General features: G+C 45.4%; 1 protein-coding gene across 7 annotated transcripts; it reads right to left on the bottom strand.

Annotated features, from left to right (window-relative positions):
- Positions 1 to 26,572: 26,572 nt before the first annotated feature.
- RARA (retinoic acid receptor alpha) lies at positions 26,573 to 198,018 on the bottom strand. Of its 7 annotated transcripts, none has more exons than XM_030220664.1 (9): positions 197,921 to 198,018; positions 128,632 to 129,192; positions 75,171 to 75,319; positions 74,415 to 74,556; positions 71,638 to 71,798; positions 71,343 to 71,519; positions 70,668 to 70,872; positions 49,020 to 49,178; positions 26,573 to 29,083 (listed from the first exon to the last, which is right to left on the bottom strand). In XM_030220664.1, the coding sequence occupies exons 2-9, from the start codon at positions 128,807 to 128,809 to the stop codon at positions 28,890 to 28,892; spliced, it is 1,365 nt and encodes a 454-aa protein (XP_030076524.1). In that variant the 5' UTR covers positions 128,810 to 129,192; positions 197,921 to 198,018; the 3' UTR covers positions 26,573 to 28,889. The 7 variants fall into 7 exon arrangements, with proteins under 7 accessions (XP_030076524.1, XP_030076523.1, XP_030076527.1 ...); XM_030220663.1 differs by lacking the exon at positions 197,921 to 198,018 and adding an exon at positions 159,185 to 159,254; XM_030220667.1 differs by lacking the exon at positions 197,921 to 198,018 and adding an exon at positions 116,077 to 116,248 and having other exon boundaries at positions 128,632 to 128,718.
- Between the last annotated feature and the right edge of the window lie 21,538 nt (positions 198,019 to 219,556).

Here is a 219,556-nt window from a genome sequence, read left to right as displayed (position 1 = left end):
ATTCCGGAGGGTCTTCCTTCCCTTGTTCTATGTTAACTGGAAAGCAGAATGATGTGTGGCAAGTGTCCTTTTGTGTTTTGCTGAGGAATAACCCCACAGCAAGACTTCCTGAACCATTCTGCTCATCTGCAGCCAATAAGGTTTTCAAGATAGCCACAGAGAATATGTATGAGATAAATATGCATACCTTGGAGATGCAATATAACAACATTTCACCTAGGCAAGTTACAGATATTCTTAACTAAATATTCATTGTGAACATTCTGAAAATGCAACTGGCTGTAGGGACAGGTCATTTGATAAGCCATGCTCGTAAAACCCAGGAGAAATGCACACTGGATTTTAAAGAGTCCATCCGGTGCCAGGTCAACAGCTCGAGGTGAACCCTTGTCATGATAACAGTTGAGGAATAATGTCCTGTACTATGGAATTCATTTTGCTGCCTGAATCTGTAAAAATGTGACTGTACAGCTAGGAAACCTAAGCAGATGTGAGATGGAAGTCACAAGGAAGCCTCTCAAAAGGTTTCTTTAGTTGCTAGATAGGCATTGAATGAGTTGTGCATATTTTTAATGTAGTGTAGGTTGTGTGCGACGTGCTGTCCATTGCACTTCATGTCCTGTGATTCGTCCCAATACATGGTACTGGGAGGACAGCTGGAAGGAAACCAGATCCTGGGCCTTTACTGGTATCTGCATATGGACTACTCCTGCCACACTGTATAGTGCCAATCTTACATTTATAATTAATATTCATGTATTTTATGTTTCATTCTTTAAGTTATTTTAATTTAATGCAGATTTTTCAATGAATGAAATAGTGTGGTTACTTTAATAGTATACATGGAGGCGTATTTTCAAAGCACTTAGACTTACAAGTTACATAGGGGTCCTTTTACCAAACAGCGGTAAAAGGGGCTTTGGGGGGGGGGGGTAAAAGGCTATTTTTAAGAAAAGAAATGGCCGAGCGGTAGGGTAAATACTTGCTGTATGGCCATTTCCTGGGGGAGCTCTTGCTCCTGGGGGGCTCCGGTGTTAATCGGGTAGCATGTATCGTGTCATCAATGTGTCAGCATAGGCTTAATTCCGTTACTCTCATTGATCATTTTAAAAAAAAACCTTTATTATTTTTAATAAACAATTCACACCAAAAGAGTTCATTATTTAAACATCTTCAAATCATCTTCAAATTTTCCACAATAAATAAAAAAGGGGAAGGAGCAAGCACTTAGCTTAATAGTCAAGGTTCCGACGGAGATCACTGTTTCAATGGTAGGGCCGAATCACCACGCACCAAGCCGGTGCTACCCCTACTGCCCTTTTGTAAAAGAGCCCATAGAGGAACCTCTGGAACTTCGCAAGTCTTGAGCAGTTAGAAAACGAGCCCCTTAGGCACTGAGAAATAAGGGTCAAGAAGTAAGTGTTAGGTGAATCCTTTTTTATTTGACTGACTTCAGAGAGCTGTACACTAAATTGGTTAAGGTCTCAATACAGCTGCACTTAAATTGTATGTTCCATTAGACCAGGGGCGTCCAACCTCGGTCCTCAAGGGCCACAATCCAGTCAGGTTTTCAGGATTTCCCCAATGAACACGCATGAGATCTATTTCCATGCACTGCCTCCAGTCTACACAAATAGATCGCATGCATATTCATTGATCAAACAAAGTTATATTCTAGGTATATACTCAATAATTGATTGCAATTTGTATGTCATACACTCTCTTCAACAACCGTTGTATTTAATTATCAATCTTTATTAAATGTTTAATTCAAATTGTAATCTTGTCATTCATATTTTAAAACCTTTTCACACAAACCACCGTTCACACCTCACTTTTACTCCCATTCACACTAAACAGAATAACTTCATCTCTATTGAACATTCTAAAAATCAAATACAATTCTCATTTTCATATTCCTCTAAAGTCATCACCAAAAACTACAATTCAATAGTAGCTTTTCTTTAAGCCACAGTCTGTTTTCCCAAAAGGGTTAATAATTCAGTTTTCAAGTTATCATCCACACTTCTTCTCATAAGTCTGAAATCATGTCTGTTCATGTACTCCCTTACTTTAGCATAAGCTTCATGCTCTCTAGCTGCTTTAGACTTCTTCCAAAGTCAGTTTCAAAATTTACTCCTCTTGAGACACCAGGCTATAGCTCTAGGAGTTAGTCCACTTCCTCATTCGTCTGCTATTCATTTAATATTTTTCACTCCCTTACATCAGATCGATACTCAAACAGGTTGTTGGGCATTCGAACATCAGTTGCTAGTGAAGGCGCCAAAGAAGGGCGCCCACGCAACAACCTGAGAATATATGACCCCTGAAGACGCTCTACGGAGTGAAACACGTACGTGTAGGGTCTTGATGGTGAGATGAATATATATCACTTATTCTAAAAAAAATATATCACATGAGGGTTTTTTAGTCTATGCTGACTTTTTTTGTATGTGCAACAATAGTTCAAAGTTGTTGCCGTAAAGTTGAGACTTTTCCCTCGCAGACACAACTAAATTGTTCAGTGTGGGTATTTTGGGAGTATTTAATTTTGTGAACAGTATCGATCTTTGGTTGGAATATATATCACAGAACAAACCACTGTCAAGTTAAAGTTTACTGATTGAAGTGGCGAGATTAACATGTGATCCTCGAGTCAGTATCGATCTAATGTAAGGGAGTGAAAAATATTAAATGAATAACAGAAGAATGAGGAAGTGGATTAACTCCTAAAGCTATAGTAAGAGTGAGGTGTGAATGGTGGTTTGTGTGAAAAGGTTTTAAAATATGAATGACAAGATTACAATTTGAATTAAACATTTAATAAAGATTGATAATTAAATACAACGGTTGTTGAAAAGAGTGTATGCATGTTCATTGGGGAAATCCTGAAAACCTGAGCAAGGGCCGAGGTTGAACACCCCTGCATTAGACACAACGGCGCTTTATAGTTACAGTAACTCCCCTCTGTGCAGACATGCCAGAGAGCAGTGGCATAGGAGGGGCGGGGCGGTGGGGGCAGTCCGCCCCGGGTGCACGCTGCTGGAGGGTGCAGAGAGCAGCCACGCGCCTGTTGGCTCCGCTGGTTCCCTCCTCCCTCTGCCCTGGAACAGGTTACTTCCTGTTCCGGGGCAGAGGGAGCAGGAAGCCAGTGGAGCTGACAGGCGCGCGGCTGCTCTCTGCACCCTCCGGCAGCCAAGAATACACCCAGGGAGGGGGGTGTCATTGCACTGGTGGGGGGGGGGGGCTTGATGCACCGGGGAGGGGGGTGTCGTGCAGCACCCTGGGAGGATGGATGCCGCTGCACCTGGGGGGGTGCGCAGCGGCGATCCGCCCCAGGTGGCAGCTGACCTAGGATTGCCACTGCCAGAGAGGACTTTTATGTTTTTGGGATTCAGAAATTCAAAAGGCCAAATGTCATTCTGGGAAGGAAGAACCAGCAGTCACTAAATAGGAAAAAGGTCTGGATCTCATGTCTATAAGGCCTCTAGGTTTCTAATTAAGTGTGAGAAAGCAGTTAGGAAACTGTATGAAGAGAGGTTATTACTAGTTAAAAGGAGGGAAGTCATATTACCTCATGTGAGAACCCCATCCCAAATCCTTGGAATCCACATCTATAAAAGGACAAAGCTGAGACAATTCAAATGACGGCATGCAAATGGTGCATGAATTTGACTAGAAGAGAGACCAGAGACAGCAAAGCCGCTAAAGATACATTTCTAAAAGAAAGCAAAAAGAGGGAGGTAACAGCCATTCAAATATCTAGAAGGAAACACTAGGCACCCCCTGAGATTTTCATAAACTCAGCAATCATGACTGCCTCACCTCTCAGAACAACCCTATAAAAAATGCATAATCAGACATCATTCGGCTGATGTTCAGCCAGTGGCAGTCAGAGATATTGAGGGGCATAATTGAACGAAAACGCCTATCTCCATGGGCGTTTATCTCCGAGAACGGGTCAGTGAAGGGGCGGACCGAACCGTATTTTTGAAAAAAATAGACGCCCATGTTTTATTCAACAATGTGTGAGCTGGGCGTTTTTGTTTTTCAGCGATAATAGAAAATGAAAGCGCCCAGCTCAAAAACGAATAAATCCAAGACATTTATTCGTGGGAGGGGCCAGGATTCGTAGTGCACTGGTCCCCCTCACATGCCAGGACACCAACCGGGCACCCTAGGGGGAACTTTTACAAAAACAAAAAAAAAGGTAAAAGAGCTCCCAGGTGCATAGCACCCTTCCCTTGTGTGTTGAGCCCCCCAAATCCCCCTCAAAACCCACTGCCCACAAGTCTACACCATTACTATAGCCCTAAGGGGTGAAGGGGGGCACCTACATGTGGGTACAGTGGGTTTGGGGGGGTTGGACGACTAATAAGCATTAAGCAGCACAATTGTAACAGGTAGGGGGGGATGGGCCTGGGTCCACCTGCCTGAAGTCCACTGCACCCCCTAACAACTCCTCCAGTGACCTGCATACTGCTGCCAGGGAGCTGGGTATGACATTTGATGGTGAAAATAAAAATGTGTGAAACATCATTTTTTTGTGGTGGGAGGGGGTTAGTGACCACTGGGGGAGTCAGGGGAGGTCATCCCCGATTCCCTCCTGTGGTCATCTGGTCATTTAGGGCACTTTTTGGGGCCTTATTCGTGAAAAAACAGGGTCCAGGAAAAGTGTCCTAAATTCTAGCTAAAAACGCATACTTTCTTCCCATTATCAGTGAAATGCGCCCATCTTTGTTCGGCAGATAACCACGCCCCAGTTCCGCCTTCGCCACACCTCTGACACGCCCCCATAAACTTTGTCCGCATCCGCGACGGAGTGCAGTTGAAAACGTCCAAAAATCGGCTTTCGATTATACCGCTTTATTCGTTTTTGTGAGATAAACGTCCATCTCCCGATTTAGGTCGGAACTTGGGCGTTTTTCTCGTTCGATTATAAGCTGGTTTGTGTCCTCTGCCAGCTGTATTCCCAGATATTCAATCCCAGCTCATGTCCAGGCACTGGCACTGAATATCCAGCTTTAGATTTGCCACAAAAGCTTCTGCGATTAAGTGCAATATCCAGCCCTTAACCACCTAAAATGAGCCACTTAAAGCTAGGACTGCTATTTATACAGCCCAATTTAAGTGGTTATCTTAAGCGGGCAAAGGCTGAACATCGGCAACTTAACCGCGTAAGTGCCAACTCCGCCTCCAGAAAGCTCACAAGTTAGCCGACTTCAGTGCAGGTGCTAACCGTGAACATTTACTTATTTTACTTTATCTTATTCATGTTTTTTGATAGCACAAACAGCAGCAGTGATCCAAGGAAGAATGAGAACGCAAAAGTTCACTCAAATGCAACTTTAACGGACACTTGCTGTTCCTGCCTCACTGCATTTGAACTGTTTCTTCTCCAGTGCAGGAATTGCAGTATATATTGGATACTTATGTATTTAACAAAGAATGCATTTGGAAATCAGTGTGACCCCTGATGAAGGTTATCCGAAACTTGGCCAGGTTAGGGCTAGTTTTCATTAAAGTTATAAAGTTACATTTGAGTGAACTTTTGCTGTCTGGTCCTTCCTTGGGTCACTGCTGCTGTTTGTACTGTCTGCTTGGATATTGCAGCGGGTTGTCCCCCGTTTTGTTTCTCTTGATATACTGCAACAGGGCCAATCAAGGCGACTAAGCAATTTACAACAACCAACTAAATGAAGCAGAGTACAGGATAGAAGAGCCAAAGACTTTAGAGAAGAGGTGAGTTTTGAGGCGGGACTTACATTTCAGAAGTGATGGCTCCAATCTAAGGTGTGCAGGGAGGAAATTCCAAAGATTAGGACCAAGCTAACGGAAAGAGGTCTCACAGGAAATGATTAGACGGAGGGACTATGGCAAGGGCAGGGTCAGATTTATGGATGAGGAACGCAGCAGTGGCATACCAAGGGCGGGGTGGTGGGGGCAGGTCTGCCTCGGGTGCACGCTGCAAGGTGGTGCAAGGAACAGCCGTGTGGCTGTCAGCTCCCTCTGATGTTACTTCCTGTTCTGGGGCAGGGAACCGGCAGAGCCGACAGCTGTGCGTCTGCTTCCTGCATCCCCAGGAGGTAAGAGCGATGCGCTTGGAGGTGGAGGTGATGCGCTGGGAGGGATGTCTTGATTCATGGGGGGGATTCGCTGGGGGAGTGATGCGCCAGGGGGGCACAGCGGTGATCCACCCCAGGTGGCAGATGACCTAGGAACACCACTGGATCGCGGAGTCCATGCTGGACAGTAGGGGATGAGTAGGCTGTTTATATAGGAAGGAGAAGAGGGGAAGCAGCCCTTGGAGACAAAAGAACCTTAAACTGGAGGCGGGCAGAGACAAGGAGCCAGTGCTCAGAACGAAGAAGGGAGTGTCACGATCTAAACGGTGTGCTCGCTCGGTGGAGGAGCTTGACAGTGGTGTATTGGATAAGATGATGACGTTTGAGTGAGTGTAGGGGAAGACCAGCATAAAGAGAGTTACAGTAATCCAAATGTGATATGACAAGAACAATAAGGAGGATGTAGATGAGAGGGAGGGGAAGAAAGGGATGGACAGCATGAATGCAGTGCACTGCAAAGAAAGCTGAGCGCATAACTGCGTCAGTTTGTAGTTTAAATGTGAGCTTTGAGTCGAAGAGGGCACCAAGAATTCTGACTGTGTCCTGAAATGGAAGGGGAAGTTTGTTCAGGATAGAACAAGAAATATTGGGGAACTGGGTGGCTTCACAATTGGAGGTGTTGAGAAACAGTAAATGGCCCTGCAGGGACTGAGAGACATGGGTAAGGCAGGTATTGAGTGAGGAGGTAGATACATTAATATAGGGGACACGATAGAGAACTTGGATGTTGTCAGCATAACAGTATGGTGTACGGCCTTGCTCTTGAATGATAGTAAGAAGTGGGGCTAGGAAAATGTTGAAGAGCGTTGGAACAAGGATGGAGCCTCGGGGAACGCCGACATTCACAGGAAATACCAGTGAGAGAGAGCCCGGGTGCATGAGCTGAAAAGTGCGATTTGAGAGAGAGCTTGAGAACCAACATTTCTCCACTACATTCCCTACGAAAAGCAAGACCACAAGTTTCTGCATGCAAGGGGTAAACCCAGGACTGGATCAACCCTGTCAGGTGAATCTGGATCCAGTTGGCAACCTTACTAGGGTTACTAGGTGGTTACAGGTCACTAGGGACAGGCTAAGCCAGTCCTGGTTTTCCTCTCTGACCTCTCTCCTGACTCTCATGAAGCTTGCCTGCTGGGGTGGAGAGGTGAGAATTTGCATCTGATTCCTTAACAGTTTGATTTAAAACCAGGAACTCTATTGCTAGTGTTTCCTGGTAAAATAATGAATCTCTGGGTCAGGCCAGTGTGCTAGCATGGTTTTGGAGTGGCTGCATTGTGTACCTAAGGAGCAGAGCTTCCAAGTTACTCAGTTCCCAGAGGGAGATTTTAGATCATTCCTGGATTTCTAATAACCTTATCCCAGTGCATTCTGGGCCCTGCAACACCAGCTTCAATGGGTAGTAGATTCAGGGACTGCATTGCTTTGGATGTACATTCAAATCCAGAACTAGCCAAAAAGTCTCTCTTCCGGAATGAGGTAACATAGCAACTCAGAAAGTGTTAAATTTTCTACTATTTCAGGGAAGGGACAAAAATAAATCTTTTGCAAAGAAAAGGAGTTTTCCAAGCCAGATTTTTGACCTGACCTCTTTCTGAATAATTTTCCCTTCCTGAACTTGTAGGACATGAAATTATGTGGGCAAAAGATAGACTTGTTCAGAATTTGTCTGGTCAACAGTGTTACCCCATTTTTGGCTTGAGATGAGTTTCTGGTTTCTTCTTTCATCCTCCTGGCCTACCAGTATTCCTGAGGGTTGAACACATTTTGCACTTCTGACAAGTTCTTGCACTAAAAGTCAAATGGAAAACAAAGTATCACTGTAGCTTGGTAAATGAAAGCAGACGGTCTGCTTGCAATACATAAATATATATCATTCTTTTTTTAACTTTTTTTGTCAATGTGAACAAATGAAAAAAAAACTATTTTGATATGTAAAGGTGTAAAATAAACTCAGTGAATTTTATGTCATTTTTATCTAATATAATTTAAACTTCCTGGTGTGTGTTTTATTGTTTTATTTCTGGGATGGGTCTGGAACATTTTCTGCCCCAGAGAAAACACAGCTACAGATCGGCACCTGCATTTAACTTGGAAATTCTCATTCCTAATGTAAATATAGAGAAAAATGTTATTTAAATTACCTACTCCTGGAGGGGTTGCTGGTTGTTGCTGGTGATTGAGGCCTCGGAGGAGGGGGGAGAGGAGGGGGTTTGTAAAGGGTCATACATTTGATGTACTGCCTTTCTGTGGGTACAATCAAAGTGGTTTACATATGTTATATGCAAGTACTTTCTCCGTCTCTGGTGGCTCACAATCTAGGTTTTTGTACCTGGGGCAATAGAGGGTTGGGTGACTTGCCCAGGGTCATGAGGAGCTGCAGTGGGAATTGAACCCAATTCCCCACATTCTCATTCCATTGCACTGACCATTGGGCTCCTCCATTCCCCATTATGCAGGCTGTGGAAGGAGGAGCCAGCAGTGATGAGGAGGGAGAGCAGCTGCACCCAGAAGTGCTTCGGGGGACATGAGTCGCAGCTACACTCTGGACCAAGGGGAGAAAGAGAGAGAGAGAAAAAAGAAGTGGCAGGATGACCCGCAGAAGGCGGGCTGGCAGGGAGAGCCACAGCACTTCCAGTGCCACTGGTGAGCCAGCAGCCATGCACGTGCGAATAGCATGCGTGCACAGGAAGACAGGGGAGTCAGTAGGACAACAGAGGAGGGGGGGGGGATCCCTAGCTTGGCATGAAAATTGCACCAAGCATGGGGACCCAAGTGGAGGAGCAGCCCTAGAAGTGGGCAGGGTCTGGGTCCAGGCTGGGCAGTTCAAGCAGCCCAGGCTGCAGATCCAGGTGGGGACAGGTAGAGAAAGGGCTGCAGGCAAGCCCAGGAGAAGGCTCCAGACAGGCTCCCTGGCTGAAAGGGACAGCAGAGGCAATAGAGCAGAAGCCTTGGCAGGGGCAGGAGGATTTTGCTGGCAAGAAAGCCAAGGGATGGAGCAGGAGAGCCCAGGCAAGCTAGGCAGAGAAGGGAAGGGAAGGCAGAAGAAAAGAGATCTGCAGGTTGGACCCTTGGAGAGAGGGGCTACAAGTGAGCCTGGAGAGCTGCTGAGTCCTGGGGCAGAGCTGGAAAGAGAAGAGGAATGGTGTGTGAGTGGTGCAAGGCCAGTGAGTGCTGGACAGGGCCTGGAGGAGAGACAGCAGGCAGTTGTTGCAGAGAGAGGGGGCATCAGGCACAGAGAAGAGAGAAGGCCAGTCTGAGCTGGGCTAGAGAGAAGCCGGAGGGGATCCATACGGTTGGGTCCCCAGACTTGTTTGATAGAAGCCCAAACCCCAAGAGAGAAGCATGAACATGAGTACCTGCTCTGAAGAGAAAAAGCCTGCCTTGAAAGAGAGACCCAGTCAGAGTGCCTGTCCCCTACGAGATCAACCCGAGTACCCTCCAGAGAGAACTGTGGGCTTTAGAGGCGCATGCATAAAGGAACAAGGGGGATAGATAGGGATTCCCTTGCTTATCTTTTTATTTAAATCTAGTTAGCTATACACAGCTTTCCCTGCCAAAGAGGACACTGACTAGAGTGCACACATGAGAAGAGGGAATCAGGGTTTTCCTTTTTTCAGTTTGTCCAGTTAGTGTAGTAGGTTCTGCACCAAAGAGCTGATTACCTTCAAGTAGAGACGGGACAGAGACCAACTACAAAAGGCACTCAATGCAAGAGAGTGGCAACTTAGTGAAGATAAGTACCACCTCTTACTACTACCAACCATTTGTATAGCACTTCTAGACATATGCAGTGCTGTACACATTATATACAGGTATTTTCTCTGTCCCTTGAGGGCTCACAATCTAAGTTTTTTTTGTATCTGGGACAATGGAGGGTTAAGTGACTTGCCCAAGTTCACAAGGAGCTGCAGTGGGAATTGAAGCCAGGTTGCCTGTTGTACTAATCATTAGGCTACTCCTCCACTCCACTTCTTCTATGATGTGTGCACACACAGATTGAGTAACAGTAATAAAGTACCTCATCTACCATTGAAGTATAGGTTTGAGCTGTATTGCATGAGTGCAGTTTAATTAAGAGTAATAATGTGTGATGATTTATTTTAACTGTGAACACTGAAATTTGTTATACTCAAACATTTGAATGTTTTTGGACGCTAGCTGGGATCTTAACATTCACTATCCAGTTAGGTCACGTGTTACATGTTTTTTAAAAAATGTATTTATTAAACTTATTATCCCATGCCCAATCCCTTGGCTGAGTGGAGTTTATTTAGGGAACCCGCTTGGACCATGACAGTTCTGTAAGTGCAAGTGTAATACACTACTCCACCACTGGTGGGGGGGGGGGGTATTTATTTATTTTGTTACATTTGTACCCCACACTTTCCCACTCATGGCAGGCTCAATGTGGCTTACATGGGGCAATGGAGGGTTAAGTGACTTGCCCAGAGTCACAAGGAGCTGCCTAACCACCCTAACCACTAGGCCACTCCTCCACTATACTAACTATCCCACAGATTTCACCTTGGAAAATTTCTGCTGTAGTAAATTCAAATGTGTATATAACGTGGCTTCACTTTCTGACCTCTTGCTGCTTTACCACCAGTGATTCTGTAATAAAGTTAATGTTCACTTTTCTGACATGTCTTGACTCCAGTTTACCATTTTTAGTGCAATAAGCAAACAGCACAGATCTTTAGTTATTATTTTGCTGTTCATTTCCATTAATCTAAATCATCTAAGCAGCTGCTGTAGAGTGACTGATCCATTGGGTTCTGGAATGATGTTCCCAGCTCTTAGCACCAGGATGTGAATAGTCTGGGCTGAGACAGGTGGGTTCTGTTAACCTGAGAGAGTACCTGTATACACCTGGGGTAGGCTGCATAGAAGGATCCCCTCCCTTTGAGGCACAATATTGGCCCCAATACAGAACCTTGTAAGAGGTATGACGGGCTGGCGTGAGCTTTTATGTATACATGCTGACTCATGTAGAGAATCAATTTGTTGCTAGGAACTGTTTGTATGTTTAAGGTTTGCTTTGAATCTTGGGTTTGTTTAGGTTTGGGGCTGGGCCTTTCTGGGTAGGGACTTGACTCTGTATGTGACTTAAGGGTGAGTGCCTTTGGTGCTCATTTTCAAAGCACATAGGCTTAAGTTACAAAGGCGTATTTTCAAAGCACTGAGCCTTACAAGGTTCCATAGTAACCTAGGTAATTCCGTGCTTTGAAAATGAGCCTCATTATAGTTTATTAAAACTTGCTATACTGCCCAAACTGACTCACAGAACTGAACGGTTTACAGTATAAAAAGAATGAAAATAGTATGGAAAGGAACGACACTATTCCAACAGGAAAGGTTGTGGATCACTCATACCAGGTCATTGACAACAGGGCAAAAGATAGGAAAGGAGAAGGGGGAGGAAGAGAAGGACAGGCAGACAATGAGGGGGAGGGTAGGACAGGGGATAATGACAGTGCAAACAGGGCCTTTGGCTTTTTAAACAGGCTTTTTCACTAGAATTAACGCGTAGAAGCTTTGCATCAATAAGGGCACACTAGAATTTCAGCGCGTGCTAATGATTATCGCACATTAAATGCTAAAGTCGAATTTCTTTGCAAGCTGAATCGGGAGATAGGGGCAAGAAAACTGAAGCGGGGAATATATCTTTGGATCCTCAAGCACAACTGGACATTTCAGTAATACTAGACTCATCTTTATCTGAAATTGAACAGCGCAGAACTCTTTTGATACCATTTGTTTTTGAACAGGATTTGAATGCTGTGCTGAAGTTATACTTCAAAAACGCCTTAAAAACTTTTTGTGGCCAAAGACTGTGGATATACCCGGATGTTTGTAAGACAACTCAGGATAGGAGAAAGATATTTCTTTCATATAGAGAAGAGACTCGAGCTATGGGGGCAACATATTTACTTGCTTACCCATGTAAATGTCTGGTTAAATATATGGGTGTAAAATATACATTTTTTGAACCGGAACATCTTAAAGCGTTCTTAGAGATGAAAAAATTAGCCATTACACCTGCAGAATAATTGATGTTATCTGATTATCAATAGAAGTAAGGGCAGGAAAAGGCCAGGCCATAAACGGTCATTTTCTTTTTCTTGTTTGAGATCTCCTATTATCGAAATCACGCCTCCCTTGGAAGTTAGAATTGTGGTCTAATTAATTGTATAACCTGTTCTTACCTGGTGAATCTGTGTACATGCAAACTAATAATAGTATAATTGTTTGGATTATTGACCAAGGTATACAATGTATTACTATTTACATGTTTTACGGGCAAAATTTTGTTTAAATTTAATAAATAAATAAATAATAAATGCTAAAGTCATCCATAACATATGGGCAATTGTAGCATTTAGTGTGCATTAAAAACGCTAATGCACCTTAGTAAACAGGGCTCCAAGTTTTCAACACTGTTTTGAAGGTGGGATTTGGGGAGCACGAGTGAGGATAGGGTAGCATAGGGGGATGTTAGATACGTTATTTATTTATTAGGATTAATTAACCACCTTTATGTTAAACTGTACCTGCTGTACATTGCCTTAGGAGAATATCTTCATAAAACTTCAGTAGAGGAGTGTGGTAGCCGTGTTAGTCCACTCTTAAGGTTATCAATAGAAATCAAACAAAATAAAACATGGAAAAGAAAATAAGATGATACCTTTTTTATTGGACATGACTTAATACATTTCTTGATTAGCTTTCGAAGGTTGCCCTTCTTCGTCAGATCGGAAATAAGCAAATGTTGGTAGATGACAGTATATATAAGTGAAAACATTCAAGCATTACTATGACAGTAAAATAGATACCATTGGAGATTCTAGGTGGAATGTTGCTACTATTGGAGATTCTACATGGAATGTTGCTATTCCACTAGCAACATTCCATGTAGAAGGCTGCGCAGGCTTCTGTTTCTGTGAGTCTGACGTCCTGCACGTACGTGCAGGACGTCAGACTCACAGAAGCAGAAGCCTGCGCAGCCACATTGGTGATCCGCAAGGGCCGACTTCTACATGGAATGTTGCTAGTGGAATAGCAACATTCCATGTAGAATCTATAGAAATCAAACAAAATAAAACATGGAAAAGAAAATAAGATGATCCCTTTTTTATTGGACATAACTTAATACATTTCTTGATTAGCTTTCGAAGGTTGCCCTTCTTCCTCAGATCGGAAATAAGCAAATGTGCTAGCTGACAGTGTATATAAGTGAAAACATTCAAGCATTACTATGACAGTCTGACAGGGTGGGAGGATGGGGGTGGATAGGAGGTATGCATGGGGACATCAAAGCATATCATTGATATTCTAACAGGATGGGTGTGGATAGGTGAGGGGCGACTCCGGGTGGGGGCAGCATTAGCGACGGCGGTGTCCCTCGCAAATGTGCAGTAGAGACCCTCTCTGTTCCACCCTCGTCATCATGTATTGATGCGGGGGCGGGGCAGAGAGGGTCTCTACTGCGCATTTGCGAGTGAGTACGACACTCGCCATTTATATATATTGATAAGCCACAAAAAGTGCCCTAAATGCCCAGATGGCCACTGGAGGGAATTACTACTAGTACTACTACTACTTAACATTTCTAAAGTGCTACCAGGGTTACGCAGCGCTGTACAATCTAACAAAGAAGGACAGTCCCTGCTCAAAGGAGCTTACAATCTAAAGGACAAAAAAGTGCAGTCAATCAAGATTGAGGCAGTCTAGATTTCCTGGATAGAGGTACAATGGTTAGGTGCCGAAAGCGACATTGAAGAGGTGGGCTTTGAGCAAGGATTTGAAGATGGGCAGGGAGGGGGCCTGGCGTATGAGCTCAGGGAGTTTATTCCAAGCATAGGGTGAGGCGAGGCAGAAAGGGTGGAGCCTGGAGTTGGCGGTGGTGGAGAAGGGTACTGAGAGGAGGGATTTGTCTTGAGAGCAGAGGTTACGGGTAGGAACGTAAGGGGAGATGAGGGTAGAGAGGTAATGAGGGGCTGCAGATTGAGTGCATTTGTAGGTTGGTAAGGAATCAGGGATGACCTCCCCTTACTCCCCCAGTGGTCACTAATCCCCTCCTACCCCCCCAAAAATGTGACTAAAAACATTACTTGCCAGCCTCAGATGTTATACTCAGGTCCATTAGAGCAGCATACAGGTCCCTGGAGTAGTCTAGTGGTGGGTGCTGTGCACTGCAGACAGTGGACCCAGGCCCATACCTCCCCCTACCTGTTACAATTGTGGAGGAAACTGTGAGCCCTCCAAAACTCACCAGAAGCTCACTGTACCCACATATAGGTGCCCCCTTCACCCATAAGGGCTATTGTAGTGGTGTACAGTTATGGGGTAATGTAACATAGTAACATAGTAGATGACGGCAGAAAAAGACCTGCATGGTCCATCCAGTCTGCCCAAGACAAACTCATATGTGTATACCTTACCTTGAATTTGTACCTGTCCTTTTCAGGGCACAGACCATATAAGTCTGCCCAGCAGTATTTCCCGCCTCCCAACCACCAGTCCCGCCCCCCATCACCGGCTCTGGTACAGACTGTACAAGTCTGCCCTCCCCTATCCTCGCCTCCCAACCACCACCCCCTCTTCCCCCCACCTGCTCCGCCACCCAATTTCAGCTAAGCTTCTGAGGATCCATTCCTTCTGCGCAGGATTCCTCTATGCATATCCCACGCATGTTTGAACTCCGTTACCGTTTTCATCTCCACCACCTCCCGCGGGAGGGCATTCCAAGCGTCCACCACCCTCTCCGTGAAAAAATACTTCCTGACATCTTTCCTGAGTCTGCCCCCCTTCAATCTCATTTTATGTCCTCTCGTTCTACTGCCTTCCCATCTCCGGAAAAGAGTCGTTTGCGGATTAATACCTTTCAAATATTTGAATGTCTGTATCATGTCACCCCTGTTCCTCCTTTCCTCCAGGGTGTACATGTTCAGGTCAGCAAGCCTCTCTTCATACGTCTTGGAACGTAAATCCCATACCATCCTCGTAGCTTTCTTTGCACCGCTTCCATTTTTTTAACATCCTTCGCAAGATACGGCCTCCAAAACTGAACACAATACTCCAGGTGGGGCCTCACCAACGTCTTATACAGGGGCATTAAAACCTCCTTTCTTCTGCTGGTCACTCCTCTCTCTATACAGCCTAGCAATCTTCTAGCTACGGCCACCGCCTTGTCGCACTGTTTCGTCGCCTTCAGGTCCTCAGATACTATTACCCCAAGATCCCTCTCCCCGTCCGTGCCTATCAGACTCTCCCCGCCTAACACATACGTCTCCCTTGGATTTCTACTCCCTAAGTGCATCACTTTGCATTTCTTCGCATTGAATTTTAATTGCCAAACGTTAGACCATTCTTCTAGCTTCTTCAGATCTTTTTTCATGTTTTCCACTCCCTCCGGGGAGTCCACTCTGTTGGAAATCTTGGTGTCGTCCGCAAAAAGGCAAACTTTACCTTGTAACCCTTTGGCAATGTCACTCACAAATATATTGAACAGAATCGGCCCCAGCACCGATCCCTGAGGCACTCCACTACTCACCTTTCCCTCCTCCGAGCGAACTCCATTCACCACCACCCTCTGGCATCTATCCGTCAACCAGTTCCTAATCCAGTTCACCGGGTCCTATCTTCAGGCCGTCTAGTTTATTCAAGAGCCTCCTGTGGGGAACCGTGTCAAAAGCCTTGCTGAAATCTAAGTAGATGACGTCCATAGCATGTCCTTGATTTAATTCTCCTGTCACCCAGTCAAAGAATTCAATGAGATTCGTTTGGCACGATTTCCCTTTGGTGAAACCATGTTGTCTCGGATCTTGCAACTTATTGGCTTCCAGGAAATTCACTATCCTTTCCTTCAGCATGGCTTCCATTACTTTTCCAATAACTGAAGTGAGGCTTACCGGCCTGTAGTTTTCAGCTTCTTCCCTATCACCACTTTTGTGAAGAGGGACAACCTCCGCTGTTCTCCAATCCCTCGGAACCTCTCCCGTCTCCAAGGATTTATTAAACAAGTCTTTGAGGACCCGCCAGAGCCTCTCTGAGCTCCCTCAGTTCCAAAGTGTCAGCTAAGTGCTGTTATCAAGGGAATACTCTAGTTGAATGGACCCAAATGGTCCAGTCTGAGCAAGAATTTTCAATTGATTTAACTTTTAAAACTGTCCTAGATATTGCTAACTTTCCTTTTAAATAAGTCTAAATATTCCCAATAATTATAGCAGTTCCTCTCTATCAGAGTTTGACAGGAACAGAAAGAAAAGAAAGAAAGCCAGAAAGAGAGAGAGGTTTCACAGTGCTAATTAAATTTATTAAGCAATAAGCATTAAAATTTAAAGAGATTATCAGGTAGCTCACCTAAAAACCAGCTAGTTGAGAAGTTTTGGGATTTAGAGGTCAGAATTAAACCTTTCCTTTGCAGGAGTTTTTTGGTTCAGTTCCAGCACCTGCAAAGTTAGAAATGGGTTTTGGGTGGGGTTTGGGGGGCTCAGCAGACAGGATAAGCAAGCAACAGTGAGATGTGTACCTGGGAGCATTTATTTGAAGTCCACCGTAGTGCCCCCAGGGTGCCCCATTGCTCTCCTGGGATGTCTGTGTGGCCAATCTACTAAGAAAACTGGCTCTCCCTACATTCCAATGGCTTGATTTTGTGCATTTTTCAATTGGACATTATTTTTTTTTTTTCGAAAATGGACCAAAAAGATAAACGCACAGAGCACAAAAACATCTAACAAATAGCCATTTTTGAAAAAAAAAAAAAAAAAAAATAGATGTTTTTCTTGAAAATGGCTGTATTCCCCACTTAAATTTTGGACATTTTTAGCAAAACATTCAAAGTTGGACTTAGACGTCATATTGAAAATGCCTCTGCACCTAACTTTGTACATTTGTGCTTTGAAAATGAGCATCTTAATATAATAGGTGACAGTTTGGATCCCTGTGGCACCCTACGATTTAGTGTCCAAAGTGATGATGTACAATTGAACAGAACTGAATGTTATCTGTCTGAAAAATAAGAACATAAGAGTAGCCATACTGGGTCAGACAATGGTCCATCTACCATAGCCCAGTATCCTGTTTCCAATGGTGGCCAAGCCAGGTCACAAGTACCTGGCAGAAACCTAAATCATGACAACATTCCATGCTACAAATCCCAGGGCAAGCAGTAGCTTCCCCATGTCTTTCTCAATAGCAGACTATGGACTTTTTCTCCAGGAACTTGTCCAAACCTTTTTTAAACCCAGATACGCTATCCACTGTTACTACATTCTCCGGCAAAGAGTTCCAGAGCTTAACTATTTGTTGAGTGAAAAAAATATTTCCTCCTGTTTGTTTTAAAATTATTTCCATGTAACTTCCTTGAGTGTCCCCTAGTTTTTGTACTTTTGGAACGAGGTAAAAAAATCGATTCACTTCTACTTGTTCTACACCACTCAGGATTTTGTAGACCTCAATCATATCTCCCCTCATCCATCTCTTTTCCAAGCTGAAGAGCCCTAACCTCTTTAGCCTTTCCTCATATGAGAGGAGTTCCATTCTGTATCATTTTGGGTGCTCTTCTTTGAACCTTTTCTAATTCCGCGATATCCTTTTTGAGATACGGCAACGCAGTACTCAAGGTGAGGTTTAAACACATACAGTTCAAACTCCTCTTATTGACCTATAAGTGCATTCACTCTGCAGCTCCTCAGTACCTCTTCATTCTCATCTCTCCCTACATTCCTCCCTGGGAACTCCGTTCACTGGGTAAATCTCTTTTATCTGCACCCTTCTCTTCCACTGCTAACTCCAGACTCCGTTCCTTTTATCTTGCTGCACCATATGCCTGGAATAGACTTCCTGAGCCTGTACGTCAAGCTCCATCTCTGGCCGTCTTCAAATCTAAGCTAAAAGCCCACCTTTTTGATGCTGCTTTTAACTCCTAACCCTTATTCACTTGTTCAGAACCCTTATTTTATCATCCTCACTTTAATATTCCCTTATTTCTTGTTTGTCCTGTTTGTCTGTCCTGATTAGATTGTAAGCTCTGTTGAGCAGGGACTGTCTCTTCACGTTCAAGTATACAGCACTGCGTACGTCTAGTAGCGCTTTAGAAATGATAAGTAATAGTAGTAGAGGTTGCACTATGGAGCTATTCAGAGGCATTATAGTATTTTCAGTCTTATTCACCATCCCTTTCCTAATAATTCCTAGCATCCTATTTGCTTTTTTGGCCACTGCCACAAATTGAGCAAGTGGACCCTAGCATCAGGTAACTATGATTCGGATTATTCTTTCCAATGTGTTTCACGTTGCAATTGTTCACATTTCATTTCATCTTCATTTGGATGCCCATTCTTCTAATTTCTTAAGATCGTCCTGCAATATTTCACAGTCTGCACGTGTTTTAACAACTTTGAATGGTTTTGTGTCATCTGCAAATTTAACCACCTCACTCATCGTTCCGATTTCCATATCATTTATTAATATGTTAAATAGCACCAGTCCCAATTGCCAGAGAATGTGGTTAAGGCGGTTAGCTTAGCAGAGTTTAAGAAAGGTTTGGACGGCTTCCTGAAGGAAAAGGCCATAGAATGTTATTAAAGGAACGTAGAGAAAAATCCACTATTCCTGGGACAAGCAGTACAAAATGCTTTGCTCCGTGGATCTTGTTGGGCGATTGTGACCTGGGTTGGCCCCTGTCGGAGACAGGGTGCTGGGCTAGATGGACCTTTGGTCTGTCCCAGTGTGGCGATGCTTATGTCATGTCTTATGATATCTGTTTCTGCCAGTTTTGTAAGCATGATATTATGATTCACGGTGTGGATGGCTGCTGAGAAATCCAGCAACACTTATACTGAAGCAGATGAATGAGGAGGGGAACGTATAATGGAGAACAGAGAAGGAAGGAAGGAGGAGGAGAAAGGACACAAGATTAGGAAGGAAGGGATAGGCAGAGTGGGACAGGATGTACAAGGGGGGGAGGGATGGGATACAGAGGTGAGGATGAGATGGAGGAGTACAGAATAGGGCACAGGTACAAAATGGGGGGGGGGGGAGTGGTGGGGTGCAGAGATGAGGAGGCAGAAGCAGGGTTAGGATGTGAGGAGTGGGGAGAGAGACAGGATGCAGAAAATGAGAGGAATGTAGGAGAAGAGGGTGAGGAAACAGGACTGAGCATAGGGGAAGGGGAAACAGGATTAGGATGGAGAGATAGGGAGAATGGGACTGGATGCAGAAGGGGGAGAAGAATGGGACGAAGAGGGAGTGAAGCTAGGGGAGTAGGATGGGACACAGGGGTTAGGAGGGAGAGCACTGGGGGTGGAAAGCGGGGAGGGGAGAAGGGCACAGGATTAGGATGGAGAGTGAGAGAGAGTATTCCTTGTGTTCCTAAGGGACACCTCCTCTTGCAGACACTGTGACCTTTCTTGGATGGGTGGAGAATAAAATTTATGTATCTTTTCCTCTCTTGGTTTTACTTTTTCCTGTTGCTGTGTTCTTACAGTAAGGCTGTTTTTCCCATGTTTTTTTCCCTAGTTTTTGTTTGTTCCAGTAGCTGGAAACAAAACAGAAAATCAAATATATTAGAGGGTTTCTCTCTGTTTTGTGGGCACAGATAAGTTAACCCTTTTTGTCCTGCTTAGTTGGGCTGTTATTCAATCTAATATGGTAGAAAAAGTAAGTGTATTTAGAAGCATTTCTTATAGAGAACATATCTGCTATCTTTCTAACATTTTTTTTAGTCTTTACTTCTCAATTATCAGGGTTCATATTTTGTTAGAGGGGGGAGGGAGTTCTTTATTGCCAGATTTAATTGGTAAAGAGACAGATGAGGAGAGATTGAGGTCTACAAAATTCTTAGTGCTGTGGAACGATTAGAAATAAATCGATTTTTTACTCGTTCCAAAAGTACAAAAACTAGGGGACACTCGAGGAAGTTATATGGAAATACTTTTAAAACAAATAAGAGGAAATATTTTTTCACTCAACGAATAGTTAAGCTGTGGAACTCTTTGTCAGAGGATGTGGTAACAGTGGTTAGCATATCTGGGTTTAAAAAAGGTTTGGATAAATTCCTGGAGGAAAAGTCCATAGTCTGCTATTGAGACAGACATAGGACGCAAATGCTTGCCCTGGGATTTGTAGTATGGAATGTTGCTACTCTGAGATTCTGCATGGAATCTTGTCACTCTTTAGGGTTCCAGAATCTTGCTATTATTTGGGGTTCTACCTGGAATGTTGCCATGATTTGAGTTTCTGCCAGGTACTTGTGACCTGGCTTGGCCACTGTTTGGAAAACAGGATACTGGGCTAGATGGACCATTGGTCTAACCCAGTATATGGCTACTCTTAAGTTCTTATGTACATTCCTGAGGGTGGTTTGGCCTGGTGGATTGTAGGGCAACTGTCCACTGCCACACAGAAGATCTGGGTTTGATTCAAGTCAGTTTCTTGGCTCAGCTGAGGATGGTAGGGCAGTGTTCATAGATCCAGTAATTTACAATGGCAAATCCTACTGGCTGGCCAAACATAAGGTTCGTGTTAGCTGGTTCTGGAATGAGCAATGTGAATTGTAGCTCCTGAACTGTGGTGGCTGGGTTGAATTGGAGTAGATAAAAGTTACAGGAAAAACATTTGAGTAATTGCTTGTGAAGGTTCATAGTGCCTGATCACAGGCCTGGTTCTGATTGAATTGGAAGTTCAAAATAACGGAAAGAACGTCCTCCTGCCAGGGTTGCTGAGAGGAGGAGGCAGGGGGCAAGATTTCCTGGGCCCAGCCTCGGCAAGGCTTCTGGAGGCAGGCAGAAGGTTCTGCTCCCTCAGTCTATCTCTCTCCTGCTCCGGTGTGTCAGGACCCAGGTGATTCATTAAAGTGATAAGCCAGGTCCCAGCACACAGGAGAGGAGAGTGACAGACCTGAGGGAGCAGATGCAGGAAGATAAGAAGGGCAAGGGGCAGCAGCGGCAATGGCCCAAGTAGAGGGGGCAGTGGCTGAGGCCTGAGTGTGTATATGTGTGTGGGGGGGGGGGGGGGGGGGGGAAGGGTGGCAGCTGCAGCAGCGTCCCTGCCCCCGGCTCTGTCCCTCATGTCTAAGTGATGGCATAGAGTTTCTAATGAGATGTATATCTAGTATGTCCCAGTGGCATGTCCTATTTGCTGAGTGGCAATGGTACTGAAGAAGAGAGGGAAATGTAGAATAATTTTGTTATATAAAAGGAGAGAGGGCTTTTTTTTTTCAGGGGAGGGGGAATGGACTACAGGCTGCAGGGAGGAGACATTTTGAAGTTTGGGGATGGAAAGGTTTGACTCAGGTTTCCTGCAGGTAATGACTGAGGCCAGCAGCTCCTGTTATCTTTTCCAGGCGGGTCACTTGACTTTTTGGCTTGAACAGGAGTGGCTCATCCCTCCTTCCGGCATTCAGATTTGGCTGTGTACCCAGACCAGAAGGACAGCCAGATAAGGTGACACTTTTGTTTGTTTTAAATGCGTCAGCTGGTGCTTTCTGGGAGTTGTAGTCAAAAATGTTACTGGACACTCAGAAATATAGAAAGTGATAGCAGATAAAGACCATGTGACCTAGACAGTTTGCCCATCCATACCAATTACTAATCTCTACTAAAAACGCTAGTGCACCTTAGCAAACAAGGCCTTTAATGTGGAACTTTGCATCATGTAGCTATAGTCTGGGTTCTTTCCCACATGCGTTACTTTGCACTTGCTCCCATCATTTATTTTTATTTATTAGGATTTATTTATCGCCTTTTTGAAGGAATTCACTCAAGGCAGTGTACAGTAAGAATAAATCAAACATGAGCAATTTCAGCAGTAAAAATATTCAAATAATAATACAAAGTATGGCACAGTAAACCACTTACAATGTCAACACAATACGTAATAGAACATTTTAATTGACAGTGTAGGGTGTGAAGTCATCTGCCAATCTCGCAAGGTTGTCTTGCAATTTTTCATAATCCTCCTATGATTTAACAACTTTGAATAACTTTGTGTCATCAGGAAATTTAATTACCTCACTAGTTGCTCCCATCTCTAGGCCATTTATAAATATGTTAAAAAGCAGCAGTCCCAGCACAGACCCCTGGGGAACCGCACTAACTACCCTTCTCCATTGAGAATACTGACCATTTAACCCTACCCTCTGTTTTCTATCTTTTAACCTGGCACTGACGTTAGGGTCACCAGTCCATAATTTCTTGGATCACCTCTGGAACCCTTTTTAAAAATTAGCATTGCATCGGCCACCCTCCAATCTTTCAGTACCATGCTTGATTTTAAAGAGAAATTATATATTACTAACAACAGCTCTGCAAGTTCATTTTTCACATCTATGTGGCAATGGCAGATGAACAGGATGAGGTGCGCTAGTGGATTCCTGACATTTCTTGTGTAGAGACATAGATCTGAGTGTTATCAGTGTACAAAAGATAATGAAAGCCATGGGGGAAGATTCCAAAAATCTACCTGGCTAATTATGGCAGAGCCATTGCTCATCCCTGCAAGTTATTTATATAGATTTAGCTCAGGGGTCCTCTACCCAGTCCGGTATTCAGGATTTCCCCAATGAATATGCATGAGATCTATTTGTATGCATTGCTTCCATTATATGCAAATAAAGCTTATGCATATTCATTGGGAAAATCCCCCAAACCCAACTGGGTTCTGGCCCTCAAGGACAGAGGTTGCCTACCCCTAATTTAGCTCATACTCCCCCCCCCCCCCACCCGGTAGTAGCTAAAGGTGAGTTACATTCAGGTACAGTAGGTATTTCCCTGTCCCTAGAGAGCTTATGATCTAAGTTTGAAACTGAGGCAATAGAGGGTTAAATGTCTTGCCCAAGATGACAAGGAGCAGCAGTGGGATGTGAACCAGTCTTCCTTGGTTATCAGCCTGGTATTCTCACCACTAGGGAGGGGGAAGGTGTGGGGTGGAATAGTTGTTAAAGAGTAGCTTTGGGTTGAGGGCAGATGGGTGTTGGGGTAATTGTGAGGAGTGGGGAGGTTTTCAGGTTCAGTTACAGGGAGTGAGGGCAGTTGTGAAGGATGTTTTGTTGATGGGACAGTTATGAGAAATAGATCTATTACTTGGCTTCTGCTGTGTACTTGTGACCTAGACTAGCCACTGTCTAAGAAGGATGCTGGGCTTGATGGACCATGGTCTGACTCAGCATGGCTTTTCTACTGGGTTCGATTCCCACTGCAGCTCCTTGTGACTCTGGGCAAGTCACTTAACCCTCCATTGCTGCAGGTACAAATAAGTATCTGTATATACTATGTAAACCGCTTTGAATGTGGTTGCAAAAACCACAAAAAGGCGGTATTAAAGTCCCATTCCCTTTCCCTCTTATGCTGTTAACATAAGTAGATTTTTGCTGTGAAACAACGTTGCTGCCATCTAGTGCCGAAAGTATATGTTTTCAGCTCAGCTGGTACTTAGGGTGGGGACGGGGAGGGAATTGGTCCTTTAATGAGAGATGCTGGTGGTATGTAGGCCCTGGCTGAATATTGACCGGGATCTGCATATGATTCAGCAGCCAGCACATGCCCGTTTAGCTCCAGCTAGTCAATGCTGGAGCCTGGATGTGGCCTGGATTGAAGATTAGGTCCTAATTCTGCCTACAGCAGTCAGCATTAAAAAAAAAAAAAAAACCACTGACTGCTGTCTGTTCAATATGGACTGGGATATATATAATATTTATCAAAGCTTGAGCTGCTTTTCTCAGTCTTTGACAGATTTTATGCACTGACAATTTAAGAATGGTAGAGGTCAGGGCCGCTGCGAGACTGAACCAGGCCCAGAGCAGGGCTGCTGGTGCCCCCCCCCCCCCCACCCCCGATTGCTGCTGCAGTTTATGGATAAACTGTGACCAATATATAGAAAAAAACACATAATGTGACACAAAAATATGTATAAATGGTTGAAGTTATTTTTCACAGAGAGGGTGGTCAGTGCCTGAAATGCCCTCCCGAGGGAAGCAGTAGAGATAAAAATGGTGGCATGAGATAAACACAGGGGATCTCTAATTAGATCATGGATTATTCCTATAAACCCAGATTCAGCATAAATATCAGAATACATAAAATATAAAGTGACTAGTGCTCAGAAAACAAAATGTGACCTCAACCAATGCAGTGTTCACTGTTATGTATCATTGCACTAAACCAGCATTGTCCATAGTTGAAATACATAAATGTCTCATGAAAGACCAACATTCGCTTATCTTGTCAATGTCCAAAATCTCCATTTCAATAGCGACACCAAACTTGTAAATATTCCCCATGTTGAATCCAGGTTTCACCTGCTACGGCTTCATCAGGGGGTTCTGATGAGATAAGACCGCTCCTGCTTATATTCTAACAACTATGTCAGGCAGTGGCGTTCCTAGCCTGTTCGCCACCCGGGCAGGTTGCTTTTGCGCCCTCCAGGCACATCGCTCCCTCCCCCATAGCACATCACACACAAATTCCCCCCCCCCCCCCCCAAAGCACATCACCAGACCTTTCTTCCCAGCAAGGGGGTGCGCGAAGGCACAGGAAGTAATGTTAGAGAGAGGCAGGGACCAGCAGAGCGGAGCTAACAGCTGCATGCCTTCCCCATGCTGCCTGCACACGGGGCAGAAGCCCCCCCCCCCCCCCATGCCCTTGGCATGCTACTGGTATCAGGAGAGGTAGAGTTGAGGGAGAGAATCTGGGCAAGATACATCCTTATTGGCGGAGTGGAGTGACCTAGTGGTTAGAGCACTGGTCTTGCAATCCAGAGGTGGCCAGTTCAAATCCCACTGCTGCTCCTTGTGATCTTGGGCAAGTCACTTAACCCTCCATTGCCTCAGGTACAAACTTAGATTGTGAGCCCTCCTGGGACAGAGAAATATCCAGTGTACCTGAACGTAACTCACCTTGAGCTACTACTGAAAAAGGTGTAAGCAAAATACAAAAATAAATAAAATTGTTACAGTGGGCCTAAATCTTCTGCTTTCTCTCCAAGGGACGAAAGCTCTTGGAGAATTTTCTTGATCCAGGACGTGTGGAGTGGCCTTTCAGAAAGGACGTCCAAGTGAAGAATATAGAAATCCAAATCTGTATGTCATATATGGACTTCCCTTACTCCATCCAGTGGAGAACTGCTTAATAACAGAAGCTTTCTGCAACCTGGATGGGAATCCATCTTTCTAGACATGGATGTCCCTCCTCTTTCTGAAATCAAAGATGGATATCTATATTTTGTCCACTCTCTAGTCCCACCCAGACCACACCCCCTCCCCAAATGAATGTACTGCAATTTTAGACATCCATATTCTGGCTTTATAAAATGGGGATATGGATGTCCAAAATAAATAGAGCTTACCATCTTAGCAGTGACCTAGAATTTTTAACCTATATCTGGTTGCATCCTTTTTTTTTGTAGCATAACATCCATTACAAATAACTTACACAGACCTGCTCATGCAGACAGGTACCGCTCACAGGTTCCATCCCGAAGAGAACCTTCCCACTGCTACAAAGCGGGACCTAGATATCCTTTTAAGTCTCTGTTCGACAATTCAGAACCAAGCAGAATTTTACCTGGAATTAGATACAACTTTGGATCTTCAGCCAATTTTCTGAAAGAAGAAAAAGGTTTGCACGCTTCCTGTTTGCCTGTCATAACAATACTATTTTGATTCCTTTGACACAAAATATAAAGGTTGTGCAATTCTGGAATATCCTGCAAAATAATCTGAATTAGTCCTGCTTTTTCAGTCATCTTGCAGGTCTGCTCTTTAGATGCACAAAAATTGCTCCCCCCCCCCTCCCCCTCCCAAGTGTCATCTTTCCCTTTGTGATGTGAAGGGTGATTCTTCTTTTTCTATACTGCATTAAGAGAGAAGCCTGCACATGACTTTAAAATGCTGAATGCCTTCTGGGGACAATCTCTCCCAATGGGTTAGTTCTGTGCATATCATGACAGTAATGAATTTCACTCCTAAATCAGGGTATGTAGAGTATAATCACAACTTACTGCTAACACTCACCCCTTGCACCGTGACAAAGAAACTTCCGTTTGAAGTTCATGATCCTGTAAGATGGGTTGGTACATGCTGCATCTGGATGCTTGGCAGGGTTTGTGCTATTTTTTTTTTCTTTCTAGATTTTGGTTAGAATTTTTTGCTGTGGGGGTAGAATTGGGGTTACAGTTCTTCTAGCACAACACGGATGCTAAAAACAGCAAGGTCTATTTCTTTTGCCATAATTCTAGTGACAGCATTGCTAAGCAGACTAACAGCACACAGTTTCCTTCATTCAGACCATGATTGAGCTGCAGCGTTCACCGAGCACTCCACGAGGCATCCACAGAAAAGTCGTTTGAGACCCCTCTCTCCCATATATGGTGCTCTGTTCCTCCCCTCCCCTCCCCTTAAAGGAAAGTGAACAGGTGGAAGAAAGATATTAAAAAATAGCCCACACCTCTAGAATAAATATAACTTTATTCCTTAGCTAGATTTTATGAAAATGCCAACAGTGATATTTGCACAATACAAGGCCTCATTTTTGAAACATGGTTCCTTTCATAGTTATCCTGTTCTGTTTGGAGGTGCAAAAACACAGTGTGGGAGGATGAGTCTTGCCAGTGCCTTGGGTCCAGAGAGCAGCAGTTACCACCTAAGACTGGGCCACTGGCAGCCTTACCACAGGCCTGTAATCTGAGACAGAAGTTTCAGCACTTTGGGAGCAAGAGGCCTCAGTTTAGTCACCAAGGAGGAATGTAGCAGAGTGGCAAGGGCCTGCTAATATTGAACATGATTGTAAAATTGGCTTCTGCTTTCCAAAAATTGGGAAGAACCCATTAAACACTATGGATGGTATGAAAGTCGGGGCACCAATGGGCTCCCTGCACACTCACTGAAGGAAACACTTTGAATGTATTAATACTTAATATTGGGATATTTTCACTGGGGTTCCAGCCAAAACACCTTCTAGTACAATCTGCTTAATGCTATCTCTGCTCGAGTTGATGTCGTCACATCTTGTGCAGGAGGGACTCAGCCCAAGCAGTTCCTGAAGCTTTCGAGTTGGATTCTCACCCCACCTGGACCCTGTCAAAATTGTTGCTTGCAGACCCCTAACTTGAACTGCCACTGGAGACCGACCAAAAAGGAGATGCACAATTTATTTCCCCACTTCACGTTGGCTGTTACATGACAATTTAGCAAACTGCCACCTCTCAGGGAGGTAAATCACCATCCATGAAGCAGCCTACTATCTGCTAAAAGTGATGTGTCACTGGAACACAATGAATTCATAACCTCTGCCACCCACTTCCAGAACATTCCTAAAGGCCCCTGCTTCTTAGCTGATTCACATTTGCCTTCCATTGCCTCTCCTCCCACCCACCACGAGGGATTAGGCCCTGTTGGTTGCTAACTGTGCAAATAGATGGTCAGAGGGCTGCAGCATCCCTCCTTACAACCTAAATTTCAGTCAGTCTAAGAAGGGGTCTCCTAACTGTGTAATAGACCTCAATGAAATAGGTTCCCACATCCCTCACCCACCTCTTATTCTGAAGCCTTTACACCTGCCATACTTCCTAATGCAGTCAGCTTTACCGTTGTGCTGCCCAGTTTCCAGCAGCAGTTGAGGATTGCTGGGGTTGTGGGTCAGCTTTTCTTTCTAGTCCCCTGCCCCTCCATTTTTTGCAAGGATAGGCCTGTGACTTGGGGGTCAGGGGAGAGAAAAGGGGAAGCTGTTCTGGAATAATTAGGTCCCAAAGGCCACCTTGGTTGTTGGAAAAATAAAAACTGATTGCCAGCTTGTTGTGGAAGTTGTTACTGGACAGGATCCAGCTGCCCACTATAACTTCTAGAACGCCTACAACTTTTGCCTGTGAAATGCAGGTCCTGGCTCCTGAAATGAACCATATTGCTGCTTCTTTAGAACAGGTTTCTTATTTTAGGGGAGGAGGGGGAAATAGAAGAATTTATTTCCCTCCCTTTATCAACTGAAAACTTACCTGAAATGGAGGAGCTTTGCTGGTGAGCTGGCTTCATAATTATTGTAATGGGAGGAGGGACAGGGGTTGTCACTTGTGTTCATGTTAAAGCACTAATTAAATCTGGCTATGAAGACTGCACACATGATAAACGTGTATGCAAACATTTAAAAAAAGTGAGAAAAAGTTATAAGTGAACAGAACACTTCATAATTTTAAATGTTTGTTTATTCACAGTTCTGTGGTGTGGGGGTACCAGGGAATGATGGTGGGGGAGGGGGGAGGGAAGGGCCTTAGGATTTTCATATTGTCCTATAAACCAGCCCTGTAATTCCGTGGGGTGGGAGGAGGACTTTACCTGGTGATTTCTTGGTTCAGGTGCACCCTCCCTCAAAAAGGGGAGAAAATATGCCTTCACTCCCTTAAAGAGAAAAGTACTCCACCCCCCACCCAGGAGTGGTGATGTCTGCATTCAGCTCTGCTTAATCAGTCTGTTACTAGTTATAAAACTCAACCCTGTGTCACCAAAGTGGATTTCAGTCTGAGGGGGTCAGGGTCCTCTGTGCAACGCTGCATGATGAAACTCAACGAAAGCCCCCTTGCCACCTGATCAGGCTTTGCTGTCTTTTTACTGGTATTTGTTTCCTTTCTCCCCAGCCAGGAGTCCCTCAAGGAGCATCAGAGCAGTGGTAGAGGGGAGAATCGCTGTGTGAGGGTGGTGCTGAAGGGGTTGCTGGTCTCAACTCTCCTTCCTCCAAGCTCTCTGCACAAAGGTCCCTATATGCACGGTGGTGAGGGTCACGGGGACTGAGTGGCCGGGCTGCTTCCATTGGAGCTAGAGGAGCGGCTGGGGCTGCAGCTGTCCGTACGGGGGGCCCCGCTGGCCTGTGCACTCAGATTGTCCAGACCTTCTGAGTTCTCCAACATCTCCTGGATGAGGGGGGGCATGGACCCAGGGATTTCCATCTTCAGGGTGATTACACGTTCAGCACCTAGGGTTAAAAAAAAAGGGTAAGCTAGGGGTCATTTAATAAAGTTAATTACGGAGAAAGTTCTATTAAATTTGATATTCAGACAGTACAACTGGTATTGGTCCTTTTTTGTTTTTTATAATATCTTTAAATCACGTTCCTCATTTCTAGTCCGATCTTTGCATCAAATCATGGACGGATTAGTTCCTGTAACTAAAACCCACTGCCGCTAGCCCCATCTTATTGAATAAGCTTTTCTGAGTCTTAAATTGGGGCATCTTTGGTTCTTGGGTGCATTACTTCAGCTTTTCTTGGTAAGAGCAACTTTTCTTTAAAACATAGTGAGAGGACAAAGGTGATACAGAAGTTTGTTTGTAAAGCTATTGTTACCCAAGTTAAACCACTGTCTGAAAATCACTCTCCCTCAAAGTTCACACATTCAGATATTTAGCTAATTAGAAGACGTGGTCCCAGGTCTTAGTAGACTTGACATACTAAACCAGACCAAGGCCCCATTAAACCCAGTATTCTGGGTTCCAATAGTGGCCAATACAGGGCACAATCAACTGAGAGTCTCCCAAAAAGTATTAAGAGTCCCACTACTTATTCCCAAAGATAAGCAACAGCTTTGTCCAAGTCTCTCTCGTTAATAATGATTTATGGACTTTTCCTTCAAGAATTTATCGAAACCTTTTTTTAAACTCAGCCACACCAACAGCTTTTACCACATGCTCCAGCAACAAATTACAGAGTTTGACTGTACATTGAGCAAAAAAATATAATTTTTCCCTCCAATTTTATTTCACACGTACTACTTAGTATCCTCAGGGCATGTACCCTAATCTTTACATTTACCTATTCCATGCCAATTATTTTATAGATCTATTTCACATCTCCCCTCAACTGTCTCTTCAAGCTAAAAAGCCCTAACCCTTTTCACTTTTCCTCACAGGAAAGTCGTTCCATTTCCTTTCATTATTTTGCTCGTACCTAATTCTGCTATATCATTTTTTTGAGATGTGGTGACTAGAATTGCACACAACACATCAGAAGCAAGATAGAGCCATTACAGTAATCTATGTTTCATTCTCCATTCTTTATTTTCTTTTTTTTTGTAGTCCACTGTCACTCACTCAGCAAAGGATGTCAATGTATTGTGCACAATGACACCTTGGTCCTTGACTGGAGTGGTGATCAGCTGTATAGCCAGACCGTGGATGCTGGGCCCAACACATGGATGTATGTTTGGGGGGGAGTGTGGAGGGGGACAGAGTTTTGGTCTATCCTCCGCTCTCTGTTCTCCCCTCCCCCCTCCCATATACCTGAAACTGCTGGCAGGAATAGCCAAGCCTCACCAGCCACAGTTCCTCCACAGACAGCCTGGTAGCATTTTCTATAGGCTACCATCCCACACCTTCAATGAATGCTCAGTTTCACAAAAAAACAAGCAAGCAAGGTGTAGGGAAGGTGGGAGGCAGCCTGGCAGCCCAGAGAAGTGCTGCCAACTACACTGATGGAGGACCTCTTTGGCTGGCAGGGCTTGGGGATCCCTGCCAGCCATAGAAACAGACACCCAGTGTGGCAATTTTAAGGGGACTGACCGAAGTCCCAAAGTGTGTGTGTGGGGAGGAGGGGGGTCCCAGGCTCTCAAGCTTGAGCCCCCCCCCCCCACCTTATGGGCAGTTGCCGAAAGGCAGAGCCAGGCCCAGTGCAGGGCTGCCGCCGCCCCTCCCCCTTCACACTTTCCTACGTCTGCTCCTCCCTCGGTCTGTCACTCTCCTGCTCCTGTGTGCCGGGAACCGGATTATCACGTTAACACAATCACCCGGGTCCCAACACACAGGAACAGGAGAGAGGCAAGCGGAGGGAAGAGAATCTTCTGCCTGCCTCTGGAAACCTTGCCGGTGCCAGGCCAGAGGAATCTCAGAAGCCCTGCTTATAGGGCTTTTCCTATTGGCTGGCTCTTGTCCTTGTGGTTGAGAATGTGTTTGAAGCATGCTGTTCTAAGATCTGTAAGGTGACTTACTGTACCTTGTTGCATATTACCCCCCCCCTCTTCAAGCTACTGTAAAATAACCAAGTTTTTACCAAGTTAAAAGTATTTACAGCATCCACTCTTCAGCCAGTACTGAAAGCTCCCAGCTTATCTCTGCAGTGAGAGAGACAGCTGGTAGAGAAACTCAATTCTGCAGGGCAGAGACTCTTGTTCAACACTCCAGAACTGTAAGTTATTTCCTTTTGTTTGAATTTGCATTAAAGAAGATTTTGGTTCAAGAGTTTTGAGTCTTCACAGTGATGTTCTATACTCTAGTTAACTGCATGCTAATCTCCTATCGGGAGACAGCAGAACAAGCAGAACTATGAAAAATATCTTGCCATCGATAGGCATGTGCAAAGAATGGGTTGTTTGGATTGGGGTTTTTTTTCCCTAAATAATGGAGGAAAGGCAGAGCTGGCTCGCTTCAGTTTTTGAGTGTTGAAGTTGTATATACGTTTCTGGGTCCAACCTGCCTACTCTGGGAGAGTGAGCAGTACAAATGCTCACAATTCGCCCCAGTAACTGCTCTTGCCTAGCCCGAGGCCCGCGTTACCTGGAGCCGTGAAGCCATATAATCTCCCTTAAATTCTGGGACCCTCAAATCATACAGTTTAGGGGATATCTACCTCTGAATAAGAGATTTCACAAAACGTTAAAAAACTGGAAGATGAAATTTAATGTGGATAAGTGCAAAGTGATGCATATTGGGAAGAACAACTCAAATTATAACCACATGATGTTAGGATCTCGGTGTTGTCATGAATAATATATTAAACTCTTCCGCTCAGTGCGTGGCGGTGGCCAAAAATGCAAACGAAATTTTAGGAATTATTAGGAAAGGGATAGAGAATAAAAGAAAGATTATCAGAACACCTTTGTATCACTTCATGGTGAGAATGTACCTTGAGTATTCTATGCAATTCTGGTCACCCTATCTCAAAAAGGTATAGCAAAATTGGAGAAGATTCAAACACGGGTGACCAAAATGATTAAAAGGCTAGGGCTCTTCAGCTTTGAGAAGAGAAAGTTGAGGGGGATACAATAGAGGTTGAGTAGAGCAGGTGAACTCTTTCAAAAAGTACAAAGACAAGGCGACACTGCAGGAGGTTACACGGTAATACTTTTAAAAATGAATAGGAAAAAAAAATATTTTTTTCACTTAACGAATAGTTAAGCTCTGGAACTCGTTGCCAGAGGTTGTGGTAACAGCAGTTAGCTTATCTAGATTTAAAAAAGGTTTGGACAAGTACCTGGAGGAAAGTCCTTAAACTGCTATTAAGTCAGACATGGGGAAAGCCATTACTTATCCCGATGTTAGTGCCATGGAATCTTGCTACTCTTTAGTAACCTGCCAGGTACTTTTGACCTGGATTGGCTACTGTTAGAAGCAAGATACTGGACTATATGGACCATCGGTCTGACCTAGTATGGCTATTCTTACGTCTTTCTCCAGAAGAGGTGCCAACCACTAAGGTTTGGCACACCTTGGTGGTTGGGTATCTGTTCTGGAGAAAGACGTAAGAATAGCCATACTAGGTCAGACCGATGGTCCATAAAGAGTGGTCTACATTGGCACCCCTCACCACTGGCAAAGGAATCAAAGAGAAGTAATCCTAAATTTTCAACTCCAGTAGTTCAGTTTCAGTCCCGTGTACTTCTCTGTAGAACTGAATGAACCATGCCATTACTGCATCAGGTTCATAGATGCCTGCTCTTTCTGCATATCTGATCTGCAGTATACAGGCAATTTATAAGCCAAAGGCTTACTAGCCGAACTTCCTTGCTAGCCAAAGGCTTACTAGCCGGACTTCCTTGCTAGCCAAAGGCTTACTAGCCGGACTTCCTTGCTAGCCAAAGGCTTACTAGCCGGACTTCCTTGTTGAAAAAAAAATACTTGGTTAGCTTTCTTTAGATGAAAGCTAATATCCTCTACATAACACACCTTTAACTTCCCTCATTTTACAGCAAGCTTGTTCTGAGTCTCACACGAATGTCCTTCCATCATCTCTACTCACATACCATAATTCAAAACCTCAGCTAGGATCAGGATCTCTTTGTCTTTTCGTCATTTGGAGGTTCAGAGTGGTCTACCCCTTTCTACTGCTTTCATTGCATCCTATAGCACTCAAGGGTTGATGCGCACTGTACCGTGAAGTCCAAATCTTTATACATCTCTTTCTGCATCATCCAGTAAGCTGTCACTGAGCCTCCAGAACCAACTGCTTCTAGTCTTAGGCTGGGTCCTTAATTCAACCCATTCTATAGCATAGTCTGTGGTTGTACCACAGAAAGGCAGTATATGAAATCCGTTATCCTTTATATCTCTGCCCTCTGGACAGCAGCGACTTATCAATTCAGAAAAAGTCTATCCTCAAATATGACTTGCGGGGATTGGAGGAAAAAAAGTATAGCCACGAGAATAAGGAAAAGTAGACGCCAGACATCTACAACTCCCAGCACGTCTATAACAGCTTTAAATCAGACTCTACTAGCGGCTCGAGGCTGCACCCCAGTGGTACTAGCAAGAGCTGGAACAGACATGTTAAAATTACCCCAAATGATTACTGAATCTCTCCATCCTAAAAGCCCATCAGTTTACTCTCCAAAACATCAAGGAAGGCCCCAGTTCGTATTTGGGGTGTACACACTTATGATGTTATACATCCCAGCCCCCATGGACTCTCGTAGAATTGAGAGTCTGCCTATGATGTCACATATCTTAGTTTACTTATTTATTTAAAAATTTCTATTCTGCCCACAAGTAAGCAGATTACAATAAACACACACAATAAAAAAAACACAAGACTCAAATTATAAAGCCCTAGATATCAAGATATCTTCCACACCTTTTTTTTCCCTCTCCAATTTGATGCAAAAATAAATAAATAAAAAGTTTGTGGAAATTTTAGGAGAATTTAATAAAAAAAAAAAAAAAAAGAAGTTTAAGTGAGCTTTCTATACCAGGCCCCTGAGTAATTTGCCTCCTTAACTACCATCTGCCGCTTCACGGGCGAATTCAAAACTTCAGAGCTCATTAAAACTACTCTTAAAAGAGACAACCCCCATTACGCTGGCACAAGCCATGGTAGTGGTAAACCTTATTCTACACATACCCCACTTCCTACATGCACTCTTAACACATACACACTCCTGGAAGTGTCTGCTTTCATCTATCCAGCATAAAAAGAAAACAGGAACAGAGCCAATTCTTCCTTCACAGCTTCACAAAAAGACAATCCGTGTGCCCAACCCCACAGAGACCCCGGGGGTAAAAACAAAAAAAAAATTTCCAGTGCGAGTCAAAAATGTGAGCTAACCTGAATCCACTCTCCAAGCAGTTCAAGGAGTGATACCTGGAGCTTTGGTCTAGTTCATGAGTGCCAGTGCAGCCTCCACCTCCCTTATGGCACCCTCTAACATTTCACAAACTGCTCACCTGTAGTTTGTGGCACTGGGATTGGCACTTCAAACCCCACTATTTCCACTGCTTTCTCCTTAGTGGAGTGGAGGAGTAGCCTAGTGGTTAGTGCAGTGGACTTTGATCCTGGGGAACTGCGTTCGATTGCCACTGCAGCTTACTTGTGACTCTGGGCAAGTCACTTAACCCTCCCATTGCCCCTGGTACAAAATAAGTACCTGAATATATGTAAACCGCTTTGAATGTGGTTGCAAAAACCTCAGAAAGGTGGTATATCAAGTCCTATTTCCCTTTCCCTATTGGAGATTCTACATGGAATGTTGCTACTATTGGAGATTCTAGATGGAATGTTGGTATTCCACTAGCAACATTCCATGTATAGTAGTAGTAGTAGTAGTAGAAGCCTGCCCTTGCAGATCAGCAACGCGGCTGCGCAGGCTTCTGTTTCTGTGAGTCTGACGTCCTGCGCAGCTGCGTTGCTGATCTGCAAGGGCAGGCTTCTACATGGAATGTTTGGAGGAGTAGCCTAGTGGTTAGTGCAGTGGACTTTGATCCTGGGGAACTGAGTTCGATTCCCACTGCAGCTTACTTGTGACTCTGGGCAAGTCACTTAACCCTCCCATTGCCCCTGGTACAAAATAAGTACCTGAATATATGTAAACCGCTTTGAATGTAGTTGCAAAAACCTCAGAAAGGTGGTATATCAAGTCCCATTTCCCTTTCCCTATTGGAGATTCTACATGGAATGTTGGTATTCCATTAGCAACATTCCATGTAGAAGGCTGCGCAGGCTTCTGTTTCTGTGAGTCTGACGTCCATACGTGCAGGACGTCAGATTCACAGAAACAGAAGCCTGCGCAGCCGCGTTGCTGATCTGCAAGGGCAGGCTTCTACATGGAATGTTTGGAGGAGTAGCCTAGTGGTTAGTGCAGTGGACTTTGATCCTGGGGAACTGAGTTCGATTCCCACTGCAGCTCCTTGTGTCTCTGGACAAGTCACTTAACCCTCCATTGCCCCTGGTACAAATAAGTACAAAAATAAGTACAAAAAATGATACAAGTAAGCCACTTTGAATGTAGTTGCAAAAACCTCAGAAAGGCGGTATATCAAGTCCCATTTCCCTTCCCCCTTTCCCTTAGTATTCACTTCAGTAGTTTTGCCATGAACAGTGAACAGCCAGCAGCAAAGGATATTCTCCCCTTAAACCTGCTTGCGATGTCTTTAAACTCCTGCCCGTTAATCAGTAATTACAAGAGTGGTGGGGTGGGGGTTGACAAAAAGGTTAAAACATTGATAACGGGTTATAGCCACTTGGTATTCTAACGAATGTTTCATCTTTGAGATTGTGTATTTTCAGTATGTGGAATGTATTGGTTTGGAAATGTCATCAATAAAATTGTTGAAACATAAAAAAACTCCTGCCCGTTTCGGAGAGTGACTGGCGAGAGATCAGCCAACACTTCAATTTAATTTGTGCCTCAGCAAAAGTGATCCACAGATCTCACTTAAGAGCAATTTTACCTTTTAACAGTAAAGCTGTACTAACCGTGCCATTATGTCCCACCGCATGTTTGGACACAGCACCCCCAGCAGGCTATGCGCATACTCAACGTGCACCTTTCCATTCTGGCCATCCTCCAATATTAGGACAGCCTTAGAAAGGTCCTCGACATCACTATGAGGCAGTTCTCATAGGCCAGTGATGGGCAACCTTTTGAGCTTGGTGTGTCAGGCGAGGTCAGGACACAGAAGGAAGGAGTGGCCTGCCCTGCTGCTGCTTGCTGCGACGTGAAAGGAGGCTTTAAGGTTAGTTTCCGGGAGCGAGGAGGGAGGGCGGACCACACTGCGGCGGCGCCGCGTGTCATCAAAAATGGCTACACACGTGTGTCATAGGTTCGCCATCAGGGTCATAGGCACTAGTTTCAGGCACTTCCCAGAACCTCAGGTTATTTCAGCATCCTCGGCCATAACTCACTGCTCATCTTTAACGGGTCAGTCACCTGGTATTCTAATACTGACTTCTCCTTCATGTGGTGGACCTGGTCCGCTACGTCCCCCAAGAGGTCTGCCACTATTTCACAAATCTTTGTGCAAAACGAGTCAATATCCAGAACAAGGATTAGAGATACTTCGCTGTGAAATTAAGGATGAGTCCTTGCGAGGTTCACTGGGATGAATTTTATTTTATCACCCTCCTGGTTCTGAAGTCCAATCTAAGTTTTATGATTTTATTGCTCAAAATGTTCTCGTTTAAAAAACTGTTTATTGCTGGGTGATGTGATCCAAATAGAGGATTTAGTTAATGTTTTAACTTCTGTGGGGTTTTTTTTATCAGCCACAGGTGAATACTACTCATGAGAAAGGGCATCGGCTGGGTTTGTTTACTTATTTGGATAACTCAATTTCTGATATTAAATTTTGGAGCCCAGCACTTTTTGGTCTGATCATTTTCAGTTGGATTTTACTATAAATTAGAGATTTGTTAATGTTAATGTTGAGAGGCAGAGTAGAAATGTTAAATCTAGAGGAAAAATTGATAATGAAAAATTTTCTGCTAAAAGAGAGAAACCCTGACCATGGTTTAACAACGATTTATTGAAGTTAAAATAGGAGTGCAGATGTTTAGACAGACAGTGGAGGAAATCAAAACAAAATACCATAGAACTAAAATTGGCATGGAAGGGCAACTAAATTACATAAATCAAAGTTATTGAGTGCTAAGAAAACTTTCTGTTCTGATACGGTAGGTAGACATCAATTAGATCCTAAGAAATTATTTTTGTTCATGAAAGGGTATGATACATACCTGTAGCAGGTGTTCTCCGAGGACAGCAGGCTGATTGTTCTCACGACTGGGTGACGTCCGCGGCAGCCCCCACCAACCGGAAAGAAGCTTCGCGGGACGGTCGGCACGCAGGGCACGCCCACCGCGCATGCGCGGCCGTCTTCCCGCCCGTGCGCGACCGCTCCCGCCAGTTGAATGACTAGCAAAAGATGAAACACACAACTCCAAAGGGGAGGAGGGAGGGTAGGTGAGAACAATCAGCCTGCTGTCCTCGGAGAACACCTGCTACAGGTATGTATCATACCCTTTCTCCGAGGACAAGCAGGCTGCTTGTTCTCACGACTGGGGTATCCCTAGCTCTCAGGCTCACTCAAAACAATAACCCAGGTCAATTGAACCTCGCAACGGCGAGGGTACAACAGAAATTGACCTACGAAGAACAACTAACTGAGAGTGCAGCCTGACCAGAATAAATTCGGGTCCTGGAGGGTGGAGTTGGATTTACACCCCAAACAGATTCTGCAGCACCGACTGCCCGAACCGACTGTCGCGTCGGGTATCCTGCTGGAGGCAGTAATGAGATGTGAATGTGTGGACAGATGACCACGTCGCAGCCTTGCAGATCTCTTCAATAGTGGCTGACTTCAAGTGGGCCACCGACGCTGCCATGGCTCTGACACTATGAGCCGTGACATGACCCTCAAGAGTCAGCCCAGCCTGGGCGTAAGTGAAGGAAATGCAATCTGCTAGCCAATTGGAGATGGTGCGTTTCCCGACAGCGACCCCTAGCCTGTTAGGGTCGAAAGAAATAAACAATTGGGCGGACTGTCTGTTGGGCTGTGTCCGCTCCAAGTAGAAGGCCAATGCTCTCTTGCAGTCCAATGTGTGCAACTGACGTTCAGCAGGGCGGGTATGCGGCCTGGGGAAGAATGTTGGCAAGACAATTGACTGGTTAAGATGGAACTCCGACACCACCTTCGGCAGGAACTTTGGGTGGGTGCGGAGCACTACTCTGTTGTGATGAAATTTAGTATATGGAGCATGAGCTACTAGGGCTTGAAGCTCACTGACCCTACGAGCGGAAGTAACTGCCACCAAGAAAATGACCTTCCAGGTCAAGTACTTCAGATGGCAGGTATTCAGTGGCTCAAAAGGAGGTTTCATCAGCTGGGTGAGGACGACGTTGAGATCCCATGACACAGTAGGAGGCTTGATAGGGGGCTTTGACAAAAGCAAACCTCTCATGAATCGAACGACTAAAGGCTCTCCAGAGATGGCTTTACCTTCCACACGATAATGGTAAGCACTAATCGCACTAAGGTGATTCCGTACTGAGTTGGTCTTGAGGCCAGACTCCGATAAGTGCAGAAGGTATTCAAGCAGGTTCTGTGCAGGGCAAGAACGAGGTTCTAAGGCCTTGCTCTCACACCAAACGACAAACCTCCTCCACTTGAAAAAGTAACTCTTTTTAGTGGAATCCTTCCTAGAGGCAAGCAAGACCCGGGAGACACCCTCAGACAGACCCAACGCAGCGAAGTCTACGCCCTCAACATCCAGGCCGTGAGAGCCAGGGATTGAAGGTTGGGGTGCAGCAACGCTCCGTCGTTCTGCGAAATGAGAGTCGGAAAACACTCCAATCTCCACGGTTCTTCGGAGGACAACTCCAGAAGAAGAGGGAACCATATCTGACGGGGCCAAAAGGGCGCTATCAGAATCATGGTGCCGCGGTCTTGCTTGAGCTTCAGTAAGGTCTTCCCCACCAAAGGTATGGGAGGATAAGCATACAGGAGGCCGGTCCCCCAATGAAGGAGAAAGGCATCTGACGCTAGCCTGCCGTGTGTCTGAAGTCTGGAACAGAACAGAGGCAGCTTGTGGTTGGTCTGAGAGGCGAAAAGATCCACCGAGGGGGTGCCCCACTCTCGGAAGATCTTGCGTACCACTCTGGAATGGAGCGACCACTCGTGCGGTTGCATGACTCTGCTCAGTCTGTCGGCCAGACTGTTGTTTACGCCTGCCAGGTATGTGGCTTGGAGAAGCATGCTGTGCTGGCATGCCCAGCGCCACATCCCGACGGCTTCCTGACACAGGGGGCGAGATCCGGTGCCCCCCTGCTTGTTGACGTAATACATTGCAACCTGATTGTCTGTCCGAATTTGGATAATTTGGCAGGACAGCCGATCTCTGAAAGCCTTCAGTGCGTTCCAGATCGCTCGGAGCTCCAGGAGGTTGATCTGCAGATCCTTTTCCTGGAGGGACCACAGACCCTGGGTGTGGAGCCCATCGACATGAGCTCCCCACCCCAGGCGAGATGCATCCGTCGTCAGCACTTTCGTGGGCTGTGGAATTTGGAACGGACGTCCCAGGGTCAAATTGGTCCGGATGGTCCACCAGAGCAGTGAAGTGCGGCAACTGGTGGAGAGGCGGATGACATCTTCTAGATTCCCGGTGGCTTGGAACCACTGGGAAGCTAGGGTCCACTGAGCAGATCTCATGTGAAGACGAGCCATGGGAGTCACATGAACTGTGGAGGCCATATGACCCAGAAGTCTCAACATCTGCCGAGCTGTGAACTGCTGAGACGCTCTGGTCTGCGAGGCCAGGGCCAGGAGATTGTTGGCCCTCGCTTCGGGAAGGTAGGCCTGAGCCGTCTGGGTATGCAGCAGCGCTCCTATGAATTCCAGAGACTGGGATGGCTGGAGATGGGACTTTGGGTAATTTATCACAAACCCCAGCAGCTCCAGAAGTTGAATAGTGCACTGCATGGACCGGAGGGCTCCTGCCTCCGAGGTGTTCTTGACCAGCCAATCGTCGAGATATGGGAACACGTGCACTCCCAGCTTGCGTAGGTAGGCCGCTACCACCACGAGGCACTTGGTAAACACTCGTGGGGCAGAGGCGAGCCCAAAGGGCAGCACACAATACTGAAAGTGCCGTGCGCCCAGGCGGAATCTGAGATACTGTCTGTGAGCTGGCAGTATCGGTATGTGAGTATATGCGTCCTTTAAATCCAGGGAACATAGCCAATCGTTTTTCTGAATCATTGGCAGAAGGGTGCCCAAGGAAAGCATCCTGAACTTTTATTTGACCAGGAATTTGTTCAGGCCTCTCAGGTCTAGGATGGGACGCATCCCCCCTGTTTTCTTTTCCACAAGGAAGTACCTGGAATAGAATCCCTGCCCTTCCTGCCCGGGTGGTACGGGCTCGACCGCATTGGCGCTGAGAAGGGCGGAGAGTTCCTCTGCAAGTACCTGCTTGTGATGGGAGCTGAAAGACTGAGCTCCCGGAGGACAATTTGGAGGCAGGGAGGCCAAATTCAGGGCGTATCCGCACCGCACTATTTGGAGAACCCACTGGTCGGAGGTTATGAGAGGCCACCTTTGGTGAAAAAATTTTAACCTCCCTCCGACCGGCAGATCGTCCGGTACGGACACTTGTAGGGCGGCTATGTTCCCGTGGATCCAGTCAAAAGCCCGTCCCCGGCTTTTGCTGTGGAGGCGCAGGGGGCTGCTTAGGCGCACGCTGTTGACGAGAACGAGCGCGCTGGGGCTGTCCCTGTGCCTGACGAGGCCTTCGGGCCGGCTGGTTGTACCTACGCTTTGCAAAAGAATAGGGTGCAGCCTGCCGTGCCCGGGAAAAACGCCCACCCGTGGGGGCGGATGCTGAAGGCGCCCGGTGGGAGAGCTTGTCGAGAGCGGTTTCCCGCTGATGCAGTTGGTCCACCATCTGCTCGACCTTCTCACCAAAAATGTTATCCCCCCGGCAAGGGACGTCGGCCAGTCTCTGCTGGGTGCGGTTGTCCAGGTCAGAGGCACGCAGCCATGAGAGCCTGCGCATCACTATACCTTGGGCCGCAGCACGAGATGCCACGTCACAGGTGTCAAAAATACCCCTGGACAGGAACTTTCTGCATGCCTTCAGCTGCCTGACCACCTCCTGATAAGGCCTGGACTGCTCCGGCGGGAGCTTCTCGACCAGGTCCGCCAGCTGTTGCACATTGGTCCGCATGTGGATGCTCATATAGAGCAGGTATGACTGGATGCGGGTCACGAGCATGGAGGATTGGTAGGCCTTCCTCCCAAACGAGTCCAGAGTGCGAGACTCCCGCCCCGGGGGCGCCGAGGCGGTATCCCTCGAACTCCGTGCCCTCTTGAGAGCAGAATCCACGACCGCTGAGTCATGGGGCAATTGGGGCCGCATGAGCTCTGGGTCGGAGTGGATCCTGTACTGGGACTCTGCTTTCTTGGGAATGGTGGGGTTAGTTAATGGTCGCACCCAGTTCCGAAGCAGTGTCTCCTTCAGGACATTGTGCAGCGGCACCGTGGAGGACTCTCTAGGTGGTGATTGATAGTCGAGGACCTCGAGCATCTCGGCCCTCGGCTCTTCCACAGAGACCACGGGGAAGGGAATGCTGATAGACATATCCCGCACAAAAGAGGCAAAGGAGAGACTCTCAGGAGGTGAGAGCTTCCTCTCCGGTGAAGGCGTGGGATCCGAGGGAAGGCCCGTAGACTCCTCTGAGGAGAAATATCTAGGGTCCTCCTCTTCCCCCCACGAGTCCTCATCCTCGGTATCGGACATTAGCTCATGTAGCTGAGTCCTGTACCGGGCCCGGCTCGACGTCGAGGCACCGAGGTCTCGGTGTCGTCGAGCGGTGGACTCCCGCGCCGGCGGGGACGGAGCTCCCTCCATCGACGGGGACTCCACCTGCGTGGCAGTCGAGACCGGCACCGCAAGCGGCGGCGGTGTCGACAGCCCCGGCGCCGGGCTAGAGCTCGCCGGCGCCACAGTCATCGGCGCCGAGGGCGCAAGCACCCCCGGCGCCGGCACAGCCTGGCGCATCAGCCCTTCCAGGATCCCCGGAAGGATGGCTCTGAGGCACTCGTCCAGGCCCGCTGCCGGGAAAGGCGGTGGGGCCGGTAAGGGTGTCGGTGCCGGAAGCTGCTGGGAGCCAGGAGACGGCACCGAGGTGCCGGAACCCCGACGCGTCGGTACCTCCACAACCGACGGAGACCTCTCCTCTCGACGATGACGCTTCGGCGTCGACTCCTCTTCGGGATGCACCGAGGGCGTCCGGTGACGACGCTTCTTGTCCTTTTTTCGATGCACGTCACCGGCGCCGGAGGGCATGGAGGAGGAGGAGGTCGATCCCCCTCGGTCTCGAGGCACCGGGTCAGACAGGGTTCAGTCCCGTGGCTCACGAGCTGAGGGAGTGACCGGGGCCGACTGCCCACGCGGCCTCTCAACCCCACTCTCACCGGCGGACCGGCGGGCCGACGGGACCTGTTCTCCTGGGGTCGCTGCCATCGGTGCCGATGTCTCTGGCATCGATACCGGTACCGAAGAACCGGCCTTCGATACCGATGCCGTCGAGGTCGACGTCGAGGGGCCGGCGCAAGTTCCAAAAAGACGGTCCCGCAGAACTTGCCTCGCAACCTGAGTCCGTTTCCGGAGACCGAGACACAAAGCACACGACTTGAGATTGTGCTCCGGCCCGAGACACTGGAGGCACCAAGCGTGGGTGTCGGTCTGCGAGATTGGCCGGCCGCAGCGACCACACTTTTTAAACCCACTCGGGACCTTCGAGGACATCGACGGAAAAATCGCGTCGGCGAAGTCAAAGTCGTCAATGGTGGCTAAAATCACACCACGAAAAGATGAACGACCGAGCGACCACTAGGCCGCAACGTGGCGTCCCCGCTGGAAGCGAGGGAAAAGGGGAGCGCGTGCTCCACACGCGCAGAGATTTTTTTTTTTTTAACAAACAAGAAAAGGGAAAACCGAACGGTAATCCGAAGCGAAGCGAAGATCCGCGTAAACGCGGTCGAAAAATCCGGCGGCTGAAACAGAGAGAGTGGCAGAAGCACAACTCTCTCCAGTCGCGGAAAAAAAGGAACTGGCGGGAGCGGTCGCGCACGGGCGGGAAGACGGCCGCGCATGCGCGGTGGGCGTGCCCTGCGTGCCGACCGTCCCGCGAAGCTTCTTTCCGGTTGGTGGGGGCTGCCGCGGACGTCACCCAGTCGTGAGAACAAGCAGCCTGCTTGTCCTCGGAGAACACTCTTACTAATGTTGAGAGACTGTGAGCCCTCCGGGGACAGAAAAATACCCCGTGTACCTGAATGTAACTCACGCTGAGCTTATACTGAAAAAGGTGTAGCAAAATCCAAAATTAAAAAGAAAAGTCAGAAATACTGATTCCCATCCATCTGGGAATTATTTAACGGGTAGATATTTGGATGTCTGGGATAATCCAATACACGTAGTAGCTGATAGACTATGGCCTGATTTAAATCTAGAAGAGGTTTCTGTCTTATTGAAGAGATTCTCAATTAAACACTGGACTCTGGATCTTTGTCCAATATATTTGTTAAGATCTCCACCATTGAGTTTTTTGGCATGGTTATATGTCTGGATTAACCAGTCATTGAGATCAGGTTCTTTCCCTATATCATTGGGAGTTATTGGGCCTTGTTTACTAAGCCGCGCTGTAGGCACGCCAACGTTTTAGCTCGTGCTAATAATAGACGCAACTATTATATTCCTATGGGTGTCTCTGGCATTTGCGCACCTACAGCGCAGCTTAGGACCCATAGTTTTAACACCATTATTGAAAAATCCTTCTGTTAGTTCAGAGGATCGCAGTAATTACAGGCCTGTTGCAAATATGCCAATTTTTATGAAGATCTTGGAATCAACAGCAGCTGTGCAAGTGACTGGTTATTTGGAATTTTATGATATTTTGCGGCCATTACAGTTTGGTTTTAGAAACGGCTCTAGTACAGAGTCATTGCTTGGTCTTCCAGTTAATGATATTAGAAAACTATGCAGTATGGGAAAACAAGTGATTTTATTCTTCAGTTTGACCTATCAGCAGCGTTTGACTTTCTAGATCATAATATCTTAACGAACATGCTGGATGAAATAGGAATAACTGATCGAGTTCATTTTGCAAAAATCCTTTCAACCAAGAATGAAGTGAAACATCAGGGCTTCTTATCTAGTGCTTAGAGCTCTGTTAGTGGGGTGCTACAGGGCTCCCCGGTGTCACCTATTTTATTTAATATAATGATGAGCTCTTTAGATAAACTTCTAAGCTCTTTAAAAGTAAATTACACGTCTTATTTTTATTTATTTATTTTAGTTACATTTGTACCCCTCACTTTCCCACTCATGGCAGGCTCAATGCGGCTTACATATACAGGTACTTATTTGTACCTGGGGCAATAGAGGGTTAAGTGACTTGCCCAGAGTCACAAGGAGCTGTGCCTGAAGTGGGAATCGAACTCAGTTCCCCAAGACCAGAGCCCACCACCCTAACCACTCCTCCACTCCACTCCACTCCATTGCAGTTGATTCCAATATTACTGGTACAGAATTGTATAAATGTCGTGGAGGCCTGGGCTTCTGTTTATCATCTTAAATTGAAAGACTAAGATGATGTGGATACGTACATTAACTCCTTCACTTAATAGTAATGTTCTACCTCTGGGAAATACTGATTTGAAGAATGAATTGGGGTTAAAGGTACTTTGGGTGTTACTTGACCCATTATTGTTTAAAAATCAGGTTAACTCTATAACGAAAACGATTTTCTGGAAACTGAAGACAATGAAGAAGGATACGGAAGTATTTTTCATACAATCAGGTTAGGTTGATTGTTCAGGCCATAGCAATAAGTCACCTTGATTATTGTAACATACACTATGCGGGCTGCTCTAAATTACCGTGTCAATGTCTTTAGATGCTTCAATATAGATTCTTCAGGTTGGGAAGTGGGAGCATATAACCCCTTTGCTTAGGAAGTGGCACTGGCTCCCTCTAGAGGCAAGGTTGTTGTTTAAACTTTGTGTGATGATATTTATTATTATTCGTAGTTCAGCTCCTGCTCCATTTATACTTCTATTGTCATTTCCCTCTTTAAGGAAGGGTCTTCGTGCTGAAAGTCAGCTTATGCTTAATTTTCCATGTAGGTGAAATATAAAAGAAAGGATACATAATTTATTATTCCCTTATCAGTCAGCTAGGATATGGAATTCCTTACCAAATGGGACGAGGTTAGGAATGAACTATTTGAGATTCAGGAAGAAGTTGAGAGCATTTCTATTTGCCCGATATCTGTACAGTCAAACTGTAAATTAAGTATTTTTCCGTAATTTCCCAGTTTAATCAATTGGTTGTTTTTGTTGTTATCCGCAGTGAACCCGATAGGTAATTGCAGAATATAAGCGTAATGTAATGTACTATCCCCTTTTAAATCCTGGGACAAGGCATGTAGCTCACTGTAAGACACCTGATCAGCATTTGCCATTTTCAGTGACTACTACCGCCTTCAGTGTCCTGCCTCAGAGTCTCCTCCGTTGCCCTCTCAGGTTCACTGGAAGTCTATAGTTTTCCTCTGTGCAGACACTAGGACAGCTCAGGATACTAACAGGACTGGGTGGTGCATTTGACCTGCTTCAGAACGCCACTATTTGAAAACCCTGGAAGGTGCACTCACCTTATCCTACCATCCTGCCCGTGATCCCTCTTCCTCCTAGCCTTTTTCAAAATGTATGGAATATATGTGGTCTGGGCTTCCAAGATGTCCCATGCAAATGTTTACCCTCTGCAACTGCTCCTTTTAGTAAGTCCACTTAATTGTTTCTAGTTTTGTTTTATATTTTATGAACTGTTTGAAGAAACTTATTAATTTACATATAATCTTGCTCCTCTTTAGGTTTTATTGGAAAAGCTTGGACTGTTGCACCTTGGCAATTCCCCAGCACACACTTTTTGCATGTTATTGGTTATGCCTCTCTTAACAGCTATGGGAGGTGTACCAACTCCTTCACCACTGCACTGGGGCCATTACCATGTTACAAAACATTAAGGAGATGAAATCAGTTCATTTATATAAATGTAAATTTTGCACGCCTTTTTCACTCTATAAAAATGTTCCTGCTGCCCCCATGCAAGCAAATCTCTGTACAATTTGTTGTCTGGTAGGTTGGTCAAAATTTGCTTGAATGACTATTGGACTAAATTCTCTATATGGGAGAACAGGGGAAGGGACAGGCATTCTTTTCCCTTTATTTCTGGTAACATACTCAATTTGAGATCATATAGGTCCATGCCTCTTACCCAGTCTAGTACACTTGGTACATGTGCCTGGTGATACCAAGGATTACTTAATTCTACTTTGCTAAAGTTAACACACGTTCCAAAATTTGCTTGTACCTATTATCCTATGTAAGCTCTCCTTAGTACTGTTCAAATAATATTTATGCATAAATAACCAGTACCCCACTATTAAACGAACCAGTGCAATGGGACCCGACACACATATTACATATAGTATGGCTCCTTTTTTTTATTATGCATGTCCTATTTACAGTATGTACATCTTATCTTCACAGCAACATTTTTGGTGACTTCGAAATGTCATGTTTAATCGCATATAGCATATGTCATAATATTTATTCATTCATATTTTTATGGACTAGTATTTTTAAATATCATTCCATATGTTTGTTTTCTTTATATATACTGATTAATTAGTTTTATTCATGTCTACATATTTATTTTTCAGATATGTCCACTCTGTACTTTTTTATATATCCACTACATCAATTTTGATCCAGAATTTTTATTCAGACTTTGTGTTTTATACAGCTATTTCTGTGACCCCGAGGCAGGTGGCTGCGTCTACCGAAACTAGGCCCGTGTCCGGTCCCATTGCACTGGTGCTTTTAAAAAAGATTTGAAGACCTCATACCCATGGCCGATCATCATTTTGTTAATCTTCTACTACTTTCTTGACTGTGGTTACATACATACTACTACTACTACTTAACATTTCTAGAGCGCTACTAGGGTTACGCAGCACTGTACAATTTAACAAAGAGAGACATTCCCTGCTCAAAGAGCTTACGATCTAATAGACAAGTGAACGGTCGGTCCGATAGGGGCAGTCATAGAGGCTGCTCCTGCTTCTCTGTTTTTGCCCTTTCAAAACATTCTGCTGCATCATCTCTACCCGTAACCCTCCCATCCCCCAATATTTTGCTTGCATGAAACAGAGAAAATGACAATAGATAAAGACCATTATGGCCTATCTATATCATCTACTACCTCTTCCTTGTTCTGCTGTGTTTATGGACTAATTTCTCTTCATCTAGTGTCTGAATCATCTTCATCTTTCTATTTCCAGAGACTAGATGACTTTGATATTGTATTTATATTCTCACTCTCTCCATCAACAATTGCAAATTCATCAGTATCAGAACTTCAGCTCTTACCCAATGAAATTGTCTTCCAACAAGAAAAAGAACAATTCAAACGTCACTTAACCCTCTATTGCCTCAGGTATAAACTTAAGATTGTAAGCCCTCAGTGTACCTGATTATAACACCTTGAGCTGCACTAAAGAGAGCGAGGCATGAGCTAAACCAAACCCCTTGCCTCCCTCCTCTCAATAATTAAAGGGTTAGCTCTAAAACTAAAATTTCCCTTTTCCCCTTAAGGGGCTTCACAAACTTTATAGAACTGTAGTAAGCATGATAAAGAGTAATATCTAAGCAGCTACATAAATATTTGTAGATTTAATTACACAATGTAATGCTACCCCTATTTCAACTGAGATTGTACATTGCTTTGACTGAGCTGGATTTTGTTTTAAAAATAGGAATTGGTGAGTTAAATGATTGAAAAGGATGGACTAGCGCAGGGGTAGGCAACTCTGGCCCTTGAGAGCCGCAGGCAGGTCAGGTTTTCAGGATATCCACAATGACTATGCAGGAGATAGATTTGCAAGCACTGCCTCCATGATATGCAAATCTATCTCCTGCATGTTCATTGTGGATATCCTGAAAAGCTGACTTGCCTGCGGCTCTCGAGGATCGGAATTGCCTACCCCTGGGACTAGCGCCATGTCTGGGGTTTTTTTTTTTTTTAATTTGGTCATAATAGAGGTTGTCCACTGTTATCACCCCCTTCACAACATGTTTAACACATTCAGAAGAATACACTGCACTCTCATAAGTATTGCCATACTGGGAGACTGAAGGTCCATCAAGCCCAGCATCCTGTTTCCAACAGTGGCCAATCCAGGTCAGATGTACCTGGCAAGATCCCAAAAAAGTACAATACATTTTATACTGCTTATCCTAGAAATAAGTAGTGGATTTTCCCCAAGCCCATTTGAATAATGGTCTATGGACATTTCCTTTAGGAAGCCATCCAAACCTTTTTTTTTTTTAACCCCGCTAAGCTAACCGCTTTTACTACATTCTCTGGCAACGAATTCCAGAGTTTAATTACACGATGACTGAAGAAACATTTTCTCTGATTCGTTTTAACATACAATTTTGGTTCTGATATGCTGCATTATTTCTATATTCTGTTAACACTACCTGCCTTCCTCCCTTGCTTTAAATCTTTGCTCTCCTTTGCTCCCAAGCCCAGGAGACACCGTGACTTGTGCCAACGACACAAGACCCTGAACGTATAGAAATCAACCTGGAGCAGTGTGGTGCACTGGAAGAGACCACGATTAAAACATCCCCAAAACATGACTGGGACCAGGACCCTCTCCTGGGACATTTGATATTTAACATGTTCAGTTATTCCTTTCACACCTACCCCTGCACAGCAGCTCAGAAACCCTCCTCTATATCAAGGTGTCACCTCACTGAGTTTACGTAGAAGGTGCAGTCTCCAAGACAGGTCCCTTCCAGCCTACCTTTGGCACTGATGCTGCGTAGGTCTGTGATCTTCATCAGCATCTTGGGGAACATGTGAGGCTTGGTAGGCCTTCTCTTCCTCACATAGATCTTCAGGGCCTCTAGCAGTGGTTCCTGCAGCTTGTCCACCTTGTCTGACTGCTCTAGGTCCTGTCGATCTGAAGCAGAGAAGAGGAGACCCGAGTCATTCAATATAGATATGCCAACTCCCAGACATACTATGCAGCAGTCTGCATTTTTATTTAGAAAAGAAGCTCCCATATAAACTCCTGCTATCAATTAAATAAGTCTCTAGTGCTCCCTTTTGATGCACGGGAGCTCCTACATGTATCTCAATCTTACAAGCCCCTGCTCTTGTTTTAAAAAGGCAGATTCATTCACATTTACAGTTTCTACATCAAAAACGTGAACTAAAAATGAGGGGCGAGATAATAAAAAAAGGACAGTAAAAGTCTTCTATATTCAATGCAAACTTTTTCAAAGTTTTCACGGGAGATGGTACTGGCTTTAAAACTTCTAAAGGTACAGAGCCTGGATGTCCAGCAGGGGTCACTGTTACCTAGGACATGGCCTCCTCCCTGAATTCTAATCAGTTTCCTTAGGTGACTTTGGGATATCGGACACAGCTGTGTGACATTTCCTCCTCTACCAGGCATGCTCGTGTTAAAGCTGGCACGCAGAAGGGTGAATGGTTTCTAAAGAACGTGCTTATAGCAAATAAGGTTGTCCCTGCCTGCCTTACTTTAATTCACCACTTGGCTCCGATAAGCATAAGATATGAGGGAGCGAGTGTGCCGGGTGCATAACCAAACCGTAATACTGGTGAAACACATACAGCTAAAGAAATCTGGCTGCAGAGGGAACCTCAAAGCTTAAAGCAGCCAAGAAAGAAAAATTCTCCATTCTTCAACTTATACAACACGGAGTGTCTCACCCGTGGAAGATCTGCAGAGTACACCCTGTGAAATGAGACAGGAAAAAACTATATTTCTCTCTAAAATGAAAGAGACTTGAGGAAAATCTAGAAAGGCCAAAACTCCAAATATTTAAGCCTAGCCCAGGCATTTCCAGCACCGCTAAAAAGAGATCAAAACCTAAGCAAAACTAAGGTTATTCCTGAGGATTTCTGCAGAACTCGGGGCAGCTCTACCTTGGCCGAGAGGAGAATATGCTAGAGTCCTCCCATGCCACTCATTCCTCTCCTCCACCCCCACAGTGCTCCAACACAATGCCGGAGGGTTCTCAGCTGTTCTGGGGCAGCACAAGGAGAACTGCTACTAGCAGGCACAGTGTGTTTACATGCGCATTACGCCTTCAGGTGCTTTGGAATTCGCAGAGCAGGAATGAAACCAGAAATACTTCTGATGCCTTATATCTGCCGACATTGTGCTGTGGAGACACTGCTGTGTTGCCATAAGTAAGGGCAGCTGCATAAAAGCCAGCAGCACTATTTGGACCTACTAATAGATCCTGTGGTGTTTTTTTTTTTTTTTTGTTACATTTGTACCCCGCACTTTCCCACTCATGGCAGGCTCAATGCGGCTTACATGGAGCAATGGAGGGTTAAGTGACTTGCCCAGAGTCACAAGGAGCTGCCTGTGCCGGGAATTGAACTCAGTTCCTCAGTTCCCCAGGACCAAAGTCCACCACCCTAACCACTAGGCCACTCATCCACTGTTGCTACCATTTGAGATTCTACATGGAATGTTGCTATTCCACTAGCAACATCGGCCCTTGCAGATCACCAATGTGACCGCGCAGGCTTCTGCTTCTGTGAGTCTGACGTCCAGAAACAGAAGCCTGCGCAGCCTTCTACATGGAATGTTGTTAGTGGAATAGCAACATTCCATGTAGAATCTCCAATAGTATCTATTTTATTTTTGTTACATTTGTACCCTGCGCTTTCCCACTCATGGCAGGCTCAATGCGGCTTACATGGGGCAATGGAGGGTTAAGTGACTTGCCCAGAGTCACAAGGAGCTGCCTGTGCCGGGAATCGAACTCAGTTCCTCAGTTCCCCAGGACCAAAGTCCACCACCCTAACCACTAGGCCACTCCTCCACTCCAGTAATTATTCCGTCACTAAATCTATTGAAGTCAGAATTGTTTTATTTGTGTCAAATTAAAACTTCCCAAAACCAGAAGTCCTGTTTGTGGTGCATTATTGGCATACTCTGTACCACTGTGTAAAAAGTTTAAAACAATAAAATAAATTATTGCATGCATATTGTAATGATTTCAATCATTTTGACAAACAGACGTGCAGAATATTTTTTTTTTTATTGTTTGCTGCAAAATTCCCCCAGAAGTAGAAAATGCGATCAAGCATTAGCCAATACTAGAAGAGGACAGCCCTTTAAAGCAACAATTAAGGAATGCCTCTAGACCAGGCGTTGTCAACCCAGTTATCAGTACACACCCAGCCAGTCAAGTTTTCCAGATATCCACAATGAATATGCATGAGATACTTTTGTATACAATGAAGGTAGTGAACGCAAATGTATCTCATACATACCCATAGTGGATAGCCAGAAAACTTGACTGGCTGGGTACGTCTTGAGGATTTGGTTGAGAACCCCTGCTCTAGACACTTAGCTAAGAAAAGCGTATGACCCTGATAGGATATTATATTATATAGTATTTATATTCTGCTAACTTCCAAAAAGAGGTTCAAAATGGATTACAAGAATTCAGTATAACAGACAATGATCACAAAAGTCATAAAAGATATTTTATATGTTTTCAATTTATTTTCAAAAAACTAAGCAGGAAGATAAAGTTTTTAACTCACTTGATAAATCGTGCCAAATCTTAACGGCCTGGTAAGATATAAATTTCTTTTTTTTTTTAAATTTTTTATTTATAAGATTTTAATTTTTACATCAAGAATACATCTTGAATATAGAAAAGATGATTATAATAGTTCCTTTTCCAGTTATACAAGAAAAACAATACAGGCAAATACAATAAACTAAATTATCATCTTTAGTCCACAATACAAAGGGAGCCCCTACTAACTTAAGGAAAAAATTAATAAATCAGAAAAGCAATTTCTAATTAAGAATAAAGTGGCTGGTGAGAGCAATCGGGATTCTTAAATCAATCATGGGGTTGAAGTTGTTACAGTTATTGGAAATGGGGACGAGGAATCTCTCAGTTTAGCCTCTATAAAAGTATTTAGTTGCTTTGCCTCAAAAAATACAAACTTTACTGAATTCAATTTTATTACACTCTTGCATGGGAAATTCAGCCAAAAAAGTGTTCCTAGTTGTAATACCTTTGGCCTTAATTTAAGGAATTCCTGTCTTTTTCTCTGGGTCGCCCTAGAGATGTCTGGATACATTCTAATTTGGCAAACTAAGAAATCCTGGCTTTTATTAAGAAAATATTGCTTGAGTATCCAGTGTCTATCTGGCTGAAGTATGAAAAATACTTTAAGAGTAGCAGTTGTTAAACCCACATTCTCTCCTTCTATTATTTGAGTCAAGTCCAAATTCAAGTCCAATGTCTCTGCTGGAGGAACCATCTTATCCTCCTGTAACAGTTCTTTTTTCCGGTAAGGTTCTATATAGTAAATCTTGGATATCGGAGGATGATATTTTTCTGGAATCTTTAAATTCTCAGTTAAGTACTGTTTAAAGGTTATCAGTGGTGAAACAGCAAGCTGCTTAGGAAAGTTTATCAGCCTCAGAGTATTTGATCGTTGGTGGTTTTCTAAAATTTCAATCCTATGTTGTAGAAAAATATTTTCCTTGATCAAATTCATCTGAATCTGTTGACAGGTTTGAACAGCAGCTGAGTTATTTTCCATACTTTTACCCAGAGAAGTTACTTTTGTCTCTAATTCAGATATGCTTCCAATATCTAAATTACATTTCTGGGTAAATTGAGTAAACTTCTGCACAAATGAGGCTTCCAGTCCCACAAGTGCCTCCCATATATTTTCTAATGTAAATAAGATATAAATTTCTCTAATATTTTCTTATATTGCACACAGAGAAGCTCGGTTTTACGTGGGTTCAGGCAAAGTTTGTTGCATTTAGCCCATTCTTGAATTGATGTTAGACAGGTAATCAGTTTATGCAAGGCTGTAGGTAAGTCAGGTTCAATGAGTATGAGTAGCTGCATATCATCCGCATAGATGTAGAACTGAGTGTTCATTGACCAAATCAGCTCAGCTAGTGGCTTGAGGTAGATATTGAACAGAATAGGTGACAGTGTCGATCCTTGTGGAACCTCGCAGGTCAGTGTCTATGGTGGTGATGAGTTGCTGCCAAACATTATGGATTGCTGACTGTCTGATCGGTAGGATCAGAACCAAGCAAGTACTGTTCCATTGTACTGTTCTATGTTAAGGGTAAACAAAAATACTCATCCTCTGTGAGCCCTACCACCACCACATCTGGTGAAAACTCAAGGTCAGACAACAGACTGAAAGGATTGGGGGGTGGGGTGGAATTAAGCGACACATCCCTGCATAAGAGAAGCTGGGATGTAAGGGAAATGAGAATAAGCTCAATAAATATTCTGGGCTCAAACCATTAAATAAATTGAATATCAAACATGCTAGCTTAAATTCGATACAGACCTCATGTAACTTAATGACGGTGTCTCCCTATCATGTTTCTTGAGATGAAAGAGCATTTTGGCTGCAATGTTTTGAAGCAATACATATGTCCAGGAAACACTAGCAAAATATTTAACCTGATTCTACTCTGCCTATTCACCAAGACATGCTCATAGGGGCTAATTAAACCAACTTATACAGGGGGACTCTTCAACTCAAATAATTACAGTAGGATCTGTGTCGACAGAACACCGGCAACCTCTTCAGTAGCATCTACAACAAACGAATACTAGAATTCCGAATGAAAACAATAGTCTGCGCGGAAGTCAGAATGGCTTCCACAAATATCGAGCTGCTGACCACATCACCTTACCGACACTTATATGGCATTTGCTGTGCTGACTGCAACCTCAAGACAACTGTAAACAGGAGTCAGGGAAAAATTTAAACATTTAATCAAATCTCTATAATCAACCTGATGTAAGATTTAATGTTAAAGAACCTGAAGAGAGACCGAGAGAGAGGGATGAAGCCAGAGCCCGGCCACTCTACATCAACTATCAACTCACACTACAAGAGGATCACCAGCCCCGTGAGACCCAACGCCTGATTTATGCAGAGCATCTGGTCATTGTATACTGTACACCAGGTGGTCTGTAAGAGGAGAATGTAACATGCAAGAGATCTACTCAACATAGAAAAAGACAAACAATGGCAGATACAGACCATACAGCCTATCAACTCTGCCCATCCATACTATCCTTTTCTCCCTCACATCCTCCATGCTTGTCCCATGCTTTCTTGGATTCAGAGACAAACCATCACCTCCACTGGGAAACTGTTCCTCCACCACCACCACCCTGGAATTCACACAAGAGGTAAATATACACCACTTTAAAAGTTATATGAATTCTCACTGGATGTCATCAGGTACTTGCAGATGGTACATCATTTGCCTTTTAATATCCACACTGACAAAGCTAACATGCAGATATTGGGATGTACCACTGTCCCTGCTTGCCGCGTGAGAAGATCCGATTTGGCTGGAAGCAGTATTGGTGGCTCCTGTGCCAACTGCTGAAGGCAGGGAAACCAAACTTGTCTGGGCCAGCATGATACTATTAGTATGAGATGAGCTAATCCTGACAGACTTTCTGAAGTGTTCTTGCTGTAGGAGGAAACACAAACAGAAGACCTTTGTTCCACGAAATTAGGGATGTCCTGAGCAAGTCAGTTGTGACTCGGAAAATGTGAGCAGAACTTTTTTTTGCTGTGTTGGGGTCCCAAATGACCCCACCAAATGTCTTCCATGTTTGGAAGTCCAGAGACCATTCGCAGGGAACTCAGTTGGTTAAGAGGTTTTGTGCTCCTTGGAAGGCAAGTGACTACTAAAAATAGTCCCATGTTCAACGCAACCTTCCACGCTTCCTGGGCTTCCCGACAATGGGACTCTATACCTCCTTTCTTTTTTTTTTTGTATAAAACATGACTACTTGATTGTTTGAACTTGCAAGACTAAATTGGCAACCCATTCCCTGAAGGTTGAATGAGCATGATGAACTGCTCTGCGCTGTAACTGGTTTACGTGGAGAAGTCTTTCTTCAGGGAACCGAGATGTGCTCTCCACCCTACACTGGCGTCAAGGATGGCGATAGAGAATGAACACTTTCTTCCTTTGAGCAAGTTGCTTGTTTCTTCTACCATTGATCTGCTTCCCTGAAAACTTTGGTCATTAACAACTTGTGGAATAGTGGTTGCAAGAATTGATTCTACTGAAACCTGAGCTGTCACTGAGGTTCTCTCATCTGAAGTCTAGCTAAAGGGACCACATGGATGTAGCTACCATATATCCCAGCAAGCATAACATTTGTAGTACCAGGACAAGTCAATGCGACAAGATGTTGTGAACCAGTTATCACTTCTGTTGTTTTCACAGGAAGGGATTTCTTGGTGTGAATGATGGCTCCCACAAATTCTAAGATCAGAGTTGGAGTTTGCGTGGTTTCAGTATACTGATTACAAGTCCTAGGCTTTGGAGATCGTTCATGGTTGTTCAAAGAGAAAACATCCTGGCTTGAGTCTCCTGACATTAACCAATTGTCTACTATTATTAGGATTTATTTACCGCATTTTTGAAGGAATTCAAGCAAGGCGGTGTACAGTAAGAATAGATCAAACATGAGCAGTAGACAATTACAGCAGTAAAAATATTCAAATAATAATATAAAGTATGGCATGGTATACTACTTGCAATGTCAACACAATGCGTGATAGAACATTATGGTGAAAGGTAAAGCAAAGATGGAACATATAGATAGGTAAGAAAGTAGGAAGAGTTAGAAAGTAAGGTGATTGATTTAAAGAAAGTTGCACATGAGGTTAAAGAAATGGTTAAATATTATCTCAGCTAGGGTAGGAGTGGATAAACATGTCCTGCTGCAGTATATGCAGCCCGGGTCACTCCTTGTATGTGTGAGTGAGACTAACGAGTTAATTACTTCTTCCACTAAAGGCCTGGTTGAAGAGCCAAGCTTCCTGAAGTAGAGATAGTCTTGCGTTAAGCGCAGCCTTTCAGGCAGTGCATTCCAGAGTGTGGGGGCTACTCTGGAGAAGGCTCGCTTGCAGGTATCACATTGTGTAATGTCTTTTGGAGAGGGTGTAGTTAGTGAAAGTCCTTGGGAGGACCTTAGTGTCCTTGGCGGTGTGTGGAGGATCATCCTATTCTTTAGATACTCATGGCCATTTCCTTTCAGGGCCTTGAAGATCAGACATAGAGTTTTAAATTTAGCCCTGTATTGTACTGGTAGCCAATGAAGTTTTTGCACAAATGGTGTGATGTGGTCACGTCGCTTGCAACCTTCTATGAGTCTTGCTGCTGCATTCTGAATCAACTGGAGCTGGTGCAGGCCCTTTGTAGTCAGACCATTGTATAGTGCATTGCAGTAATCCAGTCTTGATGTTATCATGGCATGTACAAGTGGGATAAGATTTACCTTCTCGATGTAAGGAGAGAGGCAGCATAGCTGTCGCAAATAGTAGAAGCAGCTCCTGAAGGTTGCTTGGATTTGGGGAATCAGAGTAAGTGTTGAATCTAACTGTATTCCAAAGTTCCTGACTTGTGATTTGAGGAGGAGTTCATACTTCCCAAAAGGGATTTTGATGTAAGGTATGTATCCATTTGTGTTAGGGACCCAGAGAAGCACGGTTTTACTTGGGTTCAGGCAAGGTTTGTTGAATTTAGCCCATTCTTGAATTGATGTTAGACAGGTAATCAGTTTATTCAAGGCTGTAGGTAAGTCAGGTTCAATGGGTATGAGCAGCTGCATATCATCCGCACAGATGTAGAACTGAGTGTTCATTGACCAAATCAGCTCAGTTAGTGGCTTGAGGTAGATATTGAACAGAATAGGTGACAGTGTCGATCCTTGTGGAACCTCGCAGGTCAGTGTCTATGGTGGTGATGAGTTGCTGCCAAACATTATGGATTGCTGACTGTCTGATAGGTAGGATCTGAACCAAGCAAGTACTGTTCCATTATACTGTTCTATGTTATAAATCTGTTTATTGGCACAACATTAGGCATACATAAATATCAAAACCAAAGGACTGATTACAGAACTCAAACATCCACAGTTCTGGGATAAAGGAGTGCCAAACGTACATATTTTAATTTTTACCCCCCTCCCCCCATATCCTCCCCTCTTGTACTGTTCTATGTTAAGGGTAAACAAAAATACTCATCCTCTGTGAGCCCCTACCACCACCACCACCACATCTGGTGAAAACTCAAGGTCAGACAATAGACTGAAATGATGAACTCTGCACTGGAAATGGTGATGGAGAACCTGGAAGTGCAGGAATTTCTTGTATGCAGGATGGATGGTAGATGGGTGAAGGTATCTTTCAAATCCAGAGATTCTATCCAATTGTTGATCTGAATGAAGGGTAATATGGTAGCTAGAGTATTAATTCTGAACCTCTCTTTTAAAATAAATTTGTTCAAAGATCTAAGATCTAAAATTGGACACATTCCCTCTGATGTTTTGGTAATAGGAGGTATTTCGAATAGAAGCCTTGATTCACTTCAATGCTCAATACCTCTTCTATCGCAATGGCTAAGAGCAAGGCTCCAGATCTGTTGAGGGGAAAAAAAAAAAAAAGATACCACTGCTATGCAGAAGGTCTATGATTAACCTGGCTTCTGATTCCCTGCTAGAGGGTCGAAGTTAAAACCTGTGAACACCTTTGAATCAATGCTCATTACCCATTTGTCTGTCATGTTCTTCCAGTTCTTCAAAAACAGGGTTAACCTTTCACATATTGGCAAATTGGGTAACAGTTTGTAGTCAAAATCTTGGCCTAGGTTTAGAATGAGCTTAGTTTCCCTGCTTCTGAGGCGTCTTGTCCCTCAGTCTGTTTTATTATATTGTTGATGAGGACACTAGGTCTTCTGTCTCATGTAGTACTTTAAACTAGAACTGTTGGGTTGGATGTTCTAAGCCCCCAGGTAAGTGTGGTTTATTTAGTCTGATATACCGCTCTTCCTTTTTAAAAACAGCAGTTCCCAACATCTAAAAGTTAAAACCAGAAAGGAACGCCAAATTACGACATGAAAGTAAATGGAAAGATTCAGTTAGCAAAACAGGGAGAAAATAAAAAACAAAAACATAAGACAGACAAAGGCATTCACAGATATCAGTGAATCCCTACAGCTGCTGAGCCAGCGAGCTGCAGATTAAAACTTCTCTCAAACCACTAGGCTTCAAAGGAAGGACTTGAATTTTTGATAGGAAGGTTCAAGTCTTAGGGATGAGCCCTCAGGTAAGTGAAACATTAAATACCTCTACACAAAAGGGGGAAAGGGGGAAGGGGACAATATCTGGAAAGCAATATATACTAATACCCTTGGTATGGGAAATAAGGTCTAGAGGTTGTGATGGAAAAAGCTACTTTGGATTTAGTGGCGATCAAAGACACACGGTTCATGGAGAACCATGATGGGGATATAGTTATACCTGGCTATAATCTGTTCAGGACAGACAAGGTAGAAAAAATGGGGGGAGGGGGGGGGGAGTGCCATAATATGTTAAAGAAGATGTGACAAAACTGCAGAATTTGCAGGATAAGAAGAGGTATTGTGGAGCAATCTAGAAAGAGAGAATAGAACATGCATTTATGTTGGTGTGATATTCAGGGCCTCCTTCACAGACGGAGATGTAATTGAAGTCATTCAAATATAGCTATGAAAGGGGAAGTACTACTAGTAGGTGACTTTAATCTGCCAAATGTTGATTGGGATATCTTTTTTGCGGCATCTTCTAGAAGTAGGGAGATCCTGAATTCTCTACAGGGGGAACTATTCAAGCAGCTAATAAGGGAACCCACACGGGATGGGGCTATACTGAGTGCTTATGAATGGGAAGAATGTTTCTGATGTTATAGTAGGTGATCACCTGACATCCAATAATCACTGGATGGTGTGGTTTAATATTAAGACAGGTGTGGAGAGGGTTCATTCAAAAGTGAAGGTTCTAGACATCAAAATACTAACTTAGTTGAGGTGGGGGATTACCAGAAGGATTTGTTAGCTGGATGGGAACATCTGGAAGAAGTGGGAAAGCAGTGGACAAAACTAAAAGGAGCTATTTTAAGGGCAACAAACCTTTTTGTAAGGAAAGTAAGAGGAAAAAGGGCCACTTACCTTTTCAGTTACTTCTCAAAAGTAGTAACTGAAAAGGTAAGGAAAAAGAGATTAGCCTTCATAAACTACAACAGATCGCAGAAAGAGGAAGGCAGGCGACAATATTTGGAGAAGCTAAGAGAAGCTGGTAGAATAGTCAGGAAAGCAAAGACACAAATGGAATTTTAAACTGCCAACACGATAAAATGAAGAGAACAAGACATTTTTTTTTTTTAGATATGTTATTGATAGGAAGAAGTACAAAAGTGGCATTGTGAGACTCAAAGGTGAAGGAGGTGAATACGAAGAAGCTGATAAGAATAAGGCGGAATAGCTTAATAAATATTTCTGTTCTGTGTTCACAGCTGAAGGGCCGGGAGCAGGACCACAGAAGACAAACACAAATAGGAATGGAAGTCTGCTAGATCCTGAAAGATTTTCAAAGGACTGCGTTTGTCCATCTTTTAATTTAGCTAGCTCCTTGCAAAGTAATGGGACTGGATGGCATACATCCAAAGGTACTTAGGGAAGCTCTGGTGACTCCACTGTCTTACCCTTCCAATGCTTTTCTGGAGTCAGGAGTAGTCCTGGAGGACCGCTGAAGGGTGGAAGCCGTCCCTCTACACAAAAGTGGAAGTAAGGAGGAGGTAGGGAATCACAGGCTGATTAGTCTGACCTCTGTGGTAAGTAAATAAACGGAAACTTTTCTAAAAACAGAGAATAGTGGTGTTTCTGGAATCATATGGAGATTGCAGGACCTGAGGGAACATGGTTTTACCAAAGAAAGGTCTTGTCAGACAAATCAGATGAACCTCTTTGACTAGGTGACTAGAGAGTTTGATCAAGGGAGAGTGTTAGATGTGGTGTACTTAGATTTTAGCTTTGACACGGTTTCACATAGACATGAGAACATAACAGCCATACTGGAGCAGACCGATGGTCCATCTAGCCTAGTATCCTGTTTCCAACAGTGACCAATCCAGGTCACAAGAATCCTATGCTATTAATCCCAGGGAAGCAGTGGCTTCCCCATGTCTCTCTCTCAATAGCAGACTATGGACTTTTTTCTCCAGGAATCTTTCCACACCTTTTTTTAAACCCAGATAAGCTCTGGAACTTGTTATCAGAAGATGCGGTAACAGCAGTTAGCGTTAACGATTCGTTGAGTGAAAAAATATTTCCTCCTATTTGTTTTAAAAGTATTACTATGTAACTTCACTAAGTGTCCCCTAGACTTTGTACGATTTTAAAGAATAAACAAAATCAAGTCATATTTACCCACTCTACACCGCTCAGGATTTTGTAGACCTCGATCATATCTCCCCTCAGCCATCTCTTTTCCAAGCTGAAGAGTCATAACCTCTTAAGCCTTTCCTCATATGAGAGGAGCTTCAGCCTCTTAATTAATTTATTTGTGACATTTATATCCCTCATTATCCTAAAACAAGTTTGAGTTCAATATGGCTTACAATAAACAGTATAATGCATAAGAAAGTAATTTGTTGTAAGAATCCAATTTTACAATACAATATCATAAATGTACTGAGATAGCTATGGATGTTTAACATTTAGAAAATCTATTATGAATGAGAAATTGTACATGAAGCAAAGAGAAGGATAATGGTAAATAGAGTAATAACCAATTCAGGTAATAATTAATTGTTTGAGATATGGTTGTTATCATCTGTTTGAATAGGAACGATTTGAGGATTTTGCAGAGTCTAGTATATTCCTGTATAATTCTTATTTTGGGTGGTAAAGAGTTCCACCATTTGGTTCCTAGGTAAGTGAAGTCTGCAGAGTGGACAGCTTTGCAGATCACGTTTTTGCAATTTGGGAGGTGTAGTCCAAGATAGTTTCTTGCTTCATATTTAGCGTTTCTTTGAGGTAAGTTTATTAATGGTACCAAATAGACTGGAGCTGTGCCATTTAGGATTTGAAAGAACATAATTATGAAGGTGATTCTCACTTTGTTGTGAAGCCAGTGTAATTTGATTAAGAAAGGGGAGGCACTTTCAAAATGAAAGATTTTGTATATGAACCTGACTGCAGTGTTTTGAGCTGTTTGGAGGGTTGTTTTTTTTTTTTAACAGGTACTCCTTACAGCCAGCATATACGGCATTACAATAATCAAATTGGGATAATGTTAATGATTGTATCAATATTCTGAATGTTTCTGATGAGAAATAGGGTCTGATCCTTTTTAGTTTCCAAAGAGTCCTATGTGAGTTTGGAAGACACTTGAGTACGTAAGTACCGCCATACTGGGAAAAGAACAAGGGTCCATCAAGCCCAGCATCCTGTCTCTGACAGCGGCCAATCCAGGCTTCAAGAACCCGGCAACCCCCCCCCCCCCCCCCCCCCACAAAAAAAAAAAAAAAAATATTTAATAATGTTCAATGGACTTTTCCCTCAGGAATCTGTCCAAACCCCCTTTAAATTCTGTAAGGCCAGCTGCTGTCACTACATTCTCTGGCAACGAGTTCCAGAGTTTAACTACACGCTGAGTAAAGAAAAACTTTCTATTTGTTTTAAATCTACCATATTCTAGCTTCATCTTGTGTCCCCTGGTTTTGTTGTTGTTTGAAAGTGTAAACAAACGCTTCACATCTGTCCGCTCTAATCCGCTCATTATCTTGTAGACTTCTATCATATCACCCCTCAGCCGCCTTTTCTCCAAGCTGAAGAGCCCTAACCTTCTCAGCCTTTCCTCATAGGGAGTCGTTTCATTCCCTTTATCATTTTCGTTGCCCTTCTCTGCACCTTCTCTAATTCCTTTATATCTTTTTTGAGATGCGGTGACCAGAATTGGACACAATACTCGAAGTGCGGTCGCACCATGGAGCGATACAACGGCATTATAACGTCCTCGTGTTTGTTTTCCATCCCTTTCCTAATAATACTCAACATTCTGTGCGCTTTCTTAGCCGCTGCAGCACACTGAGCAGAAGTTTATAACGTCTTATTAACGATTACTCCCAGATCCCTTTCTAGGTCCGTGACTCTTAGCGTGGAACCTTGCATGACATAGCTGTAATTCATGTTCCTCTTACCCACATGCATCACTTTGCACTTTTCAACATTGAACTTCATCTGCCACTTGGACGCCCAATCCCCCAGTCTCGTGAGGTCCTCCTGTAATCTTTCACACTCCTCCTGCGACTTGACAACCCTGAATAACTTTGTGTCATCTGCGAATTTAATTACCTCACTAGTTACTCCCATCTCTAGGTCATTTATAAATATGTTAAAAAGCAGCGGTCCCAGCACAGACCCCTGCGGGACACGACTAACTACTCTTCTCCACTGAGAATACTGATCATTCAACCCTACTATTTGCTTCCTATCTTTCAACCAGTTCTTAATCCATAGTAATACCCTACCTCCGATCCCATGACTCTCCAGTTTCTTCAGGAGACTTTCATGAGGCACTTTGTCAAACGCCTTTTGAAAATCCAGATGTATCAAGTGTTAAATGTTTGTCTATAATTATACCTAGAATTTTCAGATTATTGTCAATGGGGAATGAAGTATCTGACATTGCTGCCTGGATGTCCAACCGCCACCTGGAACTGAACATGTCCAAGACCGAGCTCATCGTCTTTCCACCAAAACCCACTTCTCCTCTTCCTCCACTTTCTATCTCAGTTGATAACACCCTCATCCTCCCCGTCTCATCTGCCCGCAACCTCGGAGTCATCTTTGTCTCCTCCCTCTCCTTCTCTGCGCATATCCAGCAGATGGCCAAGACCTGTCGCTTCTTCCTCTTTAACATCTGCAAAATTCGCCCTTTCCTCTCTGAACACACCACCCGAACTCTCGTCCACGCTCTCATTACCTCTTGCCTTGACTACTGCAACTTACTCCTCACCGGCCTCCCACTTAGCCATCTATCCCCCCTTCAATCTGTTCAGAACTCTGCTGCACGTCTTATATTCCGCCAGAACCGATATACTCATATCACCCCTCTCCTCAGGTCGCTTCACTGGCTTCCAATCAGATACCGCATTCAATTCAAGCTTCTCCTTCTTACCTACAAATGCACTCAGTCTGCTGCCCCTCACTACCTTTCTACCCTCATCTCCCCTTACGTTCCCACCCGAAACCTCCATTCACAGGACAAATCCCTCCTCTCAGTACCCTTCTCCACCACCGCCAACTCCAGGCTCCGCTCATTCTGCCTCGCCTCACCCTATGCTTGGAACAACCTTCCTGTGCCCTTACGCCAAGACCCCTCTCCCTGCCCATCTTCAAGTCTTTGCTTAAAGCCCACCTCTTCAATGCTGCGTTCGGCACCTAACCCTTACCGTTCAGTGAATCCAGACTGCCCCAATTTGAGTGCCCCTATCGGACCGACCATTCACTTGTCTATTAGATTGTAAGCTCTTTGAGCTGGGACTGTCTCTCTTTGTTAAATTGTACAGCGCTGCGTAACCCTAGTAGCGCTTTAGAAATGTTAAGTAGTAGTAGTAGTAGTAGTAGTAAGTATCGTCAATTGTGAAACTGTTGTAGTCATTTTGGTCAAATAGGTTGAGAATGACCATGAATTTAGATTTTCTTTATTTAATCATTTTGTGTGCCATTCTTTGAACCTTTTCTAATTTTTATATATCTTTTTTGAGATATAGCAACCAGAATGGCACACAATACTCAAGAAAAGGTTGCATCATGGAGCGATATATAGGCTTTATAGTATTCTTTGTCTTATTTTCTATCCCTTCCCTAATAATACCTAGCAATCTGGTTGCTTTTTTGGCCACCATTGCACAATGCATGGAAGATTTCAGCACACTGTCCACGATGACACCTAGATCTTTTTCTTGGGTGCTTACTCCTAAGGTGGAACCTAACATCAGGTAACTATAATTTGTATGTTGTGTTGAGGATATTGCATAGATTGCATTTTATTATAGGTTTTATATCCGGATACAGCTCCCTACTTTTAGACATCATTATTGTACTATATGGTTATTTTGGACTCCTGAGGAAGACTGTATACCGAAACACGACTCGTGTCAAGTCCCATTTGCAAGTTTGTACAAAAAAGAACTGCTGTATATGGACTATTTGCTCATCTGTCTGGTATCTCCCACTGTGTTTTGTTACTGTTTTTAAACAATATTCATGCCTGATTTAGTCCTAACCTTAGCGGCTGATCCTTTCAGCTTTTTTTTTTAACCATATTCCTTATTTTATCATAGTTGCCCTTTCAAAAATTAAATGCTGCTGAGTATATTTCCTTAGCAACTTCACTCCAGTTATTAAGTCAAATTTGATTACACTATGATCACGGTTTCCCAGCGGACACAACACCGTTACTTCTCGTACTAAGTACTGCATTCCACTAAGGACTAGATCTAAAACAGCCCCCCCCCCCCCATGTCTTTTCCTGTACCAGTTGCTCCAAGAAACAGTCATTTATTATGTCTAGGAATTTTATCTCCATAGTGCTCCATGATGTGACATTTATCCAATTAATATTGGGGTAACTGAAAACATGAAAGTCAAACCCAAATAACAGTCCAAAAGATGGTATTGAGACTCAATAGTCAGCAATAAAATAACCTAACAATTTATAGTGGAGAAAAAAAAAAAGACCTCAGACCTCTATTGTTATCAGCCACAAAGAGCAATAAGCGACTAAGGGACCTGTTTACTAAGGCACATTATCATTTTTTATGCGCCCACAATTAGCGTACCCATTAATCATGTAGGCACCTATAGGGATATTGTAGGCGCGTACATGGTTAACGAGCGTTAAAGACGCTAACGCACCTATAATGCGGCTTAGTAAAACAGGGCCCTAAGGCTGAAACCAGTACAATCATTGGTCAGAAAAAGATATTCTATATCATATATAGCATATTGTGCCATTCAGACAGAAAGAAATATCTTTCAAGTAGACAAAGGGCAAAAAATAGCATCAACTAGCATCAATACTTATTACAATAACTGCTAAGATCCATCCAGTTCTATACACAATCTCACAGAAAGGACACTTTTGTCGTCTTGCAGAAATATGGTTTCACCAAGCTTTCTTCACTCCAATTGCCTGACAGAGGCCCTGTTTCACCCAATGGCTGTGTCTACAAACCAGCCAGTCGAGGTGAGATACAATTTTCTTCGTGCGTTGTCAAGGCTGGCTTATAGTAAACAGTTGGATTCCTTGATCAGCCATTGGGTGTAACAAGTCTCTGTCGAGCAACTGGAATGAAAAATGTTTGGTGACGATATTAAGGTGGGCAAACAGGAAGAAAAGGCTATGGCAAAAGCCAGAAGGCTGCTTGGGTGTATAAGGAGAGGAATGGTCAGCATGAAAAAGGATAATAATGCCTCTGTAGTTTTTGCTAAGAGCTCATTTAGAATGTCGAGTACAATTCTGGAGATCACACCTTCAAAAAGATATAAACAGGTTGGAGTTGGTTCAGAGGGTGCAACTAAAATGGTCAGTGGTTTTCTTCATAAAGTATATGGAAACAAGCTTAAAGATCTTAACATTTATACTTTGGAAGAAAATCAGAAGAGGGGAGAAATGATAAAGAAATGTAAATATCTCCGTGGTATAAATGCACAGGAGGCGAGTCTCTGTCAACTGAAAGAAAAGTCCAGAATGAGGGAGCATAGGATGATGTTGAAAGGGGTCAGACTCGAGAGTAACCTAAGGAAATACTTCTTCACAGAAAGGGTGATGAACGCATGGTACGGCCTCCCAGTGGAGGTGATGGAGACAAAGATTGTATCTCAAATTCAAGCAAGCTTGGGACAAGTAGATAGAAAAGGGAGAGGAAGGGTTAGTAGATGGTATGGATGGGTAGACTGGATAGGTTGTACAGTCTTGATGTACCTTCATTTTTCTCTGTTTCTATGTTTAGTAGGGCATGATTAATATTTTCTGTAACAGCAATATGGTCTCCTATATGGATGATACAGAGACCTTCAGAAGTTCGACTGTTGTTGATCAATACTGTCTGAGGCTACTGTTTGTATACTGGAACAGTTATCCTTTATTAGAGAAACTGTTTTTCTCCAAACTAAATTTCCTCTCGTATATACAGTGCATCTACCAGCACTCGTGCAAGTTTTCACGAAGGTCTGAAGATCTTCTAGTCAAGATTACTATGAACACCCATCTTGCAACAGCAGCATCATACATATCGTAGGGACCTTCTGATCAAATATTGAATGTTCTTCTAGGTCATTTAATTTTGACAAGATTGATAACTGCAGTACATCTTGTCATGATACTATGGAAGCAAAGTCTTGAATCTTTCAGGTTCAGATTTATTACACTTGATTAACCGTCCAGAGGAAAAAAACATCTATCAAGGCAGAGAACGTACAACTATAATAGGGATACACATCAGCAGAAGGGAACTCCAACATCATGACAGGATACAGAAGAACACATTGCCGCTAGCTTTGAGTCAGCATGGTAGTTTGAACAATCTTATTGCCAATCATATCCAAGAGCTTAGGGTCCTTCCCTGGAGCTGTATTGGGATGAGTTCTTGAGCTCATTTTCTTTTAAGAGCAGATTCTGGTCACACTGGTTGGTAAGGTTAACTGCACCTTGTTACAGCCTATTGCAGGCTGAACCTTGTATTGCGTTTCTATTCTCTTTGAAGCTCAGAATATGGAGAAAGGAGATTTCCAAATTTTCTTCTGTTGCTCCAACAGAATTCTATGAGTTGGTAGTGCTACTAATTTCTTTGGGACATCTAGATATTTTCAAAATCCCCCCCACCCCACCAAAAAAAAAAAAATAATCTCTAGTGTCTGGGTTCTCCTGCGATGTAAGGATGGCTCCTTAGCGAGTTTTTGAAGATATTTCACATATGATGCGTCTTCTGGTTGCAATTTGGTCTTCGGCTGTTACGGTGATGGATCCAAGGGCAAAACTCAAAGACTCATACTGAAATAACAATGGCAAAAAGTTGCACTGAGATTCTGAATCAGAAGTGTTCCTCTTTCAAGATGGACTAGCCAGGTAATAAACTGAATATGAGCTGCCAGAGACAATGTCCCAACAACTTGTCCTTTCACTGCAGCTCCCTGTTTCTTGGTCTAATGGAGATGGATTTCTGCAATCCATGCCTCTTTCACACATTCTTGCCGTAGCTGAGAGATGGATCTGGATTTTCCAAGGAAGGGAGAGACAGACTAATTATCCTATGCTCCAAGTCACTGTGGCTTGTCCTTTTCACCTCCTCTTCTATCTAGTGCTGCCACAACAATGGAGAATTTGTAATATTTGGGGGAATTTCCCTGGTTGAGGAAGTCTCTTGTGTGTGTTCCTTATATAGCCAGCTCTTTATGGTCGATGACATTTAAGGCTACTATCCATGTGCTTTTTATGGTGTGTAGGGGAGGAGTCTAAGTGATAATGGCACTGAAACTTATTGCAGTGGCGTACCAAAGGGGGGGGGGGGCGGTCCGCCCCGGGTGCACACCACTGGGGGGGTGCCGCGTGCCTATTGGCTCCAAGTCCGCTCGTTCCCTCCCTGCTGCTCCCTCTGCGCGGAACAGGTTACTTCCTGTTCCGGGGCAGAGGGAGCAGCAGCCAGGGAACGAGCTGACTCGGAGCCAACAGGCGCGCGGCACCCCCCCCCCCCCCAGCAGGTAAAAATGCACCCGGGGGGGGGGGGTAATTTCGCCGAGAGGGGGGGTCGCGTTGCACCGGTGGGGGGGGGGGGGTGCATCGGCGATCCGCCGCGGGTGTCAGCCAGCCTAGGAACGCCACTGACTTATTGGTACTGCATCAAATGATCACAGAAGGGGACAAGTTAGTGAAGACACTGATGAAGATCCTCTCTCTTCTTGATGCTAAAAGGGGACAGAATTCTCAACACCAGAGAAATAATTAGGGTGCCTATGACATGGCACCAAGGATTTTGAACATTGCTGCCTGGATGTCTCACCGCCATCTGAAACTAAACATGACCAAGACTGAGCTTCTTATCTTTCCCCCTAAACCAACCTCTCCTCTTCTCCCATTCTCTATTTCTGTGGATAACACTCTCATCCTCCCGGTCTCATCAGCTCATAACCTTGGGGTCATCTTCGACTCCTCTCTCTCCTTCTCTGCACATATTCAGCAGACTGCTAAAACCTGTCATTTCTTTCTCTATAATATCACCAAGATTCGCCATTTCCTTTCTGAGCACACTACCAGAACCCTTATCCACCTCTCGCTTAGACTACTGCAACTTGCTTCTCACAAGTCTTCCACCTAGCCATATCTCTCCTCTTCAATCTGTTAAAAATTCTGCTGCATGACTTATATTCCGCCAATTCGCTATGCTCATATTAGCCCTCTCCTCAAGTCACTTCACTGGCTCCCTATCCGTTTCCGCATACAGTTCAAACTCCTCTTATTGACTTATAAGTGCATTCATTCTGCAGCTCCTCAGTACCCCTCCACTCTCATCTCTCCCTACACTCCTACCCGCGAACTCTGTTCACTGGGTAAATCTCTCTTATCTGCACCCTTCTCCTCCACCGCTAACTCCAGACTCCATTCCTTTTATTTTGCTGCACCATATGCCTGGAATAGACTTCCTGAGCCAGTATGTCATGCTCCATCTCTGGCCGTCTTCAAATCTAGGCTAAAAGCCCACCTTATTGATGCTGCTTTTAACTCCTAACCTTATTCACTTGTTCAGTACCCTTATTTTAACATCCTCACCTTAGTAATTCCCTTATCTCTTTTTTGTCCTGTTTGTCTGTCCTAATTAGATTGTAAGCTCTGTCGAGCACGGACTGTCTCTTCATGTTCAAGTGTACAGCGCTGCGTACGTCTAGTAGCGCTACAGAAACGATAAGTAGTAGTAGTTTTTGTCATTTACTGGCTCTTTAGAACTGAGCCCGTGGTGCTGGTATTAGTGCAATATGACTTGGCTAGAGAGCACTGGAATGGCTCAGAATGGCTGCTGATATAATCAGATACCTTAGAGAGACGTAGTAGCTGCTGGATGATCATTCAGGTCAGACCCTTTACTGGCACTGCTAGGGCAGCTTAAATTTGAGCATTAGAACTGCAATGGTCATATGAGCCCCTGGGTACCAGCTTTGATTTTTAAATATGAAAGCTGCCTCAAACTGATGTTCCATTTGATAAATTTCTTGATCTTTTGTGCTCACATGAATGGTTCGCTGAAATGAGCAGTGATTCTTTACTTTTCCTCTAAGAATTCCTTGAGCTGATGGCTTTTAATTTTTTGTGTCCTCAGAGACATCTTTGCATATTCTGAACAATTAATTGTATCATGAGAAAGTGCCATATAAGAGACACACAAGTTATGCATGTCCAAGATGCAAGAGTCGCCCATGTCCATTATAGGCATTTTTCTTTTACAGTGTGGGCCGCATTTGGGGAAAAAAAAAATTTGGGCTGGTCAGGCATTTTAAAAAGGATTTGAGCACGTTTGAACTCTGTTTTTAAAGGATCTCCGATTGGAGAGATGTAAAGAGGGAAAAACTAACCAGCTAATGATCATAGTAGAAAATGACAGAAGGGATTCAGATAGCGCAGAAATTCCCATGCAGGTCTTTCCAGAAGTTTTCTAAGCTTGGAAGAGGGATTCTGACTTGGCTCCATGCCAGTGACATCACCTTACTAGCATGACTAACAATCCTGTTCCTCCATAGACAACATGGACAGAAGCTCACCAAACACAGAATAAGGAATAGAAATAACTGAACTGGAAACCCCAAAAAAGGAGAAATTGTATTTTGCATGGTACAGGAGGATGCACATTTCTAAGAAATTCATCTCTCATATTTCCTGCAGCTGAGCATAAAATCTTCTGTATCATCCTTGGGCACATAGCAGCATAATATGTGATATCCTGTCACCAGACCACAGGCACAATAACAAAAAGTAATATGATAAATGAAGGCAGGTAAAGACCACCACATGGCGTCCAGTTTGCCCAGAAAGGCAAGCCATGGTTGTACCTGCCATCCCGTGCAAGACCTCCTTTTGATTTTAACCCATTAGTGCCCAATGTTCCCATAATAAAATCCCATATGGGAACGTTGGGCACTAATGGGTTAAAGGTTGTAACTGCCACTCTGTGCAAGCTCCCCCTCCTTTTTTTTAAAGATGTAACTACTGCTCTGTGTACTTCCCCCTATATACTTTTTTTTTTTTTTTTTTTTAAGTGTAACAAATAATTTATGTTTTGCTTTGAGCAGAAATGCTCTACATTTTTATTCCATCCTCCATGTTTATCCCATGCCTTTTTTGAATTCAGTCAGGATCTGAATGGGAAGAATATGAGGAATTGTTCCTTTTATTTGTCATGAGTCTTCGGAGAGACATGATACAGAAGCAAGCGTTTTATCGGCAAAGAGGCAAGTGAAGACCATGGCTAAACTGCCCTCAAATACTCCCCTTACCTCCACAAATGAGGCAGATGGCACTCAGAAGCCCGGTCTCGGCATCGTCCATCTCTAAGGGCAGCAGCTGGTTGGCAAAGGCAAAGACGAGGTCAGTGAGGGGCCCAAAGCCTGCATTGTGCATCTGGGTACGGTTCAGCGTCAGCCCATCAGAAAATGTCATCGTGTCCTGGTCTGGTGTGTACCTCGTACAGATTCGCAGGATCTGTGCAGAACAAATGCCAGAGGGAATCATGCCAAGAAACACAGGCACCTGATGCAGATACAGGTACATATACAGTCCTAGAAGCTTCACATGCATGCACCCCATCACAAAACACATACAGCACAAGCTACATACACCCCCCTCAGCCCATCACAGAACACGTACAGCACAGAAAGCAGAAACACAAACTACAGACACACACACACCATTACAGAACATGTACAGCACAGGTGGTGGCAGCACAAGCTACACACACAAACACAGCCCCACACATATAGCACAGGCAGCGGCTACAAAAGAGACACAAACCACCCCATCACAGAACATGCACAGGATAGGCAGCAGTAACACAATCTACAGACACAACATCGTCCCACCACAGTACAGACAGCAGCAATACAAGCTTCTCTCACACAGCCGAGAGTGAACAACTCCCTACACCCTTACGAGTCAGGGATGGCACAACGCACCAGGATATCCAGACAGGCCGCTTTAAGGAGGGTGATTTGGTCGGCGATGGTGAGCGTGGTAAAGCCAGGCAACTGCTTGGCGAACTCAACTGTTTTGATGATACACTTGGTAGACAGCTCACTGAACTTGTCCCAGAGGTCGATGTCCAGTGACACACGTTGCTCCGAGCTGTTGTTCTGAAACACAACACAGCCAACTTAAAAAGAACAAAAAAATTGGAAATGCAGTGCCAAACAGCGAATCTGAGATGAGGCGTAAGTTGGATGCGGCCTCTTGGATGTGAGGGGTTCTTACTGTAGTGTATTTGCCAAGTTGGCAAAGCGCGGGAAAGGTTTCCTGATGGGCCTTGCGAACTTTCTCAATCAGCTCCTCCACCTCCGGCGTGATGGCAGCACTCTCTGTGCACTCCTGCTTGGATGGATCCTTCTTTTTTTTATTTCTGTCATTCCGCACAGCTGGAGACAGAGCAGAGAGAGAGAGAGAAAGACAAAGTGAAAAATTAGGCAAGGCCTCAATGTGTCCACAAGAGACCGTCACATGCCTGCACCATGGCCGAGACCTCTGTGGAATCATTACAGAGACAGCAACATGGGCTACAGCCAGAAGGGTAAGGTCAGGGGCCCCTACAGGGAACTGGAACTAGATGTGTGAAAATTGGGCTTTCCCTTCAACAGAAGAGGATAAAAGGTGCCTCCATACTGGGACAGGGAGAAAACCAACGCCCTCTCTTTTCCATAAGCCAGATATTACAAGTGTCCTGAACAGGGAAAGCCTCTGCAAAGGAGCTCAGCTTGGTGGTGGGAGAGGGATGGGAACAAAAAAAAATAAGGGGGGGCAAATCTGTCCTGTGCCTTCTGCCCATTATTTCATCTGTCTTGACACATTCTGAGCCACACAGCTCTGCTTAAAACGTAAAAGAAATCAGGACGAAGTCATTGCTAAGCGATTACCCCCAGACATGTAATCGCTCAGGACCAGGAGGGTAAATTTAATAACAGTGCGGAGGGGGAGGGGAGGAGGGCTGGAATAATTCGCCCATCACTCATGTCTCTTTCTGCAAATCCAATAAAGCGGAGAGGGGGAAAATATATATAATTACATTTTTTTTAAAAATGGAGGGATAATTTGGGAAGAGAAATTTGCAGCTGAGACAGCGGCTTATCAGTCTACCACTTCAGTGCCACTGAGCAGGGGTTGGGATGTGCTGGTAAGGCTCAGGAAGCACTGGGTGAGTGTTCAGCTCATTCACTCTTTCAGTGAATACATTTTCCTTCCTTCCTTCCTTGAAGCTTGAAGGGGGATTTACTACAGACTGGCTGCATTTCCAAATGATGCAAACTGTGTTCCCTTAAACTTCAGCTGCGAATTTTTGAAATGCAACATTGGAATAAACTTTCAAATGTGGTCCTCCTTTCCCTGGAGTTTAGTAGTGCTGACCCCTTCTCCAAGGAGCCTCTCCAGACTCCACCTCTCTCCTGCTAGCCCCTCCTCTCCCAGGAGCCTCTGCAAGCTCCAGATCCCTCCTGCTAGCCCCCTCTCTCAGGAGCCTCTCCGGACTTCACCTCTCTCCTGCTAGCCCCATCTCTCCCAGGAACCTCTCTGAGCTCCACCTTTCTCCCAGGAGCCTCTCCGGGCTCCACCTCTCTCCTGCTAGCCCCTTCTCCCAGGAGCCTCTCCGGGCTCCACCTCTCTCCTGCTAGCCCCCTCTCCCAGGAGCCTCTCCGGGCTCCACCTCTCTCCTGCTAGCCCCCTCTTTCTCGGGAGCCTCTCCGGGCTCCACCTCTCTCCTGCTAGCCCCCTCTCTCCCAGAAGCCTCTCCAGGCTCCACCTCTCTCCCAGGAGCCTCTCCAGGCTCCACCTCTCTCCTGCTAGCCCCATCTCTCCCACAGCTCCACCTCTCTCCCGGGAGCCTCTCCGGGCTCCACCTCTCTCCTGCTAGCCCCTTCTCCCAGGAGCCTCTCCGGGTTCCACCTCTCTCCTGCTAACCCCCTCTTTCTCGGGAGCCTCTCCGGGCTCCACCTCTCTCCTGCTAGCCCCCTCTCTCCCAGGAGCCTCTCCGGGCTCCACCTCTCTCCTGCTAGTCCCTTCTCCCAGGAGCCTCTCCGGGTTCCACCTCTCTCCTGCTAGCCCCCTCTCTCCCAGGAGCCTCTCCGGGCTCCACCTTTCTCCTGCTAGCCCCCTCTCCCGGGAGCCTCTCCGGGCTCCACCTTTTTCCTGCTAGCCCCCTCTCTCACAGGACCCTCTCCAGGCTCCACCTCTCTCCTGCTAGCCCCTTCTCCCAGGAGCCTCTCCGGGCTCCACCTCTCTCCTGCTAGCCCCTTCTCCCAGGAGCCTCTCCGGGCTCCACCTTTCTCTTGCTATCCCCCTCTCTCCACCTCTCTCCTGAGCTCTCTGGTGCTATACTACCTTGTAGATAGATACAGAGGGCCTATGTGTGTAGAACAGAAACATATCACCCTGAAAATGAGCCACGATGCTCAAATCTCTAAGACCTGGGATTCATTCTGCCTCTGCTCCCGGGCTCCATACACAGACTTCCATCAATCTGAGAGCGCATTATTACTGTAAGAGGCAGGCACATTAATCTCAAATGGTAGAAGGGGGTAGTTTTAATGATTTTATGTGTAGGTGTACACATCCTTCTGGCCATATGCAGCCCTCTCTGCTCACTGTACTCTTTCTTCCCTCAACATTTTCCCACCCCTAACCCCCCCCCCCCCAAGCCCAGAAACCCCATTAGAATCTAAATTTCATCTGGCTCCGGGACAGCCAGCATGGAGGCGCTGGGAGCAGCCCGTCCGTGCCATTTATCTCTGATATCATCAATCACACGTTGCCAGGACAACCCGCCCCCATTCAATACAAGCAGCAGCCTCCCCCTTCCTCTCCCCAATCTTCAAAATTGGAAACCCCTCAGCTTAATGATCAAGTCTTTTATTAACATCACTTTCCCTGCCAGTTCAAAATTTAAAAACTGTGCATGCAAGTCACATCTCAAGAAGGTGTGGGGGAAGGGCCAGATTTCCCCATCGGCAGCCTATTACGTAGTTCTGTGGGTCTATGGTACTCACATTCCTTGGACATGCCAACCTCAAAGCACTTCTGCAACCGACAGTACTGACAACGGTTCCGGGTCACCTTGTTTATGATGCACTTTTTGTCCCGGTGACATGTGTATAACATGTTCTTCTGAATACTGCGCCGAAAGAAACCCTGCCCGGTAAAAAGAGACAGCTGGTTTGAGTGAGGGCTGAAGACAGGCTGTTCAACACAATGGCAGCCAGGGGGCAGCACTCACACGTGGTACTCTGTATTCATAACTGGCCAATGACCTCAGGCAGAATTAGTACTACTACCAAAGACTATACACAGTCAGCTGCCAAATCTCTTCTATTAGGGATCCTCTGCCAGAGCGCTGGGGTGATCTCGGGTAGGCCCCACCCCACACTACTTCCCTCACTGTGCTGTCAGTTGCTAGACTGACAAGGGCTAGCAGGGTGCGGCATGAAACCTGAGCTGCCACTTCCCAAACACAATGTGAAGGTCAGTGGAGCAGGCAAAGGCCAGGCATACCAGAGCGCTGCTTGGCTTTCTATTTCCAGCCATCCCTCAGGGGGGGGCATCTGTCTGCTCTGGTTGGGGAGGAGAGGGGATGTAAAAGGCAGGAGAAAACCTTAACAGCTTTTAAAAACAGATTTTCTTTTCATTTCAGTTGACACTTCATGACCCTGATATGCTAAAAAGGCAACACCTACAGCTGGCAAAGAAGAGACAAGGGCTGGCAAATAGAAAAAAGGCACTGGGTGCAACACAGTGACATCACCTACCTTACACCCCTCACAGGCGCTGACTCCATAGTGATAGCCTGAGGACTTGTCCTGGCAGACAAAGCAGGGCTTGTAGATGCGGGGTAGAGGTGGTGGAGATGGAGGGCTTGGCACGATTTCCTCCGAGCTGGTGCTCTGGGTCTCTACCGCTGAGGAGAGAGAGGAAAGGGGTGTTACTCCCGGAAAAGACCTGTCATGATATATCAACTGTGATCCCTGGCAAGACAAGGCTGGCTGAGCAGTGAAGTCGGTCTCCCCCCCTCTCTGAGAATACGTGTACTGGGACAACACCCCATCTCCTGCACACACATACAAACTGGGAGAGGCACAATGGGGAAAGTGTAGCGGCTTACCTGTAATGGGGGATCTTGGTAGACAGCAGGAAAAGAAAAAAGCAAGCGAGTGACATCATCTGGTGGTGCCGGCATTACACTCGGAAAACTTAGCTGGTTTCTACGAGCACGTGCAGGGATTGCCACACAGCTGCTACCTCACAAATGTGGGTGGGTTGTGTGTGTGTCTAGGTTACCCTGCTGTCTACCGAGAGCTTCCACTACAAACAACCAATTTCGTGTTCTCCGTCAGCAAGCAGGACGAATTCAGTCACACAAATGGGGAATCCCAGAGCTGAGGCTTCTCCCCATTTTCACGACTTTTCAATTCTCTGGCCAAATCATAAGGAAGCTGGCTATTAAGTGAAACAGCCTTGTGGCACTGCTTGCAAAAAAAAAACCCTTCTCTTTTAGACACTTTGTCCAGATACCAGTGGTATATAAAGGTGTGAACACACGCCACGCCACAGCTCTTCAATGGGAGCTGTGGTATGGTGCTCTCACCGAATCACTTAGTTTCAACCCTGCTAGGCTGTAGAAATGGAATTTGCAGTCTTATTTTGGTTGCTGAATTCCCCGGTTTATTAAGATCAAAAGATATGAAGAGTTGAGCAGACTGGTATCGTGGCTGTGTTCCTTTCATATGGAGTGGAGGAGTAGCCTAGTGGTTAGTGCAACTCCTTGTGACCCTGGGCAAGTCGCTTAACCCTCACTATGTAAACCACTTTGAATGTAGTTGCAAAAACCACAGAAAGGCGTATCAAGTCCCATTTCCCTTTCCCTATTTGAGATTCTACATGGAATGTTGCTAGTGGAGGAGTAGCCTAGTGGTTAGCACAGTGGACTTTGATCCCGGGGAACTGGGTTGAATTCCCACTGTTGTTCCTTGTGACTCTGGGCAAAGTCACTTAACCCTCCATTGCCCCATGTACAAATAAGTACCTGTATATACTATGTAAACTGCTTTGAATGTAGTTGCAAAACACACAGAAAGACAGGTATATCAAGTCCTATTCCCTTCCATATAGTAAGCCAGCACTCTTTCAGTCCTGTGTGGGTAGGGACCTGGCTTTACTCTGTGCACATGAGGCCTTGGGAAGGATGTGGGAAGCATCTGAGAAAAGCTAACTGCCACCACTTCTGTTAAAATTTAGGGCGAGTTTGCAGGACTGCCCTGTTGTGGAAGAATTGCAGATATTAGGAATATGGGATACTAGTAAAAAAGGCCCGTTTCTGTTGTGAAGGAAACGGGCGCTAGCAATGCTTCCTCCCCCCTGCCCCCCTCCAGCGCATCCCCAAGCCCCTCCCCCCCGCGCATCACGCAAGCCCCTACCCCCCCCCCCCCGGGCACATGGACCCCCCCCCCACCCCCCCCCCCCCCCCGCCACCCGCAATAGTAACATTGTGTGTCCGCTGCTGCTTCTCCTGTTGAAGCAGCAGTGGCAGAAAAAAAGGACAAAAACGGGGGGAAAAAAACCAACCTGAAAAACACGGCTCCGTAGACAGCCATGTGCAATGGCTGTCGCCTCTGCAGCCGGTCCTCCTCTCCCCTCTGACGTCGCAGCGCTCCTCCGGGGTCTTCCTCCAGGGGCGGTGACGTGCAGGGGAGAGGAGGAGCGGCTGCACAGACGACAGCCAATGGCAGATGGCTGTGTACGGAGCCGCGTTCTGCAGTTTGTTTTTTGTTTTGGGTTTCTTCTTTCTTTGTGTACCGGCCGGTGGGGGTTGCGGGTGGCGAGGGCCGGAGTTGGAGAGGACAGGGAGGGCGGCAGCGGGATTTCCAGGGCGGTTAGTGTGCGCGGGTGGTTCGGAACTCCGAGGTTGGCAGCCAGTGTGGAGCGATTCCTAGACAGGGGGAGGAGTAGGGAAACACGCTCCGTGTGTTTCCCTACTCCTCCCCCTGGCTGGTACTCCTCCTCCTGGCTGTGTCGCTGTTTGCTGCTGACGTCAGTTTGATCTACTCCATGAAGCAGACCATATCCGGCGGAATCCACGGTTCCAAGCAGCCTCAGAACGTTGGAGGTGAGAATTATTATATAGGAAGTGCTTCAAGATTGCTTATTCTTTGTGTCAAATTTATCGCCATTATTAAAAGACCTTCCCAGGTGAAGTACTTGAGTTGTACCACTTCCATGGGCTCAAAGGAAGGTTTGCAGTTTAGGAGCTCTGTATGCCATCATTCCTTCATAAACCTGGATATTAGACGACATTACACAGGGCTTCCGCTGAGGTGCAGTGTGGCACTTCTGAGGTACTCAGACAAGTGAAAGGTGAAACATACTGGAATCGAGCTTCCCTTCACCCCACCTCACAGAGAATCTTCTTCACCTGACGTTTAAGATTTTCTAGTAGCTTGCTTCTAGTGACTATAAGGATATTGCCAATTACTTCAGAAAGTGAGAAAGATGCTACTGTTGACCAGTCAACATCTATGTTGTTAGTGCTAAGGAACAGATATTTGGGTAGAATAGCCTGCCTCAATTTTGGGATATCAGCAGATGATGAAATCCAGATCTATGGTAAAATTAGGTCTTACCTGATAATTTTCTTTCCTTTAGTCATACCAGACCAGACTAGACTAAAGGGCTATTTCCATCCACCAGCAGAAGGAGACAGAGAAATAAATAGTTCCAAGTACTTTGCCCTTAAGGGTATTGTGTAGCCTGGAATGTTCAGTACATCGAATAGCCAAGCAATGATGCCCTCAAGCCACATCACCAACAAGAGAGTGAGACTATCCGTGTAGACCCACAGAATGAGGCAAACTCAACAGACACACAAGCATGAACCCAGTGGCGTTCCTAGGGAGGGGGGGCGGTGGGTGCGGTCTGCCCCGGGTGCACACCGCTGGGGAGGTGCCGCGCGCCTGTCCGCTATGTTCGTTCTGTGCTCCCTCTGCCCCAGAACAGGTTACTTCCTGTTCCGGGGCAGAGGGAGCATGGAAACGAATGAAGCGGAGAGGCGCGCGGCACCCCTCCCCCCCAGAGGTGTGCACCCGGGGGTTTCCTTCGCCGGGGGGGGGGGAGGGTCGCGCTGCATCCGGGGGGCGGGGCGCATCGGCGATCTGCCCCGGGTGTCAGCCCCCCCTAGGAAGCCACTGCATGAACCCAAGTCAGGAAATGGCGGAACAATGATGATGGAAGCTCCGACTTCCCTACGCCTACAGAAAACGAAAACAGACATGGAAAGAAAACAGGGAAAGGTTCTGGACTGGTCTGGTATGACTAAAGGAAAATTATTAAGACCAACCTAATTTTACCTTCCTTGTCATCTATACCAGACCAGTCCAAACTAATGGGATATAGAAAAGCAGTGCCCCAAGTTGAATGGCCCACAATAAAAGAGCAGAAATGAACATGCCCAATCCATAAAGAAGGGAAGAACTGGCCCCCTAAGCGAGAGGGAAATGGCAAAAACGAAAGGAAACAAACTCATAAAGGTGCTTCAGCAGGAACTGAAGAGCACTGATATGCCAGTGACCATAAGAGCCAGGTCCCTGGGTGCTGGAGCAACCTCAATATTGAACACATTCCCCGACTGTATCCTGAGATGGGAAAATGAACATTGGGCTTAATACCCCCTACAATTCCGAAAAGTTGGCTTCCATGTAAGAGACAAGGGAACACAGAGAGGACCAGACAGCCCACGGAAATGATGAAAAGGACATCGCCCACAGCCCCCCCCCCCACAAAAGGATGTGTGACACAGAAGAAAGAAGAGGGAAGAACCCAGTTCCCAGACAGCACCCCACTGTGATCAGAATAGCCAAAGGCCAGAAGGAACAGCGGAGCCCCCACTTGAGACAGAGAAATACTCAGTCTGAGGCAGCACCATAGACCTCATACTCCAAAGAGGTTTGTAGCCCCTGACAGTGCATGGCAGGTGCAGGCCAATATGCAGCAACGCTCTCTTCAGAAAGGTCGCAACTCCAGGCATTGATACCCTTGGGACCTAGGGCAACACCTGGAACCTTGGTCAACCACCAGAGAAGGATCCATGCCCGAGAGTTGGAGACAGAGCAATGCTCCACATGCAGAAAACCTGCATGGCTGCGACCATTTAGAAGAGACTGGGTCTAGACCCAACGAAAGCAGACTGCTCCCAAAGCCTAGAAGAGGGAATAGGTCCCTAGAAAGCAATAAAGGCAGAATCTCCTCACTAGAGAAACCACAGCCAACATGGAACAACTCCATGGCAGCAGCCACAAAGAGCAACAAAGGGACAGCGAATGGATGAAGCCATAAGGAGAGAGGCCCAACACTGCCTGAAGTGGCAACGGTAAGTATCTAGAGGAGATACTGCATACTGAAAGAGAGAGCAATGCCCCACTCAGACAGGTGGAGCCGTGCCACCCTCATCCCGAGTCTCCAGAAATGGAAAAGGAAGCCATATCCCTAAGCCAAGGGAGAGGCATGCACTAACAACAAAGATGGAACCACCTCCTAGCTACAGACATGGAGTCCTGCGCCATGGTTGAGGAGAGACTTAAGGCCCACAACTAGAGATGGAGCCATGCTCCATACCTCATGTGCAAAGACGGAAGCAAGTGCCCCCGAGTTATACCTAACCTGCTGCAATGCAGGAAGGGAGGCAAGCCCCATCTCGAGAGAAAGCCTCACCTCCAGAGATAGAGCGAAATCCAAGTGTTATACACAGAACACAAGAAAGAGACACACCACCACCAAAGCATGAGCCAGGCTCCGTAGCCGGAGCCGGAACACGAGCCAGGTTCTGCAGCTGCAGGAAAAGCTGGGCTCCACAGTCGAAGCAAGAGCTAAGCTCCACAGTCGAAGCAAGAGCTAGGCTCTACAGCCAGAGCAAAGTTCTACAACCGGAGCTAGTGAAAGGCCCCATAGCCGGAGGAAGGCTCCACAGCCAGGCCCTAAAACCACAGCTCGGCTTTACCAACAGAGCTGGTAGTCTCTACCATCAGAACTGGAGGAAGACCGGAGCAAAGGCCCCACAGCCAGAGCTGGAGCTAGTACATAAGTACATATAAGTGTTGCCATACTGGGACAATCCGAAGGTCCATTGAGTCCAGTATCCTGTTTCCAACAGTAGCCAACCCAGGTCACAGGTACCTGGCAAGATCCCAAAACAGTACAATACATTTTATGCTGCTTATCCCAGAAATAAGCAGTGGATTTTCCCAAGTCCATTTTAATAATGGTCTATGGACTTTTCTTTTAGGAAACCATCCAAACCTTTTTTTAAACCCCGCTAAACTAACTGCTTTTACCACATTCTCTGGCAACAAATTCCAGAGTTTAATGAGTGAAGAAATATTTTCTCTAATTCGTTTTAAATTTACTACTTTGTAGCTTCATTGTGTGCTCCCTAGTCCTAGTATTTTTGGAAAGAGTACTCCACTCGGTATTTTATATACCTCTATTATATCTCTCCTCAGCTGTATTTTCTCCAAGCTGAAGAGCTCAAGCCATTTCAGCCTTTCCTCATAGGGAAGTCATCCCAAACCCTTTATCATTTTCGTCGTCCTTCTCTGTACCTTTCCACCATATCTTTTTTTGAAATGCGGCAACTAGAATTACACATAGTATTCAAGATGCAGTCGTACCATGGAGCAATACAAAGGCATTATAACATCCTCATTTTTATTTTCCATTCATTTCCTAATAATACCTAACATTCTATTTGCTTTCTTTGCTGCCGCACCACACTGAGCAAAGGGTTTCAAAGTATTGTCAACGATGACTCCTAGACCCTTTTCCTGGTCAGTGACTCCTAGCATGGAATCTTGCATGACGTAGCTATAGTTCAGGTTCCTCTTTCCCACATGCATCACTTTGTACTTGCTCACATTAAACGTTGCCTTCCATTTGGTTGCCAAGTCTCCTAGTCTCGTAAGGTCGTTTTGCAATTTTTCACAATCCTCTTGCGATTTAACAACTTTGAATAACTTTGTGTCGTCTGCAAATTTAATTACCTCACCAGTTATTCCCATATCTAGATCATTTATAAATATGTTAAAAAGCAGCGATCCCAACACAGACCCCTGTGGAACCCCCTTATCTATCCTTCTCCGCTGAGAATACTGACCACTTAACCCTACTCTCTATTTTCTATTCTTTAACTAGTTTTTAATATTTACAGAAAGCTTAAAGCTAGTGGAAACTCCTTGATTTGCTACACAAGATACGTAGTTTGCTTAGGAACACTGGAAGAAAGAAATTATTCTGCTTTAAAAATTATTTGGCCAAAGAGTTGGCACTGGCAAGAGGTAATTTCACTGTGTGAAAATAGGCCAGTTTTAAGGGGCTGAAGGCAAGCAGAGCAACTGCCTGGAACACCTTGCTGAAGTTGCGTTATGGGTACCTGGCACTGGCTGCATCTAGCCAAAATATAAAAAACAGTGGCAAACAAGAACTGCACAACTCAACATGAGAAGGACACAAGTCTCATTAAACACAGGCCAGAGCTAGGCTCTGCAGCCGCTGGAAGAGCTAGGCTCCACAGCCTGAGCCTCAGCAAAGTACTACAGCTAGAGCTAGGTTCTACAGCCGGAGCAAAGATCTACAGCTGAAACTGGCAAATGGCCCCACAGAAGGGCCCTAAAGCTGCAGCTTGGCTTTACCAACACAGCTGGGGCTAGTCTCTACCAACAGAGCTGGAGGAAGGCCGGAGCAAAGGCCCCACAGCCAGGCTCCTACAGCTAGAGCTCAGCTTTAACGACAGAGCTGGAGGAAGATGCTACAGCCGTAGCTGGAGCTAGGTGCCAACTGCTGGAACTAGGCCTCCACTTTGCTCTACAGTCAGAGCTGGCCAGACGCTCTAAAACCATAAACGGAAACACGCCATACAGGCAGATTTGGAGCCATGTCCAGCCTTGTTCCACAGGAAAAAAACGGAGGAATACGCTGTTCCAGAGCTGGAGCTATGCTCCAGCTCAAGAGAGATGTCCGCACTTCTGTCATTCCGAGGCCATTGTCGACATCCAGAAAATGACGGATATTGAACATCCCACTGTAGAACTCTAGAAGGGTTCATGAAGCACATACCGAGAAAGCCACCCTCATCTTCTGAGATTTGGAACCAAGCTCCCCATACAAAAATGGATGCACACTCAACATGCAAGAGATGGGCCATGCTCAACCACCTGAGGTGAAGGGACACCCTACCTCCAAAGAGGGGGCCAAACCCCACATCCAGAAAAATATGGAGCCGCACTCTACCTCTAGGTAGATGAAACCATGCCACAACCAGAGAGAAAACTATGGGCAACGCCCAGGATTAGCAGGGCAGTCCAAAGAGTCACGCTCCACACCTACCTCCAGTCAAACTGCCCACTTATAGTGAAAAAACACACCACCGAAACCCAGAAGGAACTGCACAGGCAGCCCACTAGATCACCACATGTGGTCAGCATGCTCAGAAATAGAGCTCATACAAGAGGCCCCAAGCATATTACCCCCTAGCACTAGCCCAAAGAGTACCAAACAGTACAGCCAGCATGGGGACCCATCAAGGATGGAGTCCACAGCAAACCAAACCATGCTGCCAAAATTACAGCAGACCTAGAACCTTCAACCCTGGGACCTCTTAGCTGAGTCCTGCTGCCAGTTGAACCATTAGGCTAGTCTTCCCCTAAAGAAGAATAAAGCCAGCCCAAATGCCAACCAAAGGTGGCTAGAAGGTAACCTGCCAAAAGAAGGCACCCAAGAACAAGAGTACCTCCTGCACCGCCAGAATAAGAGTCCATTGATGTAGTAAATGACCTGGCAAAAAGTCCCGAGGCAAAAGCGTGTCATCGGAAACAGAAAGACCCCCGAAGCAGGCTAAGATGATAGGATGAAGCACCCGCAGAAATCTGCGCAACACAGCCAGCAAAGGCTAACGCAAGTTAGTATAGAAGCGCTGTCTATGCCACCCAAAAGTGCTGCAGCAACAGTAACTAGGGAGGCAGACATACCTCACTAAAAAGCATTCGACCTGAACTCAAAAAGACCACGCCAAGGTCGACGGAGAGCCGAACAGACCGAGTCCCAAAGCAGACTAGAAAATGCGGGAACTCGATGTGGCTAACCTCCACACTGAACAGAGAAAGAGCAAGCACCTGCAAGGCGAAGCCAGTAACGCGTTCTTGGAGGATTTCTAGTTTTGTTTTTAAAAACAGCAGCCACAGGCTGCTGACAGACAGGGAAGTAGGAGTTAGCCGATGGCAATCCAGGCCCGCCAAAAGCAAAACAGGAGAGCACCTCACTCAAAAAGGGCTTGGCTCCCTGAAGACTGCTGAAAGCTACGGGAGACTCCCCCTTTGCAAGGACTGCCACAGAGAAGCCTCGGTGAAACAGCAGAAAACGAATAAGGTAATTAACCCAAGTAGAAGAACACAGGAAGAAGTATTATGCTTGCTGAACTGTTCCCCCAAGAATACTCGTGAAGGAGCCATCTGAGCCTCAAAACACTCCCAAAGTGACCCAACAGGGCAGGAGTGGAGGTGGGGGGGGGGGGGGGGGGGGGGAGCCAGCACCACCGGATGTCACCCCAGTTGAGGGATGAGGGGCCCAGAAGCACCAGGTATCATCCATTTTTTTTAAATATATAGTCAGTTCAGCTAACTCAGCAATAACACCCTGCTAAACTGAGATCTGGCCACACCAGGTCAGGAGCTGCCAGCCAGGTACCAGACAAGAGCTGCATAATCAGTCTACCATCTACCAGGAGGCAGAGAAAAATACTGGTCGCTCATGTCTCCGGTCGTCCGCTGCACATTTCTTGTTCCTGATGCTGAGAGGGGGACTTGCTGAACTCCTGCCGCTCCCTGGAGATTTGTCTTAATTTGAGTGAACCTTTGAAAGAATATCTATATATGCCAATCCATAGACCCCTGAAGAAGGCCTCTTTGGCCGAAACACAGACCGTGTAGGGTCTTAATAAAGGAATTGGTTTTTTTACACCTGTGATTTTAGTTTGCTCTTTCTGTACATCTTCCGTTCTTGTTGTTTTTTGGTGTTTTTTTTACGGGAGATTTGGACTCTCTTTGTCGTTGAGAGAAAAATACTGAACATTCCAGGCTGCACAATACCTTAAGGGTGAAATACTTGGAACTATTTTTTTTCCTTCTGCTGGTGGATGGACATAACCCATTAGACTGGACTGGTCTGGTATAGATGACAAGGAAAGCCATATTTCACAAGGCCAGCATTGGGCTATTTACTGAGCCCTCACCTCTCAGGTATCTTCAGCAAAGTTTTGGAGAGCAAAAGTATATATTGGCTGCATGGTCTTCTGGAGAAGAACAGCAAGTTTCTTATTGTGTTTTCACTAAATTTCATGTATTTGCAAAGAGGTCTATTATTGAGATGTTTTCCAGAAATGGGTATGCTCATCACCTGTGATGAGTGAGAACCATTTTTAAGGTTTCAGGCAACAAATTTGTCTGCAATCATACTTCATGCCAACAAGAGGTATGTTGCTCAAAGAAGCATCCGTTGAGAGATGGCCCAAATCATCTGTGTTTCTTTGCAGACAATGTAAGAATCAGATTCTCCTAGTTTCTTTAAGGCTTCACCACATTGTGTGTTTGGATGAAGATTCTCTAACACCGTATAAGTGAACTTTTAGAGCACTGAACACTGCTCTTAGCTCTAGAAGGTTGATCCACTGATATACTGCCCATCTCACCCACATTTCTTACATACAAATGCTCCACATCCTATGCCACATACATCTGGTGTTGAGGCTGCTGGAACAGAAGTACCAAGTTAAACTACTGTATAACTTGACCAGTCATTTATTTCTACCTGAATAGCTAATGGTTGGGTCAACTGATCAAACTAGAACTTTGGGGTTCACCAAGGTTGAAGCATGCAGAGATGCATATGCAGAACCACAGGGATGGTGGCTGCCACATAACCGAGTAGCACCATCACAGAACAAAAAACAATTTTGTTCTGCTCATGAATTCCCTAGTGATCCCTATCAGAAGGATTGTCCTCTAATCCGTGAAGAAAGCTTTTCCACTTGGATACTGATTAGGACTCTAATATAATGGAGATATGATAGTTGCAGGGTTCGTTTCAGATTGGTTATGATGAACTTCAGTGACTCTAGTAGCTGAATCAACATTTGAAGAGCCTGCTTGGCATCTTCGATACGAAGTCCTTCACTGACCAGTCATCTAGGTAAAGAAAAACAAAATATCCCTCCTCTTCAAAAGGTGGCCAGTTACTATCAACGGACAAGTTTGTGAAAACTCTTGGTGCTGGTGAGAATCTGAACAGAAATGGATGCTAGCCACTGTGAAAAGAGAGGAACTTTGAGAGTAAAGAATGAAACAGAATAAGCATATACATTTTCTTGAGAGCCAGAGAGAATAACCAGTCTGTCACATCTAGTGAGAGGACCTAGACTATAAAGAGTTTATTCTGAATTTCTACTAGACTAAGCATTTGCTAAGAGCTCTCAGGTCCGATATTGGAAAAAACTTCCCAACTGCTTTAAGTTTATACCTGCAGCAGAACCCTCTCCGATTTTCTGGCATGCTCGACAGCATTTTCCAGAATGGGGGGGGGGGGAAATCTCATTTATTTTCTATAGGTAATGTTGTTGGGAGGGGTCCGATTCAGAGATGTGAACTGAATAAGTTATCTAAGAGAAAAGAAGGGGTATCTGTGTACTTTGTTATTAATTGCCAGGATTTTGATGAAAAGTTGTATCCCGCCTTCCACTAGTGGAAAGAACATATAGCTCATTTCAAAATCTTAAAAGCTGTTTTGGGCTGCATCACGGGTCTCTAAGTCTCGGGTTGCTTTCTCTCTCAACGATGGGGGTTTTGGGAGATGGCTTCTGTAGCTGTTCTTACCGACTCTGTCTTTGATATGGAGGTAATTCTTCCGATAAAAGATTTGCTCTTTACACGGGAAGGACTGCTTTCTAGAAGGGCTGCTTTGCTGTAGCTAACAAGGGGTGGTTAAAAAGTAGAGCAGTGGCCTTTAATCTGGCCCAAAACAGGTTCTCACTAATGCATGGGCATCATGGCATGGACACCTTCAAACCACATATGCATCTTTCGAAGCCACTGACTGTGCCTGCCACGAAGAACAGTCTCCCAGTGAAATTAAATTATTAGCAAAAGATAGGATGAGGTTTTTTGGGGGGGTTGGTTTTGTTTTGTTAAATAGGGGACACTGAGGGGATTCAGAAAAAACAGAAACAGGGAAAAGACATCCCTCTCAGTGGTGGCTATTAAACAGAGACATTGCAAGATAGGAAGGGAAAAAAAAGGTTGAAAGGGTTGTGAAGCAACAGCTGCACTGGAATTCCTTCGCATACTCAGAAAATCATCTAGGTGTTTTGAACTTTGACAGCTAGTCCTTTTGGCACATTCAAAAGAGGTCACTTGCTTGGGTGCCTGATTCATCTGACATTTCCACAAAGAACCACAGAGCTCCCACTCCCCTTCCTCACCACCACAAATCCTTCACTTAATAGTCACAAGGTTAGCTGGCTTGAAGTCCCTCATACAACCAAACAGCAAAAAGGTAGCTGGCTTGAACTCCCCAAAAAGCAAAAAAACAAATCCCAGACCAGTGAGAAGAGAGCAAACCAGAACAAGGAAGTATTCCAAACTGTAGACTTGACATCACCATGTGAGGGGTTCAAACTAAATGTCCGACAGCCAAGTTTCCCCCTACCTACGGGCAATGGTCCTAGATCAACGAGTGTTCCTGCAAGCACCAACCAGGTATGTAACTTTTTCTTACCCTTAGTTTCAGCGGTATCTGGCGAGTTGCCACCGGGACAGTTACCATACACTAATTCCCCCCTGGGACAATTCCTTCCTAGGACTATACCTGCCTGTCCAATTCCCACCTAAGAGGGATAATTCCCTACTAGGACTTTTCCCACCCTCTGTATCCTTTTGTTACCAAAATTCTTCTTTTTTTCCTTTTGTGTGTTGTATTGGGCCTTATTTATTTTGCGTCTGAACTTCCATAAGTATTTGCGTGTGACGTACCATCACAGCTCTTCCAGACACTGACAGGCAGGATCGGTCGGTAGGGAAGCTGGAAAGTTTGTCTAAATTTGGGAATGTTGGGGAGTTGAATCGGGTTGACAAAGGTACTTTTCTTGGATTGGGGGGGGGGGGGGGAACAGCCTAGAACAGAAAATAATAATATGCATGGATGGGAGAGTAGTGCAATGTGAATATCAGGACTGTGGCATCTTGGCTTTTTCAGATGCTGACAGGATGCTGGAAGGTTTGTCTGGTTTTTTTTTTTTTTTTTTTTTTTTGGGGGGGGGGGGGGGAAGTTATATTCTAGACCCCAGTAGTGCGATGTGAATGTGTTTCCCCCCCCCCCCCCCGGAAGGGAAAAGGGAAGGACTGATCTACAGGCTTCAACTTTTTTACTTCATCTCGTCTCCTGTTTTCATCCAACCTCCTTGGCAGCCACCTCTACGAGTCCCAAACGCCATCTGCTCCATGCCCCCAGTTGCCGCGACAAAAAAAAAAAAAAAGTGCGGGACCACAGCAGCCTTCAGGCATGGGCTTGTCTGTCGGCTCTGCTGGTCCTCTGCCCCCACTGGATGTCAACTTCCACTTCCGGGGACAAAGCACTGGCAGAACTGACAGCAAATGCCTGAAGACTGCTGCAGGCCTGCACTTGCTTTTGTTTGTTGTCGTTGCTGTTTTTCTGCCACTACTGCGCTGCTGTCTACAGTAGCGGTTCAGGCGGGAGGGAGGTCGGGATCTGCTGCAGCACCCCAAAGAGTTCGATGCAGCGCACCAGGGTGTCATGGTACACAGTCTGGGAAATGCTGGGTTAGGTGGTAGTTGTGCTACTGTGTTTTACATTTTTTTTTTAAGATGTGGGTGGGAATTGTCCTCCATGGTGTGGTGGGAATTGGTTCAGTGGTAATTGTCCTGGGTAGGAACTGACCTAGAACCTTTTCAGCTCATGTGGCGACATCAACCAATGTACAGTTTGGGATACTTCCTTGTTCTAGTTTGCTCTCTTCTCGTCCCTCATACAACCAAAGACAGAAGCGGTGGGGGGAAAGATTACCTTAAACCCTGGCCTTCTGGGTCCACAATCGCTCCAATTCAGAAGGTCCGTAATCTCATGCTTATTTATAAGTGCTTTCCAGAAAGCCAGTTCTTTTGCAGACTTACAGGACCAGGTTTGAGGCGCACAGAGTAAGACCCACAAAATAAGACAGGTAACATATCGAAGTCAACATTCCTCCCCTCATGCGCAGAGGGATACGATGCTACCCATGGCCCTATGAACTCACCACCACCACAACAACCACACCAGAGTCTGTTATACAGACCTTGGCTTCCCATACAGCAGCACAACTCATGGCATGGTTTCAATCCAATTAAAAAAACAGCACCACAGACCTTTAAAAATGGAACACAGTTCTTTAATGGGGTAAGGAATAATATATTGTAGAGGAATATATTCGAGTTTTCCATGTCATCACTGTGACCCCTGACGCAGATGCTACTCACCGAAACACGGCCCGTGTCAGGTCTTTTTGTCAAGGCTCATTCATTAAAGAACTGTGTTCCATTTTTAAAGGTCCGTGGTGCTGTTTTTTTTGTTTGGACTTTAGTTTGTACTTCGTTCCCTCTCTTTTGTTATATTCAATCCAATGAAAAACACTTTAGGGTTAGGGTCAGGAGTATGTGATATTTATCTGAAGTCAGGCTCTGGGATTTCCCCCACAACAAACTAAGCCAGCCTCCCCCCACCAAAGGCAGGCAGGGGAGGCATCGGGCCTTGCCCTAGGCCTGCTTCTAATTTTTATCTCGCCCAAAATAAGTTTCTCATTATATAAACATGCCTTGATGGCTTGGCAACAGCGCTATGCACGGCCTGATCGGGTCTAGCTTTTATTCCCCAGCAAGGCCTCTATGGCCAGCCAACTGGAGGATACAGAGGGCCAGCCAGAACCGGGAATGCACAAGCAGCCATCAACTGTTTTTTTTTTCGGGGGGGGGGGGGGGGGGGTAAAGAAGTTCCCGCTCCAAGTCTAGTGCTTATGATACAGGCCCAGTGAGAGGGGGGCAGTAAAATAGGGATAAAAATTCAGGAACAAAGTGACTCAGCAAGGGTCACAAAGAAGCCCTTGGCAACTCAGTTCTGCATCCTAAGCATTCAAAGCCCAGCTACAATCAGCACAGCCCTAGTAACACTGGCATGAGATGAGTTACGGATCTCTCACCAGTACTGGGACTGGTGGCGGCCCCCCCCCCCCCCCCCTGTTCTTCCCCCCGCCACCCCCCCCCCCCCCCCTTTCCTGTACAAGGCTCTGGGATGTTTTTCTTTCAAGAGATTTTTTGAGTGGAAAAGTGAAGCAGCCCCACAGGATATTAAACCTCTGCCCTGAAGAAGCAGAGATTCTGTCTCCCTTCCCCCAGGCCCCGCCAGTATCAGAAAGAATCTAGAAAGAGAAAGGCAGAGGACACTGCTCTGATTAGGGCCGCAGGAAGCAGTGGTGACTCTTAGAACAACGCCCTGCTGCAGACAGGATCCCTGGAGGCCCATGGCGGCAGGAAGGGTAACCAGTAGCCAGCAGCGAGGGAGAGGCCTGGTACTTAGCGTTTACTGGGACCCAAGTTCAAAATTCCTCAACCGTACCTTGGACAAACTTCCTCTGCCAACCCTACTCCATGAAATTTATTTGGATACATGTGGGATACAAATGCTACAAATAAATAAATAAATATTCTCCAATAATCATTTATTTAAAAGGCCCATATGAAAAAGAAATGTTTTTAACTTGTTTTGAATTATCATACAATTTGTTTCCTGCCTAACTTCTACCAGAAGCAAATTCTGGCTGATAGGAGAATGTTAATGAATGCGTTTTTCTCAACTTGATGTGTTTTACTGATGTAAAGTTTAAAATAAATAGCTGCGATTACATAAGGGGAAAGGGAAATGGGACTTGATATACTGCCTTTCTGCGGTATTTTGCAACTACATGCAAAGTGGTTCACATATATTTAGGCACTTATTTTGTACCTGGGGCAATGGAGGGTTAAGTGACTTGCCCACAGTCACATGGAGCTGCAATGGAAATCAAACCCAGTTCCCCAGGATCAAAGTTCGCTGCACTAACCACTAGGCTACTCCTCCACTGCAGTTCATAATAGTAAATGTTCCATACAATCCGGTTGCTAACATTGGAAAAGTACATACCTTAAACATAGAATGAGCCTGTACTAGAAGCCAGTTATAAACTGGAGACCATTATTTTGCAATCCATCCAGACAAAGATGAAGCATTTTGTACTGTTTTAAATCGTTTTGGCAGTCTACCCGAACAACCAACGTACAATACGTTGCAGTGGTTCAGTTTGAGATATAGTTAACTTCAATCAAGATTTTAAATTGTTCATATAGGAAATGTTTGCAAATTTGACACAATATCCTTAACATAGTAACATACATACTAGATGACGGCAGAAAAAGACCTGCACGGTCCATCAAGTCTGCCTAACAAGATAAACTCATATGTGCTATTTTTTGTCTATACCTTACCTTGATTTGTATCTGCCATTTTCAGGGCAGACCGTAGAGGTTTTGCCCAGCACTAGCCCCACCTCCCAACCACCAGCCCCGCCTCCCCCCACCGGCTCTGCCACCCAATCTCGGCTAAGCTTCTGAGGATCCATTCCTTCTGAACAGGATTCCTTAAAGACTCTTCACTTTCTTCATTAGCATTATTAATATTATGTATATACACACATATGTGATATTTTATTTTTTCATAGAGTAGAAAAATTACACACAAACATGCCACTCCCACCCACCAGCCAGAGAATGGATGCCCCTTCTGCCCTGTGGAAAGTCTGTGTGCCAGTTCTCCACTGACGATATGACCCATCACCCAGGCCTTCAGCATGGCACAGAACAAAGGGGAGAGGAGGCCGGCACATCAACAATGACAGATCTGTTCCCGACTCAATGGGCCAACTGTCTCAGAAGCCACTGTGCTGCCTCCACAGATTACAGCAGAGGCTGTGAAAGTTATCCTTCTGCAGCTCGTCCCCTCCTGAGCCCCTATTACAGGCCATACTCTGTGCAGACTGGACACCCCCTCCCCCCACTCTGTGCTCTCATCACCTGGGTTCCATGCCGCAGGGCACAGTAACCCCTTGTAACAAACCTGGCAAAATCCCTAGCGTGTTCCAGCTACCGACTTCCTGTTTCACAGAGTGGCTGACATGTCACACACCAGAGTGTATGGGTACAGCGTAGTTTGGGGGTGCAAACAACATGGACGCTTTAAATATAAAAACAGAGAAATCTGAATGCATCTGCAATACCTTCACAAAATGAAGAGCAACTATGCACACAATCCCACTAATGCCACCAGCTCCTCTTCTGACCTTTATGCTGAACACCCAGCCACGGTTTCTTTACTGGGACCAAGGTAGAGTTATTTCAATTAATTCTACCCTATTCACCTCTGCTTATAACACAGCAGCTGGTTAGAACATTCCCCGCTGGCCGCCCACACCAGCTCTAACTCTAGCCTGCAAAGGCACTGGAGTCATGTTATCAGCGGGGTAGCTCAAGGGCCAGGCTGGGATGCTCCTCGGTGGGGCATGCATATGCCCTGCTGCACAGATATACCCTGCCAGTCACCAGTAGTCAGACACTATAAATATGTTTAGCACTGACACTACAAGGCAGCGTCTGTACCAGTTATAGGGAAATTTTTTTTAAATTATCCATCTAGATACACCAAAGCACATGGGTCCGTGTGGCTGATTTTTCCCTTTGAAAATAGCAACAAGTACAAAGTAACTAGAGGAAGTCCACTCCCCCCCCCCCCCCCCCCCGAGTGTAAAATTTCTATGGAAAATTAACAGATTTGAAACTACTATTCACACATTAATCACAGCCTCAATTGTTGGAGATAGATTTTTAAAATAAGTTCTCAGATCCCAGCCAAAACATGTCCCAAGGAACCTTCCTATCAATCCAGCTTCAAATACCAGGGTTATGAACCCTGTATGTGCTTTTGGCTGCTTGGGGAGGTAGAGGGGTTCGTTTCAATACCACATCATTTACCCCCGTGTAAAACAGCTTTGAAAATTGCACCCTACTACTCTCCCGCAGGACAGACCAGGCAAGATCTGCACCCTGGACTTAATCCTCGTGTTTTCTTTTAACCTCCCCATGGTCCTTCCCTCATCACAGAGCAGCTGACTGCGCTAGATGTGTTGCAGAGATTAGACTACTGCAGATTCCAGGGATGCCATGTAAAACGTCACCGGAGCCCTCCCAGACTTCCAAACGCAACGGTCAAGAACTTGAATGAGCTCCAAAGCGTACGGTACGACACACGAGAGTCCCTCCAGTGTGCAAATTAGACTAACTAGTGAAAGGGGCAGCAGCTGTAGGGGTGGGTGGGGGTTGGGAGGGCGGCAGCATTAAAGGGCAGACACAACAGCAGATCCAGGAACACAAAAGGGACGTCTGTCCCCTGGGCAAATTTTCCAACACCCACTGAGACAGATTTCAGGAAGGAAAGACAGCACGGAGGCTGCAGGGATAACCTAACCTAAGGTTATTTGCGATTCACCCCTGCAGTGCATCTCCTCTGCGCTCAGTCCCAGGAAAATTGCTGGGCAGACTAGAACATCTCTCTGATATAAAGGTATGAAGACTAAAAGAAAGCCAGAGAGCTGAGCAGACAAACAGATGGACATAGCGTAGAGCTGCACTGCTGGAGCTCCATGCTATCATCACTGATCCCAAACCAAATGAGGGCTTGAGGCCTGTTTCCCAAAGGAATGCGGGAGGGCACATATGTTTGGGGAAGGACAGATAGACAAGACAGGAAAATAATCTCCGGGCTCAAGATGAACTGAAAGAGTAAACCACTGTCCCAGATGTTTAGCCAGACGTCTGTGTCCAGAGGTCCGGGCTGGACCGCAGAGGCTGAAGTTTGCTGAATACTGCCAAAGTACATACTGCAACCTCTCTCAGCCCAGAACTCCTCAGCAGGACTGTCGGGGGCCAACTAGGCCTTAGAACCAAACCAGAGACTGGGCAACTTTTAAGTCTCAAGTTAAGGGTAACTGTGCTCAACTATAGCCCGAAAGATCATCTCCATGGAGCAACAAGCCCAAAATCAGTACTATCCATACGCTGAGGTTCTTATTTACAAAAAGGGGAACATTCCCCCAGCTCTTGTCTGCTTACACACGGGTTTGCCAGTAGTGGCAAATGCCCAACAGGACTGTGCCCTAGTCACTGGGACCTGCACTCTGTATAAGGCTCTCATCCATGACAAGTCATTGTCTATGTCTGCATATATGACCCGTTGAGCGATAAGGTACCAAAAAGTAAGATTACAAATAACAGAGAGAAATGTTTTAAGTTTGGAAGGGTAAATTTGGGCAACGTTCATTTTTGAAAGTTTTCTGTACTATAAGGTCATTAGAAAGGGACTGTGCAATTTTTTTTTAACAGAGATTACAGATATAGATTTTTAAAAAGTTTGCTATTTTGCATGTGTTTCTCAAAAAATATACTTTTTTATGTTTAAATCTTTTTATTGATAAATGTTTCGTTTTTTTTAAAGACATAATTAGTCCATTCCCGCGGCTGAAATTTTGCGGGATTATGCAGTTCATATCCCTCTAACTCGTGGGATAAATAAGTCACATACCCCACTTTTGGTACCTTTTCGCTCAGCGGGTCACATGTGCATGGCTATACGTGTGTATGTATATGTCTACACTGAGTTACGCACACACGCACAAACGTGTGCTTTGTTCCTTCTAGTCTCAAAACAAGGGCTCCTTATCCACTGAGCAATTATTAACAAAAAGAAAAGAAAAATAGTAATAAAGAAACTGTTTATTTCTATTTATTACCTTTAAAAGTGGACTAACATCTACTACATCATTTTATCCATAAATATAAATAAAATCCCCTCCCCACCACCACTGTCCGCAGGCCACACTCTGCAGTGTGGCTCTATTGGGATATCACTGTGGACTCCTACTGAAGCAGCTCCCTCAGTAATGGAGGTCAGAGTAGGAGTCCAAGGGAGCCAAATTTAGACCCAGCCTGCAGCACTGATGACACCTTCCGAACAAGTCCTTTATTGCTATCAAAGCTGAAAGTTATGGTGACCAGACAGTCCCAAATCAGAACATGTAGCCATACTGCAATCGTCCATCTAGCCCAGTATCCTGTTTTCCAAACAGTGGCCAAGCCAGGTCACAAGTATCTGGCAGAAACCCAAATCGTGGCAACATTCTATGTAGAACTCCAAAGAATAGCAAGATTCTGGAATCCTAGAGAGTAACAAGATTCCATGCAGAATCTCAAAGAGTAGCAACATTCCATGTAGAACCCCAAAGAATAGCAAGATTAGGATTGACAAGATTCCATGCAGAATCTCAAAGAGTAGCAACATTCCAGGTAGCACCCCAAAGAATAGCAAGATTCTAGAACCCTAAAGAGTGACAAGATTCCATGCAGAATCTCAAAGAGTAGCAACATTCCAGGTAGAACCCCAAAGAATAGCAAGATTCTGGAATCCTAAAGAGTGACAAGATTCAATGCAGACTCTCAGAGTAACAACATTCCATACTACAAATCCCAGGGCAAGCGTTGCTTCCCATGTCTGTCCCAATAGCAGACTATGGACTTTTCCTCCAGGAATTTATCCAAACCTTTTTTAAACCCAGAAACACTAACTGCTGTTACCACCTCCTCTGGCAAAGAGTTCCAGAGCTTAACTACTCGTTGAGTGAAAAATATATTTCCTCTTATTTGTTTTAAAGTATTTCCATGTTAACTTCCTCAAATGTCCCCTAGTCTTTGTACTTTTGGAACAAGTAAAAAAAATCAATTTACTTCTACTCATTCTACACCACTCAGGATTTTGTAGACCTCAATCATATCTCCCCTCATCCGTCTCTTTTCCAAGCTGAAAAGCCCTGACCCGTGTAGCCTGGTTTTTACCCCAGTATAAAAAAGGACCCATAGTCCTGATTTCTCTAACAAATGCAGTGCCACATCTCCCTGCTGAAATGGAGACACTTGCCTGCTTATTTTCGAAAGAGAAGGGCGCCTATCTTCCGACACAAATTGGGGGATGGGCACCCTTCTCTCAGATGCGGCCAAATCGGCATAATCGAAAGCCGATTTTGGCCGCCCTCAACTGCAGTCCGTCGCAGGAGCGGCCAAAGTTTAAGGGGGCGTGTCGAGAGCATAGCAAAATAGGAATGGGCGTGGTTAACACATGGGCGTCCTCAGCTGATAATGGAAAAAAGAAGGGCGACCCCGACGAGCATTTGGCCGACTTTACTTGGTCCATTTATTTTCAGGACCAAGCCTCAAAAAGGTGTCCGAACTGACCAGATGACCACCCGAGGGAATCGGGGATGTGCTCCCCTTACTCCCCCCCAGTGGTCACCAACCCCCTCCCACCCAAAAAAAAAACTTTTTTAAAAATTTTTTGCCAGCATCTATGCCAGCCTCAAATGTCATACCCAGCTCCATCACAGCAATACGCAGGTCCCTGGAGCAGTTTTTAGTGGGTACTGCAGTGCACTTCAGGCAGGCGGACCCAGGCCCATCCCCCACTACCTGTTATACTTGTGGTGGTAAATGGGAGCCCTCCAAAACCCACCCGAAACCCACTGTACCCACATCTAGGTGCCCCCCGTTACCCTTTAAGGGCTATGGTAGTGGTGTACAGTTGTGGGGAGTGGGTTTTGGGGGGGCTCAGCACCCAAGGTAAGGGAGCTAAGCACCTGAGAGCGATTTGTGAAGTCCACTGCAGTGCCCCCTAGGGTGGCCGGTTTGTGTCCTGGCATGTGAGGGGGACCAGTGCACTACAAATGCTGGCTCCTCCCACGACCAAATGGCTTGGATTTGGCCGGGTTTGAAATGGCCAACCTCGGTTTCCATTATCGGTGAAAACCGAGGCCGGCCATCTCTAAGTCCGGCAATTTTAACATTTAGGTCGACCATCTCTAAGGTTGACGTAAATGTTGAGATTTGGCCAGCCCTGATCATATTATCGAAACGAAAGATGACCGCCCATCTTCTTCGATAATACGGTTGGCTCCGCCCCTTCCCGTGGCCGTCTCCGGAGATGGGCGCCCTTATTCTATTATGCCCCTCCACGTGACCCTATCACATTTATTATGAAGACCCTAAGTCTAGCGCCACACACATTTATTTATTTGGATTTATTTGCCACCTTTTTGAAGGAATTCACTCAAGGTGGTGTAAAGCAAGAATAAGTCAAACATAAGCAACAGACAATTACAGCAGCAAAAATATTCAAATAATAATACAAAGTATGGCATAGTGTACGACTTACAATGTCAACACAATACGTAATAGCATAGGATATAAGCAAAGACAGGACATATAGATATGTAAGAGAGTAAGAGGAGTGAGAAAATAAGGCGACTAATTTAAAGAAAGCTGCACATGAAGTCAGAAAGGTGCTTAAATATTATCTCAGCCTGGGTAGGAGTGGATAAACCTGTCCTGCTACAGTAGTGCAGCCGGTAGCAAATGACACCTACCATGTCAACCCACCACAGCACGCACCATCTTGTAAACTTCAATCCTAGCCTTCTTTTAGAGGTAGCAGGATGGTCACCTCTATTCTTGTATAAACAAAAGCACATTTTGGATCCATTTTAAGCTCTTCAGGAAGACATGAGTCCCTCGGGAAAAGATTTCTGTACCGCCGTGGCACTACTACTACTTATCATTTCTATAGCGCTACAAGGCATACGCAGCACTGTACACCATACACAAAAAAGACAGTCCCTGCTCAAAGAGCTTACAATTTGCATCTCACCTCTTATCCCCAACTGTGCCTGAAGATGTGACCACAGGGTGAGTCACTTCTCTGACTTGCTCAGTTCTAATCCCCAGTTCCGTCCCATGTGACATCAATGAGTTGCTTTATCCCCCATGTATTTTGCTTCAAATTCCTCATCCTGCCCCGATATTTCACTTTACCTGGATAATAATGGTCAGGTGAAGCCAGAACAGTGCCACCACTGTCCAGCCCCCCTCCATCCCCCCAGCCTGTCCTGCTTCCAGTGGATGGGTTGGCAGAGTGATCCCATTTTTAGCAAGTAACAGACAAAAGCTAAGGCAGACTTGTAATCCGTCTCCCCTCCTCCAGGCAATAATAGTAAATAAATTCAAGATTCCGCTTGAGGACACAGAACCATTAACATGAGGGAGTCTGCCGTCTTCATATATCACCTTTCCTCTTCTATAATTTAAGGATTTCCTCGGTAGGGAAGCTTGACTCCTCTTTCCTCTGCCCTTCCCTCATTAATTCCACGCCTGCGCAAAGGTGGAGGGGCAGCAGCGTGATCCCCACCCCCCACCAAAAATCTGCAATTGCTAGCAAAGAATTTGCAAGAGAGACTGTGACAAAAGCAGAAATGAATTCATCTCTCCTAGGGAACCTGAGTTTGGGGGTAGACGATGTGACATCTTTACTATCAACCCCTCCTCCCCTGATCACCTGCCCAGCCCTCCACAAAGCCACTTTATTTAGCTGCAAAACAGAACTCATCATGCATTAGTAACAAGGGTAAACCTTAAACACACAGAAGAGAAATTGCTTCCTTCTCAATAATAGATGACCCTGAAATCAGAGGGACGGAGTGTCAGGAACCTGATCATACGCTTTAGTAAGAGAGTAAATGACTGTAGATGAAGACTAGCATGGTCCATCCAGCCTGCCCAGAAAGGTGGCCAGGGGTTGCACCCACTGCTCCATGCAGGTCACCCTCCCCCGTGCTCTCTTTTTACTTTATTTTGTGTGAATAATTTATGTTTTACTTTGAGTGGAAATACTCTACACTTTTATTCCATCCTTGTCTTCTATAGAGATCCTCTGTGTTTATCCCATGCCTTCTTGAATTGTGTCACCATTTTCATCCCCACTATCTCCTGCAGAAGTACATCCAGGCATCCACCACCCTTTCTGTGAGCCGCTAGAATTTTTGCCCTTTTAATTGGAGTTGAAATGCCCCCTACATTCCACGTGGTAAAGCGAAGGGACTTAATTTTGGGGTGAATATAGGATGACTAATGCAGATAGTAAAAATTTAATTCCATTCCTCGAGCGCCCAGCCTCGCCCAAGGAATCCTGTAGCCTAGATCGCCACCCCGAATTGTGCCAATCCCATGTGGACCCAATCATACCCGCCAAATGTGCATAAATCGTGTATCTCAACCCCCCCCCCTCCCCAACCCTCCCGTCCACCCCCCCCCCCCTACTTGCCCCAAATCCTTATTCAACCAGTTCCTATCCATAAACCAAACTTTAACTAATGGAGATCAATGATGGTGGACCCCCCACTCTCCCGCCACCCAGTACAGCAGATACTTAGAACAACTAGCATTTCTGGCCAGTTCCAATATTATACTCACAGCCTCAAAGTCACTTTGTCAACCCAGAGCTCTCTGAGTATGAAATGTAAAATCCTCACGGTGGAGGAGGATGAAGTAAATCTGCTGGGACCTCCTGCGGCGCTCTGTAAACCTGCCATTTGTCACGTTTCCTGGCTGTTCTGAGCTGGGCACTGGTGGCCATCTTGGATTCAGGTTTATTCCAGGGTTTGGCGGCCATCTTGGAGAGGGCTGTTAGGCCAGGGCAGCCATCTTGGAGGTGGCAGCTGCAGGAAGGAAGCCCTTATTTGGTCGCAGGGTGTTCCTGATGGTTGAGCCTGATTCCTTCCTATTTAAGGCTCTGCCCTCAGTCTATCAGTGCTTCGGCTTCTACTCGGTTCGCTGACTAGTAGCAGTGCTTTGGATCTACTTCTGACGGATACCTGGTTCTGACCTTTGCCTGTTCCTGGACCTGCTTCTGACCGCTGCCTGGTTCTGACCCCTGCCTGTTCCTGGACCTTCTAGTGACCGCTGCCTGGTGTGGACCTGTTGCCTAGCCCTGGTTTGCTGTGACCTGCTGCTTGGTCTAACCCTGTGGACTTGGTGCTGGACTTTGTTCTCTCTGTTGCTGGCCGCCCGAACTCAGGGGCTCAACTCCTGGGGAACGGCGGGAGGCACAGAGAGGACTCAGGGTTTTGGCCGACAGCCCAGTGAGGGTTTCCTTCATCGTGTTCAAGGGCTCACCTCTCCATGGAGATACATTACACCATTTCTCCTGATGAAACACTTTTAGAATCTTTGTTTTGTGAGGGCTAGGGATTTGCATACAGGCCCAAATGCTCGACGTCGCTCCTGCAGTGCGGCTGAAAAGTCCTGAAATATTTTAACAGGTGTCCCTTCAAAGGTTAGAGATTCTCGCTTCTGCCGCATCCCACGTAAGATTTCCACTTTGTGAATGTAGTTGTGCACTTTTATCATTATTACCCTCGATCGCTGATTTGGGCCCGGTTTACGCCCCACTCGATGGGCACGCTCAAGGCACAATGGCTCCACACTATCAGACAGGGCAAATTCCAATTTTAGCCATTTCTCCAGCACTTCTGATAGTAGATGGTCCAGCGTAGATTCCGGAAACCCAATGATCCACAGATTGTCCCTCCTCGATCTATTTTCCAATTCGTCTACCAGCTGAGTATTTTTCTGCACCAATTTTTTAAGTTCTGTCAACCTCGTCGCCATTCCGGCCTCCTCGTCCTCCACCGCCGACATCCTCTGTTCTAGCTCCCCAGTTCGTTTCATGGTTTCAGCTAGTAACGATCCAAGGGAGGTGAGTTGACCCGAGAGTTGTTGCAGCTGTTGAAGTTGAGGTTCCATTGCAGTTTTAACTACAGAGGACAATTGCCTTAATTGCGTGTCAGTAAACTCCATAGAAACTTTCTCTGGTGCCGGGCTCGCGGCCATCTTGTTATCTAGTGGTCGAACCTTCTCGTCTTTTTTCCTGCTTTTTGGAGGCATTTTTGGCTCTGGAAAGTGTGACAAATTGGTCCATAAAGTCCTTCGCACTCTCCTCAACTTGTGGTGGTGATTGGGAACCGTGGCCCTGTATCCCAGGTGCGGGAGAGCGGGCGAGTCCTCAGAGGAGAGCTATGTCACGTCTGCTCCCCTCAGCTCATCACGTGATCTCCCCACCCTTTCTGTGAAAAAAATATTTCACAATGTTGCTTTTCAGCTGCCAACCCCCCCCCCCCCCCCCCCCCCCCCCCCGGTAGTTTCATTTCATATCCTCTAGTTCTATAGTTTTCCCTGACTAGAAATAAGTACAGCTTTCCCTGGAGTCTGTGAATGTCCCAGTGTGTTGCCATCTCCTTCCAAGGAGAAATTAGGTCTTACTTGATCATTTTCTTTCCATTTGTCCTGCCCACTATTCCAGAACCTTATACACATCAACCAGCAGGTGGAGACAGAAAACTGAAAACTAAACAGAGGCATCTCTTGACATCCGGTCCAGCTCCTCAGTATTTATGTAGGCTATTTCAAAACCTGTGGGATGTTCAAAAGCAATCCCTAGAGAGCTTGGGATGCAGGCGCCACCGCCCTGAGGACCAAAGCCCCAAACTGGATTCCAAGTGCGCTGTAACGTCCACCCTGTAGTGCTTGGTAAAAGTATGCAGCATTGACCATGTTGCCACCTTGCAAATATCCACCAGAGACAGTAGGGTAGTTTCCGCCCAAGATGTTGCTGTACACCTCATAGAATAAGCTTGCAAAGCCCGAGGAACCTGTTTCCCCACAAGCAAATAAGCAGACCCGATGGTCTCCTTCAACTATCTAGTCTGTCCAATTTGCAAAGCACATCGAGAAGCTTCATGGAAGAATACCAAGCCTCTTCGCCCTCTCTACAAAAGGACGGAAGAGCCACAGATTGATTGAGATGAAATGAAATGCTGATACCGCTTTCAAGAAGGAAGGAACTGTGCACAGGAAGACCCCCCCCCCCCCCCCCCCCACATACACACACACACAAAGGGATCCTGACAAGAGAGCCTGAAGCTCCAAAACCTTGGTGCCGATGCAACAGCCGCCCAGAATGCTGTCTTTAGCGTAAGATCTTTCAAGGAACTCTTCCAGAGTGGCTCCAAAGGAGGCTTCTGAAGAGCCCAAGCATTAAATTAAGGTTCCACTGTGGACAAGGCGTACAAAAGGGAAATTGCAAGTGGCCCGTTCCCTGCAAATACTGAATGATATCTGGGTGAGCAGCACGAGACATCTTCTGTAGTCGGCCACAGAACAGGCTAAAGCCGCAACCTGAACTTTTAGAGAACCCAACTTCCAATCCTTTCTGAAGACCTGCCTGGAAAAACACTCTTGAGCAGAGAAAAAGTCCATGCTCAGAATACCAGCCCTCAATCATCCGCCACACCCTTGCATACGCCATGGAGGTAGAGCATTTCTGAGACCAAAGCAAGGTTGCAATGACCAAATCAGAATAACCTTTCATCTCATCCGAGCCCTTTCGATGGATAAGCTGTAAGACCAAAGGGGCAGGGATCTTCCATGAGCACTGGACCTTGCTTCAGTAGGCTGTACACCTGCTGAAGATGGAGAGGACTCCCTTCCAGAAGTTGAATCAGGTCTGCGTACCAAGGCCTCTGTGGCCAATCCGGGGATATGAGGAATACTTGACCCCTGTGCAATGTAATCCTTTTCAACATGCAGCCTACCATGGGTCAAGGAGGGAAGACATACAGTAGATGCATATCCAGCAAAGGCTGCAGTAGGGCACCGATCTTCATCAAGCCTGGCTCTTTCAAATGTCTGAAGAACTTGGCAATGAAAGGGAATGCCAAAGTGCCCATCAAGTCCAAAAGCAGAGAACCCCATTGGTCCACTATCAGCTGAAGCCCCTGACAGAATAGTTCCCATTCCCCTGGAACCAAGGTGTGCCTGCTGAGAAAGTCCGTCTCCACATTCACGGACCTCGAGATGTGAGCTGCTGACTCAAGAGGGAGGCCGCCTCCACCGCTATCGGACAGTTGCAGGTTCCACCTCCATTGCACCATCGGAGAAAACTCAGAACGGGATCCCTGCCATAAAGGTAGCGAAGTCGAGTAAGGCATTCTGCACTGCCCTGAGCTCCAAGTGTTTTATCAACCAGAGACTCTTGTTCCATTCAGGTGCCCTGTAATAAGCTCCCCAACCCGACTTTTTGGTATCTGTTGTCACCACCTCCCATTGTGTTATTGGAAAGGGAGCTCTGATGGTCAAATTCCTGGGCAACAGCCACCAGTGCATACTTCGTCTGGCAACCAGCGTCCAAGGAAGATGGTCATACTTCTGCAACACTGGAGACCAGCAGATGAGAAGAGATTCCTCTAACGGCCACATATGTACCCTTGTCCATAGTACCATTTCCATCACCAAACAAAACAAAAAGGAGAACTCCAAACTTAACAAAAACATGAAAAGTTAACAGCCAGGGTGAGGAAGCCAAAAAGGAAACCAAAGCAGGTCCAAATGAACAGGTCTTTATTGTTTCTAAAAAGTTGTAAGTCGTGTCGAAAGGCTTGACAAGGCTGTGTTTCAGCTGGCGTGCCTTCATCTTGATAAACGCTGGGAGCTTGAGGCATGGTGTTGCCGCTCAGCATGCTTTAGTCCTATGAGTATTTTACTGTTCTGGTCTTCATTGTTATACAATTGTTTCTGTGGGTGCTAATGTAAGGCTCCTGACGAAGGCACGTCAGCCAAAATACGGCTGTGTCAAGCCTTTCGACACTTGGCTTACAACTTTTTAGAAACAAGAAAGACCTTTTCATTTGGACCTGCTTTGGTTTCCTCACCCTGATTGTTGACCATTTCCATCGCTGCCACCATAGACCCCAGAATCTATAGTCCCAGACTGTGACCCTAGGCCTGCCTTTGCTGGAGATAGAAAATACTGAGGAGCTGGACTGGATGCCAAGAGAGATATGTCTCAGCTCAGTTTTCAGTTCTCTCTCTCCACCTGCTGTATGATGGACACAATTATCCCACAGGTTCTGGAATAGTGGGAAGCTACGTAATGGAAAGATAGTTTCAGCTCTGTGTAGTATTCATATTTGGGGTGTCTCAAGACATTGCCAGCTGTTCCTGAGGTCAGTCTCCAGCTCAGCGCTCCGTGCTGTACACAAGCTTTAGGTATCTCAAGTTGCTGCTGCCTCCTCCCCTCCTGTAACGCTTTGACTGTATCTAAGATACAGGGCTGGCTCTTTAAAGTACAAACATGGGTTGTTTTTTTTTTAACTGTCAGTGCTAAGGAGTTTGAGGTTAAACTTATACTCTGACAGGCAAACCTCCCACAGCAGAGAGGGCGGAGAAAAATGGGTGAGCCAGCCAGACACAAGGGGGATAGACACAGAACAGAACTGCCTCTCTCTTTAAGGTGTGGATACAAAATAATGTCACTAGACTATGTTACCGCTTAAAAGCTCCAGTTCCAACACACCTTGGTGGAGACAGAGCAATCAGAAAGGGGGAAGGGAGAAAAGATTGTGAACTCAGGAGGTTAAGTGTTCATAGTGCTAGAGTAGGGATTGTAACCAAGACCCCTACAATGAAGGGAGGAGAGGTTTTATCCACACTCCCTGTTACGGCCAGAAGGAAAGGGGGTGAGAGAGGGAAACCAAAAGAGGAGGGGAGAGTCTGAAATCTCCCACTGATAACTATCTGCTCCCTTCCAGCCTCCCACATGGCTGACATTCCTGTATCGGGAGGGCCTAATAGTCTCATTCAGTAAACAGCAGCTTGAAATAACTTGGCTGAGCAGAAAAGGGAAAAAAGAAAAAAAAAAACTCACACTTTTCAAGCCCTGCTTACTTCCTGTGCAGCTCCTCAGCCCAGGAAATCTCAGAAAAGGAGATGCCCTTAATGCCTACCCCACTGACTAGGACATATCTCGGGGCTTGAGATCCTCCCCTCACCCCCTCCCCACTCAGCTCTACCAGTGCACTTCACTCTGCCCTGCTGCACCTCCAGTACTGACACCCCCTCCCCCCCCCCAGCTCTACCAGTGTTGGATTGAGCACCCCGCTCCCCCCGTTTTCTATTTCTGTTGATGGCTCTCTCATTCTCCCTGCCTCCTCAGCTCGAAACCTTGGGGTCATCTTTGACTCTTCTCTCTCCTTCTCTGCTCATATCCAGCAGACCGCCAAGACCTGTCGTTTCTTTCTTTACAACATCCGTAAAATCCGCCCCTTTCTTTCCGAGCACTCTACCAAAACCCTCATCCACACCCTTGTCACCTCTCGTTTAGACTACTGCAATCTGTTTCTTGCTGGCCTCCCACTTAGTCACCTCTCCCCTCTCCAGTCGGTTCAAAACTCTGCTGCCCGTCTCATCTTCCGCAAGGGTCGCTTTACTCATACTACCCCTCTCCTCAAGACCCTTCACTGGCTCCCTATCCGTTTTCGCATCCTGTTCAAACTTCTTCTACTAACCTATAAATGTATTCACTCTGCTGCTCCCCAGTATCTCTCCACACTCGTCCTTCCCTACACCCCTTCCCGTGCACTCCGCTCCATGGATAAATCCTTCTTATCTGTTCCCTTCTCCACTACTGCCAACTCCAGACTTTGCGCCTTCTGTCTCGCTGCACCCTACGCCTGGAATAAACTTCCTGAGCCCCTACATCTTGCCCCATCCTTGGCCACCTTTAAATCTAGACTGAAAGCCCACCTCTTTAACATTGCTTTTGACTCGTAACCACCTGTAACCACTCGCCTCCACTCGCCACCCTCCTCTCTTCCTTCCCGTTCACATTAATTGATTTGATTACTTTATTTATTTTTTGTCTATTAGATTGTAAGCTCTTTGAGCAGGGACTGTCTTTCTTCTATGTTTGTGCAGCGCTGCTTATGCCTTGTAGCGCTATAGAAATGCTAAATAGTAGTAGTATTAGTAGTAGATGTGGTGTATTTAGATTTTAGCAAAGCCTCTGACACGGTTTCACTTAGACGACTAATAAATAAACTGAGTGCCCTCATTATGGCCCTAAAGTGACTGGGTTAGGAACTGGTTGAGTGGAAGGTGACTGAGGGTAGCGGTAAATGGAGTTCGCTCTGAGGAAAGGCATGTTACCAACGGTGTGTGCACGGTTCGGTTTTCTGGGTCTGGTTCTTTTGAACGTTTTTGCAAGCAGTATTGCTGAAAGGCTGTCTGGTAAGGTTTGCCTCGTTGGAGACGATACCGGTATCTGCAAGAGGGTAGACTGCTCTGATGATGTGGACTACGTGAGGAAAGACCTAGCGAAGCTTGAAGAATGGTCCGGAATTTGACAACTAAAAATTTAATGATTAAAAAAAACGCAGGGTCATGCATTTGGGCTGTAAAAACCCAAGGGAACGGTGCAGTTTGGGGGGGGGGGGGGGGAGGGTGAAGAACTTTTGTACACAAAAGAGCAGCAGGACTTGGGTGCTGATCTTAAGGTGGCCAGACAGAGAGAAATGGCGACGGCGAAAAACAGAAAGATGCTTGGGTGTATATAGAGAGGAACGGTCAAAAAAAAAAAAAAAAAAAGCAGTGATATTGCCTCTGCTGAGAGCTCATTTAAAATATTGTGTACAATTCTGGAGATCACACCTTCAAACAGATATATACAGGATGGAGTTGATCCAGAGGGCGACCATTAAAATGGTCAGTGGTCCTCATGATAAAGTGTACAGGAACAGACAAAGATTTCAATATGTACACTTTGGAAGAAAAGTGGGAAAGGGGAGCTACGATAGAGATGCTTAAACACCTCTGGGGCAGTGGCATAGCCACAGTGGGGCCTTGCTGGTTTGGCTGGCAGGGATCCCCAAGCCCCGCCAACAGAAATCTTTCTCCAGTGCTGTTCGCTGCCCTGCTTCCACCCACCCCCCTACACACACGACTGCTCAGTTTTAGTGAAATTGAGCATTTATGATACTTTGCGAATGCTCAATTTCACTAAAACCAAGCATACGCACAGTGGGGGGGGGGGGGGGGCGAATGGGGCAGGCAGAATGGTGGCTAACAGCATGGGAGAAAGGCTTCTGCTGGTATTGCTTCAGGTCCCCTGCTAGCCCATGTATGTGGGGTTGCAAGGGGGAACGGAGAGGCGAGGCAAAATATACTCCCTACTTTAGGCTCAGGGACCCCCCCCCAAATTGAGGTCTAGCTACACGCTCTGTGGCATAACTGCACAGGAGGCAAGTTTCTTTCAATTGAAAGGAAACTCTGGAACGAGGGGAGTATAGCATGACGGTGAAAGGGGACCAACTCAGGAATAACCCGAGGAAATACTTCATGAAAAGTGTGGTGAATTAGAAAACTGTATCTGAATTCAAGCTAGCTTAGGACAAGTACATAGGATCTGTAAGAGACAGTAGATAGCACAGATGGGCAGATTGGATAGGTCATATGGTCTTTATCTGCCTTCATTTTTCTCCGTTTCTATTTCTCTTCAGTACTGAGCCCCTCCCCCCCCCCACACACACACAGTGCTGCTAAAACGCCTCACCTCTGCCTTGCAGCACTCCCTGCTATTCCTTTACAGAGACCCTCTCCCAACCCCATGTACTGCTCTACTGTTGCATTTCATGTCTGCCCTGCAGCACCCCTTGCTATTCCAGCATAGAGTTGCACGGGGACAGAAACCTAACCCATCCCCACTGGAATCTTACCTGTCCCCACAAGAATGTAATGGTACATTTTTAAAAATTCCGGTCAGTTCTCTCAATCTCTCTCTGGGTTTGAGCCACAGAACTGCAGGCAAGGAACGGAAGTTGACATTTGGAACACTCTGGATCGCACAGGTAAGACTTGTCTCTGGTTCACTAGCACGGTGTGCTGAGAGGTCGCCACATGCACGCAACAGTAGGTCAGGTGACCTCCGATGCTTGTACCTGTATCAGAGCCGAGGTCTGCACATCAGCCAGGGAGCAGAGAGGATCAATAGAAACACAGTAATTGATGGCAGATAAAGGCCTGAATGGTCCATCCAGTCTGCCCTATAGTCACACTCATTACCAATTCATGATTAAATCAACAATGAATGTGATATTATGGTCTTTCTTTGGCATTTCTGGGACATAGACCATAGAAGTCTGCCTGGCCCTATCCTTATGTTCCAACTGCTGGAGCTGCCATCGAAGCCCACGTCAGCCTATTCGTCTTCTCATTTGTGGGGCACAGACCGTACAAGTCTGTCCAGTACTGTCCTCATGGTCCAGCCACTGAAGTTGCTGTCTAAGTCCTTTCCAGCCTATCCTAAACCAGATTGACATATACGAGACATAGACCATACAAGTCTGCCCATTATCGGCCCTAGTTCATCACAGCCGGAGTCATCGTCTAAGCGTCACTCGCCACATCCACACGCACATGCGGCCATTTAAGTTTAGGTTTTTTTTATAACTTCCATTTTCTAAATTAGAGATCTTCTATGTTCACCCTGCTTGGTACTTGGTAGGTAAGAGGCTGGCGCAAGTGTACCTCACACTTCCAAGGGAACCCCCACAGAACTGCTTCTGCCCCCGCAGAAACCCTTCAACCCCAGAGGGGATTCTCACAGACCCCATTCCCGTGCAGGTCTCTAATCCAGTATTAAGACCCTTCCCCGCATTTATTTCTCTTCCAGTGCACTTCAACCCTGCCCTGCAGCACCCTCTGCTATTCCAGCACCAAAAATAAACATTGTAAATGTTTAGCAAGAAATGAAAAGGGAGTCAACCACCAAGGTGGAGAAACTGGATCTGCTATGGACGAAGCGAAGATAAAACAGAGGAGTAGCGAGATCATCAAGACGCAGGGAGCGAGTATGCCTCAGGAGTCTGTATATTGTAGTGACTCGATGACAAACAGTATGGTGGGTATATTGCTGTCACTGAAAAAGCTCTGCTTGACGCGCTAGACTTTACCCCTGGGAGGTCCGTCATATCGTCCCTTGACTCCCATCTTCATCTCATCCTTTTTTCAGCTTTTTAAAGACTCGATCATGTCTCCCATATACCACCATACAGTTTGTCATCGAGTCACTACGCTACAGATTCCTGAGGCAGGCACTTTGGTCGAAACACAGTGCCACGTCGAGTCTTACGTTGAATAACGAACACACTCACTCCCTACGTCTCCTTGGTTGTTTGGAAGAAGTCTTGTGGATCACGCTACTCCTCTGTTTTATCTTAGCAAGAAATAAAAAAAAACCCATCTCTTTTTCACTCTATTATTAGTTGGGTGTCATTGAGAGGGCAGAGAATAAGTGCTGGTGATGCCTTGGCTGCGGAGGAGTGGGGGGAGCAGCTATTCTATCTGGAATGAACAGAGGTGCTTTTACCAGGCTAAGAGCCCTGTTTACTAAGGTGCACTAGCGTTTTTAGCACGCACTAAAAATCAGCGTGCGCCAACACTACACACCCGCAGGAATAATATGGGTGTCTAGTATTAGTGTCGCTAGAAACGCTAGCACACCTACAAGCACAGCTTAGTAAACGGCTTAGGGTTTTTTAAAAATTCATTTTAATTTTATTGATCGATTGGGATTTATTATGAAGAGGTTCATGCTCGCAGTGTACAGAAGGAATAGCTTGACATTTAAAAAAAAAAAAACTTACAATTTTGTCAACAACGTAAATAGTAAAATGACCAAATTTAAGCCTAAGTATAATCAATGAGGTATTATTTCATGACGCTATTTTTGGTAATTGAATGAAATGTTATTGTTAACTATTTGGGTGGACTGTGAACCGTTTTGAATAACTGTTGAAGAAAGAAGTACATACAGCTCCGTTAATGCACCTCACTGCTGCCCTGCAGCACCTCCTCTTATTTTGGTAACGTGACCCCCTCCCCCCCCCATATACACAGCTCTATGAATGCTACTTATTCCTTCCCTGAAGCACTCCCTGCTTTTCTACTGAGACCCACCCCCAACACATATAGATCTGCCAATTCACCTCACTCTTGCTCTGCAGCACCCCCTGTTATTTCAGTAATGACTCTCCCCCCCCCCCCCACCAATGCACCTCATTCCTGCCCTGTCTGTGACACCAAGTCCCCACCCATTCTGTGCCCCTTATCTCAAAATTATGGTGTCCAATTCTTTTCAGGGATGCAAGCTGAGCTTTATCATATCAGACAGACACACTTCCCAAGCAAAAATCAAATACCACATTAAGGACAGGGAAAATTACCTACAGTACCTGAATCTAACTTTCCTTGGAAAAAGGTATGCTAACTGAATAAATAAAATGTTGAACACTCTTCCTGACCCTGGAACAAAGGTCCTGGAGATCTTTATTGACTCCCCAGTGCAAAGGGTCAAGATGCCTCCAGAGAGACAATGCAGCCAAGAAGCAGGCTCTCAATTATGCAAGATAAGAGGTACAGGGAGGTCAAAGAGCAGAGAGGCCACCTGGAAAGAGCCAATCCAGGTTACAAGTACCTGCCAGAATCCCAAAGAGTAACAAAATTTCCATGCTACAGACCCCAGGGATAAGTAGTGGCTTTCCTCATGTCTAGCTTAAAAGCAAATTATAGACTTTTCCTCCAGGAACATGTTCAAACCTTTTTTAAACCTATATGCTCTAATTGCTGTTACCATTCTCTGACAACGAGTTCCAGTGGCCAAAGTCCCACACAGAAGCCAAACCCCAGTCCTCTTTCACCCCCTTCCCACTCATCTAATCCATCCAAATAGTAATATTTGTCTTTTAGGGTAGCTCCCGCCATTGTGTGCTGGATATTCCCAGTTTTTTCCCCACTGATTATAAGGTTGCGCCTGCCACGTTGCATGGTTACCCCCATTTACTGGCTTTAGGGTTGCTCCCACCACATCATCTCCATTCTCTTGCAACCACAACCCCTCTATGTTGATCCCACACTTTTTTTGAACACTCTGGTTTTGTCTCTACTACCTCCTCCTCCAAGAGGGCATTCCAGGCATCCACCACCCTTTCTGTGAGAAATATTTTCTGGCATTGCTCAGTTCACCCCCTTTAGTGGTACATATTGAGACACTAGTTCTAGAGCTTCCATTTCAATGAAAGCGCTTTTAATAATGTTCATAAGTACATAAGTAATGCCACACTGGGAAAAGACCAAGGGTCCATCGAGCCCAGCATCCTGTTCACGACAGCGGCCAATCCAGGCCAAGGGCACCTGGCAAGCTTCCCAAACGTACAAACATTCTATACATGTTATTCCTGGAATTGTAGATTTTTCCCAAGTCCATTTAGTAGTGGTTTATGGTCTTGTTCTTTAGGAAACCGTCTAACCCCTTTTTAAACTCCGCTAAGCTAACCGCCTTCACCACGTTCTCCAGCAACGAATTCCAGAGTTTAATTATGCATTGGGTGAAGAAAAATTTTCTCCGATTTGTTTTAAATTCAGGAAACAAACCTTTCAGTTATTTAAATGTCTCTATCCTACCCCCCCCCCCCTTCCTTTCCTCTAATGATCCCCTGCGTCTTATCGCATATGACTTCTAACGCAGGTCCAGCACCATTTGGTTACCTCTCTCTGGACTGGGTCTTCAGAACTGAACTGACCACCTTATTCTCTGCTAGTACTGCCTGTTCTTGGACACTACAGCATCCCTCTGGCCCTCGTCACTGCCTTATCATCATCTGGGGCCTCTCAGTCACCCTGAGGTGTCCTTAATGGTAGGTGCACATCAGCTCTACATCCCCATAGCAGACCCACCACTTTGGCTTCTGCACTCGGAATCCACAACTCTGTGCTTTTTCACATTTAATGTTGTAAATTCCAGTTTTTGTAGATTACTTCTCATGAGTCCCTCGACGGTGTCCACTGTTGCAGATACTGGTGTCATTTGCACAAAAGCAACCTCTTCCTTCTAACCCTTCAGCTCACATATTGAACAGAATGGGCTCCAGGACCAATCCCTGAGGCACTCCACTACCGGTCACTCTCTCTTCTGAGCAAATTCCATTTACCACTAGTCTACACTTCTAATTCAGTCCTCCAGTTGGGACACACTCCCAGGTTGCACAGTTTTATTCATAAGCCATTAAGAGCTTTGCTGGTATATGAGGTACCTGCATCCACTGAACACCCTTAATCTAGCTCTCCAGCCACCCAAAGACATTAACCAGATTCGTTTGCCACAACCTGCCTCTGTTAATGCCATGCTGCCCTAACTCTGGACGTTCACTTGCCTGCAGGCATTTCACCATCTTCACTTAAGTTTCCATTAAATGTTCCCATTACTACTACTACTACTTAACATTTCTAAAGCGCTACTAGGGTTTCGCAGCGCTGTACAGTTTTACAAATAAGGATAGTCCCTGCTCAAAGGAGCTTACAATCTAAAGGACGAAATGTCAAGTTGGGGCAGCCTAGATTTCTTGAATAGAGGTATAATGGTTAGGTGCCGAATGCGACATTGAAGAGGTGGGTTTTGAGTAGGGATTTGAAGATGGGTAGGGACGGGGCTTGGCGTGTGGGCTCAGGGAGTTTATTCCAAGCATAGGGAGAGGCGAGGCAGAAAGGGCGGAGCCTGGAGTTGGCGGTGGTGGAGAAGGGTACCGAGAGGAGGGATTTGTCCTGTGAGCGGAGGTTTCAGGTAGGAATGTAAGGGGAGATGAGGGTAGAGAGGTAATGAGGGGTTGCAGATCGAGTGCATTTGTAGGTTAGTACGAAGATAAGGCTTACTGGCCTCTAGTTACCAACTTCCTCTGTATTTCTAGTTTTAGGAAGAGAGACCTGCATCCTCTCTTCTCCAGTCTCCAAATGAACAGATCCTTCTACAGCACCGCTCTCAAGTCTAAAGCCGAGGACCCACAACAGGAAAAGCAGAGCAGGGGAACGGCTCAGCCTTCAATTTTAGGAATAGCCCTGAAATGAAGGTAAAAGGGGACAGGGAAAATACTTCACGGAAAGGGTGGTGAAATCATAGAATGGCCTCCAGGTGGAATTGGTGGAGACAAGTACGCAGGATCTCTAAGAGACAGGAAGTGATAGTAGATGGGATATGTCGTTATCTACCTTCATTTTCCTGTGTATCTATGCTTCAATTTCTCAAAATTACTGGGTGTGCTAAACACAACACAAATGACCCCTCCTTGGATATAGCTAGGATGTTTGTTCAAAGTTGAAGACGCTGAATCACCCACAGAGCCAGCACCTATGGTTCTAGCTGAAATTTATCAATGTCTGTCTGTCTTTTCCTTACCCTATTCTCCTATGTACAGCCCACTCCCTAAGATTACAGCATCAGACTCCACTACCTCAATATCACTCCTCTGCTTTGCCACTTCTTTCTGCTCTTAGTCCCAGGTCTTCTTCTTTCTTTTTAGTTCCATGTTGCACACATTTGTGACTTCTGTTATGGCCACATTTATTCTGTCTTGTAAGACATCGCCTTCCCTGTGTGTCTCCTCTTCAGCTGTCTGTGCTTTACTGGTATCAGTGTGACGCATGCATGGGTCTCTGATAACGATCAGCACAGCAACGGCATCCACTCCTTCTGTATACTCAGAACTACAAACACAGCCAAAGCAGGGAAGCAGGGGAATTTTCAGAAGCACAGAATGCCAATCTCTCCAAGAATGAGCTCAATATCCGAACCCTGATTCTAAAGCAACTTATTTCAAGTGGGGGATTAAAAAACAAAAACAACACTAATTTCCTATCATGGTTGCATTATAATCTCAAACTCCCTCCATGTTCTTTCTCTCCCCACCGCCCTCAGCGCGACATAAACCAGATGTGCACATGGTTGGGGGAGCCAAGCTTTCGCCAGCATACTCAGGACAGTATGGAGTCTCTTAATTGGCACAAGCTCACATTTCTCTTCCGACTTGCTGCACAACTTGACAAATCTCAATTTATAAAGCAGCTGATTATGAGAGATGCTGCCAGGGTGCCAAAACATTGGGGCAGCAGGCGGGAGAGGGGAGGCCGACCCATTAGGCTGCTGCCTTCAATCTAACACTCCCTCCCACCTCAACCCCTGCAGGTGGGCATATAGTCTAGAATATACCCCTGGCTTGTATGTTTAAACTGGAGACAAGCATACAAGACCTCTCATGACATCGCCTCAGCCTTCTGAGATTTTTTTTTCTTTTTAAGATTAAAGGATATTGCTGTTATTAGATAAATGTGTATCATCCCATCCACTGATTTTCAGAATGTCTGTGTTGGGGGGAGGGTGCAAGGGAACCGTTATAATATGTTTCCGGCACAAATCTGACTTCCAACCACTTTTATACTATCTCTTGACAAAGCTGTTTTAACAAATAATTATTATATATGAACATCTGGGAGCCACCATCAATGTGGAAGGCCTGGGAATACAGTTACTCTGCGTGACCAAAAGGCAAAAAGGGCAGATAAATATGGCTGTGCTTTGTTATGGGGGGGGGGGGGGAAAGGCTCCAGAAACCCTGTGGGTTCTGCCCTCCCCCCCCCCCCAAAAAAAAAACCCCAAAAAAAAACAGTGGCATGCAGCCAAGGAGTGCACACTTTGGAGGGATGGGCAAACAGCCTCATCCTTCCTCATCCGCCCTCAGAAGTATTTGCGAAGCCGGGGTCCATATCAGACTCAGCTATCACAAGAGCTGGAAAACAGCTGATGATTAGGAGCCCAGGGATACACACTATTCATTGCAGATCATAATATTCTGTATCGAAAGCGAATGTGATCACACACTGCTCTTTCAGGACTGAAACTGTTAATCAGAAATAACACAGCGAAACCTCTAACTAATGCCCACACACACACCCCCCCCTTCCCCAATCTGCAATGTTGGGATTTATTTATTTTTATTTTCAGCACTTGATATACCGCAAGTGATCCCTGAGGCGACTATGGAGTGGAGGAGTGGCCTAGCGGTTAGAGCACTGGCCTTGAAATCCAGAGGTGGCCAGTTCAAATCCCCACTGCTGCTCCTTGTGATCTTGGGCAAGTCACTTAACCCTCCATTGCCTCAGGTACAAACTTAGATTGTGAGCCCTCCTGGGACAGAGAAATAGCCAGTGTAACTGAATGTTAACTCACCTTGAGCTACTACTGAAAAAGGTGGGAGCAAAATCTAAATAAATAAATAAAAATTTGAGATTCTACATGGAATGTTGCTATTCCACTAGCAACATTCCGTGTAGAAGCCTGCCCTTGCAGATCAGCAACGCGGCCGCGCAGGCTTCTGTTTCTGTGAGTCTGACGTCCTGCACGTACGTGCAGGACGTCAGACTCACAGAAACAGAAGCCTGCGCGGCCGCGTTGCTGATCTGCAAGGGCAGGCTTCTGTTGCTAGTGGAGGAGTAGCCTAGTGGTTAGTGCAGTGGAACATGGAATGTTGCTACTATTGGAGATTCTACATGGAATGTTCCTATTATTGATGATTCTACATGGAATGTTGCTGAGTGGAGGAGTGGCCTAGTGGTTAGAGCACCCGTCTTGCAATCCAGAGGTGGCCGGTTTAAATCCCACTGCTGCTCTTTGTGATCTTGGGCAAGTCACTTAACCCTCCATTGCCTCAGGTACAAACTTAGATTGTGAGCCCTCCTGGGACAGAGAACTATCCAGAGTACCTGAATGTAACTCACCTTGAGCTACTACTGAAAAAGGTGTGAGCAAAATCTAAATAAATAAATATGCGGTTTACAATTTCTATTACAGGTACTTTGCACAGGATCAGAGGACAGTTAAAAATTCACCTCTCTGCACTGAACTTCCTATGAGAAATAAAAGGCTGGTGAATTTTTGTTTATCTTCTCCTTGGATACCTGCGACGGGGCATCCAAGTTCATCCTGAATACAGAATGGAGGGTCCCAAAAGGGACAGGAGAAGAAATGGGACTCCGATGCAAGGTACCTATCTTTCAAACAATCCTAAAGCAGACATGACATGTCAGGGCCAGGCAACTGGAGCATTTTCTTTTCTACAGCATCTTTGTGGGGGGGGGGGGGGGATGTCAACCTATGCTGGGTAGGGAAGGCTAAGCTTTCACCTACAAAATGGAGAAAACCAATAAAATATCAGGCCTAAAGTAGCAGAGATTGAGCCCAGCTCCTCAAAAAATACCCGACCTCAACCACCAGCCAAGAAATACAGGAAAATATAAATCTGAGGTGTGCCCCCCCCCCATCCCCATGCATGATAGAGCCAGTGCAGGTGTGTTTTTATATACACACATACAGAGAAAATGCTTCTGCGGATACTCAAGATTTTCTTTAGACTTAACTCCCTATGTGGTTCTTATACCATATTCCTAATAGGAATCAAACCGTGCCAGGGTTGTTACAAAACACACACAAATATTCTTTACACAGTTCATTAACCTGTACTTCTTTCTAGGTGTAATTAAGCTTCGTAACAACCACAAGGATTCCTGATAGCAAGTTGGACTGTGTCCTTGGTGTAAACACACCCAAAGGACAAGTAACGAGGAGATTAAAGATCTGAAGCAAAAAAAAAAAAAAAAACAACAAAACAGAACAAAAAAAAAACCCAGTGGTTTAAAGTGGCTGAAAGGATTGAAGCCATGCACAAGGACTCAGAGACGAGGGAAGAAAAAGCAAAGATCCCCCTCCCTCTAGGGAAAGGAAGGCCCAAGAACGCCCCATCTGCAACCTAAAGATTCCCATTGTGTGAGCAAAAGCCCTGGTCAAAAACTGAGGAGCTGCCCCATTGATTCCCCCACCCATCCCAAACCAACAGCCCAGGATACCTACAGTGACTGGAGCTGCTCCACTGCTGGTTCCGGATGGGGGTACCATAGTGGGTGGCAGTGCCCAAGCCCTTTTCCTGGATCAGACAGCTCCGGTTTTGAGTGTAAAAATCCATCATGAGGAAAGGATTTGTGCTGGGATTCAGTCCGCTCACCTCCACACTCTCATACATGGTCTGGTGGGAAAAAAGTTTATTTGCTATATCTCTACATAGTAGATAGGTAAGTCTCTTTTCATTCAGGTACCAATAACTAACTGTCCAGTCACCTACTCCCAAAAATAAGCTCACAAGCAAGGATTGAAATTCTCCTCAGTTGTAGTTTGTTATAAAAATTCAATAAAATGTTTGAAATTTTAAAAAATGGTCACATCAAATGTCCCTTATTCTGCCCCCCCCCAAAAAAAAATAAGACAATAAAATAAAAATTCCAATCCCAAACCATTAAAATATCAGTGTGCCAGGCCCAGTAAAGGTGGCTCTGTACAACAGATGCCCTTAGCCTCACCTCCTCTCCCCCCCCCCCAAAAAAAAAAAAGTCAAGCTGACCCTTAGCACTTCATTCCGATCAGTGGGAAGCAACCCTTTCTAACTCTCTATAGGAAATCCACGTCTAGTCTAGGAAATGTAAGCTCCAAAAACCACATCTTTAGGCAGCAGCTCTTAACGCCCGCCCCCGCCAGAGAGGGCAATTCGGATTTCCTGCGTGTCCCAATCACCTCGGATGCCCCTGCTCGACTGCAGTCTTCTTTAGTCCGCAGCACTTTGATGCTGCCGGGACATCCCTTTGCGCATTTCCCAGGCTGGCCAGTAGGAAAGGCACATTTTTAAAATGCGAGGAAGAAATCCAGATCAGAGCCAGAGAACCAGGATCACTTTCTCGGGCTGCTGCTGAGTGACTCCGCTTGCAGTGGGCGCAGCCAGGACTCGCAGATGGGGCTTGAAACCGTTTCCAGGGGGTGTTCCGAGACTCGCTCCCTTTTGCAACGGCGGAGTCGGACTGATTCAGTTTCCTAGTGGTACCTGGGCACTGCTTGCTCCGTGTCTCCCTGCCAGGCTGGGGCCGCTTTCCTTCCTCGGCTCTCGCCCGTATCTCTGATAGACTAAAGCAGCTGCAGAGGCTCCTCCCCTGTCTGTAACCCTTTCCTTGCCGGCTCTCACTGACTGTTCTCATCCGGGGTTCCAGCCTGCGCTCCTTCCGAGGTTACCCGATTCCCCATCCCCGCCGCCTTCCAGTCCTCTACTCCATGGTTTCTCCTCATTTGCTTAATTTTATGCGGCTGAACTTTCGCTGACCTCCCCCTGCATACAGCTTCACCTCCCAATGACCCCCTCCCTGCCAATTACGTCACAGTCCCAGCGCCTTTTTTTTTTTGGGGGGGGGGGGGGGGGTTGGCTCTTCACCATGCCTGCCAAATGCGGCTGGGAAGACGCTTTCATCCCCGGCTTCTGTCCAAGCCTTACAAAACGAAAGTCAATCAATGCATGGGCTCCCCCTCCTCGGTTTTTGCGATAGAGTCCGAGTCTCTCTCCCCCCCCCCCACTTAATATTGCATCCAAGTGCTTGCTGGGATCTGCAGTCCTACTTCTGCATCAGGGAGGTGGAAGTGTTGCAGAAAGCCAGGACTGGGTTTCCCTCCAACATCCGGGTCATTGGGGCACCACTGTATATCTAGCACCGGGGCCAGCTGCAGACGACACGCCTGGGCTGGGAAAGGGCTTGGTTGTGCCACACCGCTCACTTCCATCCCCAGTCTGCGAGTTTTGTCTTTTACTAATAAAGCAGGAAAGTACTGGAGGGAGCCAACTTTGAATCAGAATTTTGATAAGGCTTAACAGCCTTAGACTTCCTCTCTCTTCTTAACTGATTAAAGCACAGGGCTCCCACAGCCAGTTCAATTTTCAGGATGCCCACACTGAATATTCACAGATAATAGGGCTGCAGTAGATTTTGCATGAATATTCACTACAAATGCCCTGAAAACTTGAGGGTCGGTAAGGGGAGACACAAGGACTGGTGTTGGTATGCCCTGATTGGCAAAAAAAACGGTGTTTTTCAGGTTGGAGTGGGTTTGTTTTGTTTTTGGGATATTTTTTGTGTGTGGGGGGGGGGGGGGGCTTTGTTTTCAGACCACCACAGCCCCATTCTCTTCCAGAACAATTGCCCAGGCATGGAGTGGCTTTTGAAGATTGGGGGGGGGGGGGCAAAACAGAAATGAAGCAGCCAGGAAGGAATACCCTAGCAACTCTGCTACTGGAAAAGCTCCTAACTTGGCTCAAAGTCCAAGAGGTGAAGGCTCAAACTAAGAAATCTTAGGCTGGGAAACAGGCCTCAGATAAAGAAAGCAGCAAGTCCAGGATCCGTTTTACTCTGTATGCTTGAAGGAGTGGAGGCTGTTACTGAATTCAGACTGTGTGAAAGCACTTTTACAGCCCCTGTCCTTCTCCTTTAGTACTCACAGCCAAATAGTCACATTATATTGGGGATGGGGGGGGGGGGGGGGGGGAAAGAGTGCAATAAAAAATAGTATATATTACTCCCCTCTTCTTTTCAAACTGGGGGCCCAGTGTAACTAAGCAGGACATTGAAGCTGAAGTCCCAGATTAGTTTACTAGTAAGGAAATCATTTTTACTCCTAAGCAAACAGACAAATTCACATTCTCTTGGATGGATCTGTTTTTCATATTGTAGGCTACAGTAATATCTACACAGGAAGGCAAAAAAAATCATCTTAAAAGATTACAATCTACCCAGAATACTGCATCCCGCTTAAATTTTCTCAGCGTGTAAATTTGATAGTGTAACTCCCTTATTGATAAATCTGCATTGGTTCCCTATTGAAGCACAGTTTCATGGTAAAGTTTGTGCAACTGCTTACAAAATACTTTATGGACTAGCACCTACTCACATGTATGATCTAATTTACTTACATTAAACACATAAGAGTAGTTACACTTCTTTTATGATTTAAGCTCGATTTATTTGGAATAAACTTCCGTTAGAAATCAGATTATTGCAAAGTTATTTTCATTTTAGGAAAGCACTGAAAACGTGTCTGTTTAAGCAATTCTTAACTGGTTGGTTGGTTGTATGAACTGTCCTTTGTAATATTATATTTTTATTGTTTTATCATGATTATGCTCTTGAAATTGCTGGATCTCTTCAGCTGTAATCCGCACAAAACCCAAATGGGTAATTGCAAAACTTAAGAACATGTGTAATGTAATACCAGGAAATGTTTATGACAGGGACTAGAAACCTCTCTCTCCAGGTTTAGGGCTGCACATATTTCACAGCCAGCTCAAAGAAATTGGGGGGGGGGGGGGGGGAGGACAGGCCTCTGCCAGGGTGCTGTAAAGCAGAACTCAAACAGACAGCAGCAGGGGTCAGTAACCTTCCACCAACCCAAATTACATCTGCCACCACTTAGCTTTCCTGGGAAAAACTTTCCCTTCCTGATTTGACTCAGATTTTTATGATCTGACAAGTTTTGCTCTCAGATTCAGGAAACTTTCCTGGCCTGACAATTTAGCTATGCTCGAGTTTAAAATACAAAAGAAAATATAGATATAAAAGAAATAATATACCATTTATTTCAAGCATTTTGGAACTACCACCCGAAGCAGTATACATCATAAACACAAGGCAGGGGAAGCAAAAACAAACTTAAAACGCAAAAAAAAAAATACAAAAACAAAAGTAAATATATTAAAAGCATAAGATAATGCAATAATAAAAAATACAGACAGGACAGCTCCTGGGTTCTGGTGCTGGTCTATATTTTCTCTGTGCTCAGCTTACATTTCTGGCCCAGTGACAGATTGTGCTGTTCCTCCAGCATTATACAGAGTGTGTCCTGCTCATTCTTTTATGGAAAGTCTAATTTTCTCTGTTAAGGTTTGGGATGTGCATCTTATCTCTTACTTTGCAGGGTACAGGAGGAAATGCATTTCTGTTTCTATCTCTCCAGTGCTACACTGGCTTCTTGGGTTTCCAGCTCAGTTTTGTCTGTATATTTCTATTTCTCAGTCTAATTTGTAGTCCCTTATTCTGTATTTGCTGAGGGCCTGTCCAAGTTCTGTATATGGGGCCAAGATGAGGTTTCTGTTTTCCCAGTAGGTCTTGTACTGCTTTTTGAGGTCAAGTCTAATTTGCACTGGGCTACCTTTTCATACCTAGGATTGCTGCTGTTTGAGTCCTGGGGGTTAGTTCTGTTTTAGTTTGCATGTGTTTTCAACAGAGTTTTGTGTTGTCCACAACAAAGATAATGACGGAAAGACTTTTTGTCTGAGATCACACTACAATGTGAATATTCCTTTTTGATGGGGAGTATTAAATGGAAACATTCTAATTCTGCTCGCATCTGTTAGGGAAGTTTGTGCAAAAGTGGAGGTGCTACAACCAAAAATATGGTTTTACACAACTATCCCCAATATCAAAAGGGGAGGGGGTGCTTTAAACATTTTAATGCAAAACGTAAGAGATATGCCAGAGCTATGGATGAGAAAGGGAGAAGCTCTTAAGAGTTAATCTGCAGGAGGCAGAACCTTCTAAGCCCAAGTGTGAATTTGTCTGATAAGATAAGAGCAGCCCTGGCCAGCCTTCTCTCTCCTCCTGAGGTGTGTGGCACAGATCGGCAACACAGCAGCCCATATACAAACCAAAATATGCACCTTAGGCGCAGAGGCCCCTAATGCCTTACTAATAACCTCCCCTCCCCCCCCACCCCCACCACATTAGTGCATTGACACTGTAGCACTGTTTGTAGTTTGAGCTTGGTGGTTGGTTGTTTACTTTACAGAAAAAGCAGCCCACCATTGCTAAGCCCCCTTTCCCCTGTCCACACAAATAAGGGTTTAACTCATTAACAATTATTTTCATTCACACAGAATCTCTCATCCAGAAAGCATAGCAGACTCAATGATATCAGTAACGTGCATGCAGCCACTTCCAGAGCATAGGTCTCGGGAGCATTATTCAGCGTTCGCACACAGGGCACCAGCAGAAACAGTGCATTACAGGGCACAGGAAGATAAAGTGACAGAGCTGAGATTAGAGCCCAGCTCAGAGTTCTGATAAGTAGTCCCCCTACTTCTATCTTCTACTTCGATCTGCTCATTTTGTTTTGACCTGGGGGTGTAATTCCCAGCAGCTAGTCAAGCAAGGTATTACAGTATTAAAATGTGGCAACCACATGACTATGGTCTATTTTCATGTGTCTTCTCCCCCTCCCCCTCTCCATTCCTGAAATCCTGGGTTAGATGTATCCTCTCCCACCCCAATCACCCTCTCATCCACTACCCTGCCCGTCCTTTGGGAGTGGGAAGCACAGCAGTCCTGTTATTAAAATCAAGAGACCAGGTCTTGCTTCCCAACTTGGAAGGGACATGCTGGGCCCCTCAGATTATCCCAGTGCCTAAGCAAGGGTCTCCCTACAGGAGCCATTGCACATTGGAGTGATCTGCTGCTGTCATCAAAACCTTCAGGATGCCCAGGGGAGGGAATCTTATATCTCCCCTTCAGAAATGTAAAAGCTCAGCATGTCTTTCTGAAAATCCCCTCCCCCTGGGTAATATTTAACTCATCAGCAACCAGAGCCCCCACCCCTTTTCCCCAGGTGCCCCTCAAGCATTTTCTGTCCCATTGTGATGCATTATACACCACCACCACCCCCTCTCCATACATACTTGCTTTTCTCTCTTTTTTTTTTTGGTTTTTAAAAGACCCTCAGATCAAAAATATTCCTTTCTTTGTCTCCCTCCCCTCCCCTTCCCCCACCTCCCGTCTGCACACTTCAAAAGCAGATCATTTATCCTGATCAGCTCTGCTTCTAAAGAGCAAATTCCAACCAGATCTGTCTTTCCCCTAAAATCTGCATCCTTCCCCCCCCCCCCCCCCCCCAAAAAAAAAAGTCCTCCCTGACAGGATGATAGAGGGCTGCCCAGCCCTAATGGGCCTTTTCCCATCCGTTCTGCAAGGAAGTCAGGAAAAGAAGCAAGCTAAGATTAATCTTTAACTTCGTGTCAAAGGGATGCAAGGATGAGGGGCTGGGTGAAAGCCCCAGCAGTACAGCTCAGATTAGAGGCTTAGGATTCATTTTGGGCAGTTCATGAAGAAAATGACATACAGTAAGAGCCTGGCTCCTGCCACCCACTAACTTCATCATTTATTCCTTGTGAGTTATAAGGCTAGACATCTTTATTCCTCTCCCAACAGGGTGCTCTGTAGAGGAAAATGCACTACTCCCCCTGGCTGCCAGGGTGGAACCTCGCTGGTGTTTATCATCACCCTCTTATTCCCACCTCAAGCCTCCTCTGCTTTCCTGGGTTTATCATCTGAGACTAGGGGGTCTCTGACCCCACCTCAACCAATTTAACCCCCTTTGTCCACAGAGCAGAAGAAAATAGTACCTAATACAGGGTATTTATCATTAATGGCAGCAGCAGCAGACAAAGACAACTTACTGCAGGGGTTTCACATTTGCCTACAGCAATGTGAATTGCATACAAACACTAGGGAGACAGCTGCACACTCTCTCCCCTCCTTCCCTGAAGCAGAGAGAGTTCATTGCCACCACTGGGTCGACTTTCTTCACACTCTATATCTCTCACACTCTCAGTAGGCATAAGCCGGCATGAACCCCTGCTGTCCACCATAGGGAGGGCTGAGGGTTGGTTGGGCACTGCTGCAGGTGGTAGAAGATGTTACTACACTGCTCTTTTGGCAGGTTGGTTTGGGGCGTGCCTGAGATGTGATACTGGGAGCACACAGGCACTAAGGAAGCACAGTCATCTGAGCCAAGCACAGGCTACATTTGGGGCTTAACTCACTGTAGATCCTAAGAAAAGAGGCCTCAGCAGTAGGGATCCACGTGTGATTTGAAAACCTTTGACTTCACATTTATTTAAATTAAAAAAAAAAAGTGATGCCTGTCTGGGGCCTCTGATGAAGCACAGCAAAACCCATATTTGAGACTCAGATGCACAACTGTGGGACCAGGGAGAGAAACAGCTTAACGGTTAGTACAGTGGTCCGAGAACTTGAGGACCTGGTTTCAATTGCCACTGTTCCTCCTTGTGATCCTGCACAAATCATGTAACCTTCCATTGTCCCTGATGCAAAACTTAGATAGTGAGCCCCCTAGGGCCAGAGAAAGTAATAAACGGCTTTGGTTGTACCACAGAAAAGCAGTTTATCAAATCCATGACCCTTTTAAATATAAATCTTCAAAAAAAGGAAGCAAACATTTTTTTAATGTTTTAATTACCAATCTGATTTTTAAAACTATCACATCAATCAACCAGAACCCAATAAGGGCAGTGACAGGCACCCCTTCGTGACCTTCCCCATGGATCCCATCCACCTTTCTCCACAGCCTGGCATAGATGGATGATGGACTGGAGCCGGTACCTTGCACTGGTGCTGCTTTTACCACCACAGATTCACCCTAATGGTTACAGCAATGGGCCAAGAACCAGGTTCAAATCCCACTGCTGTTCCTTACGGTCTTGGACAAGTCACTTAACCCTCCGCTGCCTCAAGTATAAACTTCCAGGGCACGTGCCTACAAGTACCTAAATTGTAAGTTACACTTTTCCAGTTGTAGTTCAGGGTAAGCAAAATCCAAAATCCCTTTCCACCTCCTTTGGAAGACTTCCTTCCTCCCCACCCCACCCGTGTGTCCCTTATTTCACAACTAGTGCCAGATCACGATGCACAGGGAAGGAAGACAAGGCACATTAAGAAGTTTCTCCTGTCCTAGTGTGACAGGGAGCAGCAGAAACAGAACTTCAAAAAGGGTGGGTGTTTTAAAATAAGGGCATGCTACCTCAATAACCACCTTCACACTTGTGGGCATTATAGTCCAATATTCGTCCAGTATATATGTACATTAGCTGCAATGCTCACCAGTTCCCAGTACAAAGGGCACACAGATCTATTAGTCTCACCCCCTCACTGCCTCTAACCCAAAGAAGTGGGAAGGGGCGCTCATCACAGCTTGGCTTCATTTGCACACTGACCAACTGCAGCCCCCAGAAATAGCTGGGTCTGGAATTATTCAGGAGGAGGCAGTAAGCCACCACAGCAATGCAGTCAAAGCAGCAAGCCCAGAACAGAGCCAGGGACGCATGTAATAGGGAAATTTAAATCAAGCTTCCATCTCCACTCATGTTCTGACCCCAGGAGGGAGGTGGATTACCCTCTTGCTTTGGTGGGGTGTTAACAGAATCAACAAGACCCACATGAATTCTGGGCCTGTAAATCTCAATAAATCCAGGAGCACAGCAAAATGATAGCAGAGAAAAGATCAGCCTGGCACACCCATGTCCACACATCCAGTAAAGGTGGTTGGATTTATCACTGGCACCCTGTGCAGGTTGTTCCCCTCCCCCACCCCCCTTGGTATGCAGATCTCTCTTATGCATATTCATTGTAGGTTTGGGAACCCTGCTATATAGGGATTGTCTGTTTATTCCAGTTCCTTTTTCTATTCCAGCACTGGTTTTTGTCTCCAGCAGGAGGGCATTCCAGGCATCCACCACCCTTTTAAACAGGGGACAACCAACATCCACTGTGGATGGAGTTAAGAGAAGAGGGGGAGGGGATAAAGCAAAGAATTACAGACCCACACTCCTGTAAATCCCAGGTCAGCTCCTGACAAGGTTAAACAGTGCAGCCATAGGACACTGCCTCAGACAGGAGGAAGGGGCCTGGGCTGGAGACAGGCCAGCTGTGCAGATCACTTCCTCCCAGTGGCTTAGGAAGGGGGGGGGGCGGGAGGGGCAGTCCACCCCGGGTGCACGTGCTCGGGGGTGCTGTCCCCACTGGTTCCCTGCTCCCTCTGCCCCGGAGCAGGTTACTTCCTGTTCCGGGGCAGAGAGAGCAGGGAACCAGCGGGGCCGACGCAGCTCCGAGTGACGTGCACTCGGGGCGGATCGGCCCTCCCGCAGGTAAGAATGCGGTCCGGGAGGGGGGTGTTGCGCTCCGGGGGGGGGGGGGGGGGTCATGCCGTGCTGCCCCCGGGGGGGGGGGGGGTGTGCAGCGGCAAGCCGCCCCGGGTGCCATTAGCCCTCGCTACGGCACTGCTTCCTCCAACCAGGGAAATCCTCATGTAACAAAAATCCCCTACTACTCAATAGATCACATCTGAACCAAGGAAAACCCAAGGGAGGGGCAGAGGATCTTTACAGCACTTGATAAGAGGTGAAGAGAAGTTGCGGGATATGAGTTCAAGACCCATCTCCCTTCACCAACGCTGAGTGGTCTCGGGACAAGTTATGAGATATCTTAGTCTCCCCATGGCAAGAGAGTCAAGGTTTTAGGTGTAATTCTAGATTCTTCGCTTGTTTATAAATCTCAAATTTAAAAAAAAAAAATCTATGGGAGGTGAACTTTCTATCGTATGAGGCAATTGTGACCACTTAGGCCCTATTTATCAGAGTCACATTTTTCAGTTCTGGTCCAGATGATGGTATTGTCTCATTTGGACTATTGAAATTCCCTTTATGTTGAGAAGAGGCAAACTTTTATATAAATTGCAGATGATTCAAATACCGCTGTACATTTGGTTTTTCTGTTGGAAAAATATGACAGAAAATTACACCAGCTTCCTCTTAGGACTTGTATTATTTTTAAATCAGCTTGCTTAATTTTTCGTGCTTTAAATGGTAGTTTGTTCATTTCATATTTTTCAGATTTAATTTTGTCTTTCTTCCCATCTAAGAAATAATTTTATGTTAACTTCCTGCTTTTACTGGTGTTCGATGGAAACGTCATTTCAAGGCTATGGCCTCTTTCCAAGATATTACGTTTTGCAATGCGCTTCCTCTCAGTATTCGTTCAGAGTTCAACTGCGAAAAAGTTGAAGGCATTTTTAATTGACAAATTTTATTTTAACGGTGTAGCTCCTCATGTTGTTCTGAGTTTTCTTTTTGTAAACGGTCTTGAACCTCATACTGGAACTAGCGTGGTCAATAGATTTCAGAATAAATTAATTCTGTCATCAACTCTGTATGTGACCATAGGTGTGTTACTGTCCTACAGATTCTATATAGGTCACCCAAATTTGGGAGTTCAGGGCAGAGGCGTACACAATTAATGAGCAATTACTTATTGGCACTAATTTAGCCTTATCTGTGCATCTGCCTACGTGGTATTCTATAACGCTCCAGTAGAGTGGAGGGGTGGCCTACTACTACTACTTATCACTTCTATAGCACTACAAGGCATACGCAGCGCTGTACACCATACATGAAAAGACAGTCCCTGCTCAAAGAGCTCACACTCTAAATAGGACAAACAGAACAACTAAATGGAATTAAAGAGGTGGGGATAAAAGGGTACAGGCCTAGTGGTTAGAGCACCAGTCTTGCAATCCAGAGGTGGCCAGTTCAAATCCCGCTGCTGCTCCTTGTGATCTTGGGCAACTCACTTAACCCTCCATTGCCTCAGGTACAAACTTAGATTGTCAGCCCTCCTGGGACAGAAAAATATCCAGAGTACCTGAATGTAACTCACCTTGAGCTACTACTGAAAAAGGTGTGAGCAAAATCTAAATAAATAAACGCTGTGTGCCCAAAGTGTCTCACAGGTCAGGGGCATCCCAACAATTTAGGCAGCGTTATAGAATACGTAGGTTGCACGCCCAACTTGCATGCCAGGATTTACACCAGGTTTCGGCATTGTAAGTCCTTCCTGGGCACTGGGCTTGACACCACGTTGCTTTTCTATAAAGGGCGCTTGGTGCGGATTTTAATATGGATCTTTCCAGCACCATTTACTGAATCAGGCCCTTTACCTCCCTGTGGCCTACATTTACCCAAAATGCAGTTGAAAGGCACTGGGAGTAGTAATAAACACCTGGTTCCTTGCCCCTTTGGAAGCAGACACCCAGTTCAGATGCCAAAATTGTGCTGCCAGGCCCCCAGAAGTAGTTGCCTGCACAGTTTACAACCTATTCAAAATTGTGCTGAAAGGCAAGCCATACAATCAGTGGCGTGGCGACGTGGGCCTGGGCCCCCGTAGATTTGGCCCTGCCGACGACCCTCTCGACCCCCCCCTCCCGCCGCCAACCCGCTGTCGCCTACCTTTGCTGGCGGGGGACCCCAACCCCCGCCAATCAAGGGCCTCTTCTTCTGGGGCAAGGCTTCGTTCTATTTCTGTGAGTCTGACGTCCTGCACGACGTCAGACTCACAGAAACAGAACGAAGCCTTGCGCCGGAAGAAGAGGACCTCGGCTGGCAGGGGTTGGGGTTCCCCGCCAGCAAAGGTAGGCGGCGGCGGGGGAGGGGTCGAGGGTCATCGTCGGCATGGGGGGGGGGTCAAAGTTGTTGGTGGCGTCAGCAGGGGGGGGGGGCTAAAATGTGCCCCCTCACCTCAGGCTCTGGACCCCCTTCCCGCTGAAGTCTGGCTACTCCCCTGCATACAATGTAGATCATTAGAAATATTAAGGCTCAGGCTTCAATCCCTGCAGCCTCACCTGGTGTGGGGAGGAGAAGAGAGGCAGCAGTGCCCTGCCCTGCTCTCCTCCTCCTCCTCCTCCTCCTGGAGTACTAGGGCACTCGGTTCCCTGTGTTGCTGCTCTTAAGTGCTCTGTTTTTCCATGTCAAGTCTTTTGTTTTCTAAGCCTCTATTTTTATAGCACAGGCACTGGAGAATCAACAAGCAGGAAAAAAAAAAAAGTATCCAGTACAGATATGTCAGAACAGCTCCAGGGGTTCAGTCATTGTAGGTGGTGGGGAGGCGCCTCGCCACAGCACAAAGAGCTGCAGAGCTGTGCCGGAGGTCCAGCCAACTGCCCTGAACAACAACCCAAAGGGCCCAGCAACGCATATTTTAAATGAAAGGAGAGGTTCTGACCCATTCCCAAACCACACACTCTATACCTGGCCTCACTCATACATCCGTGGAAAAAGGATTTGACAATTATAAAGTGCTGAACTGCTGAGGAAGTTCCATGTTTCTACAACAGGAGGCAAAGACTGAAAAACGGCGTCTTCTACAGGGTGAGCGTACACGAGAAAGATCGCAGCTGCTCTCTCAGTACCACAGCACGCTCAGTGAGGAAACGCGTCCCTTTGCAAAGTCTGAAACCCCCCTCTGTCCTGCACTGGATACAGTACAGGGAAGTCTCCCTTCCTGCTGGGATCCCCCCCCTCCTTGAACTGCATCCAGAGTGACTCACAGCCACAAACCGTCACCAGAAATAACTAACTCTAATATTCTTTAGAAAAACCCCAGCCTTGCAGCGGTACTGTTCACCACAGTGCTAACTCGGATATATGTTACAAAACACAAAGGCACGAACTCTCACATAACCAGACATCACATCAATCCACGTCAAACCACCCCCCATGTCACCATTCAAACGTACGCATCATCCAGGAAAACATGCTTCCAACAGTCAACGAAATGTAGGAAGAACAGACTAGGTGCAGGTTCAAAACCAGGTTACGTTAAAAGGTATCTGCTTTTGTTTTTTATACATTATGATACCCAACCATGACATCATACTCTTGTCCCCCCCCCCCTCATAGATCAAAGCACAAAAGACACTTACTTGCTGGTGATGGGGTGCTGTAGCCACTCACAGGGAGCTGGTGTTGCACACTGGCCAGCGACCCTGGCGGAGAGAGCCCCCCCAGCATGTGCGGGAAAAAGAAAGCGTAGTGAGGAACAGAATATCCACTGAGATGCCCACCCCCCGCCGTTGGACAAGAGCCACTGTTGCTTGCCATACCCAGTCACTGACCGAGTCCTGGAGCGGGGGAGAGGGCAGAAGGCGTTCACATGTGAATGGTAAAACCAGATACAGTACACAAAAAAATATATAAATATGAAAAGCACTAGTCAAAGCTCCAGGAGGGTCATTTATAGGCATCCAATTTGCCCCCTCGTCAGCTGTGAAACAGCTCCAGCATGCCACAACTTTTAATCCAGTTTAGTGAACTTCCAGGCCAGCTGAGCCCCACAGTCCTGCTGGCATCACATGGCCTTCTCTTCCCTTTCTTCTGCAGGAGTCCAGATCAGCTTTGAGAAGAATGCTTGCTCTCCGAGTGTGCTCCCTAATCCACAGCCACCATCTCCAACAATCCTTCTTGGCTTCCAGGTTTTTTCCCTCCTGCAAGAGGGGTGAAAAGAAGACCATTAGAGCCAGAGACCAAATCATCTTCCCATAAGATGCTTTGATCAGCCTCCCAGTCCCAACCAGGAGCAAATTAAACTCTATTCTTACTGAATTACAAACAGAAGGACAAAGGAGACATGAAACAATGGCACTGGAGGTCATGGGTTTCACCTGTCCAACCCTCTCACCTCCCCCCCCCAAACTTTAGATAGTATAATAGGTGAAGCACTGCAGCCTCCTGACCCTGGCTGCACACTTTACCATTTATAGGCAGTGGCGTTTCTTGGTTGGCTGCCACCTCCCCCCCCCCCCCCCCCCCCCCCGGCACATCATCTCCAAGCCCCCCCCCCCCCCCCCCCCCCGGGTGCATACTTCTTATCTGCTGGGGTGCTGGGAGCAGCCACGCGGCTGTCGACTCCGCTGGTTCCCTGCTCCCTCTGCTCCGGAACAGGAAGTAACAGCAGAGGGAGCAGGGAACCAACGGAGTTGACAGCCGCGCGGCTGCTCCTTGCACCCCTCCAGCAGCGTGCACCGTCCCCACCACCCCGCCCTCGGTACGCCACTGTTTATAGGGTCTTTGGGGTAAGTACTCTAAGACCCATTCAGACAAATGCAATGAATTGTACAAACAGCGTTGGAACCTTATCTGTGTTATCCGAATGTTCTAATGCCTGCCTATTTCACAACTATTTCATATGAAACATCTATGTTGTATGAATGTTTTTCCAGGCTGCCTATTATAGTAGGGTGTCAGCAGAGTGCAAATCATATCATATTTCTGTTATAGGATTATTTATGTCTGTATTTCTGGTACTGCTTCATGTTAGCCCTATTACTAGGGTTCAATTTTCCAGCTCCAAGTTTACTGCTTATAATTGGTCATTTTACTATTGTTATGCTGTACCTGTTGTACACTGCCTTGGATAAATCCCTTCATAAGGTTAATAAAGCCCAATAAATAAGTGAACCTGGCTGTATGGAAAGGACACGCGTGAGCCAGTCTGTAAGTGGTCATATTGGGAGCATTTCAGAATGCAGAACAGTGGCAGGGGTGGGGCGGGCAAGACCAAGCACCACGAGGTATCCAGGCCTCACCTCTCCCTCGTCAAAAGTCTGATCAATTCTGATAAAACTTCTAGAGAAAGTCACATCCGTCTTCACTGACTCACAAACCAATTGGAGACGCAGTACATGGACTCACCCTGCTATCAGACCCGAACTAAGCATCAGGATTTGTACCATTAAACTCTCTCGTGTGGGGCCAGCAGCACACGTGACACCTGCTCTTAAGCAACTCCACTAAGGCTTACAGTGGCACAAAAAGAATTCATTTTAAGGCGCCGACAATTGTTCATCAGGCGTCGTTTGCATCTGCTCCGTTTTATCTGAAGCAAGCACTGCAGGTGTACCGTCCCAGACATATGTTAAGATCAGAATCAACTGCGTATTTCTGTTGATGCAGTAATGCAACTGCGATATGCTGATACAAGAGCTTCGGCTTTTGTGTCAGCTGGAATTTCCTTGTGGAAAGAACTGTCTGACCAGCTTCGGGGATGATCTGACCGTAAGCAGTTTTAAAAAATATATATTTTTGAAAACAAAACTGTTTGTATCTGCGTTTTGGTAATTATACACAAGTCTGCTGTTTGACGCTGTGTAATGTTTTTGTGGTTGAATATGAATGTTTTTATGGAAACCACCTAGTTATAGGTGGTATATAAGTTTTTTAAATAAATAAATAAATCACCTGTGCAGTGCACTCTCTTCCTGCCTCCGCCCCACAAGAGAATAAAATCAGGTCTATTTGGGGTTAGGGAGGTTTATATCAGCTATCAATACATACAAGCAGGAAAAGAACACACATACAGAGCTAGGATGAAGGCCAGACGTTCGCACACACACACACGGGTAGGCCTCAGGCCTTCTTGCTGGGTAAATAATGTGACCACTTCTGTTTGCACAGCTGTATCAAACTCAAGAGATCAAAAAATAAAAATGTGGGAGAGCAGAGTCAGAGCATAGTGAATGGCCCTTTCCTTGCTGCACAGGGAGAGTTGCTAGAGCACAAGCAAGGATGTGTGTTCAGGGGAGGGGGAGAAAGAAGGATGACAGTTTACAGCCCCGACTCACATAGGCTTTCTCTCCCCTATTCTGTGTTAAGTAGAGGAAAGCTTGGAGAATAAGGCTCAAGGTATGTCAGAGAATGAGATTTCAGGGAGGGGGGGTAGTGCATAATCCAGTGGTGTAGCTAGGTGGGGCCACGGGGGCCTGGACCCCCCAAAATTTGCTCTGTGCCCCTGGCTGGCAAGGGTCCCCAACCCCTGCCAGCTGAAGACTTCGTCCAGCGCTGGTCTCCGGCGACGGCACATTGCCTACCCTGCTCTCTCTTCCCCCACGTCAGGCATGCTCCTTTTAGTGAAACTGAGCATGTTCAATCTCACTAAAAGGAGCGCGCCCGACATGAGGGAAAGAGAGAGCAGGGCAAGCAATGCGCCGTCACCGGAGACCAGCGCTGGATGTTTACAGTGGCGGCAGTGGAGGTACGACGGCAAAGGGGGGGAAGTGGCGAGGTGGTGACCAAAATGTGCCCCCACCTTGGGCTCTGGCCCCCTCCCTCCTCGAGGTCTGGCTAAGCCCCTGGTATAATCTATAATCAAGAGACACACACACACACACTCATGACCATGCTGTCCTGAGAGTCAGAAAGAACCTGGAGTTTCTACTGTTAACCCCCCCCCCACATACACACGCGCACATTCCATATTCATGCTATTCTCCTCATTAGAGGTCTCCTCCCTTCCTCCAGCCAAATCAAAGGCCATGAGCCACCCCTCTTCCCTCTGCAGGCAGCCTCTTGTGCACACAGCAGTCAGGCGTGCACACATACAATCATAGGAGGGTGTGCACATCCCTTCCTGAGTCACCCAATCAGAGAACAGAGAGGGCTTTTAATTAGACTGGAGAAAGAGAGATCTCTGCTCTATCCAAGCTCCTGACTTATCTGCGCCAGGCCTTTAACTCTCTCCTTCCTCGCACCCAGTCCAGACTGCTGCAAAGCTCCCACCCTCCCGATTCCCCCAGCCCATCACCTGCAGCTTTCCTTCTCTCCCTTAAGAGGCCCCGCACCGCCTCAACACAAAAGCAGAGAAAAAAAAACGGATTTCATTACGCAGCTGCATCAGACCATTCATCTCACCGATTACTGTGCCGTTTGCCTGGGGTTTCGTTAATTTTATTTGATGCGTGGCTTACAGCGCCGTAAATCTCCCGCGAGCATTAGAAAGGAATCATTTCTGAAGTTCCATTACACCCCACTAATGACCCCGTGAAGATCTATTGCACCCCAGAAAATCAATGTCAGCTTCATAAAGATAAGAAGTGGGAGGGGGGGGCGGGGGAGTGAAGCACAATGGTGCAGTGCGTGTGTATTATTAAAGCCAAGAGGTGCTGCAGGCTACCCACTCCAGACTCAAAGAAAAACAAACACAGCCTCTTCACTCACTCTGTGTGCGACAGGCCCCTCCAGTGATTTCCATGAGTCCCAAGGATCAGACCAAATTCTGACCAAAGAGCTCACATGCCTGTATTCACCCTTACTCCAACATTGCTTTCCTAAGCCTGTGTCAGGTGAAAGGCCACAGATCATCCATTAGCTATTGCACTAGCTTATCACCCTTCCTGCGGCCATCCTCTCCCTCTCTGAAAATCTCTCTCAGGGTGCCAATGTTTGCATAAACCTAGAACAGGAGTTCTCAACCCAGTCCACTGGACATAACGGACATAACCAACTAGCCAGGTTTTCAGGATATCCCCAAAGAACGTGCACAATATTTTGCATAGAATGAAGTAGTGCATGCAATATCTCATGCACATCCATTGGGGATATCCTGAAAACCTGACTAGCTGGATATTTATTATTTAGATTTTGCTCACACCTTTTCAGTAGTTGCTCAAGGTGAGTTACATTCAGGTACTCTGGATATTTCTCTGTCCCAGGAGGGCTCACAATCTAAGTTTGTAACTGAGGCAATGGAGGGTTAAGTGACTTGCCCAAGATCACAAGGAGCAGCAGTGGGATTTGAACAGGCCACCTTTGGATTGCAAGACTGGTGCTCTAACCACTAGGCCACTCCTCCACTCCGCATGGAAGTTCCCCAAGGACAACATGGAAATATGTGTTTCCATGTTGCCCTTGGGGCATGGTTTTCAGGATATCCACAATGAATATACATTTGAAATATAAACAACCGTTTTACATATTTATAAATACCTTTATCACAGGCAAACAAAACCCAGACATTAAAATATCTAAGAACTTGTTTTTGACATCAACCAGAGCAACGTGGAGATGGCTATGCAGACGGCATGGATTTTCAGCGAGTTCTACACCGTTTCTGCCAATATACCACAACCCAGACTTCCCGGCGGGAACAACTTCCGGAGTGTTTGCCCGTTGGCGGGGAAAGGGTATTCAATTCCTATACCAACTAATAAATGTGGAAGGGCAAATGCGTCCTTTCACAGATTTGCAGAGAGAATACAAATTGCCAGCCTCGGATGTGTTCGCCTACCTTCAAGTGAAACACTATGCTACATCAGTAGGCTGGATTAATTTGTGTGAAGATGTTCAGGATACATTGAGCACAGCCTTAACATTGGGATCTCAAAATGAAGTACCGCTAAGGTACCATCACAGATATTTATTGGACACAACAGAGGACATAGACTACAAGAAGAGGGCACAGGACTGGTCCGCAGATCTGTCAGCGGAGGTGACAGACAATATGATACAAAATTATTTGACTTCTATACTCAACACATCGCCATTCACGCGATACTGGGAATTACAATACAAATTTGTGCTCCGTTTACATATCTCACCACACAGAGCCCAGAAAGCAGGGTATGGAGCAACTGGAAATTGCCTAAAGTGTGATGCGCCAAAGGCCACTCTGGGACATATGTTTTGGGCCTGTCAGAGAGTGCAACATTTCTGGAAACAAGTGCTTGAAGCAATCTGGACATGCTGGCACAGAAGGATAGAGCTACAGCCCTTACTCTTATTTGGAATATACAAATATGCCAAGCCGGCGTTGCCGGGATACCGTGGATTTCTGCAACGTGCGATTATGATTGGAAAAAAGGTGATCTTAAATGGGTGGATGGACCGGAATGGACCGAATATCACCCAATGGAGAATATTGATGATTGACTTATCTAAACTGGAAAGATGCGCGGTCTCCGCCCAGAACCTAGAAGACAGAAGGCGGTTGCGACAGACATGGGGCAGACTCTGGAATACGCTGCAACCGTCAGCCAAGAGAAACTTACTTGCCAATTAAACTCAAACTCAATACTCTTCCTTGATGATGTCATTGTTGTATTTTAGTTAAAAGGGAAAGGGGGAGGGGGGTAGGCTGGGTGGGGGGAAAAGGGGGGGGAAAGGGGGGACGTTCATAGATAAAAATGTTAGACAGCACAGGCTTACCATGTAATTTCCAAAGAGTTGTTATTGTACTTGATATGCTGTCAATAAAAATCATTGAAACATATAAATACCTTTATTAATTCATTTAAATATTATAACAACAAATCACATTGTTATAAAATTCAAACATACACCCACACTCATGCATACCTCTCAACTACATATCAATAACAATAAATACACCAGGATTATTGTTGCAGTGGATTCTCAATATTGAACAACCAACACACGGTCGGAATTATACGTCGACGGTTAAAGTCATACGATATTCAAACATGAATATACATGAGATAGATTTACATACAATGGAGGCACTCCATGCACATCTCTCTCATGCATATTCATTGTGGACAACCTGAAAACCTGACTGGCTGGGGATGCCCCAAGGACTGGGTTGAGAACCACTGCCAAAGATGCTAGATCCCTCCCTCTCTCTCTACACCAGGGGTTTTCAATCCATCTTTGGGACACACCCAGCCAATCAGGTTTTCAGGATACCCACAATGAACGTGTATGAGATCTAATTGGGGCACTGCATGCAAATCTCTCTCATGCATATCTATTACGGATATCTTGAAAACCAGACTGGCCGGGTGTTGTCCCAAGGATTTGGTTGAGTACTGCTGCTCTACACTAAAGCCCTTCCCCCCCAGCAGTGAGGGAAAATTAATCCATTTAATTCAAGCACATTCCTAATGATCTCACTTATCCTGCTGTCCAAGGAGAACCTCAGTTACAGGTAAGTAACCCCACTTTTCCCAAATGGAAGATATGAAATTCACCTGAACTCTCAGGAAAGATCATTTCTGCCTCTTTCCCTGCCCAGTAACCTCATCTATCTGGGAGGGTTATTACTCAAGGGATTCATCATGTCTCAGACAGGGATAATAGCACCTCCCCCCCCCCCCCCCCCACAAATGACTTTGAGATGAGGTCAGACACCTGCGTGACTCTCCACCCCCAAGCAAAATACTTCCTAATGTGAAGTCCTAAGCCAGGTTGAGAGAGACAAAGATGAAGGTGCCCCTGACCTGCATAGAAATTCCACCCCCCCCCCCCCCAACACCTACATCTAGGGAGTTTTATCAGAGATACAGGTGGGTCTGGGAGACAGAGATGTTTCAAGACTCCCCTGACCTAAAATTTATCAGAAGAAAAAGGAATTACAAGTATTAGCAGAAAGACATGTCTCTGGCTTTACAAACTTTTTCCCAGGCCTGTGCCAACAGGTGGGGGTAGGGGGTGCTCTATCAAGATTAACTCACACTGCCTACTCTTGAAATACAGACGGTGAAAAGGCCTATATCCCATTACCCAGCTACTTCCTGACCTGCCAACTTTCCTGTGGGCTTATCTGCATATCATCTGCCAAAGTGTAGGAAACGCTGGGGACCCAGGCTCAACCATCCCCCGCCCAACTGGGGACCTCTTCCACTCCACACAGACTGTACAGGACAAGCCTCTGGTGCCAGGCTGATGTTGGCACACACAGATATCAAAATAACCTCAGGATATCCTGTGAGATTCCGCCCCTGCATATGGCAGGCAGCAAGGAAAGGCAAAGAAAACCCCAATCCTGAGCTGCAGTGATCCTGCAGAACCACACCCACCTTTGTACCTCAATCCTACTCTGTAGCATCCCCTATTACAGTTCGGGACCCCTACCCCACACAAAACTCTGCCCAGATACCTCACTGCTGTTATTCCCAGCTGAAAGTGGTGCTGTTTCAAGAGGCTCTGTGGGTGAAATGGACACTCGAGCACCTCCAATACCGAGCAAGCTTCTTCACTGTGTTGGGAAATTTGTTTAAAGCCCCATCCCCCCCAAAAAAAAATTCATTCTGAAACCTTTAAGCTAGGGAATAATTAGACAGACTGTGTGTGGCATGCCTGCTACCCTCACTGATCTCACTGGGCTGAAATCTGTTCCTCTTCTTTTTAATCACTGGAGTGGCTCTGACTAAATCTCACATGAGGAGAACGGAAGCTACAATGCAAATTGTCACAACTTCAGAGCGCACGCTCCCTGTAGAGACGGCGACACCATGACTTTCCCAGCGATGATCAAGAAAACACTCTACAAATGCCAAGACCTTGAGTGAAAGTGCAGTACAGGTCTCCTCTTGGAAGTCTCACCAAGACAGTGCTACGGGGATGTGGTAAAAGCAGTTAGTATAGCTTGGTTTAAAAAAAAAAAAAGTTTGGACAAATTCCTGGAAGAAAAGTTCATAAGTTGTTATTACAATAAACCTGAGGAAAGCCACTGCTTATCCCTGGGGGTAAGATGGCATCTTGCTACTTTTTGGGTTCCTGCCAGGTACTTGTGCCTTGGATTGGCCACCGTTGGAAACAGGATACTGGGACTGAAGGGCTTTCGGTCAGACCCAGTATGGCAATTCTTAGATTCTTATGGCCGACACAACTTCATGCAATTTACTGCCAACCAATACCCAAAGCCTTCTTGAAACTATGGTGTTATTTCAATCTGACGTTTCCACCCTTGCCCTCCCAGTTTCATTTTTCCTGTAACGTGGCACAGAGCTGCGGAGTAGGAGTGAGGCTCACTGACAGATCCGAAATAGGAGTTTCACTACTTCAACACAATAGGGGGCTTCTGGGCAGAAGTGAGGTGCATTGCAAAGCAGTGAGAAGTAACCATCACCCTTCACATGAGGAAAAAAACTCTACCAGTGCCAAAGGCAACCAAGTCCAAAACTGGAGCACAAACTGCAGTGGACCTGGGATTGTGAGGAGCTTTATTCTCAATTAGGCCAGCGGCAGAACTTCCAGGAGGCTTCTCAGCCTTTTCTCCAGGCACCTGTTGGGGGCAGTGGTAAGCATCCTTACTGGTCTCCGTCATGGCCCCAAAGTTGCTTTAAAAAAAAAAACCCCAAGTATATCGGGGAAACTAAACAGGAGAGGGACAGAGACTTTCAAGACATCTCATGAGGCTATTTTTCATGGCCAGACCGCTCCTCTCAGCCGCCACCAAGCCACACCTAGGTGCAACTCTGGTATTCTGAGGGATGCAAGTTAACTACACCCCCTGGGAAAGCACCAGAGCATTCTTACCCTCTCACTCAAGGAAGCACAAAAATAACTGGAGAGACACATGCCTTTCTCCAGGGGTGAACTTCAGCTCAACCCAGTCACAGGGAAACCCTTCAGCTCAGGCCACTCATGCACTGGAGAAGAACCATTGGAAAGTTATCTTTGGCCAGTGCACTGAGAGGTCACACTGGGTGACTTGCTCTATGTCATATGGTCTCCACTTTCAGCTATAATCTGTATTTGAATTCTTTGGTAGCTCTAACTGCATGTGGATCAGAAACATCAAGCCTATACAGACCCATGAGCACTTCTGGATTCCGCTTTCTCTTTCTTCAACAATGTGCTCTGCAGAGGAGAGACCTGCCATGCCATGACACAACACAGCTAGGAAAGACCATCAGAAATTTGGGATTTGTTTAGGTGCAGTAATACCTTATGGTTTGATAAAAGAACTAATGGCCTTCAGGAATAGAGTAGCAGCCTGATGGTGCAGTGGGCTGAGAACCTAGGGGACTGGGTTCAATTCCCACTGCAGCTCCTTGTGACCCTGCAAAAAAAAAATCACTTAACTCCCCCCCTCCCCGGTACAAAAACTTACAATTGTGAGCGCACTAGGCACAGAGAAAGTACCTGTTACAATAAATGTAAACCACTTTGACTGTAACCAGTGCATTTTTTCTAACGAAAAAGGTGCCGGTACTCAAATGCCAGGCCACCCTTCAGGGGTGGGGTGATCACTGAGGGGCCCAACCCACAATAGGCAGGCTGCCTGCAACCAGTCACAGAATCTAAGACAAGGCAGAATTGGTGTGTAGGGCCTGAGCTCTTTCATTAAAACTTGTGGATCATGGGTCAATTTTAGCAGAGAATGGAAAAGGTGCCGGTACTCAGTACCCCCTCAAAAAAAAGCCCTGACTGTAACACAGAAAGACGGTATATTAAATCCATGACCCTTATTCAGAAGGCTGTAAATAAAAAAAATGCAAAATACAGAGATTGGTCTCTGTAGATTACAAATAAGAGTACTTTTCCCTCATGTGCTATAATACAGAATTACAAAACCATATACCTGCTCTCTAACACTGAATAAAAAAAAGATACAAGATCTACACTTTTTCCACTTCACTCCAGACAGTGAAAAAGGCAAGCCAGCTACTGTCCACACCACAAGGCTTCCTGCAGTGCCCAGGGGTCAGGGAAGGAAGGGGCCTGAACTTCCTCTTCTCTATCTCTGATCAAAAGGGGCTTTTCTGCTTTCACTGCAGCCAAGAAAGATCACCATTGCTATGAGCTTGATCCTGTGCACAATCATCTCTCCTCGTTCTCACACAACAACGATTCCCACCCTTCTCTCACATTCCAGGAGGATACTGAGGTATAGACAGCACTGATGATCACCATCCTTACAATGGTCCCTTTGTTCTCACACCTTACTGAAGAGCACACAGCACCAATGACCCGCAATCTACTCTCATATTCCAGAAGGATGCCGAGGAGTACACAGCACCAACGATCACCATTCTTACCCCAATAATCCCTCCTCCTCTCACATTCCATTACATATACATAAGTATTGGCACTATGGTGATGGCAATGTGCCAACCAACAGTACAAGCCACAGACGGGCAAGTGCAGCAGACTTCTGTGCGACCTTTAAGCAGCGACTATTAACCCTCGACAGGTCTTAATTCTGGGAAGCAAAGATCTTTCACCCACCCTTCATATAGGTTCAACTTTTTCTTTACTGTATGTGTTGAATTTACAGCTTTAAAACAGGGCCCTGAAAAACATCAAAAATTACCCTCAGCGTCTTCAGATCAATATTAAAAATAGAACACATTAGTGTGCGGGAACTGGGGCGCATTTGGGACATATGTTCTGGTTGTGCCCCCAGGTCCGTGTCTTCTGGACACAGCTTTGTGCATTCGTCTCGAGTATCTGGGGGTTGCAGTGGTGCCCCTTACCTACCCTTTTATTTGACAAATATAAGGTGAGAGGGAACCGAAGGAAGGGTATGTTACCGTTCCTACGCAGGGCGACTGCTATGGGAAAGAAAACGATTTTATTGAATTGGATCTCATCGGAACCCCCTTCCATGCCACGGTGGCGATCCCTTATGATCTCCCTAGGAGCCCTAGAACGTAGGGAAATACATGACTTAGCATCCCCAAAAGGAGATCGACTATTACAATGTTGGTTACTGTTCTGGGATACCTTGACTCCCATGGCTCGCAGTAGAATTCTGAATGGGTAAGCTTGCAGGGTGGAGGGTGGGTGGGAGGTGGGAGGGTGGGAGGTTAGATAGGCACATTATGAAAGCAAAAATTATAAATGACCAGGTTGACCATGGATGTAATTAGATTATTGGAACACACTTGTAATGCAATGTTTTTTTTTTCCACTTTATTGTCACCTGTATCTTTTGGTCATTAATAAAAATGATCTTAAAAAAAAAAAAAAAATAGAACACATTAAAAAAAAAATGAGGATAGAAATAGAGATTTGCGGGGGGGGGGGGGGGGATGGATAGGAAAATGGACTCTGCCAGGCCCTCTCCATTCAGACCACTGATTTGCTCCCTCGCCATGGCAGCAAGCAGAAAATCTGTCACTGACATGGCAATAAATAGCCCTCATATTCATCCTGTAAGCCCCTGGAGCAGCTGCTGGTAAATGCACAAGTGCCTGCAATTTAATCTGCACTAAACTCAGAATGCGATTACAGTGATAAAAAGGAAGGGAGGGAGGGGAAAGAAATGATGAAAAGCCTTCAGGGCCCAGAGAACAGGGACCATGTAGGTTCTCAGTGAGCTTATCTCACAGTGGAAAAAAAAGGAGGGGGAAATGGAGGTGGCACATTGGTGGTGGGGGGATGTATTTGCTGTGTTTTGTCCCAATATATCTCCCTCCCCCCCACACACACACCACCAGACACAGGCTCACAGCAATCTTTTCAACATCAGATTCATACTTCAGTGTATCAAGTCTCAGAGATTCCAGTCTGGGGAACACACTTTGCCTCAGCTACTAGTGAAAAAGTGAGAACACACTTTGCCTCAGCTACTAGTGAAAAAGTGAGAACACACTTTGTCTCAGCTACTAGTGAAAAGTGGCATCTCCTGCTCCACCTGTTAGGATCAGAGTCACTGCCCCATGTACAGCGATGCTCTTACCCAGGGAGAACGGAGATGAGGGGCAGGGGAGCTCCTTTAACAAAATTCCATTTAAGGGAAAAATAATAACACAGTTGCGTGATATCACCACTGCAGAGTGGTAGAGGTAAGCCGCTGCTGTCCATCACCACAAGCCAGTCAGGTTTTCAACGTATCTACACTGAATATGTATGAGATATATTTACAACTGTATCTCATGCATATTTGGAATCGTGAAGAACATGAGATTTATTCATTGGACATTTCTAAGTTAACACATGCCTGGACATTTCAAGCTATGACGTTTGTGCAATGAAGACTGAAAGAATGGACTGAGTTGATCTGGCATCAGGCTCAGTATGTTATAAATACTGTATGTTGGCATTGTTGAAATAGTTCTACGGTGCATGGTAGGTTAAGCGCCATAACAGAAGGTTAGTTAGTGTGGTACGAAAGAGGGTGAGTGGATGATGTTTTAGTGAAGAAGTGTACTATAACAATAATTTCTCACAATTCAACACAAAACACCTTACAGATACCCTGACGCTGTGCACCTCTACAACGCCCCCAGCCCCACACCACCCTTTTCACATGGTGCAACTCTACAGCTCCAGCCCCCACTCCCCATCATGCACATCCACAGCCCTAGCCATCCCCATCCACACTATATACCTGTTTTGAACCCCTCACCTCTTTACATTAAGCACCTAAACTCCCTCCCTCCCTCTCCAACGGGCCATATGTACTCGAATCCCCATCAGGCTGCTTTGTGCAGGAGACCTTTTACACTACTTGAGTCTCATCAGCTCTCTTATACCATAAGAGACGTGCCTTATCATCTTACCAAAAATCTAGGCGTAGTGTTGAACTAAGAAAGGTAAAAGTCACTTCAGGACAAGAGGAAGCTGCTGATGAATCTTCTGTGCTTTCACATCTGCGGAAATGTGGGTGGAGGTGAAGAGCCTCCCCCTCCTACTCTCAGTACATCCTGTGCCTCACTTCACCACAAAAGCAGAAGAGAGCGTGTGCCGTCATCCTGGGTCTCTGGCACAAGACCCACAATCTGTGGGCAGAAGGGGGGGGGGGAATATTTCCCAGCGTGAAACCTCCCTGGAGGCTCCTCTCTGTACCCACAGACAAGCTCCTATTAAGTCACCTTTTGCTCTGTGTAATGCCCCCACCCCCAGGCCAGACTCCTGTTCTCTGATGCTCCTACCTAGTTTTCTCTACTTTTCATGCTGAACTATACCCCAGAAGCCAGCATGTATTGTCCTTATACCCTTCACTGTCAATGTTCTATTACGTATTGTGCTGACCTTGTAAGTAGTATACCATGAAAACTCAAAAAAAAAAAAATCAAAAAAACTGCAGAGCAACAAAAAATTATAACATCCAATATTGCTCCTCAAAAACAATAGTAACCCAAGGGATTGCAGATAAAGATATATTAAAGGAAAAAAAGAAACCTCAATAACCCAGGATGCCTGCAAGACAGAAAGAACAAAATTTTTTTGGCCTTGATCACAAGTCCCCCCCCCCCCCCCAAGGCAGAAGCGAAACAAGGGGGCTCCTTGTCAGGGGAGCTACACTGGCTTTAAGGATTTCTACTATGTACTGGGACCCGGTGTGAAGATTTTCAGCTGATATGGCGATAACGTGATTACCACCCGGGTAAAGAAGCTAAGTAGTATTAACCTCTTTTTTTCTTGTTGTTTTTTTTATGCAATACTAGTAAAAAAAAAAAAAAGGCCCGTTTCTCACACAAATGAAACGGGCGCTAGCAAGGTTTTCCTCGGAGTGTGTATGTGAGAGTGACTGTGTGTGAGAGAGAGCGTGAATGTGCGAGTGTGTGTGTGAGAGAGAGAGTGAGTCTGGGTGCGAGTGTGTCTGTGAGAGAGAGCATGTGTGTGTGAGAATGAGAGTGTGTGCAAGTGCGTATGAGAGAGACAGTGTGTGTGAGAGAGTGTTTCACACAGATACAGTGTGTGCGAGAGTGTGTGAGACACAGACTCTCTGTGAGACTGAGTGTATGAGACCAAGAGAGTGTGTGACTGTGTGACACATAGAGAGTGAATGTGATACAGTGTGAGACATAAGTGTGTGAGAGACAGTGTGTGAGAGAGAGAGAAAGACATTGACTGTGAGAGAGAGAGTGTGTGTGTGTGACAGAGATACCTCCCCCCCCCCCCCCTGGTGTCAGCCCCCCCCTCCCTCCCTCTCTCTGGTGTCAGGGCCCCCCCCTCTCTCTCTCTGGTGTCTGAGCGTTACTGTGCAGGACGCTGAGCTCTGGCTGTGCTTCAAGGAACTGACCAATCCTATTTAATAGAATGCACCTCCAACATTCTGAAGCCGAGAAACCTCGTGTGGTTGGTCACTTCTGCTTGTGACGAACCCAGAAGTACGTGATGTCAATTCAGGAGATGGATACAGAGAGCAGGAATGCCTCAGCCATGCAGTCAGCTTCAGAATGTTGGAGGTGCGTTTTATTATATAGGATGGTTGAATAGTTTAGTAGGTCTTTGTAGTTGCCAATACTAACCTTTGCGAAATTTTGCAGTTTATTCTATTCTTTCAGGGATTTTTTTTTTTTGCTCCAGCGAGTTTTTCCTCCCTAAGTGGAGTTGTTTATCGTTGAAGTTGGTTTTCTGAGAGTAGTTTGAAACTGGTGGACAAGCGCCCTGTTAGGGGAGTCCATCTATGTAGGCACCTGGGCTACTGAGGTTTCTTTTTTTCCTTTAATATATCTTTATCTGCAATCCCTTGGGTTACTATAGGTTTTTAGGAGCAATATTGAATGTTGTTATAAGTAGTACACTATGCCATACTTTGTATTATTTGAATATTCTTACTGCTGTAATTGTCTATTGCTCATGCTTGATTTATTACTATACAGAACACATCCCAGAGCTGTGCTAGCAGCTCTCTCTCAACAGACCGCACCTCGAATATTGTGTTCAATTCTGGTCGCCACATCTCAAAAAAGATATAGTGTAATTAGAAAAGGTGCAGAGAAGGGCGACAAAAATGATAAAGGGGATGGGGCGACTTCCTTATGAGGAAAGGCTAAAGCAGATAGGGCTCTTCAGCTTGGAGAAAAGGCAGCTGAGGGGAGATATGATAGAGGTCTATAAAATAAGTGAGTGGAGTGGAACGGGTAGACGTGAAGCGTCTGTTTACGCTTTCCAAAAATACTAGGACTAGGGGGCATGCGATGAAGCTACAAAGTACTAAATTTAAAAACTAATCGGAGAAACGTTTTCTTCACTCAACATTTAATTAAACTCTGGAATTCGATGCCAGAGAATGTGATAAAGGCGGTTAGCCTAGCAGTTTAAAAAAGGTTTGGACAACTTCCTAAAGGAAAAGTCCATAGACCATTATTAAATTGGACTTGGAGAAAATCCACTATTTCTGGGATAAGCAGCATAAAATGTTTTGTACTTTTTTGGGATCTTGCCAGATATTTGTGACCTGGATTGGCCGCTGTTGGAAACAGGATGCTGGGCTTGATGGACCTTTGGTCTGTCCCAGTATGGCAATACTTACGTACTTAGACAATATAAGAGTAATATGGAGTAAGGTGAAAAGGCTGCACTTAAGTAGGACCCCATACAGAACACACTCCCAAATGGCTGCAACACCAGATAATGCTCCTGAAGCACAGATTGCAATCCCTCAACTGTTTAACACAAAAAATCCTGCACATCTTCAGAATCCAACCAAGACTGTAGTTTAAATGAGCAATAATCTCCTCAAGGAACAAAACCTCCTTAGTCAGGGCATTAACTGCAAACAATGCCCAGTCAGAGGATATTATTAAAGGTGACTCATTAGGCTCTGGATGGGATGGGGTAGGAGAATGGGTGATCATGATCTACCTGAGATTTCTTAGGTGCAGGGAAGGAACTAGATCACCTCACGAACAGGCCGATGTTCAGAACTCCCGTGGCAAAGCCAACGGCGCAGAACCCATACTGCCAGAACAGCACGGAAAACTAGCTCACCAATGCTCAAAGGAAATGGTATTCAAATTATACGTGCACTGCAAAAGCAAGGGGGGAAAACCCTGCTTGGTGAACGCGCAGAAGAGCGAGTTCAACTCTTCTGCACATGCGCCAGGCAAACCCGAAAGTGTCAAGCTAGCAGCTTGCTGTCCAGGTGTTTTTTCAGGAATTATAAAGTGGAGATTTCTTCCGATGAAATTTCTGGGAATATGTAGCATTTGACTAAATGTCTAGACCCCTGATGCAGGCCAGTAGGGCTGAAACACAAGTCAAGTTGGGTCTCCTTTACTGTTCTTGAAGTTTGCTGAAATAAAGAAGTTTGTTGGACACCATCTGCGAGAGGTTTTCCTTTTTTCCTCTACTGTTTTCGCCTGAAAGCGAAGCACATATTAACACCTGTTTTCTGTGCCTTTAAATATAAGCTTTTCAAAAAAATGTTTTGTTTTTTTTTAATTGGAAGGCTTATATTTAAGCATAGGAATAGGCACCAATGTGTGCTTTCACTTTTGGGTTTGCTCGGACTTGCACACATTCATTTCTTAGTACCGGCGCTTACAGGCTTGCACGGGCTTTCTTCCACTTCCAAAAGAAATGAAAACCGGGAGCAGCGTTTCACTGATCCCCCTGCCCGCTAATGGAACGGCTCCCCTCGGTCTGACTTGCAGCAGAACCCCTACTTCCTGTGAGTGCCAGCCAAATAACACACAAGGTGTGTGTTTTTTTTTTTTTTTTTAAACAGGAGATTAACAACTTATGTGCCCCAGAAAGGGAACCAGTGAGAGGGGGGGGGGAGGAAGGGAGGGACCTGGCACTACCAGGTGTCCCTGCTCAGCACCTTAGCGAGCCCTCAACCTCGCAGGGTATCAACTCATCCCGAGGGAACAGGCGAGGAGCCCCAAAATCCAGAGCTACAGAGTTATGACCATCCACCTGCTAAATAGAGAGAATACTGAGGTTTGGGTGGCTACACATGACCACATATAGAGCCTCAGAAGTTCTCTCTATCTCCACCTGCTGGCAGAGGGACATAACCCACCAGTCTCTGGATTGATCTGTGGGACGCTAGAAAGAATAGGGAGAAATCCTCTCTTCAAACACCCTAATGCCTGCTCCAAGCCAACATTAGGTTTTCAACGGAAAGGGCAGCTTTGTTTTGTGCACTGTTCTCCGCGCATTGGCAGGTAATAGGAAATTACATCATTAATATCTGTTTGACTACATTTGCATGTTATTTGCGCTAATCTTTGGTGCGCACTATGAGGCATATTTTCAAAGCACTTAGACTTACAAAGTTCCATAGAAACCTATGGAACTTTGTAAGTCTACAGTGGGGGAAATAAGTATTTGATCCCTTGCTGATTTTGTAAGTTTGCCCACTGACAAAGACATGAGCAGCCCATAATTGAAGGGTAGGTTATTGGTAACAGTGAGAGATAGCACATCACAAATTAAATCCGGAAAATCACATTGTGGAAAGTATATGAATTTATTTGCATTCTGCAGAGGGAAATAAGTATTTGATCCCCCACCAACCAGTAAGAGATCTGGCCCCTACAGACCAGGTAGATGCTCCAAATCAACTCGTTACCTGCATGACAGACAGCTGTCGGCAATGGTCACCTGTATGAAAGACACCTGTCCACAGACTCAGTGAATCAGTCAGACTCTAACCTCTACAAAATGGCCAAGAGCAAGGAGCTGTCTAAGGATGTCAGGGACAAGATCATACACCTGCACAAGGCTGGAATGGGCTACAAAACCATCAGTAAGACGCTGGGCGAGAAGGAGACAACTGTTGGTGCCATAGTAAGAAAATGGAAGAAGTACAAAATGACTGTCAATCGACAAAGATCTGGGGCTCCACGCAAAATCTCACCTCGTGGGGTATCCTTGATCATGAGGAAGGTTAGAAATCAGCCTACAACTACAAGGGGGGAACTTGTCAATGATCTCAAGGCAGCTGGGACCACTGTCACCACGAAAACCATTGGTAACACATTACGACATAACGGATTGCAATCCTGCAGTGCCCGCAAGGTCCCCCTGCTCCGGAAGGCACATGTGACGGCCCGTCTGAAGTTTGCCAGTGAACACCTGGATGATGCCGAGAGTGATTGGGAGAAGGTGCTGTGGTCAGATGAGACAAAAATTGAGCTCTTTGGCATGAACTCAACTCGCCGTGTTTGGAGGAAGAGAAATGCTGCCTATGACCCAAAGAACACCGTCCCCACTGTCAAGCATGGAGGTGGAAATGTTATGTTTTGGGGGTGTTTCTCTGCTAAGGGCACAGGACTACTTCACCGCATCAATGGGAGAATGGATGGGGCCATGTACCGTACAATTCTGAGTGACAACCTCCTTCCCTCCGCCAGGGCCTTAAAAATGGGTCGTGGCTGGGTCTTCCAGCACGACAATGACCCAAAACATACAGCCAAGGCAACAAAGGAGTGGCTCAGGAAGAAGCACATTAGGGTCATGGAGTGGCCTAGCCAGTCACCAGACCTTAATCCCATTGAAAACTTATGGAGGGAGCTGAAGCTGCGAGTTGCCAAGCGACAGCCCAGAACTCTTAATGATTTAGAGATGATCTGCAAAGAGGAGTGGACCAAAATTCCTCCTGACATGTGTGCAAACCTCATCATCAACTACAGAAGACGTCTGACCGCTGTGCTTGCCAACAAGGGTTTTGCCACCAAGTATTAGGTCTTGTTTGCCAGAGGGATCAAATACTTATTTCCCTCTGCAGAATGCAAATAAATTCATATACTTTCCACAATGTGATTTTCCGGATTTAATTTGTGATGTGCTATCTCTCACTGTTACCAATAACCTACCCTTCAATTATGGGCTGCTCATGTCTTTGTCAGTGGGCAAACTTACAAAATCAGCAAGGGATCAAATACTTATTTCCCCCACTGTAAGTGCTTTGAAAATGAGCCCCTATGTCTCTCACGCTACAGCCCTCTGAGCATTCTGCGCTCACTAATGCTGGTGCTAGCCCGGCGCTATCGCCTCTATCGCCGGTGTTACGTTTTGAGCATTTGCATGGAAGACTTCCTCCTCCTCAGGTCCATGCGACAGGGGGAACGAGTTAATAGGGGATGGTTATTTACTCTTTCAAACATTACTAGCAGTAGGCGACATTCCATGAAAACTAGGAAGTGGCAGGTGTAATACAGTATATTTTCAGTCAACATACAGTTACATACTGGAATTTATTGCTAGAGAATGTGAACATGACAAGTCGAACAACGAGTCTGAAAAAGGTTTGGGAGGACAACCCATTACAGTTTTTAGCCACCGTAACACACTCGATTTCCTACCCGATTGGAACCAGGTCCTAGGATCTCAAGACCATCTTTTTCTACACTTTCCAGATATAATGAATTTGTAATTACAAAAAAAAAAAAAAAGATGACCACCACTTCTTTTTCTGACCAAGTAGCTCAGATATGGAACAAATTTCCACAATTACTATGCAAGCAGAAACACGATCCTCCATTTCATCACTCTTTAAAAATCTTCCCGTTTGAAAGATTTTATGGAATCTGAAACCCAAATTTATAAATATTCGTACAGATTTATCTTTAAAATATTGGTGTTTGTTAATTTAAACACTTTGTACTTCCTATGGTAGCCGTGACAGTCCACTTTTAAAAATAAAACAAAACAGAGGAAAGAAAAAATCGAACACATTTTTTGATTAGCTTTCAAAAGGTAACCCTTCTTCTGATCAGAAATGAGCAAATGTTGAGAAATGTCAGAATACATAAGTGAAACACAAAAGCAGTCTCACAGGAAGAGGGTGGGTTAGGTGAGAAACAGGGATAGCTGGGTGGGTGAGAGACAGGGAGAAATGGATGGCTGACAAGAGGGTGACAAAGCAGTAGAATTTTATGGTTTATAGTGGGATAGAAAACCCAGATCTTTGTTAAGTCTTATCTGGTGGGTGTCAAAATATTTCATCATTTTGATTTCTGTAGGTTATATGAATTATGTTGTAGAGGAAGAAAAGACCTCAGGCATTCGGCTCTTTTTTGTGAGCCTTTTTTCACAGAACTACCGTTAGAACCTCTTCATTGGTCTCAAAAACCTCCTATGTTAAGTGTTTTCTTTTTTTGTTTTAATTATATCTTACAAAGAACTTTTCTTCTGTCAAATTTAGTGTTAACGTTTACTGTCTTGTAAGGCTTTTCATTGAAAGGTCAAAATATAACACATAGGAGAAAGTGTACACACACTTAGAGGTAGATGCACTAAACGTTTTTCATCGTTAAATGAGCCCTCAGGGAAGAATTTCCTATCCTTTCCATGCACTTAAGCCTATTTTCCGACGACAGTAGCAGCTAACGAAAACGGAATGGAGATGAGCAATTAGTGTGAAAACCCCATTGAAACGACATGCACTAACCTTTTCCGATTGCCTTTACGCAGGAAAAAGGCAGGAAAACTAACGAGAGGTCTGGACCTCTCGTTAGGACAGCTCCGTGGCAGGAAAAAGTGTTAAGTGAAAAAATAAACAAACTTTGAGCCAATCCCAGCGCATTAGCAGAGCTAAAAGCGCTGTGATTGGTCCAAAGGACCTCAGAAAACACATAAAAAAATAAAAATAAAAAAAGGATCGGGAGGGGGCAAGGGCGCTCATCAGGAGCATCCTGTACGGACGGCCTTGCCCCCCCCCCGCTGCTCCCCACTTTCCGCCGCTCCCCCCACCCCGAAAAAGCAAACTTCTAGAAGCCCCTGCCCCCCTCCCTTCCTCACTACTCTCTCACCTCAGCTCCGCCTCCCGACATCCTCCATCCGTGCCCCGCCCCCTTTTGGGGTCGTCGCCGCCATTCCCCTCCTCCATCGGGCCCCCCTTCCTCTTACCGGGCCCGTGCAGCGCCTCTCTCCTCTGTCCGAAGGCGCTGCACGGGCAAGAAGAAAGCTGAATCAGCTGATGCCTGCCTTCGCGATGGCGCGTCTTTCTTCTGCTGCGCCCGCCCCTGTCTGACGTCAGTAACCTACGTAGGTTACTGACGTCAGACAGGGGCGGGCCCAGGAGGAGAAAGACGCTCTATCGAAGCTAGGCGAAGGCAGGCATCAGCTGATTCAGCTTTCTTCTTGCCCGTGCAGCGCCTTCGGACAGAGGAGAGAGGCGCTGCACGGGCCCGGTAAGAGGAAGGGGGGCCCGATGGAGGAGGGGAATGGCGGCGACGACCCCAAAAGGGGGCGGGGCACGGACGGAGGATGTCGGGAGGCGGAGCTGAGGTGAGAGAGTAGTGAGGAAGGGAGGGGGGCAGGGGCTTCTAGAAGTTTGCTTTTTCGGGGTGGGGGGAGCGGCGGAAAGTGGGGAGGGGGCAGGGGCTGCTAGAATTTTGCTTTTTCGGGGTGGGGGGAGCGGCGGAAAGTGGGGAGCAGCGGGGGGGGGGGCAAGGCCGTCTGTACAGGACGCTCCTGATGAGCGCCCTTGCCCCCTCCCGACCCTTTTTTTAATTTTTGTTTTTATTTGGGAGCCATGTGCTTGCGATTTGACTGTGTTTTGACTGTTTGTGGCATGCGCAGAGCAGCTAACATAACGCTTGGCTGCTCTGCGCATGATTTGGGGGCCGATTAACTATGTGTATTGTGATTCTTTGATACATTGTACGTTTCACTACCGATCTCAGCATGTGTGACTTTTTTTTTTGGTGCATTTTTCGTTATTTTAAAATCGTTAGGGACTTTAACGATTTAGATTTTTTTACGTTTGGTTGCTGCATCTGCCTCTTAATCTTAATTCAAAGAATTTCTCAGCGGTTATCCCAACAGAGCGTCTCCGTTTCACACAGGGCTTCTTCAGGAGACAACCAGCTGTTTATCGATAACCAAACAGCCGGTTTTCTCCCAAAGAAACTGTGCGTGTAACGGAGACACTCTGTTGGGATAACCGCTGAGAAATTCTTTGAATTAAGATAAGTGTGTGTACACTTTCTCCTGTGTGTTATATTTTGACCTTTCAATGAAAAGCCTTACAAGACAGTAAACGTTAACACTAAATTCGACAGAAGAAAAGTTCTTTGTAAGATATCATAATTTAAAAAAAACAAAAAACATTTAAAATAGGAGGTTTTTAGGACCAATGAAGAAGTTCTAAAGGCAGTTCTGTGAAAAAAAGCCAAATGCCTGAGGTCATTTCCTCATCTACAACATAATTTAAATAACCTAAATTACTCATACTTGCTTCTGCATACATTTATATATTAAGAATAACTCATTAAGCAAGACGTCTGCCACAAATTTTTTCAATCATTTTGACTTCAAAAGGTCTTACGTTTCTGGATTGTCTTAAAGTTTCCTTTTAGTATATTCATCATAAAATCATTGATGCAGTGTTCTGGTTTTGTAAAAGTGCTGTACCACAAAGGTGACATCCTGGTTGGCACTGTCATGTTTCACATGATGTCTATGTAAATTGAGTCTCCCTTCCTCACACTTTTTGCATTGACAGGCAGATGATCAAAAGCAAACGCCGGCGCTAGATGCTGTTAGCGCCATACTAGCGCCGGCGTTTGCTACCACCCCATGATCAGAGCCCTCGAGCGCATGAAACAATGTGCTTGAGGGCTCTTAGCGCAAGTAGCATGCAAATGCATGCTAATCAGCGCTTAACGCATTCATCCCCGATGGTCAGCGTCCAGCACGCCAAAGATTGGGTCGCTGGCTGCAACAAACCCTACGCCAGCTCTGAGCTGCCGTTAGGGTTTGCAGATCATTGGGGAGGAATAGTGAGCCCTGTCCAGCATGCATTTGCTTGCTGGTAGGCCCCCATTCCCCCCTACAGCAAACCTGCCAGCGAGGGCAGTTGAGGACGTCCAAAATTTGGACGTTTCTGTGACGGGGCAGTTGGGGACGTCCAAATTTTGGACATTTCTGCAATGGGCAGTTAAGGACGTCTAAAAGTGGATGTTTCTATGAGAAAGACATCTTTCTCATAGAAACATCCAATTTTGGACGTCCTTAATTGCCCATTGTAGAAACATCCAAATTTTGGACATCCTCAACTGCCCCGTCGCTATACCTCCGACACCCCCTTCAAATTTGGCTGTCCCTGCAACAGGGCAGTTGAGGACGTCCATCTTAGATGGGCATCCTCTTTTCATTAGTCTCCAGCCCAGACCTGTCAAACAAGTGCGGGAGGATTGTGCTGAGTGCATGGCTCAGGCACAATTCTCCTACACTTCTACCCCATAATCAGAGATAATTGCGCTGCTTAAATTTGCATGCATTATCTCTGATCATAGGTCTAATAGCGCCCAGCGCTGTTCCAGCGCTATTGTAGAGCGCTGTTTGGAACAGCGCGGGGTTTTTGATCATCTGCCTGTGAATGATATATACCACTTTTGAAGATAAGTGACATGTCAAGCATGTGAGTGACTGTGGGATCCAGGATCCTGTGAAATGTACTGTCACAGTTAGCAGCTTGGTATATTGCAGGGACGTGTACCATTCTCTCCTTTTTGAGCTGATATTGGGAGCTCGCTTTTCACTAATTTGTAGGTGGATGTGGGAAGGGCAGCACTGGTGGAACTGGGGAGACCTCTTGGAGTAGTAGCTATAGATCTTTCATGATTCTTCTCAATTTTTCCATCTCTGGATTATATGTCACTACGTGGGAGATTCTCTCTGTGGCTTTTTCTTTCTACTGCAATAGGTTTTCTGTAGCTATTTTAAAGGAAGAGGCAATATTCTTGGAAATTATTTTGGGGTGGTAGCCTAGTGGAGGAGTAGCCTAGTGGTTACTCCAGTGGATATTAATCCTGTGGAAATTGGGTTTGTTTCCCATTGCAGCTCTTTGTGACTTTGGGCAAGTCAGTCACTCAACCCTCCATTGCCCCAGGTACAAAATCAGTACCTGCATATAATATGTAAACTGCTTTGATTGAAACCACAGAAAGGCAGTATATATCAAGTCCCATCCCCTTTCCCCATGCTTGAAGGATTTAATCAGGATTTTGAGGCATTTGTCTCTTAGGTCACAGAAGATACGATGGTATTGTGTAGCTTGGCTGTGTAACATGGATTTTTTTTTGTATGTGAAGGATGGAAACTTGAGTTCTGGAGGTAACTGCATCTGTCCATACGTTTCCTTTATATACATGTTTGTATATAGCCATTGCTGATGGAAACTGTGGTGTCCAGAAAAAGTTGCCTTTCTAGGAAATAGTCAATTTTGATTTTGATTACAGGATGGTATATATTGAAAGAACTGTAAAATTGTGTGACAGAGTCTCTTCTCCCTCAGTCCAAATCATAAAAATCTCATCAATATACCAGCAGTAGTGGGGTTTAGTCTGATATGTATTCAAAAATATCTCTTCCAGTTCTGCCATGAAGAGGTTAGCATATTGTGGTGCTATCCTGGTGCCCACGATTTTCAGATAGATATCACTATTAAAGCAGAAACAGTTGCAAGTCAAAATGTGTTTGATTCATTTTGTAATTGTTTCCAGTGAGTACTGGTGGTCCAGGGTGGAGGTTTTTAGGAATTTATCACATGCAGCTGTGCTATCTGCATGGGGAATGTTGATGTATAGTGATCCTACATCCATTGTGATCAAAAGAGCACCTGGTGGTGACTGCTTGACGTTTCTTAATTTCTTCAGTTCTGTGGTATCTTGTATGAAGCTGTTTGTCTTGTGCACAAAGGGTTTAAGAATCCCCTATAAGTCCAGATATGTCATCTAAGTGTGCCAATATCAGATATGATTGGTCTGCCAGGGTTTCCAGGTTTGTGGATTTAGGGTAGAATGTGCCACAGAAATCCAGTCTGGTATGAGTTTTTTTTTTAATATGTGGCTGTACTTGCTTTGTTAAGATTTTTCAACTGTTTTGTATAACCCTGTGCGGGTTCTTCAGTAACTTTACTATAGTATGTGTTGTCTGACAGCTGTCTGTATCCTTCTTCAATGCATCTATAAATCACTACAGAGTCTCCTTTGTCTGTAGGTTTGATGACAATGTTTTGGTTATTTTGAAGGTTTTTTTTGCGGCAACTCTTTCTGGTAGAGAGACGGGTTGTACAGAATTTTCTTTTGTTTGCTGGAAAGCTGCGATTTCTCTCTACATCTGAAACTTATAGTTAATCTTTGTAATCCGCTTTGAACTTTTGTGGGAATTAACATATTATAAAAACTGAGGGTTAGATTACATTAGACTTGGGATGGCCATCTCTTAGCCTTGAAGTGAATAACATGGCAGGAGTCTCCCCCTTGGGATCTGTCCAGTACTTTCAGTGACCTGAACTGGCCATTGTCAGAAACAAGATGTTGAATTCAATGGACCTTTGGTCTGGCCCAGCATGGTGCTTTTTAGTTGCTGTGCTCCCACCCTCATCCCCTTACCCCACGCACATGTGGAGAGGTGTTAAATAGGCAGTAGCAGATGATGTGCTCTCTTCCATTTACAGAGAAATATTAGTAGCATCTCCCCTTGTGCTAGGCAGGGGGCAGCAGGGTAATCACATTTTCGGTGGCAGAGCAGTTAACATCTGAGGGGCAGATCCATCCATCAGCACTAATGGCAGTGTAGTAACAGACAGGACAGAGGACCAGAAATGACTTTTTCCCTTTAATTTATAGGCACAGGCACATAGGAAAAGATAGGGGTGGGGGGGGGGGGGGGATAGAACAGGCAAGCTGAGAGAGATGGACAGAGAAAAGAAAGGAACATAGGGCAAACGGGATAAAAGAAAAAGACAGTGGGACACATGTATACAGAGAGTTAGAATTAAACAGACATAAAATACGCATATTTGCAAATCCTGGGACACACACACACAAATACAGAAAGACATGAGCAGAACACACAGACTTTTAGCCTTCTAACCACAGATACTTAAAAAGGTCTTACACTCGTGGCAGGAGGTGGGCATTGCTCAGAGGCCAGTGTGAGGGACTCTGGCCAGATGTATGGGGATTCCTGGGCAAGCTCAGGCCAAGCACTCATGTCACCTGCACCACCCTGTCATGCTCACACTGAGCCCTGCACAGAGGTCTTCTGGATTTCAGAGAATGAAAACAACTGCCTAGATTAGAACATGGGGAGATGAGAAATTAAAGCTCTTCTTGCTATCTGGCCTCAACAGTCCTACGTCCTGGGGCACAGCTCTACTATTAAGGGGCTCTGAACTCCCCTCTGCCACCAACTGGGGGGTCTTAAAGTAGGTTGCTCGCTCCAGGACCCAATTATTAAAATATCATGAGACTTCCACCTTGGCCAACAAATGACATTAATTAGGTCTCCTTCCTCGCTGGAGGGCGCCCAGCAGTAAGCACTGCCGGTTTCTGCAGCAGGTCCAAGGTGGACCTGCTGCAGTGTAGAAATCCACAGCCTGGGAGCAGTGCAAGTCAAGGAGGACCCTGAAAGGCGTGTCCCAGGTGTCTCCACTCCCAGAAAAAGAGGCGAGTTTGTGCACTGGTCACTTCAGCCCCATACAAGTGAGATGTGATAATTAAGCTTTAAGTGGCAAAGGAAAGTGATTTTAACTGGATAGGAGTGCAGCCAAAGGCTGGATTCTTAACACATATGAAGTGCCATTGCCCCCAGCAACAGTCTCCCCTCTACAGACTCATCCAGCATAAAAAAACACACACACTTTCCTGGCATTGTCTGGGAGGCCAAGTAAACAGAGTTATCCCGGATACAAGTAAAAGCATTGATCAGCCGATGACTGACACAGGGTAAACAGAGCGTGAAACAGACCATTCCCACATGTGGAAGGACAGAGTGCTGGGCCCGGAATAAGCCATCAGCTGACACAGAAAGGGCTGGCATAGCCTTACCCTCCCTCCAGGAAGCTGAAAAGGCTCCTTCCACTGAAGGATGACTTAGCTCCTCCAGGGAAAGGGGCAGAAACTATACCATAGCTACCACCTTCAGATCCCTAGGATCAAAACTCTGGTGTAGTGTCCATAAATAACGCCCCCATTCTCGAAGCTAATAGTATGCAAACAATATGCACGCTAATAGCTTCGAGCATGAGGAAGAGCATGCGCACAAGAGCTGCGCATAGGCAAAGCTCTTGCGTGAATGCCCAGCCCAACAGGGGGAGAGAGAGAGCTGTGCGGCAAATAACAAACGAGCACCAATGCCCTCATGTTATCTCGCGGGTAGCCAGATCCGAGCCCAATACATGTGCTACCCTGGCCCCCTTGCATTCCCACAGCATGACTGCAATGGGGGAAAGAGGATTCCCTTGTGGGAAGCAGTGGGTTCTTGCCCACCCATCCGTCCCTCCAAGCTCCACAGACAGTTTACAGGTTGACCGGGCAAGTCACAGACCTAACACCAGTTCCGAGCTGACGTAGGTTTGGGCACGGAAAGAGCACCTTTCTTCATGGCGCTCCTTTCTGATCATCGGGGGGGGTGGGGGGGGGGAATGCATTACAACTTCATTTGTCTACACTAGCATCTCATTATCACTAATTGCTGGCAAGCTCTTTTTTGGTGTGGTAATTGCCATATGGAGGAGTAGCCTAGTGGTTAGTGCAGCGGACTTTGATCCCGGGGAACTGGGTTTGATTCCCATTGCAGCTCCTTGTGACTCTGGGCAAGTCACTTAACCCTCCATTGCCCCAGGTACAAAATAAGTACATGTATATATGTAAACCGCTTTGAATGTAGTTGCAAAATACCACAGACAGGCGGTATATCAAGTTCCATTTCCCTTTAGCTCCCGTGTTTGCTTCTGATCATTGGGGCCTCAGTGACTGAGTAATGGGCCTGGATAGATTACCCTGACTCTGCATGATGCCTTCTACCCCTGGTGACTATCAGCAAATATGACAGGTGCCCCCTCCCCCCCACTAAAATGAAACCATAGACTGCAAGATGTCATCAAAGAAAGCATGCACTGCTGCTGAAGGGGTATGTAGTACACGCTGGGTAAAGCATGCAGAGTCCACTGTTGCCATTGCTCTTATCGTACCTGTTCTGTGGTGAGGCAGTGTGAGTGCTGCATTGTTTTCCATTAATTCATCTCTATGCATTTTCCCTACAGACCCAAAAAAGGGCAAACAAAAACCTTTAGTACACCAGACCCCTAAATGGTGGAGCTGATGAGAGATTCCCCACTGCTGAGGCTGCCCAGCTATGTAGAAGTGAGCTTCCAGTCATGGCAACTTTGGTGAATATCTACTATGTAATAAAACTCACCCTCAACGTTCTGAGGACACTGACGTCAGTGAAGCCAAGCCACTGACTTCAGTTCCTTCAGGTTTGAAGGTTCGTGGTGGTGAAGCCACCGGGCCCCGCCCTCGCGTCAAACGTCATGACATCGAGGGCGGAGCAAACGTTGAGGGTGCGTTTTATTACTGTACCTGTGCTCCGCCCTCGCGTCAAAAACACGATGACGTCGAGGGCGGCCCAGGAAAATCGCCACCCACACAGAGCTACCACAACGCTAACAGCAGCGGCGGCGCACGAACCAGCTACAACGGCGACGAGTCACGGGGCGGCCCAGGAAAATCGCCACTGTTCTCCGTGAGTCACCCCCCCCCCCCCCAAAAAAAAAGCTAGCGCCCGTTTCATTGCTCTGAGAAACGGGCCTTATTTCCTAGTATATATATAAAGTCTCAGAAGGCCTCAAAGTCTAGCAGCCACACAAACATTAAAAAAAAAAAAAGCTTCAGATGGCATAGCTACCAAGAAGAGGAACATCTATTACAAGAGTACATATTGAAAAAAAAAAACCCCTACTGTGGGGGAAGGGAGAGAGAAAAAATCCTCGTATTATTCTGCTCTACCAGGCTATATTGTATGTATTAGCCAATGCGAGGTAAACTTAGCTCTATCCTATTTTATCTAGCCACAACTCTGCTGTAAGCAGTGATAAATACTAATAATTTACTGATAAAATATTTCAATTCAAAATCCTGAAATAGTCCTACCAGGCGTACACAACTCTTTACAACAACATCTGACAGACAGTCCTCCTTCTGGAAACTTATGTAATCAAGACAGACAGAAAGCACAGACATAACACATTGGCAAAGTGAGGTTTTGCCTTTATCATGCTGTAAAAGCAAGTAGGTAAATCCTCAGAGGACAGTAGAATAAACAGGGACCCCTGCTCGACTCAGACATTAAAAAAAAGCCCATATGCCAGACACACTAGATGTCAATATTCACCCCTAACTTGCCCTTTACCCCAGTTATAAGCTCATTGCTATTACCCTGCAGTCTCTGATAAATAAATCCTCCCACTCCACTTAACCCCAGGTTCTGTTCCTAATCAATGCCCTCCCAGAAAAGTGAATCACTTAGAAACGAGCAGGCAAACAAGTCAGATCACTTTGTTTCAGTTCTGAAATCCAAGACATTTAGGGAAGCCCAGAGTTGACTTGTTTCCAGGCTTATTCTTGAAGTCCATTTCACAGGTTCCCCCTACATCAAAAGCCAATCTCCAGCATTCAACGTACGGTTGCGGTTCAGACTCCTATTGCACAGAAATCTAAACCAATTTACTCTTATTCTGAGCTCATGTATGGCTGGCTATCCTGTGCCTTAGGTAAATGATGCCATGCAGATTCCCCACCTCCGGCATCTTGTATACGGTTAACATTACAAAACTAAGCGTATAATCCAAAACGTATTGCCAAGACCACCTGGGACACACACATGAACGCACACAATGCCACGGACTAGAGCAGAAACACAGGGTAACAGTGCGTCCAATATCTGTCCATCAAGGCAAACTGGACGGGCCTTAAGGACTTCATCTGCCATAATATCCAACGTCCTTCTTCCGAAATAAAACGAGAAAAGTGATCTCACACAACTCCTCCTTACTATTTCTCCAACAGCTATCCAAGCCTTCGGACAGTTTGTTAGGTGTTAAGCTGAATACGACGATGCCTTTGTGCTGAAAGAAAGAGTCCTTTAAGGAAGTTCAGAAGAATCTCTTATCTAAAGCGGCGATCTCCTCCTTCCCCCACCTCCTCATAGTGTACAGAAGGGCTGGAGCTCGGGGACCCCACCACAAAGGGCAGCAGAGCTCACAGACACACGACACCGCTGTCTGAAATCAAAATCATCAGCATTGCAACAGTTGGCACGGTAAACGTGGGGGTCCCACCTCCACGAACCGTAACACCCATAAGAGGCATCGCCTTTCCCATAGCCCGATGCACAACACCCGGCCACGGGAGGGTAGGGCTCCCCTTTCCCTCTGCACCACGGCGAGCCCAAAGCCAATCAACTAAATCCTGAGCTCCCTCCACCCGCCGGTGCACCATAGGAAAGCAGCGCGTAGGCAGCGGTAGTGGTACTCACCCTTCACCCTCCAGCCCAGCAGCACCGCTCCGATCGCACACACGCGCTCATGTGCTCTCAGAAACTTTACCCGCAGCTCCGGGCCGCGCCAAGCCCCGCCTCGTCTAGAGCCGCGCGCCAATCGCTGGCCGTGGGCGGGACACGGCGCTGCTTAACCCTTTTGCCGCCGCCGGCTCTCAGTAGCTGGCAGCTGTAGGAGAAATGCGGGCGCCCGTCAACATAGTTTAGGGGTATTTAAGGCTGTGTCGGGCTGGTTACGACTTTGATTAAATATGCATATATTCTGATTGTCCAGATCAGTACCAGAGCGCCTCATATTCCCGACCAGTCCCTCAGGTTTGGCCTATCGCCCAGTTCCAAGTAGATTTCTCTCATTTCTCCTAGAATGTTCCCTCCCACCAGCCCCAAACCACCAGCAGTGGTCTCAAGCATTTCCAGATTCTGTTATGGGTTTGGGTGCTGTCACGGTTTTCTTTGGTTTCATGTTTATTCGGGGCAAGGGGCAGCATCAACCATCCTCTAAGGCTGCAATGGAGAAAAGGTTCAAGATCGGTGACTATAGGACCTGGCAGAAAGTCACCATTGGTTGCAACGCCAGATCAAGAGGTTGTGGTGCCCCTATTTTTGGGCCAACCTTGCACTAGGAGCTGTGCAGATAGGTTAAATTCGCAGCCATCATGATCACTAGCTTAAGTTAATTCCAACAACTCCTCTTAATCTGTACATTAACCACCACTATCCATATAGGTAGCGTAAACTAAATGTATAATTTATTTTTATTATTATTTGTTACATTTGTATCCCACATTTTCCCACCTTTTTGCAGGCTAAATGTGGCTTACATATAACTGTTAACGGCGTTAGTCGATTCCGGTCTGAACAAATACATGGTATGAATGAATACAAAGTGATATTGTGGTAGAATGAGGTACATGTAGGTACAATTGGGGGGAACTTAGGGAAGAAGAGTCAGGTAATTTAGACAGATAGTGGCTGAAAATTATCTGTATTTTTCTTTGCCTGCCATTGTTCCTCCCCAAAATGGGCCCACAAATACACAGCTAACATATCATCTGTTAATTTTGTGAAAATACACAGATAGGTTAATTATGTGTTTGCTGGTGAACACATAGTTGCCTTTGTATATCAATCCAATGAAGTATAATTATTCATTCACATGGAATATTCCCAGACTATCCAATAAAACTCTCCCAACAATGGACATAAATAGAAGTAGGATACTTCACTTTACAACTCAACATGCAAAAATAGATTATGTTTAAATTCCGGTGTCACATCAGTGACAGCAACACAAACTCCCTCCACAGCTAGGCACCGTAGCTTACCAGCACCAAGCCCAATAACTCAATTTGCACCAACCCTGCCTTTGAAAAGTCAGCACTGAAAATATTCTAAAACAGCAGTACACTTCCAGTTGAGAAAAGAGAACAAGATGTACTGAAACAGATTCCTTCACAAAACCTACTTATTAACAGAATCCGTTTTCTCTGTTGTAATAGAAAACACACACATATCACCACTTGGTAAAAAAACAAGGCTACAACTCAGAAACAAATATGCAGACAAAAAAAAACATGAAATCTGCCCCCCCACCAAAAAAAAATGAAAACAGGGCTGGTGTTAAACATGCTGGGCCCATAGGGAGCTCAGGTCAGTTGTTCTGTTCCACTCCCCTAACACCATCCCTTCAAGAAAACAAAAAATACTCTGAAAAATGAGAAACAGAGATCCATTTCCTGTTTTGAAACGCACATCTTCAAAGTTGACATATTTTATCAATAAACTCTGACAATAACATTATTTTGTATCATTGTCTACTCATTTTATTTTTCCAGTTGGGTTGGTCTTGGTGCCTCTTTATCACTTCCTTTTGTTGGATTTTTCCCAAGTCCTTTTCCAACATCTCACTTCCATCTTTTGATTCTTCATTCTCCCTGTTTTCTTCCCTTCCTTCCATACATCTCTCTCTAACATAGATAAAAAGGCAGACGACAGAAATTAAATAATAAGACAAAACAGAAGGCTCAAATTATAGCTAAATCTCCAGTCTTCAGTCCCTTTCTTTTCACATTTCACCTGTATACTTAGGTATTGCTACAGAGTGTCACAAGGTGGCAAATGTCACTCCAAAAAATGGCTTACATGGGCGTAGTTTGACTGTTTCATTTGGGGGGGGGGGCAAAGGATGGGGCGGAGCATATTAACATATTCATTATGTTAACTAATGAGGTAATTAATTTGCTGATGGCACAAAGTTATTCAAAGTTGTAAAATGGCAAGAGGATCTTACAAGACTAAGAGACTGGGCATCCAATTGACAGATGACGTTTAATATGAGCAAGTACAAAGTGATGCATGTTGGAAAGAGGAAGGTTGCACATCAGGAGTCACCGCCCATGAAAAGGATCTAGGATCTAGGTGTTATCGTTGATGATACGTTGAAACCCTCTGTTCAGTGTGCAGCAGCGGCTAAGAAATCAAATAGAATGTTAGGTATTATTAGGAAAGGAATGGAAAACAAAAATGAGAATATTAAAATGCCTCTGTATCGTTCCATGGTACGACCGCATCTCGAATACTATGTGCATTTCTGGTCACTGCATCTAAAAAAAGATATAGTGGAATTAGAAAAGGTACAGAGAAGGGCGACATAAATGATAAAGGGGATGAGACAATTTCCCTATTAGGAAAGGCTAAAGCTGCTAGGACTCTTCAGATAAGAGAAATACAGCTGAGGGGAGATATGATAGAGGTCTATCAAATAATGAGTGGAGTGGAACAGGTAGACGTGAATTGCTTGTTTACTCTTTACAAAAATACTAGGAATAGGGGGCATGCAATGAATCTACTAAGTAGTAAATTTAAAACAAATCAGAGAAAGTACTTCTTCATTCAACATTGCCAGAGAATGTGGTAAAAGCAGTTAGCTTAGCAGGGTTAAAAAATTTTTTTGGCTAATTTCTTAAAAGAAAAATCCATAAACCTTAATTATTAAGGTGTACTTGGAAAAATCCACTGCTTAGTTCTAGGATAAGCAACATCAAATCTATTTTACCGTTTGAGATCTTGCCAGATACTTGTAACCTGGATTGGCCACTGTTGGAAACAGGATACTGGGCTTGATGGACTTTTGGCCTGTCTCAGTATGGCAACACTTATGTACTTAGTTACATGGGAGCCAGCTCTGTGGGTGCTGTAGGTGGTTGAACACCCCCAATATTGAGAAAATTCCTTATTTGTGTCCAGGGAGGGGTTATTTCCATTGGTCTTTGCAACCCTAATAATTTTGAAAAGTTGGCTTCAATACTTAGGTACTTATCCTGATCTGTCTTGCCATGTAAAGGACACAGACCATAGAAGTTTACCCATCAGCTGATTTTCTGATGGCCAGCCCGACTACGGGGATAGTGCCAATGTGGTACTGAATAAGCCATGAAATCGGGCAGGGATATTGCTACCCTGGGCCTAATCTGATGACTGAAATTGGGGTGATAAGCATGGGTGTAGACTGGGGGGGTGAGGGGGGGCAGTGCCCCCCCAAACGAAACGACGTATGACTTTTATTTAATTTTCACCCAAAGTCGCAGTAAAAGCACCGACAAACAGGCAGGCTCAACTCCGTCCTTCACTTCTCTGCCCTCTCTGCGTCCCATCCCGCCTTCCTCTGACGTCATTTCCTTTCGGGCGGGCGGGACGTTGAGAGGGCAGAGAAGCGAAGGACGGAGTAGAGCCTGCCTGTTTGTCGGTGCTTTTACTGGTGCTAGTTCGCCGCTGCAACCCTTGTCCGTAGTGGAAGTGAAGTGACTGAGCCTGAGCGTCCTGAGTCCAGAGAAGGAAGAAGACGTCATTTGGTAAATCTCATTTTTTTCCACTCCCCCGCGCAGCCGTTGCCATTCACTCAAAACAAAGCGAGCAAACCTGTAAGGAATTTGTTTTCATTGTGCAGCATAATAGAGTACAGGCTTATAGTGTTATTTTTTATTGATCTTCCCTGGATTATTTTTCTATCACAGCTCTTTTTCCCTTCCTTCCTCCATATTAACATATTCATTTGCATATATATATATATATAGAGAGAGAGAGAGAGAGAGAGAGAGATCATTTATAAATATGTTAAAAAGCAGGGGACCCAGCATGGACCCCTGGGGAACCCCACTATCTATCCTTCACCATTGAGAATACTGACCATTTAATCCTACTCTCTGTTTTCTATCTTTTAACCAGTTTTAATCCAGAATAGGACACTACCTCCTACCCCATGACTGTCTAATTTCCTCATTAATCTTTCATGAGGTACTTTTTCAAATGCTTTTTGAAAATCCAGATACACAATCCACCTTATAATTGAAAGAGAAAAACGCCTAGATTTCGACCCAAATCGGGAGATAGACGTTTATCTCACAAAAACGAATAAATCGGTATAATGGAAAGCCGATTTTGGACGTTTTCAACTGCACTCCATCGCGGAAGCGTACAAAGTTGACGGGGGCGTGTTGGAGGCGTGGCGAAGGTGGAACTGGGGCATGGTTATCGGCCAAGGAGAGATGGGCGCCTTTCGCCGATAATGGAAAAAAAGTATGCGTTTGTAGCTAGAATTTAGGGCACTTTTCCTGGACCCTGTTTTTTCACGAATAAGGCCCCAAAAAGTGCCCTAAATGACCAGATTACCCCCAGAGGGAATCGGGGATGACCTCCCCTGACTCCCCCAGTGGTCACTAACCCCCTCCCACCACAAAAAATGATGTTTCACAACTTTTTATTTTCACCCTCAAATGTCATACCCACCTCCCTGGCAGCAGTATGCAGGTCCCTGGAGCAGTTGTTAGGGGGTGCAGTGGACTTCAGGCAGGTGGACCCAGGCCCATCCCCCCCTACCTGTTACAATTGTGCTGCTTAATGCTTAGTCGTCCAACCCCCCCAAACCCACTGTACCCACATGTAGGTGCCCCCCTTCACCCCTTAGGGCTATAGTAATGGTGTAGACTTGTGGGCAGTGGGTTTTGAGGTGGATTTTGGGGGGGCTCAACACACAAGGGAAGGGTGCTATGCACCTGGGAGCTCTTTTACCTTTTTTTTGTTTTTGTAAAAGTGCCCCCTAGGGTGCCCGGTTGGTGTCCTGGCATGTGAGGGGGACCAGTGCACTACGAATCCTGGCCCCTCCCACGAACAAATGCCATGGATTTATTCGTTTTTGAGCTGGGCGCTTTCATTTTCCATTATCGCTGAAAAACAAAAACGCCCAGCTCACAAATTGTCGAATAAAACATGGACGTCTATTTTTTTCGAAAATACGGTTCGGTCCACCCCTTCACGGACCCATTCTCGGAGATAAACGCCCATGGAGATAGATGTTTTCGTTCAATTATGCCCCTCCACGTCAACCGGCTCACCCTTATCAACATGTTTATTCAACCATTCAAATAAATGTAGTAGAAGGGCTGGGGAGGGACTTCAACTCCAAGAAAATCAGTGTCAGGCAGACTTTTATGGTCTGTGTCCTGAAAATGGTAAAAGTCAGATCTGGATCAAGGATACATATTTTATTTATACCACATCCATATCATATGTTATGAGTGCAGGTGCTATGTAACTCAGTGGGGGATGGGAGAACATCTTAAAGTTGAATTTTAACAATTAAATATTGTTACTTAACAGTATTGTTGGATTGTTGGTTTCATCATAAATTGATAATGAATTTGACTGTTGGGCAGACTGAATAGATTGTGCAAGTCTTTATCTGCCATCATCTATTATGTTACTATCAGGGGCATAATGGAAAGAGAAGGGCACCCATCTTTTGACACAAATCGGGAGATGGGCGTCCTTCTCTCAGGGTCGCCCAAATCGGCATAATCGAAAGCCGATTTTGGGCATCCTCAACTGCTTTCCGTCGCGGGGACGACCAAAGTTCACGGGGGCGTGTCGGCAACGTAGCGAAGGCAGGACAGGGGCATGGTTAAGAGATGGGCGTCCTCGGCCGATAATGGAAAAAAGAAGGGCGTCCTTGACGACCATTTGGCCGACTTTACTTGGTCCCTTTTTTTTCACGACCAAGCTTCGAAAAGGTGCTCGAACTGACCAGATGACCTCCCCTTACTCCCCCAGTTGTCACCAACCCCCTCCCACCCAAAAAAAGAAATTAAAAAACATTTTTTCCAGCCTCTATGCCAGCCTCAAATGTCTTACCCAGCTCCATCACAGCAGTATGCAGGTCCCTGGAGCAGTTTTTAGTGGGTGCAGTGCACTTCAGGCAGGTGGACCCAGGCCCATCCCCCCCACCTGTTACACTTGTGGTGGTAAATGTGAGCCCTTCAAAACCCATCCGAAACCCACTGTACCCACATGTAGATGCCCCCCTTCATCCCTAAGGGCTATGGTACTGGTGTACAGTTGTGGGGAGTGGGTTTTGGGGGGGGGGGGTTGGGGGGCTCAGCACCAAAGGTAAAGGAGCTATGCACCTGGGAGCAATTTGTGAAGTCCACTGCAGTGCCCCCTAGGGTGCCCGGTTGATGTCCTGGCATGTGAGAGGGACCAGTGCACAATGAATGCTGGCTCCTCCCACGACCAAATGCCTTGGATTTGTTCGTTTTTGAGATGGGCGTCCGCGGTTTCCATTATCGGCGAAAACCGAGGTCACCCATCTCTAAGGTCGACCATCTCAACATTTAGGTCGACCATCTCTAAGGTCCACCTAAATGTTGAGATTTGGGCTTCCCTGACCGTATTATCGAAACGAAAGATGGACGCCCATCTTGTTTCGATAATACGGGATGCCCCGCCCGTTCACGGGGACGTCCTCAGAGATGGGCGTCCCCTTTCGATTATGCCCCTCCACGTTGCCATGCAAAAGACTCATTGCGGCTAGCATGGGATGTATCTGCACATGCTCAAAGTCTGCCATCTGCCGATCCTGCTCCCTACAAACTTCTGTTTCAGAGGCGGCAGGACCTAGCAGGCCTTGAGCATATCAAGATGTTCAAGGCCACATGCCCACCATGGTGCATCTTTTTCAGACAAATTGGCACCATCCCAAAGGGGGAAGAAAGGGAAGCCGGCCACTGAACATTTGGGGGGAGGGGAAGGTGAGGAGCAAATAGTAGATACTAACTACCTTGGAGGGAGGGAGGGAAGGAGGAAAGGGAAGATGCTGACCACCTGGAGAGGAGGTGGAAAAGGAGGAAACTGAAGATGCTGAGCACCTTGAGAGAGGGGGGGGGGATGGGAGGAGAGAATGGTAGATACTGAATACTCCAGTGGGGAGAAGAGGAGGGAATGTGAGATGCTGAACACCTCAGGGAAGGGGGTGAGGAAGAGGCTGCCCCTGGACACCTTGGGGAGGGAGTGGTAGGAAAGAAGAGAAATACTGGACATTTTTTGGGGAGGAGAGGTAGAGAAAGAAAGAGATTCTGGATGCCTTGGGGGAGGGGAGGTAGGGAGATGCTCGATTGAGGGTTAAGGAAAGTAAGAGGAGATGCTGAACCCCTTGAGGGGGTGCATAGTTGAAAGTGCACTTAGTCTGTCTGATAGTCATGGGCCAGCACTGGACTCGCTGTTACCATCCTGCTTATTTTGAGCCCAACTGTAAATTTCATATTTCAGCTTTATTTGATATACCACAAAATAAAATAGAATACATAAGTGGTTTGCAGTAATATATATCATATAAGGACGCCTAGGTTGCAGTAAATAATATCATAATAAAAGAAATATTCCTAATACAATAACTAAAAGAACGCAGATAGATTACAACACAGTAACACAATATGACGGCCATCCAGTCTGTTCAAACAAGGCGGCCACCTGGCACTCTGTGCAGATTATAATCATCACGATTAAAAACTGGTTGGCAATTTGCCATCATGCCAACCACATATAGGGGGAAATTCTATAAATAGCACTCAAATTTCGGCACAAGAAAAAATTGGCGCTCAGTTAGTTAGTACCAATTCCCATGCCTAACTTTAGGCTCCAGACTTACACCTGCTGAACACAAAAACATAAGAACATAAGAATAGACATGCTGGGTCAGACCAATGATCCACCTAGCCCAGTATCCTGCTCCCAGCAGTGGCCAATTCAGGTCACAAGTACCTGGCAGAAATCCAATTAGTAGCACCATTCCATACTACCAATCCTTGGACAAGCACTGGCTTCTCCATGTCTATCTCAATAGCAGACAATGAACTCTTCCTCCAGGAATTTAAAACCCAGATATGCTAACCGCTGTTACAACTTCCTCTGGCAACGAGTTCCAGAGCTTAACTATTCGTTGAGTGAAAAAAATATTTCCTCCTATTTGTTTTCAAAGTATTTCCATGTAACTTCCTTGAGTGTTCCCTAGTCTTTGTACTTTTTGAAAGAGTAAAAAATCGATTCACTTTTACCCGTTTTACGCTACTCAGGATTTTGTAGATCTCAGTCATTTCCCCCCTCAGCTGTCTCTTTTCCAAACTGAAGAGCCCTAACCTCTTTAGCTTTTCTTCATATAAGAGGAGTTCCATCCCCTTTATCATTTTGGTCGCTCTTCTTTAAACCTTTTCTAATTCCACTATATCTTTTTTGAGATACGGCAACTGGAATTGAATACAATACTCAAGGTTAGGTTGCTCCATGGAGCAATACAGAGGCATTATAATATTCTTGCTCTTATTTTGCTTCCCTTTCCTAATAATTCCTAGCATCCTGTTTGCTTTTTTGGCCGCCACCACATACTGGGCAGAAGATTTCAGCATACTGTCTACAATGACACCTAGATCTTTTTCTTGGGTGCTGACCCACAAGGTGCACCCTAGCATCAAGTAACTATGGTTTGGATTATTATTCCCAATGTGCATCACTTTGCATTTGTCCGCATTAAATTTTATCTGCCATTTAGATGCCCAGTCTTCCAATTTCCTAAGGTCTTCCTGCAATTTTTCACAGTCCACATGTGTTTTAACAACTTTGAATAGTTTTGTGTCATCTGCAAATTTAATCACCTCACTTGTTGCTCCTATTTCCAGATCATTTATAAATATGTTAAATTTAATTTAATTTTTAGCATTTATATTCCATTTAACCTGCAAGTTTTAAGCGGAGTACAGAGTCTTAGTTGGTGCAACTGTTACAGTTCGAACGAGAATGGGTGATAGGAGCGGGAGTGAACATCACAAGGAGCAGATAATGAACATTATAGGGAACAAAGATCATAGCACCGGTCCTAGTACAGAGCCCTGTGGCGCTCCACTATTTGCCCTCCTTTATTGAGAAAAATGGCCAATTAACCTTGAAGGGGGGCAGACTCAGGAAAGATGTCAGGAAGTATTTTTTCACGGAGAGGGTGGTGGACGCTTGGAATGCCTTCCCGCGGGAGGTGGTGGAGATGAAAACGGTAACGGAGTTCAAACATGCGTGGGATATGCATAGAGGAATCCTGTGCAAAAGGAATGGATCCTCAGAAGCTTAGCTGAAATTGGGTGGCGGAGCAGGTGGGGGGAAGAGGGGGTGGTGATTGGGAGGAGAGGATAGGGGAGGGCAGACTTGTACGGTCTGTACCAGAGCCGGTGATGGGAGGAGAGGCTGGTGGTTGGGAGGCGGGAAATACTGCTGGGCAGACTTATATGGTCTGTGCCCTGAAAAGGACAGGTACAAATTCAAGGTAAGGTATACACATATGAGTTTGTCTTGGGCAGACTGGATGGACCATGCAGGTCTTTTTCTGCCGTCATCTACTATGTTACTATGTTACAGGAGTCTGTCTGGGTTGGACCTTAGTTCCCAACTACTCTTGCCCAACACAACACCTTAACAGTCATTCTTTACTTCCATCCTCTTACTAGTTAAGCATCCCCTGTGTTTATCCCACTCATTTTTTAATTTCCTCACCATTTTTGACTCTATCACCTCTACCGGAAGGGCATTCTAGGCATCCACTACCCTGACATTATTCCAAAGTCTACCTCAATTCATCTACTCTAGTTCTACCACCTCCACATTACTGGAAGAGATTTGTTTGTGCATTAATACCTTTCAAGTACTTAAATGTCTGTATCATATCTCCTCTTCTCGTCTTTCCTCTAGCATATACAACAAAAATACCTGTATAATTACTCTTAGACATAATAGGAAGGGAGGGGATGAAAAAGAATACAAGACAGTGAAGGGAAGGAATGTTGTCAAGAAGTACCAGAAACGCAAGCACAGGAGAGCTCCATGTTTGAGTCATGAGAAAAGTCTGTGTGAAATAATAGGCACAGGCGCCAACCTTTCAAAATGACTGAAGGTGCCACACAATAGAAATTACCTCTCCTTGGACACAATGAAGGTCCTGGCTCAATATTGGGGATGCTCAAAACCCACAGAGCTGGCTCTTATGGTAATAGGATTTAAAAGTCTGTTAAACTTCCTAAAGGCTGTTTCAGAACAAATATCAAAAACAGAGATGTAGCTGGGGGGGGGGGGGGGGGTGCAAGGGGAGCAGTCGCTCCCCCAAACAGATTTTGAATAAAATGGCGCCTATGGAGATCAGCCCTTCAGCTTCCCAGCAACACTTATTTTACAAAAGGTCTGTTTCCCCTGACATTATAACCTGGCTTTGCTTCTGAAAGAAAGTAAATTCCAAAGTGTGGGTTCTGGTTAAGCCATGCAAATAGGAGCACATGATTAGTAGACTGGTGAGATAATCTCGGAGAATGCAAAGAAGGGCGACGAAAATGATAAAGGGGATGGGCCGACTTCCCTATGAGGAAAGGCTGAAGCGTCTAGGGCTCTTCAGCTTGGAGAAAAGACATCTGAGGAGAGATATGATAGAGGTCTATAAAATAATGAGTGGAGTGAAATGGGTCCAAGGGCGTAGCTATGGGCGGGCCTGGGCGGGCCCATCCAATCTCAGCACAGGCCCACCCACCCAGTTTTAAGCGCGGTTTAAGCTGAGCAGGGCGGGATGCCACCATCATGGGAAGGCCCCCGAAGAGCAGGGAGGAAGTGCTAGTCCCTCTCTCCTCCAACTACCACTATAGAGAGGTAGACTGCTGGGGTTGGAGGGGAGCAGATAGGTAGTAATCCCACTGGACCACCAGGACGTTTTTGTGCGATGTGGGTGGTGGGTGGGAGGGGGGTAGCTAGCAGTCCCACTGGACCACCTGGGCGTTTTTGTACGATGGGGGGGGGGGTTGTGCTTTGGGGGGAGGGGCCTGGAAGTCCACCAGACCTCCAAGTCTTGTGTCTGGGGGGGGGGGGGCTTAGGTTTGACAGGTCTGAGAGAAAATCCCGGACCTGTCAAACCTCTTCTGCTGTTTGACAGCTCCAGGTTTTTGACAGCCTGGACCTGTCAAACAACTTCTGCAATAGGATTGTACCTTGGACGCATGCCCAGGCACAATCATCCTGCAGAGGTACCCCTATGATCAGAGAAGTACCCCTATGATCAGAGCTAATTGCACACATAAATTTGCATGCTAATATCTCTGATCATAGGTGCGGTAAAACCTCATGCTGTTCCAGCGCTATTTTTAGAGCGCTGTTTGCAACATTGTGGGACTTTCGATCATCTGTCCATTAGATCAGGAACCCTCCAGGGAAAGAGAAATGCCCAGTGTACCTGAATGTAAGTCACCTTGAGCTAATAGTGAAAAAGGTGTGAGCAAAATCCAAATAAATAAAGGTTTCAAAGGAGTGTTAGAAAATTATTTATTTATTTAAGTTGGCAGCTACTGCAGGGCCCACACACATAACCCATGTGAGGAAGTGAAGCCAAAAAGGCAATAAAATGTCACTATCCCAAAGGGTGAAGGGGAGTGAGAGAGAGGAGATGTAAGGGCTGGGGGGGGGGCGGAGGTTGCAGTGGAGGAGTATAGAGTGCCAGTCTTGAGGAGCATGATTACCAAGGGAGAGTGGGAGGGAGATGGAAAGGGAAAAGAAGTTGCAAAACTGAATCAGTTATACACAGGGCCCTTCGGAGCACTGGGCCCTGTGTGGCCCACCCCTGTTGCCCCTGCTTAAGGCCAGCAGGGGCAACAGGGGTGGGAGGGGGGAGGAGCAAAGAACAGTTCCAGTCAAAGCAAAACAAGTCCTGACAGCCACACAAATTCAAAGAACCATCATCACATATTTTTATCTGCAGGCAGGGGGAAATAACCCATTTACCTCAGTAAATGACTTTTAGAAATAACCTTCCTTGTGTGTGTGTATATAAGACAAAGTTTAATTTTTAAAGTATGATGTCCAGTCATGCATTTGTATAGAATTATTGTAGGATGATCATGGTTGCAGAGTTTAATTATCAAAATCTTGAGTGGGGAGCAGATGAATGGGGGGGGGGGGCATGGAAATCCAATACTCATGCACCAGCCCTGCCTTAGAAATCAATTGAGGATTTGGAAGACAATGGGGATTATGTGATTGGGTAAGGGGTATGGGACATAGTATAGATATATGGGGAAGGAAGACAGTTTGCAGGACTATTGAGCCTACAACTAGTGGGAAAGTGTGGGGTATAAATGTGTTAAATAAAAAAATTAAAATGAGGGGTAATTGAAAAGGACACAGGGCCATGGAGCTGAAAGTGACCAAGGAAGGGGCAAGTCTTTGTGCGAGGTGAGAAAGGGTAGAAATGGGGAGTCTGGTAGAGGATAAGACTGGAGGTGAAATGGGATAAGTGTTAGGAGGGGAGCTGGGTCTGATAATGGGATGAGAGGCAGAAAAAGGTAGATGAGGCTAGGGAGGGAATGAGTACACAGGGAGGAAACTTGGGGAGGAGGCTGGGGAAGGAATGAGACAGATGTGTGGATTGGGAGGAATTGCAGGGAATAGAAAGCTGGTAAGTAGGCAGTGGCATCTCTAGGCAAAAATGTATGGAGTAGCAACAGGAGGCCAGGCTAAGTATGGGGGGAAGCAAATCAAAGTCATAGTTCTACACATCATGCTCACATCACATGCTCCTTGCCCCCACTTTTACATTAGCAATACAAGACACCAGGGCCTTCTACACATAAAGAACCCCTTCTCCCTTCAGCCAGTTTCAGCTCTTCTCACAAAACTGGTCCCAAGTCAGCATGAGATGATGTCTTATTAAATGCATCTCCTGCTGCAGAGTAATAATGTTTGGAAATTAAAACATCACAAAAGCAGTGGCTTTACTATTTCCCTGGTGTAAGTTGTATACTTTACTATGTCTAAGAACTATTCATGGAACACAGGTTCCATTAAAAGTGTCACACTGGATAGTCATTTATCTTTTTCCATTCATATTTTGCAATTGGTAAGGAAATCTCTTTCTATGCTCAAACAACTTCACTGCTCAACATTCCATCTCTCTGGTTTCTTACTCATTTTCATGAAATATCACACTTTAGACTATTGTAACTCCTTATGACTGGGCTTACCTCAGATTCAACTTGGAAGACTGCAAAGAAATATGATAGCATTACCTTACTTCTTGTGGAAGAATATTGTCTTCCTGAATTATTTTGCATAATCTTAACATACCAAAGTTTCTACATCGGCCTTTCCTCTTTTCCCTTTGATTTACTTGTCCCTTATGTGCATAAGTACATAAGTATTGCCACATTGGGACAGACCAAAGGTCCATCAAGCCCAGCATCCTGTTTCCTACAGTGGCCAATCCAGGTCACAAATACCTGGCAAGATTCCGAAAAAATTCAATGCATTTTATGCTGCTTATCCCAGAAATAAGCAGTGGATTTTCCCCAAGTCAATTTAATAATGGTCTATGGACTTTTCCTTTAGGAAACCGTCCAGACCTTTTTTAAACACCGCTAAGCTAACCGCCTTTACCACATTCTCTGGCAACGAATTCCAGAGTTTAATTACACGTTGAGTGAAGAAACATTTTCTCCAATTTGTATTAAATTTACTACTTTGTAGCTTCATCGCATGCCCCCTAGTCCTAGTATTTTTGGAAAGAGTAAACAAATGATTCACATCTACCCCCCAGTGGCATAGCCAGACCTGACATTTTGGCTGGGCCCAGAGCTAATATGGGTGGCCTTATCAAACTTGATCAGATATGTCTACTATAACGGCAAATATGTCAACACACATAACAGTATAATTACAGCAATGGCATATACTTTGCTTATAATAAATGTAGATGCCTGATCAAGCAAAACAGGAAGAAAACCTTTGAAGTCTTTTTCCCTTCCTTTGGCTCTACTGCTTTCTCTCTATTCTGATGCTGACAAAATAAAATTGCCACAGTTTGGCACATATCCTTCAACTTTGCTTTATAAGAAACGTATATCAAAGGACAGAATGAATCACAGATGAAGAACAAACCAAAAAACTTTACTGAAAATGATCCAACATGACCACGTTTCATCTGAAGGCTATGTCAGGGGCATTTGTAAAAAAAAAAAAAAGTTTAAAATAAAAACAAGAACAAAGCCATCTCTTACTTATCAAATGTAGAAAGTACAGGCGTGGTTACATGCACTCAAGAAGTGTAACTATTTAAAAAGAACAGTGCAGTGTGCTTTAATACAAAAAATAGTAAGTGCATAATATGGAATGCATATTGTGTTGTGGGACAAAACACTTTTTTACATATGTGTTTGGTGTACTGAGACAAAGAAAAAAAAATCAAATACAATTTAAATAAGGAGCACATGTCTAATAGGGATTGAGAAAAGGTATATCCTCTATAGTCAGCTAGGCTTTCTCAAAGGCTAAGAGCCTCTCTGTATATAGGCTTATAAAAGTACCTCGTGGGCAGCACTAGTGCTGGGCAGCTGTTTGCAGTAAAGTTGCAACTGCCACATGGTGCAGAACACCCTGGCTCCTGTAGCTGACTCAGGCAGAGTGTGTTTGTGGCCCACCGTGGCGCACTACTGGGACGCTGGGGAATGCTACTGCACTAAGGCACAATGTAAGAAAGCTAAAAAGCCACGCCTGCTGCTACACACCCAGGAGGCACCAGCCTTTCCATCAACCCTGCTCTGCATGCTTTTCCCACTTGTTTCCTTAAACATAGTATTATATTTACTGGGATGCGCTGGGAGGGGCTCAGGGGCATAGCCAGACAACAGATTTTGGGTGGGCCTAGGCAAGAAGTGGGTGGGCACCAAATGTTCTCCCCCACCACCACAAAATGACATCTCAGCTGCCAGGAAAATGCTTCTTTCTACCTCGGCAGCCTGCAGCACACATGCGCTGAAAACTGAAGATGCGCAGGTGCCAGTATTGTAGAGAGTAGCGTTTTCATTACAATCAGGGGGAAGTCTTCAGCTGGTAGAGCTTGGGATCTCCACCAGCTACCACTAAACGTGTGCTGCTGTTGGGTGGGCCTGAGCCTTAAGTGGATGGGCCCTGGCCCACCCAGGCCCACCTGTGGCTATGCCACTGAGGGGCTTAACTTCCTCTTCAGTGGGCCTCCCTCATTCCTCTCTCCTAGCAAACCCTAACGCCAGCTCCTAGCTGGTGTAAGATTTGCAGCAGTAGCAGCACCCTTCCCACTGATCATGAGGGATGAATGCAGGAGACCCCTTGTTTGCACGCAATTTGTGTTCACCGGCTTTGATCATCGGGCAGGTGCAAACACAGGCACTAGTATGGTGCTGTTGGCCTCTAGCGCCTGTGTTTGTTTCTGATCGCTGCCCATAAGTTTCTACCTGAGGATTAAGTGACTTGCCCAAGATCACAAGGAGCAGCAGTGGGATTTGAACCAGCCACCTCCGGATGTCAAGACCAGTGCTCTAACCATTAGGCCACTCCTCCAGTCTTGGATAGGGGCCCACCAAACTGGTCTGCACAGGGTGTCCGCAATCGCTACAGGCAGCACGGCTGGCTCTGTTCTTAGACTTAGCCCCTACTATCCCCCCCCCCCCCCAGCTAATCTGCAAATCCCCATTCTTCCACCCTATCAGTCCCCAAGTTTCTGCAGAGTGTCACCATCTCATGGTATTTTTAAAGGGAGAAAGCAAGCACTTTTTTTCTTCTTAAGTATGTGGTATGAATGATTTCTATCCTATAATATTATGGGGTTCCTTTCATGTAATTCTTGGTATTTATGTTTAAGTTTCTGTTTATTTATTTACCGCCCACCTTATACCCAAGGCAGGTAACAATGCAACATACATAACATAATATAAAAAACAGGGCTTTTTTTGAGGAGGTACCCGGGGGTACTGAGTACCAGCACCTTTTCCAGTGTCTGCTAAAATTGACCCATGGACCACAAGTTTTAATGAAAGAGCTCAGGCTCTACACACCAATTCTGCCTTGTCATAGATTCTGTGACTGGTTGCAGGGGGCCTGGCTATTGTGGAGTGAGTTCCTCAGTGATCACCCCACCCCTGAAGGGTGGCCTGGCATTTGAGTATGGGCACCTTTTTTGCTAGAAAAATTGCACTGTCAAAAAACGACAATGCAAACCACTAATCAATACATTAACACAATTCAGCACAAATGCAGCAGCAAAAGATGCCTGAGAACATCATTGATCAACAAGATGGTCCAGCAGGTAACCTTTCAACATCTGCTTAAATGCTGCGGTGATCTGTTGAATTTTCAAAGAAAAACATAACATACGTAACATAGTAGATGACGGCAGAAAAAGACCTGCACGGTCCAGCCAGTCTGCCCAACAAGATAAACTCATATGTGCTACTTTTTGTGTATACCTTACCTTGATTTGTATCAAGGCAGTTTATTCCACGCCTGAGGTCCAGCCACAGAAAAAGTACCAGGTCTTGTAAGGTGTTATCGCAGATGCCTTACATGTGGTATAACAAGCAAACCAGCATTAGCGGAACACAACGCCCTTGATGATGCAAATGTATTTTTTGTTACATTTGTACCCCACGCTTTCCCACTCATGGCAGGCTCAATGTGGCTTACATGGGGCAATGGAGGGTTAAGTGACACCAATGTGGCCGCGCAGGCTTCTGCTTCTGTGAGTCTGACGTCCTGCAGGACGTCAGACTCACAGAAACAGAAGCCTGCGCAGCCTTCTACATGGAATGTTGCTAGTGGAATAGCAACATTCCATGTAGAATCTCCAATAGTAGCAACATTCCATGTAGAATCTCCAATAGTATCTATTTTATTTTTGTTACATTTGTACCCCGCGCTTTCCCACTCATGACAGGCTCAATGCGGCTTACATGGGGCAATGGAGGGTTAAGTGACTTGCCCAGCCCAGAGTCACAAGGAGCTGCCTGTGCCTGAAGTGGGAATCGAACTCAGTTCTCCAGGACCAAAGTCCACCACCCTAACCACTAGGCCACTCCTCATGATATAAACCCTGATGGACCAGCAACAACAGTTTAAATTGAATCCACTGTGCCACAGGCACAACCAGCACATTGTTGCAACATGGATGATGTGTGATCACACCGTGCAAGGCCAGTCATTTGGTTTTATTGTGTAAACCGCTATGATCTGTGCACCGGAACTAGTGGTATATCAAATTTTAAATAAACATAAACTTAAGTATGGCCATGTGGCAAAATAAAAATTGACTTAGCGGTAAGGTCTCACATGTTAACCGGGCGGTAATCGTCAGTGCGTGTACACTGCCGATTACTGCCCGGTTTGCGCCACGCGGTAAAAAAATAGCAATTATTTTCTGCCTTGCGCTTTGGATGCGCATCAAAATTAAAATTACTGCCCAGGGCACGCGGTAGTCAGGCGGTAGTTCTAATTTATCGTGTGTTGTACGCACATAGGTGCCTACGCGCCTTAGTATAAGGGCCCCTAATTTTTTGTACCTGGGGGGCCATGGAGGGTTAAGGACCCTGTTTACAAGGGTACGCTAACTATATCGATGCCCATAATATTAGCGTGTGCTAAAAACAGTAGCATACCTTTGTAGGCTGGGCCTACGCGACTTACCCAGGATCACAAGAAGCTGTTGTAAGAATTGAACCCAGGTCAGCAGAATCAAAGCTTGCTGCACTAACCCAGGGCCATCAAGAGACTGAACTAGGCCCACTTCTGCCCCCCTGATCACTGCCGCTGCCACCTCCCCTGATTGCGGCCGCTCCCCCCCCCCCCGATCACTGCTGCTGCTGCTCCCTCGATTGCTGCCGCTGCCACTCCTCCCCAATCGCTGCCGCTCCCCCACCCCCCCGATTGCTGCCGCTGCCTAAATACCTTGGCTGGCAGGGATCCCAAGCCCCCTGTCAGCAGAAGACTTCTTCCTCCAGCACTGACTGCCTGCCCCTGCGGCTGCTTTTCCTCTCAGGTGTGCACGCTCGGTTTCTCAGACTCACAAAGAAGAATCAAACAACGAAGGAAGACGGCTTCGGCTGGCAGGTGTTGGGGTCCCGGCAACAGCAACAGCGGGCGGAGGGTTGACGGCGGTCGAGATGGTCATCGGGCGGGCCACGGAGGTGGTTGTAGTGGCGGCGGGGGGTGGCGGCAATGGTGGCGGCGGCGGCGGGGGGGGTGTCGCCAGGGGGGGGCTAAAATGTGCCCCCTCACCTCGGCTCTGGACCCCCCTACCGGCAAAGTCCAGATATGCCCCTGCTCCCCGGGAACTCCGTTTACTGGGTAAATCTCTCTTATCTGCACCCTTCTCCTCCACTGCTAACTCCTTTTATCTTGCTGCACCATATGCCTGGAATAGACTTCCTGAGCCAGTACGTCAAGCTCCATCTCTGGCCGTCTTCAAATCTAAGCTAAAAGCCCACCTTTTTGATGCTGCTTTTAACTCCTAACCCTTGTTCACTTGTTCAGAACCCTTATTTTATCATCCTCACTTTAATAGTCCCTTATCTCTTGTTTGTACTGTTTGTCTGTCCTAATTAGATTGTAAGCTCTGTCGAGCAGGGACTGTCTCTTCATGTTCAAGTGTACAGCGCTGCGTACGTCTAGTAGCACTATAGAAATGATAAGTAGTAGTAGTAGTGTTTCCTTAAACATAGTAATGTATTTACTTGTATACAGTGTTTACAAAAAAACCAAAGCATCATACATTATCATTATATAACTCTGTGCTGGGTGCTAAAGGGCAGGAGTGTGGCACATTGGCCTTCTTTTTCCCACAGTGTAAATATCACAGTTTTACCATGCGGAAGTGTTATTATTTGAACGGTATGTGTTAAGTAGACCTCTATATTAAGAACATGGCCACTCTCCAAGCACGGTTCTCCATGCATTAGTCATCTGCGTTAGCCGTAGGTTAGGTTTGTTTATCACCATGGATGAATAAAAAAAGAGAAAGAAATTAAGAACAAACCCAGACCACTATTTTTGGAGTTGGACAGCACATCTGTGTCTTGAGGCAGAGATGCCCCACCCGCAGACTTGGGATTTTCTTGTTTTTAACACTGCACAACACATGGTGAATCATGTGAACATACATCACAAAGGGGATGGAGGTCTTTGCTGTCACCAAGGCTCTCAGCATGTCAGCACACACTTTACAAGAAGGGCTGATTCATTCCCATGTTTTTCTTAACAAGCGGTTTGTTCTGTTTGCACTCTACAATAAAGTATGAATTAAATATGCCCACATCATCAGATGTGGACCTTGCTGATAGATTACTTTTGTATTTAGGGAGAAACATTTTCTCCTAGGGTGTCCTTTTGCAAGCTTTGCTCCAGGACAGAACCATGGGGGCCCTTGACAGCATTTTTGTATCGTGTCATTTCTTAGAATATTCTTTTTTTTTTATGGTATGGGAGCAATATCATAAAACGTGCATGAAGAGTAAGCACTATTTGCAATGATGGCTCACTCTTTCCTGATAGTACACATGTCCTAACTGGATGTCCCTATGGGATGTGTGTGTGCACCAGGTGTGAGATATGCAATGACCATAGTATATGCAAGGACTATGGGATCATGTGTGCCATACTTGATGCTTGTGGGGTTGTGTACTGACTGAAGTGTATATATGAATTTAAGGGGTCCTTTTACTAAGGTGCACTGAAAAATGGCCGGCGGTAGTGTAGGCACGGATTTTGGGCATGCGCAAATCCATTTTTTCAGGGCGCCTGCAAAAAAATGCCTTTTTAAAATTTTTGCCGAAAATGGACGTGTGGCAAAATTAAAATTGCTGCGCGTCTATTTTGGGTCTGAGACTTTACCGGTAAGGTCTGACTTAGCAGTAAGGTCTCTCGCATCAACCATGCGGTAATCGCCTACGCACGTCAAGTTGGAGTTACTGCCCGATTTTCGCTGCGCGCCAGAAAATGAAATAGATTTTCCGGCGTGCATAAAAAAATGAAATTACCGCATGGGCCACGCGGTAGCCAGGCGATAACTCCGAATTGGCATGCGTTGGCCGTGCTTAGGTGCCTACGCGGCTTAGTAAAAGGGCCACTAATATGTTTGCACTGACTGTGCACATGTTTGCCCAGAGAACTCATGTCCCACAGGATTACAGAAATGCCAAGTCTCACTCATTAAGAGTGTATCACACTCATTTGAAAGCTTTCTCACTCTCACACTCTTTGAGCCCTATTTCTAACTCATCAGAGCTTCAGTACCAGTGCACTGGTCTTGATCACTGCTTTCATGAGAGGGAAGCCTTAGAGAAGTAAACCAAGTAGTCCAACCAATAAGAAGACATCTGAGCACTGTCTTGTTTGTGTATGGTGTACAGCGCTGTGTACGCCTTGTAGCGCTATAGAAATAAGTAGTAGTAGTACATCTTTCTGCCTACTGCGTCCCCTTGCCCTGTCCTTTCTTCCCTTTACTGCAAAGTAAAGGGAGTGGAGGAGTGGCCTAGTGGTCTTGCAATCCAGAGGTGGGCAATTCAAATCTCACTGCTGCTCCTTGTGATCTTGGGCAAGTCACTTAACCCTCATTTACCTCAGGTACAAACTTAGATTGTGAGCCCTCCTGGGACAGAAAAATATCCAGTGTACTTGAATGTAACCCACCTTGAGCTACTACTGAAAAAGGTGTGAGCAAAATCAAAACAAATAAATAAATATGTGCTTTGAAACCAAACTACATACCTTTAACTATTGGGTGGAAGACAGATTTAGCTCAAGAAATTTACCCAAATTTATTTATTTTATTTATTTGTTGCATTTGTGTCCCACATTTTCCCACCTATTTGCAGGCTCAATGTGGCTTACATAGTACCGTAAAGGCATTCGCCAATTCAAATTTGCTCCCTACTGTATATTATTTCAGAGTCTCCAAAGACAGTACTGGACAGACTTTTACAGTCTGGTTCCCTCAACTTGGAAGACAAATAGGCTGGCATGGGCTTTGATGGCAACTCCAGAAGTTAACAGTGTAAGCACAATGTAATCCATAACCAACCTGTAACAAATTGTACTTCCATCATTCATTTCTTATTGTAAGCCACACTGAACCCGCAAAAAGGTGGGAAAATGTGGGATACAAATGCAATAAATAAATAAACAGGCGGACTTCTATAGTCTATGTCCCAGAAAAACCAATATCATTTAATGCTGTCTTGATTTATTTGCAAAGCAATATTACACATAAATCAGTCTAGATTTACACCCTGGATGTATCCTCTGAAAAATCTCACTCTTTGGCCTTCAGTCTCACTCCTTGGTGTGGTAAATCTCACTCTGGGGATGGTTCACCCCTGGCATCTCTAGGATTATGCAATGTGTTCCCCTAACAGATGATGATCCTAAGGCAGGGAGCTGAAGAAGACTGAACTCAGTGTCCTGCCACTTCCTCTCAGCATCTTGTGCTCATCTATGTTTCACTGGCTGCAGCTGCTGCCTTGCAAAAGAGTCTACTACTACTACTTAACATTTCTAGAGCGCTACTAGGGTTACGCAGTGCTGTACAGTTTAACAAAAAAGGACGGTCCCTGCTCCAAGGAGCTTACAATCTAATGGGCGAAATGTCAAGTTGGGGCAGTCTAGATTTCCTGAATAGAGGTATGGTGGTTAGGTGCTGAAAGCGACATTGAAGAGGTGGGCTTTGAGCAAGGCTTTGAAGATGGGCAGGGAGGGGGCCTGGCGTATGGGCTCAGGGAGATTATTCCAGGCATGGGGTGAGGCGAGGCAGAAAGGGCGGAGCCTGGAGTTGGCGGTGGTGGAGAAGGGTACTGAAAGGAGGGATTTGTCTTGAGAGCGGAGGCTACGGGTGGGAACGTAAGGGGAGATGAGGGTAGAGAGGTAGGGAGGGGCTGCAGATCGAGTGCATTTGTAGGTTAATAGGAGAAGCTTAAACTGTATGCGGTACCTGATCGGAAGCCAGTGAAGTGACTTGAGGAGAGGGGTGATATGAGTATATCGGTCCAGGCGGAAGATAAGACGGGCAGCAGAGTTCTGAACGGACTGAAGGGGGGATAGATGGCAAAGTGGGAGGCCAGTGAGGAGTAGGTTGCAGTAGTCAAGGCGAGAGGTAATGAGAGAGTGGATGAGAGTTCGGGTGGTGTGCTCAGAGAGGAAAGGGCGAATTTTGCTAATGTTATAGAGGAAGAAGCGACAGGTCTTGGCTATCTGCTGGATTTGTGCAGAGAAGGGGAGGGAGGAGTCGAAGATGACTCCGAGGTTGCGGGCAGATGAGACGGGGACCATGAGAGTGTTATCAACTGACATAGAGAGTGGAGGGAGAGGAGAAGTGGGTTTGGGAGGGAAGACAATAAGCTCAGTCTTGGCCATGTTCAATTTCAAGTGGCGGTTGGACATCCAGGCAGCAATGTTGGATAAGCAGGCTGATACTTTGGCCTGGGTTCTGCAGTGATGTCTGGTGTGGAGAGATAAAACTGGGTGTCATCAGCATAAAGATGATATTGGAAACCATGAGATTAGATTAGGGAGCCCAGGGAAGAGGTGTAGATTGAGAAAATAAGGGGTCCAAGGACAGATCCCTGAAGAACTCCAACAGAGAGCAGGATGGGGGTGGAGGAAGAACCATGAGAATGTACTCTGAAGGTACGGTGGAAGAGATAAGAGAAGAACCAGGAGAAGACAGAGCCCTGGAACCCAAATGAGGACAGTGTGGCGAGAAGTAAGTTGTGATTGACAGTGTCAAAAGCAGCAGATAGGTTAAGGAGGATGAGGATGGAGTAGTGACCTTTGGATTTGGCAAGGAACAGGTCTTTACAGACTTTAGATAGTGCCGTTTCTGTCGAGTGTAGGGGGCGAAAGCCGGATTGAAGCGGATCAAGGATGGCATGAGAGAAAATCAAGGCAACGGCTGTGAACGGCACGTTTAAGTATCTTGGCGAGGAAGGGTAGGAGGGAAATGGGGCGGTAGTTGGAGGGACAGGTAGGGTCAAGTGATGGTTTTTTGAGGAGTGGTGTGACTACAGCATGCTTGAAGGTGTCAGGGACAGTTGCGGTGGAGAGAGAGAGCTTGAGGATTTGACAGATGGTGGGGGTGACAGTAGGAGAGATGGTGTTAAGTAAGTTGGTGGGGATGGGTCTGAGGAACAGGTGGTGCATTTCGAGGAGGAGAGAAGATGGGTGGTTTCCTCTTCGGTGATATCAGGGAAAGAGGAGAAGTCTGACTGCCATGTGATCTGTGATCTGGTACATCCTCAGGTGGCATCAGAATGGCAGACTTCAGCTCCTGAAGCCTTCCAATAAGAACGTAAGTGTAGCCATACTGGGTCAATCCAATGGTCCATCTAGCCCAGTATCCTGTTTCCAACAGTGGCCAAACCAGTTCACAAGTACCTGGCAGAAACCCAAATCGTGGCAACATTCAATGCTACCAATCCCAGGGCAAGCAGTAGCTTCACCATGTCTATCTCAATAGTAGACTATGGACTTTTCCTCCAGAAACTTGTCCAAACCTTTTTTAAACCCAGATATGGTAACCGCTGTTACTACATCCTCCGGCAAAGAGTTCCAGAGCTTAACTATTCGTTGAGTGAAAAAATATTTCCTCCTATTTGGTTTAAAAGTATTTCCATATAACTTCATTGAATGTCCCCTAGTCTTTGTACTTTTTGAAAAAGTAAAAAATCGATTCACTTCTACTCGTTCTACACCACTCAAAATTTTGTAGACCTCGATCATATCTCCCCTTAACCATCTCTTTTTCAACCTGAAGAGCCCTAACCTCTTTAGCCTTTCCTCATATGAGAGGAGTTCCATCCCCTTTATCATTTTGGTCGCTCTTCTTTGAACCTTTTCTAATTCCGCTATATCCTTTTTGAGATATGGCGACCAGAACTGAACGCAGTACTCAAGGTGAGGTAGCACCATGGAGTGATCAGAGGCATTATAGTATTTTCGGTCTTATTCACCATCCCTTTCCTAATAATTCCTGGCATCCTGCTTGCTTTCTTGGCCGCTGCTGCACATTGAGCAGAAGATTTCAGCATATTATCTACAACGACACCTAGATCTTTTTCTTGGTTGCTGACCCTCAAGGTGGACCCTAGTATCAGGTAACTATGGTTCAGATTATTCTTTCCAATGTGCATCACCTTGCATTTGTCCACATTAAATTTCATCTGCCATTTGGATCCCAGTCTTCCAATTTCCTAAGGTCTTCCTGCAATATTTCACAGTCTGTACATGTTTTAACAACCTTGAATAGTTTTGTTTCATCTGCAAATTTGATCAACTCACTCATCATTTTGATTTCCATATCATTTATAAATATGTGAAATAGCACCAGTCCCAGTACTGATCCCTTTCGGCACTCCAATGTTGACCCTCCTCCATTGAGAGAAATGACCATTTAACCCTACCCTCTGTTTTCTGTCCTTTAACCAATTCCTAATCCACACCAGAACCTTGCCTCCTATCCCATGACTCTTTAATTTTCTCAGGAGACTCTCATGAGGAACTTTATCAAAACTTTCTGAAAATCTAGATACACTACATCAACCAGCTCACCTTTATCCACATGTTTATTCATGCCTTCATGCAGCTCTGCTCTTTTTCTGCACCTCATGCTGGAGCCGGATGCATCCCCATTCTCATATCAGGCCAGCCTTGTGCAAGTCTGTTTGCTTCACTACCTCAGGGCTAAAAATATGACAGCTTTTATCTGTAGAGCAAGATGCTTCCAGCTTGAGGGCTAGATTACAAGAGCACTGAAGGGAGGCTGGAAAGGGAGTGGACATTTCTCAGGAATGGGATCCCTATCACACATTTAAAGCCAATGCTGCAATCATCCAGAGCCAGTTTAGCTCCCCTCTGGTCTCCAGTTTATGAAAGGCCTAGGGCAATGGTTCCCAAAACCTGATCCTGGAGGCACCCCAGTCAGTCAGGTTTTCAGGATATCCACAATGAATATTCATAAGAGAGATTTGCATGCAGTGGAGGCAGTACATGCAAATCTCTCTCATGAATATTCATTGTGGATATCCTAAAAATCTGACTGGCTGGGGTGCCTCAGGCACAGGCTCGCTTGACCTCAACTAGGGAGTATGTTTTTTTTGGTCCGCCTCATTTTTATGGAGTGAACTACTACTGGGGATATGGGCAGAGCGGTCCTACAAACAATTTAAAGTGAACGCGACAACTTCCCCCCCCCCCCCCCCCCCAAATTCTTGGGCCAGAAAACCTGATTGTTATCCTGGGCGGATGACCTGTAAGTATGGAAGTGTGGATGGTGTTGGTGGGCCTCTGTGTGCCAGCTCCTTTCCTATTTTAATTGGAATTCATTTCTGTTTTAAATTTTTTTATTGTAAACCACTCTGACTTGCTTGCAAGACAGGATGGTGCGTCAAACGTTTTAAACAATTAAAGTGTTAAATAGGAGTGTAAAAACAAAATGGCAACAGCCTTAGGACTGGCCAGCACCATTTTGAAAGTGAGATCTGGCTGGGCAACAAGACCTGGAATCACTCCTGCCCCCTTTCAACTACGGAGACCCCACAGGTGGTGTAAGTGGCAGCCAGAGGAGAGTAATAGAAAACAAAGGTCTGGCAGGGCTTCAATTTGTAAATGACAGTGCCGGTTTTTTTGTTTGTTTGTGGGCAGGCGAATGCCCTTCATTTTCTTTTCACTCTATTTCATTTATAATAAACTAAGGAGTCCTTTACTAAGCTGTGGTAACCAATGGCCTTAGCACACCTCGCAGATCACTCCCGCATATTAGGTCCATTTTTACCATGGCCGTAAAAACTCCAACCGCCCGATACTTAAAACATAATGGGCATTAAAACGGTACTTAGGCAGCTATAAGGTGATATTCAGCAATGGATAGCCGGCTATCTGGCACTGAATATAGCCGGTTAGCGGCTTAAAGATAGCTGGTTACATTGCGCGATATAACCAGCTATCCACTGACTTTTAAAGGCAGACTGTCCAAGTTCAAAATAGGTAGAATAACTTTGGCCAGTTTGACTTTAACCGGCCAGTGCTGAATATCAGCTTGGCTGGTTGAAGTCAGACTGGTCAAAGTTAAACTGGATATTCAATGCTGGTGACCGGAAACATACATACATAGTAACATGGAGGGGCATTTTCGATAATGATGAATTTGAATGGAAAAGAAGGTCATTTTCAAAAAAGAAAAATGTCTTTTTTTTTTTTTTTTCCCCGAAAATACTGTTTTGAACAAGGTTTTGTGATTTGGACATTTTGGGGTTTTTTTGGTCCATTAAAAAAAAAAGCAATGTCCAAGTGCAAAATGCACAAAGTCAAGCCTTTGGGATGTAGGAGGAGCCAGCATTTTTAGTAGACTGGTCCCTCAGACATCCCAGAAGATAAATGAGGCACCCTAGGGGGCGCTGCAGTGGACTTTAAAAACATGCTCCCAGATATACATCTCACTGTTGCTCCCTTATTTTGACTGCTGAGCCCCCCCCCACCCCGAAACCCATCCAAAACCCACTACCCCCAACTGTACACTACTAAGTAGCCCTTATGGGTGAAGGGGACACCTATATATGGGTACAATGGGTTTCTGGTGAGTTTTGGAGGGCTCACTGTTTCCACCACAAATGTGACAGGTGGTGGGTGGGAGGGGGGGGTCAGTGAGCACTGGGGGGTATTGGGGGGGGTCACCCCTTATTCCCTCCAGTGGTCATCTGGTCATTTAGGGCACCCTTTTGTGCCTTATTTGTTAGAAAAACAGGTCTAGCTCAAAACCTCTTAGTTTTAGTCCTGGACGGGTTTTGTTTTGTTCCATTATGGCTGTAAAACATCCAAGTCTTAGGAATGCCCAAATCCCGCCCTTAACATACCCCCTTCTGTTTTGAACGCACTTCTGAAGGACTTCATGGAAAAAACGTCTAAAAATTTGTTTTGAAAATATTGATTTGGACGTTTTTGTGAGAAAAATGTCCAAATGCTGCTTTATGCCACTTCTTAGACGTTTTTCTCTTTCGAAAATGAGCTCCATAGTAGCATAGTAAGTGACGACGGATTGGTCCATCTAGTCTGCAGCCCAACAGTCACTTTCATTATCAATCTAAGATTAAATCAACAATGAATGTGATATCATAAACGTAATAAAGGTCTCTCTTTGGTGTTCCTGGGACATAGACCGTCGGCCCGGCATTGACTATCCGGGTTTAGAGGGGATCAGAGGAGACAGCCCGGCTCTCTCCCACGGTCTGAATACTGGGCGGCAATTTTCTATTTATTTCATTAATAGCCATGTACTACTGTTGCCATTAGCATGCAGCCATTTATAAAAATTATGGTAGGTTCTTACCGCCACAAATTTTGTAGGCAGTAAGAGCTCCAACATTATCTGGGCACTAACCTGATTAGCATGTGGTAATGTAGATAGGCAGGAATGCCCACTGCCCACTCTTGACATGCCCCTACAAGTTCTATAAATCACACCTAAAAAACTATTGGTGCAGAAAAAATGGTTCCCAAACGTTTTCAGTTCACGGCACCCCCTCCCCCTTCCACATCTTTTTCTCTGCACAAATGTAACAGTGCTAGGGTGTCCCTATAACCAGCCCCTTCAAATGACACACTGATTACGATTTATAACAAATTACTACTCCACCTATGAAAAGTTATTCCATTATTATACTTCCTCTTTGTACATCTGTATGCTGCACAAGCCGGCATGTTAAAAAATATAAGTGAGATTAAATAAAAAATGCTACCGACAATAAAGAATGGCAACTTGGATGTAGCAGCTCATAGGTTTGCTTGCTTTGTTTTGAATGGGAAGGGAAACAGACTGGCCTACTGGTTTCAAATTTTTGACTTCATCCCATCGCCTGTTTTCATCCAACCTCCTTGGCAGTCGCCTCCGCGAGTCCCGAAGGCTGTCTGCACCGTGTCCCCAGTGGCCGTGACAAAAAAAAAGCAAGCGTGGGGCCACAACAGCCTTCAGGCATGCGCTGTCAGCTCTGCTGGTCCTCTGCCCCCGCTGACGTCAACTTCCAGTTCCGGGGGCAGAGGACTGGCAGAACCGACAGCACGTGTTTGAAGTCTGCTGCAGCCCTGCACTTGCTTTTGTTGTTGTTGTTTTTCTGCCTCTGCTGTCTGCAGTAGCGGTTTGGGTAAGAGGGAGGTTGGGATTTGCCGCGGCACCCCAGAGAGTTTGCTGCGGCACACCAAGGCGCCACAGGGCACAGTTTGGGAAACGGTGAAATAGCACTTAAGCGCAGGGGTTGGGTGATACAAATGCCCCGCCTAAAATTATGCATGGAAAATGCCCTTATTCTATAACTGTGCACTTAACTGGAATCCACGCCCTGCCTCAAAATGAACCCCTTTTCAGGGACGTGCGTAAACTTTAGGCATGGCTCACGTGCCTAAGATAATTGATTTCAATTAGCACCAACAATTGCTTGTTAAAAAGCCAATTATTGGCACCAATTGCCTCATTATTCAATTAAATTGCTCACGCAAATTGGGTGCGCACCCAAATTTGCACAAGCAATTTTTGGTGACTTTTATAGAATTAGGGGGATGATGCTTTACCACAGTCCATGTTAGGCCATTAAGCTTGGTAAAAGGACTATTAACTGAAAACAAACCCTGTTTTTTACGCACACCCCTAGACGGAGGCGAGAGATTCTGCTTGCAGGTTAGCGAGTGGTTTCTGTGGCTGGGTGTGCTGGTTTGGTGTGGCAGGGTTTGCTACATAGGTTGAAGGTGTATTTTCCAGGATGTTTTGTTGCTTCACAGATTACCTGGTAGAAGTTCACACGCCATGGTCAAGGGCAGGAGATGGACTAATCGTGATGCACACCACAATGCTTAGGGAAGTCACCCCCTTTCCACACCCATCCACTCAAGACCAAGGCCAGCCACAAACCCTCCTCTCAATGCTGTCACTAGAAGGGGAAATGAGTGGGGCTTGCGGTAACAGTGAGGCATACATCCTGTAAGCCAGAGGCCCTGTTGTGTCTGCAGTAACTCCCCAGGTCCTTGCCGGAGCCAGATCTGAAAACACATCTTGCTGTGTGTGTCCCAACCGGAGGGTTGTGCAAGGAAGAGCCCTTCCCAGCAGCCCCTGCTTGTCTAAGCAGCTTCTCTCTTCACAACACCTCCTCCACTTAGGCTGTTTGATTTGGGCTCCTGCCAGCAAGAAAGCACTTGCAGTCCCACAAGCAGCAGGGCGGCCTTTTTATGGGGAAAAAAAAAGCCTTTTTAGACTGGTTTCCTCTCTGGGGCTAGCCTGTGTGTCAGAGAAGTGGCTGTCATTGCTGAAACTTTGCCTTCAGGCCTCACTACTTTGGAGTTGCACTTGTTAAAAATGAATATTCCAAAACAAAAGTAACTTTAATAGACACCATCTTCTTATGAACAGTATATGAATTCACTTCAGAATAACTGTCCAACACAGATGCTATTATCCTGCTGTTCTGGCAGACGTTTCAATTAGAGGTTCCCAAATGACAATGTCAGAAAGGTCCCTCAGATCCGGATCCCACCTCAGAAGAAGGGAGAGCAGCTTATATTGTGCCCCTTTCTTCCTTGAGCCCTTCTGCGTTGGTGAATTTGTGCCGCTGCCCTGATGAAAAGTTACAGTTGAAGAAGGATCACCAAAGCTCATGTTCCACCTCTCTGAAACTTCTGTTGCTTCAATAACCAAATAGCTCATCCGACCCAGAAAACAATTTTCACCAGGACCAGCGCAGAGGTCAGCAACTTCAGACAAAGTTCCCACCACTTTCCTCACAAAATCCTGGGCTCAGCAGGGTGCAGAACTCAGGATTAGAGAATGACACGGGGACAAAGTTTGTCCCCACCCCATCCCCGCAGGTTCTGTCTCCGTCCCCACCCCATCTCCGCAGGTTCTGTCTCTGACCCCACCCTGTCCCCGCAGATTTTGTCCCCGTCCACGCCCCATGCCTTTGGGATCTGTCCTTACCTGCAGAAGTCTCGAACACTTATGATTTTATATTTAAATCTTTTTAATAAAGTATAAAAAGGAATAATATGCTGTGCAACTGTTGTTTATAAATCATAAATAGAAAACAATAATAACAACGAGCGGCTATAATAACCTCCCACTACCACCCTCTACCCTTCCAGCCCCAACAATAGCTGACTTCTACTATTCCAAGGAATCCTAAACCACCCTGTTAAACTGTCCAGAGGTACAAAATACAACCCGTTCTGTATGCCCTAGCGCAGGAGAAATATTCCCTATGAAGCACTGTTATGATTTTTTAATCTGTGGATGAATAAGTCATCAACAATCTCAGGATTGAGTCTAGCTCCTGCAATAGAAGATGTCTTCTTAGAAGATGTGCTGGTAGCAGGATGTACAGGATCCCCCCATGCAAATTTTGCCAGCTGGAGCCAGCATGTTTGCTTGTTTTTCCAAAAAATCAAAATATCGTCTGTATCACTCAAACATAAATAACAGTCCAGTTCATTAACAGGCTTCAAAGTAGAAAATGACATTGAGTCAAAGTTTGTCCCTATCACCTCCCTGTGGGTTCTATCTCTGTCCCCACCCCATCCCCGCAGGTTCTCTCTCAGTCCCCATCCAATCCCCACGGGCCCTGTCTCCATCCCCGTCTTGTCCCCATGTCTGCCCCATCCCCATGGACCATGTCCTCATCTGCAGAAGCCTTGAACACTTATGATTTTATATTTAAATCTTTTTATTAAAGTATAAAAAGGAACAACATGCTGTGCAATTGTTGCTTATAAATCACAAACAGAAAACAATAACAAGCAACTATAATAACCCCCTCACCACCACCACCTTCTACCCTTCCAATCCCAACAATAGCTAACTTCTACTACCCCAAGGAATCCTAATTCACCCTGTTAAAATGTCCAGGGGTTCAAAATACAACTTGTTCTGTATGCTCCATGAAGCACTGTTATGATTTTTTAATCTGTGGGCGAATAAGAGGTCATCGACAATCTCAGGATTGAGTCTAGCTCTCCTGCCTTCCACAGTCCCTCCTGCAATAGAAGATGTCTTCTTAGAAGATGTGCTGGTAGCAGGATGTACAGGATCCCCCCATGCAAATTTTGCTAGCTGTGGCCAGCATGTTTGCTTGTTTTTCCAAAAAAATCAAAATATCATCATCTGCATCACTGAAACATAAATAACAGTCCAGTCCATTAATAGGCTTCGAAGTAGAAAATGATACAGGGACAAAGTTTATACTTTGTCCCCATCCCCGCCCCCTCAGGCTCTGTCTCCGCCCCATCCCCGCGGGCATAGGAGCCAACGTTTCAAAATTATTGGGGGTTCTAAGCCCAGTGGAAATAACCCCTCCCTGGACACATTCAATGAATATTCTCTATATTGGGGGTGCTCAAGCACCCACAGAGTCGGCTCCTATGCCCGCGGGCTCTGTCTCGTCCCCACAGTTACCGCGGGTCCCCATCCCCATGTCATTCTCTACTCAGGATCTTATCTATTAAGCTGGTTCTTCATTAGTCCAGTTCTGCCTATACTTCATAAAACAGAAGAAACAAGGACACGAGACGTCAAGAGATGAGTCACAGGAATCAGCAGTCAAATCACAAATTTTATTGTAGGACCTGATACAGACTATATTTCAGCCTTTGCCTGTGTCAGCGGTCTGAGTGTGATGGTAGCGAGGCTAAAACAGGTGTTGATGAAACGCTCAGAGCTATGTATGAGAACCCACAGAGGATCCTGCTACAACAAAGGCTGTGAATTGATGACTAAGGTTTGCTCATTTTGCCAGTTTCTGCGGAAAGTTTGTATCTCTCCAGTTGCCTGGCTACGATCTGTCCTTCAAGATAAAGTTCTCAAATCAGCCTTTCAAACTGCAGCTCTTAAAGTACTGAACTCTTGTAGAATAACGGCAACAAACTGTAGATCCAAAAGGACAGACCAGAGAGTTACATGAATAAAAAGCCTTTATTGAGTCAGATAAGCCAAATACCCGACATGGCCTTGATTTAAAAATATCTTTATCAGGGGTAAAACCTTGGCCACCAGACTGATCACACAGTAGAAGATGCCACAGCTTGCTGTTTAGTCTCAGTACCATCAGCTCAGACCCCTGATGCAGACAAAGGCCGAAACACGGTCCATGTCGGGTCATACAATAAGATTTGCTGTGTGATTTGACAACTAATTCCTGTAGCTCATCTCCTGGCATCCATGACCAACTTCTTGTCTGTTCTGTTTTATATCTTGCAACCAGTTTGATATAATTGCTGTGAAAAGCAGTACGTATTATATTAAGAATACAAATAAACACTATAGTTTCTAATCCTCTGAACCATAGATCTCTGTCCCAAAGTTGGCCTGCCCCATATGATATTGGAAGGCAATACTTTCGCTTGACAGAGGTCTTGCGTCATGGTTCAGACTCCCAAACAAAACTTGAAAATATTATAAAGAGTATCTTTGAGATAGAAACAAACAAACAAACAAGGAAAGGGGAATACAGAATAAGCCCAGTTTGCGAGGACAGAGTCAAAAAGCAAGTAGGAAGATATGGGGCATGTAGGATGGCCCCTCTACTTTAATATGATGGGGACTGAGCTCTCAGTACCCATTCTCATCAAGCAGGTACAACACTGTTTGCAAACAGCAAAAATGATCTGATCTTTTAAACAGCGCTGACCACAAGCAACGTGTGAACTGGGTGGCTGCTCAGTACCCAGGTAGGCAGCCCACGAATGAAAAATGTGTCTGACACCTGTGTTGTGGTTTAGTGCTGTTTTGCTCTTATCATCCTAGCACAGTGGCACCCCAAGGCTGGGGGTGGAAGTTTCAAGAAAGGGCCATGGTCCTTAGGAGCTAGCCTCAGGGGAGAGCTGGAGAAGGAGCTGGAAGGCTAAAATACCAAAGAAGCATGAGGCCTTTGTGATGTGGTGTGTATTGGGGGGAACAGTTATAAACATTGACCCCCTCCCCCCAGGCGCTGGAGACTCGCAGTGCACCACTGTACCTGCACCAGTGTTGCCAGGTAAAACAGGGGGTAAAGTCTGCCCGAGTGAGCCCACAGTGCAGAGAAGCCCAAGATGCAAGGTCCGATGACCTGCTACTCTGGAACATCTGATCACCTACCACAGCAAAAGAAGAGAAAGTCAGCAGAGGGTCTGCTGGGGAGGCATTCACACTTTCCTCTCTGGGGCTGGCTGTGCACTCTGCAATGGCCCACATGGACTTGCTGTTGCTATGGATACCTGTGAGGGGCGGGGCCATTGCAGCAGTGGTGTTCCTTGGACGGCTGCCACCTGGGGCAGATCGCCACTGCGCACCCTCCCTGGGTGTAGCGCACCCCTCCCCAGGTGCAGCACCCCCATGGCGCATCACCTCCATATCCCCCCCCCCCCCCCCCCGGGTGCATTGCTCCTACCTCCTGGGGGTGCTGGGAATAGCCACGTGGCTGTCAGCTCTGACAGTTCCCTGCCCCGGAACAGGAAGTAACATCAGAGGCAGCAAGGAACAACAGCCGCACGGCTGCTCCCTGCACCCCCCTGCAGCGTGTACCCAGGGCATCCCCCCCTACAGCACCACCCTCAGTACGCCACTGCACTGCAGAACTAAAGCAAACCTTGAAAGCTCGGTAAGCTTTGTGCATCGGCCCCTACGTATTGTGTTGACGTTGTAAGTAGTATACTATGCTATACTTTGTATTGTTATTTGAATATTTTTACTGTTGTAATTGTCTATTGCTTATGTTTGATTTATTCCTACTGTACACCACCTTGAGTGAATTCCTTAGTTCACCAAATTCCAAAAATGTGGTATATAAATCAGTACTTTCTGCTGGTTTCACCTATATTGGAATCAAATGTTAGAACTCTTTCCCAAAATCTATTAGACTTCATCCTAACTACTTACAATTCCGAAAATTGCTAAAAACTAATTTCTTCACCAATTCATTCCAGAATTCATTACAGTAATTAGTATAACAACAACCAGATGCTAATCTTGTCTCTTTTCTCTATTGCAAATTTATCAATATATACAATATTTGTAGTTTAGTTGCTAATCTGTTACTCTCGGCCACTTCATCATACTCCTTCACTATTGTGGAAATTCAAACTCTGTATTTTTAATCTAAACTGTAAGCCACATTGAACTCGTGCTTGTTTTTGGGATAAGATGGGATATAAATATCCTCAATAAATAAACCCAGATATTCAATGCTAGTGCCTGGACATGGCCCAGCATTGAGGGGGTCTTTTACAAAGGTGCGCTAGCGTTTTTAGTGCACACTAAGTTTTAGCATGTTACATGCTAGAGACACCCATATATTTCTATGGGTGTCTCTAGCATTTAGCATATCATTTTTAGCACATGCTAAAAATGCTAGCACGCCTTTGTAAAAGGACCCCTGAATATTCAGGAATAACACCCCCAGCGGCTAAAAAAAAATGCTCACCACCGCCGACTGAATATTGAGCCCATTGTGATCACAACCCTGAGAGAACTATAGAGGACGAAGCTGTGGTCACCTGAGACGGTCTCCTGCTCCTTGATAAAAGACTAAAGGCAAGGAAACTGGCCAGGAATTGTGGTAAAAGGAAAAAAACAAGATTTGTATTGCTAATTTAAGTGTCAATATCAAGTGATTATTCTGTACGATATGTGGAGAAAGAGAAGATACTTAAGTACCTGCAAATATTTAATCACCTCTCTGACCTCATGTGCAACTCTCCGTAAATTATTCCCCTTATTTTCTAACTCCTCTTACTCTCTTACATATCTATATGTTCCGTCTTTGCTTATACCCTACACTGTCTATTATATATTGTGTTGACATTGTAAGTAGTAAACTATAAAAAAATCAAAAAAAGCTGAAGAGCAAAAATATAGAAACTACACCTCAAAAATGCTCTCACCCCTAAGTTATTAACTAAGGACTTCAAACCTATAATAAACTAAATACGTTTAAACAAAGGAAACCTCAAGAGTCTAGGGTGCCTACAGAGATGGTCTACCCTTTAACAGTCTGTTAAAGGGTAGACCATGGGTGAAACCCATGACGATCTGTTAAAGGGTAGACCATGGGTGAACCCCATGATGAGTCTGTTAAAGGGTAGACCATGGGTGAACCCCATGACGATGAGTCTGTTAAAGGGTAAACTATGCGTGAAACCCATGATGATGAGTCTATTAAAGGGTAGACCATGGGTGAAACCCATGACGATGAGTCTGTTAAAGGGTAGACCATGGGTGAAACCCATATTGATGAGTCTGTTAAAGGGTAGACCATGGGTGAACCCCATGACGATGAGTCTGTTAAAGGGTAAACTATGGGTGAAACCCATGATGATGAGTCTATTAAAGGGTAGACCATGGGTGAACCCCATGACGATGAGTCTGTTAAAGGGTAAACTATGGGTGAACCCCATGATGATGAGTCTGATAAAGGGTAGACTATCTCTGTAGGCACCCTAGACTCTTGAGGTTTCTTTTGTTTAAATGTATTTAATTTATTATAGGTTTGAAGTCCTTAGTTAATAACTTAGGGCCCTGTTTACTAAGGTGTGCTAGCATTTTTAGCGCGTGCACAAAATTAACGCACACTGTGTAGGCACCCATAGGAATATTGTGGGCACCTACACACTTAGCGCGCACTAATGGTTAGCACGTGCTAAAAGCACTAACGTGCCTCTAGTGTGGCTTAATAAATGGGACCCTTAGGGGTGAGAGCATTTTTGAGATGAAGTAGTAAACTATGCCATATAGTCATTTGAATATTTTTACTGCTGTAATTGTCTATTGCTTATGTTTGATTTATTCTTACTGTACACTGCCTTGAATGAATTCTTTCAAAAAGGCGGTAAATAAATCCTAATAAATACAATCAGAGACCAAGAAAATGTAGTAGAAAGATACAGAAATAGTCCCAGTCGTCCTGGACCCCACCAGCTGGATTAATAAGAATTTCCACATGCACCTTGATATGTTGCCTGTATATTTTACACATTATCACATTATGAGCCCCAGAAGGAGGCTTCTTGGCACAATGCAGGCATTAAGATGAGCACTAGCAGTAAATCCGAGAGCCTGAGATCAGACCCAGCATACCCTGGCTTATGAGTTAGACTCATTCCTGTCATTGTGTGTGTAAAACATGCCCATTTGGAAACAATTCCAGCTGAGCAGGGAAATGTATGTGACGGTGAAAATATTTGTTCCTATTTGTGATAATATTCCTATAAAATCAGAATAAACCCATTTAAGAATGTTGCCCTGTTTTATAGACTGGAAAGCGCTGGAAACTGGGATGGAAGTCTGGGGCAGGAGGTGGAAACCTTCAAGCTGAAGCCAGTCATACATACTTAACCCTCCACTGCTTCAAGAATAAGCTTAGACTCCAGACAAGGGAAATATCTTCTGTGCCTGAACGTAACTGACCTTGCCCTGCTACTGGAAAAAGGTGTGAGTTAAATCCAAACAAATAAATAGATAAACTGAGTGGCTGGCTGATCCAGGCTTGTCCAAGTTCAGTCCTCAAGGGCCACAAGCAAACCAGATTTTCAGGATATCCCTAATATAAATTTAAATTTGCAAACAACTCTCTCCAGTCTTAAAAAGGAATGTATGTCTGAGCTGTACACGATGCCGTGTTTCACTGAAAATGGTGTCATCAGGAGCTAAGACAGTTCACATTTCACAAAAAACTCGGACCAACTCGTGGTAATGAAACCAAAATCGGCAGTGTGAAATCTTCCCACTTGCTGGACATCTGAACTGTCACCGGAAATGACAAAATTAAGATTAAGATATAATTAAGATTAGATATACATTTCGTCATTTCCGGTGACGGTTCAGGGGTCTGGCAAGTGGGAAGATTTCACACTGCCGGTTTGGTTTCATTACCACGAGTTGGTCTGAGTTGTTTGTGAAATGTGAACCATCTTAGCTCCTGATGACAACATTTTTGGTGAGACACAGCACCGTGTAGAGCTCAGATGTGTAGTCCTTTTTAGGACTGCATAGAGTTGTTTGCAAACTTAAATCTTCAATATAATTGTGTGTAATGACGAATGGAAGATTCTAGCACAGTGTGTCAAGATGGATTGGACAGTTAATAGTATTGAACATTCGGCATTTATCAACATCATGACAGATGGAGATCAGCAGCGCTTGAGATATCAGGAATAGGAGGACAATACCGATATCTGAATGAGATATTTGAACAAACCAAGTAAACTTGGCACAGTCAGATTCACATGTTTAAGAAGCCAGTTTGAATTGCATGGTTCAAGAGACAAGTAGCAACATTCTGCATTTAGCATTTGTATGTTAGTATATTTAAAGATCATTGAAGATTTAATAAAGAATAAAGGAATAATGTTGGAAAGTGGTTTATACGTTGGAAAACCAGGTCAAACTGCAAACAGGAAACACCTCTACAGGAGTCCAAAGGAAACAAGAGAAGTAGAGAATGCAACAAAAGATCCCACACAGACAAAAATCCAGGATTATACGTTGGAATGCATATTCATTAGGGAGATCCTGAAAAACTGGCCTATTTACAGTCCTCGAGAATTGAACTTGGACAAGCCTAGGTTAATCCCTATATCCCTCCCTTTTCTTCCTTGCTAAAGGGGGATTAATGCTGACTTCCATATGCTAATCCTTGTTTTCCAATTGGTCAAGGATGGAAGGGTAGCACACTAGTTACTTATACTGAATTGCATCTCTCCTGTATGCTTTACTATCAGGCTTACAGACATGATGTACAACAGGGATGGTCAACCTCAGTCTTCAAGGACTGCAACCCAGCCAGGTTTTCAGGATTTCCCCAATGAATATGCATAAGATCTGTTTGCAAACAAAGACCAAGGTTGCCCACCCCCAGGGGTGGTCTGACCATACAGCCAACCAGACAGTGCCTGAGGGTCCACCCAGTGCCTCTCCCCCCTGCACACTATAGCCCCCCCTGAGCCTCAGTGGGCCCTCCTCAGGCCTACTTTGAAGGGCCCTGGTGGTCTAGTGACCTCTTTGGGGGCAGGAAAGAACCCCACTCTTTCCTGCCCACTGCACTGCTCTGTCAGGCACCGCCACATCTTCAAAATGGTTGAAGTTGAAGTTCCAGAAGACTACCACAGGAAGCCTTGGCAGCCATTAAAAAGAAGCAGCAGCACCAGGTAGAACAGTGGTGGCGGACAGGAAAGAGTGGAGTTCTTTCCAACCTCCCAAAGAGGTCATTAGACCACCAGGGACCTTCAAGTTAGGCTGGGGAGGGGGGCTGTAGTATGCAGGGGTGTGTGCTGGAAACAAAGGTGGGAGCAGTGGCGGGGTCCCAATGACCCCCTCTGCTCGGGGGCCCAGATCACTATCAGTCCGCCCCTGCCTACCCCTGATACACAAGGACTGTCTCTGGATGGAGGGGACACTTATTTTCTAGCTCATAGCTAGAAAATAAGTACAAAGTAATACAGCTATCAAGCACCAGAGCTAAGTATGACCAACAAACCATCAAATGTGCAACCACTATCCATCATTCCACCTTCTCTCCAACATACCGGATATCCACCATCGCGAACCATCACTCCGCCAGCATTATCCGTTGCTCCATTGGCTCTACCTCTTCCCACACCCCAGGCTGGTAGCAGTCCTCATAGCCAGCATCAAGAATAGAGACTGCTAAACAACACTGACTATATCTCTGAAAGTTTTTACAGGCTGTTCTCCCTCCTCCTCCTTCTTTCTTCAGAGCTGTCAGTAGAAGGGATTCGTCAGGTTGAATCCATCACAAACCATGGCGTAAGCCTCCAGGAATGTCTCAGATTACTCACAGATGTGGTCTCCACAGGCCAGGCCCGGCTGTAACGCTTCACCTCCCAATCTGTGACAGGGAAGTGTACAGAGCACACACTGGCTAAACTCTTCGCTTCCAGCCCATTACACATTGCACTCTCTGCTGTTTATTGCAAAGTCTGTTTCAGTGCTGAGACCTGGGCAACAGTAAGCACAAAGCTCTTAATCTACATTTAGGTCACAGCCAAGAGGCAGAAGTGGTTTGATGGGCTGTGCAGGACTCACCCCAGCAGAGATTAGTAGGAAGGACCCTGTGCTTTGCTCCTAATCACAGAAAAGCTCCTGTCCTGATCTATTATCTTTAATGTAAGAGGCAGGGTTATTCAAGGACTCTGGATCATTAATAATAAGCTAAGCAGGATCCCATCTATGGACAGGTAGTATCAGCTTTAGTAAAGATAATGAATATAAATAAAAGAAAACAACAAAAGACGATAAAAGGATACCTTTTTGGTTAGACTAACAGTACCTTCTTTGACTTGCTTTCGAAAGCAATACCTTCCTCGTCAGGTCAGAAATGAGCAAAAAAGATGGATAATTTCTGACCCAAAGAAGGTATTGCCTTCAAAAGCGAGTCAAAAAATGTAATAAAAGGTATCCTTTTATTTTCTTTGTTTGTTTTGTTTTATTTAAGTACATAAGTAATGCCACACTGGGAAAAGACCAAGGGTCCATCGAGCCCAGCATCCTGTCCACAACAACGGCCAATCCAGGCCAAGGGCACCTGGCAAGCTTCCCAAACGTACAAACATTCTATACATGTTATTCCCGGAATTTTGGATTTTTCCCAAGTCCATTTAGTAGCGGTTTATGGACTTGTCCTTTAGGAAACCGTCTAACCGCTTTTTAAACTCTGCCAAGTTAACTGCTTTCACCACATTCTCCGGCAACTATTCCAGAGTTTAATTATGCGTTGGGTGAAGAAATATTTTCTCCGATTTGTTTTAAATTTACTACACTGTAGTTTCATCGCATGCCCCCTAGTCCTAGTATTTTTGGAAAGCGTGAACAGACGCTTCACATCCACCTGTTCCACTCCACTCATTATTTTATATACCTCTATCATGTCTCCCCTCAGCCGTCTCTTCTCCAAGCTGAAAAGCTCAGCCTCCTTAGTCTTTCTTCATAGGGAAGTCGTCCCATCCCTGCTATCATTTTAGTCGCCCTTCGCTGCACCTTTTCCAGTTCCACTATATCTTTCTTGAGATGCGGCGACCAGAATTGAACACAATACTCAAGGTGCGGTCACACCATGGAGCGATACAACAGCATTATAACATCCTCACACCTGTTTTCCATACCTTTCCTAAAAATACCCAACATTCTATTTGCTTTCCAAGCCGCAGCAGCACACTGAGCAGAAGGTTTCAGTGTATTATCGACGACGACACCCAGATCCCTTTCTTGGTCCGTAACTCCTAACGTGGAACCTTGCATGACATAGCTATAATTCGGGTTCTTTTTTCCCACATGCATCACCTTGCACTTGTTCACATTAAATGTCATCTGCCATTTAGCCGCCCAGTCTCCCAATCTCATAAGGTCCTTCTGTAATTTTTCACAATCCTGTTGCGAGTTAATGACTTTGAATACTTATTCTACTTATTACCTTTAAAAGTGGACTAACATGGTTACCATACAAGCTTTAGTAGAAAAAAAACATGTGCCTGCATAAAATGGAGTAAAACCTAGGAATGGATCAGCCTGGCACAGTGATTCAGTGGCAATGCTGTGCAAAGCCATGTGAAGAGGCCTGATTTCCATTCCTGGCTTCGGTCCAGTTCCATGGGTCAAATACAGCACTAACAGCTTCCGGGGGAGGCAGTCATAATCCTGTAATGGTGACTCTTAGAAACATGATGGCAGATACCCATCCAATCTGCCCATCTTCAGTAACCACTAACTCCTCCTTTCCCTAAGAGATCCCAAGTGCCTGTCCCATGTTTTCCTAAATTCTGACACAGTCCTCGTCTTCACTACCTCCACCAGGAGGCCATTCCACCATTCTGTGAAATGGTATTTTCTTAGGTTACTCCTATTTCCTCTTAATTTCATCTTATGCCCTCTCATACTGGAGTTTTCCTTCATTTGAAAAAGGCTCATCTCCTGTACATTAATGTCACGGAGGTATTTAAATGTCTCTATCATATCCCCTCTCTCGCCTTTCTTCCAGAGTATTCATACTGAGGTCTATAAGTCTGTCCCCATACTCTTTATGACAGAGACCACTGACCAGTTTTGTAGCCGCCCTCTGGACAGACTCCATCCTGTTTATATCTTTTCATAGGTGCGGTCTCTAGAATTGCACATGGTACTCTAAATGGGGCCTCACCAGAGACTTATACAAGGGCATCATCACCTCTTTTATTGTGCTGGTCATTCCTCTCCCTATGCACCCAAGCATCCTTCTGGCTTTGACCGTCGCCTTTTCTACCTGTTTGGCCACTTTTAAGATAATCAGATATGATCACCCCTAAGTCCCACTCTTCTTTCACCCACACAGAAGTTCTCCACCCCCTAAACTGTACCGTTGCCTTGGAATTTTGTAACCCAAGTGCATGACCCTGCATTTTAGTTGCCAGTTATTGGACAATTCTTCCAGCTTCACTAGATACTTCCTTATGCTTTCTGGCTAGTGGCTAGAGTTAATGCTTATGATTGCCTTGCTGATGACCCTTGGCCAAGGACAGTGATTGCAACGACTAGACTAAGTAATTTGGAAGGGGATAAAGTAGGGAAAAATTCCAGAGCAATATACTGTGCCATACTTTGTATTGTTATTTGAATGTTTTTACTGCTGTGTCTAATGCTGATGTTTGATTTATTCTTACTGAACACCACCTTGAGTGAATTCCTTCAAAAAGGCAGTAAATAAATCCTAATAAATAAATTGAAAGCTCACAGTGCTAGACCCAAGCCCAAGTGAAACCACAAAGAAAGGGAAAGGGAAATTGGACTTGATATACCACCTTTCTGAGGTTTTTGCAACTACATTCAAAGTGGTTTACATATATTCAGGTACTTATTTTGTACCAGGGGCAATGGAGGGTTAAGTGACTTGCCCAAAGTCACAAGGAGCTGGGTTAGGAATCAAGCCCAGTTTCCCAGTGCAGTGGCCAGGTTCTCACACCACTGCACCAACCATTAGGTTCCACTCACTGATCCTGTATGGGGAGCAGATGCTGAGCATATTTGGGGCTCCAGCTGGTATGGAATAGGAGGAATTGAAGCTATTATTGGCTATCTACTTGAAGCAGATAAGTAAAATGTTCTTACTACTGACTGCGAGTTATAAAAGTCAAATATCTTGTGCAATGATTGGAAAGGTTGGAAGGCCTGAGCACTATACACTTAATTAAAATATTTTTAAAGCAGTTATAGTGATATATTTGTGATGTGAAAAAGTTCTCATTATTTTATGCTATGCATTTATCGTTGCATGTAAATGACAAGATATGAACATGAGATGAAGAGCGGACTTATCAAATACAAGGTCCATGTAGTCCCCAGCACAAATCCCAGGGAACAGTTTTGCAAGGACACATTGCTATGAAGAGAATCTTCAGTCCTTTCTGGATTAGACCCCCTGGAGTCAAGGGAAGAAACCAGCTAAATCTGTGTATTTGGCAACTCAGACATCAAATTTCTAGGTCTTTTGTTGAGTTGCCTCCCAAGAGTCTATTTTGTCCCCGATCCTTTTTAACATCATTGTTAGTCCCTAGGTCACCTTAATTCAATATTTTAATATTAAAACATTTGTCTATGCAGATGATATCCTTTTAGTCTTCCAGTGTTCCCCTCTCTGTATAAACATTACCCCACTTCAGAAATGTCTGACCTCGCTGGCCACTTGGCTACAAGATCACCAGCTCATGCTCAATCCCGATAAAACTGTTGATTGTTGGGTTACCAGTTCACTGTCTCTGCCCTCACATACATCAGTTATTTTGATATTTCCATTCCAACAATTATAATTTTCTGGTATCTTGGAGTTCTGCTTGACTCTAAGTTGTTGTTTCATCAACACATCTCTTATGTCCTTCAAACTGGGTTTTTCACTCTATGCAGACTTCATTAGTTATGTTCCTTTCTTGACTTCAATTCATTCCATGCACTTATTCATACTCTTGTGATCTCTCAGATTGACTATTGTAATGTGGCGCTCGCTGGCACTGCTTCTTCACAGTTAAGACGGCTTAGAACATAAGAACAGACATACTGGTTCAAACCAATGGTCCATCTAGCACAGTATCCTGCTTCCAGCAGTGGCCAATCCAGGTCACAAGTATCTGGCAGAGACAAAATTAGTAGCAACATTCTATGCTACCAATCCCAGGGCAAGCAGTGGCTTCCCCCATATCCTTCCTCAATTACAGACTATGGACTTTTCCTCCAGGAATTTATCCAAACTTTTTTTAAACCCAGATAAGCTAACCTCCATTACCATATCCTCTGGCAACAAGTTCCAGAGCTTAACTATTCTCTGAGTGAGAAAATATTTCCTCCTATTTGATTTAAAAGTATTTCATGTAATTTCATTGAGTGTCCCCTCATCTTTGTACTTTTTGAATGAGTGAAATATCGATTCACTGCCACCTGCTCCACACCACTCAGGATTTTGTAGACCTCAATCATATCCCCACTCAGTCGTCTCTTTTCCAAGCTGAAGAGCCCTAACCTCCTTAGTTTTTCCTCATATGGGAGCAGTTCCATCCTCTCTATAATTTTGGTTGCTGTTCTTTGAACCTTTTCTAATTCCACCATATCTTTTTTGAGATACAGCAACCAGAATTTAACACAATACATAAGGTAAGATCATACCATGGAGCGATACAGAGGTATTATAATACTTTTGGTCTTATTTTGCATCCCTCTCCTAATAATTACTAGCATCCTGTTTGCTTTTTTGGCCACTGCCGCACACTAGGCAGAAGATTTCAGCATATTTACAGTGACACCTAAGTCTTTTCCTTGAGTGCTGACTCCTAAAGTGGACCCTAGCTTCAGATAACTATGATTTGGATTATTCTTCCCAATGTGCACCACTTTGCACTTGTCTATATTAAATTTCATCTGCCATTTGAATGCCCAGTCTTCCAGTTTCCTACGGTCTTTGTGCAATTTTTCACAATCTGCATGCATTTTGACAACTTTGAATAGTTTTGTGTCATCTGCAAATTTCATCACCTCATTCTGATTTCCAGATCATTTTTAAATATGTTAAATAGCACCAATTAAATAGACCTTTCAAAACACCGCTATTCGCTTACTTTGCCGTGCTCGTCGTTTTGATCATGTTACTCCATTTTTCATTCGTCTTCATTGTTACCTATTCGCTTTCATATCCCTTTCAAAATCTCACGCCTCACTCACAGATCATTTCATTCAGGACAACCTTCCTATTTAGCGGCTTCTACTATTCCATATATGCCATCTCATACTCTTAGGTCTCAAGACTCAAATTGATTAGTTCTTCCAAATCTGAGGCAGGCTCATTATGAATCCACATGTTCCTCTGCTTTTTCACTTTCTAGCTCCGCAACTTTTGAATGATCTTCCACTCAATATTTGTTCTGAACACTCCTTGCTTAAATTCAAGGCCTTACTTGAAACTCACTTCCTTGGATTGGCTTTCGGTGAGGCCGACTCACATTCAGCTCGCAGAATGTGAGCTGTGGGTTCCTTGAAGATGCGCAATTGTCAATGTCTCATATGAATGAGGTTATTTCCTTTTTTTGTTGTTGTTGTTACATTTGTACCCCGCGCTTTCCCACTCATGGCAGGCTCAATGCAGCTTACATGGGGCAATGGAGGGTTAAGTGACTTGCCCAGAGTCACAAGGAGCTGCCTGTGCCTGAAGTGGGAATTGAACTTAGTTCCTCAGGACCAAAGTCCACCACCCTAACCACTAGGCCACTCCTCCACTGTTGCTACTATTGGAGATTCTACATGGAATGTTGCTATTCCACTAGCAACATTCCATGTAGAAGTTGGCACTTGCAGATCACCAATGTGGCCGCGCAGGCTTCTGCTTCTGTGAGTCTGACATCCTGCACGTATGTGCAGGACGTCAGACTCACAGAAACAGAAGCCTGCGCAGCCTTCTACATGGAATGTTGCTAGTGGAATAGCAACATTCCATGTAGAATCTCCAAAATAGTAGCAACATTCCATGTAGAATCTCCAATAGTATCTATTCTATTTTTGTTACATTTGTACCCTGCGCTTTCCCACTCATGGCAGGCTCAATGCAGCTTACATCGGGCAATGGAGGGTTAAGTGACTTGCCCAGAGTCACAAGGAGCTGCCTGTGCCTGAAGTGGGAATCGAACTCAGTTCCTCAGGACCAAAGTCCACCACCCTAACCACTAGGCCACTCCTCCACTCCATTTTTTAAATCAAGTTCCCTTTTACACTTGTTTTATGTTATATGTTTCTACGGTAAACCGCATTGGAAAATGCGGTATAGTATGCATTAGTAAAACATCATGTCTACAGCACTGTGCTGTGTAAATACAAATGAGTTAAGGATCATGCATTTGATATGCTGCCTTTCTGTGGTACAACCAAAGCAGGGCGACAAACACAGAAGACAACAAACTTTCGCACTGGTAAAGCCAAAGCACAAAGTCACAGCGAAGGAGACAAGATGGATGATGTCAAGAAAGTTGTACTGGACTCGAAAAAGTTCACAGCAAAAGTTTATTAATAAAACTTGGACTCGACACGAGTCGTGTTTCGGGCACTCTGGCCTGCCTCAGGAGTCCCTGTATATTATTGCTATAGTGTTTTCTGGAAAAAGACACGATCTTCAAAAAATGTGTGCAGCAGAATGAAGAACAGCCAGACATGGTAATAAGATTTTAACCTTGTCATATGCAATTCTATCATGAGTACAATTCAGTAAGAAAAGCTGTAGGTCTAGTGGTACCTGTATTGTGTGAGAATGGTTGACAAAATACTCCAGGAAAACACACACAACGGGGGTGACACGAAGGATGATGCAGAATAAAGATGTCCAATGGACTAAAACAGTTCACATCAGAGACCTTATTCACAGTAAAATGCACTCAACACGAATCGTGTTTCAGCCACAAGAGCCTGCTTCAGAAGTCCCTGTGAGTTGTGAAATTATGTCTGCACAAATCCTCTGGAAATGTCGAAGCAAAAAAGCCTAGAAAGATCAAAACGCTAAAATGCTGTCACAAAGAGTGGCGGCTCACAAGCAGTGTAAACAAAATACTCCACCATTCCTCCCAAAATGGCTGTATTACTGGGCAAGGCCACCATATGTGCTTAAAAGTACCCATGTTCCCCCATTCTCTCCAGCACTTGGAAGAATATTTAGTTGAAATATGAATAAGCCTCATAGGGCACCTACACCAATGGTATAGCATTTTGAAGCCATTCTTTACCAAATTAGCAGATATAGAGATCTTATAAGTGTTTTGATATGATACAGACATTCAAATATTTGAAAGGTATTACTCCGCAAATGAACCTTTTCCGGAGACGGGAATGTGGTAGAACTAGAGGACATGAATTGAGGTTGAAGGGGGGCAGACTCAGGACTAATGTCAGGAAGTATTTTTTCACAGAGAGAGTGGTGGATATGTGGAATGCCCTCCCGCGGGAGGTGATAGAGATGAAAACGGTAATGGAATTCAAACATGCGTGGGATAAACACAAAGGAATCCTGTTTAGAAGGAATGGTTCTGTGGAATCTGAGCAAAGATTGGGTGGCGACGCCGGTAATTGGGAAACAAAACGGGAGCTGGGCAGACTTCTACGGTCTACGCCCTGATCATGACTAAATAGATAGGGATGGGCTGTAAATTTTAAGGGGCTTCGATGCTAGCTTCAGAACTTAGTACAAGAACAGTACTGGGCAGACTTCTATGGTCTGTGCCCTGAGAAAGGCAAGGACAAATCAAACTCAGGTATACATATAAAGTATCACATCCATGTAAAATGAGTTTATCTTGTTGGGCACACTGGATGGACAGTACAGGTCTTTATCTGCCATCATTTACTATGTTACTATGATATATACCTTGGAGTGGAGGAGTAGCCTAGTGGTTAATTCAGCGTTCTGTGATCCTAGGGAACTGGATTTGATTCCCACTGCAGCTCCTTGTGTCTTTGGGTAATTCACTTAACCCTCTATTGCCCCAGGTATAAAATAAGTACCTGCATGTAAACTGCTTTGATTGTAACTACAGAAAGGTAGCATATCCATCCCCCCCACCTTTGCCAATCCTGATGTCCAAGAGTGAATAAAATTCAATTTAGAGTTTCCATTCCATATCAATAAATCATATAATTTAGTGATAATTTTACATTGGTTTCCCCCTTTTCCCAAAATCTCCTCCCAAAGAAAGGGCTTGGCACTCAGCCAACCCTCTATGGGTCGGGACTACAACAAGTGGTGAATCTGGAGATGTACATAAAACTCTGTACTTGGGAGTTTATATAGATTTGTTCGAGGCAGTGGCGTAGCCAGACTTCGGCTGGAGGGGGGTCCAGAGTCCGAGGTGAGGGGGCACATTTTAGCCCCCCCCCCAGCGCCGCTGACCCCCCTGCCACTTTTGACCCCCCCCCCACGTCACCTTCACCCCTCCCCCATCCCTTTTGACCCCCCCCCCCTGCCGCTGCCAACCCTCCACCACCACCGCCAGGTACCTTACACCCCCGCCAGCTGAAGTCCTCTTCAGCGCCGGTCTCCGAGTCTGGCGCGTTCGCTGATCTGGATTCTGTTTCTGTGAGTCCTGATGTCTTGCACGTTCCTACATGCAGGACGTCAGGACTCACAGAAACAGAATCCAGATCAGCAACGCGCTGGAGACCGGCACTGAAGAGGACTTCGGCTGGTGGGGGTTGGGGACCCCCGCCAGCAAAAGTATCTGATGGCAGCGGCGGGAGGGGGGGGTCAAATGTGGCGGGGGAGGGTCAGCGGCAGGGGAGTGAAAGCAGGGGGGCCAGGGCCAAATCTGCAGGGGCCCATGCCCCCGTGGGCCCCACCTAGCTACACCCCTGCTTCGAGGGTCTTTTACTAAGGTACACTAGTGTTTTTAGCTCATGCTAAATGTTGACATGCCCATTATATTCCTATGTAACAGTTCAGAGAGGGTTCAAAGTACAGAACAAAGTCCAAAGTACAATAAAAAACACCAAAAGCCTTCAGAAATGGAACACAATTCTTTAATTCAAAATATCAATATTCCAATATAGACCTGACACGAGCCGTGTTTCGGCGCACAGCGCCTGCGTCAGGGGTTAAAGAGGAATGGAGGGACTGAGCTACTTTATTAATCCTATGCATTGAGGTACCACTTTATAGCACAGATGGCACACCTTCCTATTTCATGAGGAAATTTTGGCATTCAGTATTCATTCCATATGAAGTCAGACTTGACCCCTGACGCAGGAGCTGTGCGCTGAAACACGGCCCATGTGGGGGCTATATTAGAATATCGATTTGTTTGAATTAAAGAAATGTGTCCTGTTTCTGAAGGCTCTTGGCACATTATATTCCTATAGGCATCTCAGCATTTAGCGTCAGCTGATTTTTTAGCGCGAGCTAAAAACTCTAGCGTGCCTTTAGTAAAAGACCCCCTTACGTGCTGAAAAGAATTCAACACCCCCTTTTTTAATTACTAAAACTTCTTTTAAGAGGGTATCAGTTCTAATTCCATGATATATAAGTCTCACAAAGGCAGGGGACAAAAGATATTGCCCAGGGGTCTGGATTACACATTTCCCCCAAAAAATCTGTGTTGGGGGAGGGGGATCTTGTTAGAGTGACAGACAGCCTAGCCAGGCCTTAATTCTAATGATTATGCCCAAGTTAATATGCAACAAGAGATTCATCCTCATACCTCCCATGGTGTATCAGAGACTTGTCAAGGTCAATAAAATACAGCACATGACACCAGAGAGAGCTTTTTTCATGCCGAGATAAAGTTTTATTAGGTGTTCTTTGCCTCTGCCTGTAAGTAATACTACTGCGGAAAGCAAGCCCTGAAATAATGTAAAGAATCTGTCTCCTGTCTCCACTATGCTTTAATGAATAGCAATAACCTAAGCAATAGACAGTCATTCATCTCTGTCCCCTCAGGCTTAATCCCAGCATCACCAAAGCCCCCATCAGAGCTACCTTCTGCTTCCCTCTTCTATGTGGTGATCTAGAGACAGCAATCCAGCAGAGAGCTCCCTATAATTACCTACAGCTTCTTCAGTGCACTTTACTCCTGTCCAACTGCACTCCCTGATAATCCAGTGTTCAACCCCCCCCCCCCCCCACACACACACATACACACACAAACACACACACACACACACATATAGGGCTGCCAATGCACCTCACTCCTGCCCCATAGCACCCCCTGCTATTCCAGTTCTTAGACCCCACCCACAGTCCTTCCAATGCACCTCACTCCTGCCCTACAGTATCCCCTACTAATCCAGCACTGTGACTTCCCCAACTCACAGCCCTTTCAATGTACCTTACTTCTGCCTTACACCATACCCTTCTAAGAGAAGGGGGGTGGGCTTATTTAACAGCTCAGAAACAAAAATACAAGGCTGATATTTAAAAAAAAGAAGTTTGAGTTCCTAAATTTGTGACCTATTTTCACCGCCGGGTAAGCATGGGAGCCCTTACCACCTCCTAAATAGGAAGCGGTAGGGTCTATCCCAGGAAATGGTCATTTGTAGAAGATGATTACAGGGATAAGAAGAGTAATGTCTTCAGCATAATTAGACTAACGTATACCTAAATTAGCTAAAGGTTTTCCCAAAGATCTCATATAGATGTTAAACAGAATGGGCGACAATGCTTGAAAGACAAGGCATTTCTCAATAGATGAAGAGAATGTATTTGAAAATGACCATCAACTTAAGGATATGCTCAATGAAAAGTTTGAAGGCAGAATGATGGAGTGGATGCCATTGACATTCATTGGTGAGCAGTGTTGTGGCCTCACATGAGAAGATTTCTGGTGGCATCAAGAAAGATGTAGTGGAACTGGAAAAGGTGCGGCGAAGGGCGACTAAAATGATAGCGGGGATGGTACGGCTTCCCTATGAAGAAAGACTAAGGAGGCTAGGGCTTTTCAGCTTGGAGAAGAGACAGCTGAGGGGAGACATGATAGAGGTATATAAAATAATGAGTGGAATGGAACAGGTGGATGTGAAGCGTCTGTTCACGCTTTCCAAAAATACTAGGACTAGGGGGCATGCGATGAAACTACAGTGTAGTAAATTTAAAACAAATCAGAGAAAAGTTTTCTTCACCCAACGTGTAATTAAACTCTGGAATTCGTTGCCGGAGAACGTGGTGAAGGCAGTTAGCTTGGCAGAGTTTAAAAAGCGGTTAGATGGCTTCCTAAAGGACAAGTCCATAAACCGCTACTAAATGGACTTGGGAAAAATCCACAATTCCAGGAAAAACGTATAGAATGTTTGTACGTTTGGGAAGCTTGCCAGGTGCCCTTGGCCTGGATTGACCGCTGTCGTGGACAGGATGCTGGGCTCGATGGACCCTTGGTCTTTTCCCAATGTGGCATTACTTATGTACTTATGTCCCTTCAGTTCATTTGCACCCAAAGTGGCCACAACTTAAAAATTAGAGGAGACCATTACTGTGAACCATTCCAACAATACCTATTGTAACCTAAGACTCTTGTTGTACCTTGCCTCAGTGATATTCCCTCCATAAATTAATTTTATCTTTCATTGGATACCGCTTAGATAATTTTACTTTATAGACAGTAAATCAAATCAAATAACCATCAACCATACTCTAGAGTGGGATTTGGGTCAGGCAACGCTCCAACGCTCCTGGCAGTACTGCTCCAGCTGATGAGAGCTGTGGAAATGTTTTGCCCCAGATGTTTTCGAGACATGTTTAGGAATTCTCTCCGCTCAGCTGCAGTTCGCCAACATCACTAGAGTTCCAGGAAAAATTGGGCCACTTGAGCTTTAGATCTGAATAAGAGGGTTTGAGAATTGCAAATGCACCTCGAAAGTTTTTGTATGTGGACTCAGAGGCTGAAAGAGGTTTTGTGTGGCACCCTGGTGCTTGCATGATACATCAGCCCTTGTGGAACAGATAAAGCTTTTCAATGTTTCAGGACAAACAGCTGGAAGTTACTCTCAGATGGCAGCATCCTCTCTAGTACCTGGAATGCTGTCCATGAGCCCCGCAGGCTCCCCTTTCAGGATAATAATCCTGCCGGGTACCCACTCCAGCCCAGCATATAGATGGTTAACTCAAAAGCCTCTTGCCTGTTCATGTATTTATTTTTTTTCCTTTTAGACTCTGCTTTGGACTTGAGATTGCAAAGGAGAAGGGTGGGGGGAGGAGGAGAAGAGGGAGGGTTCGGATTTTATGGGTTCTTTCAAGTTTTTTTTACAAGGCAAAATTCAAACAATATGATGGGGAGTGGGGCAGTGTTTCCACAGCAGATGGATTCCCTACCCCTCACCAAGTACAGATGTGCCAGTAGTACAGACAGCATCTGCTGCAAGTTGGACTCCCCCCCCCCCCCCCCCAGCAGCGCCCTCCCCCTTTTAAATTTCACCCCTAATAATTCTGCCATCGCCCGCTGCTGTCCCGCAGACACTGGAAACTTGAGACACTTCCTGTCTGTGGTCTTCCCTCTTCTTCCCTCCCAGTCAGGCATCTTTTTTTTTTTTTCAGTTGGACGTGAGGATGATGGATTTAATTTTACAGATGATCTTTGGAACAAGGCTCTGGCTGGCTGGCGACTGCAGCCATCCTCCCACTGAAGACTCAGTAGGAGGGAGGCAGGGAATTGGTACTTTATACATGACCTGCAGTATCCAGCCCTGGTTTTGCTCACTGCATACAGGCTGAAGCAGCTTCAATTCCCCCTTAAGCAAATCAGGAACTATATATTCCCATATGCACTGGAGCAAAAGCAGGACTGGAACAGCTTCTTTGTAATGACCAGGTCAAAGTGACAACCTTAAAGGAGAATAGTAACTTATGGTGCTTGATGTATAACTGATACAATCCCTGGTACTAAGTCACCTGGACTACTGCAACTCACTCTACGCTGGCTGTAAAGAACAGACCATCAAGAAACTCCAGACAGCCCAGAATACTGCAGCCAGACTCGTATTCGGAAAAACAAAATACGAAAGTGCAAAACCCCTAAGAAAGAACCTACACCGGCTCCCACTGAAAGAACGTACCACGTTCAAGATCTGCACGATTGTTCATAAAATCATTCATGGAGACACCCCGACCTACATGCTAGATCTCGTGGACCTTCCACCCAGAAACGCCAAACGATCCTCCCGCACACCTTTCTCAACCTGCACTTCCCCAGCTGCAAGGGGGTCAAGTACAAACTAACACATGCGTCCAGCTTCTCCTACATGAGCACGAAGATGTGGAATGCACTACCAACTCATTTGAAAACGATCAACGAACGAAATAGCTTCCTCGAAGCTCTGAAAACCTCTCTCTTTAACAAAGCCTACCATGAGAACCCATAATGACTAGAACACAACCCTTACACTCCTTTATTCAGAATGTTTCACTGTATAGCTGCATAACCTGATCCTCTTGTCTTCTTCTATCCCTTTGTAACACCAATTGTATTTCTTCTCTGTTACAGCGATGCCATAACAGATCTCTGTAAGCCACATTGAGCCTGCAAATAGGTGGGAAAATGTGGGATACAAGTGCAATAAATAAATAAATAAAACTTGTCTTTCCCAAATTTGAGCACAAGGTTAAGTTACAAGCAGATACACAAGTTATTTCCCTGCCCATATGGACCTACGATCTATGCCAGGGGTGTGCAATCACAGACCTTGAGAGGCGCAACCCAGTCAGGTTTTCAAGATTCCCACAATGAATATGCATGAGATCTATTTGCATACAATGGAATCAGTATATGCAAATCAATCTCATGCATATTCATTGTGGGAATCTTGAGAACCCAATTGGGTTGTGGCCCTCAATGACCACGGCTGCCCACCCCTGAACTATGCTGTACCTGAGGCAATGGAGGGTAAACATGACTTTACCTCAGGACCAGGTCACAAGGAACATCAGTGCAGGAAGTGGGATGTGAACCTTGGTTTTCCTGGTTCACAATCTACTTTAGTTGCTAAGCTCTCTTCCCACCCCTGCTCCCAGTCTTTGTATTTTGAGCAAGGAACTAAGAGGCCATTTTACGAAGCCACTTAAGGCTCTACGCATGCACAACGCATGCCAAAATGGAGTTACCGTCCAGCTACCGCGTGGCTCTTGCGGTAATTTCATTTTTGGCACGGCCGAAACGCGTGGCCGAAAAATATATTCGGGCGTGCGTATCGGACGTGCGCCAAGTGGCATTTGGCGCGTGTAGGTCATTACCGCCCAGTTACCGCAGTAGGTGTTCCTGGCGGTAATCGGCAGCATGGCCATATCACCATGCATTGCCCGATTACCATGGGGTTAGAACGTGAGCCTTTACCGCCTGCTAAATAGATAGCGGTAAGGGCTCAGGCAGTAAATAGCCACGCGCTAATTTTAATATCAGCACACAGCCATTTACTGCCCTATTTTTAAAAAAACAGGACTTTTCCTCATTGCAGTAAAAAGTGCCCAACATGTGCCAATTTCATGCATCAAAACCAGCGCAGGCCACTTTTTACCGCAGCTCAGTACAAGGGACCCTTTATCCGCTTTGTTATCCAGGTACTAGTCTAAATATCAGCCGACACCCAGATCATAGGCACCCCCAATATTTCACCCACCGGAAGTTAGTTCCCTCCTTCCCTCCTCCCTTCGAGTTCCAGGCTCCCTCCCTCCGAATTTCAAGTCATCTATCTTACCTCATCGGGGTTACGGCAGCAGCAGCGGTAAAAAGCATGCAGGCTCGGCGCTTAGTTCAGTTTTCCCTTCTCTTTCTCTCTCAGCTCTGGTCCTGCCCTCATTTCCTGTTTCCGCAAGGGCGGGACCAGAGCTGAGAGAGAGAGAAGGGAAAACTGAACTAAGCGCAGAGCCTGCACACTTTTTACCGCTGCTGCTACTGTAACCCCGACAAGGTAAGATAGATGATTTTTAAAATTCGGAGGGAGGGGCCTGAAACTCGAAGGGAGGGAGGAAGGGAGGGACAATGACCCTGGAACTGGGAGGGAGGGAGGGGGACCCTGGAAATGGGAGGGAGGGAGGAAGGGAGGGAGGGAGGGGGCCTGGAACTTGAAGGGAGGGAGGGGGGCCTGGAACTCAGAGGCAGGTGGAGGGGGACGAGGGAGGGGGGACAGGGGAGAGAGGGGGAGGGGGAGAGAGAGAGGGACGAGGGGGGAATGCACCACCTGTAAAAAAAAAAAAAAGAATTTCAGCACTCACATTTATTTTGAAAAGTTGGCTCCTATGACCCAGATGACTTCCGGCAGCCACACAAGCCCCGGATCTTGAATGCCAGTACCCTGATTAAACCCAGCCCTGAATATCCAGGTCAAGTTCTGTCTACGATAATCACCGACATCCATTTTTTATTTATTTATTTTTAAAACTTATATTCCGCTCAGTCCCAGAGTCCTTGGTGGATTACAATTATACATGCATAATAAATTAACAAACAACATTCAATAACAAACAGACAAACCATCGCCAGTTTCTCTACTTCATAATCATTGTAAATATCATGCCAGTTTGACTACTTCATTCCTCAGTTCTCTGATACGCCTGGATAAACAAAAAGGTTTTCAATTCCTTTTTAGGCTATCAATAGAAATCAAACAAAATAAAACATGGAAAAAAAATAAGATGATACCTTTTTTATTGGACATAACTTAATACATTTCTTGATTAGCTTTCAAAGGTTGTCCTTCTTCGTCAGATCGGAAATGAGCAAATGTGCTAGCTGACAGTGTATATAAGTGAAAACATTCAAGCATTACTATGACAGTCTGACAGGGTGGGAGGATGGGGTGGGTAGGAGGTATGCATGGGGACCCACCCCCATCCTCCCACCCTGTCAGACTGTCATAGCAATGCTTGAATGTTTTCACTTATATACACTGTCAGCTAGCACATTTGCTCATTTCCGATCTGACGAAGAAGGGCAACCTTCGAAAGTTAATCAAGAAATGTATTAAGTTATGTCCAATAAAAAAGGTATCATCTTATTTTCTTTTCCATGTTTTATTTTGTTTGATTTCTATTGATAACCTTAAGAGTGGACTAACCCGGCTACCACACTCCTCAATTCCTTTTTGAACTCACTCATATTTCTGATCTTTCTTAGCCTTAGAGGTAGTCCATTCCAAAGCAAAGGGCCTGCAATATGAAAAATTGTATTTTTATATTCATCCAATTTCACCACATGAAATAAAGGGACATCCAACAAAAATTGGTCAGCTGATCTCAATGACCGATTTGGTTGATAAATATGGAGCTTAGAAGCCAGGATCTTAGAAGCTTGACCTTATTATTTTGAAAACTATACAGGCAATTTTATATTGAATTCTATATTCAATCAGAAGCCAGTGTACTACCATGGGTGTAATATTGGCCCAACTTTTACCAAGAAAGTTTTCCTTAGATAATTCAAATAGAATATGCAGGGATCAGACAGCAAGATTCCCCATGTTTCTCACACTGACTCTTATTTTATTTTGGGGGGGAGAAGGAAGAGTGTACCATTAACATGGGCAACCATGACCATTCCTCTTGCCCTGCCATTTCTGTGTCCTGCCTTTCTCGTCTGCCTCAACAGGCGACGGACAGCTCTCCCAAATGAGGATCAACTAGCCAAAGACTTTCTCAGTGGTAAAACATTAGGCTGTAGCTTTATTGATACATCGACATGTATTAAACAACCTAGTACCCAAGCTATCTCACACTTTTATTAACCATTGTGTAGGCCCACCGTGCGATGCAGCAAGGCCATCACCATTGTCACACAGTGAGTGTGGTACTGGGGTGGCACCCGCCGTGAAGCAAGGTGGCCCCGTCCTGCTTCTGAACAGGCTCGAGCATAAGCCGTGCATTGACCCCAGGGGTACACCAGCCCTGTAAGCAGGGCACCCCTGTCTCTGTCAATCTCATTCTCTAGTTATTGAAGACGCACCTGTTCGAAGAGACTTACAATAAAAATCCTCCTTAATGACTTGATTCCATTCTATATCTAAACCAACTAATACTGATCCCTTTTAATTTGATTATGTTATTCACATTATCACTATTGGTCATTATATCTTACCTGTTTTATTTTGTGTTATGTAAATAATTCTACTGACCTACAGTGGTGGAAATAAGTATTTGATCCCTTGCTGATTTTGTAAGTTTGCCCACTGACAAAGACATGAGCAGCCCATAATTGAAGGGTAGGTTATTAGTAACAGTGAGAGATAGGACATCACAAATTAAATCCGGAAAATCACATTGTGGAAAGTATATGAATTTATTTGCATTCTGCAGAGGGAAATAAGTATTTAATCCCTCTGGCAAACAAGACCTAATACTTGGTGGCAAAACCCTTGTTGGCAAGCACAGCGGTCAGACGTCTTCTGTAGTTGATGATGAGGTTTGCACACATGTCAGGAGGAATTTTGGTCCACTCCTCTTTGCAGATCATCTCTAAATCATTAAGAGTTCTGGGCTGTCGCTTGGCAACTCGCAGCTTCAGCTCCCTCCATAAGTTTTCAATGGGATTAAGGTCTGGTGACTGGCTAGGCCTCTCCATGACCCTAATGTGCTTCTTCCTGAGCCACTCCTTTGTTGCCTTGGCTGTATGTTTTGGGTCATTGTCGTGCTGGAAGACCCAGCCACGACCCATTTTTAAGGCCCTGGCGGAGGGAAGGAGGTTGTCATTCAGAATTGTACGGTACATGGCCCCATCCATTCTCCCATTGATGCGGTGAAGTAGTCCTGTGCCCTTAGCAGAGAAACACCCCCAAAACATAACATTTCCACCTCCATGCTTGACAGTGGGGACGGTGTTCTTTGGGTCATAGGCAGCATTTCTCTTCCTCCAAACACGGCGAGTTGAGTTCATGCCAAAGAGCTCAATTTTTGTCTCATCTGACCACAGCACCTTCTCCCAATCACTCTCGGCATCATCCAGGTGTTCACTGGCAAACTTCAGACGGGCCGTCACATGTGCCTTCCGGAGCAGGGGGACCTTGCGGGCACTGCAGGATTGCAATCCGTTATGTCGTAATGTGTTACCAATGGTTTTCGTGGTGACAGTGGTCCCAGCTGCCTTGAGATCATTGACAAGTTCCCCCCTTGTAGTTGTAGGCTGATTTCTAACCTTCCTCATGATCAAGGATACCCCACGAGGTGAGATTTTGCGTGGAGCCCCAGATCTTTGTCGATTGACAGTCATTTTGTACTTCTTCCATTTTCTTACTATGGCACCAACAGTTGTCTCCTTCTCGCCCAGCGTCTTACTGATGGTTTTGTAGCCCATTCCAGCCTTGTGCAGGTGTATGATCTTGTCCCTGACATCCTTAGACAGCTCCTTGCTCTTGGCCATTTTGTAGAGGTTAGAGTCTGACTGATTCACTGAGTCTGTGGACAGGTGTCTTTCATACAGGTGACCATTGCCGACAGCTGTCTGTCATGCAGGTAACGAGTTGATTTGGAGCATCTACCTGGTCTGTAGGGGCCAGATCTCTTACTGGTTGGTGGGGGATCAAATACTTATTTCCCTCTGCAGAATGCAAATAAATTCATATACTTTCCACAATGTGATTTTCCGGATTTAATTTGTGATGTGCTATCTCTCACTGTTACCAATAACCTACCCTTCAATTATGGGCTGCTCATGTCTTTGTCAGTGGGCAAACTTACAAAATCAGCAAGGGATCAAATACTTATTTCCACCACTGTATCTACCTAATTTCTTACACAGTAATATGTTAAATTAGACCATACCTCTTACTCTGTTTATGATTATACCTTTTGCAACATAGTGTAAGTCACATTGAGCCTGCAAATAGGTGGGAAAATGTGGGGTACAAATGCAGCAAATAAATAAATTCTGTTCCTGCCTGGCTCGGGTACCCCTGCTGCTGCAACAGCTGTGGTTTGAAGGTTGAGCTGTTCTGGGGTGGGTGAGCTAGGATGCTGAAACACGCTCACAGAATGGGGAGTTTGTGCCCCATCCTACTCCTGTCAGCCTCTTGGGTCCTGACGTGCAGAGATGACGTCGCTAGACTCCTTGCAGCTCCCACGATAGCTGGGAGCCGCATGTGCACGTGGGTGGGTGCAGGGCAAGGTGGCATGGTGCCCTGTTATCTCCGGCTGCCATGCACTGAGGCCCTCTGCCTCCCCATTCTCAGAGACTTGTTCTTTGCTGTTCAGGCAGGAAAAGCTTCTAGTGCAGGAGAGCCAGTACTGTGTCCCTGACTCAGGCTGCAGGCTGTCTCAGATGACTAGTCCAGTATAGCTGCACTCCCTTTAAGGGATTTCAGCCAAGTAGCCAAGTTCACTAAGATCCGGGGGAGGCAGAAGAATAACTGGATCAGCTATTTACCTACAAAGAGCCAAAACTGTCCTGACTTCTGATTTATGGTTTATTTGGCTTAATATACCAGTCTTCATAAGGACACAACAAAGCAGTTTACAGAGTAAAACAATAAAATAGGAAAGGAACGCCACTTTGAACAGGAAATAGATATTCTAGGTCAAAAAGACTGAGGTAATGCACTCCAGAATCATCCATCATGGCTGGCATTAAAGATTGAAGGCCTGCTGAAATAGATAGGTCTTCAAAGACTTTTTAAATGTTAGAAAACAAGGCTCTATTCGCACGGCCAAAGGCAAAATGTTCCAAAGTAGAGGGGCGGTACATCATGTTGATGAGTTGAATTTAGGTAAGCAAGGTAGGCAACCATCATATAAGGAATGTAATGCTCTGGACTGAGTGGGTCCGATATTCAGCGCAAGTTAATCAGCTAGGAATGACCACCAACTGGTTAACTCACATCTCGGCATTGAACTGGTTATCGCCACTGAAAATGCCCGGTTAACATCAAAAATAAAGTCGGTGATGTTGGGGGCATTCTAGGGGCGTGACCTGTTAAGTTTCTCTATTTGGAACTTAACCAGCCAGGGTTAGCCATCAAATAAGGCCGCATAAAAAGCGAGCTTATCTTTGCCTGCTAAGCCATGGCCAATTAAGTCTGAATATTGACTTAACCGGTTATGACCTAGCCGGTGTTGAAAAACCTGGATATTCAATGTTGGTCACTGGAAACAGCCCGGCATTGAATATCCAGGTTGAACGCTGGTAGTGGGCAGTCAAAGTACTGCCTGCCATTGGCTGAATATCAGGGAGGGGGAGGATGTAGAGTCGTCATTTCTCCCTTCCATTCTCAGACAGGATGGAGTTTCATCATAAAGTACCTTATGTGCTGGTTAAAGAATCTTATATTGGATATGATGTTGATCGGGTAACCAGTGATATTGAATCAAAAGAGGAGTCAGGGCCGGTCTTAGGCAGGGACGACAGGGGCAGTCACACAGGGCCCCACACTCCTAGGAGCCCCACATCTCTGGCATGTCTGTCTTCCTGTCTCGGAACACCTTCCTGCTCCGTATCATAATGTGCATCCACATTTCAGTAGAGAGCATCAGGCAGCGATTTTCATATCCCATCAGCTGCCGAGCCCAGAGCCTCCTCGTTGCTGCATCCCGCCCCCTTTTGATGTCACTTCCTGCTTCCGCAAGGGCAGGAAGCAGCAACAATGAGGCTGTGGGCTCAGCAGCTGATGGGATATGAAAATTGCTGCCGCTGTCTGCTGCGCTTTACTGAAACGGGGTGGATGCATATCAAGATATGGGGTGAGGCGGGGTTCCAAGAGCTCTAAACCTCCTTTTAAACTGATAAATTATGGCTTATGGTGGCGGGCGTGGGTGGGCCCACTAAACAAGTCTGCACAGGGCCCCACAATTGCTAAGACCGGCCCTGGACATGGTCCTGTCTTTTTGCATGATAGAATATCCTTATGGATGTGTTTTGTATGATTTGTAAGAGTTTAATTAAGTAATGAGGTAATCTGGAATAAATAACATTGCAATATTCAAGCTGTGATGTTATTAAGGGGCCAATATTCAGACCATGAGAGACCAGCTATCTCCCACAGTTGGTGCTGAGCCCAGATATTCAATGCTGGGCCATTTTCGGTGAGCAGTACCGAGTATCCGGTTTATTTTTGACCTGTTTAAAGATAACCTGCTAAACTGATATTCAGACTTAGCCGGTTATCTTTAAACCAGCCAAAGCTATCTCAATATCCCACATTTTCACGTGGCCAATTAGGCGGATAGCCGGTTATATCGGGCAATATAACCGGCTATCTGC

The sequence above is a fragment of the Microcaecilia unicolor genome, chromosome 12 (genome assembly GCF_901765095.1).
Source record: "Microcaecilia unicolor chromosome 12, aMicUni1.1, whole genome shotgun sequence".
Taxonomy (NCBI): Eukaryota; Metazoa; Chordata; class Amphibia; order Gymnophiona; family Siphonopidae; genus Microcaecilia; species Microcaecilia unicolor.
The sequence above is the reverse complement of the archived record's forward strand: the minus strand, read 5'-3'. Positions and strand labels throughout refer to the sequence as shown.

What these genes read in the sequence shown, in the direction of transcription:
- RARA (XM_030220664.1), bottom strand. Translation starts at nt 128,809, where the DNA reads ATGGCAAGCAACAGTGGCTCTTGTCCAACGGCGGGGGGTGGGCATCTC. An exon ending in CGGCCTGTCTGGATATCCTG is followed by an intron (nt 70,873 to 71,342) that starts GTGCGTTGTGCC and finishes TGTTCTGCACAG; the next exon opens with ATCCTGCGAATCTGTACGAG. An exon ending in CATCTGCCTCATTTGTGGAG is followed by an intron (nt 49,179 to 70,667) that starts GTAAGGGGAGTA and finishes TCTCTGCTTCAG; the next exon opens with ATCGACAGGACCTAGAGCAG.